Raw genomic sequence first — 288358 nt, forward strand, 5'->3', positions numbered from 1 at the left:
AGATTGCTGAATTCACTCCAGTTGTATTTTGGAGCTGGGTGAGATGTATACGTTCAGATTAATGTGTGTTATATGCTGTTCCTACCACCTCGCATACTCTTCTTTTCAACTATTGGTTTTAAAGCGTTGATATTTATGCTATGTGTATTTTAGACCAGATCTTTTATTGATTGCTACATGGGGGAAAGGTACGAGAGGGATGTAAAAGTATGTATGCAGGGTGGGTAAGTCAGTTCGGGGACTCTGTCTGTCTATCTGTGTGTGCATGAGTGTGAATGTGTGTTGCATGTGGGATGTTGTGTTGGGTTAGGGAGGGATGTTTATGTTGTGTGGCTCCCCCCGTCTCACAGCCGGAAAGCAGTGATTGGACGGGAGGGAGTCACCAGATAGGGTGGGTATATAAGGGCGTGGTGACATGCCGGGAGTTCAAGTTGAGTGGGAGTTTAAAGTATAGACAGATCTGTTGTTCTGCTGAGAATATGAATGAAGACGAGGGAAAGAGGAAGTACCCCGGTGAAAATATCAATAAACAACAGTTTTTGTTTTGAAAAACTCTGCCTCAAGCGCTTTTATTTAATTAGCGACCTGTACAAAGGCAAGAACATCCTATTTCAATCATAGGCAAACTATAGAAATGAACTGCAGTTTGTCTCAGTTTCAGGAAGAAGGGGCACCACTGGTTTAATTTTGAAGAAAGTTAAGTGGTAAAAATGACCAGATCACTGTGAGGTATAACCTTTTTTTCTTTATCATAGCCATGTACAGCAGTCTATGGAGCTCTTGGGTTCTTCGTGAGTTTATTGTCATTAAAGGGTTCGTTTAAGAACCGTGAGGTCCATCATAAATACAAGGGAGCATGTAATAACAAAATGTAATTATGATCGCGGTTGATTTAATACACATTTAAGGTTCTTTAAGGATCCTTGTTTGCAAGGAACCTTGGTGAAAGGTTCTAATAAGAACCTTAGGGTTCATCCACAGTATTAACCCCGGAACCCTAAAAGGTTCTCGTTAGAACCTTTACTTCTTAAGAGTGTAAAATGTTTAAAGTAAAGTAAAGTGTAAAGTTTCCTTTAAACTTTTGTAATTGCAATATTAGCTAATTACTTTAAGTTGGATAATGTGCTGTATTTTATTAAAATAAAATAAACAATACATACAATTCTCTCTATTTTTTTAATCTGTAGCTCATCTAAACATAAAGTTATGTACAGTGAGGGAAAAAAGTATTTGATCCCCTGCTGATTTTGTATGTTTGCCCACTGACAAAGAAATGATCAGTCTATAATTTTAATGGTAGGTGTATTTTAACACTGAGAGACAGAATAACAACAAAAAATCCAGAAAAACGCATTTCAAAAAAGTTATACATTGATTTGCATGTTAATGAGGGAAATGAGTATTTGACCCCTTAAACTTAGTACTTGGTGGCAAAACCCTTGTTGGCAATCACAGAGGTCAGGCGTTTCTTGTAGTTGGCCACCAGGTTTGCACACATCTCAGGAGAGATTTTGTCCCACTCCACTTTGCAGATCCTCTCCAAGTCATTGAGGTTTCGAGGCTGATGTTTGGCAACTCAAACCTTCAACTCCCTCCACAGATTTTCTATGGGATTAAGATCTGGAGACTGGCTAGGCCACTCCAGGACCTTAATGTGCTTCTTCTTGAGCCACTCCCTTGTTGCCTTGGCTGTGTGTTTTGGGTCATTGTCATGCTGGAATACCTATCCACGACCCATTTTCAATGCCCTGGCTGAGGGAAGGAGGTTCTCACCCAACATTTGACAGTACATGGCCCTGTCCATCGTCCCTTTGATGCGGTGCAGTTGTCCTGTCCCCTTAGCAGAAAAACACCCCCAAAACATAATGTTTCCACCTCCATGTTTGATGGTGGGGATGGTGTTCTTGGGGTCATTCCTCCTCCTCCAAACACAGCGAGTTGAGTTGATGCCAAAGAGCTCGATTTTGGTCTCATCTGACCACTCCCTTAAAGAGAGTGTTCCTAATCTCAGCTTGTTACCTGTATAAAAGTCACCTGGGAGCCAGAAATCTTGCTGATTGATAGGGGATCAAATACTTATTTCCCTCATTAACATGCAAATCAATTTATAACTTTTTTTAAATGCGTTTTTCTTGTTTTTTTGCTGTTATTCTGTCTCTCACTGTTAAAATACACCTACCATTAAAATTATAGACTGATCATTTCTTTGTCAGTGGGCAAACGTACAAAATCAGCAGGGGATCAAATACTTTTTTCCCTCACTGTAATTCCAACTGGGGAATAATTCCTATAGGGCTTTCAATAGTCTGTATTCTCAGGTATTTCATAGCATTTAATGAAACCTTGCAACTGACAATTTGTACACTGGTTATTTTTTTATTTTACTTTTTTAGCTGTGTACCCTTCCTGGCTCCTGGCTGCCTCTGTGTAACACGAGTGTGGTATCCTGAGTAGAAAAATAAATAGTTAATTTGGGAATATATTCTGGACTGATTGTTTTACTTTTTCTACTTATCTGACAGGGCTGGTAGAGACGGTGTGTTCCCCCAGTGGTCAGCTGGGCCCAAGACAGAAAACAGTGCACCTGTAGAGAGAGACACGCTGGGGAAAAGGATAGCAGAAGGACGTGAATGGGAAAATAACATTGGTAGTGTGTGTGGTTTCACTTACCCGGCCTCAATGACGCATCCCTTCTGAATGTCCTTTCCTTGTTTTTCTCTCCCTACCCAGGAGTGGTGGCACTACAGAGCCTGGTCCAGTGGCTGACACAGTGGATGGGGGACCCCGTACTGCCAAACCCCGAAGAGATCCACCTGCTATGAACTTGAATGGACATTTGTGACTAAGACTCCTTTATGTACATTTGCACCATGATTCTGGGACTTTGACTTCTTGGTGGGGGCCAAGACAGACTTAGTTTTTAGTATAGTTTTAGTTCTTTTAGTATTAGTTTTAGTGTGCCTGTCTTTTAAATATTTTGTGTTTTGTTTATTAGATTGCTAGCGCAATCACCTACTATTAATCATTTTAATTGTTAGTAGTAGGGCCTCTAGCCCGCGGACTTCGTGCCCCACCTGGCACCCAATGTAATAAACTTGTGTGTAACTCTGTGGTGTGTGCATTGGGATCTTGCTAAAGCCTGCATGGGGAGAGGGGGGAATAGAGAGTCCCCATCCTCACTGAAATAAAATAGGGGTGGCGTGGTCATGTGACAGTGGCAATTGTTCCCCCCTTTGTCATCATCACACAACTAATACACTATCCCTAGGTCAGTTTTGGGAGTTAAAGTTTGTGGAGTTAAAAAGCATAAGATGTACAAAAAAGTTTTAGCTAACCAACTGTGCATGCAGCCCATAGACTGAGGACCCAAAAGCCAGTTTCAGAGCTTAAGATTAGCTTCACCTTCCTACAGAGTTTATCCTGGGCTACTCACAACTCCCAGAATTACTTCCTCCCCACCTTCACCTCCCAGTAAAATGCTGTCCTATCATCTCCTATGTTGTCCAGAACACAGGGGTATTCAAAAAACTGCTCCATGGTGTCTGGGAGATCCTGGCATAGCTTGATCCACCTCACTTTGCTATCTTGTGATACAGTCAGATGGGGGTTGATCTTACAGTTGTTCAAGGTCACGTTCAAGGTCCAAGAAAGCGAGAAACTCCATGAGGTGAGAGATTTACCATGATTTAGCATCAGTTTTCACAATGTTGTAAGAAAACTTGGAATGCTTGGTTTTTCAGTCAATCTAAATAAATAGTTGAACTGAAAACTCATAGGTCAATTGGTTTCTCTTTTAAGATTCTTTTTAGAGGGAAGATGCGGTCAAGACACAGATGTGCAATAATCATTTATTTTGACAAAAATAGGAAACTAATATCATTCAATTATATTACTGAAAATAAGTAATATTAAGCTTCTGATGGATTACAGTAAGAAACAGATAATACCCATTTTCTTCTTTCTCCTCACAGTACAGCTTATAGGCCAGTCTGGTCAGGCAGGAAGCGGTGTGTCTTTCTGTGTCTCTCCTCTCCAGCTCTGTATTGTGTCTCGTTGCAGGATGAAAAAGTTAAGAGAACTCAAATTCTCTTTGTTTTCTCTTTTATAAGTTTTCCTTCCAACCAATAGCATTTTGCCACCACCATGACTTGGGTGCCTTATGCTAAAGTAATTTAGAAGTGGGGGTCATTTCGAATTTGGCTAGGAGCCAATCAGAGGACAGGTCCCTTTTGGTCTCTGGTCATAAAGATAGGGTTACCAAGGCTACCAGGGCTACCAGGGCTACCAGGGAACTTAGATAAAAGGGAGGAGGTCTGTTTCCTCTACCAAACCAGATGGTATAGAATTTCCCATAGAAAAATATATTCTAACAAATAATATCTTACAATGTGCATTTAAAGCAACAATAAACTCATATTGTCTGAGTGAAATGTCTCAATTATGGGGCTGTTCCACATGCTTCTTTCTTCTACAAAGTAGTAGTTTACCAGTGAATACTGGAGCCAGGGTTGTATACAACTTCAAAACAAAAATTCAAAAAATGCATTTAACACATTATTACTCCTAAAATGTACATTGATAATCTTCAGCCAAAAACTCCTTGTTATTACATTTAATAAAACAAAAGCCAATTGAACATGCTGTCTATTATTTAGTTGTCCAGAAATAATGTCTAAATCATGAAACGGCACCATTATGAGTGGTGCCATAATTGCACAGTGCTTGTTAATGCTAAATACTTGCGACTGAACACAATCCTTACCTTGCAAGAGGCATTCCAGGACACCAACAAAGCAAAGACATTAACCATGTAAACTGAAATAGGTTTGCAATGTCAGAACATACATACACACCATTCAGGAGCATGAAAGTATATAAATCTGTTTACTTGGGAACTGGGTTTCAACATCATATGGGATGACTGCTTTTTTTTACCAGTGGAATTTTCACTTACTTTATGATGCATTATGATTAATTAGGCTTATGATTAACAATATACAGTTCAGCACTTACCACTCATTTGGCATTCTTTCTCCTCCATACCTGAAACTGAACAAAGAAACCAACAGTGATGTAAGGGGTACAATATAACAGTTCTACTGTACATTTGGTATCTCACTCGCAACCAATGAGCCACAATACACACTTCAGCACTTACCACTTGTTTGACATTCTTTCTCCTCATTACTTAAAAGTGAACACAGAGGAACAAAAATGAATCAAAAGATTCAAGACAGCAGCTCTACTGTACACTTGCTGCTTCAGTCCTGCTAGCTCTAGTCAGGAGTCTCATACTGAGGCCTTCTCTGGTTCTCCAGGATAGAAGGTTCTGAGACTCACCTGGTTTCCTCCTTCTTATGAACTGGTACAAAGATGTGGAGGCGATGGAAACTGAAATCATTCAGATGACTGACATGAACTCCTGTAGAATAAGCTTGGTCTCTATATCACTCACGGCTGTCCTTCCTGGAAGAAAACATACAAGCAGATATACTAGACTGTCCTGTAAGTCTATAGGTTGTGCATTGTTGAGCTTATACCCCTAAAAAACTGGTGTGCGACCTTTCTTTTTTGAAAAATAAAATGGGAATTGACGTGAAAGACCTGAGGTCTTGTCAGTTAATTTAAATACAATAAAAGACATATCAGCTCTGCATAAATATTCAAATATATATGAATATTTATATATCTCTTTGAATGGAATATGTAAAATATCTCGTGTTGGAGGAATATTTCCGAGATGTGCTGCTTTTTATTTGTTCGGTAAAATACCTGATGAGAAAGGGATGGGGGGCGAATCGCTTTACAGATCTAGAAGGATATAGAATTAAAAGTCTCCTTATTAAGTTGAAAGCGTCTGCTAAACTTATTTAAAATGATGGATGGTGGGTGTTGTCTGTTTTCTTTGTGTGTTGCTCACTCTACTTCTATAATGGGCACACTTACAGTAGGGAGTTTGAATGTGAATGATTGTCGGGACACATTAAAGAGAGCGGCTGTGTTTAAGTATGTCAAGCAGAAATGCCTGTCCATGATCTTTTTACAGGAGACGCACATGGACAGTGCGCTAGAGGCGGACTGGGTCAGGAACTGGAAAGGCAATATTTGTTTTAGTCATGAGTACAGGAGTTGCAGTTTTATTTTCAGAGCATTTTAGATTAGTTCCTGTTTTAACAATGGAGGTGGTGGAAAGACATCTGCTTGTGGTCAAGGCAGTAGTTGAGGGACAGTCATTTGTTTTTATTAATTTATATTCACCAACAAATGCAGGGAGAGAGTGATGGTTTTAAAACAGCTTGACAATGTTCTGGAGAATTGCAATATTGACGATTACCTGGTTTTGGGTGGAGATTTTAATTGCACCCTGCATGACAAGCTTGACAGGAACCACACTGAGCTGCACTCCCAGTCTGCCAAAAAGATTAGGGCGCTGCAGGAGAGGCATGACCTGCAGGATGTGTGGAGGAGTTTCCATGGGGCAGAAAGGCAGTGTAGCTGGTCGCAGGTGTGGGGGGACACTCTCTACCTAGCCAGGCTTGACTGGTTTTACGCTTTTAGTCATCATTTTAGTGTTTTTACTGCCAATTTTATCACATCTACTTCTCTGTCTGACCATTGGTTAGTGCCGTGTACCTGTGTCATTCCAACAGTTAAGAACAAAAGCTCCCATTGGCATTTTAACAGCATTTTAACAAGTGATAAACATTTTCATTCTTGTGTCACCAAGAGCATTAACGAGTCAGTGGGGTCCCTGGAGACTGAAATTGTGGAGATCCAGCGTGTTCTGGATTCCACTGGACACAGGAGGCAGATTGACGCTTTCAAAGTCACAAAGGCCGCACTGGCTGACCTGCTGGGTGTTAAGGCACAGGGGGCTCTGGTCAGGGCTCTGGTCAGTATTTTTTCAGTCTGAAGAGTCGGCTGATCCACTGCCTGTGCTCGGCTGCAGGACGCGAGCTGCACTGGCCTGAGGAGATCAGCAGCAGGGCTGTGGAATTCTACTCCCAGCTGTACTCCAGTGAGGTGGGTGAGCCGCAAACCGACATGCAGCGTTTCCTCAGAGACTTGCCACAGGTGCCGGAGGAGGAGCAGGCTGGACTGGAGAGGGAGCTCACCCTGCAGGAGCTCACTGCTGCCCTTCATGGGCTGAGCACAGGGAAGGCCCCGGGCATCAATGGCCTGCCAGTTGAGTTTTATAGGACCTTCTGGGGTGTGCTGGGGCCTGACCTGCTGGCAGTGCTGCAGGAGAGCATCCAACAAGGGGCACTGCCAGTGATCTGTCGGACGATGGAGGCTTTTGGGTTCAGCCCTGGTTTCATAGCCCTGACCAGGGTGCTCTATGGTGACACTCAAAGCATATTGAAAGTCAACGGTGGCTTGGAGGCCCGCGACTCCCAGGGGGATTACAATGGTGCAGAGGTGGACTCAAGTACTTAGGGGTGCACCTGGGGGATCAGGCCACGGAGCAGAGGAACTGGGAGGGGGTGCTGGAGGGGCTGCAGGGAAGGCTGGGGCGATGGCGCTGGCTGCTCCCTCAGCTGTCTTACAGGGGTCGGGCTCTTATTTTCAACTACCTGGCAGCATCAACACTGTGGCACTGGTTGGCCTGCCTGGAGCCACCAGCGGGGCTGCTGTCCATCCTGCAGAGGGATCTGTTGGGCTTTTTCTGGACTGAACTGCACTGGCTACGACAGGGCGTACTATACCTGCCCTGTGATAAGGGGGGGCAAGGGCTGGTGGATGTGTAGAGCAGGATGACTGCGTTCTGCCTGAAGTTCCTGCAGAAGTTGCTCTATGGGCTGAGCCTCCTGTCCAGGAGGCCGCTGTTGTGCGCCCTGCTCTGTCAGGTGGGGACGCTGCAGGTGGAAAGGGCAATGTTCCTGATGGACATTAGCGGGATGGCAGCAGGCAACCTTCCAGGATTCTACCACAGTGTACTGAGGGCCTGGCAGCTGCTCACAGCCCGACCTGTGTACAGCTCCCTCACCCTGCACTGGCTGCTCCAGCAGCCCATCGTCCGAAATCCCACTCTGGACATTGAGGTGACCTGCTCACCAGGGGCGACTGCCCTGCTGCTCAGGGCCGGGGTGTTCAAGCTACATCATCTGTTGGATGAGGGACTGAGTGGCTGGCGGAGTGCAGAGAGCCTGGCAGGGAAGCTGGGTTTGCGCTCCCTGCCCTGGACAGGCAGTCTGTTGGCACAGGCCCGTGCCACCCTGCCCTCTGAAGGGAAGCTGCTGCTGAGGGAGTGTTTTCTCCAGCACCAGACCCTAGAGCCCCTGTCCGAGTTCCACAATTTGATGGTCTCCCCTGCACTGAGGTCAGATGGGGCCCCCTCTGGGACCCTGTTGAGGAGGGGTCCGCATGAGTTGTCCCTGGATTGTGCGGAGGGTTAAGCCTTCTATGCAGCCTGTGTGAAGGCTCGGCACGAAGTGCAGCTCCTGCCGCTCCCTAATATGCCCTGGAGGGACAGGCTGAGGTAGGAGGGGAGGGGGGGGTCAGTGTGGCACAGTGTGTATCAGCCACCACTGAATAAGAGAGCTGGGGATCTGCAGTGGAGGGTCCTCCATGCTGTTATTGCTGTCAACTCCTTCCTGTTGCTAATTAACCCTGCACAGTCCGACAGGTGCCCGTTTTGTGGGGAGCGGGAGACTGTGTTTCATTGATTTTTATATTGCACCCACCTACAGCCTCTCTTGAGTGCAGTTAGTAGAGTTTTTAATGGTCTTAAACTGGTTTATATCTATTCTGTTTTTATATGTGGTGTTCGGGGTGGGAGGGAACTGCATGGGAGACAGCAGCTCGCTAACTTCACATTGGGGCAGGCTAGAATGGCCATTTACAAGTTAAAAAAAAACTAAAGTTAGTGCCGGTGCTGAGCAGAATCTTGTTGTGCTGTTTAAATGTTTTATTAAGGCCAGGATTTTAATTTACTATAAGTTTTATACACTTAATAAAGACCTTGAAACTTTTAGTAGATTGTGGTGCATAGATGATGCACTATGCACCCTCAGGGAGGGGGAACTCCTCTTTATGTTACCATTCTAGTTTTGTTTTGTAAAACACGTGGAACCAGACAAAGAGAGTTTTTGAGTTTTTGAGAGAGAGAGTTTTTGAGTTTAACATGCACTTTATTGCAACAAACACTAAGGAAACCTAGAACAATCAGTAAAAAACAATTATACCATTAGACAACATGAACAAAACTTAGACTCGGTGTCTCCCCACCTGAGTGTTCATGCACAGAAGGGGCCTGGGCCCTTTTGACACCTGCCCCTATAAGGGTTGCCTGGGAAAGGAGACGGAGGCTCATATCTTTAGGGATTGCCCCTCCGCCTGCCTCCGTTCCTGTTCAGGCAACCGCCCAGCAGATCCTTTATGGTCCAGCCAGGGGAATTACATCATCAACCCTGAGGTGCTGGTGGCGTGTCGTCTGCGCAGTGAAACAGGTCCTGTGGGAGGGACGGAACATCAAGCAGTCGTCATCGCGCAGAGGGACATGGTACTAGTAAGAGACTATGTCAATCTGGAGGTCCATCAGAGGGGCAAGGAGGAAGCCTTTAAGAACTGGCACATTCAAGATCTGGGGGAGCTTAAGATCCCATGATGGGACCCACCTCCGGGGACGGCTATCTCCCCCTGCTGGAGCCCGAGTTCAAGATCTTTTAACCTTTTTAATGAATGATTGCTTCTAAAAATGATTTGGAAAAAAATGAATTTTAATTGTTTTTAAAGAATGATTTGATTTTAAAATGCACTTGTTTTTTTTTTTTGTTTTTTTTTTTTGTTTTTTTCAAATACATTGGGCGTTTGGATTTCAATTTAAAATGCATCAGACTGTTTTGTTTTTGTTTTTATTTTATTGTTTTATTTGTTTTTTGATTTGACTGATGCATTTGATTGATTTACGCACGTTTATTTGAGTTTATGTATTTTGTTTAAGTTTATCACGTTAAGATTTTAAAAAATTTAAGTGATTTTAGAATTGTTAAAAAAAAAATTGAATCATAAGTATTACAATTTTGAATGTTTTTAAATTGTAATGTAAAATACTAAGACAATAAAACAGTATTCTAACCACTAACTGCACCTGGCTTCAGGGTGACCCGACATGTATAGAGGCCTGTGTCTGAGATCCTGGCATCTCTGAGCATCAGGGAGACGTTAGGTGGCAGGAAAGCCGAGCTGTGTAAATAGTTTCATGTGTGTTTAAATAGTTGACTCCTGAGTGGTTGGGATAAAAACAATTATATAGGGATGGCTGGGGGTCAGTATAAGCCACCTAATGAAATGGAAATAAATAAGAGAAATACACATAGGTAAGTTATCATGTCTGAATTTGTGTGAATGTCATATTAAATATGACAATGATGTGATGCTTTGAATGTGTTTTGAAAGGATGATTGAAATTAAGCTAAACCTATAATCAGGGCAGACTGGTACTGTAAAAGTGATAGGGGCTTTACCTGGCACTGCAGTTTCATAAGGTACCTTCCAGGGCTGCCTCAATACAAGCACACCTGTAGAAACTGTGATCAATGCTACCACAGCATGCTTGAAAGAAAACAAAATCAAAAACAACACCATTATGCTTGGTCACAAATCACTTTAGCTGTAGTAGCTTAAGGACAAGGATTAGCAAAAGGTGGATTCTTACACTGAGACTACATAAATATTGAAATGTTATAATACAGAGATCTAGGGGGTCATCAGAGTTACTGCAGGGGGTCCGCCAAATTATTTGATCCCAAAATTAATTTTCTTCCAAAAATTAAAATATGTCTGAAAATACACATTGACATAAATACAACCTGTAATAAGCAAAGACACATTTTCCTATTCGTTTAAAAAAATTACAACATTGATGATGGGACCAGCTAGCATGGGACCAGCTAGCTATCCAATGCTAATAACGGCGCCAATATGCAGCGCCAATAAAACACTGGAATAATTGCATGCCATATTAGCCAAATAGCTACGTATTGTTAGCATAAGTATACGGCCATTCATAATGTGATATACAATGGATCACTTTGTAACTTCTCTATCAAGAAACACTGACAGACCCTACACTTAATCACGAACCACTGGTGAAAGTTCAGAGGATGGGGGTTAGCCATGTTACAACTGCTGCTAAGCGCAAATAAGAGAAGACCCAAAAATATTCAGAGAATTATCTCAAGTTTAGATTTACCTTTAAAGAGACTGAGGGCATTGAATTACCAGTGTGTGTCATCTGCTCTGCTGTGGTGTCAAACGAAAGTATGAAGCCATCAAACCTGCAGCGCCACTTGAAAGAAAAAATAGTGGAATAGTTTCAGGCCCCTTTCAAATCTCTGAAAGGCCAACAGACATTGATGAGACAATCAGCTAAAGTTGGTGAGATAGCTTTGAAAGCCTCTTATCAAGTTGCCCTTCGGATTGCTCAGAATAAAAAGCCATACATAACTGCAGAGGATTTGATATTGCCTGCAGCCAGTGATATGTGCAAAACATTGTTTGGGAATGATGAGTACGTTAATAATCTGAAAAACATTCCACTGTCGGACACAACCATTGCTCGCCGTATTGATGACATGGCATCTGATGTGATGGTGCAACTAGTAGAGAAACTGAGGTTGGCAGAGGCATTTGCATTTCAATTGGATGAATCCACGGATGTGTCAAATGACGCTCAGGTTTTGGTGTTCATGCGGTTTGTCAATCAAAACGAAATACAGGAGGAATTTTTGTGTTGTAAGCAGCTGCCTGAACGCACAAGTTCTGAAATATTCAAAGTGATCGATGTTTTTTTCAGAGAAAATGACATACCCTGGGCACAATGTGTTGCGATGTGCATTGATGGTGCAAGAGCCATGACTGGTTTAAAAAGTAGACTAATAGCGCTTGTCAAAGATGAGGCTCCCCAAGTGACGTGGACGCACTGCATGCTACATAGGGAGTTTTTTGCTGCCAAAGAAATGAGTGCTGAATTGTCAGATGTCATGGTCATGAAATCTGTCAATGTTGTCAAGAAGAGTGCTATGCAAACACGTGTCTATTCCTCTCTCTCTGCTGCTGCGGGAGAAGAACACAAAGCACTACTTACCATTCTGGGGTTCGATGGCTTTCGCATGGAACAGTGCTGTCACGCGTGTTCGAGTTATGTATGTCTATTCGGGAGTTTTTACTTTGCCAAAACTGCACAGAGCTGGCTGCAAATTTCAATGACAATGTCTATGATACTAAACTGGCATATCTTGCAGATGTTTTCTCTGAGCTGAACAGACTCAACAGTTCTATGCAAGTCACAATACACATGCCTTCCAGCTGTATGACAGAATGGAAGGCTTTCTGAAGAAAATCGAAAGATGGAGGGAGCGAGTCAGGGAGGGCACTTTTTTTGTGGGAGATTCTGCAGTGCTCTTGCCTCACGTAACACGCACAATTGTTGCACACTTGGAGGCACTCGAGGGTCAATTTGGGAAATACTTTTCTGAGGCTGACCAAGATAATGCAGCAGATGGCTCAAACTGGCTCAAAGAGGAGGATCAGCTCATCGAACTATCCACTGACAGTACATACAGAAACATGTATGAGACAAGACCACTCAGTTCTGGATCTCTTGCCAGAAAGACTTCCCTCAATTGACAGCAAAAGCTTTTACGTTTTGCAATGACATATCTTTGTGAGAGTGGATTTTCCTCCCTTACCTACCTGAAAAGCAAGTACAGGTCAAGACTGCAAACTGAGGCTGATATGGTGCTCTGCCTGACAACCTCCATCTACCCTAGAATAGACAAGCTGTGTGCCACTCACCTGGGTCAGACCTCTCACAAAGATTGGAGCTGTGCCATCCACAGATAAAGTAAAGCTTAATGCTTCATTGTCCCTCAAATTGTAAATGAAAACATGTCAATATTGAATTAAAACATGTTCTATAAGCACCCTACTGTTATAGATAATGGGGAGTCCCTCCGTCGTTTTTCTAACAGCCAAGGGGTCCTGTTATAATAATTGTTGAAATGCTTAATATGCAACTGTAGAAAAAACTGCTTCCTATTTCCTGTTACTGAAGTAAGACATTTTCTGAGATGGATGTTGAGTGATCCCACTTATATTTGTATTAGTAAAATGTACTGGGAAAGTTCATTAAGTTCATATCGAAATCACCAATATCAAATTTGTATTCTTAATAGATTAAATAGTTCTTTCATACACACTTACATATTTAATTATGCCACTGCATCAGGGCCCGTGGCATAGGCTGAATAGGCAAATGCTAGGGGCACTATTCAACCACAGGGGTGGCCCTCCCTATAAGCAAGATTAGGCAGCCACCAATGGCGGCACTTAAATTTAAAGCGGCATTTTGACAGTTGGCTTCCCCGGGTGGAACCACAGACAAAACACCGCCAGCTCTCTCCACTCCCCCCCCCCATCCCCACTAACACCATGGAGAAAACACCATCAGCACCCATTGGGGGTGGCATTTTTCTGTCTTGCCTAGGGCGGCAGAACGTCTTAATGTCTTAATATGTCTCAAGCTTAAGTTAACGTATATCTTGTGTGTAAAGTACATACCGCACAGGCTCCATGTTTAAAGCTATACATCAGTTCCTGGAAAGCCAATGAAAGCTCCAAAGAAAACAATTCAAATCTTCCAATAGATAGAAAGCGTCTTATCTTGCAGTCACTACCCCCTGGTAGAAAAACAGAGTTGTGCACTTTTATTGAAGATTACTCAATAACCATACACTTGTATGGACTTTGGAAGTTATTTATGCCTAAAGCAAAGTGGTTTCCCTCCCTTTTCCTTTCATGTTAACTGTGTCTTATGATCACCAGATTGTGAAACAAAGCGGTTGCAAAGCCAAGGCGAAATCAACAGACTTTCAGCCAAAGTCATCGGGCCATAAAAACAATTAAAAATACAACAGAAAGGAGGGTGGGGAACATACATGGTTTAAAATGTAACTAAAGTGGAGACAAAACATGATAAGATAGTGAAGTCCAAAGGAGCGATTGTAATTTGCCTCCTAAAGGTTTAATGTATAACTACAAGAACAACAATATAATGTGGGCTGACACATTCTGAAAAAAACAAAGGCATATGTTGAATTAATTTCCCAGAAGATAAATCTTTCCGTCTCAGCCGCTTGTGTTTGGTTTTCCCCCACCTTGCACTGGTCAAAAGGCTACGGTTATAAAAGATCTTGTGATGTGACCTTAGATCCCTGTGCTGTGATGCAGACATGGGAGCCGCACTGATAAGGCTTCATAGGAGGCACTAAAGTCAAAGATCTTTGGGAAAGGCTAGAAAAGGAAGGGAGGCTATGAAAGAGTAGGACTGCTGCTTTCATTTCACAATGCTGCCCTCCAGTGGTGCAGCAGTGTACATGCAAGAATTAGCTATTGCTCCTTCATGCACTTACACACATTAGCACTGCATCACCCTTGTTCGATGAATGTAGAGACTGTCTGGTCACTGAATGATACACCAAATGTATTGCAGCTGGCGTTGTTGTGCACTTGCATATATTCAAACCAAATCATAAGAACATAAGAGCATAAGAAAGTTTACAAATGAGAGGAGACCATTCGACCCTGTCCATTAATAACTAAGTGATCCAAGGATCATTATCCAAGCCATAATGTGTGCCCAAACTGTTCTTTGGATATGCTGTGGCTGGACACAAACTCAGAGTTTGTTAATACAGGATGTTAGAGATTATGTAGAGGTTATCAATGCAGAAAGCCTTCAGATCACACGTGGAATGCATTTACCACAGATGTCTAAAACTCCAAAGGTCTGAAATGCAGAAGCACTGGATAACCTAGGCAGCACATTTCATATTTCAACCCTGTGGCACAAATAATGGGGCTATAGCTACAATATTTCTTAATATATGTCTAACAAACAAATTATCTGCATAATATTCACTGTTGCAGTAGTCCAGGCGGGAGAGGACCAGTGACTGGACGAGCAGCTGAGTCAGAGGATCAAGGAGTGAGTGTTGGGACAGAAAGGCAGAGAGCTGACGGTGGAATGCCCACTCAAGAGTCTTTGAGAGGAAGGGGAGTAGGGAGACATGGCGTTAGTTCTGAGGAGAGGTGGTGTCAAGTGTTGGTTTCTTGAGGAGTGGGATGACAGCAGCTTGTTTAAATGCAGAGGGGAAACAGCCAGAGAGGAGTGAGGAGTTGAGGAGGGAGGAGATGAAGGGGAGTAGATCAAGAACAATCACTTGGAGGAGGCAAGAAGGGAGAGGGTCCTGGGCACACGTTGTAGGTTTGTGACATAGGAGAAGAGAGGAAACTTCAGTGTCCGTGTAGAACCGTCTCGGAAATAAGTGGAGGAGTCGCGGAGATAAAGCAAACAGAACTTTAATCGGGCCGGCTCAGAAGCTCCACTGTCAGAAATAATTCCTTCAGTGAGGCTTAATGTTTACAAACATGAGTACAACTTTATAGGAAAAATGACATAACATCTTATGGTCGTTCATCCAATCAGAAGATATCATAAAGGTCAATCCCCAGTTACATAATACATACATTGTTTTGCTTCTAAAGGAATACAAAAGTCAGCAAAAATGTTATTTTTACAAATTCAGTTATTCACATATATTTATGTTGCATTTTAATTTATAAACATTGTACATTCCATACATCTCAAGAGAAGGGCAATGGACTTATTCTTACTTCATGACTCTTATTCTATTCATTTGAGTAATTTGACATCTCCACCAAAAGTACATTATAAATTAACTACCCATACAAGAATATATGCTACTGCAGATGTCATTTGAGCTGTTTTCACAATGTATTGCAGATTCCTATAATCTGGACAACCTTTAATAGCAGTATTTTAACTTATTTCTCCATTAAGTCAAGCATCACTTCAGCGTTGTGGACCTCAACATCGGTCTGTTCAAGATGCCGTGAGGCTGTCTTTAAAGCCGCGCCCTCGGCCTACTGTGTCTCAAGGAGAACACCAGCGTCTTCTCCATATGCACCTCTGCCACTACGAGTCAGACATCAGTTCCTTCAGGACACGATTCATAATGTGCATATCTGCCATGTGCAATAAATCGGTCATCTGAAGACACAATGTGTGGTTCGCACAACATCAGAGATCCTCCTTATAAAAGGCATCTCTATCACATGGACAGTAGTTGACATTCACACAATCTATAAGGTTTCCAGTAAAGGGACAATTCAAAATAATAATCTTGATCCCAATTTATCACAGATTATTTCAGTACAGCACTCAGCTGTCGTCAGCAGCATCATATCTCCTGTGTTATTGAATCAACTTTACTTCCTAGTGTAAATACTCTTTTGTGTGGAGCTGTCAAACTTTCAAAACAATGTGCTTATCTCTTTGCTTTTATCTGACTTAAATATCTGAGACTATTTTAATAATTATTACAGCAGCTCTTTCAACAACATAGTTAATAGTTGTTAGGTAAATGATGGCTGTTATTAATCTTTTCCTCAATTCATTCTTTATAAATGAACCATCATTTGAAATTATTTCCATAGTTTCATTAGGAACAACTCCTATTATTCCTATTTTCATTATTATTATTTATTTCTCTAATATTTCCTTCCAATATTGCCAGTGTCTTGATTTGTATTTTACCCATTAATGGACATTCATTGTCTCCATATATAAATTTACTTCGAATAAACCTTCATCTTTAAGAATAGATTATATAATTCCTTTTATAATTACATCCTTATTCTACTAAACCTTGTAATGACTGTTGTACACATCTTTGCATAAACATTATCATTATATTTCCCAAAAGTCAGAACCAAATTGGCACTGCTCTAAAGCCAATTCTATCACCCAATAGACTTATGCAATAAAACTTTTTTTTTTTTTTTTTTTTTAACTAGAGCAAATATGTATTATTCGTTCATTTCAAAGCATTGGCTTTGTTATCACATACAATTTTTAGAACTAGTTTTTCACTCAATTCCCATATACAATAATACAATACACCATAGTAGCATTATTCAGTGTGTATCCACTTACATCACATTGAAACATCACATATCATTTCACACTTCAGTCACACATCCAAACAGCACAATTCTTTCAATCCAGTAGTCACTCTATTAAACTATGGAAAGGATAGTTAATGAAATGCCCATAGTCCCACCAGACTGTATCCTTCAATTGCGCTTAGATTTAAAAGAGGTTGGAGTTGTATGACTATTCATGTTTCTTTTCAATCTATTTCCATATTGTTTCTTCAGGCCTTTCTCCAACTTTTCCTGAAAGATAATTTTATGTTATTTTCAGCACCTGAAATCAATCAGAAATTAATTGTTAATAATCTGTCCACCTATTCCTGGACATCGCCACCCTCCTGTTATCAATTGGAATCAGCAGAGTTAGTTAGTTTATCACTTTCACAATATTATGGTAAGCATCGTATGCTTCCACCATCCCCCTCCCTCCTGTCCGTCCACAAACACTGGCATCAGAAGCCATGAGGATGGATTATGGGCCGCAGCACTTAGAGCGGAGGCCAGTGTGAGAGGGGAGACTATGCACTGATGTGTCATGGCATGTGAGTAGGGAACCTGTGGACTAAACGTGAGGGAAATTCATTGTTGCTGGTTCCTGTGAAGACAGATAATAGTAGTTATTTTCCTATTCATCTGTATCAACATCAGTATTATTAGCATTAGTAATGTAACTATTCTCGATTCCCAGGACATTACTGTCGGTTGACAATGTTGCTTGGTTTGTAGTAGTACATCTGTATTTAGTTACAAGGCAGCTCTCTTATCTCTCTCAGTGGGGAGCTGACCTCACAGACACTTTCACTGCCCCAACCCCCCCCCCCCTTTTTTTTTTTGTTTTTTTTGTTTGTTTGTTTGGGGGGGGTGAATCCCTTCTTGATTAATAGGGTATTTCTGTTTGTGAAGCAGTATTTCCATTCAGTTTCATGACTTTAGATTTTAAACTATATCTCATTCAATGATTTATTTATTTTACATTAAGTTATACCTTAAGTAACTTCCTTATTTTCCCTCATATTCCATTCAATCGCCATCAAAACTCTTGTGCTGAAAGTGGCAGCACATTTCTTTCACACATACCAAACTCCCTTTTTACAGCTTCCCAAGCCTCATCAACTTTTAAACCCCTTGTCAACTTCCTCAAACCTTCATCAACATCGCTCAGACCCTCTTAAAACATCACTCTGTATCCTAACAGCTGTTCTTTCTCCTTTTCCTAATTTCTTACTAGACAATTCAAGTTATATTGACATGTATTATTACTATTTATACACATATTTTACTCCATTATTTGAGTTAATAAATTCAGATATTTTCCTAATAAAATATATTTTTAGAAAATAAGCATTTTAATTTATTTCAATAATGATTCCCAGATACCTCAGGAAAACTAATTTTCAAAACATTTGTTCAGTCAATGATTTCACCAATGAAGAGCCTGCTTGGGCACTAAGACTGTCCGCCTGCGCGGCTCATATATGTCTTTATTGTGTCACTTCCTCCTATTGAAGTCCAATCTACACCGGTACAGGTTCAGAAGAACTGTTCCCAAAGCCAGATTGAACTGATCAATAGTTCATTTCTTACCTACACCTTGTATTTAGGGATCTTATATCTGGGGATTTCAAAAAACTCTTCATTGTGGAACTCACAGCTACCAAATGACCACACCTTTAATTTCCTGGAGTATCTGGTTATCTATGTATTCATATCGTCACCAAATTTCTCAGATTCCCATTTCAAAAATTAGCTCTAATTCAATTTTCAACATTTATTTTTTTATTTCTGGTTCGTAAAACTCATTCTAATAGTATTTTTATGTTTTATTTTCTCCTTCAAAATTATGCAATACTAATTTTAGCTCACTTATTCAATGCTCATAATTTATATTTCTATAGTATCCTTAAAATTCTTACCCTTTGACTAATTCACTCATCTTAAATCCAAGGTCTAATTTTAACTTTTATTTCAGGTATTTTATGCAATGCACCAATAACCAAATATTTTCTAAAATAAGACTATAATATGTCACTATACTGTTTACATCCCCCTGCTATGGATTTTACATCAGGCTGTCACTCAGGGCTGCACCAGAGTGCTGCTCCTGTGGATTCCAGCCTTTAGTTTTCCTTTAATTTGACTTTACAGAATTTGTCCATAATATGATTTTTAACAAACAAATTCTTGTTCTTCTGAGTCTTAGAGGACACCGTTACTATTTATTTACTTTATTAGTATTATTATTAATCTATGTATTTAGTGTATATTTTGTATTACTTTAACATTATTCTTATAATAGAATGAATTATTAATTTCTTATTTCTGATGCTTTATGCACTCTGTATACAGTTAAATGTCTAAATCCTCAGTAATCTGTTGTTAAAACATCAATAACTGCGTAATTGTAAAGATGATTCTGAAATTATTGGTTACTTCCCTTCTCAGTCTTATTCTGGACTATGCACAATATTAAAAATAAAAAGAATACAAAACAGACATTTACCTTACATAACCTTCAGACTATTATGTTTATATATATGTACATAAACACACAAAGCACATACAGATTGAAATCCAAAGATAATTCAGATATTAGATTAGTGGCGTGTTTTGTTGACCCTGCAGCGTCTCAAACAGCCCTTAGCATTTATTTATTTATTATATTGTTATTATTAAAAATCAGAAATAATCTTTGAATTACACTACTTTGGGGTTTTCTTGATCTATTATGATCAATTTCTTCTCTAAATTCTTATTATTCAGACAAAGAATTATAGAAACTGTCGGTTTTTTATCTTGCCTTTACCATTTTAAGTTTAACATTTTAAACTTGTAGGAATTCACATACAGACACGTATTTTAACGCCATTATGCCAATCCTATCTTTGCCAACGATGGGGCTATATCGCTGGACTTTATGTACCTCAGGTTCCGTCTGACTTTGACTGCCAATGTCTCATCTTACAAGGGTTTCCTTGCTTAAGTTGGGGCTCAGTAGGCCTCGTCGTACCTTTTGGTTCCCTTGGTATCTCTCCCCGCAGATCTGTCTTACCTGGAGTTCACCCTACTATGAACCTCCGCTGTACAGTCAACCTTTCTGTTTGTTTTACCTCCGCCTCTCCACAGGTTCTCTTTAAATTACAATCTGAGTGCCTCACACAATCCCGAGATCAAATCTAAATATACAGGGTGGTCATTTTTAAAGATACTCACCCATATTTTGGTCCCGGGAGTGGAGGCAAGTTCAGATCCTGTTCGTGACGCCAAGTTGTAGAACCGTCTCGGAAATAAGTGGAGAAGTCACGGAGATAAAGCAAACAGAACTTTAATCGGGCCGGCTCGGAAGCTCCACTGTCAGAAATAATTCCTTCAGTGAGGCTTAATGTTTACAAACATGAGTACAACTTTATAGGAAAAATGACGTAACATCTTATGGCCGTTCATTCAGTCAGAAAATACAGGTCCAGGTCCGTTTACGATCTGTCCTCCCGTGAAGAGGTGATGGATACAAAAAGCAGATGTCCGTCTTTGATGTGCACTAGGAAGATGCGATCCCACGGTGGTTATTTACCTAGTGTCAATCGCTCAGTAACAGAAACATTCCTGCCTATCTTGAGAAACGATTAAGTCATAAACAAATTCACAGCATACATCTGTAGGCTATTTCGGCACTGTGTAATCTTTCATTACTGACAGGAGATTCTAACAAACCAACCTTGTTGACCCTTTACTTGTCCTGCTAAATCTAATCTGCTCAGTCTGTATACAAACTACTTCTAATGCTAGTATTAATATAAAACATTATATAATTATCACAAAACACTTTCTTCAACATCCTATACAGAGTCTTCAGTCCGAGAGACGCGAGAAAGAAGAAAAGGAAGCTTGATCGGTGGGAGGTTTGGGTGTGATGGGAGAGGAGAGGGGACTGTTGAAGAGCCTGCGGATGTCTGCAATCTTGGAGAAGAAGAAGGAGGCAAAATCATCAGCAGTGAGAGATGAGGGAGGAGGAGGGGGAGAGGGGGCAAGGAGAAGGTGGAGTAGGGTTTGCTGACAGTGGATTCGAAGAGTGATTGGAAGTAAGATTTCTTGGCTGAGGTGAGTGAGGAGGAGAATGTAGACAGTAGAGAGCGGTAGAGTTCGAGGGCAGCTGGGAGTTTGGTCCTTTTCCACTTTTGTTCAGTGGCACACAGACTAGTTCGGGTTGAGCTGAGAAAAGAAGAGAGCCAAGCCTGAGGAGGGGAGGGACGGACAGGACGAGACGTGAGAGGGAGGAGGTGAGGGAGGAGAACAAAGAGGATATTGACAGATAGATGGGAAAAACAGTCAATGGAAGGTAAGAGTGAGGGCAGTGGAGGAGGAGACAGAGCAGAGATTACGGCATAAGGTGACAGAGGGAGTGGGTGGGATGGGGAGGGAGGGGAGGAAAAGGGTGAAGGAGATGAAGTTTGTTTGTATCGCAATAAACTTTTATCTTCACATACTTCTGATTCATTGGTCCGAATTATTGGGAATAATCCATACACAGATAAAAGTTGAATTCAACGATATATATTTATACACACAATACTGTGCAAAACTTTTAGGCTGGTGTGAAAATATGCTGTAAAGTAAGAATGCTTTTCATAGACATGTTAATAGATTAAATGTATCAATTAACAAAATGCAAAGTGAGTGATCAGACGAAAAATCTAAATCAAATCCATATTTGGTGTGACCACCCTTTGCCTTCAAAACGGCATCAATTCTTCTAGGTACACTTGCACAAAGACAGGGATTTTGAAGGCATATAGTCAGGTATGTGATTAAACAATACTGAAAATACCGTATTATGGGTTAAGACAAACTCATCCGCATGCACGGCGGCCTCCAACAGTGAAGCCACTTTCTGCTCATTTAGATATACTACCAAGCATTCTGGGAGACAATTCTTCAAATCTACCAACAAAATGAAGTCTCGAAGTGTAACACAATCAGTAGCCTTACTCGCAGTGCACCACCCGTCAAAAAAAAAGTCTCCTTCTCCCGAGCAAACTCCACGTTGCTCCTAAGTCCTATTGATGGATTTCTTGTAGTGCCTGAAATTCTACCAGTAAGCTTCAGGCACCAGCTCATATGCCCGCAGTACTGTGACCTTTACCGTATCATAATGCAAACTGTCTTCAAGAGAGAGGGCCGAAATAACCTCTTGAGCATTACCCACTAATTTGCATTGTAACAGGATGTGCCAAATATCCCTGGGCCAGCAAAGAGAAGCTGCAACGCACTCAAACACACTAAAATAGGAAGCCACTTCAGTCTCTCTCTTACTCTACCTCCTCTCCACTCTCCTTCCTCCAGAGCCACTCCTTCTCATCCCTGGTCCCAAAGTGGTGGAACGACCTGCTCACCAAAGTCAAAACAGCAGAGTCCTTGACCTCATTCCGGCGCTTACTCCAGACACATCTTTTCCAACAGTACTTGTAATATTAGTCCTTTTATCCCTGCTAGATAGCACGTCACAGTTTTATTATATTCCTCGTGTTCTTGATTGTTTTCCTCCTTGCTCCCTTTCCCGTAGCCCTTGACTGTGACCCTACATCTTGACAGCACTTAGCTTTTGCCATCCAGGATGTAGGACCTCACTTACTGTACTTGCCTGTGTAAATTGTAAATTGGAAGTTGTAAAATGTATTATATTTTGAATTGCTATGTTTTATGTAAATTTAATTTGTAATGATTGATGCTTTTATTGAACTGTATTTTTGCACTTTGTTTTGCACTTATGTTGTAAGTCGCCCTGGATAAGGGTGTCTGCCAAGAAATAAATAATAATAATAATAATAATAATAATAATAATAATAATAATAATAATAATAATAATAATAATAATATACACTGATCAGCCATAACATTATGACCTCTGACAGGTGAAGTGAATAACACTGATAATCTCGTTATCATGGCACCTGTCAGTGGGTGGGATATATTAGGCAGCAAGTGAATAGTTTGTCCTCAAAGTTGATGTGTTAGAAGCAGGATAAATGGGCAAGTGTAAGGATCTGAGCGACTTTGACAAGGGCCAAATTGTGATGGCTAGACGACTGGGTCAGAACATCTCCAAAACTGCAGCTCTTGTGGGGTGTACCCAGTCTGCAGTGGTCAGTACCTATCAAAAGTGGTCCAAGGAAGGAAAAGCGGTGAACTGGCGACAGGGTCATGGGCGGCCAAGTCTAATTGATGCACGTGAGGAGAAAAGGCTGGCCCGTGTGGTCCGATCCAACAGATGAGCTACTGTAGCTCAAATTGCTGAAAAAGTTAATGCTGGTTCTGATAGAAAGGTGTCAGAACACACAGTGCAGCGCAGTTTGTTGCGTATGGGGCTGCGTAGTCGCAGACCAGTCAGGGTGCCCATGCTGACCCCTGTCCACGGCCGAAAGCTCCTACAATGGGCACGTGAGCCTCAGAACTGGACCACGGAGCAATGGAAGAAGGTGGCCTGGTCTGATGAATCACAAGTTCAAGGTGTTGACTTGGCCTCCAAATTCCCCAGATCTCAATCCAATCGAGCATCTGTGGGATGTGCTGGACAAACAAGTGCGATCCATGGAGGCCCCACCTTGCAACTTACAGGACTTAAAGGATCTGCTGCTAACGTCTTGGTGCCAGATCCCACAGCACACCTTCAGAGGTCTAGTGGAGTCCATGCCATGATGGATATATATATATATATATATATATATATATATACATAATTATGCCATTTGTCATTTCTGTAAACATGTTCCTCAAAAAAGGAAGGTAGCTAGATGTAACGGCAGCAGATATCTGGAAATTAACTTTTTAATTTTAATTTAGAAAATCTGGTCAGTGGAAAGCTTGCACACATTTTGTAGAAACTTTAAGTAAAAAAATATATGGAATAAATAAATTAATAGATAAAAAAACTAGCCTACACAAACAATATCATTTTTAATTGGATGCAGAACAATTATTACATCGACTGTGAAATACAATAAAGGTATTTTGCAGTCGACATGGTGTTTATACATTCACTTTAACCCTTTCAGACCAAAATTAACTTCCAATCATTAGAAAAATATTTGAAATCTGTTTTCCTAGTCTTATTGCACCTAAAAATGAGGTTCCAAAAAAATTTGGATTTTTGCCCAAATCTTGTATTGTGTTTTTTGAGACTAAACAGCAGGGAAATCAGAAAAAAGTCAGGCATATGTGTGGTTTTCTTATTCACATATTGAAAACACATCTTAGAACATTCCTGAAACTAAAACATAATAAAACAAAATACTCAAAGATACTGTCATAGGCCCTCGCTATATAATTTTATTTGCAGTGAGCAGCCATGAAACAATTTCTATGAGGCACAAAACACAGGTGCACTTTACATTTATCACAGAAGACATGGGTTTTGCCAGTGCAGAATGGCTGCTTGCACCTTCTAGCTTCATTCTTGTTATCAAAGTTTGGCATGTGGTCAACTATGTCCTTCTGAACATCAGGCAGTGACCTTCTCTCAGTGGTTCCTTGTTTCAGTAAAACTCATAGATTTGGTTAAATTTCATTTCTTTGGACCAAACGTCCACTGTAATGGACAATGATTTCTAAAACAATCCTGTGTAAAAACTTATTTTGGAACTTAACATATAACACTGGATCTAACAAATATAATGTTTAAACAGCATGTTTAAACATGCAACGTGTCCCTGCTACTGAGAGAGGTCCAGGAGTCAGATTCAGGTTTCTACGTGTCAGATGAGCAGTACTGACAAGGGAGACACTTTAGTTTACAGTATTAAAAGTTGTGCGTGCGTGCGTGCGTGTGTGTGCATGTGTGTATGTAAGGAAGCAGTTAATCTAACATGCAGTCATCCAGTGAGGATGTACGTCTCTCTAATTGTACTACCTTCTGTATTGGGGCTGCTGTGCATCATGGTGCCTGGGATTTACATTAGGAACCAAAAACAAGGTATGAAATTGTTGTTTGTTTGTAATTGATTAATGTATTCTCATTGTCTAGTTTTCTAGTGAATATTTTCCATCTTGAAAACAGGAAGACCTTTTAATCAAGACATGTTAATTAATGAAATCAGGGGAACATGTGTTTAACCTCTTACACGGGTGCTTCATTGTTTCCAGTGGTGGAACTAGAGTTTTATACATGGGGTGGCCAGGGGGAGGCCAAGGCTATTTCAGGGGGTCCATAGACCATGACAGAAAATTAATGTGTAACCCTAACCTGGCATCTAAGGAGCATGAATGAATCCTATGATTGCTGATTAGAGGTAGAAGTGATATTCAGTGTCTCTACCTCAGAACTGCAGCTCAATTTCTTAATTAATCTTAATTACAAATCCCCATTATCATAACTGTACCTTAAAATCAATTACCAGCCTAAGTTACTAGTTACTAAATCATGGCTAGCCCTACTCTGCAGTAAGTAACTTAGCTAGCTATAATTTCTTACACCTTACGCAAACAGGCTATCTGCAAATTGTGGTAATCTTTTGAGTAACGTTAACAGATTGATAATAACAATTGTTCATTTTGAGTTCAAGTATGAAAATCTAACTGAGTTAATGGATTTCAAATTGCTAAATGTTAACTTGCTGAACACTGACAGCTGTAGCCTAGTTACCCCACATTAGCTAAACATGCGTATACTGTAACTTACAACAGTGCACTGTATATGCGTGTATTACTAGCACAGATGTAATTATAATGTTAGGCTAAATTGGGAACTGATCTCTCTTATCTGATTAACTTAAATCTAAACCCGATGCAAAACCTTAAAACTTACTTCAAATATGATGTTTACGCCAATCGCGAAAAGAGCTTGTGTTGCTGTGGAAATATTCTCTCTTCTTCTTCTGTATTTTCTTATTATTATTATTCTTCTGTATGCTCTTCTTATTCTTATTCTGGTGTTTCTCACAACCAATGTTAATATTCTCTCTTCCTCATTCTCGATTTGAAAAATGCGCAGTCGATCGTCAAAATAAACGCTTCTTTCAACAAGAGGTGAAATGAGATGTCAATCAGCATCAAACTGCCAGTAGCGAATGAAATTTTGGGGTGGCCCCGAACACCCCTCTGGCTCCACCAGTGATTGTTTCTCCTTTGACCTACTTTGATAACCTGTTTCATTGTTTCATGGATGGAATCTAGCAGTTTGATCTATCAATTGAAATTTAATCAGCCTGTTGTGACAGGTGTCAATGATTTGGCATCTGCTTCAATCTATTTGAAATTATACTCAATCATTTACAATATATTTCAGAAATTACCCAGAATAATTCACAGTTATATCAGATAATAGAAACAGGTTATAAGGACATCTAATAATTGAGCAATACCTACACTTACTACACATTTTTAAGTGACAGACGGAACATGCTCTGATGAAGAATGGTTGTATGTTGGAGACAAATCCAACAGCAGTGATTTGTGTGCCAGTGATGTGCAGGACCGAGTGTGCAAAGTGATCACCCAAGCACTCCACTAGGAGACACAGACACATAACCTAACATACAAAGGGTGGAAAATGTATGTGGGAAATGGAGACAGTACTTACACCTTGGGCATTGTCAGCAGCATGGCCAGCTTTTCAAGAGGTTTGTCTCATTTAATAGTTGTCAATCTCAACCTCATTTAATTTATTCTGCTGATAGATGTCAGTCTATTGTTGACTTTTAAATGTGGTCTAAAGACAATTTAAAAGTTGTGAAAAATAAACTACACCCACCGGTGTACCAATTATTTGCTCTTTTAAACTCCCAGCCCATTGTTAGATGCACCTGCCGCGCTGATGCAGACTCTCGCCACAGCTGTGCCTATACCTGTACCCTATTTAACTTCCCTGAACTTTCTTTCAGATCACCTGTCGGCTCACTTGAACTTGAACAAGATGACTTTGCATTTTGTGAATCTTTTTCTTATCAAAACAATATAACAACTGTTAGCAATAGACATTTTATTTAAAATTGAATGCAACTAATACACTACCCCTATAGGTCAGTTTAGGGAGTTAAAAATTTGTGGAGTTAAAAAGCATAAGATGTACAAAAACAATTTAGCTAACCAACTATGCGCACAGAACCCACATGACTGGAGATCTCAAGGAAGTCACTTGTTTAAAGAGTCACCACAACCATTTACAAGTTACGTTTTACTCAATTTTTGCTCAGTTGTGGAGGTTATGGGTGCAAAACTTCTGATGAATTTCCTTTGATATCATTGATTCAATTATCAGTGTCTTGATCATTATTCCCAGGGCAGAGGAATGGATGTACTGTTTTGCTTATCCTCTCTTGAAAGGTGTAGATATGTGAGGCATCCTCAGCATTGTAGAAGGAGACCTGCATCCTGTTGTAGTCCAGATAGACCCCCACTCTTCTGGGAATGGTCTTTGGGTGAAGAAGAGTCTGAGGGTCAGTCAGGGCCTTCAACCTCCTCCCAGCCCATAGACTGAGGACCCAAAAGCCAGTTTCAGGGCTCAAGACTAGCTTCACCTTCCTACAGAGTTTATCCTGGGCTACACCCAACTCCCAGAATTTCTTCCTCCCCACCTTCACCTCCCAGTAAAATGTTGTCCTGTCATCTCCTACATTGTCCAGAACACAGGGGTATTCAAAAATCTGCTCCAGGGTGTCTGGGATACCCTGGCGTAGCTCGATCCACCTCACTCTGCCATCTTGTGATACAGTCAGATGGGGGTTGATTGTACAGTTGTCCAAGGTCACGTTCACTTGTGAGAAAGAAAGAGAGGAACTCCATGAGATGAGACATTTACCATAATTTACCATCAGTTTTCACAATGTGCATTTAAAGCAACAAAAAACTCATATTGGCTGAGGGAAACACTGATCTGGCTGATCCACATGCTTCTCTCATCTACAAAGTAGTAGTGTACCAGATACTGCATACTGGTGTTGTATAAAACTTCAAATGTGCAAATTCCAAAAATGCATCTGACACATTATTGCTCCTTACAGTCCTTCATTTCAAAACCTCCTTGTTACTACCTTTAATAAAACAAAAGCCAATAAAACATTCTGTGTGCTATTTAGTCGTCCAGAAATTATGTGACTCTAGGTCTAAACCCTGAAACTGGGCTATTATGAGACTTGTCATCAATTGCACAGCTCTTGCTAATGCTGAATACTTTTGACCAAACACAATGCTTACCTTGCAAGAGGCATTACAGGACACCTTGAGAAAACAAAGCAAAGACATCAACCATGTAAACTGAAATAGGTTTGCAAAATCAGAACATGCATGCAAATAGTCCACACTGTGCAGGAGCATTAAAGTATATTGATCTACACACAAAAGTGATACTTGGGAATTGTATTTCAGCACGATATCATTTCATATCAGTGGGGTTTGCATTTACTTTATGATGAATTATGATGAATTAGGCTTATGATTAACAATATACAGTTCAGCACTTACCACTCGTTTGGCATTCTTTCTCCTCCATACCTAAAACTGAACACAGAAACCAACACTGATGCAAGGGGTACAAGATAGCGATTCTACTCTACATTTAATATTTCAATTTAGCAGGAAACCAGTGAGCCACAATACACAGTTCAGCACTTACCACTTGTTTGACATTCTTTCTCCTCATTACCTAAAAGTGAACACAGAGGAACAAAAATAATCAAAGGGTACAAGACAGCAGCTATACTGTTCACTTGCTACTTCAGTCCTACTGGCTCCACTCAGCCACAGGAGTCTCATCCACAGGCCTACTCTGATTCTCCAGGATGGAAGGCTGTGAGACTCACCTGGTTTCCTCCAATTTCTTATGAACTGGTACAAAGACGTGGAGGCAATGGACACTGAAATCGTCCAGATGACTGACATGAACTCCTGTAGAATCAGCTTGGTCTCTATATCACTCACGGCTGTCCTTCCTGGAAGAATAACGTACAATCAGATATACCAGACAGTCCTGTAGTCTGTAGGTTGTGAGTTATTAAGCTTATACTCCAGAAAAACTTTACAGCTATCTTCTTTTCTTGTTAAATAAAATTACTAATGGGAATTGACATATTACTTAAAGATTGATTGTAAGTTACTTTGTTTCTTTCTTGATATTATTCTACTATTCGTACACTGTGGGCTGTTGTAACTTTGGAAAACATTCTTGGAATGGTTTTAATCCTAAAGGCTTCTTGCAGATTACAGGCATAATTTCTCTACTGAGATTCAATAGGTCTCACTTACCTGAAGACATCCATGCTCTGAAGACCAAGTTCACAAACTCTTCCTTGCAAATTAAGAATATCCAATATCCAACGGAAAAACTCAGAAATAAAACAATCATTCGGGCCATTCCTAGAAGAAATAAGAAAAGCTAAAAGGCACAGAATGGGTCTCCTAGACAGTCCTTGAGGAGATGTCATTGACTTTGACCCCTAATATTACCCCAGTAATTAGGAAGATCCAGTTTGAGGTGTCCGCTCCCTCAGCCATCTGAACTGGATAATACAGTAGAGATACAGGGGTGTTTCAGTGCTGAGGTACTTGGCATTTTAAGTTGTATTTCTGTCAAGCAAAAGCAAGGCCCCACCCATCAGCAGATTCCATCCATTAAACCATCTGCACTGGAAAAGTTCACCATACAAAACTGGGAGCTTTTAGTTGCTCAGATCACCAATTATTCAGTCCATAATTTCAATGTAAAGGCACACGATTTCTTATACCATCCCACCAAAATATGAAATAACAAAATTACACAAGCATGTGTCTCAATGATGTAAGTATATCCCACAATGCACTTGCCTGGAATTTGAACTCGGCTGGCAGGATCTTTGAGATGTTTGGGTGATGATTCTGGAAAAGGAAGACACTACTCTCAGATAAGTCTTCATTTTTTTTTCCTTCACAGATATTATGATCCAAACACTTACCACAGCGCAGGAGTCTGTCATACATTACACCTTCTACACTCCACTACAGGCCACAGTGAAACTTAACCCAATATAAGGATAATCATCCTGTACTTACTTCTAACCACTAACTGCAGCTGGAGCTCTATGCTGTACTGTGGTTCTGGGGTGACCTGACACGTGTAGAGGCCCGTGTCTGAGATCCTGGCATCTCTGAGCAGCAGGGAGACGTTGCCTCTCAGCAGCTCCTGGTGGAACAGCCTCACCCGGCCCTTGTAGCCCAGCCCTTCGGTCTCCCTGCCACCTCTGTAGTGACAGGCCAGGTCAGTGAAGGTCTCTCTGAACCACCACACCTCCATGGCTGCGGCGCTGACTGTGGGCGAGAGCTGGCAGGGCAGGACAGCCTCACTGCCTTCGTGGACAATAAGAGAGTCCGACTGGGCCATGAGTTCCAGGCTGTGTCCTGTTGGCCAAGGGAGAGTGGGATTTAAGTTTGTTTATGTGCTGAAATTTGAAATCAGAAATCTAGGGTTTTATTTCATTACTTTTGCCACCATTCATTTTAACAAGGTGGGACCACAATTTAAGAGACCTTCAACTGCAAATTCAAAATAACTTATAGCCCTTCTTTAGGTAGCAGGAAAGCTGAGTTGGGTCATTGTAAAGGATGCTTATAATTATATTGTTTTTTATGTGTAATTGAAAAGGAATTTGACCCCTGAGTGGTTGGGATATGTATTTTATAAGGATGGCTGGGGGTCAGTATAGGGCAATGCTGCCTAATGAAATGGAAATAGATAAGGAAGATATACATAGGCAAGTTATCAAGTCTGAATTTTTGTGTTTGTTGTTGTTATTCACACTAAATGTGACAATACTGTCCTTAACTGATACAACTGGTACTTCAACTGGTGTGCATTTGTATTGATCTGCATGCAGAGAAAGGTGCAATATCATGGTGTGTGAAATGTAAATCCGTGTTTGCATTAGAAAATTATTAAAATAAAGCTAAACTTATAATCAGGGCAGACTGGTACTGTGGAAGTGCAGGCAGGGGGTGAGAGGGGCTTTACCTGGCACTGTGGTCTCATAAGGAACCTTCCAGGGCTGCCACCATACAAACACACCAGTAGAAACCGTGATCAATGCCACCACAGCATGCCTGCAAGAAAACAAAACCGTCACGCTTGGTCACAGATCACTTTAGCTGTAGTAGCTTAAGGACAACAAAGCAAAAGGAGAAATCTTACACTAAGACTACATAAATATTCATATAATAAATATTGAAATACTTAATATGTGACTGTAGGAAAAAACTGTTTCCTGTTACTTCTTCCTGTTTCCTGTTATTGCTTCCTGTTACTTAAGTGAGATGTTTTCTGCGATTTATATTTTTATTAGCACAATGTACAGGGAACATATTTTAGTAGTAGAATTGATATTGAAATCAACAAGGTCACATTAGTTTGCTTATAGATTAAACAGTACATTCATACACACTTACATATTTAATGATTCCACTACGTGTACAGTTTCTTTGCTTGAGACCTTAATATGTCTCTGGTAAGTTAACATTTATATGGTTTAAAGTACATACCTCACCGGCTCCATGTTTAAATCTGTACATCAGTTCCTATAAGGCACAAGCAGTACTGGAAAGCAAATGAAAGCACCACAGTAAACAATTAAAATCATCCAATAGATAGTGAGTGACTTATCTTGAAATAATGCACTTTTATTAAAGATTACTCAATAACCGTACACTTGACATTTGAAGTCATCAGGCTGTAGAAACTATTAGAAATAGAACAGAAAGGAGGGTGGGGAACATACTTGGTTTAAAGTTTAACTAAAGTGGAGACACAAAACACTTTCACTTTCATAAGATAATGAAGTTCAAAGAAGTGATTGTTATTTGCCTCATAAAGGTTAATGTATAAGAGTAAACATTGAGCGACATAATAACATAATATGGGGCGAAAAAACAAAGGCAGATGTTAAATTCGTTTCCCAGAAGAGAGGTGTTTCTGATAATGCCATTTGGAAGGTCATTAATGATTGTTTAAATGTGGCACTTAAGTCTAAGACAGTTGGGAAAAGCTGGAAAAGTGGGAGGGAGGCTTTTAAAGAGTAGGATTGTTGCTTTTGCTTCACAATGCTGCCCTCCAGTGGTGCAGTGGGGTACCTGCAAGAATTAGCTATTGCTCCTTCATGCATTTATACACATTAGCACTGCATCACCCTTGTTTGGATGGATGTACAGACTGTACGATACACAAAATGTATTGCAGCTGGTGTCGGTCCCAGGACAGGAACTGGATTAAGGTTGATCCAGCCAGTGATGTTATGTGCGATTGTATATATTCAAACCAGATCGACCCTTTGAACACAGCCATGGGTCCCACAGAGCAGGATTATAACCATTCTACCTGTATTACTATTATTACATTACTCATTTTATGTACTAGCTGGACCTTGCAATCCACAATAGGCCGAGGAATGTGCCACAGATGTGCCACAGATGCAGATGTTTGGAATTGGGTTAAATGAGCATTTTCAATGAGATACTTACCCACTGATGATTTAAAGATAACTGTAAATCAGAGGTTCTCCAGAGCCGAGGATGACTAGCACAGGTATAGAGAACTGAGGGACAGATTACATTGAAGGTTTGATCCACCAGCCAATCTGAATTTCAAATGTCTAACTTGATGTCAGCTTGCGCTTTGCCAGTGGCTGCTAATGTCCACCCAACAGAGATGCCAACGTGAATAGAAGAGGGTTCATAATGTGTAACTGGGAGTTTTGTTCTTTATTTACATTTAAAATCATAGCTTTGATCTTCACACTCATGAAAGAAAAAGGCAGCACAGCATGATAGGTTAGCAAATATATTTTAATATATATATAATATAATATTTATATTTATTTTAGCACAATGACAAAATGGCATTTTTTTAAGTTTAGTTTCATTGAATTCATGGAAAAAGCCACAACTGTACTTTTATTTTAATATACGGTTTCTTTTTTTGTGTTTCATTTAATCTTTGTTCCTTTTGTCACCGTCTTTGCAAAATAAATCTCTCTTTCAACAGGAAAAAATAAAATGACACCATAATAGAAAACAAAAAAACATTTCAACAAGCAGGGAAAACAAAAATTGTTTAAAACAAGGTCACATTCAAATAAAGGATAAAACAGATCAGCGCTCTGCACTTCAGATACCCTTCCTACGTCTCTGTCTGTACTAATGACCAACTACTTCAAGGCTTTTTCATGTAAAATGGAAAAGATGCACCGAAACAGGAAGTGATAGTGAGAACCAGCTGCCTATTAATTCGCTTCTCTTTCAAGAATACTTTACTAATGTAATATCAACAGAATAACGGACAGCTTTATTTTCAATAGGCCGCTTCGATTTCTCTGTTCACAGTTTTGCTTTGTTTCAGTGAAGGTCTTTTCCACTTTATTTTTAATTTTTATACATATACCAGGGGAGTGATTTAGTGACAGTCACCTGCATGTCCCCATTGCAAGCAAGTCCAGTTGTGTTGAAAATCAATTTAGTGTGAGAAATAGTGGGCCAGGCCAAAAATCTGTGGTTGTTAAAATATAATGTTCATTGAACAAAACTGGGAATTTGTACTTTTGCTTCTGTATTGTTGAAACCTGGAAATGACCCTTAAAGCAATATAAACTCCGATTTCAAAAATACCCACTTGCCTCTATCTTCACCCATTTGTGTCAGCCAATGGATGACAGAACACCTCTGAACACTGTCAGTCTGGCGTTGTAAGCCAAGCGTCTTGCATGGTCTCAAACAATCCACAATCAAATACATGTCTCAGGCATGTTTGAAAATGGACACCTCACAAAATCACGTTCTCGGTTCAGCACTGTTGCTCTCAAACCCAATCCCATTTCTTGGTCCATGGCCACACCCATTCTCTTGATCCCCATCAACCAATCTCTAACCTCCTCAGCCCCCACCAGTTTTGTCTTGTGTCCCTCCTACTAGTTTCTGTCTAAGTCCAAGAGTTAAGACACCCGGCCAGGTTGTAGAGCAAAAAAAAAACAAATAAACTTGCCCAATTATTTATGCTGCTCTTCCTAAAACATGTACAATGATCTGGCTTCTCTAGGGTCTACACCTTGCAAGAATCCAGCATCAACATTTTGGTACGTGTGTGCAGTTTATGGGCTGACATCATACTGCTTTGTTGCTGCTATGTGGTGATGAGCCATTTTAAGTTTTTCTCCCCCCACCCCCCCTCTTCTCAAGCTCAAAACTACAGTATTAGCCACAACACCCTCCTCGAGGAAACTAAGACTTACAAATCCGGTCTTGATCAAAGCACTTCAAACCCAAGCAACAGGAAGCTGGTTTCTAGAGCCACATTACCACAGATTGAGCTGTAAACTTGCTCTCTCTATCTCCATACATAAAGATATGTATATATTTATAAAACATCTTATGCTTAATAAGCAGAATGAATTCAAGGGGAATACTTTTCTAACACTTTGCAACTTTTCTGACAGATTTAACATTTTGTTTGTTTTGCATCTTTCTAGTAAGATCAACAGCAATGTGCTGGAAATGAAGTCAGGGGCCTAATACATTTACTGTACATTGTACAACGTATTTTTCCCTTCACCATCCTCACTACATTGCATTATTATGAAGGACTTTAGCAGGATACTTTCCATGTCTTATATATTAACTAAAGCAAACTCTAGTATATTTCTAATATATAGATATATCTGTGCTGACTGAAAGAACTCCAATTTATACATTTATAAAAACTAGTAATTCATCCAATTAATTCCAGTTGGACATGGTGAGTATTTACCCTGATCATCATTTTTTTTTTCTAACCATAACAAGGTATTGTTGCATTGTAGGCAGTAGTAGGCAACTACCTACTATAACCAAACACCATCATCTCGATAACAACGCAGATTCCACACACAGCTCCAAAAGATTAAATCGCTTTAGAAAGAGCACTGTTTACAATTTCACTGGCTTTCACCTTTAACATTTGTTAGAACAAGATGCACAATGATATATATTTGTTGGGACAAAACCTTTTCACTGCATTCCATTCCAGATTTTACATCTATGGGTTCTCAAGAGTTTTGCTAACTCTTGTCCCATTTCAGTGTTAATCTGCCTTGAACATTACATACTAAAAGCAGATTAGGGAGATTTGTAAATTATTCCCAACCCATTTGCACACACAGGCAAAACTACATCAGGCCCTCGTTCCAATTCCTCCCATTTCCAAGCCATGACATTTCCACCATGACTTGCAAAAATACAGTTGGCACTGAAATGGCCAACTTGTAATCGGCTTTGTAATGGGAACAGGACAAGGCCGCAACATTTGGCACCAGTAAACCAAACCAGTCCTCCCTGTGATGGGGGTGGGAAAATAAAAATCTGGATCACCACTCCACACCAAAAATAGAAAGATTATTACATTACTTCACACTTTACCACTTCAGACCATATTAAAAGCACCTATACTTGAATTTGAACGACCTTTAATACTTAGCTTGGACTTCCCCATCAGATTTAAAAAGTGAAACTGAATATTGTTGGGCTTTTCACTGCTGGTTTGGAATTGGAACTGGTGCATTATGGGTGACAAAGTACATATAAAAATGTTAAATAAATCCTTCACAATCTGCTTTATCATTCAATACTCAACTCCAACCACACATTTTTCCTCCACTTTCAATTTCACTTGTTAATACCCCCTCCCCCCAACACACACACACACAGTTAGTAAACATTTTCCATTACATTAAACCATATTTGCATTAAATAAATTAATCAATAACAAAATACTCAGAAGTAAACCCACAATATTTATATACAACTTAATTATAAAAGAAAGGAAGGAAGAAAGAACCAAAGTAGGAAAGACAGTAAAAAGAAAGAAGAGAGCTGCTCCTTACTAAAGAGATTTAGAAAAATGACGTAATGCCAGGTTGATTGACGTCCAGGGCTGTAGTAAGGTATGCCTTCAGTGAAGTCTGTAGCTGAACCTTATGCCAAGCAATAGTTATTTTGCATGCCCTAAATATGTATTTTTTTAATTTTTTAATTAAAAAAATAATTTTTCGAAAGTTAGCCTATTCACAAAACACATAACCAAGGTTTGCGAATGTGGACAAACGTTATCATTACTGCATAAGTACGGACTTCCAGTTTGCACGTTATAGACCACAAACTCACAACTGAATATAAACCAAAACCCTCATTTCCGACACACAAAAGGGAAAAGTGTGTAAAGCACAGCCTCAATGGGAGTCAAGTGCCTGAATATCATACGTTTACTTCTTGCATGAAGATACAAATTGCTGGAATGGTTTTCGATTTTAGTGTTTGGTGTTTCATCCAATGAATTGGTGTCGAATGGGGTTCGGTTTACTGAAAGTTACACCTCCAAAGAGACAGGGATTTTGAAGGTACTGTTTAGTGCAGTTTCAATAGGCTGTGTTTGACATGATATCACAGTGCTTCAGGCTAACACACCCCCATAACACATAAGTGCTGAATCAGGTAAAAATAATAAATGTTGGCATAGTTTGAAATGTTGGGGGGGGGGGAGGGGAGCACTAGAAAGATGACACTCGCACCTGCATTGATCGATTTATTTATTTCCATTAATAATTGTTCCAACCTCAGCAAAACCTGGAGCAAAATCACAGGCGTTGAATGTGCACCAGATAGTAACTGCACAGGAAGTGTCCGGAGAAGGAGCTGATGTTTTCAGTCTATCCCAGTGACCCACAAAGAGGCGATCACCCCAGTGTAGGTTTTTCTGGCCTTGACATTTATAAAACATGTTGGTGATGCATTGGTAGTCCTACAAAAACCAACAGTCTGGATCATGACTGACTTTTTTTTCACGTGATCTTCACGGTAGGAAAAATCATGTTCCAACATCATCTCCTTGAATCTCACTCAACTATGACACAGTTCTGACTGGAAAAGCATCAACTGAACAGCTCCACCTCTCTTTTAGGCATTTATCAGACAGTTTCTATAATTAAATGATTCCCAAACTGGGCTGGTTTAATTCAGGCTGAAAAATACTATTATGAATGGTAGAAGGACTTTGGGGAAAAAACAAGAAAATTAAATCAGTCCAGCAAAACAGTTGTGATGTAACTAGAAATGGGGGATGAAAAGCATGGTCCACTAAAGGACTGCTGAAGGAAAGAACAGCACAAGAACTTCAGATGATGAACAGTATTGACCCTGTATCAAAAGCTGTGGATACTGAGCACGGTGCACAACACATCTAGTACTGGCCAGTGTTGGGGTAAAATTGCCCCCTATGTATTGTCTATACCCACTGTATAATACTCTGCATGTTGGGAGAACAGAGTACAAGGATTTGTATATAACATATTCTACTAACTGTTAGGAATTATTAAGCTGTGTTCTGATATTAGGTAGGCATACTGATCATTTAACCTACTGTAACCATGTAACTCATTGTATTGTTATTCTTATTGTAGAATTATCCTCTAACAGAAGTTGCAGAGTTAACATTGTCATATCTCACTGGAAACGTTAAAAGGCAAGGGGGGCTGAAATTTGTCATTATTGCAGAAATAACAACAATAACATACTCGCGCATAACTATTTCTGTGAAAGTCTAGACACTTGAACTCACGGCCATCCCCTCACCTCTATTTTGGAAATATCAAACCACAATCTCCCTATATTTATATTATATTTTGAGGAACAGCTCAGAGCTGACAACATAAACAATATACATGCTGCTCTTCAGACAAACCAGAAATAAGATAGAGTCCCACGTCATCTACTGCTAGGCAAACCGTGCAGATATGTCAACCGAAAGTCTCGAGTGTGTTAGGAGTTATGATATTGGATACATTCCATGTCTGCCTAGCAACTAAATCTGTAATATGTCCTGCCCCGAAATGGACTTCTGACATGTATAAAACTGTGTGCTGTGGCAGAAATAAAGTGAAGACAAACGATCTGGCATTGTGTCAGTGACTTTTTTCTTCTCGAGCTCGTCTCCTGCGGAGGATCTACCATCCTGCACTGACGGCACTGGGTTATCCTAGTCCAGGGGTTATCCTAGTCCAGGGGTTATCCTAGTCCAGGGAACCTGAAGGGTTTACTTCTGGTGAAGTGGTTGTACTTTAACAGCCAGAATATTAGGAGGGATGGAATCAGAGACTGAAGACATACGGTCTACATGTCTGTCCACATGGCACAAGGATACAGGAATGTCTGGTGCTTGTGGAAGTAAAGGAGAGGTTAAACTTCTCTTTCTACCCATGTACTCACAAACTATCCTACACGCTGTTGACGATCTTCACAGAAAAGTGAGAGAAAGAAAAAGGATCACCAAGCATATTTAAAAACTAAATTAAAAACTAATAATGAAACCCTTTTCAGACCAAAACTATCTAGTGACAAACATCTACATCTCAAGCACCTAGTAAGAAAACCACTTTCTCCTCCGCTACCTCAAGCTATCCAGGCATTTCCTGCACAAGACATTTCAGCATGCGAAAATACATAACACCAAATGCCTAAATCTTCTGTACCTTATTATTACTTTTTAATGGAATTAAGACAATGTGTTTGTTGGTTTGGACTATGCAAGATATTCTGAAGGATAAATTCGGAATTCGATCAGATTACAGGAACCTTTTGGGGGTTGTGGCTGAGGAGATATGTAGTCAATGAAATAACTGTACATTTGAAAGGAAAACTATTTAATTAAACCTTCCAAATCTGCAGTGCTGAAATTCAGGAAATTTGCATGGATGGCTCTAGGCAGTCACCTCCTTCAGGACATGGTGATCGCACTCTGCTTCCCGGCACCCTGCGTTTAAGCGGATCGGCACCAGGTGTTGAATGAAAACTGAACATCTTCCGTTTGGCCTGGCTTGGCTTAAGAACGCTTTGTCACCAGCGAACACTGGAGCAGCAACACGTCTTAAAAAACGCCCGACAGACAGCAACCACAGCACAGCACACAAGACAATGGTGAGCTGAGAAGAAGCTGCTCTAGTCCGAGTAACTGGTGTCATGCTGCCTTGGGGCTCGGGAATAGGGGACCCAGTTGCGGTGCTGGTCAAGGGATGGTCAGACAGGTGTGGGTCAGATAACGGCAAAGCAGGGCAATAAAGGCAAGGCAGGGACGTGGTCGTAGTCACAGGCGAGGGTCGTGGGATCAGGCAAACAGAGCAGCAAGGGATAGACAGAGTCACGGTCGGGAAGTCAGGTAGGGGGTCAAGACGGCAAGGCAGATACAGGGCTCGAGAAAACACGGCTAGACAAGGCACAGGGAGAATGCTCAGAGTTGCAGGTAAGACTGGCAAAACTTCACCCCAACTGAGCAAAGTGAGAGGATTATAAGGGGAACAGGAAATCAGGTTAGGAGGTGCAGGGCAAATGAGAGCAGGGGGTGATAGCAGAAGTGCACAAGGGTGATGAGGAATGTTAATAGGATGATTGCTGGGAGAGTGCTAGGAAAGGCAGGGAAATGGCGGCCTCTAGCGGGGATAGAGGGTGAGTGCTAGGGAGCCATGACAGCTGGAAAATGTGCAGGTAAGAATAATGTATAAGCAGATAAGATGATCAAGGCCAATAAGAAGATTGCAATGGGGTGCTCACTTGGCTCCTTAAATGCATATTTTCTGAATAAAGAGAGGATTTACTTATTGCATTAACCAATAAGTAGTCTTGTTTACCTGGTGCTGACTAGGCAGATGAATTCCAACCAAATGAAAAATTCAATATTATTCATTTCACCCAATACGTTACTGTGGCAATTTTGATTACAATAAGAAAATGAGTGCAAAATGCAGTGTAACTCAAGATTAATTGGTATGTCATGACCTACACAAATTTGTCTTTTCTTTCTTCTGTTCATTTCAATGCTGTTTCACCAGGTGATGCACCCCTGCCCCATTACGCTTTGGGAACGTGGACAGAAAGCAGCAACCGCTTCACTTTATATGGGGGCGACACTCGCGAGACTCCTAGTCACTGAAGAGGGGTGGCCAGTGGAGAACGGAAAGATGCGTTAGACGTGTCAGTTAGTATTTTTTTTTCTGATACTTTACACAGAATTGTCTTGTATCATTTGCGGTTCTCTACATTTTTATTCTTGTCAAAATTGTATTCTTTATTTTTTTCATAGTTTTTTCTTCACATTACACTGCTAAAGGCTTGGTCCTTGGCACATGGAGCAACAGTGGAAAGGGTGAAAAAGCCATAAGGTTAATAGAAAATTGTAAAATTGACCACATTAGCTAGCTAACTGATGGACGGATGGACTAACAGACAAGACACGGCACAGAGATAGAAAGGAAATTAATCAAAAACACACCCGGCCTCGCTGACAAATTTCAGGCCTTTGGCAGAATTTGTACACAGTGGTAAAACAGCAAAATCTCCCGCAGGAAACAGGAAAGCTGATCATTTTTGCTAGGGTGAGGGAGCTCTTGGGAGTGTCTTCATGAAGGGGCTCCATAAAGACTCCATTTGCAGAACAAAGTAAGGACAGTTTTTCATATTTTTGTCAAGTGAACTACAACACTTCAAGAAACACTGTGCCGTGCAATCTTTAACACGCAAAATAATTAGGGAAAGAATTGAACAAAGGGCGACTTGTGTAAGTATATATATGTGTGTGTGTGTGTGTGTGTGTGTGTGTGTGTTTATTTATGTCTGCTAAGGCTTCAATTGGGTCATGGAAACCACAGTGATAGCGTGTTTATCATCAGAAAATTAAGTTAGATAAACATCTTTATAATAAACAACTCTGATTCTTTATTTTATTACATTTTTAAAATAGTTTGTGCTGGCTACTACAGGACAGAAGGGAATTTATAACTCATAAATATTTAAAAAGTGCCCAATACTGATAATTAAGATTACAGTTATAAGAATTAATACAGCTTGTATTTATTGAATGCCTTGTAGTTTACAGTTATTTTTTGTTTTTCTGTTTAGAATTGAGCAAAGTCGTGTCCAGAGGATTCCTGATGTTCAGTCCTGCTGTGACCTCAGTCACTGAGAAGCAAGATCAGATGTTTGTGTTTATTCTTCTAAATGTTTCATTAACTATTTGTGAATAAAATTGGTGCTTCTTATTCCTTAATAATGCCTCAGCTGAGTGATTCGAATATACGATGTTACATGTCTTACTGTTGTGTTTTGATCTGTGGCTACTGCACATTTACTTATTTAATATTAAATGTGTTATTTAATTAGGCTTGGTTATGTTGAGCATGTATAACATGTCAGCTTTTAAATAACTGAGTGTATTGGATCATACACATTTTTGAAATATTCTCTCAAGCTTCCCGCATTGGTACCTCACCAGGGAGAGAAAATGAAGCAATGGCATTAAAAAAGACTAGTAGTTCTGCTCTTCTGCAATATATTCCTATAAGATCAAGACCAGGCTCTGAAAACACTTAGGCTACAGGATGAGCACAGCAAAGCAACGAGAAACACTGGATGCAGGAGAAGAGCAAAGTATAATGTGGGGGATTAACATTTGCAGATCAACACACAGATGGAACGACGTTGGTCACTAACAAGAACAAATCATTCAATTCATAGAGCAACATGGTAAAAGGTGCAATGCTTGTCTGTGAATGTCTCTCAATCTACCTTGCTAACACACCACGTTACCACAACATTGCAATAGCAACGTAATATAACGTAATTTATGTTGCTACAATGTGGCAACCTTGTGTGTTAGCAGAATATGGTTGCGTCACCCCTCCTCGATGGAAGAAAACCTAGATTGTGCAGTTCGCCTAAAAAAGCATTTTCATTAACACTAAAGTCAGTAGAATTCACTTTCCCATTCCCATAAGAATGTATGCAGACTCTCGCCCTGCTGGGGCCATGTTTGATGAGAGTGATGATTGATAGTACCGATGATCTAGGATGCCTGATCTACACTCTGTGTTTTGATGTCAGTGAGAGAAGAGTATCACTCACTCTGAAAAATAACTGCGAGTATTGTGCGTGCTAAGACAGAACTGCGCATGTGTGAATGGTATTAAGGAGCGCAGAGTGGAGCTGTGGTGTGAAATAAAAACCGTGAGTTTAGAAAATGCAGTTTTACACCCACAAATTGTATTTTTCCATCAAAACATGCTCGCTCACATACACACACCCATCATGATGTAGCTCTGAAACAATAGCGAGCCACCAAGACGTGCCACTGAAATGTGTTTTAATATCTGCCCTGACCCCCACTTAAATTAATTTGCGAATAAAGAAGGCCTAGCCTATATAATATTGTGTGTTTTTTCTGCCTCCTGAATAGTCACACTGTCCATTCAATGCAATACACATGATACACTGTTAGAGTTCGCTTTTCACACACCTTACAAAACATGTATTTTGTGAATTGGAATTTGTAATATTTATGCCTTGAACTGAACTGTATCTTTGCACTTTGTATGTGCTTATATTTTGTAAGTCGCCCTGGATAAGGGCATCTGTTAATAAATAAATAATAATAATAAATACAAATTAATTAATCAAATCAGGGGGTCATTTTAGCAGGATGGTTTAACTTGAACACATTTCTACTCTCACCAATTGTCTCATGGCATCTCTAACTTCCTGAAATTATGCAAGGATAAGTTGCGAATACAAACCCTGGTTATCTGAAAAAGGAAGTACTACTCAAGGTGGGGGGGGTTGAAACATTACTATCAAAGCTGACATTGGCCCCTGTGCCTGTCACTCAAACAGGTACCTTCCCACTTCTTTTTTGTATGAAAGGTGACATCTGCACAATCTTCTTCTTTTGCCAGGGCTCTCTCATGACCTTGCAACCCTTGGGCAGTGCTTCCTTTTCCAGATAACCATGGTTGCATTCAAAACCTATTGTTATCTTTCAAGTCAGAAGCACTGCTCAAGGGGGAGGGGTAACTGTGTAACAAAACCATCACAAGGGAAAATGCAGCAAGCTGATAAAGGAGCCTGCCCCAAGGTGTACAGCTAGAGGGCCTCACTGACACAACTCCAGACAGGAGCCACAGGGCCTACGGTTGAAGCCGTCAATTTGGGAACTTTCAAAAATAGACTGGACATAATCCTTGGATCACTTAAATGGCCTCCTCTAATTTGGAAACTCTCTAATGTTCTTAAGGACTAAAACAGACCACAACAAATACAAATTAAACTACTCCATTGCCAAGCTTGGCAGCACCTTCCACCTTCCATAGGCAGCTGAGGCTCCTTAAAAAGGGTGTTATGCTGGCCAGGGAATAATTGACTGATTGACCAACCATACATGAGGCTGCAATTTGCTGCATTCTCATGCTGGCCAATCAGTCAATTAAGTCTCCCAACTCCAGCTGTCTGTGAACAGCACAGTCTCTTAAAGTGGCAGGGCACACTTTGCTGAAACACAATCTTCATATTGTAAATATCTAGGCCAGTGGTTCCCAATCCTGGTCCCGGGGACTCAGTGTCCTGATAGTTCTTTGTTCTCTCATTTCCTTAATTTAACTAATAATTAACCTAATCAGAGTTTATTCAAAATTGTAAACTATTGGAGATGTCAGGTTAAATATAAAAGTATACAAGGCACGCAGATTCTCCAACGTTTTGTAATTTTTAACATTTTAAAAATCAAGTAAAACAAATTTCAGTTTCAGTTAATTAATTCAAGGTGCAGTTGGATCAGAAACCTGCAGGATATTGGCTCCCCAGGAGCAGGATTTGGAAACACTGATCTAGGCCTATATTTTCTACTTTGTGCAAATTGCAGATGCCATAGTAAATGTATGTGGACAATTTATCCACAATAGAAAATCAGGCCATTAGTGTTCACAATGGTTAGACATTTTTATCTGGGATTTATACTTTTTCTGCAAACCACAGGGGACCTGTGATAGAAGTGAGTTGCAAGCTAATAATCTGGCATACAAACATAACAGGTCCTTTTTTGGACGTGAACATTATAATTTAAGAATACTAGTGAAGACAGTAATTGATTTATCCTTGATTACTGCAAATGTATGAATATATGGACACCCCACACCCCCTGGTCGAGCTTTGCAATCTCCTGCTGCTCTCTCCCACTCGTATTGAGCTCCAGCACCTCATCATTTACAATTAAGCTCTGCTGCTGGATATTAACAAGTGTTATACACCGATCAGCCATAACATTATGACCACCTGCTTAATATTGTGTAGGTCCCCCTTTTGCCAGCAAAACAGCCCTGACCCGTCGAGGCATGGACTCCACTAGACCTCTGAAGGTGTGCTGTGGTATCTGGCACCAAGACGTTAGCAGCAGATCCTGTAAGTCCTGTAAGTTGCGAGGTGGGGCCTCCATGGAACTGCCTTGTTTGTCCAGCACATCCCACAGATGCTGGATTGGATTGAGATCTGGGGAATTTGGAGGCCAAGTCAACACCTTGAACTTGTTGTTGTGTTCCTCAAACCATTCCTGAACCATTTTTGCTTTGTGGTAGGGCGCATTATCCTGCTGAAAGAGGCCAATGCCATCAGGGAATACCGTTTCCATGAAAGGGTGTTCATGGTCTGCAACAATGCTGAGGTAGGTGGTACGTGTCAAAGTAACATCCACATGGCAGGACCCAAGGTTTCCCAGCAGAACATTGCCCAATGCATCACACTGCCTCCACTGGCTTGCCTTCTTCCCATAGTGCATCCTGGTGCCATGTGTTCTCCAGGTAAGCGACACACACGCACCCGACCATCCATGTGATGTAAAAGAAAACGTGATTGATCAGACCAGGCCACCTTCTTCCATTGCTCCAAGGTCCAGTTCTGATGCTCACGTGCCCATTGTAGATGCTTTCGGCAGTGGACAGGGGTCAGCATGGGCACCCTGACTGGTCTGCGGCTACGCAGCCCCATACGCAACAAACTGCGATGCACTGTGTGTTCTGACACCTTTCTATCAGAACCAGCATTAACTGTTTCAGCAATTTGAGCTACAGTAGCTTGTCTTTTGGATCGGACCACACGGGCCAGCCTTTGCTCCCCACGTGCATCAATATGAGTCTTGGCCGCCCATGACCCTGTCGCCGGTTCACCGCTTTTCCTTCCTTGGACCACTTTTGATAGGTACTGACCACTGCAGACCGGGAACACCCCACAAGAGCTGGAGTTTTGGAGATGCTCTGACCCAGTCGTCTAGCCATCACAATGTGGCCCTTGTCAAAGTCGCTCAGATCCTTACGCTTGCCCATTTTTCCTGCTTCTAACACATCAACTTTGAGGACAAAATGTTCACTTGCTGCCTAATATATTCCACCCACTGACAGGTGCCATGATAATGAGATTATCAGTGTTATTCACTTCACCTGTCAGTGCTCATAATGTTATGGCTGATCAGTGTATACTACTGTAATGAGGGGGGATATTTTGAAAAAAAAAAACATTTGTATAAGAATTATAGCAAAACATATGACCTTTGATATAATATACTGTATAATATGTAATGTTCATATTTATATAAGAATAGTTCATATCGATTATTATTTAGCTAAGTAAGATTGACCATGTGATCTAACAAATTGAATTATCTGCATAACTATTAATTTTGAATACATATAAGAACTACAAGTAGAAGAAAATATTCAGTAGATCAGAATTATACTCATAGGTTATGGACAAAAGTTAAATTAATAAAATGAACATTACAATAATTTCAAACCAACATAATATCTTTGAGGTTATGCAATTCATTTTAATAGCTTTGTTAATTAAAACTAAGAGATGTGCATTTTCTGTGGTAAAAGAACAACAACTATGAAACTTCAGAGCATGGAACATATGTTAAAGTGTCTGAAGAAAACATGTAATTAATACTTCTGCAGATGAACTTATTTCTATGTAAGTTCAAGCTTGTTGCCAATATGTAACTAGACATAATGCACACATCTATCCTAAGCATGTAAAGAATAGGCAATGTGAATAATCCAGAGCTCATATCATAGCACTAGATTTGCACATTTTACAAAGGTTAAACATTCAAGCCCATACAGACTTGTATCAGCTTTTATAAATGTTTTGGATGGGTTTGTGTTAAGGTACAATGCTTCAGTTGAAGCAACCCTTCGGGTCCCAGTGAATCAGGCACCCCAGTTTGCGCTTCCAGTAACAGATGAGGCTTTTCAGCAGGAGACAAGCCCGGGAAGTAAAGTCACTGACACAATGTCTGTTCGTTTATCTTCGCTTATTGAACATTTCACACAGCCTTTTATACATCTACAAGCAATATTTCAAAGGAGGTTCGGGGGCCGTCCCGAACCTGGATGATATTTTCTTGGCATATGTCCCGGGGCAGTTCCGAGACAAGGGAAGCAATAATTGATAAGGTATTCTTTCTAATTGGGGAAACAATATTTAATCCAGACATGGAAGCACTGGTACCAAGGACACAGCACACACTATACTGATAAGAACATGTTATATAGTTTTGGTTTGTTAACTAAAGAATGTCCACTGCAGTAGAAATTATCTCTATCTGTCACACAGATAAGTCTGAGCAGAGAAATCCTAATAAAAACAAGGAAACCCTTATAAGAGCAAGTTTTAACTAGTATCTTACTGGAAAGCAATTTTACCCCAACAGTTTGAATTTATGCATTAGAAGTATTTGTTTCCCTTCTATAAAATACAGTGAGATGTGAGCACTATTATTGGAATATTTCCTTGGTTCACAAGGATCAAATATGTCTCAAAACAACTGTAAATAATAATAATAATTTTAAAAGAATTAGACCAATAGGAAGGTATAAAAAAACATAGGGCAATTAAAATGTCAATTCATAGTTTTTAACTTTGTACTGCATTTCTAGTTCTACCTGTTTTCTAGTTCTACAGCGATCTTAGGTCACATGATTATCTGGAAACAGATACAAATAAAATACTGATGGGTCAAAAGAAAACTCCTCCATAGACAGCATGTCAATCCAATAGGATCAAACTCAATGTGTTTTTATGCTAAAATAAGTTAAACAATTTATTTCTTCAAATCTCAAGGCCTATTGTCCATAGGTCTGAGGATTGCCCAGTAGCAAACCAACACCAGTGAAGTAAAGAGAATGACCTGCAGTAGTGTAAGTACAAGAAAACCAAGCTGGTCAAACTTCAAATGAGATCAAGTTTAAATTTGAAATTATGTTGAAGCACTAAAGCCAAAAATGGGAAGCATCAGAGTGTTGGAATTGGAAGTGAATCACTTATATTAAGTTTTCCATGAGTTAATGTTTTGGAAAATGCCAGTGTAACAGGGCTCATATGTAATCAGTACAGTATAGCGGTTATGCAGGTGTATCAGAGGTAAAGCAGGGATGTGGATTCAATTGCGGACAAGACTATAGTCTTAGTAGTGGTCACAAGCAGGAGGTCAATCGATCAGATGAACAGACTGGACAAGGGAAATCCGAAAGGCAGGTCATGAGAGAATAGCTAAAGGTCACAAAACAGGTAGTCAGACCAAAACTAGGGCTTGATAGTGCAGCTAAGAGGCAGACAATACTTAGCAATAATAGCAAGTAGCTAAAGGAACAAAGGGTTATATATACTGTGGGGAGTTAACTAGGGCAATGAGGAACAGGTGGAGATGGTTAAGTGATTGAGACAGGAGTGAATGATGATGAGCGGAGATCTGGACATGGCTTCGGAAGGGTAAGGGAGACATCTAGTGGCAGAAATTAGAAGTGCTTATGAGGGGAATGTCACAATAGCTCTCACACTCTCACGAATGGTTGCTGAAATCAAGCCTGAACCAAACTAGGACCGACTGCTCTGGGCTCCACTGCAAAATAATCAGATAATCAGGCAACTAATATTCTCCAAATCTCTGAGCTATCCTGTGCATTGTAAAAAGGTTACACTTGTCTTCCTGTAATTCAGATATACCCCACTCTGCTGGGGATGCTCAAGGTAAGGGGGGTCTCAGGGTTAGTCAGAGCATTCATCTTACCATACTCACAGCTGAGGACACAGAAGCCCTGCTCAGGGCTCAGGGTTAGCTGCCGTTTTTTGCAGGTTAACTTGGTGACCCAGCTCCAAGAATGCCTTGCTCCCAGCCTGCACCTCACTATACCACCTCTTGACACAGTCAAATGGGGGCTGACTGTGTTCATGTCCAGGGTCTCTGTCACTGAGGAGGATAAAGACACCATCCACTTTTTGTAACACAGAATAGGAAAATGACCAGAAAGTTTGTTTAATAAATTCATTTATTGTACAATTATTTGTGAATTAGTCACAGCAAGTCTGACACACACACACACACAATACCGGTACTACAGAAAGTAGTTAAACAACAGTAGCATTATATATATCAATCACTGCATTATAAATTAAAAACATATTTAATTTAACACAGTTTATTGATCATTAAGACTGCAAATATACAAATATGATGCATTTTTAAATATAGAATCACCACCTTTGTACAATGTTAGTGTATTCATAGTGTTAGATACTTGTTCTTTAAATTGCATAAGAATAAATCTGAATACAGATACTTACCTGAAAATTGGTGTTACCGCCCTTGGGCAGAGTTGTACACTGATATTTTTAGAATTGGTGTGAATTCAACAGACTTTGGTCACCTGGTTTATGATTCGTTATCAGTCTCAGTAAGAAGAAAACTATAAGGATCTCAGCAAAACACCAGAAAAGTTCCTTTCAGTGAAATTACCATAGAATAACTCTAATCTCTTACTGAACTCTATAGCAATTAGTAACCTATTTATGTAATATTTATATTATAAATTATATACTATTAGTACAGTCACATTAAATCATTTAATTATGAAATATATCATTTTATTGAGTTTGGAAATATACATAAAGCCAGCTGACAGCAGACAAAGAAATGGAAATGTATAATTTTGTATTCAACTGTATTGTAACAGATGAAAGCACCATCGATTCCTCAGGTGATAGGAATGGCTGGAGTATTCTGGCTTCTGGCTTTTGCACAGTTTCACCCAGTTCATGCTAGTGTATAATAACATACAGTGGTTTCCAGATTGATTCATATCCTTGATGAAATGTCTCAGAAGAAAGGCAAGTGTGCAATATTTTTTTTTTTTTAGAAATATGTAAAATATGAATAAACAACACTAGACACAGCAGCAAAATACAAATAAGGGGACTTTTTTTTAATAAAGGCGTTAAAAAAAGCATTGTAAACACTTACTGTAACCAGGCCTTCTGCAGACTTGTAACTGATACTAAATGCAATATACACTTTTCCCACAAGCATCCAAAGGAATGGGCCATGTCTATACTCCTGTCATCATTATCATCACAACAACAACATTCACATCTTCTGAACCCAGATTGTGTGTTTTTCTTGTAGCCCTGGTTTATATGGGGTAATCTAGTGCTAGATTCTTGTTCCAAAGTTCTAGACTTGCACCTTTGCCAGAGGTTAAAAATCCAAGCCCATAACAACTAGTATCAGCCTTTCTTTGTGGATCATTTATGGATGAGGTTCCTCTTTCCCTTTACTTAAATACTGGCTGAGAGACTTGGGCTAAATAATCAGAGGGTCCTGTTCATTGTTCCCAGGGGAGAAGAATGGACGGACTGTCTTGTCAATCTTCTCCTTTGAAACTGTAGATGAGTGAGACAGCCTCAGCATTGTAGAAGGAGACCTGCATCTTCTCATAGTCCAGATAGACCCCCACTCTGCTGGGAATGGTATTAGAGTCCAGGGTGGTCTCTGGGTCAGTCAGAGCCTTCAACCTCCGCCCATCCCAAAGACTGAGGACCCAGAAGCCAGTTTCAGGGCTCAAGGTTAGCTGCCCCTTCCTGCAGACTGATGCCCTGGCGACCCCCAACTCCCAGGACCTCTTGCTCCCCACCTTCACCTCCCAGTAGCACCCTCTGCTGGTCACTGTCTTGTTCCCCAGCACACCCAGTACACAGGGGTATTCATCAAACCGCTCTGGGGTGTCTGGGAGCTTTTGCTTTTCTTCTGTCCACCTCACTGCTCTGCCATTTTGGGAAACTATCAGGTAAGGGTTGATTGATTTCATATCCAGGGTCACTGTTACTGTGGGAAATGATTTGAGAAGTACAATGGTTTACTGGTTTACCTGATACAAGCACTCTCAACCTCTCTTGATTTAGTCTTTTTGTCCATGTTCACCTTATACTATTATTTAATAAGAAAAGCAAAAATACTATTTTGTAGGTTGATCCTTCCTTATTATTTAATTAGAATGGTTAATAATATGGGATGGGGTTAAATGTCCATTGGTTGTTAAGTATTAAGGTGGGTGTTGGCTTACAAAATAACAATAATAATAATAATTATTATTATTATTATTATATATAATTAATTTTAATTAATAAAGCATACATTACCTCGTGACTGGCATCTCTTCAAGAAATAACCTGGATGAAATAAAGCAAAAATGTTATATTGTAAAAACTATTATACTTATAAATTCTTCCTTCTTTACAGACACTTTCTATGCAAGATCTAGGTTTCTTTACTGTTTATAACGTATCTGAAGCGAGGATAAACATCTTCTTTTAATATGAAAAAGACATAAAAGACATGTGTTTAGAGTCAAGAAATAGCAAATGAAACACCAGTAATAAATACATTTTTTTTTTATAAAGAAAAATAGCAAAAACATTATGGGACAATGTAAGTGTCTTAAAAGATGGAAATAGTCACTTTTAATCTCTAACTTCACATGAGATTCCAAGATGGTCTTCCTTTTAGAGTTGATCTGACATGTGTAGACGCCAGTGTCTGAGAGCCTGGTGTTGCTGAGCTGCAGGGAGACGTTGCCTCTCTCCAGTTCCTGATGAAACAGCTTCACCCTGCCCTGGTGGTCTGGTCCTTCTGTGTCCTTCCCATTGTTGTACTGGCAGACAAGGTCATTGTGGGTCTGTCTGAACCACCTCACCTCCAGGGCAGCTACACTCCTTTCAGGATGAGTTTTACAGGGAAGGACAACATCATCACCCTCAGGGACTTCCAAAAAGCCTGACAGGACCACTAATAATAAATATAAATTAATTAAATCTTTAGTTGCAAGGTTTTTTTTTTTTTTAATTTATACTCTTGAGTCGCTGCTGCGGTGTTGCCTGTTTGATCTTCTCTGTTTTGACTGACCTGTAGCGCTATTCGCTATGAGAAAAGCGCGGTATAAATACAATTGACTATTGGCAAAGTAGTATTATATTTTTTTTTTGTAGTTGAGGAGTTAAAGAAACGCACACTAGTGCAAGAAACTGTAAGGTTGTGTACTTGTGCGGTTTTAACGGATCCAATGGGCAATGTCCTTGACTGACAACTTTTCTGATTACGGATTAATCAATTGGATTAATGAATTGAATGTTTAATGAATAAACTTGCCAGCAATACAGCACAGTATAGTTGTGTGAAAGGTTTATGATTGTATTGAGTCATTATAGCGGTAGATGTTCAATCGAGCCGGTTCGTGTCGATAGGAAACTGCTGAGTCACCGCAGCGCTGCTTAGTAATCGATCAGACACTCGGATCAGCGGAGCCGGATCACGACCTGCTTCTACAGCGCCTTTACATGATCCGGATCCACTGAGCCCGGACCCGATCCGGTGTTACGGAGGTTTGTTTCTCTCAGTGCTTGTTATTGTGTGGAACCAAGTCACACAATTCCTGGTTGTTATCCAATAGTATAGAGCTGGGGTTAGTCAGTCAGTCAGTCAGTGAGTTGATTGACAGCTGTTCGCTTTTCCTCATTCTATACATAAGCAGCTAAAACGTGCATCGTTTGTCGTGCGGACATTGTCAACCTCGCCTCCGTCAGCGGCGGCCACAGAGCTGCGACTCACATCTGAGGCTGAGCAGCAGTTTGCGTGTATAATGCTTGAAAGTGTCTATCTATCTATATGACTACAATAATCTTTAACAAATTAAAATGTAAGTGGTCTGAAACCATTTTAATACAAATATATACATTTATTTAACCATGTACTAAATATAAGCAACTATAAGTGTTACTAATTCACAGATTTAGTCCATGTCTGTACCTTGACTATACCTTGACCAAGAAATTTGGACTCTGACACAAAATAATTGACTACCTCTGCTGTAGAACATTCCTACATTATGCATATTGCACTAAGGTGTCTGTAATATCATTTTTCCGTGCAATACTTTTTTAATACTGTATTAATGATTCCTCCTGATTTTGGGGGTAAAACATCACAATGCAGGTATAAATACATATAAGACATAATTTTATAACACATACGACATAGGACACAAAGAAAAAAAATGATTTAAATTGAAGAAAATGTATACACAGCTTAGTACATATTGTTCTCATCATTATTAATATTGTGTTCTGTTCATTGTGGACCTAAATTGATTATTGATGTACATCTGTATCTTATTTGTTTAATCATGTCACTATTTTCTTATTTTATAATAAACATATATTTGTATGAAGGACTATGTCAATCCTTTACTTTCTGCTTTTTTGTGCTGCTTAAATGGAAGTAACCTACCAATTTCAATATGTAGATTATGTATATTATAAATAAACCAGTATTATAACAGTGGTATAAGGTGCTGCAAGAGTTATAACAATCACATTACATTGGTATGAAGGATTTTGTGCAATTCAAATAAAGTGACATATTATAGGTCGTATCACTTTCCTATTACCCTTTTTTCAGTGTTATTTGCTTGAATACAGAATAATAACACACTCAACACTAATTCAAGTAAACAGCGTTACAAAATAAAAAGGCTAGTTTGCCATAGTAAAATGTACAGGTAGGCCTTTTCAATGTAAATGTAAAACAAATATAAACAGAAAACATATATATAGATTTACATGTTGTTGTATTTATTAGATATACATTCAGTTTTGAGTGTAAGTGTTTCCTCATATTAAAAACAAACAAAAAAGCTTCTGTAGGTCATTGCACTTTTAATGAAACATAACAAATGTTTGATCAATGTTTTTCTTTTTTTTCTTTTAAAGTTAAATAAGTTAAACATTCAGAATTTGAGCCCAAGTAACTTCTTTGTGAGGTTCCCTCAATGGCGCCATACCTCCAACTTAAAGGTTTGCCATGCCCTTGTAAATAGTTTAATAAAATGAAAGGATGCTGATCTGATAAGATACGGCCAAAATATTGCAAAGGACAAATTGTTTTAATTGATCATTACATTTGATTAGTAAGTACTTTACTAGATTGTATTAGGACTTTAAACTAGAGTTTCCATTTTATCTGGTATAAATATCAGAAGAAATAATAATTGCTGAATAAAGTCCTTTTATTTATTGACCCCCACACATACAACCCACAGTGATCAAGTTCTCTGAAAATGAGACCGGCTTGATGTGCAAGTTACCACAATACTTGACTAATATGAATTTAGATTAGCGGTCAGGTTGATCTGCTTGAATTGACCTTGAGGCTGTTTCGTTCAAATAGGATATATGTTTATTAATTAAATGTAAATGAACAACATGTAATGGTAAAGGTAGGAGGGAGAAAAGCAGGGTGAATAAGATTAAAAGAGAGAGAGAGAAAGAGAGAGAGATCTATCTATTACTCAAGTTTGACTTGAGGCACAAAGCATGTAAAATAAAATTAAAATAAATTTTAACTCTACCCGTTCCTACACTTAGAGCCCATACACAACTAGGTTTTATATAGCTGTGATTTACCTAATTCTTGAATATTACACAAAGCTTACTACCTGTCTGGTTTATTAAGGTTCATTTAGGCAGAGTGCAATAGCGGGGAGGTCTTCTTAAACGGCGTCGACTTGAGGATTTGGTTGCCATGCTTCCAGGTTGTTGGTAGAGAAGTTCTGGTCCAGATTCCTTCCTGGGTTTCCACTTTGGTGTCTTCCAATCTTCCTGGGTTCTTCTCCAAATTGCTAGTTTCCATCCATGGGTTTTATATGTTTTAGACAAAAAGATTCTAATCTCTGTCCCTCCAATTTCTGATTGGTTGGTTCGGGTGTCATAAATTCAGATGTCCTGTTGTTGGGCTATAACTCCCCCTTTTGCTAAAGTGTGTATTGGAAAGTTACAGCCTTCATGAGTTTTAGATTTTGTCCCTAAATAGTTTTTTAAGGATAACTTCCTGAGTATAAGTATGGTGGGTTTAGTATTCACATTTCTGAGGTCCTTAAGTTTAATTTGATTTGAATTTGAATTTGAGTTTAATTTAATTTAATATGATTTTAAACAAGGTGGCATGTTTTGACATTGTAAAGGTTTATCTTTTAGTTTCCATCTGCTGTAGTTGTATAACTGTTTTGGATTGTGGATCTTTAGAATCCACCTTTTGGACCTCAGATATATATGTACTAGGGAGGGTTTCAATCTTAGTAAATTGTAATTGGTCAATTTAAAAATAATGTCCATTTGTGTTCATTTTAGGGCTGTCGCAGTGTCCACATTCTTTTGGTCACTAGGGCTCCTCTTTTCCTCTTAAGAGGGAGCACCTCTGTTACATTGTGGCAGTGATGGTGATTTGGGTTTTTGACTGGAGTTGGTCTGAGTGCCATGGTCCCTTGTCCTGCATGATATTAATTTAGAGGGGGGGAACCTGTATTAAACTGGTCATTTTTGGTGTTTTGCTACTAAATATGAAATCAACCATTCTTTGTTTCCAAGGTTTTAGTTGGTATGCTTGAGGATGGGACAGGGTGGTCTCTGGCTCATTCAGAGCCTTCAACCTCAACCTGTCCCAAAGACTGAGGACCCAGAAGCCAGTTTTAGGGCTCAAAGTTAGCTGCCCCTTCCTGCTGACTGTCTGGTGACCCTCAACTCCCACCTTCACCTCCCAGTAGCTGGTCTCTGTCTTGTTCCCAAGTACACTGGGGTATTCATCAAACTGCTCTGGGATGTCTGGGAGCTTTTGCTTTTCTTCTGTCCACCTCACTGCTCTGCCTTCTGATTTCATATCCCGGGTCATTGTTACTGAGGGAAATTATTTGAGAAGTACAATGGTTTAATGGTTTAATCACGCTCAACCTCTCTTGATTTAGTCTTCTTGTTCATGTTCACCTCATACTATTATTTACTAAGAAAAGCATTGTCATGTTCCAGTTTGTCTTTAAAGACAAAAATACAATTGTGTAAGTTGATCCTTATTTATTATTTAATTAGAATGGTTCATAATATGGGATGGGGTTAAATGTGCATTAGTTGGTAAGTATTAAGGTGGGTGTTGGCTTATATAATAATAATAATAATAATAATAATAATAATAATAATAATAATAATAATAATAATAATAATAATAATAATCATCATCATCATCATCATCATCATCATAATGAATAGATATAAAGTCATTGCAGTTTTTAAAATTAATAAAATTTTCTAACCTCAACATCCAAAGTACAGTGATAATGTTTAGTCAGTTGAATTCACTGAAGGACAACAACAATATTCTTAGTTAGATTTAGTTATAATACCTCTTTTTTGATTCCTGCAGATACAGTACAAAACCACTGTTATGGTCACTCCCACTGTCACTGCAACTGCCACTCCCACTAACAATGCCACTGCCAATAAGGACTCTTCTGACATCTGACCTAGATGACAGAGCAAACACAGGGATGAGTCCAGTGGTCTACTCTAGAACAGTCCGGTAAAAACCACACAGAGAATATTTATAATATTATGGCTTGCTGTGGAGGTGAGAAGAGCATTTACATATATACAGCTGTGGAAAAATCAAGAGACCACTTAACATTGATTTCTGAACTTGAAGTGGTCTCTTAATTTTTCCAGAGCTGTATGTAAAAACATGTAAAAATGTTACAAATGCCGCCAATGCAGCTCTGTAGGATTAAAAATTAGGAGTAAAATTGGGAAATAAATACATAAATACAATATCCGACTGTTTTACTTGGCTCTGAATGGTCAGCTGAGAATACCTTGAAGGTTCTTATGGCATTTGTAACATTTTTACATGTTTTTACATTTAGCTCTGGAAAACTTAAGAGACCACTCCAAGTTCAGAAAGCGGTCTCTTAATTTTTCCAGAGATGTATGTAAAAACATGTAAGGGTTGTGGGGGGATGCCAGAGCCGATCCCAGCAAGCAAAGGGCACAAGGCAGGAACACACCCATGATGGGACAACAGTCCATCGCTGGGCACACACACGCTAATTTAGCATGGCTAATTAACCTAACCTGCATGTCTTTAGACAGGGGGAGGAAACCAGAGCACCCATAGGAAACCCACACTGACAGGGGGAGAACATGCAATCTCCACACAGACAGACAACCTGAGCTGAGACTCAAACCCAGGCCCCCTGCAGCTGTGAGGCAACAGCACTAACCACTGTGCCACCATGCCTCCCAGAACTAAACTCATTACATACACATTTCATTTGGGTAGTTTATGGAAAGATTAACATGAGAATGTGCTCTATACATTAAATATTAATTTGACTTTAAATACAGTGAAAGCTTTGACCTGTGTCAGGTGCACCATGTTATACAATTATTTGACCCCTACTGGATGATAAGAGAAAGAGAGCTAATGACCAGTGAAGATATGTCTGACATTGACCTTCATCGACCTTGAATGACAAGGTAAGGATGCCATGAGTATTTCAAGTAGGCTGGGCATTTAATAGGCATGAGACGAAGCAGTGCTTGATAAGGCTGAACTGGCACTGCAACACTTAAAGCTAAGGAGAGGAGAAAGCATACCTGCCAGTTTGGTCTCAGAAGGTGCAGGGGGATACCTCAACAGCTCAACGAATACAAAAATCAAACCCCTGTCAAATAACATACAGTGATTTTTTAGAATAACACATTTAATGAATAAATTGCTGTTATTAAGTAGCAGTATTAGGCATATCTTAGTGCTTAACCTATCATCAGGCTTGACATTTGAAATTACTCATATGGTTTCACTCAGTTAATTAAAACATTAATTAAACAATACATTTACACACAGGTTTATTTCAGCACAGTTTGCATTGACATTACATGGAAATCGAATAGCATCTCAGACAAGTTAAATTGATATCTTGTTCATGTCACTTACCAAAATTCCATGTTTATCACAGACAGATAACTGATCCCGCCACAAGTTGAAATCCAGTGCGTTTGTAAGAGAGACAATCATGTCACTGCAAATCAAACAGATAACCAATGCACTGTGAACCATAAACTAGCAATAGTTAACTGAGAAAACATGAAACTTAAAACTACAGATATACATCTATCAACAACAGTATTTGTGTACACTTATATAAACCCAGCTACGTCTGAACTAAAATGTTAGACATATTAAATACAAATCAGGCTATGCTTATAAAATTAATAAATATATCTCCCTTTTGTCACCTGGTCCACACCTGCTGCTCCAGAAAATAACTCTGTAACTCTGAACCGTTTTTTAACAACAGAAGAAACACAAAGATAGACAAACAAGCAAACTAACAAATAATAAACAATTTAAATAAAACAAAACAAAACAACAATTGGAAATACTGCATCCCAAATTAAAAAAGAAAAATATACCTTGACACATCCTCTCTGAAACGGAGACGGACAGAAACACTTTCACTTTCTCATATTAGTGATGTTGAAAGGAGACATTATAATGATCCTCATATCAGTGGATTAATCAGTAACTACTGAGAATGAATGCAGAGCTGAGTTTGTATTTTCAGTAGTTGTAGTATATGAAAAAGTCTTAGAGTCCCTATATTTGGTCTCATATTGATATGACTTTTCATTAGGGAACTGTCTTGTTGTTTTGTATTGCTACAGCTCCCTTGAGATTCTATTAGTTCTGGTAACTCTTGAGGGGGTCTTTAAACAAGTCTGATAAAACCTCACTCTTGCAAGGTCAAAAAATCACTCCCTATGGTTGCTTATTAATCCAAAGATAGTGTGATAGTTCTTTTAGACCTAATCAACATGTCACAGTAAAAGTTTTTCTTCATTTTGATCAAAAACTCAGAAGAGGTATGGGTTTTATTCAGTTAGATGTTCTGTATTGTATCCTTCTGTTTTTCCCTAAAATTGAAAGTTACTTGTGTTGTGTTTGAGGTTGATTCTGCTGCTGTTCAGAAAGGAATTTCACAAAATGAAAAAAAATAGATGTAAATGGATAGAAAAAATTGTTACGTTAATATCAACACAACAATAATAGTAGTTAACATTCCTGTGGTACATAAAAGGAAAAATATAATTAATAAATACATTATTGCACTGCAATCACAACTACTACTAATATTAATAATGGGATTTATGGTTCCAGAAAGGGAAAAGAAGTTTAGTCCATGTTATTAATTCAGGATCAGAATCACTTATTTTCTCTTTGACCCATGGCTATGAGTGACAGAAGAATGGAGGGAGATCACTGTCAAAAATATGAATATGCATAAAAATAATTTGTACTTGATTACATATTGGTAAGTTACAAATTGGATATTTGTGAGTTACCACTCGCATATATTTGAGAGTTGGACAGAGCGTTAAATAACTGTCAAAAATACATCACAGAGTTTACAGGCCAAGATTGTGGATTGTGAAACAATCGATGAGGATTTAACATAAGGAAACCTTGCAAACATTTTGTAAAGTTTTTTTATTTTTATTATGGAATATTGTAAAAAAAAAAAAAAAATGAATGTGCTTTCTTCTCTCTTAATATGTCAGTGCCAATCTTGTCAAAATGCTATATATTTATTGTAAAAACTATGCATGTGCAGTCTCACAAACCAAACATTTTGTCATGTCTTTTGACAAGTTAATAACTAATTTGTCTTCCTCAATGGTAGGGTTTTTATTGGCACAGTTTCGGATTTTAATTAAACGTCTTGATGTCCCAACAATTCTCTCAAAGTCATTTACATCCCGCTTTCCCTTGTTTAGACTCACTTAAAACTCTTAAAATCTTGAAATAGAAATAGTTTTATGTGATCGATCATGAAGAAGCAAACATTTTAATTATATTGGTAAACCCTCATTACTGGTAACTACATGTAATATGGTAATGCTACTATAGACAGTTTTCTGGATGACAACGTAAACACAAGGCACTGAGAGCACATGCACCCAGAGACGTGCAACTGCCTGTGAAACCAATATGATTTTGAGAAATGACAGGCACATGTTTCTAGATTTACCCTGTGGAAATAAATCACTACCCTGAAAACATTGCGGTTAATACAACTAACTGACCCATTGACAACGGTGTCAGGACAAGTTTATTTGTGATGGCTAGAGGACTGGGTCAGAGCATCTCCAAAACTGCAGCTCTTGTGGGGTGTTCCCGGTCTGCAGTGGTCAGTACCTATCAAAAGTGGTCCAAGGAAGGAAAAGTGGAGAAACAGCGACAGGGTCATGGGCAGCCAAGGCTCATTGATGCACGTGGGGAGCGAAGGCTGGCCCGTGTGGTTCCGATCCAACAGACGAGCTACTGTAGCTCAAATTGCGGAAAAAGTGAATGCTGGTTCTGATAGAAAGGTGTCAGAACACACAGTGCATCGCAGTTTGTTGCGTTTGGGGCTGCGTAGCTCCAGACCAGTCAGGGTGCCCATGCTGACCCCTGTCCACTGCCAAAAGCTCCTACAATGGGCACGTGAGCATCAGAACTGGTCTGATGAATCACGGGTTCAAGGTGTTGACTTGGCCTCCAAATTCCCCAGATCTCAATCCAATCGAGCATCTGTGGGATGTGCTGGACTAACAAGTCCGATCCATGGAGGCCCCACCTCGCAACTTACAGGACTTAAAGGATCTGCTGCTAACGTCTTGGTGCCAGATACCACAGCACACCTTCAGAGGTCTAGTGGAGTCCATGCCTCGACGGGTCAGGGCTCTTTGGCGGCAAAAGGGGGACCTACACAATATTAGGCAGGTGGTCATAATGTTATGGCTGATCGGTGTATATATATATATATATATATAATTATGCCATTTGTCATTTCTGTAAACATGTTCCTCAAAAAAGGAAGGTAGCTAGATGTAACTGCAGCAGATATCTGGAAATTAACTTTTCAATTTCAATTTAGAAAATCTGGTCAGTCTATCAAGTGGAAAGCTTGCACACATTTTGTTGAAACTTTAAGTAAAAAAATATATGGAATAAATAAATTAATAGATAAAAAAACTAGCCTACACAAACAATGTAATTTTTAATTGCATGCAGAACAATTATTACATCTACTGTGAAATACAATAAAGGTATTTTGCAGTCGACATGGTGTTTATACATTCACTTTCAGACCAAAATTAACTTCCAATCATTAGAAAAATATTTGAAATCTGTTTTCCTAGTCTTATTGCACCTAAAAATTAGGTTCCAAAAATGTTTTGGATTTTTGCCCAAATCTTGTATTGTGTTTTTTGAGACTAAACAGCAGGGAAATCAGAAAAAGTCAGGCATATGTGTGGTTTTCTTAGTCACATATTGAAAACACATCTTAGAACTTTCCTAAAACTAAAACATAATACAACGAAATACTCAAAGATACTGTCATAGGTCCTCGCTATATAATTTTATTTGCAGTGAGCAGCCATGAAACAATTTCTACGAGGCACAAAACGCAGGTGCACTTTACATTTATCACAGAAGACACGGGTTTTGCCAGTGCAGAATGGCTGCTTGCACCTTCTAGCTTCTTTCTTGTTATCAACGTTTGGCATGTGGTCAACCATGTCCTTCTGAACATCAGGCAGTGACCTTCTCTCAGTGGTTCCTTGTTTCAGTAAAACTCATAGATTTGGTTAAATTTCATTTATTTGGACCAAACGTCCACTGTAATGGACAATGATTTCTAAAACAATCCTGTGTAAAAACTTATTTTGGAACTTAACATATAACACTGGATCTAACAAATATAATTTTTACACAGCATGTTCAATCAACCAAATGAAGATATAAATGTCTAGATATACTTTTTTTATTATTATCTTTATTTCTAGGCAGACGCCCTCAATAATAATCCAATGTAATTATAGTTGTCTTTACACACAAAGTTCACAATGACAAAGTCACCAGCAGACAGATTCTAGTCACCATCATTCTCACTCAGGTCATCTTCTGAACTATCATAGTCAGTGGTGTTGTTAAGCGATATGTTTATGTCACTTTCTTCTGAGCTACTGTAGACAACAGTTTTCTTAATGGGAGCCTTTTTCTTCTCTTTTTCAGTCTTTTTATTTTCTCTGTCATTGTGTGCCTTCTCCAGCTCCAGTTTTCTGGTGTATCAGTCAAGATTTTAGTTTTTACTTTCTTCCTTTTCATTCTAGGTTTAGTTGCTGTGGCTTTAGGGAAAGGCAGTATGTCTCCTGGGGACACATACCCCAAATGCGCAGGAGAACCAGTAGCATCACTTATGGATGAGTGTTCAGGATTCATGATTCTGTTTAATTGGTCAGGCAGAGTAGCAGGTGGCTCCTCTGGGTCTGGAACTGCTGATGAGCAATCAGGACTCATGACATGGGTTGATGGTACAGGCAGGTCAGCACTGGTGGACGGCTCTTCGGGGTTTGGCCTGTCTGTGACCATGAATGGGGCATAATCTTCCCCATGACTCTTCAAAAATGTGTGGTCACATGACCAATTTTGTCTATGGTTGCCTAGAAACAAGGGGTGGCTCAACTACTCTACAGGCTTAAATCACCCCACTCTCCCCAACTCTCCACGCATATTAATATTTTTGACAGTGATCTCCCTTCATAGATAAGGACCTGATTGTGTTCTCATTCACATGTGCATTATGGGAATGTTTAACAGGACATGGGCTGGACTGCTCTTGATATTATCCCAGCTACCAGTATATAAAGCAGTCTAGAGCTCAGGGGAGTTTTAACAAATGCAATTCAGTAAGAACAGTTAGAAGTATAGACATTGGCTATTAGGTAAAATTGAGGGGAAAAGCGAAGAGACCAGCCAGCACAGGGAGGGTTGTCCTCATCCCTCATTCACAAACAACACTGGTCTTGAGGAAATTAAAAAAATAAAACACTCACTAAAATTACAATGAACAAGGAGTTAATGTGTATTTGACTGTATTGCATTGTCATAGAAACTAGAGAGCATAATTCATTTTCACATTCTTTAATTTGTGCTTAGAGGCATTCATCTATCTCGTGTTCAGATATGATATGAGGTGGTTCAGGAATGAGTTCAGTAACCCTGTCTACCTGTACAAAGATGAGAAGAAGACAAAGGGCTCAGGGTATCAGGGCAGAGTGAGGCTGTACCACCAGGATCTGGGGAAGGGCAACGTGTCCCTGCTACTGAGAAAGGTCCAGGAGTCAGATTCAGGTTTCTACGTGTCAGATGAGCAGTACTGACAAGGGAGACACTTTAGTTTACAGTATTAAAAGTTGTGCGTGCGTGCGTGCGTGCGTGCGTGCGTGTGTGTGCGTGTGTGTGCATGTGTGTGTGTGTAAGGAAGCAGTTCTATCTATCATGCAGTCATACAGTGAGGATGTACGTCTCTCTAATTGTACTACCTTCTGTATTGGGGCTGCTGTGCATCATGGTGCCTGGGATTTACATTAGGAACCAAAAAAAAGGCATGAAATTGTTGTTTGTTTGGTGTTGTTTTGCCGTGAGGGCGGGATTTACAGGGAGGTGTGGATCATGGGTCTCCATTGGTCAAGTAGGTTTGAGTGACGGTTCTTCCTAACCCAATCAGTGAGCAGGGTGGGCTATCCTCAAAATCCTCATAGTTGCAATAACCAAATGCCTAATATAGTGAAATATTTTTTGTTAGTTTTGTTTTTTTATCAATCTGGAATGATTGCAATGTAATCATTGTTTCATGGATGGAATCTAGCAGTTTGATCTATCAATTGTAATTTAATCAGCCTGTTGTGACAGGTGTCAATGATTTGGCATCTGCTTCAATCTATTTGAAATTATACTCAATCATTTACAATATATTTTAGAAATTACCCAGAATAATTCACAGTTATATCAGATAATAGAAACAGGTTATAAAGACATCTAATAATTGAGCAATACCTACACTTACTTCACATTTTTAAGTGACAGACGGAACATGCTCTGATGAAGATTGCTTTCATGTTGGAGACGCTCCCAACAGCAGTGATTTGTATGCCAGTGATGTGCAGGACCGAGTGTGCAAAGTGATCACCCAAGCACTCCACTAGGAGACACAGACACATAACCTAATATACAAAGGCCGGAAAATGTATGTGGGAAATGGAGACAGTACTTATACCTTGGATATTGTCAGCAGTATGGCCAGCTTTTCAAGAGGTTTGTCTCATTTAATAGCTGTCAATCTCAACCTCATTTAATTTATTCTGCTGATAGATGTCAGTCTATTGTTGACTTTTAAGTGTGGTCTAAAGACAATTTAAAAGTTGTAAAAAATACATTATACCCACCGGTGTACCAATTACTAGGTGTATATTGTTGCATGAGTTGAATGAAATGCTTTTAATAGTGGTTTTTGACATGTTTCAGTCTCTCTGTGTTTCTTTTAAGACTTGAATTTATTCAATTATCATTTCAGTTGCGGGAAAAAGTTTGTGAACCCTTTACAATTACCTGCATACCTGCATAAGTGGCTCCTGAAATATAGTCTGATCTAAGTCATAACAATATGTGTTTCTTTTAGACTTTAATTTATTAAATTATCATTTATACTAATCATAATAATTTTTCATTGTTCTAACAAGCCAAAGCACAAGTTTTTGCTCTCTTAACCTCCCAGCCCATTGTTAGATGTACCTGCCATGCTGATGCAGTCAGTGCTCTCGCCACAGCTGTGCCTCACCCTGTTTAACCTCCCTGAACTTTTTTTCAGATCACCTGTCGGCTCACTCGAACTTGAACAAGATGACTTGCATTTTGTGAATCTTTTTCTTATCAAAACAATATAACAACTGTTAGCAATAGACATTTTATTTAAAATTGAATGCAACTAATACACTATCCCTAGGTCAGTTTAGGGAGTTAAAGTTTGTGGAGTTAAAAAGCATAAGATGCACAAAACAAATAGCTAACCAACTGTGCACACAGAATCCACATGACTGGAGATCTCAAGGAAGTTACTTGTTTAAAGAGTAACCACAACCATTTACAAGTTACGTTGTACTCAACTTTTGCTCAGTTGTTGAGGTTATGGGTGCAAAACTGTCTTCTGATGAATTTCCTTTGATATCATTGATTCAATTATCAGAGTCTTGATCATTATTCCCAGGGCAGAGGAATGGATGTACTGTTTTGCTTATCCTCTCTTGAAAGGTGTAGATATGTGAGGCATCCTCAGCATTGTAGAAGGAGACCTGCATCCTCTTGTAGTCCAGATAGACCCCCACTCTTCTGGGAATGGTCTTTGGGTGAAGAAGAGTCTGAGGGTCAGTCAGGGCCTTCAACCTCCTCCCAGCCCATAGACTGAGGACCCAAAAGCCAGTTTCAGGGCTCAAGACTAGCTTCACCTTCCTACAGAGTTTATCCTGGGCTACACCCAACTCCCAGAATTTCTTCCTCCCCACCTTCACCTCCCAGTAAAACGCTGTCCTGTCATCTCCTACATTGTCCAGAACACAGGGGTATTCAAAAAACTGCTCCAGGGTGTCTGGGATTCCTTGGCGTAGCTCGATCCACCTCACTCTGCCATCTTGTGATACAGTCAGATGGGGGTTGATTGTACAGTTGTCCAAGGTCACATTCACTTGTAAGAAAGAAAGAGAGGAACTCCATGAGATGAGACATTTACCATGATTTACGATCAGTTTTCACAATGTGCATTTAAAGCAACAATAAACTCATATATTGGCTGAGAGAAATGCTGATCTGGCTGATCCACATGCTTCTCTCATCTACAAAGTAGCAGTGTACCAGATACTGCATACTGGAGTTGTATAAAACTTCAAATGTGCAAATTCCAAAAATGCATCTGACACATTATTGCTCCTAAAATGTACTTTGAGAATTCTCAGGCCTTCATTTCAAAACCTCCTTGTTACTACCTTTAATAAAACAAAAGCTAACATTCTGTCTACTATTTAGTCGTCCAGAAATAAAGTGACTCAAAGTCTAAACCCTGAAACTGAGCTATTATGAGAGTTGTCATTAATTGCACAGCTCTTGCTAATGCTGAATACTTTCAGCCAAGCACAGTCCTTACCTTGCAAGAGGCATTCCAGGACACCTTGAGAAAACAAAGCAAAGACATCAACCATGTAAACTGAAATAGGTTTGCAAAATCAGAACATGCATGCAAATAGTCCACACTATGCAGGAGCATTAAAGTATATTGATCTATACACAAAAGTGATACTTGGGAATTGGATTTCAGCAGCATATCATTTCATATCAGTGGGGTTTGCATTTACTTTATGATGAATTATGATGAATTAGGCTTATGATTAACAATATACAGTTCAGCACTTACCACTCGTTTGGCATTCTTTCTCCTCCATACCTAAAACTGAACACAGAAACCAACACTGATGCAAGGGGTACAAGATAGCGATTCTACTCTACATTTAATATTTCAATTTAGCAGGAAACCAGTGAGCCACAATACACAGTTCAGCACTTACCACTTGTTTGACATTCTTTCTCCTCATTACCTAAAAGTGAACACAGAGGAACAAAAATAATCAAAGGGTACAAGACGGCAGCTCTACTGTTCACTTGCTACTTCAGTCCTACTGGTCCACTCAGCCACAGGAGTCTCATCCACAGGCCTACTCTGATTCTCCAGGATGGAAGGCTGTGAGACTCACCTGGTTTCCTCCAATTTCTTATGAACTGGTACAAAGACGTGGAAGTGATGGACACTGAAATCGTCCAGATGACTGACATGAACTCCTGTAGAATCAGCTTGGTCTCTATATCACTCACGGCTGTCCTTCCTGGAAGAATAACGTACAATCAGATATACCAAACGGTCCTGTAGTCTGTAGGTTGTGAGTTATTAAGCTTATACTCCAGAAAAACTTTACAGCTATCTTCTTTTCTTGTTAAATAAAATTACTAATGGGAATTGACATATTACTTAAAGATTGATTGTAAGTTACTTTGTTTCTTTCTTGATATTATTCTACTATTTGTACACTGTGGGCTGTTGTAACTTTGGAAAACATTCTTGGAATGGTTTTAATCCTAAAGGCTTCTTGCAGATTACAGGCCTAATTTCTCTACTGAGATTCAATAGGTCTCACTTACCTGAAGACATCCATGCTCTGAAGACCAAGTTCACAAACTCTTCCTTGCAAATTAAGAATATCCAATATCCAACGGAAAAACTCAGAAATAAAACAATCATTCGGGCCATTCCTAGAAGAAATAAGAAAAGCTAAAAGGCACAGAATGGGTCTCCTAGACAGTCCTTGAGGAGACGTCATTGACTTTGACTTACCTTTCATAAGAAAAAAAGCAGCCAGTGCGACCCCTATTATTACCCCAGTAATTAGGAAGATCCAGTTTGAGGTGTCCGCTCCCTCAGCCATCTGAACTGGGTAATACAGTAGAGATACAGGGGTGTTTCAGTGCTGAGGTACTTGGCATTTTAAGTTGTATTTCTGTCAAGCAAAAGCAAGGCCCCACCCATCAGCAGATTCCATCCATTAAACCATCTGCACTGGAAAAGTTCACCATACAAAACTGGGAGCTTTTAGTTGCTCAGATCACCAATTATTCAGTCCATAATTTCAATGTAAAGGCACACGATTTCTTATACCATCCCACCAAAATATGAAATAACAAAATTACACAAGCATGTGTCTCAATGATGTAAGTATATCCCACAATGCACTTGCCTGGAATTTGAACTCGGCTGGCAGGATCTTTGAGATGTTTGGGCGATGATTCTGGAAAAGGAAGACACTACTCTCAGATAAGTCTTCATTTTTTTTTTCCTTCACAGATATTATGATCCAAACACTTACCACAGCGCAGGAGTCTGTCATACATTACACCTTCCACACTCCATTACAGGCCACAGTGAAACTTAACCCAATATAAGGATAATCATCCTGTACTTACTTCTAACCACTAACTGCAGCTGGAGCTCTATGCTGTACTGTGGTTCTGGGGTGACCTGACATGTGTAGAGGCCCGTGTCTGAGATCCTGGCATCTCTGAGCAGCAGGGAGACGTTGCCTCTCAGCAGCTCCTGGTGGAACAGCCTCACCCGGCCCTTGTAGCCCAGCCCTTCGGTCTCCCTGCCACCTCTGTAGTGACAGGCCAGGTCAGTGAAGGTCTCTCTGAACCACCACACCTCCATGGCTGCGGCGCTGACTGTGGGCGAGAGCTGGCAGGGCAGGACAGCCTCACTGCCTTCGTGGACAATAAGAGAGTCCGACTGGGCCATGAGTTCCAGGCTGTGTCCTGTTGGCCAAGGGAGAGTGGGATTTAAGTTTGTTTATGTGCTGAAATTTGAAATCAGAAATCTAGGGTTTTATTTCATTACTTTTGCCACCATTCATTTTAACAAGGTGTGACCACAATTTTGCAAATTCAAAATAATGTATAGCCCTTCTTCAGGTAGCAAGAAAGCTGAGTTGTTTAGTTTTAGAGGAGGCTTATAATTATATAGGGTTTTATGTGTAATTGAAAAGGAATTTGACCCCTGAGTGGTTGGGATATGTATTTTATAAGGATGGCTAGGGGTCAGTATAGGGCAATGCTGCCTAATGAAATGGAAATAGATAAGGAAGATATACATAGGTAAGTTATCAAGTCTGAATTTTTGTGTTTGTTGTTGTTATTCACACTAAATGTGACAATACTGTCCTTAACTGATACAACTGGTGCTTCAACTGGTGTGCATTTGTATTGATCTGCATGCAGAGAAAGGTGCGATATCATGGTGTGTGAAATGTAAATCCGTGTTTGCATTAGAAAATGATTAAAATAAAGCTAAACTTATAATCAGGGCAGACTGGAAGTGCAGGCAGGGGGTGGGAGGGGCTTTACCTGGCACTGTGGTCTCATAAGGAACCTTCCAGGGCTGCCACCATACAAACAGACCAGTAGAAACCGTGATCAATGCCACCACAGCATGCCTGCAAGAAAATAAAAACAAAAACAACACCGTCATGCTTGGTCACAGATCACTTTAGCTGTAGTAGCTTAAGGACAACAAAGCAAAAGGTGAAATCTTACACTAAGACTACATAAATATTCATATAATAAATATTGAAATACTTAATATGTGACTGTAGGAAAAACTGTTTCCTGTTACTTCTTCCTGTTTCCTGTTATTGCTTCCTGTTACTTAAGTGAGATGTTTTCTGCGATGAATGTTGAATTTATCCCATTTATATTTTTATTAGCACAATGTACAGGGAAAATATTTTAGTAGTAGAAATAAGTCATTAAATTCAAATTGAAATCAACAAGGTCACATTAGTTTGCCTATAGATTAAACAGTACATACACACTTACATATGTAATGATTCGACTACATATACAGTTTCTTTGCTTGAGACCTTAATATGTCTCTGGTAAGTTAACATTTATATTTTTTAAAATACATACCTCACCGGCTCCATATTTAAATCTGTACATCAGTTCCTATTAAGCACAAGCAGTACTGGAAAGCAAATGAAAGCACCACAGTAAACAATTCAAATCATCCAATAGATAGTTAGTGACTTATCTTGATATAATGCACTTTTATTTAAGATTACTCAATAACCGTACACTTGACATTTGAAGTCATCAGGCTGTAGAAACTATTAGAAATAGAACAGAAAGGAGGGTGTGGAACATACGTGGTTTAAAGTTTAACTAAAGTGGAGACACAAAACACTTTCACTTTCATAAGATAGTGAAGTTCAAAGGAGTGATTGTTATTTGCCTCATAAAGGTTAATGTATAACTACAAGAGTAAACATTGAGCGACATAATAACATAATATGGGGCGAAAAAACAAAGGCAGATGTTGAATTCATTTCCCAGAAGAGAGGCGTTTCTGATAATGCCGTTTGGAAGGTCATTAATGATTGTTTAAATGTGGCACTTAAGTCTAAGACAGTTGGGAAAAGCTGGAAAAGTGGGAGGGAGGCTTTTAAAGAGTAGGATTGTTGCTTTTGCTTCACAATGCTGCCCTCCAGTGGTGCAGTGGGGTACCTGCAAGAATTAGCTATTTCTCCTTCATGCATTTATACACATTAGCACTGCATCACCCTTGTTTGGATGGATGTACAGACTGTACGATACACAAAATGTATTGCAGCTGGTGTCGGTCCCAGGACAGGAACTGGATTAAGGTTGATCCAGCCAGTGATGTTATGTGCGATTGTATATATTCAAACCAGATCGACCCTTTGAACACAGCCATGGGTCCCACAGAGCAGGATTATAACCATTCTACCTGTATTACTATTATTACATTACTCATTTTATGTACTAGCTGGACCTCGCAATCCACAATAGGCCGAGGAATGTGCCACAGATGTGCCACAGATGCAGATGTTTGGAATTGGGTTAAATGAGCATTTTCAATGAGATACTTACCCACTGATGATTTAAAGATAACTGTAAATCAGAGGTTCTCCAGAGCCAAGGATGACTAGCACAGGTATAGAGAACTGAGGGACAGATTACATTGAAGGTTTGATCCACCAGCCAATCTGAATTTCAAATGTCTAACTTGATGTCAGCTTGCGCTTTGCCAGTGGCTGCTAATGTCCACCCAACAGAGATGCCAACGTGAATAGAAGAGGGTTCATAATGTGTAACTGGGAGTTTTGTTCTTTATTTACATTTAAAATCATAGCTTTGATCTTCACACTCATGAAATAAAAAGGCAGCACAGCATGATAGGTTAGCAAATATATTTTAATATATATATAATATAATATTTATATTTATTTTAGCACAATGACAAAATGGCATTTTTTTAAGTTTAGTTTCATTGAATTCATGGAAAAAGCCACAACTGTACTTTTATTGTAATATACGGTTTCTTTTTTTGTGTTTCATTTAATCTTTGTTCCTTTTGTCACCGTCTTTGCAAAATAAATCTCTCTTTCAACAGGAAAAAATAAAATGACACCATAATAGAAAACAAAAAAACATTTCAACAAGCAGGGAAAACAAAAATTGTTTAAAACAAGGTCACATTCAAATAAAGGATAAAACAGATCAGCGCTCTGCACTTCAGATACCCTTCCTACGTCTCTGTCTGTACTAATGACCAACTACTTCAAGGCTTTTTCATGTAAAATGGAAAAGATGCACCGAAACAGGAAGTGACAGTGAGAACCAGCTGCCTATTAATTCGCTTCTCTTTCAAGAATACTTTACTAATGTAATATCAACACAATAACGGACAGCTTTATTTTCAATAGGCCGCTTCGATTTCTCTGTTCACAGTTTTGCTTTGTTTCAGTGAAGGACTTTTCCACTTTATTTTTATTTTTATACATATAGCAGGGGAGTGATTTAGTGACAGTCACCTGCATGTCCCCATTGCAAGCAAGTCCAGTTGTGTTGAAAATCAATTTAGTGTGAGAAATAGTGGGCCAGGCCAAAAATCTGTGGTTGTTAAAATATAATGTTCATTGGACAAAACTGGGAATTTGTACTTTTGCTTCTATATTGTTGAAACCTGGAAATGACCCTTAAAGCAATATAAACTCCGATTTCAAAAATACCCACTTGCCTCTATCTTCACCCATTTGTGTCAGCCAATGGATGACAGAACACCTCTGAACACTGTCAGTCTGGCGTTGTAAGCCAAGCGTCTTGCATGGTCTCAAACAATCCACAATCAAATACATGTCTCAGGCATGTTTGAAAATGGACACCTCACAAAATCACGTCCTCGGTTCAGCACTGTTGCTCTCAAACCCAATCCCATTTCTTGGTCCATGGCCACACCCATTCTCTTGATCCCCATCAACCAATCTCTAACCTCCTCAGCCTCCACCAGTTTTGTCTTGTGTCCCTCCTACTAGTTTCTGTCCAAGTCCAAGAGTTAGGACACCTGGCCAGGTTGTAGAGCAAAAACAAAAACAAATAAACTTGCCCAATTATTTATGCTGCTCTTCCTAAAACATGTACAATGATCTGGCTTCTCTAGGGTCTACACCTTGCAAGAATCCAGCATCAACATTTTGGTACGTGTGTGCAGTTTATGGGCTGACATCATACTGCTTTGTTGCTGCTATGTGGTGATGAGCCATTTTAAGTTTTTCTCCCCCCACCCCCCCTCTTCTCAAGCTCAAAACTACAGTATTAGCCACAACACCCTCCTCGAGGAAACTAAGACTTACAAATCCGGTCTTGATCAAAGCACTTCAAACCCAAGCAACAGGAAGCTGGTTTCTAGAGCCACATTACCACAGATTGAGCTGCAAACTTGCTCTCTCTATCTCCATACATAAAGATATGTATATATTTATAATACGTCTTATGCCTAATAAGCAGAATGAATTCAAGGGGAATACTTTTCTAACACTTTGCAACTTTTCTGACAGATTTAACATTTTGTTTGTTTTGCATCTTTCTAGTAAGATCAACAGCAATGTGCTGGAAATGAAGTCAGGGGCCTAATACATTTACTGTACATTGTACAACGTATTTTTCCCCTCACCATCCTCACTACATTGCATTATTATGAAGGACTTTAGCAGGATACTTTCCATGTCTTATATATTAACTAAAGCAAACTCTAGTATATTTCTAATATATAGATATATCTGTGCTGACTGAAAGAACTCCAATTTATACATTTATAAAAACTAGTAATTCATCCAATTAATTCCAGTTGGACATGGTGAGTATTTACCCTGATCATCATTTTTTTTTCTAACCATAACAAGGTATTGTTGCATTGTAGGCAGTGGTAGGCAACTACCTACTATAACCAAACACCATCATCTCGATAACAACGCAGATTCCACACACAGCTCCAAAAGATTAAATCGCTTTAGAAAGAGCACTGTTTACAATTTCACTGGCTTTCACCTTTAACATTTGTTAGAACAAGATGCACAATGATATATATTTGTTGGGACAAAACCTTTTCACTGCATTCCATTCCAGATTTTACATCTATGGGTTCTCAAGAGTTTTGCTAACTCTTGTCCCATTTCAGTGTTAATCTGCCCTGAACATTACATACTAAAAGCAGATTAGGGAGATTTGTAAATTATTCCCAACCCATTTGCACACACAGGCAAAACTGCATCAGGCCCTCGTTCCAATTCCTCCCATTTCCAAGCCATGACATTTCCACCATGACTTGCAAAAATGCAGTTGGCACTGAAATGGCCAACTTGTAATCGGCTTTGTAATGGGAACAGGACAAGGCCGCAACATTTGGCACCAGTAAACCAAACCAGTCCTCCCTGTGATGGGGGTGGGAAAATAAAAATCTGGATCACCACTCCAAAAATAGAAAGATTATTACATTACTTCACACTTTACCACTTCAGACCATATTAAAAGCACCTATACTTGAATTTGAACGACCTTTAATACTTAGCTTGGACTTCCCCATCAGATTTAAAAAGTGAAACTGAATATTGTTGGGCTTTTCACTGCTGGTTTGGAATTGGAACTGGTGCATTATGGGTGACAAAGTACATATAAAAATGTTAAATAAATCCTTCACAATCTGCTTTATCATTCAATACTCAACTCCAACCACACATTTTTCCTCCACTTTCAATTTCACTTGTTAATACCCCCTCCCCCCAACACACACACACAGTTAGTAAACATTTTCCATTACATTAAACCATATTTGCATTAAATAAATTAATCAATAACAAAATACACGGAAGTAAACCCACAATATTTATATACAACTTAATTATAAAAGAAAGGAAGGAAGAAAGAACCAAAGTAGGAAAGACAGTAAAAAAGAAAGAAGAGAGCTGCTCCTTACTAAAGAGATTTAGAAAAATGACGTAATGCCAGGTTGATTGACGTCCAGGGCTGTAGTAAAGTATGCCTTCAGTGAAGTCTGTAGCTGAACCTTATGCCAAGCAATAGTTATTTTGCATGCCCTAAATATGTATTTTTTAAATTTTTGAATTAAAAAATTAATTTTTCGAAAGTTAGCCTATTCACAAAACACATAACCAAGGTTTGCGAATGTGGACAAACGTTATAATTACTGCATAAGTACGGACTTCCAGTTTGCACGTTATAGACCACAAACTCAAAACTGAATATAAACCAAAACCCTCATTTCCGACACACAAAAGGGAAAAGTGTGTAAAGCACAGCCTCAATGGGAGTCAAGTGCCTGAATATCATACGTTTACTTCTTGCATGAAGATACAAATTGGTGGAATGGTTTTCGATTTTAGTTGATCGTGTTTAGAGGCCTGGTGCTTCATCCAATGAATTGGTGTCGAATGGGGTTCGGTTTACTGAAAGTTACACCTCCAAAGAGACAGGGATTTTGAAGGTACTGTTTAGTGCAGTTTCAATAGGCTGTGTTTGACATGATATCACAGTGCTTCAGGCTAACACACCCCCATAACACATAAGTGCTGAATCAGGTAAAAACAATAAATGTTGGCATAGTTTGAAATGTTGGGGGGGAGGGAGGGGAGCACTAGGAAGATGACACTCGTACCTGTATTGATAGATTTATTTATTTCTATTAATAATTGTTCCAACCTCAACTGGAGCAAAATCACAGGCGTTGAATGTGCACCAGATAGTAACTACACAGCAAGTGTCCAGAGAAGGAGCTGATGTTTTCAATCTATCCCAGTGACCCACAAAGACGCGATCACCCCAGTGTAGGTTTTTCTGGCCTTGACATTTATAAAACATGTTGGTGATGCATTGATAGTGATACAAAAACCAACAGTCTGGATCATGACTGACTTTTCCTTCACATGATCTTCACGGAAGAAAAAATCATGTTCCAACATCATCTCCTTGAATCTCACTCAACTATGACACACTTCTGACTATTTAACAGTTGTGATGTAACTAGAAATGGGGAATGACAAGCATGGTCCACTAAAGGACTGCTGAAGGAAAGAACAGCACAAGAACATCAGATGATGAACAGTATTGACCCTGTATCAAAAGCTGTGGATACTGAGCACGGTGCACAACACATCTAGTACTGGCCAGAATATTAGAAGGGATGGAATCAGAGACTGAAGACATACGGTCTACATGTCTGTCCACATGGCACCAGAAACAGGAATGTCTGGTGCTTGTGGAAGTAAAGGTGAGGTTAAACTTCTCTTTCTACCCATCTACTCACAAAGTATTCTACACGCTGCTGACGATCTTCACAGAAAAGTGAGAGAAAGAAAAAGGATCACCAAACATATTTAAAAACTAAATTAAAAACTAATAATGAAACCCTTTTCGGAACAAAATAATCTAGTGACAAAAATCTACATCTCAAGAACCTAGAAAGAAAACCACTTTCTCTATCCAGCTATCCAGACATTTCAGCATGCGAAAATACATTAACACCAAATGCCTAATTCTTCTGCACCTTATTATTACTCTTTAATGGAATTAAGACAATGTGTTTGTTGGTTTGGACAATACAAGATATTCTGAAGGATACATTCAGAATCCAGTCAGATTGCAGGTCATGATACTCATCTGCTGCCACCACCCTTTTGGGGGTTGTGGCTGAGGAGATATGTAGTCAATTAGTAGTAAAACAATTAAATAACTGTATATTTGAAAGGAAAACAACTTAATGAAACCTTCCAAATCTGCAGTGCTGAAATTCTGGAAATTTGCCCGGATGGCTCTAAGTGGTCACCCCCTTCAGGACATGGTGAACACTTCGTCACCAGTGAACACCGCAGCAGCAACACGTCATACAAAACGCCCGACAGACAGCAACCACAGCACAGCACACAAGACAATGGTGAGCTGAGAAGAAGCTGCTCTAGTCCGAGTAGCTGGAAAATGTGCAGGTAAGAATAATGTATAAGCAGATAAGATGATCAAGGCCAATAAGAAGATTGCAATGGGGTGCTCACTTGGCTCCTTAAATGCATTTTTTTTTAATTAAGAGAGGATTTACTTATTGCATTAAACAATAAGTAGTCTGTTTACCTGGTGCTGACTAGGCAGATAAATTCCAACCAAATGAAAAATTCAATATTATTCATTTCACCCAATACGTAACTGTGGCAATTTTGATTACAATAAGCAAATGAGTGCAAAATGAAGTGTAACTCAAGATTAATTGGTAAGTCATGACCTACACAATTCTGTCTTTTCTTTTTTCTGTTCATTTCAATGCCGTCTCACCAGGTCATGCACCCCTGCCTCACTACGCTTTGGAAACGTGGAGAAAAAGCAGCAACCGCTTCACTTTATATGGGGGCGACACTCGCGAGACTCCGAGTCACGGAAGAGGGGTGGCCAGTGGAGAACGGAAAGATATGTTAGACGTGTCAGTTAGTATTTTTTTTCTGATACTTTGCATAGAATTCTCTTGTATCGTTTGCGGTTCTCTACATTTTTTTTTATTTTATTCTTTATTTTTTTCAGTTTTTTCTTCACATTACACTGCTAAAGGCTTGGTCCTTGGCACATGGAGCAACAGTGGAAAGGGTGAAGAAGGTTAATTAAATTTTTTACCACATTAGCTAGCTGACTGATAGACGGACAGACTAACTGACAAGACACGGCACAGAGAAAGGAAATTAATCAAAAACACGCCCGGCCTCGCTGACAAATTTCAGGCCTTTGGCAGAATTTGTACACAGTGGTAAAATGGTAAAATCTCCCACAGGAAACGGGAGCAATTGCCAAGCTGACCGTTTTTTGCTAAGGTGAGGGGAGCTCTTAGGAGTGTCTTCATGAAGGGGCTCCGTAAAGACTCCATTTGCAGAACAAACTAAGGACAGTATTTCATATTTCTGTCAAGCGAACTACAACACTTCAAGAAACACTGTGCCGTGCAATTGAACAAAGGGCGACTTGTGAAAGTATATATATGTGTGTGTGTGTGTGTGTGTGTGTGTTTATTTATGTCTGCTAAGGCTTCAATTGGGTCATGGAAACCACAGTGATAGCGTGTTTATCATCAACAGTCTGGTTCTATAATTGTGTGCAATGGCTGGAATGATTCAAGTCCATGTCTGGCATTAGGAGATACCTACTCTCAAGAGATTGCCAAAACCTGTGTTCATGATCTATGTAATTGTATTGTCATCATATGCATTTACGTTATATTGGCTTTAACTGCGCCCTAACATTTGCTGCGCTATAACCACCTGTGATTTGGTTCTTGGTTTTAATATTTGATTAAAGATCTCCTACCAAATCATTTAAAAAGGCTTCCCCATGAAACCAGGAATTCAAGAACGTCATTGAAGTTTTACCTTCACAATGTCTCCCTTGCCCTTCCACATGTCTACCACTCCTGCCCCTCTTTCTAAAATATTCTGTTCAACACCTATTAGTTCTTTTCACTTATATATTTAATTAAATATCTGCTTTTAATTAACTTCTGAGCTTCTCAATCAACTGTAATTCTGGAATGGAATATTTAGTGGTTTCCAATACAAAGGGAAATAATCCCATATTTTACTTGTAATACTTTTTCACATATATATATATATATATATATATATATATATATATATATATATGCTACTCCAATACATAATTTATGGATATGTGGGTGCCAACTATTCCTGATAATTGACACTGTCATATTTATCCATCTCATGATAGTTGCACCATTTGTGGTTAGTGAATTAATCGCTGATCTGGCGAGTTTGCAACCCACCAAAAGGCATGTCTCGGTTTTCAGCAAAGCAAAAATCTCTTTAAAAAGTGTTAAATGTTTTCACGTTTTCATAGTTCAGTTGTTGCAAATTCATCACAATTTGATCCGCATTCAAATTTCTAAGTCTTAGGTCAGCTGCACCCCCCACAACACCCACCTCATTTGCACATCACAATACATATCAAATCAAACATACCGGGTCTGCAATATCAAGGCGAGGAACTACGATGGCCATATCACAACCGCTGCCACCCGGAGGACAACAGCCTCGCAGTGGTGGCTGGACGTTGTGTATGACGTTTCGTTTTTCCGGTAGGGGAGCACACTCGGGATACGGCGTCCGCGTATCACGCCAAGCACTGTAAACAACTCAAGAGCACATCACCATATATATCGGGAAGCATTCTGTATAGCGAGGGCTTAGAAACACTAAATGCAGACACAGATTTCACAGCCATCATGAAACAGGCAGTGCGCCACAATGTCAGTCCATCTCCAGATAAACATTTGTGGTCAAACTCTTTACAAACACAAAGACAGTGGATCTCTCAGTCTTACTACAGGGTGGGGTTTGTCACAGATACCAAGAGTCTCAGGATAAGGGCAATTCTCTCTCACACACAGAGAGGGACCACTATATAGAAGGAGCACCTCCCTGCATCTCTCTCTCTCTTTCTGTGTCTTCCTGCTCCGTGGAAAGTTGGGCGTCAGGCATCGTTGGACTTGATTGGCTGGTCAGTCGACTAGTTGGTAGGCTGTTAGTGCGTCTGTGTCATGTGTCAGTGGAGAGGGGTGGGCGATGGAGGGCAGGGGGTTGGGGAGAAGGAGGGGGTCGTGGTGCAAATGTCACCCACTTGAACCTCACACTTTCTTGGGGGGCGGGGCGAGCTTGATGATCTCTTCTTCCGAGGGTTGACGAATGATATCTGGGAAAGAGAAATGAGACGTTATAAACACAAATTTGTCTGGACCTTCAGCCTAGTCTGGACCTTCAGCATCCACACCCAAGGTCTGACGAGCCATCGCAACCCAAAGCCTGATGGTCCAACCCCCCACCCCCGATGGCCCACAAGAGGCCTCCTCCAGAGGGAAGAGCACAGCCAGCAGCTGATCTCCTTGCTGCTGTAATAACTATACTGCCTGGAGGGGAGGCAACCATTAGGCCTAGGCCCTAAGCTGTGGACCCCCAGAGATTCATTTTCTCCTACATGCCATCCATAGGAGTTTATTGTTTTTCTCTCCTCCGTGCCTAAATGGTTTATTTACTTAAATGTACACTCACTTTATTCTAGATCATGTAAAGTGTTTACAGGTCTATATTTTATTTCATTATATTGATGCATTTTATTTTACTGTACGTTTGTTGTATGTTTTCCAGTCTGTCAAGCGCTCTGCGGCTACCCTGCGAAGGGCGCTATACAAATAAAAATTGATTGAATTGATTGATAGTATGTAAAATATCAACTTTATTGTCAGATGCAACCACTGTCAATTTTGTGATATCCCGGCCTGCCCTTTACTACAGGAAGTGACCATGACACTGGCCATAAAAAAATGCAAGGTAATCTAGGAACAGTCAAACCAGAGCTGAGTCTCAAATATATATATATTTTTCTAAAGCAGAGTAAATATTTTTTTAAACTGATTCCATTACATAGACACCTATCTTGGACCATTTAGAAATCACTAAATCATGTTTCTTGTATACTGGGAGGAAGAGGAGTAGAGGAGAACCTTTGTATTTCTTGGCGGAGGGGATGCGCGTCAGCTTGGTGTCGATCTCGTCGTCCTCGGAGATCTTGAGCACGGTGGTCCGGTACTCGATCACGCGGGTGAGCAAGTCCGGGCGCCGCGAGATCTCAAAGATGTGCTCGATGTAGGACAGGTTGTCTGGGGGGGGAGAGCAGGAAAAATGTAGATCAATTCATTTCAAATCACCTATCCATCTGTTTTTATTAATATCTCTCCCCTACCCAGTTTCCCTTTTAAAATCATGTCGATCATTTGAAATCTATCAACACGGGAGAGGAAGAAAAAATAACCCCTTAGAATTGCTACCCCACCCATTATAAAGTGGAAATTAACTGTATGTAACATTAAGGGAATGCTTTCGGAACATTATGACATAAACTGAAGAGAAAATCCACACTCCTCCGAATGGTTTTGCTTTCGGAGAACCTCAAGTAGGTAACTAATGTATTCTCCCGCACCTTGCGCCAGTTTGTCATTTTTCTCCAGGTAGTTGAACCACTCTTTGGAGGAGGTGATCTGGCTGCTGTGGTCCTCGGGGATGTCCTCCTTGCAGGCACACTTCAGCTGTTTCAGGTCCTCCTTGGTGATGTTCTCAGACAGGTCGCTGAGCAGAGAGCTGTACTCTGACATGGTCTGACCAGCAGAGGGAGACAGAGAGAGAGAGAGAGGGAGAGAGAGAGAGAGAGAGAGAGAGAGAGAGAGAGAGGGAGAGAGAGAACAAATGATAAATGCTGTGCTGCAGGTGTACTGAAACTGATCTGCAAACTATTTAAGCAGTTTCCAGCAATAATAGGTGATCGGGTCCTTTTATGAGTTATACACCCACACACACCCTCGTTTTCCCTTTAAATCCAGGTTGTAAACGTCCAAGTTGAGTGGGAGAGTTTGCAGGACTCTGAATCTACCAGTAGAGGTCAGTCTTTCCAAATAAACAACTACGATATCTCCCCTATTCAGAAGAGGCTTTGTATTCACTGAATCCCTGTACAGAACGGAACAAAATATGCCCGTTTAATTCCGCAAGGATGGCCTTCATTCGTAATAACAATTTTTTTTTCCTGCTGGTTTACAATCAGCTCAATAAGGGATGTGGAAAACATGAACAGCATGATAACCAACCAATCCGAGTGTGTTTGTGTGTGTGTTTAACAATTTTCAAAACCAAATGGAACAAAGGTCATGAAATAAGCACTGAAACAACGATCCAGTATGGTGAGCCCAGCCCCACTTGACAGTTAAACACAGCGTTTGTAAGCATTTATAAATGCTGTTATTTTTGCTTTTCTGTATGCCTCTGACACGGGGTTTCTCCCCCTTCCCCGGCTGTCCTTCACTCTCACAATGCACAAGCGCTCTTTTGTTCGCTCCCTCTCCCAGTTCTCCCAGGCTGCTCCTCTCTCGCTGTCTGCCCGCTGTGTGCTGGGCACTGGGCACAGCCCGGCTGCTCTGGTCGGACTGCGTCTCCTGCCGTGACTGAACTGTAAATCTGGTGCAACTGTGACACCTCAAGCGGGGCCTAATACAGCATACTGACAAAATCCCTTTCCATTTTGAATTTTCCAAAGGGGGGGTACTTAATCACTTTAACATTTTAGTTCTGCACACCACCCCTATCAAACAGTAATGTATTTATCATTTGATGGAATTCAAATCAAATTAGTCTATAATGCATCGACCCGATACATTTATAGATACAGAAATATATAACAAACAGAACTCACTGTACTGATATGCACTTTTTACCTATTAGAACTTGGATGTATGACTTTATATTAACTGTACATTTTACCTATGCACTTCTGTAATTTTAAATTTGAATTGCTTGATTTGAAATTTTGTGCTGTATTACTGCACTTTTATATCGCTCTTGTAACCTGTAGGTTGCTCCTTAATAAGGGTGTCTGCCAGTAAATAAATTAATAATGATACCACAGTTTACGTCATGTAAGGAGCATTAACAATTCCAAAATGTTATTAAACACGCATTAGACCAATTTATTAACTTTTACAATTATTATCAATTACCGTGCAATAAGTAATTATGAAATTCACAATGATTGTAAATTACAATAAAAAACACGACTTGCATAACAAGCTCAGAGTGCAGTCAGAGGGAGTGACAGTAATTCAGAAAAGTGCAGTAGGCCTAAAGCATGAGGGCTGTCTTATACTTAGATAGAATAGTAGTCTAATGCAATCTAATGCATCTTTTTAACTGGGTGATTACTTGAATTTGAGCGCACTACATAACATTACTGATGCATTTTAAACCAAAACCTGAGTCATCTGAAAGTGCACCGAGATTGCTTTTACCACTAAGGGAGGGGTCTAATAAAAAACAGGAGGTAGCAGAGGAGACCTTGGACAAGAAACGAGAAATGCAAGGATGGAAATAATGCTCCCAAGTGCACCACAAGTTTCAGCCATCTCTGTGTTTGCACGAGCCAACACTGCCGGCTGGGTATTGTCCTCGCTGCTTACCTTGAATAACTTCTCATCGAGAGAGACAGAAGTGTAACATGACATTTAAAACATTTTCTGCTTCATCAGTACAGCTAGTGCCCTGAAACAGTAAATGCAACGAAGCTCTTTGCAATAGGACTCCCCGACACACCCCATTAACCCATAAAAAAAGAACAAACTTTTAAAAGGAAATTACAAATTATATAAATTACTGCTCATACCCGAGAAACTAGAACAACAAAACCTTCTATTAGTGCCATTAAGGAACGGTTAATGCAAGGGATACGGTGGTTCTTCTCTTCGTTTGCTGTTTAATATATGTAATTAAAGCCTGCTTCCCTGCACCAATTAATTCTCAGTAGGTGTGAAGAGAACATTCTAGAAGGCTTTTGCAGCACAGCTGGTATATGGAAGCAGCACAAGAACCAATGGCTTCTCTCTCAGTACAGTGCCAGTCTACAGAGGCCTGCGAACACACAGCCACCCGCCCACACATACATACATGCACACACGCTGCTTTCCAAGAATCTGGAAACAGCAACGTTCTGCTTCAGCAGCTACAGGCTACATAACAATATGTATGCATGTGTGTTTATGGTACATTCGAGAACACTGTATACACGGTTTCAATCCATTTGGGAAACCAAAACCGAGAAAGAACCTGCTATTCTCTGCGCGCTTATATTTTGTAGGAATTTTCTGCCATTTAAATCTATATTGAATCGTTCTACCCATCACTTATTTTTACATTTACATTTGTTTGTATTATCAAAGCAGATCGATCCTGAGGGATGTCCGACTAATTGATTTTTGCAATTTGCTCTTCAGTGTCATAGTGTCTTCACACCCAATTAAAGTCTCCTGAAGAGCCAACACTGTCTTCGTTGTGAGGACTGATGCCTCTGTGAATTGATCCACTAATCAACATACACTACGCTGGCTCTCTGGCATGAAGTGAATGGATTTATTGCCCTTTATCCCCATTTCTGTCTGCTTATTATGACTATTATGATTATAATTTGTTCTAATTTCCTTCGCAATCACAATAGTGGTATAGCTGCTTAAATTATACAGTTGTGTGGCTGGGGCACAACTTTATTATTTTATTCTTTCATTCATTCATTGATAGTAATAGAGGTCTTCATTAGGGTCTCCATTAAATAAATGGGAGACAAAAAAGAAGGATATGATTTGAAATTCAAGTATTGTTATCAAATCCAGCCCCCCCCAAAAAAAATGGTTGGAGGAAAAGTGAGTATAAAAGGGCGAGACAGAACAAAGAATTGGTGCGGTGACTAATATAATAATAACGCCCCGGCTACGAGAGCCTGTCTGTCACAACACAGAACAATGAACCCGGCTAAGTACTCCAAACGTTAACACCGGGGCTTTTTGCAAGGAAATTTGTCGCAGTTATCTCCTTTGCGCCGACCTTCCATCACCACCGCTTAGCTCCTTTCTGGACGGCCCATCCCAAATTGAAGTGTCAAGTCCCAGCGAAACTCTCTTTTGTGTAAAGCCCCCACAACACCCCACACACAGGCGTTCTGTAATGGATGGCTCTGGAAACCAACTGTCTTTCTCTCTCTCTATTGCAAGCCATTGTATGGGTCCAAAAAGTAATGGATGCTTTCTGTGTGAAGTGAGTGTGTTAGTGTGTGAGAGAGAGTGTATGTGTGAGTGTGTGCATATTTTCTTTATTTTAACACAGGTGTTTCACTTGGAATATGTTTATTTAAGAAAAAGCCTAATTTGATTTCCATTCTCCCTCCTATATAAGATCAATGTATTCATAATAACTGATAGATCAATAATTTCACATTTAAAATGGAACTGGATGCCCTGCGCAAAGTCTGGTTGCAATCGTACTGTACACGTGGCTTGGCAAAGACTCCTTGAAAAACACAGGAGAGGTTGCCATATGTTGCCCCCCACCTTCCCTGGAAAAGAAAGTACCAAATTCAACTAAAAGCTTCCAAATTCAGTAGATATCCATCTTTTTCAGATATGTTTTCTCCCCCTCTTCTTTATTGAGCAAACATTTCAGAGATGGCAAAAACATTAATAAAACAGAGGGAGAAAGACAGAGACCGAGACACGGAGATGACTCATAGGTCATGAATACTGCATCGCCATTCTTTTTCCAGGTCTTTCACAGAGGGAGGTGAATGGCTGGGACCTGCAGGTGCGAGGAGAGCGAATCCAGGCTGGCAGCTCCGTGGAGAAAGGGCAGGCGGGAGCGCCATTAAAGAGCCTCGCGGGCGCATCGGTGTGAGGCATATGGATTTTATGAGGCGGTTACATTCTTTCCATTCAAAAGTCTGCCGCCTTTTCAGCCACAGCTGGGCTTTATTTCATGAATAACAAATGACGTGGGGAAGTGCTGCTGTTTTGATGGGTACAGTGAATAGATAGATAAGAGATGGACTAACACTGTAGAAGCGACGGAAACCAGTCACTTTTTACCCACATATACAGAATACTTGATATTCAGGCGGAAAATAGACACATTCATGGATAGATGGAGAGAAGAGGTTTGTATTCGTGTATAAAACAGACAAGGTCAGACAGACAGACACCGTTGGATATAGAATGATAAACCAAGTATAGACAGAGAAGTTGGATATGGCTGATACCGATGTAAGGGGACAAAGAGAGTCAGATGGCGATGGGAAGATGAGCGACGATGACAGACAATCGCTCTTTAAAAATAGAAAATAAATCTTTGAGATGCACGCCACTGGAGCAGTGGGGTGAATGAAAAAGCTCATCAGAGAGAGAGAAATAATAAGTAACTGAGGAATCTAAACAAATGTTCGTTTCAGGCAAAATTGCTTGGTAATTGCGCACGACAGAATGCGGGTAACGATGATTAATTAAAGCTGGTTCAGGGCTATAGAGACAAGAGCTTCATTAGGGACCGATGCAAGATGATGCCGTGCTGGAATAGAGCAGTGACTTTGTGGGAACATGAAATGGTACACAGGTGTGTGTGGGGTTTGGGTGGGGGGCAGATATCTTTGCAGATGGAACGGATGTAAACCCTGCCCCACAACGAAAATCACAGTCCAAGTGCAAGACAAGTTTGTGTGACCTTGGAATGAGTTGAATTTGTTTGAGGTTTTAAAAAACAAACTTCTAGGGTTTCACGGTTACATTTTAACCAAAACATAAAGATACATTGAAAGCTTTAATATTTTTAATTAAAAATATGGCCTTTATTTTGATTGAAAAAAAATGAACTGCAGAAATTGGAAATGTAAGGCATGTAGCACGTGGTGATTGGTGTGAGCAGAAGAGGGTGAGAAAGGTTTCACTTAGCATGCAATAATCCACGGTCCTTTAACGCCGAGATCGATTTTGCACTCATCAAAAACTTGACTGGGTCCCTGGGAATCGGTATCTCCCGCAGCATTGTTTTTATTGCATTCTCGTTAACCTTGCTAATATTGGCACTGTAATTATTGTACTGTGAGTCCGCTTTCAGGCCCTATTGAGAGAGTTTTATTGGGGGGGGGTATCTCTCAACCACGGAACTAAAGAATGCCCCCCTCCCCCAAAACAAAACTCACCCCCCCAACCACCACCACACCCCCCCCTTTCTCTCTGAACACACAGCTGACATCGCCATGGAAACCAGTGCCTTTCCCTTTTCAGCCGAGAGACGGTTGCCTGGCAACAGAGGAGAGCTGGGGGGGGGGAAGGCATTGAGTGTAAGAAAAAATAATTGTGGAGAAAATGAAAAGTGATTGTGAGTTGTTGGATGAGGCGGTGGTGACGGTGGTGGTGGTTAATGCGTTACATTGCCTTTAACCCCTTCAACAACATGAAGCCGAGGAATAAACCTTTGGCCTCGCCTGGTCTGAGTTTTTCAACGCTCTAAAATTTTAAACTTTCAGACGCGAGAGAAAATAAAAATAAATTTCCAACAGGGGAGTTGTGTACAGGGAGGATTTGACAGGTGTTCCAGGCTGACGGCCCTTGCTAGGGGGTTCCACTTATGTATAATCCATGATCTTCCCTCTCCCAGGACGATGAATCACGGCAACTGCTCATTATGTATTCATATGATGCTCCGAACTAGGAAACAAGGTCTCCAGACACTTTAGAACCGCAAGTAGCAAAAACTTTTGGCACAAGCCTCCTCAAGCGGAAACATCTCCTATTTTTAGACGAAGGAAGGGGAGAAAGATCCTTTCCATTTACCTGCGGGCCGTGAACTCGTGAGTCGGAGCTACACGACCGTGAAGAGTGATGGATAGGGAGGTACGGAGGATGCTGGGCCTCAGTAAATCCTGCAAGGTATCAAGGGATACCACTAAGTTTGAGATGTGAGCAGAAGGAATTTCGAGGAGTTCAAGAATTGGAAAATATTAGGGAAAGAGGGGTGGGAGGGAGGAGGAGGTTGATACTGAATTTGACGGCATGGGGAGAATTGTGGCTGGAGTCTTAATTTTCGATCTCCAGTCTGAAAACACATGGACAGGCCTGGGAATTTCACTTAAAACTGTTTTGTTTTTCAACTGCTCACAGAGACCGAAAGAGACGGAGGGAAAAAGAGTGTGAGACAGAGCTGTGGTTAGTATTGATGCTAATTCACTGGGATCTTCCTGGAAATGGCTGGAAGAAGTTCAAAAGTTCTATACGCTGCTTGCAACAGACTTTGCAAAAAATGTGCCCCACTTAATAACACACTACCAAAGATGCACCACACAGAGGTTGCCTTTTGTGAAAAGGCACCCTGACCAGCCGTTACGGTGTTTTCGAACACACTGCGTCCTCTCAGACTGAATTTGTGCAGACAGTATATTAACACAATAAGGCGCCAAGCCACAAAGCACAGTCCCGCGGTTCTAGGCGAATATTTGTGAAAACCTGTCTCGGCACTGCCCTCCGCTCCAAATTCAGAGCCCTCTCCTCAATGATCTGGAATGGCAAATTAGGAGGCCTCTGAGAGGAGTGTCTTTCGCTGCGTTCGCAAACTGCCACTGCTGGGAAGAACGGCACAGCACTCTACCCATTTATCAAAAGGACTGCAGGCAGCTTCAAGGTCAAGGGTGGACCTAGACCTTTAACAACACATTACGAACGGCTGCCTTTTGTATCTTTGACAAAGGTCTTTGAAACATCAAAGCAGGTAGCTTAAATGTTTCTCCTTTGTTGAAGCCAAGATTGGTATGTGTTATCATTCTGAAACATAGTCCTACAGGCAAGGTATTACTGAAAAGAAATGCTCAAGCCCCACTTTGCTCCTAGCCACTGTGCCTTTACGTCTGGAGAAACGGAGGCTGCTGCCCTGCCGCCACACAAGCGGCATCAGGGAAAGGGTTAAATTTCCTCTTTCCCAGCGCCGAATGTCAATGCCGGGCAAAAGCCGAAATGCCGCCGTTATCGGTAACCATGGCAATGCAGGAACGGTGATTAGAGCGAAAGAATCTCTCTGACAGGGAGTTTAAGGAAAAAAAAAAAACCTTTCCCACTGTGCTCTGTCTCTCTTTCTCTCTCTCTCTGTACAAGAGAATTATCATATAGGCTGGAAAACACATACATGGACTTCATTAAAAGAAGACATTATTTAGCATTCTGGTTGGGATGGGTTTCCTAGTCTAGCATGTAGACAATTGGGATTCCAAACTGAAATAATCATAATACTACTATTAGTACTACTTCCACAAATAATAACCATCATCATAATAATGCATGCAAACTTTCAAAAACCATCAGGTCAAATTACCCTTTTCTATACATACTATATTTGCAACCTTATTTGTGTTGACAAATGTATTACATAGAGCATCATCAGATAGATTTTAAAACCATGCGTTGGCAATTGACAAAGTGCTATCACACAGGTTTGTTTATGTTATGGTTTCAATTATTTAATTTTACATGCCGGTTTCTAAACAGTTTTAACACGTCTCCAATCTGGGCGACACAACACTAAAAGTCGGCCTCATCTGATAATCTTCTACACAGAGATGACATCAGCAAAAGGCTTTGATTTAAACCTGAAAATTGCTCCCCTACCACCCCACTCCCCAAGCAGCATGGTGACAATATTATCCAGCCATGTAAAGCACAGTTATCTTCCAATTCCATGTAAATCCAGACAGCATCAGCAGACGAGCATTAAGCTCAATAAATGACGTGCTGGGAGGTGAAAGGGGGCAGCAATGTAACTTGGATGACAGTGCCAGAAAACAGCACGCAAGCACTGTTCCTTTGGCTTAGCTGAATGAATGGAGCTCACTGTGCAGACATGGGACTTGCCTTTTCCCCCTAACCTCCATTCTGAAACAGGTTTGCCAACATGATCGTGATCAGAGTTTTAGATTCATGCTGCACTTCCCCCCCCTCCCCCAAACTATTTTATGACCACTTTTTATCCTCCCCATCGCTGGTTCTCCAAATTGCCAGCATCCGTAATGGTTAAGGTGATCTTCTGAATGACAACAGCTGCACTGACATGACTCACCCAGCTTTAAAAAAAACAAAAAGCACTCCGGTTTGCAATCAACCCTGCCATTATAAGTAAAAATCAGCACCCTTCTCTCTTCCTCCATCTACTTCCATCAGACCCCTCCTGCTCTCTCATTCAGCCATGCAATCTGTTGACTAAATGGCACTTTTGTTGAAAGTACTGGAAATCAATGCCAGGCTGTGGAAATGAGCTTAAATGCAAGAAGCCTGACAAGCACAAGAATGAATGAAAGGCTTTCCGGCTTGTTTTGCACAAGGAGTTTTTGGTAACAGGGTAACCACCTCGAGAATCGTCTTCCAAACCTCGAATGATCAATAATGCAGTAAAATAACACCTACTGGCCCAGTGTAGAGGGCTACAGCTCCGAAGTGAGCATTTTGGTGTTCTACTGGGGTCATGCTTTGGATCCACTGTGACTGAGTCTTTGGTACAACCGGGTGCTTATTTCTAGCAAATATTGACCCAAGCCATAACGAGTTGACTAGCCCTTAATCCAGCAATGTGATAGAACAGAATGCTTGCTCTTAGACCAGCACATGCCTAACATTACACCTGATGATACTGGCCTTGGATTGGGTTAAGGATGCTAACAACATGAAACTACAACCAAATCAACACCATGATCGAAAAAGGCTTTGAGTTCAAGTAAACTCTGGATGATCAATTTATGGGTGCTTTAAAAGGAACCATGAGTTTCTTTTTCTCCACCAGATGGGAAATTCTCTGATTTAGGACACTGGTTTTAATGGCACATTTCAGACAAATCCAAGCTTGTGGACTTGGATTACGCATGGTTACGGATGAGGTCAGTTGTGACAAAGCAGGTGTGGAGAGGGGTGAGGCATGTGGGTAAGGGATAAGTGAAGGGGTTGCCAAGGCTGAGAAATGAAAGGGATCTGGGATAACTGGCAGCAGCCCTGTCATTTTCCTGCTTCAGGTTGGAGAGAAAAACAAGCATCAAAAACAGGCCGAGCATTTGAAGTGCGATCAGATCTTCTGACTAGACAAATTCACTTAAAAACAAGGAGGATAGGAATAGAGAGGGAGGGGGGAAGGAGGGTGGCAGCACTGCCTGTGTGCAGTGTGCACTATTCATTTATCAAAGCAAAGGGAACATTGCTTGTGTGCTGACAGTCCTGCGTTCCCTCGTCAATTGGTCTCAATTACTGATCGTTCAAATTCAAGCAAGTTGCTTATTGAATTTAGTGCTTGTCTGCTGAGGATGCAGTGTCTGGATACAGTGGCTATAGGCAGTATTCACCCCCCTTATATATATATATATATATATATATATAATGCATTTAAAAAGCTTATTTGTTTTCCTTTTATTTACCCAACCTACTGCACACATTCATTGTGGGGGTAAAAATTGAGGGAGCGTGAAAAACATATAAAAAATTGAAACTTGAAAAGTATGCATTGCATAAGTATTTGCCCCCTTTGCTATGACACTCCTAAATAAGCTCAGGTGCAACAAAATCACAGAATAAGTTTAATGGAAGTGGTTCACACAACTTAAATGCACAGAATAAATGCACCATTGAACACATGCATTCAAAGCAAAGATACTATCATGAAGACCAAGGAGCATTCAACACAACTGTGGGATGAAGCTGTGGAGGCATAGATCAAATCTGAAAATCATACAGCATTCCATGGCTGAGATATTGAAAAATTGTAGACTGGTAACAAGAAAAGACTGATTAGCCTTGAAAATTTCTATATGGGTCAAAACAGTCACTTTTGAGTACTCTATGTCCTTTAATAAGTTATTCTAAACATCATGCACACAAATGGACACCTTCTGTGTGGCAGCTATTCAAACTCTGGTCATCCCACTCTTCATTAAAGTTCTACATTGCTCAATTTTACAGCGGCTACAAAATCCATCTTTAGTCACTTCCAATTGTGCCCCTCCTTGAAAATGTCTGTCTTTTAGGGGTAGAAAATGCAGAAGAAAAAAACAAAAAACAAAAAAAAACAGGAAAACACGCAACACAATGGCATTCCTAATTTCTAAATAATACCACCGCTGACCACAAACAATAAAATTAATCGTACAGCCTCAGTATATTCTTGTCACAAAATTGTTAATCATCACAACAACCCAATGGATTTATTTTTTATTAGGATCCCTGGCAGATGTTCGGTCCTGATTTATTTGTTTATTTTTATTTTTTTCAGGCTAGCTGTGCCGCAGTGTAGTGTCAGGGGACCACTGCTGGTAACAGAGAAGGGCAGGCCATAAAAGCTCACTTAATAAAGGTAATTATTCTAGGGGCTCTTGGGAATATTACACAAGCCCTTGAAAAAATGCGGACAGTTTGCCAATAATGGAATATTTTATGACCGGAGGGGGGCTGGCACAGAATACATCACAAAAGGCAACACGATCTAGAATAAACCCCCCAAAATTCTGGAGAAGGGGGTGGAATACTACAATCTTTTTCCTTTTCCAGTACATCTCATACATTTCAATTTAGCTATAGAAACCAGACTTCCACGGCATAGTAGTTTTGAGCCATGTCAGGTTGCGCACCCCACCATGCTTGTGAAAGCAATCGGGTGAAGGATGCTTCAGACCATTACATGATTTGGTGAAATCTCATGCCTTGAAAGTTTAAGCCATATTCAATTCAGTTCCCTCAGTGCAGTCCTTGAAAAACCTGAAATGGATGCAACAACTACAAGTGGGACGCCTTGTAGGCCTTCACTGTTGTTACTCCATCAATACTCCGTGCCACCCGCACATAGGTGCCCCGTAGGGCTTCCGTTCAGAGTGGGTTCACTGCCAGTCGTGCCTTTCTCACAGGCCACTGCACAGCAACCCCCCGTGTGCTACCAGCTCCGGTACACAGGCCCTGGCTCTACACCCAGATCACTGGACACATCAGGCAATGATCAACAGTGGATAGCAGAGTCGCAGAACATGCCTCGAATAAACAAGGGTGTTTGTGTTTGGGGGGGGACTGTTGTGTGTGTGGGGGGTGGAGATGGTGAAAACTACCTTGGATTTTAATTTCCTGTCTTCAGTAGAGTCCCCAAGCAATTGGAGACTGTCCTGTTGAGGATTTCTTAGTTGATAAGGACTGGAATTTTATTTTTAGCAGTTATTGCGGTTATACTTCTTATCTAGTATAGACAGACATTACCTAAATCTGTCTGTCCTTCCATCCAAGTATTTTTTCCTCTCCAGGAGCATGACTCAGCTTGGCAAAATTACTCTACATTATGTTACTTTCAGCGAGAAGGTTGCTCCCTACAAACTAAGAAGATGAAAAGCTTTTACCCTTGTTCCCCCCCACCCCCACATACAGTGGCATACTATTTCTGAATTTGTATTATTAATTTTCATTTCTACCCCTTTAAATCTTTAATCTCTAGATTAAAGGTTTAACAGACCGAATATAAAAGGGCGCCTTGGCCAAATGCAGGTCATACTTGCAGCCACATTTAAGTCGTTCATTTTAGGCTACAGTCATTAGATGTCACCGTTACAACCCATAATCACAATCATGATCACCCAATTCCTAAAGTGTTAATTTTACAACTTTATGAAAAAACTGGACACTGTTCCCTACAATTGGTGCATTTAACCCATCTTAGAAACATCTATATTTAAAACTGTCTATTAAGGCCATCTTGTTCAAAATAAATAATCAACAATAAGGCAGTGCACAACTATTGCCATTACTGCAGCGCTATGCCCAATACTTCAATAGTTCACTGCCTTTCCCCTTTGTTTTTTAAAACGCAGAGTGAAATTAAGAGAACTTGACAAGATAACATTTCTCTCTCTCTCCCTCTCCCTCCCTCCCTCCCTCTCTCTCTCCTCTTCCCTTCCGCAATGGTTCACTCACGAGCAGGAGCCGAGCCCAGTCGCCATGGAAACCCAGCTGTGACTGGCTAGCCGGCTCACTTCCTGCAGGTCGCTATGGAGACACTTCCTGCTCGGGCAGAGGAAAAAACAGCAGCTGGATTCGCCATCGGAATTAGAATTCCACTAATCCTCCAACTCCCCCCCACCCCCCCACAACTACACCCAATGCCCTGGCTGTTTTCTCTTGGCCTATCTCTGCCTAAAGCCGGGCTCTATACGGGTCAATGCAAAGCACCATCTATATTAAAACAAGGAAAGGCATAAACAGAAGCCCGTTCGAGATAGGAAAAGCCACACACAAAGGCCACGAGTCCGTCGAAGCCACATCGCGCTCTAATTTCTTCATTCCTCCTCTTTAACTCCTTCTAGTGCAGGAGCACATTAAAACAGGCTGCAAATGGGTCAGTAGGAAAGAATAATAAACTGGGAAGCAGGAGTCCCTGTTAAGGGCAGGCAAATACTTTCAGACTGCTCTTAATGGTTGTGCCAGTCCTGTTTTTTTAAAGCAGGGCTTCGTCTTCCAGAGGAAAGCCCCCAATTCATCTAACAGTCATTAAAAACGAGTTAAAAAAATAAAAGTTTCCTTCCTTGATCTCCTTAAAACATAAATGGACTGCCTTCAGTAGATAGATCAAGTCAAATTATCTGTGTGATCTGAGTTATGCTGCTGAAGGGAAACATAGAAGTTGTGTCCTAATCAGAGGCCTTGTCATCCAGCGCAGGACAGTCTAAGGGGCAGCAAATGGAAACCCACGCCTGCTGGTTCATGATATTAAAATGACTAACATAATACTGCAGACTCATTGTACACAGACTTTTGTACAAGTTTCACTTCTCCGGGGGCTCAAGAAATGTCCTATTAGAACATTTAGTATGGATCCTCACTTTCTCCTCCACCCTTCGATCTGCTTCCCTCTCTCGTGCTCGCGCTCTCCCCCCCACCCCCCGTTTCCAACCGCCGCCTCTCTTCCTTCACCCCAGGAGACAAGTTTTTCCTTTCTTCTCTTCTCTTCTCTTCTCTTCTCTTTCCGCACATAGTGAAATGAGCCACGTGAGAAAGACGTTCATGAGCACATGGTCTTCGATAGTTAGAGGGATCTCATTCATAATTAAAAAAAAAAAAAAAAAAAGTTGGCAAACAACCTTCAACAATGAAAAATGAATGGATAACATCTTGTGTGGGGGGGGGGGAGGATGTTCGCAAATATAATCACGTGTATAGGAATATCTATGGGGAGACATTCTTTGTGAAAGGCGATGGGGTCAGAATGAAAAGGCATGCGGATACACACAGAATGTCAAATCTCATGTGAGTGCGGTTTTAATTGTTCAGAAATATCCCAGATTCTTGGCTCGAGAGCCTCATTCTCTTGACATTGTAGGAGATCTCAGGAAGAAGTGGCTTCCAAATAATTTTACATTTATACATGTTCATTCCAGTAAAAGGGCCAAAAGCTACAAACTCTTTTTGGGCTCTGCCAAGCAACCTGATAGGGGCCTGCTCACCTAATTGGATTAAGATTTGCCCCGTGGTCTTCTGTGGAGAGGGTACCAATAATCTCGGTCCTGCATTAGCACAGCACTGGGCCTGTAAATCAGCAGGAAATCAAACTCAAGTTCTCTCTGATGTTCTTAAATGACAAGCAGCCTAATCGCAGTAATGTAGTTTTGACCAGGTTTCCCTAGGAACCAAAAAATAAATAATAATACACTCCCTGATACACTGGACAATTATATAGGTTTAAGTATAGACCTATTTCACTTTTAATCAATGTTAACATGAAAACAACAGCTTGATCTTACAATCAGTATTTCCATTCTTCTTACACTTGTCAGAAAAATCTTCTGCAGGAATGATTAGCTTGTTTTAGCCTTGTTACTGAAAAGAAACGAGCCGTGCTACATTTTTCCACCAAATACCTTCCTCCGTTGTTGGTCTAGACCTTCACTGCCCCCTCACCCCACCCTGAGGGACCACAGCCTCAGAAAGTCTATTACATAAATAAACTGTAATAAAAAAACTGAAGGAACAAGTTCAAAAATGATTTAAAAGTACAGAAATGATTCGGAACAAATTATAACCTTTGCCAAAGCTGGGAACCTTTCCTTTATTATTATATAAAATAATAGTAATAACATCTAAAAAGTTAATGCCGTTTGAGAGACTTGGCAGGATCAGTGTAATTCTCTCTCAAATAGATAGGACTGCTTTGTCTTGGCTAACCACACTGTACTGTAAAAACAGCACTTTTATTTTTCCTTCTGCTTCTTCTTTCCAACAGACATCTTCAAAACTAATCAAAAGACTCATCTTTCAGCATTTTCACGACCACAAAAAAAAACAAAAAAAAAACTGCCATTTGGGACAATGCATTCCGCCTCGCACAACAGTGAAGAGTGAAAAGAGCACAGAGCAAAAAAGGGAAAAAATTATATATATGACGCTTGTTGTCAACGCACCATTGTGCCATTTTAATCGCTTTCCTTCAAATCCCCAGATGAGGTTCCCAATTGTTTCACTGGGGGGTCTTACATTTCGGTAAAAAAGTTATTTTGGTTTTAATTATGCAGTTTGCGCTGCTGGGTTTTAAACATTGTATTCTCTGGGTGTCAAAACGCTGCAGAGAGGGTTAGAATAAAAGATCGCCTACCGTGAAAAGGCTCATTCATAGAGTGGATTAGACGCGAAAGGGGGATAGATAGCGGGCACAATCTCGACAAAACAAGTACAGTGTGGCCAACGGCAGCGGGATTATCTACCCTCGGAGTAAGTACAGCACAGGCTAGAGCAGCTGTATGTATTAATCCAAGGGGGAAGGTCTTTTAAGATAAAGGGAGCTCTATTTAACCAATTATCTAAGCGTTTATCTAGGCAACAGCAGCTCTGCATATCTGTCAATAGTGCGGGCACATCAAAGGCTACTGGCACCATCTAATTCAACCAAGGATCAGATGTTGCAATTAATGAAGGCATTTATCTCCCTTCCCCTAGCAGGCAATGGAATCCGAGACTCAGTGCTCGGAGTAGGTGTTTCGTTGTAATGCATCTATCTATCCATCCATCCATCCATCCATCAGCAGGACAAAGTATTTGATTTAATGAAGGATTGAACACACCTCTGTATCATCACAACAGGTACAATACATTGGTTCACAACAAACACCCCTTTATATGCCTAACCTACACATGAGCCATGCCTGCTATCTCACACCATCCTCTCTTAAGAATAGAAAGAGAGAGAATTATATGCCTAATAGTACTGACAAGCTTCAGACTAGCACTGCTCTCTGGCCACAAATCAGAGTCAACAGAATTATAAATGACACTGAACAAGCCAAACATTCTGATCTGGAACATTGGGACAAAGAAACTAAATCCCAAAACAAACTGGATTGTTATCGGGCCCTAAACAGAGAAAACACCCTGGCAGAGTCTCTCTTCACAACCAGAGATACAAAGCAGAGACAGATCCTGACCAAGTACAGGCTCAGAGACCACAGCCTGGCTATAGAGACACAGGCCGACACAGGCAGACTTGGCTGCCCAGAGAGGACCACTCGTTCACTACAAGACAGGATAGGTGGACACCAGAGATGCACTCTCTCCTGCATGGCACAAAATACTCCATAACAAGGGAAAAGTACTTTGAGCAAATCACTAGGTCCCTCCCACACTTCAGACAAATGTTAAGTTGACCATCCTGCTGTGTGGGGGACACACAGACCCCTAGCAGCCCTACCACATATTGAGGGGGTCCCAATGAGCTCCTTCCATTTGGGGCACAGCTGGAGAGAGGATATCTCTATAATACAATCATTTTTCATTACTCTTTTTCTATGGTTGTGTTCATGTATTAAAATGCATTATATATACTTGTATAAATGTACTGCATTCATATTCGTTTCTTTTTATCATTTGCATCTCCTTTTGTACATGCTTTGGCAATACATTATATATGGTATGCCAATAAAGCACACTGAATTGAACTGAATGAAAGAGAGAACGAGAGACAGAGAGAGAGAGAGAGAGAGAGAGAGAGTTCAGTCTCTATACCCATCAATCCCTGGGTTTTCTGATGCCAGACAGGCTATATTCCAAAAAATGACATGGCCTGCTGTGACCCAGAGAGATTGTATACATGTATCACACTGGGGGGGTGTGGGGGTGGGGGTAATGAAGAAAAAGGCAGAGGGTTGGGGACATACATCAGCATGAGAGTTAGAGTACATCAGAGTTAGGTGGAGCTCGGCAACCGCTTTAAAAACGTGCCCATCAGCTCACCGGCTGGGCTCTGGTGCCATCGGACTCTGAAGCGCCCCGGACCTCGCTCTATTGTCCCGGGATTCTTGTACGCACAAAGGGCGCCATTCAGCCAGAGAGATCCGTGGATATCCCGGGGGGGGGGAAATGCTGAGTCGCCGGTAGCCTATCCTTCACGATTGCTGAGCCAGGAGAAAGTGAAGCCCAGCCGTCGTCATGCAATTGTGGAAAACGGTGGGGGTGGGGGGGGCGGGGGGATGTGTTAATCTAGCTGCAAGTGTGGCCAGTTTTTAGACTGGATGGATGCCCATGACAGAGACTATCTATAGCTCAGTGGTTGGAGCAAACCTACTGCTTGGCCCATCCTGGTTTTCCATTATCTGTGCCTTAATTCAATTAGTGAACCGACAGTTAGACCATTTTAATAGTTTTCACCTCTGAAACCAGTGGATGTGTCACGTAACTTTATATAAAAAAGGAAGCAAAGTGAATCACCTTTAAGAGATGGAAATTTGAATTAAGGCCGCTTATAAGTTCAATAGAGGGTTGTATTCATTGACAAGGGGTTTGGCTGGATTCAAGATCCAGAAGATGCCTGGGACCCACAGGCCAGGACTGGGCGAACCCCGTCTTAAAGTCTTAGAGATAGTGAAGGAGAAAGGCATTACGGGAAAGTGGCTCGAGTTGAGAGGAATGGGAGAGAGAGAGAGTGGAGGGCAGCATGAATTGGTAGCTGCAGTTGGAAAGGCAAGTGTGGGCTACTGGCGAGACTTCGGGGACTGGCAAAGCCGGAAGGGAGGCAGTGAGGGCGAATGCTGGGAGTATTAGATGCCAGGCTGGGAGATCGGCTCAGGGGTAGCGCAGTTTAGTGCTCTGGGCTCTCGACTCGGAAGGCCATGGAATGGATAAAGCACAGGGGTTCCGCCCGGGCATCGGAACAGTTTGACATTTTTTCACCCCCCACTGCCCTGGGTCCTCATTCTCCCCCCCACCCTCCATCACTAATCTAAATGGCAATCGGTTCAGATTGCTGTAGGAATAAAGCAGATGGTTTGATTTAAAATCCGAGAGAGAGAGATAGAGCGAGAGAGAGAAAGAGAGAGAGAGAGAGAGAGAGAGGAGAGAGAGTGAGTGTGTGAGGGAGATATGTAGGTCACTAGAGAGTGATGAGTGCACCAAAGTATATTGACGCCTTTATACAGGCTTAACGCAGATTCTCGTTATGCTCGGCTTCTGTAGTTTATCAGAAACACTAAAGAAATGGATACTGTGCCAAGTGGATTTTAATGGATGAGCTTAAACAAGGCTGCAGCGAGCAAACCTTCTATTATTCATTATTATTTTGGGAGGGGGCTCTATAATCTACAGAAAACTTTATTTTCTGATAAGGCTCTGACAACTTTCAAAAACCTGCGTCTGCAACACACAGTGAGGACTTTGGTGCTGGATGGAAAGCAGTTGTGCATATCAGTCCAGTCGATCTGTCATTTCATTTCCTGCTTGTTGAGCAGTCCTCGTACTTTTAGGGATGGCTTGGTGGCCGTTTTCTGCTTAGCGAGTCGTTTTGATGCTGACAATGTAAAACTGCTAAAGTAGATTTTGGACAGACTTCCAAAGAGCACCAGAACTATCCTCCTCAGATATTTTCCCAAATAATCACATACATACACTTCCAGCGATTTACAGTTTTATTGCAACCACTTTAATTTTTACCTGCAGTGTAGCGTCCTCAAGTGCTCGAGATTTAATTTTAAATTAAATTACGAGCTGTAAGCTGCTCAAACAGCCAGTATCGAGTTGCAATGTACTCAGCAGTAACATTCGGGCACTGGAACCCAGACTAGCGGTCGCACAGCGGGGTGAAATGTCCTCGGTGAGTCAGACCTCACAACTCCTCACTGAAGAGAAGACAAGCACATGCCAGTTCTCCACCCACATCCGACCTGCTCCTCGACTCTGGGGGCACTTGGAGATAGCTGGCTGACCGTTTCACCCCAGATCTGTATCCACTAAGATGATAAAAAATAAAACATCAAAACAGTGAAATGAGAATGCCAGAACCTCCATGGCAATTGAATAACCAGAATACCTGCAACCCCCCCCTTTCCCTTAAAGAGGTCAGTTTCAGTTCAGCCTGAGCATGTCTGGATTTTAACATCTGCATCTCAAGGGCTAAGCATAACCGTTAGTGCTGAAGCAGGTTGACGACAAGACCAGGTCACAAAGTGCAGATAATATTAAAGAACAAACTTATACAGTCCTATGCGACCATCTGAGAGGCTCAACCTGAGAGCCTAAGAGACTTGACTGCCTGACAAAACAAACCAGGCCAGCTCCCTTTTCATATAGATATTTTTCCCCCATACACACACACAGACAGACAAACTGCCATCTCCTCAGAGCACTCTGCGATCTTTACGCCTCCTTCCCTTCTGTTGCCCGGACTGTAAAATCAGCAAGAACAAGAACTAGAAATCCAGCAATGACAAAGCTGGTCTCACATTAGTTTGCATTTCCATTAGCCACCACCAGCCTCTGAACCCATATCAAGCTAGGTCCCTGAATCCCCTCTGTCGATGCCCGTATACCTTTTGCTTCGGAGGAGAAAGAAAACCCCAATACGGTCATACTTTGAAGGCATTTTTGGGAGCTTTGTCTATCATTTTTCCTTTTGAGAATATATGTCAGAGTTACACTATAATGCCCCCAATGTCTTCTTTGCTTGATAACTGAAAAGTCTTCTTTACTTGCTAACTGAATGCATGCCTTTGGGTTTGCAAATACTGTCTTCATGTTAGTAGCACTCTTTTGGCATGTTGCGAGTGCCGTGTTTGTTGCTCGACTGATGACAAGAAGACAAGAATGTCTGAATTCTTCAAGATCACGTTAGAGTCTAAGGAGCACAAAAATAATCTGCGCTGCATGTCCTTTATGGGTACAGGTATGAAGCACCCTGTAATTTGCAAAGATAGGAGAGACACACACATAGACAATTTGTATCATGCAACCCTTAATTAAAAATAAGAAGGTCTTTCTAGATTTTCTATAAGTCTACAGGGAGATGAAAGCATCTGAATTAGAGATGAAAAAAAATCACCCTAGGGAGGAAGTGGTGACGAGATTCTAATTAAAAGACTCATCCAGCTAAGAATGAGCGAACAATGCACACAGGCAGTCCAGTTGCTCCAACAACACAGACCTTTACATTTTCAGCTGTACTGACTGGAGAGGCTGGTATCTGAGCTGCACAGAACTATGCGGATCGACTTTTCTGTGAGACGGATAAATTAGCAATGACAGTGATGATAGAAGAGCAGAATAACGAGTCTGAATAGGGTTACATAAGAGATGAAATATGGATTCACCTAGCAATACAAGAATGGTGTCCCTCCTCCCCACCAAAAATACATCAAAGCAAAAAAAGTGTTCCTGATCAAAAGAAAAACTGCATGAGATTTTATATATATATATATATATATATATTATATTATATTACGGTCTTTAAACATTTACAAAACTGGAATAACTAGATCACTGCTATAGAGGGAGTTAATTACAAAACATAAGCTATACAACCATCTTTGTCAATCAACTCTGGTTGACAATAATACAAATAATAAAAATGGAGGGAAAAATCCAAGTTGCTTCATGCTGCTCTACCCTGTATGGAAATGTGTCCGAAGTTTTGAAGTTGTTCTGTAGCTCTGTACCAGAACTGATCTGAAGCGGACCCTCGGCATGTTGGTCCTTCAGAGTCAACGGGCAAACCATACACGGATGAATCACGGGATAATGGCCGAGACACTAATATGTGGATGCTCTTAGTTTCGCAATTACAGCTGCGGTAAAGCCCAGGACGGTCTGTTCTGATGTGCACTGGCTACAAAACACTGCCATTTAGTTAGCCGACCTTCATAGAACAGACTGAATTCTATCAGAATACAAAAATAAATACTGCGACAAATTTAATAACCAACAATGCCAGAAGAAAATTGAATTACGGAAAATTGCCTGTCGGGTTGCCGGACAGTCAGAAGAGCGAGTTATACATAATTTACCCGGACGGACACACTCTGGCCTCTTTCCATGAATCGTCTAGAGCCGGGCAGAATTGGACCGTGTTGTCCATCAAGCCTGGGACTGCGGGGGGCGAGGACGGCATATCAAGTTAGACAAGTGTGGATGCATTGCAAGCCCAACAGGGATGTGCCAAGACTCTTTTCAGACTCCGAATCCGATTTTTCTTACCCAACTTTGCAAATGCACGATTCAGACGCTAACCAGGAGGCTCAAGAGCCCACGCTCCCCTCCTCCGAGACTCTTCACCCCCCAGGCACATTGCTGCTTCCCGTCATGCAGTTCCTGGGATAGAATCAGCGTGACTTCAAATGTGTCCACTAAAAGGGACATGACACCTTTTGGTAATAGTGAAATCCGCAAACAGGGGTCACTGCGGCATGTTATAATTTTGGGGAAAAAACTTCCTCCCCCAGCCAGCTATAGTTGACAGAAGTCACTAATAATCTGGGACACCAAAGCACACCAGGCAAGTGGCACAACCCCGGATCCGACCCTGTGGTCTATAATCTGAAGTCAAGACATCATTCTACAGCACACACCGAAGCCTCCCATATCACATCCTTGACATAAGGGTAATGAGGACAGGACAACACAAAGGAGAAGCAGACACAAACACAGGAGGTTACGGATAGCTCAGTCTTGTGTTTCACACAGAGGAACTATAGAAAAATCCAGTTACCACTACGATCAGAAAACCCATTTTTAATATGTCAAGATTTCATCGTACAAATTATCCCCTTTAAAGTCCTCACTATGACAACATCTGGGGGGGTTGGGATTATAATAAATCAGGCCTAACCACATCCAGAGGATTTTGCCCATGTGGTGAGGTCAGGGGTCACACGGCTGGGTTGGCTTCACCTTTCTCCATCACATGTGGGTTGATCGGGGGCGAGTGCTATGGTTTGTATTAGTTTCCAAGGTCACTACATCAATAACTTATGTTAAGGTTTGTAGGCTGGTGGTGTACAATTCAGAACCACCCCCCGCTCCCTCCTCACCCACTCCCACGGATATTGACCTCAGATCAGAAATTGTAATGTTAAGAGCTGGATGATTTTTATTTATTTGTTTAGGTTAAGGTGCTAGCTGAATCGAACAACTAAATCCCAACAATTGGAAATTGGAAACCTTAGCTGGATGAAGTACAGAGAAGATGATTCAAAGAAAGTGGGGGGGGGGGTGGGGGGGGACGACTGGACTCAATAAAAGAAATGACACACTTGAAGATGCCACAAGAGATTTTTCCTCTAATTACTGTCGTCAGTACTCTCTGAATTGAGTCAGACTAGTGGTACTTAAGTGGCTGTGTGTAGTTGCCAATGAGAAAGGCTAAGGGAGATCAATCGGGATCCGGTCACAGTGTATTCTGAACACATTCTTGCTCCATTAATCCCCCCCCCCATCTCTCCCTCCCTTGCCTCTCTCTGCTCTCGTGGAAAGGTCACCACATTCTCAGGTCCTGTCGGGAGAAACGGCTGCTAACAAAACGTATCGATCGCAACGTCAGGCAGGGACGAATTCGGAGGAGATGCAATGTCAAACTCGGTGAGTCAGAAGGGAGCGCTGGCAGGGTTCTGTGTGGACAGGGAGAGAGGCAAGCTGGGCGCACTGGAGACACACAGTAGGACTCTGTGGTGAAAGGCAACCTTCTGTGTCAAAGGCAGCAGAGGGGTTTGAGTTTAACCACGTTAATCTTGGTCCACTAACATTTCCCGACACTTGTTGCCTTCCGCAGTAACAAAAACGTTTTTATTCCGAATGGATAAAGAGTGGTATTGTGAGAGTGAGGAAGCAGACAGGAAGTCCGCAATACTGGGAAAATTAAAACTGAGGAATAAATGGGGTCATATGGAATCTAAACAACAACACAATCTGTTAACTTGAGACATGCGAGTCAAGTCAATGTGATCCGCCCCCCCCCAAATTAAATTACAATAATTAGGTTCTAAAGAGTTTCATTCAAGTCAAATTCATTGATTCTGGCAAAGCTGTGCTCACACATATGTTGACAGTGTCTGGGAAAGCGGTACACTTAACAAGAATTATTATAACAAGTTTGGAAATTCATAATTTATTATTGAGTAAAGCACATTATGCAGTGAGGGTCCAGTACTACTCCCTGCAAAATCAGCGAGTTGCAAATCCTGCACATCGTCAGATTGATTTCACTATCTACCCCTCAGACGTTCCTGGACAGAGCTGGAAGAGAGGGAAGTATACCAGGAAAACATTCCTGCAACCGTCCCCTTCTTGACTCATTTGAGAAGCCTTTTCAAAACGTATTCTCATGACTGCCAATGCTATCCAGCCACCGGAAGACTATAAACTAACAGACCTCAATGTTGAGACCACACACCGGCAAGCAAGCGCCATTCACAAACACCAACAAGTAAGAAAAACAACTCCCTATTAGAGAGCTTGATGCTGCTCTTTTTCTAGTGCTCTTGGATGACTGCACAAGTTCATACATCGGAGCTCTTCAAATGTAATAACACTAACAGAAAGACTTAAAGAACAGCACACACACTCTATCCCCTTTAACTCAGAGCAATTTTCCATCTGTTCCTCTCTCACTCCATATGTGCACCTACTCTCAAGCCAAACATATTGACCTCATAGTGTTGCTATTGTCTTCTAGATTTCAGAGAAATGGAGATTAAAGACAAGGCTGACCCAAGGCCTCTGCTAACTGTAATGGGGCCTCACTTAGTGGGTCAGTTGTAGCCACACCAAAATCCTTCTGGTGTCCACATCATAGAGACACCAACTACCCCCTCACCCCCACCTCCCCCCTATGAATAGCAGAGGAATCTGAACCTTCATTCTCAGGCCCCCTGTTCGAAACCACTAGACATGGTCAGATTTTTCTGAGTCACTGCATCCACTTTCAACATCTTTGGATTCCTCTTTCCAACCACAGGCCCTCCCTAGAGACAACAAACGGAGTGAATGAGAAAGAGAGGAAGTGAATGATTTCAGTATCTCTTGTTATCACACTTTAACAGAAAGCAGATTTGGGGGAAAATGCAGACAAGCTGACATTACCAGAAGCATTTTTAATTCCTTTGCAAGTTTTGCGGACTACCGGGAACAGACATAACAGCTCTTGCGCTGCACTTTTGGAGGCCAATCAACCCTGACCATCTTGCACGGCTCATGCATAACATGGACATACATGCACCACACCCATCAGCTTCCCTGGCACACTTCCTTGGCTGTCCACTCCCATTCTTTTTTTGTGTGGATCACCCAGTTACGCTGAAAGAGGAAATAAAAAATAATATAAAACTAATCAACAGGGTCTTGTGATGATAATCAGAGTGCTGCTATTCTGTCGTTGTTGCGATTTATATTTTTTAATCCTAGATTGCCAAGCCCACAAAAGCTTCAACTCTTCAGGTAATACAGGTATTAATTAGGTATTAATTAGCCCAACACAAGCTGCCACAGGCATTTGAAGCTTGGTGAACCAATCACTTATTACTAGATTACTAGATGAACCTTGGAGAGATTTGGCAAATTGAGTCAGCTACATGACAGTGCAGATCCTATAGTTTCCACATGGCACAAGCTGAGTCAACTATGTCTCACAAAGCAAGTATTTATTACAAAAATATTGTAAGGGAATTGAAACTCTTAGTCTGAAACTGGTTAACATCAGATGTATGACGCTTCAGCAGATCAGCCTCATATTGCAAACTTTGCTGTACATCACACAATAACACCCCCCTTAAACACCTTTCATTAGATCATGATCCAAAAATGAAAAGATGTGGGCGAGCGTGCAACATCTGTCGTGATCTTTACAGATAAAAACAAAAACAAAAAACAATGAACACGCCAATAACAATCAGATACCCAACTGCGCAACCCTATTCACTGATACTTAAGGGGCAGTCTGTACATCGACCACCCCCTCAAAGGCATCAGCAATCTGCCGCAAGGTTTGCATGCCAGTCAGAAATCTCTGCCACCCAACAACAGTCGGCACTCAAGAGCAAATACTATCAACATGAAACACGCAGGAAAGCAAAGGGAGCCAGATCCATGTGGGGCTTTACAGTGGTGCTGGATATTGCAAGATTCCCCTGAGCTAGTATAGACAGATGTGTGGAGCGTTGCCTGTGTTACCTGAAGTGGATCAAAGGGACATTCAGCAGGGGTCTGGATTGGTTCCCTGGCACAAACTCGAGAGGCGGGAAGCAAAGGATCATGCTACCCGCAGGGCTCCCAGTGCATGCTCTCGCTCTCTCCCCGTGCATCCCAGAATCCTGATATGCCGTTTGATCTCCAACTCTTTGATCAGAATTACCATACAAAACATGGCTTGCAACTGCAAAAGTCTAAATACACTTCAAAAAGCGAGATGCATGCACATACAGAAATAGTATTTAGAAAGGGTTAATTTCCTGCTTTTGTGCTATACAGAATTGCAAAATGTGACGCGCCTCGTTGTGAATGCGTATTTATACACATACACACCGTGGACGGATTCATTGGGAGCGCAGCTTCTGCCAGAAGACGGAAATTATGAAGGATGACAAACGTCGAGCTTTCGCAGCTCCAGCTGCAAGTTAAGCCATTTGCAAAAGCTGTCAGAACGCCAGAGGCAAGATTATCTTGCAACGGCGGTACTCCCATGTCCTCAAAATAGCCTTGGAAGTGATCAAAAGAGAGCATTTCTTTGTTTTGATGAATGTACAATGAAGAAATAAAAACATCAGACAACAACAATGGAAGCTGAAAAAAAAAAGTAGGAAGTCCAGTTCTCGTGCACGTGTGAGCTGCCAAAACCTAAATGCTAATACCACCTCATCTCTATCATGGCCCCTCTATTCTCTGAAAGTCTATTCTGAATGCTGGAATCTTTTAATATTGCAGCACAGGAACCTGCTGTACCACAATTTCCTGGCTATGTCAGATCAGTTGGGTTTCATTGTTGGTTTATACTTCCCCTCCTCATTCTTTTAAAATGCATACATCAATTAGGCCTAGTTGGTCAACATGTTTGAGGTGAGTACCTAATTTAAGCATACACACATTCTAATTCTATAAACTATAATCACCTGACCTGAATCCAATTGAGCATGCATTTCACTTGCTGAAGGCAAAACGGCCCAAGGCCTGGCAGAGCATCTCCAGGGAAGAATCACAGCATCTGGTGATGTCTATGGGTTCCAGACTTCAGGCAGTCATTGACTGCAAAGGATTTGCAACCAAGTATTGAAACTCACAATTTAATTCATGATTATGTTAGTTTGTCCAAATACTTTTGAGCCCCTAAAATTGGGGGGAACCACATATAGAAATGGGAGTAATTTCTACACCGTTCACCCAATTTGGATGTAAATACCCTCAAATTAAAGATGAAAGTCTACACATAAAGCACATCATTAATGTTTCCTTTCAAATCCATTGTGGGGCGTACAGAGCCAAAATGATGACAATTGTGTCACTGTCCAAATATTTATGGACTTAAATGTACATACACATATATGCATAATATAAATAAAACATGTATAGTTACCAGTGGGTATAACTGTAGAAAAACAGTTAATGGGATATCGGATTTTTCCAGATAATGTCTGCAGCTCTGATATAGAACAGGCTTGATTGACTCTGAATCCTGTAATTCGATACATTTTGCAAGGAGGAGGAACTGAAAGGACACTCTCAGTTGGAAAGTCTATTCTACCTCCCCCCCGGGTCCAACCTGCAGAACAAAAGCAGGGAGATGAAAGGCAGGTAACTGAAGAGCCAATCAGTATTTGGCATCACAAAAGCACCACTTCTTCATGCTGGAGTCTGTGTTCTCCCACATTCAGAGTTCAATACATAGGGCACAGCTTTCAAACACTGTAAGCAAATCAATTTTTCTTATATATCTTATACACACACACACACAAACACACACACACATCTACATAGATATATAACAAAACAGCAGTAGTAAATATTACACAAAGACTAGGGCAGCACAGTGTGTTAATCTATATACATCTCACAATTATTTTCGTTGTTTATTTTTGCCAAGTATACATATTGAAACCAAAGTATATGAATTCACTCTATACACCTTATTTAGACACAATCCATCCCAGTTGTCCATGTCTATGCTTTTACACTGGAGAGCCAGGGACCTGCAAGTTTAAGAGTAAATCAAAATCCACAATTTGTCGCATTCTTTTAAAAGAAGGAACTGAAGATAGGAGAACCTCCTTGACACTAACTGAGAGCGAGAGTGAGTGAGAGTGAGTGAGAGTGAGCGAAGCCTAAATCCCACATGTGGTCTCACCTTCCAAGAGAGTTAATGATGTTCTTGGATCAATAAAGCTACTGGCCGCCAAACAGCATGATGCACCCAAGGCCCTTGCAGCGTTTGGCACCTTGTTGGAGTAAAATAACGATAAATAAATTTGCGAGAGTGGGCAAAGTGCAGCATATCACCATATGGAAGAAGAAAAAACAAGAAAGATGATGCAATGACACTCGCCCAGCACCCGATGACCGAACCACACAAAGAAGGCTGGGGATGTCATGTCATACACAGCAACTCAATACACGGAGTGAAACGCAGCCACACAGCACCAATGGTATGAGGTGGTGGCTGAGAACATTATTAATGCACCTCCGTTAATCAGGTTTTAAGTGCAGAAGGTTGAAACAGCGACTGGACAATGGAATCAATCACCCTGTAACTTAGGTATGAGACGCTTCAGGTCTTTGGGTCTCATACGCCCCCTCAACGCAAGCATCCTCTGCCTGGGTCGACCCTGCACTACTTATGAGGTGTCAAGGTGGTTGGGTACATGCTCTGACTCTTCAATTTCAATAAGCAGGTTAGATCTGCGGGCAATGAGGGCACAGTGCCCCTCGCCTCGCTCTACGCAGGTCAGTGCTGGCCAACTGACCCACCTCCTGAGGAGAGATGCTCTTGAGTCTGGTCAACCCACTTCTCGCTAAAAAGCCTGTCAGAAGCCGGGCCAGTGTGTTCGTGAGGAAAAGGGCCATCACCTGTGTTTATCCTGGTGTCAAACAATGGCCGATGATTGTTAACGGTGCCCCTTCACACACATAAACCATGGATCATAACAAGCCCAGAAAAAATCTAAAGCACGGCACCACAATAAATACTTGTGGTCTGAAAAACAATTAACAACAGATGGAGAAAAATGCGCATGGTTTAAGGCATGGCTCTGTCAACAGCCTCCTGTCACAGAATTGAAAAAATAATAAATTCTGTCCACTTAGAAAAATAGAATATACTTGAAAGTGAGCCATTCCATCATGGACCCCGATATGAAGTCTTGCCTGACACAAATCTCTCCCACATCACTTCCGGTCATTACCAAGGCTAACATGTGTTCATCGCTTACAAGCAGACATTGCTAACACCGCAAGTTTCGTTTTCTACACAACGTGCCCAACCAGCAATCACATTATGAATCAGGACTCTAGGTTTAAAATAAAGAGGGTGGGGTGTAGCCTTTCACCTGGACATTTGCAATGTTTACAGCCTCTGACAAAACCTGAATTTCAAGGCCAGACTTAAAATAATGATAAATTATTAGAAGCCTATTACCAAATTAGACTGGAAAAAACAGCACAAGAGCATGCTATCCATCTCAGCCACTAATAGTATTATTTTAAATTTGGAAAATGTTCTGGAGTGGATTACGTCAGTCTCCAAGAAAAAGACAAAATAGAGGAAGAGAAAACACTGATGGGGGGTGGGGTGGTGGTGTAGTCATACAACAATTGCTGTGCACTAGTAAAACAGTAGTTTGGTCTCATAACTCATGTTTTCCCCTCTTAAAAACATAGCCGTATGCTGACAAACTCCTTGAGGAAAAAAACTTTTGGGGGGGGCAGCGAGGGAAATTAAATAAACTCCATGCTTTCTTTTTGTTCATATAACGGTATACAAGAAGCCTGTGTTGGAGTCGCTTTAAAAATCAATCACGTCCCGACATGAAAGCAAATTGAATCAACTTGTATCAAATCAAATTACGGCAGCAAGACATTTTATTTAGGGGAAAGAAAGTAGATTAAACACTAAATGTTACTGGCACGTCTAAGCATACTAAACACAGAGCAGAAGAATCAAATCTTCACATTTAACCTCTTCCCTGCCGGCTGACACTGGAGCACAGCAGGGATTCATAGATGCATTGATTTCCCTCTTTATATAATAATTGAAACTAGAATAATTGTAGGTCTTTTCTAAAACATGGGTTTTATTTCTTCCCAATCTATGATGACATAATTAGACATTAATAGTATAGATTTGTTATTTTGCATTTCATAATCTTAACATGAACATAAAAAGTTGAATGTATTGTCCATCACTAAGAAAGAGTATTTTCCCCACCTTTTCATCTAGATGTCCTTTATCTGTTAATCTCTATCTACATAGTTACCCAACCTGTCACAAACCACCAGTGCTCCTTCAAGTTTTGGACAAAAAACTGTTATTTTAGTGTTTTGTTTTGTAGATTTTTTGTTTTATTGTTTTTTCTGGGGCAGTAATCAAATTATGGCCAACGGATTAGAGGCGTTGGAATAATGTGCCCTGCTCCAGAACAGATTGACTCGTTTAGGCCCAGGGATTAAGAGAAGGCATTAAAGGGCCGGGAGTTTCAGGGAGTTCGAGATTTTGCTCCTTCATGTATTGCTTTTGACATTTTGTTACTCTGACTGCCCTCTGGGATTGCCTGTTACTTCCCTGGACTCTTCCAGCACAAGCGGTTGTCAAGACTTCAGCTGCAAGTTAGAGGAAGTGAGGGGAGGAGGGTGAGGGGGAACTGTTACAATGTAGGATTTTGTTATTATTTTTTACCAATGGGCAAAAAAAGGGAGTGGCAACAAGCCTGTTCTTCCCCTGCGTGAATTTAGCTCTTTTTACTCCCATTAATCATGAATCCCCCCTCAATATAATGTGTTTGTTTTTCATGTTTGGTTTGTATCTATCTACCAATGTATGTATGTGTTATTTCTGGAAGGTCTATGGAGTAATTGCATTCAACTATGATTATATTCAATGGCAGCTAGTGGATTATTTTAATGCTGCACAAATGGATCTCTCCGAAACGTCTCTAGGAGTTAAGGAGAGGAGCTAGGCTTTTATTAGGCATCATTTCCTCTTAATGTTCAGATAAAGAACAGAGGAGGGCATCAAAATAAGTGTCCTCCTTTGCACTCTCATCCTCTGGCCCGCAGACATACCCATTGCGGGCAGAGCAGCTCATATTGTTTGTGGCTGACTGTGGAAAAGTGTGATTGCATTTAGAAACACATTTATTGAAATGGCTTGTTATCACTGACAGTTGTTGCAATAAAAAAAAGAGGTAATGAAGTCACATTTCCTCGCTCTCTTCAATACGCAATACATAATGGATGCTCTTTTTATTACAGTTAATGGAGTTGCTGACATGAGAGTTCATTAATCATGTGACACTCAACACACTGGCAGGTTGTGTCTTTGTATAGTTCTGTGAATCATATATCTCGCCGTTTAAACACTTTAAACACAAAAATAAATGTATAATACAGGTGGGTGAGTTTGAAGATGAAACGGATTAGAAGCCACCACATCCTAATGTGACTCGATGTTCAAATTGAAAGCATTTGCCTCCCATGTTGAAATGAAGCCCAAAACAGCCGTACCCGTTGGAATGGATGGACATCAAGCGTTCAACGGTAACTTCAATGCAAACTACGTATTATTAGTAGTAATCATATTTATATTACAATCAAATGTACGTTATCGGTCATTTGTAAAGGAATTGGACATCACTGCATGAAGGAAAGATTACAAAGTGTTATAAGAAGATGTATAATACATGAACACAGATACTACAGATTAGGTACACAACCATAATTATCCCAAATCTCAGCCTGCAAACATATGCATATGCTTGATCAGTCTCCCGATCAAATATCGCAATTATGCCGGAGCACTAATACATGAAGTCAATGGACAAGTGGAGAACAGTGCAACATGGGTTGATTTCATGTCTGATTACTGGTATTTAGGTTTACCACCCTTTTAAAGACCTGGTAAAAATAAAAGAAAGAAAAAACAGTCTGGTCCATAGCATCAAGGTGCCATTGAAGAGCGCGGAGGCAGCGAAATGGGTCCGAGTCCGCACGTCCCCCTCGACTCCGCATCTGTGGAATCTTCCAGATGTTGCTCTACTGTATTCCAGAGCAAATCCTTGTTATGTATCTGCTTGGGCTGCTTTCAAACGGAGGGACACATAAACTAAGCATGAAACATAGACATTTCGAGAAGTGCACGGGAGACGCCGACTCGAATGGTAAGTACAGCTTATTCAAAAAACATATAATGTCTATTATTCCGTCTAAGCACTAAGTGTGTGTCACTGTGAGATAAATACAACGCAGGCGAATATTTCGGGGGATACTTGTACTTGAAATTGAAGGGCACACTTCAGTCGGAAACTGTGGTCCACAATGAGACTGTCCATTAAAGCAGAGAGAAGTATTGCAATAACTATGAGTATTGCGGGATTTAGGAGGACGTGCGATGCCATTTCAACCATCTACCCCCCAATCTTGTGAACTCTATGCACTGTGATGGCTTACTTGAACAGACCGCATCACCATTAAAAAAGCGACATACATCGCGGTGTGATAGTTGCAAACAGTATTCAACCAGACCGACCACTGTGTATAGGAGTATCGGAAATGAGATCACAGATCAAAACGTTATTGTACTTACTCCGGGCGAGGGAATGTGCCGTGTCAGTCGCTCACAGAAAGATGCTGCTCTCTTTTCTGGGGGGTGAAAAGCCTCAGAAGTGGGTTGTTGTCTCGTCTTGTGCAAAGGCCAGACTGGAAATCCTTTATTTTGTTCAGAGTCGCTGCTGGCTGCTGCACAACCTACCGCTCAAGCTGCACAGGGTATCGACTGCGACTCCAACCTCGACCAGCGTCCACTGTGGTGTAGCCGGCTTTTTCTCTGGAAACGCCTTTTCTCTCTCTCACTCTCTCTCTTTCTTTCTCTCACAGCGCCGTCTGACTACACAGAGACACACGTACACACACACACATTTTTTGAAGCTGATGTCACCACGCTATCCGGTCAACAGATCCCTCCTCCTTCTCTCTTCCCCGTCTCTCCTCTGTCTCGGTGGCACATCGTGCTCCTTTCGGTTTGCCGGGCGCAGGGCAGGGGGACACACGACGAAAGAGGGTCGGACCTCCTTCAGTGGGCGCTCACTTTCTTGTCCTTTCGCCCAGAATGAGGGCAGATCTCTCAAACAGCACGGCGATCACATCCCACCATCCCACCATCCCTCCATCCCTCCATCCATACCCACCGCCATTCATAAACTTTAATAGCAGATCAAACACAAGGACAGTCCAGTATCCACCTGTCATAACTGTGTCATTGGATACACCTGCTACCTCTCCCTGACAGATACACCGTTTCAGACATGCACTCATATGTGCCTTTCCTCTGGAATAGCTGCACGCAAGTATGTATTTACCAGCCGCTACTTTGTATGCATTTCCAGAGCACCGCCACACAAAACCAACAACATTTGATCAGCCAATTAGCACAAGTGAAATGCATACCACAGTCACGATTTGAGACTGTACAAAAAAAAGAAGAAAGCCACCACAACATGAATAAGTATGACTGTAGACCCCGAACAGATGTAAAGCATTGACGAAGCCGGTCCCACGTCGCTGCGTGGGGAGGTGTTCGTGTATCAGAGATCAGGGACTCAGTACTGAGACCCACGACCTAGTGATGATGAACTGATGAACCACTTTACACTTTGCCTAGTTTTCTAAAATTACTTTTTCTTTAGGTTTTGGTTTTAAATATTTTCTGAGCGTATTCTCAGAGCTGTTCTTTCTCTGATTCATCCATAGAGGCCTTGTGGCTTTGTCAGGGCATCATCTACATTGCAATGGATCCAGAACTGGCCTCTTTGGCCCCTTGTAGCTTCACCACATCACTTTCCAGTGTTGGGCCTCCTTACTGCTTGCTTGCATTAAATAGAATTAAAAAGGTTCAAGGACTTATCCACACCCAGAAGGGCTCTATGCTTCACCAGAACTTGACATGATCGCAAAAGCTAACTAAATGCCATTTTCCTATTTTAAGGCCTATAACAAGTCACCCTCGTCCCCAAGTGTCTGATTGGTTCATTGACTGACCAATGAGATAGTAGGATGAGGATGCTCCATCACACCCTGCTGGGGGGGCCCTAACTTTCTCAACTTTTAGGGGTCTCCAAATGTAGCTTGTGGAACCAGGTGGTTGAGAAACGTAATTGGACAAAATAACGAACAAATTGAGCAGAATAATTTCCGGTACCCATATCCTTGATCTTGAAATTATTTAATGCTCAATCAAATAATCTGTTTATTGTAGAGTCTAACAGGGGCAGTGGCAAATGCCTGGGGAGTGCTGAGCAGCATTAACAACAGAAACCGGTTCTGTGTTTTTCTGCTGCTTAATGAGAGAAGGGGGGGAGAAAATTAAGAATAAAATCATAATAAGGAACTTCAGATTACAGATCACAAGTTTGTCTATTTTTAGGAAATGGGAAAGAAACCAAGAAAATCAGGAACAAACCAGACTGCTACAGTAGGGAGAGGGACAACAAGAGAAAGTAGAGATTCCTCTTTCAGAAGGGGAAATAAGGGAATCAGCGCAAAAGCAAAAATGCCTCTAATATCACCAGCCGCGTGACACACTGCTAATTGACAGTTTCCAATACAAAGATTAACACTTTTTATTGTATCCCTCTCTCGCTCTCTCTCTCTCTCTCTTTGTAATTTGCATCTGAATTGAAATAATTTCCATTAATTGCTGTCCTCGTTAATGGAATAAGCCTGGAACCTTCTTAAAAAAAAAAAAAGATTTGATCCTTATCAATTAAGCTATTCAGTCATTCATCTCCTTTTCCGTTCGAATGGGAAAGGACAGCTATTACCAAACCCTACAATTCTGATCTCCTTATTTTAGTTTTAATTTAGTTTATTTGGTCATTTTCAGGCATTAAAAAGTCTGAAGAAAGAAAATAAAAACTAGGAAAAATGGAGACCTGAAGTGAATTTTGTTCACTTCTTCATTAACCGCTGGTGCAGTAAATCATACATGTGTATAAAAGCACACAGACATACACATTCACAAACATATTCCCTGAGAAATGATGGGTTTGGGATTGTGTGTAGTAGAATAATCAGAACTGTAGTTGTTTAGTGTAGTAAAGCACAACACAATACAATACAATGCCATATAATAGTCTACAGTATACACAGATCAGCCATAACATTATGACCACCTGCCTAATATTGTGTAGGTCCCCTTTTTGCCACCAAAACAGCCCTGACCCGTCGAGGCATGGACTCCACTAGACCTCTGAAGGTGTGCTGTGGTATCTGGCACCAAGACGTTAGCAGCAGATCCTTTAGGTCCTGTAAGTTGCAAGGTGGGGCCTCCATGGATCGGACTTGTTTGTCCAGCACATCCCACAGATGCTCGATTGGATTGAGATCTGGGGAATTTGGAGGCCAAGTCAACACCTTGAACTCGTGATTCATCAGACCAGGCCACCTTCTTCCATTGCTCCGTGGTCCAGTTCTGATGCTCACGTGCACATTGTAGACGCTTTCGGCAGTGGACAGGGGTCAGCATGGGCACCCTGACTGGTCTGCAGCTATGCAGCCCCACACGCAACAAACTGCGCTGCACTGTGTGTTCTGACACCTTTCTATCAGAACCAGCATTAACTTTTTCAGCAATTTGAGCTACAGTAGCTCGTCTGCTGGATCGGACCACACGGGCCAGCCTTCGCTCCCCACGTGCATCAGTGAGCCTTGGCCGCCCATGACACTGTCGCTGGTTCACCACTTTTCCTTCCTTGGACCACTTTTGATAGGTACTGACCACTGCAGACCGGGAACACCCCACAAGAGCTGCAGTTTTGGAGATGCTCTGACCCAGTCGTCTAGCCATCACAATTTGGCCCTTGTCAAAGTCGCTCAGATCCTTACGCTTGCACATCAACTTTGAGGACAAAATGTTCACTTGCTGCCTAATATATCCCACCCACTGACAGGTGCCATGATAACGAGATTATCAGTGTTATTCACTTCACCTGTCAGTGGTCATAATGTTATGGCTGATCGGTGTATCAGCGTACAATACAATTAGATTACAGAAAGGTGTATCACAGTTCAGTGTAGCGTATTATAGAAGTGTAGTGTGCTGTACCATAGGAAAGTGTGATGTAACATTATAAAATCACATTAAAGTGTAGTGTGGTGTACCGTGGTAAAATTATGGTTAAATATAATGTGGTTCACCCTGATGTAAACACAGTAACATGCAGTGAGGTGCATCCGCAATTCTGAACCTCTGCTTCACTCTCCATAATGACCAGCACAGTTTGCATTGGCATCAGACTGCAACCAAACAAAGTGAATGATCGCAAAAAGCTTTAATTTAAAACATAATGACAGGACTGTCCAATCCAGTACCTTTGTGCCGTGCTTATAAAGTAATGCTTATCCTCCACTCCATCTCCTTCCACAGCGCTGGCCTGTTGCCACCGATTACACAACGACAGTCGAGACTGGAAAGCGAATACAGACTGAGCCCTGTTCACGCCCGCTGTGATCACTGTATTCTGGCATCTATTCCCAGAGCTGAAACCAGCACACACACGCACACACACACACACACCCCGGCTGAAAAACAGTACTAACTTACTCAGTAGCATGGGCACTAACCTACATGCCAATATAGCCTACTGCTGCGGCATTCTCACACACTGTCACCGAAGCATTTGACATATCTTTGCTCTCCTATGGCGTTTGTTGCTCATGTATGACACCTTTTGGTCACGCATGAGACATTTTGTTGCCCCTGTAAGACACGTTTTGGTGGCGAATGATTTATTTTTGTTCCCATATGCCACTTTTTGGTCAGCTATGATGTGTTACTCCTGCGTGACACTTTTTGACTGTCCTGTGCAACACATTGTCTGTCCTTCCTTTATTGGGCTCATGTTTGCATATTAATGAGGTTATGATGTACAAATTGCTTAATTAGACTTGGGGGCTATTTCTACTGTATGAACTGTACAGCTGTAGAAGGAATACTTTGGTTTTGGAGTGTTTTATATTACAGTCTAGTGTTATATACTGAAGAATAGTGCAGTGTGGCATTGCAGTGTCATGTAATGCAGTGTAGTGTTTCGTACTGTACTGTAGTGTAGGTCACTGTATCAGAGCAGTGTTGTATAATACAGTGTAGTATAATAATATACTGTAGGGCAGGGTAGTAGGCTATTGTTACTGTTAAACAGCATGATGTCAGATATTATATAGCAAGTCATTATTAAGATAAAGGTGATGGAAACATTTCCTTGAGCATTTCCAAGGCTGTAGAATATAGGCTACACTTGTTTAGATGTACAAAGGGCTTTTTGAATGTGTGAAGGCTGTGAACACAAGTTAAACACAGAGTGCCATACCAACATGACGAACTTGTTACATTTTTGACTATAATTTCTAAGAACACAAATTAGTGTTTGCAGACTATCGCAGAGTTGGATATTAAATAAATGTCTAAGACTAGCTGAAGGCATGGGATTTTTTAATACAAATTCGACAAATTCGAATTTCTTGCACATTGAGAGAAAGTCTCTACCAACCTCTAACTCTGTCTTAGTACAACTGTGGCCAAATTCTTCTGGGTAGATTAGCTGAAGCTCTCTCAAGTTGTTTGGGGATATCTTAATTACAGCAGTTTCAAGTCATTCCATGGATTCTCAATAGGATTCAATTCAGGAGTTTGACTGGACCACTCAAGGACATTCACTTTCTTATTCTGAAGCTACTCCAGTGTAACTGTGGCCTTGTGCTTTGGTCATTGTCCTGCTGAAAGATTAATTTTTGCCACAGTTTTAAGTCTTGACTGTACAGGGGTGGATGGGGAGATATGCTGTGTTGGGTATGCACCAAACATAACACTTTGCATTTAGACCAAAACATTACAATTTGGTCTCATCTGAGCACAATACATTTTGCCACATTTTTGAAGGATCACTCAGGTGCTTTGAGATGTCTTATTTTTAGGAATGGTTCTCTTCTTGCAGCCCTGCCATACAGGCTAGTTTTGTGAAGAGTTCTGGATATTGTTGACTGATGTACATTTTTTCCCACTTCAGCCATTGAACGCTGTATCTCTTTCAAAGTTGTCGTTGGCTTCACAGTGGCATCCCTCACCAGTGTCCTCCTTGCCTGACTGCTCATTTTGAAGGGAAGGCCCTATCTAGACAGTATTCAGGTGGTACAATGCATCTTCCATTTCCTGAGTATTGAGACTTCAATACTTTTTTGGAGCCTTCTCCTGACTTATGCTTTTTAATGACTTTATTCCTGACTTGCTTTGAAGGCTACTTGGTCCTCGTGGTTGAGTCTTTGCTTGAAATTCAAGACAGAACCGCAATTACTGCACACAGACACAATTACTTTTGAATTTTTATTTCACATTAATCATCTATGTACTTCTTTTTTTTATTTCAGTGTGGAGTAGCTTGTGCAGACAACACATGAATTCCTACTTCAAAGTGTCGTGACTACAAGCTTTACAGCAACAAAATGTGAGAGCTGTGAGAAGATCTCACTATAGGCTTCACACTCTATCTTTATCCATGTTATTCAAAAGTGTATCTTTGTTTGCATGCTTTTATACGAAAAGTAATCTGAAATTATCTCTGTATATTCATCAGAAATGCCGGTCAGAAGCTGCCGGAAAAAAGCTATTACAGTCTCACGCTATCACTAGCATTAATTGCACCTCCACACTGACCTTCCACACAATAATTACACGCCCAATTAAACCAAATAAACCTGTTTTACGTTTAAGTGTGGAATGAAGGATTGACATTTTACCAACTAATGACTATTTCGGTTATGCAGCCACAGTTTTAGAAATAAACCATGACCAGGGTACTGCAGTGCGGCCCTGCTGTCATTTTTAAAGTGCTTATTTACTCTAGGATAAGAAGGGATTTTGAATATTGCAAAGCTAAGACTATCTTGGAAATGATTCAAGCGATGGCGTGTAGGCCTATCGAAGCCCTGTTGAGGAGGACCGTGAGGAAGAAGGAACTGCTGCTTTGATGTTTATAGCCGAATAGTTAACTGGATAACGATGTTGATCCATCAGTGTAAGTCTGTCAATAGATTTGGAAAGAAATGTAACTCTTCTCCGAGGATGATGGGAGCTGACCCAGCCAAAAAAAAAAAACGTCCAACTCGTCTTCGTGGCAGACAGACCGGGTAAGTTTGCAATATTCAATGGTGCCTTATACCGACACTCTGACACAGCTATTTTGCTATGTTACCCAGAGCAATACTGTCAGGACTCTAGCTGAATACAATAAACAAGTCCGCTTTCTGTCGACAACAAGACAATCTTTGACTCTGGAGCTCGAATCCTGGGGAGCCAAACAGACAAGTTACACTCGGAACAAGGAGAAGTTTTGATTTGTCTTATTTATTCATTGTTCCCATTTCCAGACAGTTCAGACAGAGAGTGGCATTCAGGCGGCAGACTTGGGGCAGGTTAACCCCTTTGGGTTGGTTGGGGGATCGTCCCAGGGTGTGGGACAGTTTTCGATTGATTTGCACATGCAGCCCAAATTCAGGAGCGGAAGGAGGGTCAGTCGTTCTCTGACTGCGTCCATCGTCTGTTTTGCTCCCCCGCATCATTACTGCCCAACCATTGTAAGATTCTGTGGAAAAGAAAAAGAAAAGATAAAAAAAACCAACAACCAAAAAAAGAAAAAAACAGAAAGAGACAGATTCATATAAATCAGCCATGGCTTAGTCATACTCACGCAAGCTGGGAAGACAGCTTGACAGACCTCGAGTGCACAGTGGATCAATCAGTGTGAAAGCTTCAGGCCTCCGGAGGCTCCTGTCAGCTTGGCCAGGGATCAGCAATTTTTTGCTCACAATTTGCAGTCTGAATACACCCGCCCGCCCGCCTTCCCTGTGTCCCTTTCAAATCACCAGTTACTCAGATCTTCCAGGTTCAAAGCGATGGATCTTGACTGCGAATCCATGATCGGTCAATCCCTCATTCAGGTTTGACTTTCTTTTTATTTTTCAATGAAGAGGTGGGGAGTGCAAAGTCTGATGGCCAATTCAGCCTAGAGTTAAGACGTAAGTGCACATGAGATTGGAAGCAAATGACCGGAAATGTCTAAAGAAGGAACCCAGTTCGACTTGAATTTAATTGTTCACAGTGAGCATCTTTGTTTTGTGCGATCAGTTTACCTATTGGCCAGCTTGTCAGTCTGTCAGTGCTTTTCAAATCATCTACTTTTTTTTCTGAATCAGATTAGTATGGTGGGTAAGAATGTGACCAGAATGTAACAGTGATCTCCAAATAACCAAATTTGAAGTCTTTGTGATCCCCAGTTAAACCAGTTTGACATCCCCAGAACATTTAATTTTCTTGTGATCTTGAATAACGCACCCCCAACAACATGCAGTTGAATGTCCTTAATGAGCCACAGTAGGTAGTTATAAATACACTTTTTTAGTACGGCATATATTTTAATGTTATTCTTGGCAGGGGTGGGGATCTGCAATATAACATTGTACACTATTGAGGCATATAATATCTATCTATCAACCTATCCATCTCTCCATCCATTAATCTACAAAGAAGATATAGAATAGAGAATGACACTGCACTGCAGTCTGGACCACAAATGAAAATGTCAGCAGGGCAGAAAGACGCCAATGTAGTGTAGGGCAGTATATATCAATCCAGGAGCAGAGACTGGCTCCCATAAAGCAATCAAGCAGTGTATGAACCAAGCTGGGAGAAATGTGGCCCATGAAAGTGTCCAGGGAGGTCATAAATCCCAGCCAGGGAACACAGGTTGCTCCGAGTCGCCCGGACCACCAGTCAATTGTCTGCCATGTTGCAGTTCCACATTGTTACTGGCAGAGGGTGGTATTGCTTTAAAGAAGAGTCCCACCTCCTAGAGGTAGGCTATGGGTTCCTTAATTGGTTCAGTGAACTAGTCCAGCCTTCAGATTAAATGAAAACCAGCAGAAAGTTATATATTCTAAAAAATGAAGGTTCTTTAGCGGTTCTATTTAGAACCTTTGGGTTCTTCATGAGTTTATTTTCATTAAAGGGTTAATTTGAGAACTGTGAGGTCCATTGTAAACACAAGGCATAGTTTAAGAACCCTTTTTCATCATGATCACAGTTGATTTAAGATACATATAAGATTCTTTATGTATCCTTGTTTCCTCCACAGTATCAACCCCAGGAACCCTAAAAGGTTTTTATTAGAATCTTTACTTCTTAGAGTGTAGGTCACTACTGCAGCTCACCCACCTGTTCTTGTAAACTTTCTTATGTTCTTTCTTATCAAACAAGCACGATGGGTCGAATGGCCTCTTCTCACTTGTAAATGTTCTTATATATCTCATACAGAGAAGAACATACAAGCTGCATCGGAGCTATTGAATATGCGGCTTGTATTTTCTTCTCTAAGTGTGTTTCCGCTGGCATACACCTGACTAATCCAGGTGTGCGTAATTTTTTCTGATCTTACTAGATATATCATATATCATATCATAGCCTGCTTTGAACAGATACATCAACCAAATATTTTACAATAGAAAAAAATGCAACAAAACAAAGGACAAAGTTTATTTTAAATGTGTTGCAGTTAATATATGCTTCTCTGTTGAAAATAAACTCTCTGATATATTTATTTTCTGTAATAAACACTGATGCAGATCCTGGCTGTAGACTAACCACCAGCTACACTAATTGATTGACACATTGCATGGCCAGCTAAATGCAGAGGTTCACATTTTGTTGTCTTCATTTAGCCACAGAGCTAAGACCTCTTAGTAAAGCAAAATACAAAAATACCAAACATACAAACAAAAGTAAGCAGAGATTGCCCATATACAGCTCTGGAAAAAATTAAGAGACCACTCCAAGTTAAGAAATCAATGTTAAGTGTAGATATAGGTGGATAAATAGCAGGGAGTTTGACTGCACATATTATAGCTTTGATTTGAGCACATCAAATTCTGCCTCCAGGCTTGGATGAAAACTCACCTGACTGGAAAAGCAAACAAAACAATAGCAACTGAACAGACTAAACACACACACACACACACACACAAACGCAAGTGTGTATGGATGAGGTGAAGTAAGCACCCTCCGAATATGACCCATAAGACACCATAAGACATCCCCTCCCTGTCCCTCCTGCCAGCCTTCACCTACCCTGAGACCCCCCTGGCGACAAAATAGGCAGTAAATGTGAGAGCCAGCGACTGAGAGGTGGGACTCTGGTTTCATGGGGTTATTAATAACTCAACTCTCCCCTTTCACTTGGTAAACTAATTTCAGTGAGCTCATCCCAGCCTTACAGAACTTAAAACTCTTATACAGTCTTTACAGTTTCTTCTGATGGCCAGCCATGTATAATTATTCTTATTATTATAGGTTAATTTGTACACTTTTTAACTCCCTTTGGCTGCATCCTGTTATGGTAAATTGAAATCAGCTATTTTTATATTTATTTTATATTTTATATTTTATTTTCATATTTGCCTGGACTGATGATACTTAGACTGTATATATTGATCTGCTTTTCAGCTTCAGCTCTAAAACCTGATCAAGGATTCTAACTATATGGTGAGAATCGAACTGTAGGAAGCTGTGATTGAACTTCAACTTGACAAGAAGCTGCGTCGAGAGAAAATGTACAGCTCAGTGTCCTTCATATCTCTAGCATTTATGCCAAAAATGTCCTAGAATTCCGAAGGTCAGAATAAAAATTAAAAAAATAAAAGCTCACTCACAGAAATAAATCAATGATGAGAAAAAAATCCACAATCGCGGTCTATGTTATGTTGGCGTTCAATAAGGCAGCGAAGCATGAAGGACATTTTACTTTTACTGAGACCTAATTACTAGGAGGTGGTGGAAATATCACAATATTATTTCTCCCATTTTCTAACTCAAAGTCATTTTGTGTGTGTATATCTGTGTGTTTGTCATGTGTAGCCATCTGCAAATCTAGTGGAAATTATATTGTTCTCTCCTACTGTGGCAGAGTGGCCACCATCCACATCTCAAACTGATTTATGTCTCCAGTTTTTGTGTAACCCCCACACTTTTGTGCGACAATGTTGCAACCCACCCACCCCTTCCCCCCAAACAATTACACACAACCCCACCGAAGAGTCCCTTGAGAGTTGTCCCAGGTTGAACCAAGACTCCAACCATTGTCATTGTCAAGGCTGAGGAACCAGAGAACCCATTCCACACCGAGGTATCCTTTCCTCTCTCTCTCTCTCTCTCTCTCTCTTTTGCTCTGTGCCCGAGCTCACATTTTATTTTTAGGTAGGCCCCCCTTCAAAACTTAATATGGGAAAGGCATCTGAGTCTTTCTCTTACCCTCCAGTTTCTCTCTCCCTTTGGACGGGGTGAGAATCTGAGCTCTCTCTCTCTCTCTCTCTCTCTCTCTCTCTCTCTCTCTCTCCTTTACACTCCCTCTCTCCCTCTCTCCGTCTTTCAATCTATGGTCGAAGAGAGGGAGGGAGATAGGAACGGGTGCCAAGTGTCAAAGATAGCTTCCCCCCTCCCACTCCACCTCAAGGGTTTTTTTACCCAGCCTCCAAGCTCTCCCCCACTTTTTAGGCATCCCCAAGAGCAGCTCGTAAGTTCTCCAGTAAGCTCCCAGTCTCACACAAACACACACGCACGCACGCACACACACACACACCCACCCACGCCCACACGCACCACATACGCACAGGAGAAAGGGGCTCAGTTTTATTTTCCCTCCTAATTGGACTCCCGGACCCAGTTCGTCTGAGTTTCTTTGCGCATATTTCCGTGGGACATATTTCCCCACTCCAGTCTCTTTTGGTTGCTGGGAACGAAAACATTTTCCTTCTTTTTCTTTTTCCAAGGATCACGAAACAGCTAGGAGCCATGAAGCTGGGCTGGGTGCTTTTGGGGATAGTGCTCTCCGTTGGGAGCCTAGCCTTTGGGAAGAAGGGGCTCGATTTCCCCGAGTATGATGGCAAGGACCGTGTGCACGACCTCAACAGCAAGAACTTCAAGACCATAATGAAGAAATATGATGTGATGGTCATCTACTACCATGAGCACTTGAATGATGACCGGGCATGGCACAGACAGTTCCAGATGGAAGAACTTATCTTGGAGGTAAGATTTGGGCTGGACTGGATCAAGAAAAGCAATTGCTGGCGAATCTTAGCTGTGGACCATGCCGCTACACCACTCGGCAAACTGTCCTTAGTCTGAAAAGGGCCACGTCTGTCCCTTCTGTTCCCACTCCTTTTGCTTCCTGTGTTCTTCTTTAAGGGATGACAGTGTTATTTTTATCTCTACCTATCATTCAGCCTATAACGTTGGATAGACCTTGGTCCTCTTTGCAAAATGTCCAGGTTGAAAGTCTTGCTGTTGATTAACGCTTGGATGATTTGGATCCATTTGCTGGCTAGTTTCTTTGGTGATCTTCCTTTGCAAAGTGCTTCCTCCTCATGGGGGGGCATAAGCACTCTGAAAAGAGTAACTAAGGTGGATGAAACTTTGCCTTTGATGCTCAGTGCAAATAAGGCATGAGCTGATTAATAAAATGTTCAAATAATGAGTTCAACTGCAGCATAGGTATTAATTTAAGTCTCATGAACCAGTAGAAAACAAAATGTGTGAAATAAATAAGTTATTGCTTAAAGAGAAGATGTATAAGTGTTGGTATAATTTCCATAAACTTCCCATATATTCTATATATTTAATTTTTTTAATTAATGTTGATCTATGCCTTGCTATAGCACTACATTATCGTTGCTTTTTCTGTACCTGGGAGGAATAGCCCTCTTCCTCACATATAAACACTAGTAGCATGTGTCTTCGGGTTGGGGGTTGAATGTATTTAGCCATACAATAACCACATAGAGTTGTTGAAAAAGCTGATAGTAACAGCTTCCGCTCCAGGCTTTGGGAGTGAGGGAGGAGGTGGAGGAGTTGTTGGGGGGGTGCAGAGGGGGGAGGGCATGGCAGGGAGTTGGCATCTCTCAGTGACATGTATGTTAGGGATGTGTTATTAGGAGACCCTCTGTCATTAGTAATCTAGTAATTGATAACGACCTACTAGAAAACTTCCTTTTGCATCAGCTGTGGTAAAAAACGTGCTGTGCAAAGTCCAGTTCCAAAACCTATATTGCCACGGAGCAAGAGTTTGGTTTGGTCTTGGTGCTCTTGCCAATATTGGGATGATTAGAGGTATAATAGATCAAGGAACTGAATGCTGTCTCGAGAAGTAAGGAAAGAAACTATTACAGGATGGAATTTTCTGTTGAGTCAATGTCTAAAAGCTGCCATTCTCACACCTACCGTACACTGATCTGATCTGCTCCCATTCCAGTCTGCCTGGGGGGACAGCATCTATTTACAGCTGTATAATTGCATTGCAGATAGATTGGGTTTCTCTGGCTGTGTGGTCTTTGAGTATCCAGCTGTTGAAGAGTTGGGATCATGATCACTGAATATGCATTTCAGAGTCATCCATCATCATCATCATCAATATGGTGTTTGACAAATTAGTAGTTGTGTTTCCTCGTTATCTGCGGCTCTAAATTGATTTTGACAGTTCCACAGTGGGGGGGTTCATAGAGGTTCATGTTAAACGAGACAGATCTTGTCGTTTGACTGCTGAGCACTTTGATTCAACTGTTTTTTACTAATAGTTGTAGGAGCTCAGCCAGTTTTTCTATCAAACGTTCTGCAGCAAGGATTTAGAAGGATACACACTTAAAGAAGATTTCAGACAAGAAAAACTTAAAACTAATCTCTTATCCATCTATCTTTTTCTCAAACAGCCTGCCGGGTCATGTTAGTTGTATATGATGTACTGGGATCTTGTCAAGTGGCATTCTGCTTTTGGGTTCACTGTGATCAAAGCTGACAAGACTATGGTCAGAAGTTGGGGAATACTTCATATTGAAAAAGTCCCAGAATGTGAAAAGACACATTTATATTATAATTTGCTAGATAAGGGGGAGGCTGGGGTGGCTGGGGGCATTTATCTTCCAACTGTGTCACTCAGAAGTGTTCTTAGTGTTTAAAGAGTCATGTTCTATTCACACCACCAAGCCCACTCCCGCTAAACAGACCACATGCTTTGTGCATCACGACATGCTCCTTTAAGGTTGGGTGGATATCTATTTATCTCACACCAAAACTGCCAGTGAAATATGTTGAGTCCTAGTTAATCACATTCAATGTAAAATAATGAATAATAAACTAAACCCAATCAAAACGATCTACCTGCGAATCGCAAAATAGTAAGCCGTGTGCTAATTTAATGTCAGAAGCCACTTTCTGCTACACAATAGCGTAAAAGCACAAGTTTGTCATTTATGTTTCAAGGGTAGGCCAAAATTTGGTCTAGACCTATGTCTGGGTAAGAATGTGGCGCGAGTGTCTGCCAGAACACGTTTCAAATTGTGCAAAAGAAAAACGAAACCTGTAACATGATGAACCTGAACACCAATCTGAAGAGTAACTTAAGCTCGGCTATAAATATAAGACTTAAATATAATACATTATATTAAATATATTATATGTTAAACCACAACTGTATATGTGAGCAGGACACAAAACAGGGATACTTATTATTATTTTGCATTTCAAAATTATAATGCAAATGAAAATTAAAAAATTTAACAAATGTATGCCATTTTGATTTACATGTTATAACAGAGCAATCAGGGTCTGAACCACATGTCTATTACAGTCTTATTTACAGCCGTCGTTACCAATGTTATGTTCAACAGCAACTGCAATATTGGACGGCCATGACAGCTGGACCCCGAGACGGGCCTTGCAAATGTCATATAAACGGTCTCCGATTTAATGAGGCTGCTGGCTGATCCTATAGCTGCCCGCAACCGTTCACATTAGCTTCGCTGATTTACAAGGCGAGCCGTGCAGAGGGACTGTGGTCTTTGCTGCTTTAGTCGGCCAGATTAGTGTGCCTGGCAAATTGTGGCCTGGAGGCCGAGCATAATTCACAACTTTATCAGTAGTATCCCTGGAAGTTGAAGCCTGTCTGTGGTCGAGCCAAACATAATGGCCAGGGGAGGCATTTAGTCTGTGGCAAACTGGGCCCATTTGGAGGGGGATGAGTCATTGGGTCTATGATGTGTGTGATTGCTTTCACCTGGTTATGAATGATAAAGTGTATTCGGGTATTACTGTGTAGGTGTGTATATGTATGTTTGCGTGAGCATGCTCAAAAGGTTGATTAAACAACTGCTGACTGGTATTTTATTTAAAAAAAAAAATTGACACTAACTATTTAATATCCTTCTCAGTATCCAGATTATGTGTGTGTGTGTGTTGCTTCATCACTTTCCAGAAGTCCAAATTTAATGATTATGAACTATGATGTGTCCCATATCTAAACCCTCATGGTTGAGTTCAGTTATTTCTAATTATCTATGCTTGGCGTCAGTGTGACATCACTGTCAGGAAGTAGCGCGTACCACCCTCACTCCAAAAGGCCTGAAATGAATAACGAATAAATGAATGACTGAATAAATAAAGCATGTGAACGAATTATACATGTAAGGTCTGTTTGTATGAAATGTGTCCACATCAGCTGTCACCTTATTTGTCAATACAGGCAATGCTGGAAGTTGCATCTCATTGCCGTGGCAACACGATGCTGTGTGCTTTCTCATTGGCTAGTCACAAGGAAAGCTGAGCATAAAGTGCAATGGGATTGCAACTGTGGAAGTGAACCAACCATTGTGGTAGGCTTTTCAGAGCAGCAATTACCTGCTGAGTGAGACATTACACCGCCTACTTTATGTAGAAAACAGAGCAACTGAAAGAGGCCGTTTCAGAGAGGGAAACTGTATCATTCTTTTACCATCAAATGCTGAGCTCCAGACACAATAAAGCAAAGAAGGCACCCATCATTTCATTACAGTTCAATAGTATAGTCAATAGTAATCATTCTATGCAAACTCCTAATAGTAGCCTCAAAATCAACAAGAACTGTTTCCAAATGTTCTGAAAGGGTCTCCTTCAGCTGTGGTCTCCAGCCCTGGTCCTGAAGAGCCCCCAGATATTGTATATGTCTCTTCAATCAGTGGCTAAAAATCTCATGCTTTTTCACCAATAATCAGTGCAACTGAGTTACCTCAGATCATATTTCTGCAAGCAGGGTTGGAGACTCTGAGTTGCCCACTTACATTGTCTGTTATTTGTGTTTTCATCGGAGAGAATTTTTAGCAACATCGCAAAATAAATTAGAGACATTGGTCTGGAAGCTTAAGATTCCCTAAAATGTTAGGAATGCAAATGTAGATACGAGAGGTGCTGCTGTATGAAGCTCATGTGTTAAACTCAACCTATTAGCTGTTTAAGGTTGTCAACGTCTGGGGAACCAGGCTGATATTCTATACCAGATACAGTCTAGCCGGCAGGGATCAGCTTCAGTACGACTGCAATTGCTTTGCTCCTTGTACTCCAGATGGTGAAAATGTCAGGCTAGTTTCTGAGAATTTCTTAACTGCCTTGATGTTTACTGCTCAAATCCATCAGTACAGCAACAGCAGTCAAGGTGTTTTGGGGACACAGAGCTAGGTTTTGTGGGTACATCTGGACATTGCATGTTATAAAACACTATTAGGTTGTCATCATTGCCAAATACTTTTTGAGCCCAGAAAATGGGCGGCAACGAAATTCTGTGCGGTTCCCATCCCAGAACTAAAATAAACACCATGGATTTTTTAATTCCCCATTCGCAGTTTCCCCTTTTTGTTGTTGAATGTCTCAAATGGAGATCTAGCTCAATAACCCATGTAGTTCATTGTTGGGAGCGCCAAGAAAAAAAGGTCACAGTATCCGGAGAATGTGGTAAATCCTACTGTTCAATATTTAATCAGAGAAGCCTCCTGGCCAGAGAGCGTGCCTGTGTACGTGCAGTTATTTGTACGTACACCGTCTACCCAGTCTCCTCCATCTCAGAAAACAACTTAATCACGGCAGAATTATTAGCCCTGTGTGCACACAGTTCTCTAACTAAACCCCCAGAGCTAAATCTTGATGGCAAACGTGCAGCCAGTACAATGTGGCTCATTAACAGGGCCTTGGAGACTGCGGATCGTATCGCGTCTTGTCAGAACAGGCCGTCTCTCGCGCGGAGGCTAATTGCGCCCACTTAATTAAATTGGCCACACGTGTACAGAACACTGGATTGACACACATGAAAGCAAGACACGTTCTTTTAGTCTCCCATCCCCCAAAACAAACCCAAATACAATCAAATTGCTGCTCGAAGCTTTCTGTGCTGTGAGATCCATTATAAGGGTCTGATTCCCTTTTGGCTACTCCCAAGAGAAAAATAAATCTATTACAAAATGAAAGTGGATACTGACTGCATATACACTTCATATTTATAAATACACAGACACGTAGATAAATAGGTTTATATACATATATATTGATATACATCCAAATGCGTGCGACTGCCACCGTTATAGTCGAAAGTATGCACAGCCTGAATTTGAATAAATAGTAACCGGGGATTGACTGAATAAATATTGCTCATTAAACTATGCTTTTTTAACAATCAGAGTCTTCAGAGGCTGTTGAATGCTGATTCAGCCTGGGGGAAGCTGTAAAGATTCCAGTTCACTGACCTGAGTTTCTACGGGGGGCAGGGCGATGTTAAACGCTAGACTGAATGGCACGGATTTCAGTACTTTTGCTACATTTTGCTGCACATTTTCTTGCATTTAGACAAAACTTTAATCTACCTGCCAAAGGCTCATTCCAATTGGCTTAGCTGGGGGTATTCTTTTTCTTTTTTTCTTTTTAAAATTACAACAGAAGGTTCTCATGTCTACTCGATGGAAAGCACACATCAGACATTGGAAGGGTTCACATAACAATTCAGGCCTGAATCTCTGTTCAATTGCCCATCAGTCACATCATACAAAAGAAGACAGAACCCATGTTTTTACATGACACCCATCGCTATCAGTGACATGTGGAAATTAGATTTGTCATAACAGGACGAATTTGAATTCAGATTGGAACTTGGCAGTCGGCCGTAAAAAGTTCAGGAAGCCCTGTCTTCTGAAAGCTGGGGGAGGGGGGGGGCAAGTTAACATGTCAAACAATCTCCCCCATGGAGCCGTACATCCATCTCTGTGCACACTAGGGATGAGAGTCTGTTTTGTTTTTTTTGGTTTGTTTGTTTGTTTGTTTTTTTATTGCATTTTTGGTTTCTGCGGAAACCATACCAAAGGAAAGACGAGGAGTGGGAGCCCAATAAGATCCCGGCCTGGGTTTATTTTGGGACGTTCTTGAGGCAGAGAGGGTGTGAAAGAGAGGTAATATTTCCAATTTAAGTATTTACTAAACCACCCATTAACCCAAGATGGGCATTGCGTGTCTAATCCACATATTCAAGCAGTGAGGGAAGAGGGACACATCCACATCCCGATCTATTCTTGGACGTTGTCTCCTAAGGCGTGTTGCTTGCCTTGCTTTTATGATGGGGCTGGGGAGATTAAGCTCTAATATAAGTACACTCCCAAGAAGCCTCCACCTGGGGCCAGAGAGGATTGTGGGATTTGTAGTCAGGGAAGCATGGTGGGCACTGCCTGCTTTTTACTGCAGATGGGATACAACGGGGGGGAGAACACTAAGGAGACATATCATGTTTATATTTGCAAAGGGCTGACTACATTTGGTATTAGTTCAAAAGGGGTACAAACAGATGTTCCAATTCCAAAATGCCTCAGGAAAGTTCTATAAGTTACATTTTATAAGTGGTACTTCTGCTGCAGGTGGCGCCGTGGTGGCCAGCCGGGTAACGAGCCCACTTGCTGATGTGACCCCTAACGTGTACTCTCTATGCAACATGATAGGCCACATAATTACTTTCTACTTCCTGTTACACTAAAAACGATGCACTCTTAGTTCCAAACAGCTCCTTGGCTGTCACCTCTATGCCACACTACTTCACCACCCAAATGCCCACCTTCGATCATTACTCACATACTCGAATAGCCACAACGATATGTGTACCCGAAAAGATACCGTTATCTATATATCCGTCTGTCTCTTTACTTTTTATTCGTGCTATTACATTTAAACGTCAGCTTTTGCTCCTGTAAGAATCTCTATCTTCCCTCTTCCCACCCCTGCCTCTGATTCTCAGTGGCTTTAGTGTGCATTGCAGTCCTCCCACTCCCACTCTCTGAGCTCCAGCCTGTACAGACAGCCCACACAGCCTGCCTCCCTCCCTCTCTCACAGTCCCTCAGCTCTAACCTGCCTACACCATCTCCCCCTCTCTGCCTCCCACACATATATATAACAGGAACATGACTAAGAGAAACAAAAAATGTTCTTATTTATCTGGTTTCTTTATCCTACACAGATATAACCTGTGTATAAGCAGAGCTCAGCCAATCGACTCTCAATATTGCACATATAGGCTGTCAACGTCACCCCCAACCTGCTGTGCATCTTCCAGCTGTGGCGCCTGGAGTGGCTCCTGCACAATAGATGTGTTGTGTGCGGTTTTTATGGTGATGTCTTCCATCAGTTTTAAAGACAAACCTGCACATAATCCTGGAAGTCTCAAAGGAGGAGATAATCAGTGCAGACCTCAGCAACAGCTCCAATCTATCCCAGAGGCTGAAGTGTACAAGGGCATGTTCTGTAGGGAACCAGTACAATGCATTATCAGTATTGTGCTGTACGCCTTGTGTTAAGCATACTATTAAGCAAAATATTTTATAAATATACAGCCAAACGTCATCAGTACAAATGCACTAGGCTTAAATGACGCGCAACACAATGATGTTGTAGGCTAACCCATGTTACTAATGGTTAAGTAGAAAACATATATAAAGTGAATCTATAAATCAGTCAATACATAAATGCCACTAGTGACATGTTCCCTGTAAAGGTACAGGCGTTTAATAGGATCTGTCCTTTGCTCGTTTCCAGAGCAATTTCCATGAGTGACAGGTCGGATTTGCGCTGGCCTTTGCAAATATAGTTCATCGGAGTAAATGTAATTAGGTCAGGCCGGTGCAAAGTAGCACAAGTATGCACAGGAATTAGCCCACACCGCTCCTTGTCCCAAGACAGCTTTGTCCTGCTTTAGCCTACTGTAACAACATCAAACAAACAAACAAGCAAACGACCGGCAGGGTTGATTACAAAAACAATGATCAATCCAGTGCATACGATCTTAAAAAAGGCCTTGTGTTTATGTGTATGTGTGTTTGCCCTGTCTGTCTTGCCATAGCCAGCATGCTGCCAGTCCCGGGTGTGCTCGTGTGTGTTTGCTCGGAAAGGCCACATGCAATGTCCAAAAAACAATCAAGAAAGAAACACACAATCTGCTGTGCGCCCCAGCCCTGGCGTGGAGTCCGGGCACTTTGCTGAGTCCAGGGCTCCTGTCACCTTAAACGTCGGCCCCGTCCGTGTCAGCACATCCCGGAGCAATGCGGCGTTAGAGCTGTGTGCCGAAATAGCCTGCGGGAGGATCGATCTGGGCGTCTCTATATTTAACCGCTGCCACCGCCGCTGCCCCAGTCCGCGTCCACTCGGCTCTTTCAGCCGAGATCCACTTTCTGCCCATGCAGACATTCTGCAGCGCTGCCGGCTGCCCGAGCCGAGCGGGCCCGCACTCTTGTGGCCGTCATGCGGTACTGCACTTCATGTGGTCAGCACTTTTTCTCTGTGCAACTGCAAGTTGTGCTTTGGTTACAGTCCTGTGAACTTGCTGCGCTTTCAAGTGTACATGCATACAGTGTCCCGGTGTGTAGGTATGCGTCCAAACGACAGCATTCATCTGCTAAATAAATACATGACAAAACCAGTCATTTGAAAGAAAGTGTGTATTTGAATATATATGATTGTATATTGTGTGTGCGCTTAGATTCCATTTGGGGTCCAGACTAGACCCAAAATAAATGATCTCACCAGTGCATGCATTGACCGTGATGGGCCAATAGGGGGCTCACACTATTTCCCTCTCAAATTGATTGTCAAAGTGAGATATGGTGGCAGGCATCATTGGGCGATTGGGTTCAGAAGCGCAGTATTTCTGATGAATATGCAGTGTGGAAGACTAATAAATGTTCCATTCATATTGATCAAGTAACTCAGAGGTCATCTGAAATGAGAATTTGAAGACGCTGGGGTGCCATAGCCCTGGTAATGTCTTAAAAAATTAACTTACTGCATTTGGAAAGCATCAAACATGCAAACACAAGAATGTTTAATAAAATACAAGGATCTTGTATCTTCACTTTTCTAAAGCAAAACCCAAGAGAAACATCCACGCATTTCTCCAAAGAACTTGACCTTGTCCAGACGAAAAAAGCATTACAGAATAGTGAGATTTTAGAGCCGGTGTGGGTGTTGATAACTGTCGCTGTTGATTTATTGTTTTTGTTAATAGGCTACTTCCCATTCTGTCACTGGATTGCAACAGGACGTGTCATATGCTTGCTTTTCAGGGTCAGCGCCCATTGATCATTCCCAGATCTTGACAGCACACATGGGGCCGTTAGCGCTACAGAACCAAGGCTGCAGATTCTTCCAGTAGGGAGACAAAGGAGGGATTTGTCCGATTCGAGATTCCTTGGATTGCTCTGCATCTGTTGCAGCAGCGGCAATTAGTGAAATTCAAGAGAGTGATCAGCCGCCCCTTTTGCCTTTTCCTCTACATTTAGAACTGAAACCCAGAGGGAGAATCTGGAGGCAACCTCATTAATCTTCCATGTGTTGGGTTTGCCTATCCCTTCCAGGAAATTGCCCGTGGATGTGAGAGCAGTGCTGGCAACGTAGCGTAGCCAAGATGTTAAGACTCTACGAGCACAATTCATATGGTTCACAAAGAGCACTTACATGGCTTCTGTCTGCAAGGATGAGAAAATTTAGCCAAGCAATGGCATTCTGCTGATTGGTGGCCCCTGAGTTTCGGTTTTCTACTGCTAAGCTCCACTGTTTGGGAATCCGGCAGTGTAATGAAGATGCCAGTGACAAAGATAGGATAGCAGATCCAACTCGATAATTGATTCAGATGTTGTTGTGGTTTGTCGTTTCTGTTTTGATTTGGTTGCTTGTTGTACACACGGGTTGACACTACCCTTCTATTCACGTCTGTTTCTACTTTTCAGGATATCAAACGATTGTCTAATTACACACTGGTCAACCCTATTTACAAATAAAAATTGATTGATTGATTCACTGCATTCACTGCTCATTGGAAGTGTTTTAGGCCTGCTGATGTCTATTCACCCCCTATTAAAACAGTAGTGGGATACATTGGGCAGCAATAGTTTAATATACATGTAAGACTTAGTTGTTTACTAATATTTGGAGTGGAAAAGTATTGGTGGCTTGGGGGCTGCCCACTCCAGGCAAACACAACTAATTTTCCTAATTTGTTGGTTTGCGACACCTTATAGTGACTTACATGTACTGGTCTCCGATTTGGACTGGGAATCGTTTGCATCGCCTACTGAATCAGCTGGTATTGATACCGATAGCACTGCTGGTCCTACAAAGCAAGAGGTTGGCAGTAGCATTAAACATCACATAAAGTTTTAAGCTATCGATATGATTGTCTGTGTTATTCTATATCTGGCCTGTGCTGAACATGCATTCTAAGACCCTGAGATGCAGGATAGGATCCCTTTGCACACATGGTTTACTAACTGGTCCTCATTTGGGAGGTCCATATTCCACAGCTCCTGCAGCCCAACAGATTAGTAATCAACTACCTGTACGGTGGATATTTCAGTGCTCTGTGAGCCAGGCCTTGCTTACCTGAAGGTAAACAAAAGTATTTTTGGTTCTCTTCTATACCATGGAGACAGGGAGGAGAAAATGCATACTAGATACAGTTCTGCCAAGATATTATTCACCTCCAACCCTCACCTCTCACTGGAAGACAAACCCCATTCAGTTTCAAGGGGTTTTGGCTCAGCTTGTCCAGGCACCCTTTGTCACTGGAAAAGGGAACCTCTTTCAGGACGCAGTGGGTGAAACGCCAGGCTACACCGGTTAACAGGGGTCAAGCGGGGTTCATTTCGCATTTGAAAACAAAATCCGGATGACCAGATGAGAAAAGCAGTGGACAGGCAGAGGTGGTGTCAGCCCTGGATCGAGTATCCCATTAGTCAAGAGGCTGTATCTCCTTCTGCCTCCCAGGGCAGAAAAGCCTCCCCTTTAACTCACAGGCTTCACAGCTTCCTTATATAGCTGTGCTCTCCCAGCCAAAGACTTTCGCTGAGTTTAGCCCAGATGGCTTTAACCGACTGACATCGGCGGAAGCAATCCATGACCTGAGTGACTCTTATAAATACCCAGTGTGCAAATAAGGCTAGGGGCTGGGGATGGAAGTGATTTTCCCTTGATTTTCCCTTGAGTATCAGATAAACACCAGAGAGCAAAGGAATCAGTTCTGGGATACCAGCAACACCCTTATAAAAAGGGAGAGGAGATAGGAGAGGAAGTGTGGGAGGGGGACCCTGTGGTTAAAGAAACCAAAAGATAGGGGCATTGAAATAAAGTATGTAAAAGCTAAGGTCCAGACCAAATCTAAAATCTAAAAGAACAAACACTTTATTCAGTGCAAAGTCATACAATGTTTCCAGGAAGTGAGCTGTATAGATGCAGAAAAAAAAGAACCCTCAAATTAGCCCCAGTCTTCACATGGGGCAGAGCAAACCATTTCACTTAAATGGTGCATTGGGTAAGAACAGTGGATTGGCTCAGATCGCTGGTGCCTGGGAAGCAACCCATTTCAAAACAATGCTGGTGTGCTAGACTAGCAAGCCAATTTGCCAGAGTCATACATCAGGAGACAAAGGATAATTCACCCCATTTGCTTCCAATCATTCAATTAACTTGCGACCAAAGAGAGCGTGCCAAATTGCCTCGTACTGCAGTGAGATACAGAGCCTGCTCAGTCAATCCACATATGAGACGGCGGAGAAAATGAAAAAGTGAGCCACAGACCTCAATCAGCAGGCTAGACCCATCGATGCAGTTTGGGATCATGCTGGACCACGGTTGGAGAGGAAAGATAATAAAGGAAGACATCGTCAAATCGCCCTGGTCGAGTATGTGAGACATCTGCAAAAGCGGGACGGAATAAATGAATGACCTAAGACAGTGTTCAATGGCTTTGTAAACGGGGCCTTCAGAGAACCTGGAAAATTGTGCAAGTTATATGTTGGGTTGAACAAGGGAGTTGCGCTGGGGAAGGCTGCATTCATTCTGGTGCTGCATGGGTGGTAGATTCTTTTAATGGGCGTTGATGGGGACTATACTGATCATGTCTTTGATGGGTTCATATCATGGTAGCAAGCTTCACCGTGATTGGTGAAACCAGGCAAGAAGGAGGAGCCACATGCTGCCATTGGAGTTCAATCATGGATGATGATCAAAGTGTACAGATAACCCAACCACATCCTACTATCACAGACCATGATCATGTAAAAATAACTAATATTTTGATGAAGCTGAATTATACAGGGCAGATCATGACCAGAACAGAATGTCTCAGTGGGTGACACAAATATTCAGTGTGCATTGGACTCATCTTCACATCTTGTGCATCAAATCCTGAGCAACATTTCTCTAAAAGTTTGCATGCATGTTGGAGGCCCTTATTAACCTTTTAATTGACTAATGCCTCTTTTTGAAGTAAATGCCATGTCAATAAACAATGGGGAAGAGAATTAGAACAGTTAGTGAAGTCACTGCATGTATTTGCCATTCGGAACATTGAACCGAAAATTGAGGATTACAAAACCAGGATTCTTTTTAGTCTTGGACCAAGTCATGACATGGTCAAAACATGAAAAGTCAGCTTTAGCTTTTGCTTTGGTCACACTGTACAATATTGGGCACCAATTCTTAATTCAAAGAGGCTAAAAGACTAGTTTTGGGGGGTTAGAACTTATACTTGTGCCTAACATCAGAACTCAGTGGCAGTGCATGAGGCATTCATATGTTACTCCTGTGGAATTCTTACATTAATTCCTTAATAGTAGGGGGGCATTATTGTACAGTGTGACCCATTTTTCAATACAGAGCTTTTAGTTTTCAATATGCCTGAGCTCTGAAACATTTACTGAATCTCCTTTTCAACCGGTGTAAAAAAATAAAAACAGTATATAGTAATATAGTATATAGTAATATATATATACATGCATCTTTGGGAGATGACCTTGATTAGAATTAAATCTACGGCCAAACCCGGCTCTATCACAAGCAATTCAAGTAGGTTTGAAGCCATCCAACTGCTAGCAGCTGCTTGTTGTGTAAGCCAGGAACGTGGGTTTGCAAATTGAAAGCTCTGGTAATGAGATGACCTTTTTATCTGTAAAGACAGCTGAATGTGTCAAGGATGATGGTTTTTTTCTCTCATTTTTTTTTCTTCAGATCAGGAGCATGCCATATTTTTATGCTCATTAAGGATTCAATATGTGCCTTTGGAAAAATAAAAAAGAAACTAAGCTTGGTAAAACAGCCTTGACATAGTTACATCAGGTGTTTTCAATGTCACCTTGTGCTTCTGGGATTGTTCTTCCCAGCTTCGCTAATGTTTCCTCTGACTCTTCTATTGGTACACTGATATTCCTCTCCACGTTATTTGGAAAGTTCCCTAAAAGTTCACTAAAATGGATGTATAGCCCCATAACATTCAGCATTCATTTCAGTTTAGCAGTTGGACAGATAGGAGTTGTTTAGGTGTCTAAATCCTTGTTAATTGTCCTTTGGTCTAAAGCGTGGCTTTTCTCTACAGCTGCTAACCAACCCAGCCGCCTTGACGTACCAGGTATGTTCAGGCTTTTGCATCAGGCCTGTCTCTCCCCCACCCCTCCGTTTCTAAATCCATGGCTATACTCACTGCCCGTGCATCCCATTGGGTTACAGCTCCCCCCACCCCCTCCTACTGACACACTGACACCAAGGGTCCTTGTGTGTGTGTGGTGGGGGAGACACAACGGCCCCTATGCATTATGGGTATTTACAATAAAAACCAGCACCAAGCAAAATCTTAGTCTTGCAATTGCTTTGCCAATTGTCTTGCCTCTGCTGTCACCACAAATTTTGAATATATAATTTGGTTTTACTGCCAATTTAACCAAGACAAGTCTGGGAAGTGAGCTTATTGCAATACGAATGTGTGCTTAGGTTGAAAGTAGATGTTTTCTTTTTTGGAGGGATGATGTCATTTTTTTGTTTTGTGGTAATTAGAAAATATACAGGCAAAGTAAGATTTTTTAGGCTGCAATATGATGCTTATTTTTTAAATGCTGTCTATTGCTGGTAAAGATGGCATTTTATCCATGCGTTGTCTTGTTGGTCTATAAGCCTATACTAGAGAGCACCTGAGATTTCTGAAGGATTGAAGGGGTATATTTCTTTTCTCAATGTCATGTTTGCTTGTGCAGATCATAAAAGCTTGATCCCCCTGAATAATTCTACTTTTTGCAGAGTGCTGGATTTTCAATCGGTATGGTGTGCATGTGGTACTGCCCGTGGTGACAGAAAAGAAGGTGACTTAGATTAGCTGAGTGTGCCCATTCATAGTGCTTGGATTTGCATTTATGGAAAGCTGACTTCAAACTGATGATCTGAACCTTAAAGCAGACCATACGGGATATCTATATACTGGCCTAATCATTCTTACTGGCATCTTTGTATTTGTAGGTTTCTGATTCTTAACCATAAACATTCAGTGTATTGTTACTTTAAAAAAAATGTGCACAGGCAAAGTAAAATGTTTCTAATGATTGTTTGGTAAACATATAGTAAATATGTTTTTAACTCATACAATCTAAGTTGTTTAATCTAGTTTTCAGCAGACCCACTCCCTGTACATACTGATTATCTGTCCATGTCCACTACAGCGGTCACAAGGGTTTGGTCCAAGCATTGTACAACATTTTACTGTATGCCACATAATCCGTAAAATCCTTGTCAGATTTATTTGCGGCATCCATATCCAGTTTATTTATTCCTTGAAATATCCCAATATAGTAATTATGAGAAACCGGATGTTTTCTTTGGAGTTCAGCAATGGTAAATACCAAATTGGTTGCCAACTCCACAAGGTTGAAACTATGGTTAATTTTGGTTCAGTGGGATTTCTCCAAAATGCTAAAAGATTCCTCTTACTGCCTTTAATGAATTATGTGATTTAATGAATCATGTGAAAGGAGGGAGAGTAATTTAAAACACATTGAGACTGAACATTTCCTTTTAACCAACCCTTAACCCCTGGACTAAGTGATTAGCTACCAAGCCAAGGTACATCGAGTGTTGCAGATATACAGTTACTCCAGTCTCTTTTTCTGTCTTTGTTTGTGAATCAAGGGTTTGCTGTCTGTTTAATTGTTATTTTATGGCTCTCAGTCTTATTCATGAGAGACTCTTGGCAGTGCAAATTGTTGGTAAAACAGTTCTATGTTTGACTATTAATCAATGTTAGGCGTTAGAGTGAATGTTTTGGGGAAACGGAAAGGTTAAAAGGCTTGGGCAGGAGGTGGGGTTGGCAGCAACAAACCAACAAAACAATATTGAAGTATCAATAATCTGTCCCGGAAAGTGTGACCTTTTCACACAAAACGTCGGAAAGGATTCTCTTTTGCAGAAATGTCACAGCTTAAATGTGGCGCAAGTGCATACACAGTGATTGGGTTTCAGAGTAAAAACAAATATGGCTTAATATCTTGGTCATACCTTAGAGCTTTCTAATAATTTAAAAAGCCAGGCTCCGTTTGCCAGGCTGAAGAAAAAACAGTATGAAGGGCAAGTTAAGCCTTACCTAGAACTTACCTAGACATTTTATTCTGCTCTTGTAATTTCAAACTCGACTACAATATGACCTGGCTGTTTACTAATACTATACTAATAATAATGTAATATTGTACGTCATTAAAAGCAAATGGAAAATTGAACTTTTTCCAACACAAGTTGTCAATAGCAACGCAATGGCAAGCGTAGCACATAGCAGCTATTGCATAAATACTCAGAATATGCCAGCACCATCAATAAACCTTGTTGGATTTTGCTAGCTCATCTGTTTCAACAAAGTTAATATGAAATAAGCCAACAAGTTGCTACACATCATCCATGCGTAGTTCATGACAAATGTTGAGATGATTTTAACACGTCATCCAGCAGAGCTGTTTGCACTTGAGTCATGACTGCTAGGCCCCATCTAGTAAAGTCCCCCCAAAAAAAAAACACATTTATGTCAAGCAAGCATTGCTCTCAAACTGGATCTACATTAGCAGGGTTAAATGCCCACAAAGCCGCTGTGTTGCAGTGTGTGTGAGACGAGAGGAACATCTGCTCCAGCACCTGTCACTGCTCACCGGTTTATTAACGCGGTCTCGTGACAGGTGTCCCGCCTTCTCCCTACCCAGCCCGGCACCCCCATTGGTTGACCCAGCTGTCCATCGCAGGCTCCGGTTTCAAACGAATTTAGAAAGTGCTATGGCAGCGCTCCGGTTTCTCCGCTTTTATGGGCTGAAATGCTGCCTGCTGCTCTTAGTGAAATAAAAAACATCTCTCCGTCTTCAGTGTATTTTTTTAAGCTTAAAGTTTCACCCTATAATACACATATGTATTTAATTATTTATTTTATGCCATAAAAAATTACAATCTGTTATATATATATATATAAGCTACTAATTGAGCTACTAATGGCTATGATACTCTCATCCTCTCACCCTTTCTCTCTCTGTTTACTTTGTCCATATGACATGTCCACATTTGCCTGTTACTTCTCTTCTTATTCTTGTGCGTTTCAACCCCCACACTCCAGTGTGTGCATATATTTCATGGTGCCCAGTTCACACTGTATGAGATGATGCCTCTTGAATGAGACAGATAAAGGGGAGAGAGAGTGGTGCCCTATTCTATACAGGGTTTGTATTTTTTTAAAGGGTTGAGGCCTGCCCCTCTCCCTTTATGGGTTTTTATTTCATAAGATCTTGACAGCCTCTCGTCCTATGCATTAGTGTCAAAGCAATGGCATGTTTCATGAGATGATCAGTTGATAATAGGACTATACTGTATCTGTAGCACATATACCAATAATATTAGTTAGTATTACAAGGTCATATTAAGCTCCTGGTATAAAAATAATTTACTTACTTAAAAAAGCATAATTGATCAGCCCAATTTTTTGATCGAGGTTCATCTTTAAATGGCTGACTTGCAAGAGGGAGGAGATTTGGCTCCTGTGGGAAAGAAAGGCATACCAAAGAGCTTGAAATCTGAGGAGTGCAATTGCCAGCGGCCAACTGATATCTACATTCCCCACACGAGCCCTGAAAACACAGGAGTTTTAGTGCTCATTAGGGCTCTTCAGGGCTGCAAATGGACAGCTTTGAGGGCCCTTTCTCCTGCGCTGAAGAGGTGGGATGAGAGCATGTTAGCCCCCTTCACAACGGAATAGAGCCGAGAGTGGCTTTCTAAAGAGGAGGGACCTTTAGTCTTGTTGAGAATCTCAGGATGTGAGGGCTGTCGAAGCTTCCCCCAAGAGTAGGCTGCATTTACAAAGCTTTGAGACAAGAGCTCCCATTACAAGGAACAATCCCGTTTTGGCTGCAGGGAGACAAGACAATGGGAATTTAACAGGCAAAAATATATATGTATATCTCATCTACAGCACAGGATTTTCATTTTCCATGTTCTGTTGAAAAGCCCCCAAGAAACTAAAAGCACTGGAAAGCAATATGCATTTGCAGAGGTCTTATGGCAGCCTAAATATATATAAACACCAGAGAACCAATGCGTACACAAGCAACACAAGATTTAAAACAAACAACATAGCAGATACAAGTCATTATGTTAATTGTTTAGTTTTTATTTAGATGCCCATAATATCGTTCTTTTTATAACTAACAATGCCACACTATACCATTGTGAGTTTGAATGCCATCTTCTGCAAAGGGTTTGTCATGGCTGCTGGAAAAAAAAACTATTTGCGAAGTCTTAAAGAAAAAGGAGTAGATACTGTTTAGGCCAGCTATAGCTCCCTCCTTTCAAATCAATCACATAACCTATTTCTCTCCTTTCTTCAGCTTGCGGCACAAGTCCTTGATGACTTAGAAGATGAGGACATTGGGTTTGGTCTTGTGGACTCAGAGAAAGACACTGCTGTTATCAAGAAACTGGGTGAGCTCTTCTGCCAAACTTAAAGGAAGGAGAAGCACGAAGGAGAGGTGCTATCTTCCTAACTCGTGTCAAACCATGAACCCTACTTTTAACTGGCAAGTTAGAAAGATCAGAATTCCTCTTCACTATTAATGCTTAAAAGCAACTTCAGGACACTGCCCTATTTATTTTTTTTTTTTTTTAATCTATGCCCAGTGTAAATAGTCGAGTGTTAAGAAGTCGTGTCTCACAGGGATTTCCACTCTCTAGGCAGGGCAATCCTAAAGCTGGTATATCATCAGTCTGGTTATATCTAGTTCACGTTTGCAGGACGTTGTCAGGGCTTGCCCCACCCCAATCCCTGATCATTGTTTTTGTCTGTGCAGGCCTGGATGAAAAGGACAGTATTTACATTTTCACCGAGGACGAGGTCATTGAGTACGATGGGGAACTGGCAGCAGACACCTTGGTGGAGTTCATATTTGATGTGAGTCATGCCTCATTCTGTAATAAAATGCATCCTGGCATCAGAAGAATCCAAAACAACAGTGATCAAGAAATCATCTCCATCATCATGAAATTGATTTGTTAAAATAGTATTGCAGGCCAAACTGAGGAGCTTGCTCCACTGGCAAGTCATGTTGTTTAATTTTTAAAATGCCCCTCCACTCTCCTTCCATTTTCTCTCCAGTTGTCCTTTTCCTCCCCTACCCTCCTGTCATCAGCCTCTTTTCTCCATTCCCCTAAAACCTCTGATGTTTCATTATAACCTCAACCCCCACCCCCACCCCCACCCTCCTAATAAATCAACTAGGATTTGGAAATAGAGCTTTTGTGCCAAACAGAGGACTAATATATTAGAAGTTGTCTGTGGGATCTAACATATGCAATTACTAGTCAACAGTGATTGACACAGTCTGGCTTTGAACCAGAAACTTGTGCGCCATGACTGACCCATCACAGGGTATGAGTGAGATGATTAGAGTTTGGACTCTGGAAATAAACAAAGCATGTAATGTCCCATAATATCCCATCTCTCCTCCACCCCATCCCACTTTCTCTTGTCCTCTTGATCTGACTTGCATGTTCCTTCTGATACCCCCTCGCCCCAAATCCTCCCTTTGCAGGAGTTGTCTCCAATCCTGGTCCTTGAGAGCCCCAGTACGTCAGGTTCTCATTTGTCTGTTCAATCAGTGGCTGATTAATTGAGCAAATCGGTTAGAGACCCCTGTTTTTAAGTTGTCCTTCCTCCACTACTCCACCTCCTCACACTCCTCCTATCACCCTTATTCTATTCCTTTTCCTCCTTCTTCTCCTTCTTTTCCTTCTACCTCGCCCCGATCCCCTTTCCCCTGCCAACCTGGCAGGTGATCGAAGACCCCGTTGAGATAATCGAGGGATCACACGAACTGAAGATGTTTGAGAACATTGAGGAAGAAATCAAACTGGTGGGCTTCTTCAAGAGCGAGAAGTCAGAACGTACGTACTGATTTCGTTTAGCCATTAGAGAGAGATTTCACACTGCTTTCACTGCTTTAGTTTGGATCTAAATGGATTCTCATGTTGGGCTACCAATTACACTTTTCCTCTTGCCAACTATGTGTTTTGTCAGGAGATCCTAGCACTGACGATTTAAAGATTATCATTATACCTATAGCTCTTGAGTGTGGTTCAGTGATGGAGTCCCATCACAACATGTCCAGACTTGAATACACAGCAAATGTTATGACAAGAGCAAATGAACCTTGATGCTCTCTTTGGTGTGAAAAGGTGAGTGCTTACATTTTTTGGCAGGTGGCACCTACAGCTAGCATCTGGACTATAATCAAATACATTATATTTTTTAAAAGGTAGGTAGTCTTTTCTTCTGTTTTGAACCTGAAAAGACATCTTGTGCCTGGTCCAGGGAGAGCAGGGTGGTAAGTAGACCTCAGAAATCAGAAGTAAATTGTAAATTGTCGCTGTTACCTGAAGCTCATTTGTGTGGGATGAACCGACTGTTGAAAAGTTCAGGAGGGAGTGGCTGCAAGACACTTTTGAAAGAGCGAAGGAACAACTGATGACAATACCCGCATGAAAAGACAGAAGGACCTAAAATATTATTAAAGTTTCAGTAAACTACTTTTACTGCTGCACTATTTAATGAATAGACACCATTAAACAGCAAACATTGCCACAAGAAACGTGACATAACCATTTGATCTTTATCACACTAGAATCCATCAAGAAAAATGCAGGTGCTTTGCTAAAATAACTTCACACACAATATCTGCACATAATACACTAAAAGCTGACAGCACCCAAGCTTTCCCTACGCACACAGATTAATCTGGTGAGCAAACTGAGTTTCCTCATTCCTTCAAATACATTTTGAAAGATTAATATCACACCCTCTAATACTTTGATCAGCAGAAGCGCAACAATCTGATAAAAGGCTGCTAACGATGAAACACTTTTTTTTTAGAAGCAGTTCTTTCTACTTATCAACCAGCTACATAGGTTCCTGGAGAGAATTCATTGTGCATTCTGTTTAATGTGTGGATTGCCCACGCTACGAAGAACAAAGCAACCGCAAAAATGCTGACAAGTGTGTGCAAGAGAGAGATAGTGCAGGAGAACTACAATTACCCAGCAGCCTGTATAATTATTGCATGAGGAAATGACCCAAACCTCATGTGTTGTTATAAAGAGAATTAGATGAGGGCAGAACTAATTATCGTGGGAAAAATCCATGTATCTCATTAACTCTTATTGTGCGTTCCCTCTCTATTGTGAGGATGGCATGTTATTAATTTGCTTATATATATATATATATATATATATATATATATATATATATATATAATTGCTCTACTTGCCTTGAAAAGCAATCTTTACATTTTCTTAATGAAAAAAACACGGTTTACGGTAATATGAGGCAATAATTATGAGGGCGACCCCTACAGGTTAACAAAAGAAGACAAAAACACAAATATCTTATATCGTAGTTTGCAGGTCCTTCACACATCATACTTACACAAAAGAAGAATGCTAAGTGGCTGTTTTCACCCTCTTGTTTTCAGATTACAAGGAATATGAAGATGCAGCTGAAGAATTCCATCCCTACATCAACTTCTTTGCCACCTTTGATCCAAAGGTATTGTATCTCCCTCTGCTGGTGTCTCTTACAGTAAGAAAGCTGTTGAAGCAGCTGTATGGAAAATGTTAAGCCTTTGGTTTGTGAGGTACATCTTGAGCCCTAGTTTAACATCCATGCAGTTGTAAGGGATGTGGAAGGAGTGCACTGCTTCACTATTGTATGGGTTAAAAAGTGATAGTAGTACAGGTACTGGGGATGATCCATTCCACATCTACATGGGGACCACTAAGAAAGCATATTTTCATTACTGCCCATCACCAGATCGCAAAGAAACTGGACCTGAAGATGAATGAGGTAGACTTCTATGAACCCTTCATGGACAAGCCCATCATGATCCCAGGAAAGCCTTACACTGAGGACGAGATTGTTGATTTCATTGAAGATCACGACAGGTAACCGTTGACTGGGAACACTGGCAACCAGATTAAATGCCTTAGAGAAATATCCCCACGTTTACATGTGGTTGCACAAGGTGGCGTGCTGGTTTTTGAAGCTGGCTGAGAGGGTAGTCAATGGTCCTGACATACTGGGGCTCTCAAGGACCTGTAATTTTTCAATTGCTGGGAAGATCAAAGATATAGTTTCATCCAGGCCTTAACCATAAGCATATGACCATAACCATTTTTCCATAAACTGAACATGAACGTAATTAACTGGATACCTAAATGATCAGTTAAAAAAAATTTAAATGCCAAAAAAGTGAAACTGGTCCCAGACTCCAGAATATTACCCACAATTCTTAAAGTCTAATAAAGTCTGCAACTGATGTTCAAATGTATTTTATTTCAGACCAACATTGAGGAAGCTTGAGCCCCACAACATGTATGAAACCTGGGTAAGGATTGGTTATTATTCGTGTTAGACACGGTAGCAAACAATACTGTAAATTAAACATCAGGCTTGCATATTAATACAAATCCAAATCCAAATGATTATTAATGTGGATCTAGGCTAACTCGCATATCTCCCTTTCTCTCAGGAAGATGATATTGATGGCCAACACATTGTGGCCTTCGCAGAGGAGTCTGACCCAGGTAGAGTATGCTGTGAATCAACAAGAATAACATGAACAGCCGAAATGGCATGAAAATACAGTAAATGCACATGGTTGTTGAAGGAAAATGGGATATAGGTCCATGTTCCTCTTTTGTTTTTTGGGCATGTCTAATCGCCATCTCTGTCTTTCTCTCTGTCAATGACTTTCAGACGGCTATGAGTTCCTGGAGATCCTGAAGGAAGTTGCAGAGGACAACACTGACAACCCTGACCTCAGCATCCTGTGGATCGATCCCGATGATTTCCCCCTGGTAAAATATAATCAGTGTTGATTGGAAGGGAACCTGTGCCAGTGGGCCATGTCATTTCAGTAGAGCTTCACACATCTTTGCTTCTTGCCTTTGCTATTAATGCTCATGCAAGTTTGTTGCCTGATAGCACTGCAGACATATTATATATGATAAGGAGAACAAAAGAGAATTGCTGGGGCAGCTGCCACTTTTGTTCAGGCTTGAGACTTGGCAGGTCTTACACTTGCTTGTGAGTGCTGGTACAATCAGATGGATCCAGAGGTCTGACGTGTGTTGCGTGAAACAAGTGTGTAACATGTCGTTGTCTTGTGCAATAGCCACTCATGTGGAACCTGTTATCTCTGCCACATTCTGAGTAAGATAGTCCACGTCTCGGACCTATCTTGGAGCCATCCCTTTTAGAGAATGTGACAGTATCTAGTTGTGCCAAAGTGCATGATGAACATTTACTTGCACAATATTTAAACACACACTCCCAAATGCTGAACATTTGAAAGGATTATCCTTTATCATGCACTCTCTGGAGTTTTCATTTATGCTTCGGCCTTTTGCCTTGTTTGAAAACTTCGTAGCCTTCACAGTCCTGTAATATAAATTAGAACAGAAAAAATGAATACCCATTGTCTTTGTAAATCAGACTATTAAATTCAGTGACTTCCTTTACATCACTTCCCCAGCATGGATAAAGCCTGCACTACTCTGCACTGGAGAGAGCCCCCCAAAACCTTTCTTAAAGCTATTGTCAAAAATAATTTAAACTACTAAATTTAGTCTGGATTTGTAAAACTAGTCCATAAAAGGCAGAAAGCCTGGACTGGACTGACCATCCTTTCTCATAGGGGATGTGGGCACAGTTCAGACTCCCAGCTTCGTGAATGGCCTAGACTGGAGGGAGAACCATTTTCACTTCACAGGGTGAGAGAGCAGCTACAATCGTCCTGCCTCAATCCTACCCTGCCTGAGACAACAGAATCCTTTACTCTTGGCAACTGAATTAGATGTATCGTTGACTGATACACTCCGGGACAGTCTGTAACTCCAGACAGAAAATTGCAAAAATCAAGAGCAACCCACAAAATGACCTGGTGATCTTGAAAGTGCCCCAAAGGGACAGGGAAGCTGTCAAGTATTTAGGATATTAAAATATTAGACCCAAGATGTACTTCTATCAGCTTAAAATGCGTACTGATGTGTTCACTTTACCCATACGTTTGGCAATTAATCTCTCACTTCCTGCAACCTCCCTCCTCACATCATTCAACTTCTGAGATTTTATAAACCATGAGTTGCAGCTGCTCTCTTAGATGCTACAATAGCTTTCCTGATCATTTCAAGGAAGCAAAAAATACTTGCATGGCACAGTAGGGATGGGAGAAAATTCTGGTTTTGACAGCCACAAGGTCTTTTCCAAATTGTACTAATGAGGCAGAAAAACTACTTATTCCACACATTGACTTGAGCTTGGGAAACTGCTGTGCCATGAGAATCTTATCTCTTCCTTGTACATTGATTAGAAGATGGCGATCCCTGCACAGTGTTCAAAGTGTCTTAGGCTTAGACCAAACAGAGACTTGCATCTTCCTGCAAATTGACACCCTTTTGTACCCTGTCATGAGGTCAGTAGAAAGTGTCCACTGACAATAAAATACACTGTGACAAGGTCAAAGTTTCTTATTGGTCATTTGCAGGTAGGATACAGTTATGGTCTTAGAGGGACATTATTTGCAGCTGGCTGAAAAGCTTTTAACTGCCAATCACCTCAAAGCACCTCTTAATTACAATACCATTCCTCTTCAAAACGATGTCACCCATTTACGTTTGTAGAAGCGATCCAGTCTTATCTTCTCTTGTCTCTTCCAGCTTGTTCCCTACTGGGAGAAGACATTCGACATTGACCTGTCCTATCCTCAGATCGGAGTCGTTGATGTTCATGATGTAAGTAATCCAGTAATCACTTTATCCTTATCAATGTGGACAAGTGCAAGGTAATACATGCAGGTAACAAAAATGTCCACTATAATTACACTATGGGAGGTACAGATCTAGATGAAGTAACGCATGAGAAAGGCCTAGGAGTCTATGTGGACGCCTCACTTTCTCCATCCAAGCAATGTGGGGAAGCAATAAAAAAAGCAAACAGAATGTTAGCGTATATTGTCAAAAGTGTAGAATTTAAAACAAGGGCAGTGATGTTCAGACTGTACAATGCACTAGTTAGAGCTCATCTGGATACTGTGTACAGTTCTGGGCTCCACACTTCATGAAAGATATCGCTGCTCTAGAGGCAGTTCAGTGGAGAGCAACCAGACTTATTCCAGGTCTGAAGGGAAAGTCCTACTGAGAGACTGAGGACCTGAACCTTTTCACCCTGGAACAGAGGAGACTACGTGGGGACTTGATCCAAGTCTTCAAAATCATGAAAGGCATTGACCACATCAAGCCAGAGGAGTTTTTCCAGATCAGCAGGGGGACACGCACCCGGGACACAAATGGAAATTGGGCTTCAAGGCATTCAAGACAGAAAACAGGAGAGACTTCTTCACACAGAGAGTCGTCACAATCTGGAATAAACTACACAGCAATGTGGTAGAAGCTGAAAGTTTGGGAACATTTAAAAATAGACTGGATGGGATCCTTGGATCACTTAGATATTAATGGACACCAAACAAGCACGATGGGTCAAATGGCATCCTCTCGTTTGTAAACTTTCTTATGTTCTTATGTTCTTTCTTTCTAATCCAGTAATCACTTTATCCTTATCACATTTTTTTTCTGTCATTTGTGTTTTGTCACTTTTCCTCTTCCCCTCTTCTGTCCTGTTTTTCTTCTCACTACATTATCCGTCTACATTCCTCCATTTCTCCTCTCGTATCCTCTTTCCTTGTTGACCAGTTAAATCGGTGGTCCAGTCCAACAAGTTTTATTGGTCTACCTATGGTAGTAATGATTCATTAAGTCCAATATTTGAATCCATTAAGTCGTGACCTGTATCTGTCTGTTTGGCTAGTCTCTTTGTCTCTGTCTCTCTTTTTCTCTCATTCTTGCCCTTCCTCCCCACAGGCGGACAGTGAGTGGTTGGAAATGGATGATGAGGACGACATGCCCACAACAAAAGAGCTGGAGGACTGGATCGAAGATGTGCTGGAAGGAGAAATCACCCCTGATGATGATGATGATGATGACGATGATGATGACGACGACGATGACGACGATGACGACGATGATGATGATGATGATGACGATGACGACGACGATGATGATGATGATGATGATGATGATGATGATGACGACGATGACGATGATGATGACGATGACGACGACGACGATGACGATGATGACGACGATGATGATGACGACGATGACGATGACGATGACGACGATGATGATGATGATGACGACGATGACGATGATGACTAAACTCTCGCCGCCATCTTCTAAATCACCCCTCCTCTTGGCAACGCTGACTCAAAGTCATCGCCTCGTCTATCGCAGCGTTGCCAACCTCCCTAAACTCCCCTTGTCTCCCGTTGTCACCGTACGCCCACGTCGTCACCCCACATCCAACCACCCCCCACTCGCCTGACCTCGATGTAGGGAGGGGGTTCGCTCTGCTGTCTGGTAATTCATTTGTCTTCAAAGTCTTGAGTCATCTGGTCAGAAAATCACTGTTCTCTCAAAACACATCAAAATCTTTTTGACCACCTCAAGGGCTGATCCTTTGTGTACCTCCCTAATTTAATCTAAGAACTATTGTGAAGTGCAACTGATGGTGTTAGTCCTCGCAGCTAGTGATGTTTCTATTAGAATAGAGACATATAGCCTAACGTACCACTTGACAAGTTAAAAAAAACTCCCCAAAACCGCAAACACTCAGGTTTTAATAAATGTACCCTTTTAGTTTTACTTCAGAAGCACAGAGTATTTTCTTTTCTTTTCTTTTTTCAAGAACAAAAAAGAGAAAGAAAAGAAAAAGCAAGCATGCCACATTTGGAAGCGAGGACAATAACAACATCCAATTGAATTTGGGCAAAAGGCGTCGTAACCTATAGAAAAGTTGTTACCCATTCATAAAAAAAGCAGCAACAACAAAGTAAAACTGGGGCAAAATTGTTGTAGTAAAAATTGTTTTTTGTTCAGGGTGAGCAACATTTGTGTCTGAGCAAGAGGCTGGGTTAGATATCAATTCCCGACGTCTGTAACACCTACCACCATATGGAATGGGGATTCTGTCCCTTTGTTTATCGAAATAAACTTGAGTAATACAACAATGTTTTCTACTGGTAAGAACAAAAACCAACTACCTTATTATTATTTTTTTAATGGAGAAAACTTGATCTCACTGTAAAGTCTTAAATCACACAGTTTGGAAAGAAATGAAATAAAGACACATTTTTATTTTTTCCAGTTCTATGTTGGAAAATGAAAAAAAAACTTTGTGAAAAAACAAACTCTTGGTCGTCTCTTTGTGTTGGGCCTCCATAAATTCATGTGTGTTTTGTTAAAATGGGTTCCCACTCACACACACTCAATTCACAGGAGACTGTAGTCTCATGTTAATGCATATCATTCATGACTGCAAATGTATGGTGTGTATTTATTTATTTATTTATTTACATATCATTAACTTTGCATTGTCTTTTATTGGGTACACAACCCACATGATAAAATATCATGACTATATTGATAGTAAAGCATTGATTTAAGTTACAGCTAGCAGTACACTACACTTTAAAGTTAAACAAGTAGCTTTTTAAGTTACCTGTTTTCTTTGTTTATTTAAATAATTATCAACATTATTATTATTAATTTAAGTTATTATTTAGCAAGACCTGGTAATTACTTTGGAGTCACTGGAATTGTTTTAGATGTGATTCTTTTATATGTCCAGGCTTCACTTCAACTTCCACAGTGGTAGCTGATAAAATCAGATTAATGCCACTTAACAGTTTAACCAGATGAGATCCTGTCTGATTTGATCTCCCACAACCACAGGCAACAATAGATCAGACCCTGTTCCCCAACAGATCAGCGCTGTCAGAATGAGTTACCTGTCCTGACAGATCAACTATGAAGCCCTGGAATGGAGAAACATCAAATTACAACCGTTCGCCAAGGTGAATGTAGGTTTGTTTGGGTTTTTGGTTGTTTTGACTAAAGCAGAGTGTGATTGTGCAGGAATGTGCAAGGCAAAAGCCTTCCATTCACAAACACCAGTGTAGAGCAGTCATAACAAAACGGCCTGAAAAAAACTAGGCCAGACACCCAACGAAACACTCAAGTAAGAGCCGTATCTTTTTATTCTTATTATTTTAGTAGTGCCACCAGTTTGTAACCAATGTGCTCAGTTTTGCCACAGACACAGAATCAAAGAAACACGGTTGAAATGAGAATAACCAGGTTTAATTCAGTAGTATACAGACAACTGCGTAGAACCTATTCTGAGTATCCATCACAGTGGAAAGGCTACATAGGAAAAAAACAAAAAATACATTAGTCACTCTATAGTATGATTTGCAGTCAGATTCAGTTGCCTCCAGAAGCTCATGTCGTTGTTTCACAGTATCACACATTACAGCCACAGCTGGAAAGCTGCAGAGATCAATTTAGGGGTGGTGTTGTGACTTACCACTCTCTTCTTCCTCAATTCTCCCGAAATGAGTCGAGCTTACGAATCTCAGAGGGACCAATGATCCTCACTTACTTCATGAGATGGATTATTTGAACCCCTGTCCTATTGTGGCCCCTCACTCACTCCCACACTCAGGGCTTGGTTTATTCTGTCAGGGGAAACTGTCTTTCAGAGAAGTGCTTGGTCCCTGGCTCCTACCACACCACCACAGATCGTATTCATTTTCTTTGCACGTTTCCTTACGCCAAACTGAACATAACTTGTGTGAGGCTCACTGACTGTGCATTTGAAACACCATTATCTTGCTCGGTGCAGAGGACACAGACAGAGAGGACATTGTGTGGGAGCCACCTCACGGCCACAGCGCCACTTAACATTTTCTCAGGAGATGTATTCCCATTCAACTTACACAATGTGACACAACCACCCTGCGAACTGAGAACTCTGCCCCCCCACCACAGCTGCAAGGAGCTGGGTTTTTGCAGGTTCAAGAGATTAAGAGAGATGGTACTTTAATTTCACTAACAGCCCTCTTGTGAGCAAATAGCTATGCTGGTGGTTTTAATCCTATGTGATTATTTAGTCTAAAACAGCTCCGTGTTGTTCAATATGAGTTGTGCGCAGTTTACATTCTAACGGGCTGGTCATGCCACCATTCACCACATTAGTTACATTTCCAAGTGTCAATACAGACACAGTCATCACAGTGAACCTCCCAATGTGTCGTTTTCTATTGACTGAGAGGGATGAAAATACAAATTAGATACAATTGCTTCAAGTCAGAGCCACGATCCTCCATTGAGAACCCAGTGTGAGGTGTTTTTGTTTTTTCTTGCGTGCATTTATTTCACAAACAGTTTCTCGTGTGCACTTTATTGAACACAGCTTTCAATCTGCTCCCCCACTACCACCATCACTGAAAAACTACACTCCCAGGCTTGTCTCAAATTGGACCCGCATGAGCTTGTTGATTCCAAAAGGCATTAAAAATAAATAATTACACAATCAGAACAGGACATCGGCCTCGAAACACGTCCCACGAAACTCTTCCGCCCCACCCCGAATACAAATCCTATAAAACAAAGAAACAAACAATGTAACAAAAAAACTGACAAACAAGCAAAATAACAAATAAAATAACAGTCTTAATTCTCAGAGCCGTGCACCCTCTGGTGGTCTTTGAGGTGGTCAACGCGGCTGAACTTCTTGCTGCAGAGCCCGCAGTGGTAGGGCGTCTCCCCGCTGTGGATGCGTTGGTGCCTGCGCAGGGCCCCCGATTCCTTGAAGCCCTTGCCGCACTGGGCGCAACGGTACGGTGTCTCGCCCGTGTGGATGCGCCGGTGCTTCTTGAGCGTGCCGGCGCCCTTGAAGCGTTTGCCACACTCCTGGCACTCGAAGGGACACTCTCCCGTGTGGATGCGCTGGTGCTCCTTCAGCGAGCACATCCACTTGAACACCTTGCCGCACTCGGCGCAGCAGAAGGGCGTCTGCCCCGTGTGCACCTGCTGGTGGGTGCGCAGCTGCCGGATCTGCCGGAAGCTCTTGCCACAGTCATCGCAGCGGTACGGTGTCTCGCCCGTGTGGATGCGCTGGTGTGTCTTCAGGTTGCCCAGCTGGCTGAAGCTCTTGCAGCACTGGCTACAGTTGAAGGGCGTCTCGCCCGTGTGGATGCGCTGGTGTTCCTTCAGGTGCCCCAGCTGGCGGAACTTCTTCTCACACTGGGTGCAGTGGTAGGGCAGCTCCCCCGTGTGGATGCGCTGGTGGCGTTTCAGGGCCCCCGAGTCCTTGAAGTTCTTGCCGCACTGGGCACAGTGGAAAGGGGACTCCCCGGTGTGAATGCGCTGGTGCCTCTTCAGCGTGCCCGAGCCCTTAAAGCACTTCCCGCAGGCGTCACAAAAGTAAGGGCTGAGGAAGCGGCGCAGAGGGGAGTCCAGTCGTGCAAGGGAGTACAGTGTCTCCCCGGTGTGTGCCGTCTCCTCCGCTGTGTCGTCCCGGAAGCCGGCGCAGTCATAACCGCTTTCCGCCCCCGCCGAATCCTCCCCCTCGGCCCCGGCCTCCGAGGGCTCCCGGGATCCGCTCCCCCACATGCCCTGGCGGCCGTCGGACCCCACCCCCGCCTCCAGTCTTTCCTCGGTTGGGTTGGTCCCCTCGGAAAGCACAGGGACCTCACTGCACGCCCGGAGCTTGCTGGGGTTCCCGAGAAGGTCTACACGACCGTTTTCCAGTGACTGCCTCTGTCCGTCGCCCCCCGAGTGCCCCCAAGAGGTAGGCAGCTGAGCTGGGGCTGCCCCCCAGATGCCGCGCAGAGGTGGGTTCCGGATGTTCACAGAGCGTGTTTTCAGGATCTTGACGATTTCCTCCAGGTGGATCTTCTTCATGTGCTTGGCCAGGTCCCTCTCTCTGGTGAAACCGGCACCGCAGTGAGGGCAGAATGTGGCGGGGGGCTGCTCACCTGCAAGCAGAAGCACACAGACACAGAAAAAGGAAGGTGTCATTTTAATTTGCAATCTGAAAGTAAATAACTGACCCACATCTTTCCCAGAAGCTAGCAAACTATTTGAAAACACCTTAATTCGCTTAAAGTAAGAAAGCAGTAGGTGCAGTTAAGAACAGCTTGGCACACCCTCGCAGTGACAATGATGTTCATGAGCAAACAGCATTGATTTGTTAGTGTGCCCTACTAGGTCTAAAGAGCCAAAGAGGCCGGTCTGTACTCACACAAGACGCCAGGTGTGGATGCTCTGCACGGTCCTGACTGCATGAGGGGCAGGGAGTCTCCATCATGACTGGCAGCCAGAGAGTCAGTACTGCTGCTTGACAGGGACCTGCATCCGTCTTTCACAATCTCCCTGCTAGAGTCCAGCTCTGGGCCGCCTTCGACAGTATGACAGCAGGCAGGATCTGCGTCAGACAGGTCTTCATCTGGGCTGACCGTCTCCATGCTTCCTCTCAAAACGGGACTCCTCTCACCTGCTGGAGTCCTGCAAGGATACAGACAGAGGCTGGGTAAAATCAGTACCAGAATTAAAGGAAGAAGGGGAGTTAAGACGGGCACAAACCAAAGTTGTGCAACATGTGTTTGGAAAGTTAACCAAATGTGTCCTTAAAAACGTATTATTTTTCAGATAAGCAAACACTGCCCTCTGGAGGTTAAAATGAGACAGCGCTGTGGACAAGCATTGGCAAACGTAATTAAATATGACCACAAATGAAACAAATACTCACAAATCGATTTTTTTTCTTATATCATTATCACAACACAGAGAGAGTAATATAATAAGTATCATTATTTAACGAATTTATTTAGCTATTTAATCAGGGGGATTTTTTTCTATCTTCCTCGGCCCTCACAACTAGTATTGTGAGCTTAAAATCACTTAAAATGCATTGGTATGATATAGGCAGACTATCTATCTATTCAGAACAGACACTACAGCTGTCCAGTGCACAGGGAGGTAGAGTTATATTGTTTGTCAGTGTCAATAAAACTATTGTTTTATTTGTATTAGTATTACTTTGCAAGTGTGTTGACGAAATACTAACCGTTAGCAAGTTGTTATTATGTATTGTTTGTTTGCATTCAACATGCATCTCCAGTATGCAAGAAATACATCATTCCCATTAACACCAGGCAAGTCGCTCAATTGAAAACCAAATTGTGTCATTTAAAAGACAAAACAGATCTGTAACATGACACCTATAACAAATATTAGCACCAGAAAACATGCATCGCCGACATGTGAATTGCGCGCAGCCCGGCGATAGGATACATCATTATATTCAATCCCTCAATCAAGTTCCCTTTATGCGTTTCTATAGGTTAACTGTGTTCGCGCTCGTGTATCGCAGATTTGCGCACTTCTGCGCTGCTCCGCCAATGGGATCGCTGGGAATCTGCAGATCTGCGCACCAATACGACCTCGTCGCTTACGGCGTTTCGGGTCAGATGTCTTTTCCGTTTTAGCAGTAGCGGCTCGCCGGTTCAATGGAAAGCGGGAGCAGAGCCGCGAGTTGACCATCCCTGCTGGTATGCAATGTGCGATGCTCTCTCACACGATTCAATTGCCAATCCTGGTCTTACCCACTTTCTTTGTTCGTCCGAAAGCGCTCAGCGTGCCCTGCTTTTGTCCGTCATGCATTTCGCTTTATTTTATTTCTTTGCAAGACTGACCCTGCGATACCCACCGCCAACTGGTCTCCCGTCGCAGGCATGAGCAAAGCTACTGGGATGATCTTAGAGAAGATGACACATACACTCGTGTGTTATTAAATCGCTATGTTGTTTTTTCCCCTCTCGCCAACCCCAGGGCGGGAGAAACAGGCTGTCGCTTGGCACTGACCCGGCATGTGTGCAGTTTATGGACAATGCCCCGCACGAATCGGCTGCCAAGTTCAAGCCCACGCCTGCGATACACTTCCGCTGTGACGCTTTCCTGACCGACAGAAGGTTCTTGTGAAACAGTCGCCATTTTGGCTCAAAGACAAACGAGGCACCTATTGGGCAACACCCCCGCGATTTCTGCGTTTGGAAGCAGAATTGATTTAAACCGTAAAAGGCATTTGTAATGACATCCTAACACAGCATACATATCAATCAACCATTTTGTATTTGTATAGTTCCCTTCGCAGGGTAGTCACAGCACACATACAGCTCTGGAAAAAATGGAGACCACTTTACATTGATTTCTGAACTTGGAGTGGTCTCTTAATCCAGAGCTGCAAATCAATCAGTTCTCTTAAGCATCACAGGGAAATGAGAAAAATACATCAAAACGTTTTAAATTAAAAAAAAAAAAAAAATGTTGTATTTCAACAGCAGAAGCTCCAGACCGATATCTCCAATAAAGTTCACAGCACTTAGATTAATAGACAATTCAGTATGGGGCGCCAAATGTAAAAGCACACATATTTACATTTAGATCTAACATTTAGATTTCAACTAGACATTTAGACTCAGAGATTTAAGATATAAGTTCAACTTTTATTTCAAAGTTAAAGGTTTGCAAAGCTCATATTTAGGATTTAGCTAAATATTTAATCAAATGATAAATATGTATTTTTCATGTATTTAATTATTTTACAAATTTAAATAGTTATACGTGTGGGGAAAAAAATATTATTTACTAAATCTGGAAAAACACACGATTTAAATCTATGAAAAATAAAAGTGTGCGCTCTTTTACATTTGGTGCCCCATACACATATATCCGTTCTCTTAAGCATCACAGGGAAATGAGAAATATAACTCAAATTTTTTTGTATTTGAATGGTTCTATTGCAACAGCAGAAGCTCCAGCTGATCTCTCCTTTAATGTCATGTGCATGACTAGAAAATACAGACAATTCAGCTATTAAGGGTTATTGGCCTTCAGATGTGTTAGATTTTAAACTTCAGAAAGAAAGACAAGAACGTGTCTGTATGTGTCAGCCAGCATCTGTGCCCTTTATCATTAAGCAAATTATTACAATTTCTGAATCCAGTAGAGTAGGATTTGCATAACGATTGAATACGATTATGAGTTAATGAGATTGATGGCGGCTAAGTAGTGCATCAAATCTTCATCAGAACTAGCACTGCTGTCTACATCCTCTTCATTCTCTTCATCATAGTCGTCACTCTCATCATTGTCATCCTCATCATCTTCATCCTCCTCCACCTCTTCCTCCTCCTCCTCCTCTTCAGAGTCCTCATTAAAACAGTCTAAAACAAAGATGTGAAAAGCCTGTAAGTAAATCTATTCCCTCCACCTGATCTCATTCAGCGTGACAGGGCTGAGCACTGCTCTAGCTGCCCTACACATGTCCTCCCATGTCTCTGACGCCTGTACACATGCATTGCCTCTGATGCGAGTAAAGATCACTGCTTTCTCTGGATGCTCTTGTTCATTGACAATTTGCCCCTTTTCTCTCTGTGTTTCTTTTTACTGCTCGTTATTCCACCCCAGAGTTACACTCACATCCCTATGTAAGCATGTGTGTTGCATAGTAAATAAAGTATTGTTTATTGATTATATTGTACACTTTTAAATAAAAGACCCCTGTCAACTGAATAAAGTGATTCTCTAGTGTATTACATTACCTTCATCACAGCTTGATAGTCCAAAGTGGAATGTGAGTCTGAAGATTATAATTGTAAAAATTATAATACACATTAACCTACCCAAAAGGAAGTAAAGCTAGGAAACTAATTTTGTATATATATAATCTTAGTGCTTTAAACTGTTAAATTGAATTCATACTCACCAAAGTCACATATTATGTCTTTGGCACACTTCTCAGAAATAGACTGAAATTCTTCGAACATAGGCTCTATTTTCTCTGCGATCTTGGGATCTTCCAGGCTGTCGAAATCAGGTTCAAACAGAGGCCTCTGCAGGATCTTGCTGATTCTGACAAAATGCAACACAAACCCAGTCAGTCAGAAATGACCTTTACTAGAAAGTATCATTGTAAACAGACAAGGTATTTTAAAGTAAAAAAACACAACAAAAGCAAATCAAAATAAACTAAGCCATACTGTTCAGGTTAGATTTTTGAGACTGTCACAGATATCATAGTTCATAATGATAACAAAAAATCCACTTACATTTTACCCTTGCGATTGTACTCCTGAAAAATAAAACATTGGAGTGTTGGATTGGTCATCACAGCACATAATAAGAAGACACACACAGACCACGGGAAATGCCATGAATAAGAAAACAACAAGAGAAATACATACATGCATACATACACTACCGGTCAAAAGTTTAAGAACACCTCCAATTTTCCAGTTTCTACTGAAATATACGCAGTTTAATGTCTCAATGTACTCTGAAATTAAAGCATAGAACAAATAAACAATTGGAGATAAAAAATAAATCATGTAATCCTTTTGTTTAACAAAATGTAACCCCTTAAACTGACAAACCCCTCTGGTCCCCCTAAAATGGCACCAAATCCATGTGCTTCTCTTTAATCCCATGTGTACTCTTCACTGTTGTGTTGTTTGTATCCCGTGAAACAATATGTGAAACAATATGGTTTTTAAACCCCCCCCCCTTTCCCCGCCGCATTCTGAAATGGGGGTTGGTGGGATACTTGGTCTGAGTAGGAATACAAAATCTCAGAAAATATTGACAATTATGACATATTCTGGAACCAGACAGTCTACTGATCAAAACAAGACCATCCACGTTTTGGTAGAAGCAACACACACCCGTAGAGAGCTCACAATGTCAAGATGGAAAACTCTGTTTACAGTGTAATAATACACAACGATTTTACATAATTGGATCTGAACTTCTCTGTATTTGATAGAACATAAAATCTACTGAATTCATCGTTAGGTTGTTCTGAACAACACAAGCAGACTGCGCGTTTAGCCCCCGGGCTCTGAATGACGGCGGTCGACACGGACACTGTAAATCAGATGTGTTTGAGAATGCAACGCACTGGTAGCCAAGAGAATAAGCTTTCAAATGATGTGCGCATTGTAGGAATACAGTGTCACTTCTATGCACACTGTCAAATAGTGGGAAAATTGGGGTGTTCTAAAACTTTTGACCGGTAGTGTACATACATACATACATAGATACATACATATATACATGCATGCATACCATATAACAAGTAATGAGTGTATATTTACCTCAATGAATTGGAAAGGGTCATTTTCTTTGAGAAGGGAGTCAATCCTGTCCTTGGTTTCTGCAATTTGTTTCTTATCCTCAATTACTTTACTTTGATTCTTATTCATTTCATTGGTCATGTCCTGACATTGACTCAGAAAGCATTCTCTTGCTCTGGATAAAAATTCATCCAACTTTTCCATCAGAACTTCTCTGAGTTTCTCTATTGTTTGTTCACCTCCCTCGAGAATGTTCTTTTAAAAAAAAAGGAGGAAAGGAAGTTAGTCTAAGGTTATATTTTTACAAAGAAATCTCATGAGATCTTTTCTCCTCTGTTCAGTATGTAGATTAATAGCACCTCCAGACCTGAAATGACCTGATACTGTAGATGTGGAGTGTATATTGGGCACATCAAAGGAAATACCTATAACTTACTGTCATCTCTTGTTCAAATTCATTGCAGCCACTCAATGACTTCTCTATTTTTGATTCTTTTTTATCTGCCTTCCTGATCTGAGCCTGCAGGGTGACCTGGATATATATTAAAAACAATATATAACAGTTAAGGCTTAAAGAAAGAGAACAATTGTTCAATGTTCACATGCTGTCCTCCCCAGTCCTATGACATAAACCCAGTCAATCTATTACACTATGATATCTAGACAGACGAGTTTGTACTAAACTGACAGCAAGAAGTCCAGCTCTGCACAATGTTATATTGAGAAAGCAGACACGTCTTTATACAAATCAACAACTCATTGGGATGCTTCCTTTCTCAGCTATGTTACAATATGGGTTTAAAACACATTCTTAAAAGCCCTTGCCTGTTCACCAGTGTGAACAACTGACTCACCTGAAGGTCTTTCATTACATTCGTCATTGTCTTCACATTGTGTCCAGCATGATTCCCTTCTACTGTGCAGGCATTGCACAGGTACACCCTCTCATCCAGGCAGTAATACTTGAAAGTCTCATCGTGATCTGGACATTTTCTCTTCCTAATGTTGGCCATGGGTACAACGAGGGTGTGGTCTCTGTATGCCGGTCTCTCTAGGTGTGGCTTCAGGTGCTCTGAACACATGGACACCTCGCATTTCAGACAGGTCTTGACTGCAACATTTCGCTCCAGACAAGAATCGCAGAGGACAGCAGTGGGATGCTTCGGGGACTTGCTTCTCCTCCTGTAGTCCTCAGAAATGTTGGCCAGCTTGAAGTTCTTCTGCAGCTGGGGATTAGAGCCGTGTTTCTTCCTGCACTCTGGGCACTTCAGCACACCTTCCTGTTTTTTCAGCTCCTGCACACACTGCAGACAGAAGTTGTGTCCGCAGGACAGCAGGTGAGGGTCCCTGAAGATGTCCAGACACACCGGACAGGTCAGCTCTCCTTCCAGAGAGTCATCTGCCTTTGAGCACGCCATTTCAAATACACTGGAGAAAGTGAAACAGAAAACAGGAGCAGATAATAATGTGAAATGGATGCATTTCAGAATGAAACTAAAAGCTGGTTTTCAGAATAACCACATGCATGAGGCTTAAAGGTCACAGCATGTTTACAGTTTTTTTGCAAATGCTTACACACTCTAACTGGAACTTGAGGCACAATGACCAAAACCTGTAACTCTTTTACCAGAACCACACACCAAATCTGCAATACTACTGGCACATTTTCTGCTTTCCACTCATATTTGAATTCTATGACACACCTTTGCAAAACACAACACACGATACTCTACATTTGGCACAACCCTCAAAACTAAAATCTCTTGTATGCAAATGAAAAGCAACACTGTTCAACAAGCAAAGCTCAATTACACATTGATCACATTCTCACATTCACTGTTCACATGTGCTAACACTAACACTAAGTGTTACTTTACAATCAGACCTTTAGTATGGAAAAAAAGGCCTCAGGTGAGGACTCCTGTATGTGGAGAACAATGGAAGCAAAATAGACAGAGAGGTAGAGGAGGAGGATGAGGATATTTTTTTGTATTTATGTTCTTTTCTTGTATGAGTACACACAAACATAATATAACAACAAAAGCTTAGACTTTACACTGAAATAGGTTCTGATAGGTTCAGTTGTTTATTGTTATTATTAATATTTTTATTTCTTGGCAGACGTCCTTTTCCAGGGTGACTTACAACATAAGTGCAAACAAAGTGCAAAAATACAGCAAAGTACAAGGCATCAATCATTACAAAGGAGTGAGGAGATTACGCTGGAAGGTGACAGAGGGAGTGGGTGGAGAGGGGAGGGAGGGGAGGGAAAGGGAGAAGGAAATTAAGTGGTAGTCTGAGATGTCCATGGGTGTCACGGAGAGTGTTGAAGGGGAGCAGCCTCTAGAGAAGATGAGGTCTAGCTGGCAGCCAGCCCTGTGAGTGGGGGGAGACGGGGAGAGAGAGAAGTTAAAGGAGTGAAGGAAAGGAATAAATCTGGCACAGTGGGAAGGGTTGGAGAGATGGATGTTGAAGTCTCCTAGGAGGATGGTAGGTGAGGACAGCGAGGGGAGAGAGGAGAGAAGAAAGTCGAGTTCATCCAGGAAGGAGGTGAGTGGACCAGGTGAACGGTAGAGAACTAGAAGGAAGAGGTGAGAGGGAGAGGTGATTTCCACTGCATGGAATTCAAAGCTGTGGGTTGAGATAGAGGAGGGGGGGGTGGACAGAGAAGAGGAGAGAAGGGGAGAGCAGGAGCCCTCCCACACAGGACTGCTAATAGCACAATTAATGACCGCTTCATATCTGAATACAGACAAAGACAGTGCCAGATACACGCAGTTACACTGAACAATAGCTCGTAGTAATGTTAAACAAATGCTAAATAATCACAGCCTACACAGTGTAACGCTTCTGATTGCAGACAGGGCATGTCGAGTGCGCTAAGTTACTGGCTAAATTCACTAACAAACAGTCGCTGCTCTTCCTACAAAACAGGTGCAAGATATACACTGTGATCAAAAGCATACACAGAGTGATCAGATGTTTAAGCTAACATCCCAGAACCAGGGATGGGCAAATATACATCAAAATGTATTTTAAAATAAGATACCAAATACCTTTATTTTAAGTGTATCAAAATAAACTACAAAATACAGCAGCCATACCGTGTATCAAAATAAACTACTGTATTGTGGTATTTTAAAAATACTAAAAATACTTTTACAAGGGAGCATGATAACACTTTGCAATCCTTCCTTCTATCGGCCAGAGTCAGTTGATTAAGTAGACAATGTTTGATAGCAACAGCTTTCCTCTGCCTAACGAGTTGTGCAATAAATCTGACATATGCAACCAGTTAACAGATCAAATATTCACATATCCCTGTGATCACCCAGATGAAGGTTAGTTTTAAAGTAATCAACAGTTTAATGTTTAACTAACAGTTTGCTAATGACTCATAATTGTATCCTAATTTAGTTACTTGGTGTTTGGTAAGGAAGGGTCTACTTTTCATCAGCAACACTGACTCAATGACAAACAAGTCATTCAGACAACTGATGGCACCTTTATTCATGGCAACTAGTTTCTAAGTAATGAATCATTTGATTGTTAATCATAAATATAATAAATTATGTGTCAGGCAGTCATTCATGCAATTGTATGCAAAATCATGATCCTCCTAAACAGCTACTTCAATTAGGGTACAATCATTTAGCAATCAATTATTTATCTATCAATCATTGGACACCTATTTGGAGGTTGAAAACAAACATTTTAGCACTTTGTCAACAATTATTAAATGATCAATATGTTTTGATTTTAAATGTAGCCAGAAACATAATCAGAAAGTAGCAACAGAGCTTGCCAAGGAGTGGTGGATGGGTTGACAACCTGCTCTTTAATGGCGTTGCAGCACAACATTGTTAATGACAATAAGGCACAAATGTGTGCATTTAACAAGTTACACCATATCGTAGTATTATAATGTAATATTGTACAACACTGAAACGCTTTTATTTATTTAGGGTTAGAGTCCCCATTAAACTTTCTGCTGGTTTAACTGAATTGGGTGTAGATTGATATGGGCTCAGTTTGACATTTTGGCACTGGCTAGGGCTGGGGTTCAGGCTGGTATTTGGGTCTAAAATGAGGCCCGTACCCTGTTGTTGTAATACAGTGGGTTATAGTGAATAGTCTCTCCTCTCTAAGGATTGAGCATGACTTGGAACTTAAGCTGATTCATTCCCGTATCAGCATCAACTGAAAATGTGGATGTTTAAGAAAAAAATCACAATAAAAAAGGGAACATTGAAAATTATGAATATTGCCCAACCAGTTAAAATCAGTTTAGTTTTAATATGCCATATAGATGAAGATAGGAAAGGTCCAAATCCTGCATTATGATTGGCCAGAGCGAAATAGAGTGACATCACTGCCTTACTGTAACATGGCGCATTGTGACACATGCGGTATCCATGACAACCACTTTAGAATGCTTCACATTCTAATGGTCAACCAGTCAATACAGAGAGACACACCTTCATTGTTAACCAGACCATACAGAAAACCTAAAGAGAGCGCCACGATGAGTAGAGTTTTTGTAACACAGAAAGTTAAAGACTTTTTTGGCCAATTCCCAAAAGAACAGGCCCAGATGGCTATAGAAGTACCCATGGAGATCGATGAAATGGAGGAAGAACCCATGGAGATTGATTTTAAATTTCCTGTAGATGTGGAAATGTTGACTGTGGCTCCCCTGGCTATTCCACTCAAGTTCAAGTCCAGGAGAAGATGGATCCACAGAATGCGCCCATACTGACACCGTTAACTGGGAATGGTCCTCTCCTTCAAGGCCAGGTTCATCTGCTGGCCTCCCTCCTCCGTCCCTGAGGCTGTGCTGCTGGAGGCTCAGCCGGAGGGCTTCACAGAGGAGGAGGAGATGAAGATCTGGACCTCACTGTGGAGGCAGACAGCAACCTCCTGCTCATGCTCCTCTCCTTCAAGGCCAGGACCATCTGCTGGTCTCTCTCCTCCGTCCCCGAGGCTGTGCTGCTGGAGGCAGGGGGGTGAGGGTGGGGATGGAACTGAACGAGCCTGTATTTACAAAAATCTCGGATATAGTTTTTATGCCTTCCTAGCACATCTTGCCCTGATTCTTGTAACTTGTTGCGAGGTTCCATTTTGTAGTAAACATCTCAGTTAACGTAACACTAATTATGATGTCCTGTGCAGTAGGGTAGGCAGTGCTCCAGGTTTGCTGGCTCCGGCTCTGGAGTGGCTCCAGAGTCTCAGTTCTAGCTCCAGGCTGGCTTAAATCAAATGGTGACATTTGCAAAAGTCAACACTCAGATCCCATCATTTGAAAAAACTCCTCCCCTGAACCCATATGAGTATGTGCCAGCTGAGATGATGGCATAGATCAGCAGTTCCCAAACTTTCTGGGTGGTGCCCCCCCAAAAACATTTGAGTCACAGCTCACTCCCCCCCCATGTCTCACACGGTCATATTTATATTAACATTTATTGTTTTGAAAGCCCTAATGCTTAACAAGGATGAATACACTATACAACTTGTTTTTGCATTTCACTTTTCACTATTTTATTTGGCCATTTACATTGGAATCTCTCTTCATGAACCTATTCTTACTCCATCTAGTGCTGCTCACTCAAATTAATGAGACGGGTGAGCCTGAAGATACATTAACGCCCTCTTTCCATTTCATACAATTTTATCCATTATATATATTTTTTTTCAACTATTCGGTCTCATCCCTAATTATATATATATTTCTATGTTAATGCATTTCCAAAATATTGTAGCAGATTCCTGGCGAGCTCGTTTCCCACGACTCGATGACATTTTGGAGCTGCAAGTTATTCTTATGTATTTATTTTACCATAATTACCACCTCACATGCTGTGTATTTTGGTCTGAAACTACCAATTAGTGGCTTTAACAGATGCTGCTATCTGACAATCCACTATTCTCATTGGACTGAATCTCGTTGACTGGATATGGAAGAATCCAATAATCAAGAACTGATTTACACTCTTATTATTCGGGACAGTACAGTTTGTTTTTAATGTGTGTAAGTGTAGCTAGAACATTACGTAAATTGGTAAACGATTTGGCCTAGGCTACTAAAACGAACACTAAAACTTAACATGAACTGTTAAAAATGTTAGCAATTTATGCTAAAAATTTATGGAAAGCTGGCAACCTACACCTTCTTCTTCGGGTATGGATCAATTTTCTGTTCTGATCTCAACAAGTCTGGGCAAGTAGGCACCAATCAGAGGCAGCATTTTTATGATGTCATCATCTAGACTTCTTACAAAGTATTTTACAGTATTTTTAAACTACAAAATACAAAACACTAAAGTATTTTGATACAAAATATGAAGCCATTTCCATCAACCCTATCAAATATAAATTACAAAATCTTATTTCGTAATTGAAATACGTATTTTAAATACATGTATCATAAATACTGCCCATGCCTGCCCAGAACCATGAACCATTTCTGTGGAACTAAGCACACATTCAACTCAATTTGCGAGACCAGTTCACTCAGGTTGCAAAACACTACACACTCTCAATGTGTTAGCACACTTGTCATTGAGAAAACACCTGTGCCATTTGTGTGAATACATGACATCACCAGACAACGTCAAAGTCCTAATGCACTACAACACACTTTACCTGTGCAAATCCAATTAACCAAATTGTCCACTCAGTTCTCCTCATTCTTTCAAGTATAAAACAGGTCACACAAGGACTCATGCTTGTACAGGAAAAATTTAGCAACAAAGAGCAGAAAGGGGAAGAGGTAGGGGAAGACACAGAGGACGAGGAAGGTGACAGAATATTTTGAATGAAATAAGAGCTACACTGGTTGATAGTGTAATCAACCATGGGACAAGTATGCGGGAAGCTGGGCTGCGAGTGCAACCCAATTTGAGCCATTTTACTGTGGCTGGAATCATCAGGACATTCAGGACTACGAACTGTTCAGTGGGTATAAATTTACCATGCACAATATTTGGCTTTCATATATCAACAAGGGTACTGCATGTTTGCACAACATTGTATTGTTTGCATACAGGGTTGATAGAAGACCACCTGCTGGTGGGAGAAACCGTCTCTTCACCCAAGAGCAAGAGGCTGAAATAGTCAACATGTTGTTGGCAAATAATGCGATTAGACTCTGAGAAATCCAAACGCATATAATGGAGGACAATGCGATGTTTCAGAAAATACACCGTGTTTCAATATCCACTATTGATCATTTGCTGAGAAGGCACAGCATGAGCATGAAGCAAATATATCGTGTACCATTTGAGAGGAACTCCGATCATGTGAAAGACATGTGCTACTTATATGTGCAAGTGAGTATGAATCTGTTTACAGTACTACTGTGCACTCAGCTGAGACAAAGGTACAGGAAGTACACTAATGCACCATGTTCTAATCACTGTTCCTACATGGTCAGAGAATACTTGAGCTTGATGCAAATGATGACCACATTGAGTTAATCTATGTCGACAACGCAGGATTCAATCTGACCAAAAGGCGGCACCGGGAAAGGAACATCATTTTGCATTTTGTATTGGTTTTATATTTTGTATGTCGCCCTGGATATGGGCATCTGCTAAGAAATAACACAATAGACATGACGAGACATGTGAGACAATGGAGAGGACAGAGAGCATCAAGGAAGGAGGTGAGGGAGGAGAACAAAGAGGGAGTAGCACAGTTAACAGACAGATGGGGAAAACAGTCAATGAAAGGTAATATAGTGAGAGCATTGGAGGCCAGGGTGGAGGGGGAGACAGAGCGGAGATTACAGTGGAAGGTAACAGAGGGAGTAAAGTGGGGTGGGGAGGGAGGGGAGAGAAAGGGAGAAGGAGATGGTGGTCTGAGATGTCCAGGGGTGTCACGGAGAGTGTCGAAGGGGAGCAGCCTCTAGAGAAGATGAAATGTAGCTGGCGGCCTGCCCTGTGAGGTGGGGGGACAGTGAGAGAGAGAAGTTAAAAGAGTGGAGGAGGGGAAGAAATCCAGCAGTGTGGGAGGGGTTGGTCAAAGTGTGCTAAGTAAGTTGCTACCCAACTAACAAACAGTAGCTGCCATTACTACAATACAGGTGTAATAAATATATCTATAAATAAACAAGTAAACATGCAAACAACTGCTACTTAGCTGTCCTGTGGCGAACGACAACACCACCACAAATGTAAATATGTCACATTAGTGTGATATTGGTTGTCACTAAGTTCTATTAATTTGATTGTGTGTGTGTGTCTCATTTGGATGCAGAGTGTCATTTTGAGCAAAGATTTCTGTGGGATTTCTTTGGGAGATGTAATTTCACCAAATGTGTGTTCTCCCAGTTGTTAACATACGTTTTCTAAAACGACATCTCATGTATTCAAAACACAAAACAGTATGGAGATCATTGTTTTGGTGAAGTTGCTAAATGTATTACTATATAGTACTGTATTCATACTGATATACAGTTAGGTCCATAAATATTTGGATAGTGACACAGTTGTCATACTTTTGGCTCTGAATGGCCACTACAATGTATTTTAAAGGAAACATCAAGATGTGCTTTAACTGTAGACTTTCAGCTTTAATTTGAAGGTAGTTACATCCACACTGGGTGAATGGTGTAGGAATTACACCCATTTTTATATGTGGTTCCCCCCAATTTTATGGGCTCAAACGTACTTGGTTCCATGGCCACGTGTGTATTATTCCCTCATTAGATAAATTATAGGTAAGCAGATAAAAGGTCTAGATTTGATTTCAAGTGTGGCATTTGCATTTGGAATCTGTTGCTGTTAACCCTAAATATGAAGTCCAAAGAGCTGCCACTGCGAGTGAAGCAAGCCGTCACTAGGCTGAGAAATCAAAACAAACCAATCAGAGAGACAGCAAAAACCAAATCAACTATTTGGTACATTCTTAAAAAGACATAATGCACTGGTGAGCTCAGGAAAACCAAAAGGCCTGGAAGACCACAGAAAACAACTGTGGTGGATGACAGAATAATTATTTCCCTGGTGAAGAAAAAACTCCTTCACAACAGTTAGCCAGATCACCCTCCAGGAGGTAGGCATATCTATGTCAAAGTCAACAATCAAGAGAAGACTTCACCAGAGTAAATACAGAGGTTTTATCACAAGATGCAAACCATTGGTAAGCCCAAAAAAGCAGATTAGAGTTTGCCAAAAAACATCTAAAGAACCATATACAGTTCTGGAACAACATCCTATGGACAGATGAGACAAAGATCAATTTGTACGAGAATGATGGGAAGAGAAGAGTATGGAGAAGGGAAGGAACTGCTCATAACCCGAAGCATACCACCTCATCTGTGAAGCATGTTATGGCATGGGCATGTATGGCTGCCAAGTGAACTGGTTCCCTTGTATTTATTGATGATGTGACTGCTGACAAAAGCAGCAGGATGAATTCTGACATGTTTAGGGCTATATTATCTGCTCAGAATCAGCCAAATGCTTCAAAACTCATTGGACGGCGCTTCACAGTGCAGATGGACAATGACCCGGAGCATACTGCGAAAGCAAGCCAAGACTTTTTTAAGGCGAAGAAGTTTTGCAATGGCCAAGTCAATCACCTAACCTGAATCCAATTGAACATGCATTTCACTTGCTGAAGGCAAAACTAAAGGCAAAACACCCCAAGAACAAGCAGGAACTAAAGACAGCTGCAGTACAGGCCTGGCAGAGCATCACCACGGAAGAAACCCAGCATCTGGTGATGTCATTGACTGCAAAGGATTTGCAACCAAGTTTTGAAACTCACAATTTAATTCATGATTATGTTGTCCAATTACTTTTGAGCCCCTAAAACTGGGGGGACCACATATAAAAATGGGTTTAATTCCTTCACTGTTCATTGTGTTGGCGTACAGTCAAAATGATGACAATTGTGCCACTATTTATGGACCTAACTGTATACAAGCAATCTGAGAACAGAATACAAAGTTTAGTGATACTAACCAAACTCAGACTGAAGAAAACAGTTTATTAAGATCTATTTAATAAATGGTTCCATTCAAGTTTCAAAAAAAGGTTAAATTGTTAACATTTCAGAGCCTGAATATCATAAAACATCAGGACCAGGATTGAGAACGCAATGCTCTTGCCAAATGTTTGCCAGCTCTTTTACTCCATTTTCAGTCCCTCATGTTATTAGAAGTTAAAGAGCAGAAAGTATTTGGACTACAGCTAATGCCACAACACCTGATGTGTGAACAGCATAGTCATCTCAAGATATCACTGTGCTGCCTCAGTACACCTTGGATCCACTGTTGTATTACATTTGCGGGGAGAAAATGATTTCCAAGGAACCTTGTCTAGCTGAGCAGATGTATTTACTGTAGTAAATCGTCACCCTTATGTTGTAAGTAAAGTAAGTATTTAACATGTATTATTTTATGTATGTATGTATGTACAGTATGTATCTACCTATCTATCTATCTATTCATTACAAATTTACAATTTACACAAACAGCATTACAATTATTACTAGAGTCCTTAAATCACAGAATTAATACATTAAAATAAATGAATAAACACGCATATTCATCACTTTTAATGATGTATTTTTCCACAGAATCCAGGATGACCTGAATGCTCCCCAGTTCAAACCTGTGCCCGTGTGTCTGAAGAGAATGAGCACTCAAAAAGCCATAGAGACCAGATGCAGGGAGTTCAACAATGGGGTAGAGAGACACATACAGGAGCTAAAAAGTAACTGAGCACTATCTGTTTTCATAGATAATGTATGGGTGTGTCTTTGTTTTCAGCTGATGTTTTACTGCTATGCTTTTTAATGTTATCAAGCTCTTTCATAAGCTTCATCAGCATAGAAATGATCATGTGATACAATTGCACTGTGTCTTGTCTGCCGCACATGTCAGGTACTCTTTATGTTGAACTTTTTAGCAAAGCAAGAAACAGAAATTGAAAACCAGAAGTGTACAATGCCAAGGCAGTAGTGCTGTTAGTGCAGTTTAAAGCCCAGTGTGACAGATTCACCTGTCTGTATCAACATGAGATGATCTGCACCTCACATTAAGTTATTATTTTGTGTTTATTTGATTGGGGTTCTTCTCAGGAAGTTTTTGAGGTTCCCAGCTAGCCTAAACAGTGGATTCCTATCCAGCCTAATTTGAGGCAGGGCAACTTTTGTATTACAATCTGTGTCTCTCCTAGATGCTGGCCAGCAGCTGACCCTAGACATGAACACAGTCGGCCCCAAACTGAAGATCTCAGAGGACCTGCTGTCAGCAGTGATAGTTGAAGACAGGCAGCCCTACCCTGACCATCCAGACAGGTTTGATTACTGGAATCAGGTGCTGAGCTGCCAGAGCTTCTCCTCAGGGACTCACCACTGGGAGATGGAGGTGGAGGGATTCTGGATAATAGGGATCAGCTACAAGAGCATCGGGAGGAAATGGAAGGGTCAGTCTATAGTGCTCGGAAGAAACAATGTGTCGTGGTGTCTTCAACAGCATACCAAAAAGCTCTCAGTCTGGCACAATAATAAAGAGACAGTGCTGCCGGTCCCTGGGCCCCTCTGCAGGGTGGCAGTGTCCCTGGATTACAGCGCCGGCTCTGTGTCCTTCTATGAGGCAGGAGACACTCTGACACACCTGCACTCCTTCAGCACCACATTCACCGAGCCTGTATGTCTGGCATTTGGAGCAAACCATCCTTATCTCCATAGTAGCATATCTATATTAAAGATGTGAAAACTCCCTTTGCAATAAAAATTATTTTATGTTTGACCTGGTGATATTTGTTGCCAATATTAAAGGTGTGTAGAACTCCATCCCTTAGTTTACAAGCAGTCATTGCTTCCTGTTACTGAGTGCTAGCAGTTAATACACAGTGAAGCAGATTTCTTTGAATGATCGCAGTGACCTCCTGTTGCTACAATTGGCTTGTGTGATGCTGCTCTGTCACTGTGGGGTTATGATAGGTGAGCTGGTTCACAGTCCTACTGTTGGGGTTGTGTGTGAACATGCGTCTCCGCTCTGTTAACTGGAATGGTCCAATGCACTGGGACACATTGAACACCTGTCTCTGTGGATTCACAAACATGCTTATTTAGTTGCATGTTTTCACTTGTAAGCTAGAAACAAAATATCCCATATCTTATACAGAGGAAGGAATACAACTGCTGAAATTAAGTTCCATGTGTCACCATTGGGTTTAATGCTTAATCTGTGTATTTTTTTTCAATGCATTTTAAATCATATTAATTTGCTTAATTATGCGATTAAAGTATTTAAAAAGTGATGAGTTTAACTCCTGTCTTGTGTTATCCTTTTGGTCCCAATAAAACCTCTTTGAACAGTAACTAAACCCGAAGGTAGTTTTCAGATCTCCAGTGGCTCCAAAGAAGACTTAATGTTTGGGATGGTAAACAAATATTTATGATATCGGTCTGTTATTCCCTCTCTCTGTCTGTCTCTTACACATACACACTGTTTAGTTTAGATACAGTTGTGCAAATTTGAATTCTGAGGTTCAAATAAGAGCTACAGCAGTAGCAGCAACACTACCAATGATGATATTAATCTGGGATAATTGTTTTGTATTTATTTTTATTAGCCTAGTTCAAGTGTAAAACATAATTATAAATAGAGCTGGTTTACTATGTATTGGCCACAGTGTAGTTACAATGCAGTTGTCAACAAAAACATTATAAAACGAAATGGTCTCAAAGGATCTTGTCCCATTCTATTGTAAATGTCTCTTTTCCTCCCTCTCAAATATAAAAAGCAGGGATGAATGTGTTATATACACAACCTACTCCAGACATCCAAAGCAAAAACAAAAAGAAAGAAGTGAAGAGTGAAAATAAAAGTAATGATTGCATAAGTATTCCAACCCTTTGGTGTGGCAAACCTGCATTCATTCAGGTACACAAAATGACCTTAACAAGCCACATAATTAGTTGAATGGCCTTCCGTCTGTGTGCAGTAATTGTGCTTCTTGTTATTTCAGAATACAAACACCTGGCTCTGTAAGGGTCCTTGGTCAGATAGTAAATTCAAGCAAAGTATCAATGACCAATGAGCTTTCAAAGCAAGTCAGTGATAAAATCATAAAAAGCACAGGTCAGGAGAAGTGTACTTCTCTCTGTGAGCCCAGTGTACTCAACCACCAGAAACTAGATCAGGGTGTCCCTCCAAACTGAGTGTCAAGTGCTCCTTGTAACCGCTCTCATACTGTTAAGCAGTTCATCTGCACAGCAACCCTGAAACCCAGAGTGGATTTTCAAAACCCTTTGCTGCACAGAACATTTTGATGAAGGTAACTTTCTTTTTAAGTTGTTGATATATGATGACATGGCAGCAATGGAAAGAGAGAAATGTCCTGTTAGTCCTGTTTATTTCTCTCACCAACCCCAGGGCTGGAGAAACAGGCTGTCGCTTGGCACTGACCCGGCATGTGTGCAGTTTATGGACAATGCCCCGCACGAATCAGCTGCCAAGTTCAAGCCCACGCCTGCGATACCCTTCCGCAGTGATGCTTTCCCAACCAACAGAAGGTTCGTTATTTTGGCTCCAAGACAAGTTTTGGGTATGGAAACAGACTTTACAGTGTATTTTTTAAGACATTTTTCTTCATCCTAACACAGTACACACATATCCAACAGTTCTCTTCAGCATCACAGGGAAATGAGAAATATGAGTCAAAAAGTTTTCTATGTGAATGACTCTATTGCAACAGCAGAAGCTCCAAACTGATCTCTCCTTTAATGCGACAAGTGCATGACTAGAAAATACAGACAATTCAAAAACAGACAATTCAGCTATTAAGGGCTATTGGATTTTAGATGCATTAGATTATAAACTTCATAAAGAAAGACAAGAATGTGTCTGGATGTGTTAGCCAGCTTCTCTGCCCTTTATCATGAGACAAAATATTACTAATGTAGGATTTGCACGAATAAGGGAAATCGATGTGTATGTCGGGTAAGTAGTGCAATAAAGCCTCATCTTAACTAGCACTGCTGTCTTCATCCTCTTCATTCTTTTCATCATAGTTGTCACTCTCATCACTGTCATTGTCATCATCATCATCATCATCTTCATCCTCATCCTCCTCTTCCTCCTCCTCCTCCTCTTCAGAGTCCTCATTAAAACAGTCTAAAACAAAGATGTGAAAAGCCTGTAAGTAAATCTATTCCCTCCACCTGATCTCATTCAGCGTGACAGGGCTGAGCACTGCTCTAGCTGCCCTACACATGTCCTCCCATGTCTCTGATGCCTGTACACATGCATTGCCTCTGATGTGAGTAAAGATCACTGCTTTCTCTGGATGCTGACTGGATGCTCTTGTTCATGGACAATTTGTCTCTTTTTATCCCTGTGTAAGCACATATGTTGCATAGTAAATAAAGGATTGTTTGTGGATTCTATTGTATTCCCTTAAACCTGAATAAAAGACCTCCGTCAACTGAATAAAGTGATTCTCTTCCCACTGTGTATTACATTACCTTCATCATAGCTTGATAGTCTGAATCGGAGTCTGAAGATTATAATAAAAAAATGTATACAATACATTTACCTACCTGAAAGGAAGTAAAACTAGGAAACAAATATGTAAATATTTATTATATGTATATAATATAATATTATTGCTTTAAACTGTTATATGGAATTTGTACTCACCCAATTCACTTATGATGTCTTTGGCACACTGACTGAAATTCTTCGAACAGGGTGTCTATTTTTTCTGAGATCCTGGGATCTTTTGGGCGGATCGAATCAGGTTTAAACAGAGGCCGCCGCAGCCTCTTGTGGACAAAACCAGTCACTCAGAAATTACTTTTCCATACAGTATCATTAAAACCAGACTGAGGTTTAAAAGTTATTTTAAAGTCTACCAACTCAAGATAATCAAGATAGATTCTTATATTAATCACATGTATAACAGGGTTGGGGTTTGGGTATGTGCGGGTTTATGTACTCAACATCTGAACTCAGATGATGTATTGATGTTTAAATCCTATGGTATTCATTTATTAATTAATAAGAAATTATGGTTAAGTGTACCATTTTCCTATTGGTCAGTACAGCCTACATCTCTTTGCGACTCAGGTTAGGGCAGCTAGCTTTAGAGTCACCCTTAGAAATAAGAATATTGGCACTGTCAAATTATTCATTTAATGTTTATTCACAAACAGTGAATAATGGAGAAACTGTAAACAAATTATAAATAACAATTCAAATTATATATATATATATATATATATATATATATATATATATATATATATATATATATACAGAAGTACAGAAGTATAGCATGTACAGAAGTACCTTGTGATGTACTATGGTACTTAATACAGTACTTTCCCTTGGTGTCTCTGCCTAAGGTGTATTAGCTGACTGTTAAGTGCAAGAACACTTCTGTCTGCACAATGTTTGCTAGGCTCTATAAGAGCATTATTTGATTCCTGTTTGCTTTGTCTTCCATTGGGCTTCACTGGCAAATACTGACAAAGTAGTGTACTATAGCATGTACTATGCTCTTTAAAAAAGTGTGATACGACCGCATATTACTTTAAAATGTAAAACATGGGCATGGGCACAGAGCATGATTGACAGCTGGTCTGTTCGTATGGAAGTTGGTCTATTTGGCTATTACTACTGTATGGCCAAATTGATGAATTTCCCAATGAACTACCAAATTGACGGACGAACACTTTTGACACAAACGGCGCTGCATAGTCTCTCTTGTGGGAAATAGTTTGAACACCAGCACACTGTTTGTTCTCTCGCTTCCCTAAAGAAAAATAATTGAAATGCTTTAACCGTCTAGATGGCTAACCCCGCCTCGGCTGTGCTCTGATTACCAATACCACGTCGACCCGTAGAGTCTGTCCAACATCAGGCTGTTAGACGGGTTTTATTTATTTGCTTCTGTTAGGCATTGTGATGTTGGTTGTCTTGTTTATTTGAATGAGTGGTTGTAGACGTTGTGCTCTGAGGAAGGTGAGTGTTGTCTTTGTAGGTAGACCACTGTTTTTAGGTAAGTGCATTTTTATGTAACCCTTACATCTGTGTAGAAAACTGACCGAATGTAGTCCATGTAAAACGTCGTGCCCTAGGAGTCGGGTATAATATGTATTATTCTCATGTGGTTATTTATGTGCATATACCAGTAAATTACCAGTATAATGTATAAAACTATGCTTACTAAACCGGCTCAATACTATCCATGCTGTATGTTACTAGGAGCAAAGTATATATCTAATCAGGTATTTAATAGACACATACAGTTATAGGAATCCAATCAAATCCGGTGAGGTTTTTGGGTTGGAACCGCATTTAACAGCCTTGCGTTTTGATTGCTCCGTTTGCTGCCTGTTAATCTTCAGCGCCAGAGACTCGGACGGTGATTGCAATATTGTTAGCCATAGTAAATAAATGAACAGCAGAGATGGTTAAGGTTATGTAGATGTTATAGTTACATATCTGCATAACGTTGATGATACTTAAATCTCTCCATCTATTATTGGTAGCATAAGGAAGTACCCAAATGTAAATGTACATACCATTAAGCCACGTTACATATTTTGTACATGAATCATTTTAGACTCCGTGCAAACCTTGTGAAATGTGTTAACATTTTTTAAATAAACAACAGCATGGAGCGATATACTTAGCTGTGAAATTATACAATTATGGAAGACCATGGCAAAGCAAAGTACATGCATGGTATTACCAAAGAATATAATAGGAAAAATTCTATATTGATCTGCATATATACCTTGATAAAACAGGAATGTAGATAGACCTGCTATATTAAAAGAAGTTCTCAGATAAATCATTTTAAATATCTTAAGTACTCGAGTCAACTTGGTATACAATGGTGCATTATTTCTGGTGCCTTTAATAAACCAGGAAACTATATTACAAGAAGTATGTGTTGATGCGAGAAAGCAGCTGTCAGTGCTATATTTAAAAGACTAAGTTATACCTTGGCCCTACTAACTCCTGCCCTTATTACTGGAAGGAGGGGCCTTGGTGACATAGGATTTTTACAGTGTGTATCCCATCTTAATTTCTCACCATTTAATTCCCCTGTGTTTCAAAACATTTAACATTGCCTTCCTACCTAGTGTAGATCCCAGGTGGACTGTAACCATCACTGGTTCCCCCCTGGCTTGATGGAGTCACAGGAAGCTGCTACAGTGCTGCAGATATTAACAGCAAGGATGTCCACCCTGGTGTTGCTCAGCCTGTGGGCTATGAGGGGGTTTTGTGGCTTTCCAACAGACTGTCATGCCTCTGTTGCCCAATGTGCCTTTCCTGACGGTTTGGAATGCCCCAACGCAGGCCTGCAAGACCAAGTATGGTGTGGACCTGGACCTCAGCCAATTTGACATCACACTGAACCAGAATGAGAGCTTCATAGGGGACAATATCACCATCTTCTACATGAACCAACTGGGCCGCTACCCTTTTTACACACCCCAGGGGGCACCAGTGAATGGGGGGGTGCCACAGAATGCCAGTCTGCCAGAACACTTGCAGTATGCACGGGCTGACATCAAGCGGTACATCCCAAACTCTCCTTACTCAGGCCTGGCGGTTGTGGACTGGGAGAGCTGGCGACCACTGTGGGTGCAGAACTTTGATTCCAAAAAGGTGTACAAGGAGGCCTCCAGGGCACTGGTGTGGCAGAAGCACCCCAATTGGACCACGCTTCAAGTGGAAAGCGAAGCCCAGAGGGAGTTCCAAGAGGCTGGACGGGCGTTCATGGAGGATACACTCCAGCTGGGCCGCGAGATGAGACCTGGGGGCCGGTGGGGGTTCTACGGTATGCCCAACTGCTTCAACCAGTACACAAACACCTCGGTGAACTACACAGGGAAGTGTGCTGAAGTGCATATGAAGAGAAACGATGAAATGGGCTGGCTCTGGCAGGCCAGTTCTGCCCTGTACCCAAGCGTCTATCTGGGATCAGGCCTGCGTGGCAAGGGGGATGCTATCCGGCTGTACATCCAAAACACTGTATTGGAAGCCAAGAGGTGCTCAGGACAGGTGACCCCCATCAGCCCATCTGTGCTGCCCTATGCTAGCATAGTCTATTATTCCCTGGAGTTCCTTTCACAGGTAAAGGTGTTTAAACTGTACAGAGTTTAAAATCAAATTTCTACTAATTGATTTGTTAAAAACGACTTGTATAATTTATTACCAGATTTGTATTATTATATATTTTTAAATAATTCACAACTTTATGATCAAAACAGGATTTTTGAGTTCTGATTCTGTTCATTCTGAATGAGTGACTTTTTTATTGTTCTTCACAAAGAAGGTAATAATCTGAGTGTTTGAGGGACTGTAAATGTTTTTCTACTGAAATTTTACTTTTTTTAAATTTAATGTTATCTGTGTATGTCTGTGACTAACTGACATCCTGTGGTTTATGCAGGAGGACTTGGTTCACACCATTGGGGAGTCCGCAGCACTGGGAGCAGTGGGGATTGTGCTCTGGGGAAGTGGACAGTATGCAGCATCTCAGGTATGCCTCAATGCAGGAGCAGAAGGAATTGCATTCTTTAATGACATAACAAATCATCTGGGCAACCCTTCTGATTGTTTTATAATTTATTTTTGGGGAACTACAGGCTAGTTGCACCAAGTTAAAAACCTACCTGCATGGGGTGCTGGGCAGGTACCTGCTGAACGTGTCCACAGCGGCAGAGTTGTGCAGCAAGGAGAGATGCAGTGCTAATGGACGCTGCATGCGGAAAACCACCAATAGTGATGCGTACCTACACCTCAATCCTGCCAGCTTCACAATCTTGCAGAACCTGACTGTCAAGGGAGCACTGAGTGAGGGAGACCAAGAGTTCTACAACACAGAGTTTGGGTGTCAGTGCTACAAGGGGCACAAGGGAGAATCCTGCACTCAGACTGACACTGGCAGCTCCACTGGCCTGAGGACCACTATGATCAGCCTCCTATTCTCCATTAGCCTGTTGTGGCTGCTATTGTAGAGCAGTAGGGTGGGAGGCACAACTGCCCCTGCAGAAAACAAATGTGTTCCTTCTCCAGGGTTGACTGGTTACCTATCAATTCTAGTAGTGTTTTGCAAATCTTATGACAAAGGAAGAAAAGTGAAAAAGCAACAAAACAAACAAGAAAACAAATGCATTAATTTGCAGCACCTATCCTCAATAACATAGTGAGGAAGTGATGGATGGCATCTGTAATAATGAGCAAATGGCCATCAGTGGTAGAAAGCTGTGTGACTGCCAAGCATTTATAGAGGAAAACAAAGTGTATCTGAAAGCAAAGCAGTTTCCCAGAGTAGCCTACTTGTTTACAGATTACTATTTTGCACATAATCATGGAGATACATTTCAAAAGTATGGAAGGTGATTGTCGTTAAGTGGATGCTGTATTAATACAATGAGGTCATTATGCTGAGAAGCCCAGTCAGTTAGGTTGTCAGTGTTATGTAGACACTAGTTGCTGAGATACCATTTGGGGTTAAAGGGTAAAGAAAAAAGGGTAAATAATAAATGAAGAAACAGAACATAAACCTAGGTTCTGCACTTAATTACAAACATGAAAAACAAATTGCATACTGTGTACAGGCTGTGTAGGTGCATACAGTAGCCCTAATACTGGTACATAATATTAACTCCCTCCTTGAAAAAGAAAGGTCCTGCAACTCTTCTCTCACCGGACATAGCCTGAAGGCCTGAAGGAAGAGTATTCTTCCAACCCAGAACTCCGGGCTGGGCACCTCTACAGCTGGGGGAAGAGAAAGTGAAGCCTTTGAGCAAAGAGCTGATGAACAGGAACAGACACACCCTCTTGCCTGAAGAAAGAAGAGCACAGGATTTAATCATGTGTTAAGATAATTTGTATTTCTATTTTCCCACCAAGAAATAAAGTACTTTAATAAGGGCATAAATGAAAATCAGTGGAATTTGTGTTATTTCGGCAAATAACTTGAATAGAATTATTGCATTTTCAATGACACCGTGAATCATTCTTTGCCTTGAGGAAAGAATTAAAATACATAATTTATTCCTAAATAATGCATGCAGGGGAAGTAACCATTAGTCCTATGCCTTAAGCCATGGACCCCCAGAGATTTATTAACAGTCTGCCATCCTATAGGAGTTTTTGTTTCTCTCTCCTCCATTTGTTAATTTTGTTTGTGTCTGCTTGTTTATTTTCGCACCTTTGGTACTATACTAAAGACAAATGTATTGATGTCATTATATAATTACATATAGTAGATTGTTACCAACAGACAATGGCATGAATGTATCTCTCTTGAACTTCCCATCGCCACTGAGAAAGTGTCCTGGATTAAATGTGTCTGGGGTTTCCCATTTACTCCTATAAAACAGCTCAGCATCAAATTTGCAGATGAGGTGGTACCATAAAGAGAGTGCAGTGTGAATCATGCTAGGAAAAGCATGGTGAATATTTGCAGGGTTAAAGGCTTAATGTAAACCTGTACACATTTCATGAAATCCCTATACTTGGGTGTCAGGATCCCCAAATAATCAACTGTGATTCAATTGTTTTCCAAAAATATCAGGAGGAAATTGGCTAAAATTTAAAAAGTTTCAAAAGTCACATACATCAAAATGTAATATGAAATTACTGTTCATCATCCCACCTTTGGAATAAAATACTCTTTAAATTAAGTCTACCTTATTGTCATGTGGACAATGTTCAGAGGAACAATGTTGCTGAGTCTCTGGACGTCATAGATCACAGGGTCTGTGTAGGGCAGGATGGCTCTATTTGCCATGGAGGGTGGGTGCCCCTGTCCCACCACTTGGTCTATCTCAGCTTGGACCTTTTCTGAGAGGGTGAAAGGTTTACTAAAGTATTATGAAGCATAAATGTTAGCACAGATGAGAAAGCATTACATTTCAAAATGCATAATTGAACATAATCACATAGGCCTTCTTAATATTCTATGGGATATATATTTGATTACAACACAAGGAGTTTTATACTGGTTGTTGGATCAAATTCTCCTAAATCTCACTCTTGATCACCGGGTATTTGATAATGTAGAGGAGAGCCCAGTGGTTACTGTGGTTTCAATCCCAGCCCAAAATAGATCCAGGGTGCAGTGTGCATGGTTTTCGTCATGAAAAACTGCACTGAACCACCTGCACATTCTTTCTTGCACTAAAAAAATCTGAACAAACTGTCAGAAACCGCCTCAGGGAAGCTCATCTGTGATTTGTCGTCCTCACCAGGGTCGTGACCTGACTTCAGCTCTTGTGGACATTCCTGCAGCCAGCATGCCAATTGCACACTCCCTAAAAACATGAGACTTTTAAATCCATAGATTAGGGCCTAATTCATGTATTTAAATGGTCTGATTTCCTTAAATGAAATGTAACTCAGTAAAATCTTTGAAATTGTTGCATGTTGCATTTATATTTGTGTTCAGTATATATTCATAACAAAGTCTTATAAACACACTCACGCAAGGAATGCTTGATGTGAGATTAGGCTGTTGTTAGCAAGGATATGTCATATAGGCCCAGCCTATGCATATTAAAAATAGACCAAGTACTTTTATATTGTGATCGCATAAAAAGCCTCTTTGATCTTTAGTACGCTTAAATTGGCAGTGAACACAACAAATGCATCCAGCAGTTCAGTGACAGTGAGTGCCACCTTGTCAGCTGCATGGCACACAGTATTCCTGCTCAGAGGTGCAGCATCACCGATGGGATACATGAAGTGTCCGCTGGCAAAATACCAAAGAGCAAGACACTGTCTGTTCAACAGTGAGGGCATCACTCCGGCGAATGGCCTTGGAGACATCTGCCCCTAGAAGCTGGCAAAGATACTGAATTCCCTCAGATATCTTTAATAGAGAACATCACTGGGGTGAGCTAGAGGTTTTGCATGGTCTCTAAACACCCTCGCCTTGCGGAGTGAGCCTCTCACAACCTGTGCGCCAATGTAGATTGGGTCTTTCAAATGTCCAGGTGTTACAACGAATTCAGTGACCACTAGGATTCTTGTGACCAGGTGGATGTGCGCTTGCTCCGGCGCGTCATTTTCATTTTTGGAGAACACCTGCTTGATTTACAGGACGGTCACCAAATTTTCAAATGTTCTTAATGCTTCTCATGCTACCAATGAAACACAAAGGATGCAGGGCAAGAAGGCTGCAATCAGAAGAAATTTAAATAATGATCATCCTAAGACAATACTAAAAACGAATCTAAAATAGCCTTTATTAAAACTACTGGCTATAAAACAGATAAAGGGCCCTATTTATCAAAGTGTCATTTCAAAAATCTTATTATAGCCAGAATAAGAATGGTTTAATTACTTCACTCAAATGTGGATTTCGCCTCACAACTGAGTGACGTCATTGCATGTCAGATAAAGACTGTTTATAGGAATCCGACAAATCCTAAAAACACAGACAGTTTCCTCTGGGGGTGCAAATGCATTTTGAATGGAAGCCCACACAGCCATACATATTTATGGAGGATAATTTGTGACAACATTTTAAAATAAAAAAATACATAAATATAATACGAAATAAATAAAGTGACAACAGGTGCACTGGAGAGGCAACAGCAAGACATCCCCCAAAAAGGGAATGGTTTTGCAGGTGGTGGCCACAGACAATTGCTCTCTCCTTATCCTTCCTGACTGATTCTTCTCTAGTTTTGTGTTTTGCTAGTGTCCTTGTCACTACTGGTAGCATGAGGTGATACCTGCAGCCCATTCAGGTTGCACAGGTGGTCCAGCTCCTCCAGGATGGCACATCCATACGTGCCATCACAAGAAGGTTTGCTGTGTCTCCCAGTACAGTCTCAAGAGCATGGAGGAGATACCAAGAGACGGGCCGTTGCACGAGGAGAGCTGGACCGTAGAAGGGCATCAACCTTGCAGAAGGACCGGTATCTGCTCCTTTGTGCAAGGAGGAACAGGAGGAGCACTGCCAGAGCCCTACAAAATGACCTCCAACAGGCTACTGTTGTGCATGTTTCTGACCAAACTGTCAGAATCAGACTCCATGAGGCTGGCATGAGGGCCCGACGTCCTCTAGTGGGACCTGTGCTCACAGCCCAGCACATTGCAGCTCGACTGGTATTTGCCAGAGAACACCAGGATTGGCAGCTCTGCCATTGGCGCCCCGTTCTCTTCACAGATGAGAGCAGGTTCGCACTGAGCACATGTGACAGACGTGAAAGAGTCTGGAGACGCCGTAGTGAATGTTATGCTTCCTGCAACATCATCCAGCATAACTGGTTTGGTGGTGGGTCAGTGATGGTCTGGGGAGGCATATCCTTGGAGGGTTGCACAGACCTCCACGTGCTAGTCAACGATACCCTGACTGTTGTTAGGTACCAGGATGAAATCCTCAGACCCATCGTCAGACCTTACGTTGGTGCAGTGGGTCCTGGGTTCCTCCTGGTGCAGGACAATGCCCAGCCACATGTGGTCAGAGTGTGTAGGCAGTTCCTGGATGACGAAGGCATTGATGCCATTGACTGGCCCTCACATTCCCCAGACCTGAATCCAATTGAGAACCTTTGGGACGTTATGTATCAATGCATTCGATGCCACCAAGTAGCGCCACAGACTGTCCAGGAGCTCACTGATGCCCTGATCCAGGTCTGGGAGGAGATCCCCCAGGACACCATCCGCCATCTCATCAGGAGCATGCCCAGACATTGTCGGGAGTGCATACAGGCACATGCGGGCCATACACAATACTGAGTCACATTATGATTTGCCATGATGAAATGCATGCAATTGGAACAGCCTGTGATTTCAATTGTTTACTTTGATTTTCGGTGCAAGTTTGAATCCAGCCCTCAATCGGTTGGTGATTTTGTTTTCCACTGACCATTGTTACGTCATTTTGTTCTCAACAAATTACACAATGTACAGTTAAGATTTTGATCTTAAATATATTTCATTCATTGAGATCTGATGTGTGATTTAAGTGTTCCCTTATTTTTTTAAGCAGTGTATATAGCCTACCTATATCTGTATATGTGTTCTATAGCTTCACAATGAATTGTATAAAGCCTAAATAAATGCAATAGAGTAAAGTGTAAGACTTAATTTAACACCTCCCTTTATCTATAGATACTGTGTGAGTGAGTAGATGTGTTTTTGTACATTTTCCCGAATAAAAACACAATACAATATGGAAACTGTTCAGTTTTAACTTCCATTGAAACATGTCTGTGTCTGACTTCCGACCACTTTCTATGGCAACATTGCAAAAGCGGACAGTCTGCATCTTCAAGTTCATAATCATGTTATTGTTCATCTTCATAATCATCATGTTCATAATCACGTTCATCTTAGTTTTGGCCCTGATCCCCCTACATACTCCACAGTGGCACTAAGTCAGAGACAAGTGCTGTCAGTGCAGCCCCTCTGTCACAGTGTGGATCTGTGTCTGGATGATGCCCCATCAATAAACGCCACTGGAAGACTGGTAAAGTGTCAGGTTGTGTCAAATCTCGTCTGTGTAACGCGCTGTCTGTGTAAATTTACATACGTTAGCGCAACCAGCACTAGAGTAAACTATTGCACCAGTTGCAACAAACCAAAAATGTCTAAATAGTCACCAGGTATGGATTGAAACATTTCCATGTAGTTAAATCAGGTATGGTCAAAATTGCATTTTGTACAACCATTTTAACATTGTTATCCACAATAGCATATGTATAGGTATCTCAGTACCGTGCTTTAGTGTCCTCTAGGGGGCAGCAGATGTTTTATTGTCTCATTGCAACTCCTGTTGACAGAACTTGTGCTGCTTTTAGTTCATTGCAATCGACATTATGCATCTAATGTTTCCAATGAATAAGTACAAAGACCACCATGCTAAGAGCTCTGCTAATACTGCTACCACCTCTACTAATGATAATAACTGACTTTTGCTCATAATGATTCTTTACTAATCTTGTTCTATAAACCTCATAACATAAAATATAGGGGGTCCTGTTGAATCCAACCAGGGAAGAAAAGACACACACACAGTATGCATGTTGGGCAGTCAGTGAGGAGTGAGTCAGTGCTTCATGCCGTGTATGGCATGACAACAGAGAGGCCCCTCTGCCGGTCCCTGGGCCCCTCCGCCGGTCCCTGGGCCCCTCCGCAGGGTGGCCAGGTCCCTGGATTACAGCGCCAGCTCTGTGTCCTTCTATGAGACAGGAGACACTCTGACACACCTGCACTCCTTCAGCAAAACATTCACCGACCTGTGTGTCTGGGGTTTGCAGGGTCTGACTTCATATTCTTGTGCTGTACATCAATTGCACAGGTGTGAACGATTACCTTCAAACAAAACAGGAACATATATTTGTAACCTAAAGTAATGCAATCACAAGGTTTACTATCCTAGCAAATTAAATGGGCAGGGGCAACTACTGTGTGGAGATCCCCAAAATCCAATATACATTCACACAGGGTCTGTGTTTTCATCACTTTATTTAACAGAGAGAGAGTAATACTGGTTTTATTTGGTGACTACATGGAGAGAGTATGGCATCACGATACAAAAGCATATAAAACAAAAAGGAACATGAATGAAAAAAGCATGTTTTTGCATCATAAAAGCGTTCAGAGGTTTCGGCTTGTTATTCCACCGGTACCTGAAATGAGCTGAGAGCACAAGTGGAGATTGCAGTCCTCACCCCTGCGCATTAAACATTAAGATTAAGAGTCGACAAACTGGGTTCATTCTAGAGACGGCTGGGATGAAATTCTGTGGTTGATTAATCTCTGGCAAACCAATCAAGCTAGAGTATCAAGTGGTCTTTGTAACGTGTCTTATGCGGTTATGGAGTTCATCTGCACAGCAACCCTGAAACACAGAGTGGATTTTCAAAACCCTTTGCTGCACAGAACATTTTGAAGAAGGTAACTATTTTTGTGTGTTGATCTATAGCAGGAATCGAAAAAGTAAATGTTTCCCATTGTTTTGGGAATTGTAGTGGATTAGAGCTGATTTAGAGTGCACAAGTTGCACTTGAGTAATAAGCCTTATAACCATCCTGTTAGTCCTGGAGCAAATATTTTTTGTGCATCAGTTGCTTGGCAATTAAAAATATAAACACAAGTAAAACCTCTTTGGTGTTATACTGTCTTTGCTGTTCTGGGGTGATGTCTGACTACAATGTTACACAATCTCTGTAAATGTAACGCACTTTACATTTAATAAATAAAAAGCTTATTTAACTCCAGGGCAGCTAGTAAACACATCATTGTATCTGGCAAACCCTAAAACGTGCGTGTGACTTGAGTAATGCAGAGAGAGTTTGATGTACAGGCTGGCCGTAGACTCCAGCCTTGGTCCTGGAGAGTCACAATATCTTCTGGTATTGAAGGACTGCAGTAGATGTGTTTGATCCATGGATAAGATAAGACTAACTCATAGGAAATAACAAATCAATAGTAGGTTAGGTTAAATAGGTTAAACTGTAGCTCTCTAGGACCAGGACTGGGGAGACCTAAGGTAAGGACACACATACTAGACATCTCTTCTAGAAGAAATCTGTTCTCTTAATGACTTCTGAACTTGTTTACCATCTACAGAGACAATAATGTGATGGAGTTTGTAAAAACCAAGTCCTCAAACTTATAACATACTTTAAACATTTGCAGGTGTCTAATGGCTTATTTCCCACACTTAACAGTTTGCCTGTCCATTTTTGGTAAGGTATACAAGCTTTACCTTTTCCTCCTTTGAAAAATCAAACCACTTCTACAACAAAATGTCCCTGAACATGTACATACATTTTCTATATAGTTAAATCAATAAAATACAAATCTGAAGGTGGTTTAACATGTACAAGTACATGGGAAAGAAATTTACAAAGAACATCTAAAGTTTCAAAGCAAAGGGAGAAAAAACAGTTGAACTGGCCAAGAAAGCAACGGGCTACAATTTAGGAGAAAAGTCACTGGAATATATGTTCATTCAAATTCAAGCTTGCTTACTATTCCCTGACTGAAACCCAGTGCCACTCATCTCAATTCAATACCACAGAGCATGTCTTCATCAAATTGCTCTTCGATTGCACATTTAAGGTGTCAGTGGGAGTTTGTTAAAATGCTGTGAAACATGTCAGTGTGTTAATATGTCCTGTGGTTGTGTAAATATAACGTTTAGTGTGGCAGTGTGTTAATATATTGTGTTGTTCTATTAATGTGGGGCTGTGTTACCATGCTATGTGGTGTGCCAGTTTGGGGGTGTACATGGTACATGTTTGTTTCTCATACAAGCTAAGAAGGTTCAAATAAGCTGTTTAATTGTTACAAGGTTTCTTCCTATACTTTGAAAACAACAAAAACTTTGAAATGAACAAATCAATTAAAATAAATAAACGCAACAATCACATATGTGCTGGTGTATGTATCCACACACACTATATTTTAGTGCTGAGGCACAAATGACTTTGCCTGTATAAAACTTTGGTTCGGTTTAACAAACAGGTGACAAATTAAAGACGTTAGCCATCAGCTTGGTATATAGAATTGAGGACATTTGCTTTAGTTTAGTTTTTTTGTTAACAGGTGAGAAGATTTGCCTTGAAAGGACACGTTCACCGCACATTTTAAACACTAACTGTACGGAGGACATCTTTTCGAAAGATGTACTTCATTCAACCAATAGAATTCCGCAACACAGAAAGGCATAAACTTAACGCAGCAGTATAGCACTCCAAGATAAAAAAAAAAACAATTATGGCTAAAATATAAACATTGTTGTATTATAATTATTATGAGTACGCATTAAAACAGCAGTTTAACGTTAACAACATATATGTCTTTAAAAAATAATAAAAAAAGGCCAACAAAATGGCAATAGGCACCAATGGCGACTAATTTGGTAAAGCTGCTTTAACATATTTAAATGCTTGTTTACTTTGGCATTATACAGAATTTGCTAGAGACGTGAATAATGAAATGTAACGGATTACAACACGGTAGCTTTCTATTGGTAATATTTAATCACTTCAAATTGTAGACAAGAATTTGTATTTTCAAATGGGTTCCTTAAAAGTACCTACGAGAGACTCTACAGGAGAACCTCTGAAAGCAAACAATGCTTCAAATGACTTTAAAGAAAAAATATTTAGCATCAACATAAGCATTCTAGCAAAATTTGCCATTTTTAATTTGATTTGCTATTGAGGGGCTACAAAATCAGTGCACCCGAAATTGGTTGCTCTTGCTCCTAAATTCATGGATTTGAGCTTTTGGTTGTACTACATCACTTATTTCCTCTAGGTTCAAATGAAAAAAAGATACCAGCAAATAACTACTGAGAAAACCAGGCAGATGCTTCTCATTTAAAACCTCTCATAGATTTGCCCCCCCCCCGAGGGGGAAACTCTCAAAAAACTAAAAAGCATATCATTCAATGCTGGATGGGGGGGTTAGAATGAAAACCAAATGGAACACTCTTGCACTTCAGGGTGCAGCACTAAAACATTTGCACATCCCTAGCAAAAATAAAATAAAATGCGTCTATACTTTTTGGAACAAGAACAGCATGGACCACAGGGCCAGATTGGAATTCGCAGGCTGGGAATCAGACTTTCACGAAGATCAGGCGAGCCGAGTAGAAGAGGTCGGCCAGGTAGAGGATGAAATTAAGGGCAGTGAGGACGGAGACAGCCACCATCTTGTCCCATGAACAGAGTCCGCTGTAGCGACCGCAGTCAGAGGTACGACTGGGTTGCCCTCCGTGTTTCCTGTCGAACTTGTAGATGGGCCAGATGATGGTGGCTGAGGCGTACATCAGCACGGCCAGCAGGGCGTAGGCACTGAGGAAGCGGGCGAAGGGGAAGGGCAGGCAGCCGGTGCACTCGCCCACACACAGCACAATGATGGCTGCCGACAGGATGAAGCAGATGCAGTATACCGCCAGGCACCATTTCAGGGCTTCGTGGCTGTCGTAGGCGATCGGGTCACTGATGAACACGAAAATGACACAGGCAACGAAGGTCTCGCACACCTTTAGGATGCCGGGGGCCGTGGCCATGTAGCCGGCCACTTCCCCGGGCCGAGCTTTGCTGATGGACACTTCACAGATGTAGGCGATGGTGGCGAGGACGGAGAAGACGGTGGTGGTGATGCGATAGTTGCGCACCTGGTCCGAGGAGTGTGTCCCCTTGATGAAGTAAAGGGGCCAGATGATCGAGGCCGAGAGACAAAACAGGGAGGCATAGCAGGCGAAAGTGATGGGGAAGTTGCGCCAGGAGACGGGCGCACGGGTCTGCAGACCAAACAGCTCCACGAGTATCACCAGCAGGGAGCCCGCGAAGCTGAAGCACCAGCAGAACATGCACCAGTCGGCAGTGCCATGAGAGACTTGGCCACCATGGACCGCCACGCTGAAGGCCACGCAGGTGAAGATTATTGCTGCTATGCGGGCAAAGAGCAAGGGCGTTGCCTTCAATGTGGTGCTTACAACTGGCATGGTGAGGGTTTTGGTAGCTGTTTTGTTTAATGAATTATGAGATCTGCTTCAGGAGCAAGAAGGAAGGGTTGGGCCTCCCTTTTCCCTTCTTGTGTCCCTGTCTTGGATGCTGCAACACAAGAGTTTGGGTTCGGTTTCTTTGGCTCTCACAGAACCCTTAGTGAAGAGAAGGAAAGAAAGATGCAAATTAATATGTACTAACTGTAAGTAGGCAGTTAAATTGTTTAACACCCCTGTTTTGGGACATTCAATCGAGTAAGCCTAGGCTGAAAACTTGTATTACACCAATATGATATCTGACCCATTCTCTGGCCTTAAAGCTATAACTTTAACCTCAGTCAATACCAAATATTGAATTGAAGATATTATATATCTTATAACTCTTTTGAATATGAATCACTCAAAACGAAGTCTATGTTTTCCTAACCTTGATAATATAAATGTATAAAATAGACATCATCATCAGCCTTTATTAATCCAATGCTGGGTGAAGGCCACCCCAAGAGGTTTCCAATCCAGCAAATCTGCTTCCCATATGGCCTTCTTCTAGGGCTCACTTTGTGGGAATAGAAAATATAACATTATTACTGGGATTGTGGTGTGCATTGAAGGCTGGGCAGTTTTTTTACAAATCAAATGCCAGCAGATCTGAGGGACTCAAATAAAAACCACTCAGTGTAATTCTGCCTTTCTGACATTAGGGGGGGCCTGCTTACCATTTTTAAAAAAGCAGCTCTTTCCTACATCACATCCACAATTAAAAATGCTTTGCTTAAGAATCCGTTGTCCTATTGGTTATTATTATTACCTGTAAATTTTCTCTGACTCCTGGTGGGTCTCCTTCGATGTAAACTTCTGCTTATAGAGAAAGAGGAAGAAGAGGAGTGTGAATGGAGAGAGAGGTGGTCAGATCAAAGGCATCATAAGGCTCTGTTGCAACAGACGTGACACTGGAGAGACCGATGTTCAGAAACCCATATTCTTCAGTTAAATAATTTATATATATATATATATATATATATATATAAACAACACTAAAAAAGACCCAAATTCAAACATCCAACATGATTCTCTGGTATCTGGTACACATTGCGCCATTCAAATTTTGACCAGGCTAAATAGGATTAACCTCTGCGAAATGTGGTCTGCTTTATTAAACTGCAAATAAACCCTGACTGACTGGTTAGAAAAAATATTAGTGTGTCATAATAATAATAATAATAATAATAATAATAATAATAAAATACAAAATATGAATGCTGCATTCCATAATTTAGTTTTCATATTTTTAACCCACCCACAAATGACTCAAACCTGGTAAAATTGGCCAGGTATCCTGAAACACACAGTTGCTTCAATGTGCACTTTTAGGAGACTTGTGACTTGCAAGTTAATATCATAGGAGTACCCCTTTAAGTACCAGACATTTTTGTCACACTGGATTGATTCCTGATTTTGAGGTGACGTCACCCTCCTGTCAGATTTGGTCTGGCCTCTTTCCCTCACAGACAGAGCGGCATGCTGGAAAACTGGTGCCCAAAACACATTGCAGGCAATTAGATCCAAGCCTAAAGATTTTAAGGAACTTTGCTGGGTATCTGGGTGGCACTGTTAGCTTGTTATGCTGCCGCGCATTAAAACTGTCAACAGGGCCTGTTTTGTTTCCCCGTAATGTGGAGAAAATGTGCAGGATTTACCAAAGCGAGTGGAAAACACTTTAGCAGAGACACATGGAAAAAAAACTATTTCGGTTGCCACACTGCTTAGATGAGGATTGAGGCTTGGTCTTGGTCTTTTGTGCCGAGTTCTGCAGCTTGTTTATTTTATTTATTTTACAAACGGTTTATACCTTACACAAATTGAACACAATGCGATTTGTTAATAGTTATTGGTTCAGTCTAGGTGATAGCTATATAGTTTGCCCTGTACGTCCTAGGTTTAATTCAGGTCTGTGCAATCCACTCACTTGCCGCACCCACCCTCCTTCCCTGATTCCAGTTATTCCACAATTCTTGTTAAGTATGCGACACATTTACACAAAGCAGGCACGAAAGTTAACGTCAACACTCCCAGTAAGTATTTCCACCCAGATGGGGCAGGCCCTGCTGTAAGTAAGGGAAATCAAAGCTCTGGTGAGCGCACTCGATAAAAGAATAAAAAAAAACGAAAAAAACTGGACTAGGTAAGTCAAGGGGTTCTCCCGTCAGAGTCGTTTCCGGCTTAAGTGTCCGCCTCTACAGTCCCTGCTTGTGAGCAAACCGATTTGAAAAGGGATTCTAGACTCTCTTTTTTTGGCTAACCCATCCAGGGATAACTTTTATGGGCTGTGGAAAAAATAGCCAAGCGTGACTCATTCATTCCTAGCAGTGACCTTTCCTCTCGAACTCTGTCTCTCCATCCCTCCTTCTTTCCCTTTTCAGCTTTTTTTTTTTATCCCCCTGCAGAAGTTACACCAACACAGCCAAAGGGCGTTCCTCAAACAGGAGAGCGAACATTTTTCCCGGTTTCATCACCATGTTCTGCTACAGCATTCAAACTGCCTAATTTGAAACAAGGGATGGTGTGTGAATTATCTCCAACCTCCTCCTCACCAGACTCATCTTTTCCCTTTAACCAATACTTACTGCCACGCGGATCTTACTCCATGTTCCTGCACTCTCCCCAAGAGAATAGAAGAACTTGGTAAGCAAGCATAGATTTAAGATAAATTATGATATCAATTTATTTTGTGCTTCATAATTATTTTGTAGTGTCATATATTAGTATGTTTGTTGGTTTGTTTTTACTTTTCCATTCTGTCTTCCATTGCTTGGCTGCACATGCTCTGTGAACTTCCGCCTGATACACATCTACTCTGTGGCCACACGGGAGTCAGGCCACCTCTGGTACAATCCTCACAGAACTGACCGAGATAAGCAGGCCGAGCAGAGCGGGATAAGTCGATCGGAATAAAAAAAAAAAAACAGTTCCTCCAGGTAAAACGGCGCATCTTGGGAACCAAGCCAAGATCCCCTCTGTGGAGCCTCTGATGCAGAGAGGAGATCCATTCGTCTTCATTTGCACTCGCTCTCCCGGTCACAGAGCCTCTGTGTTCAGCGTGCTGGGGGGGGCGCTGATGTGATTTGGCTCCGGCTAATGGCATAATCTGTCTATTAGCGGTCACATGGGCCCAGGATCACAATCCTCATGGGACGCCCAAAGCATGACTCATGGCTGACTGGACTGGGAGGACTCTCTTCCATTTAATAATTTGGGTTGGGAGATGCAGAGCGATTGTGCATGTAAAGGTAGAATACTCGACATGGGGTGAAACATGTGCTAAACACTTGGCGGCTTTAACCACAAAAGTGTGTTACAGGTTTAAGCTCCTGATATAGGACACTGCTAGTGAATACACCCTTCAAGTGGGCAGTATAAACAGGTCTAGGCCTTAGCTGGGGGGGGGGGTTAAATCGTGATGGACCTGTTGGTTCATCCAGGGCACAATCTTGAACTCCCCAGTCACTACAGAAAGTGAAAGAGAAGCACTTTAGCTGCTTAAGCTGGCAAATGACTTTAACCCTTGACTTTTAACCTCCAGTCTCCAGGAGAACTCTGCACACCAGAGGAGAGCGGGTGCGCAGAATGAGCCTTACCCTACAGTAATAAGCTGAATGGAAAACATGACTATTGGCACACCCGTACGAGAACCGCAACAGCTGGCAGGATATAACCTAAGAATAGAGAAATGACCCGAAGTTGACCGATCTGTCCTGCGTGTCACCATTCGGGACATTAAAGGGGGGTGGTTGCCGCTCGCTGAATGAAGAGGAAACTCCCAAACGGAGGCAAAATGAATTCTGGTGTTCAGGGCTGGCTGTGTTAGTGAGAATGCTAATGAAGAATCGTCATTTTTTCCACCCCCCCTCATTTTTCCAGCCGTCTCTTCCCCTTGCACACTTTCCTCACTTGAATTCGTCTGCTGATTGCGGATTGATTTGATATTGAAATGGGAGGAGCTAAGGTGCAAGGATATGTGCAGCTGGAGGCCGCTGCAAAAAAGGTAACGTGCTCACTTTCCTGTTTCTCTCCCCCCCACCACCCCTTCTCCCTCTGCTCTCTTTCTCTCCCCCCCCCTCGTCAAACTTTCCTTCCTGTGATTATTTCCAGATGTGAGTCTAAAGCAACTCCAGAGTGCTCTCCCCAGCTCCCTCTCACCGCAGCAGAAGAGCAGAGTTCACCAAGCAGGAGCGCGCTGCAATAAACACACACTCAGGAATGTCAACAGCTCGTCACTGCTTTACAGGAGGCGTTTTGCACCCGAGGCGTAATATGTCCGGGAAGGCTACAGAGACTCACGGGGGTCACCGTCAGTGCCGAGTGTCTGATCGGCAGTTGCATTCATCACCGGAGGGGTTAATCAACATTTGCCCAGCTGGCCTCGCCACTGAAGTCCGGTCCCGCCAGAGCAGGAAAGAGAAGATGGGCGCGGCCCCCGTTTGAGAGCGAAGATTATTGATCACCTGCCCACGAGATGTCAACAGCGCAGAGCCCGCCCTGCCTGGGTCTGCAGCCTCTGTGCCAGGAATTAGGAATGCCAGCCCAAACCACTCAGCCCCTCCCATGCCTGGCCCAACTCAAGTCCCTCATAACAAGCAGCTACACCTCCCCCAGCCACAGGCAAGACAAGCAGTGGGAGCTGCATCCTAACCTGTTACCTCAAAGTTAACTTATTAAAGGAATGATCCTCCCTTTGAAGAAATCTACCGCTTCGGGCAATACCAACACAACACTTTTCCAATATTGCGATTTTCCACAAGGAACGCCGGTCAGGGCAATATTGCATTGACTATGAGATTACCCGAACCCAGTGTTTCACTACAAGTGTGCTGTGGCTCATGTGCCGTGGCTCATGTGCCTTAAGGCAGGAACAGGTGTGCTACAGATTTCTTGATGTCAAAATTGAAAGAAAGAAAGAAATAATTAATAAACCTAATTTATTCAAATTAAATTCCTGACCGGAAGATATTTTTTTTTTACCAGCCTACCTAAAATATAGAAATCTAACAGGAATACAAAATATGAACGCACCTTAGTAAAAATCTAAAATCTACATGCGATTCACTTAACTTAATAGAAAAGCAAACCTAACCTTAAGTAAAGCCTAGGTTTACAGGAGGCTCTACCCCTAATTCTAGCCCAGAGATAACCCTTATTTTAACATGTAACTTAATTCAAATGCAACAGGTAATGAATTCACTAAAAGTAATACTCTGCAAAATATAACCTTTACACCATCCTGACCTTAACCTGTGCCCCTATTAAATCTTGGTGAAACTTTGACATTGTGTAGGTTTAAACTTGCTCAGATTCTGTATCTATTTACAGCAATAAAGGGAAGAGAAGTGAAGATCTAAAGCAATTACATGCCATTTCAGATATCACACTCATCACACTGAGGGTTATTGCAACAGTTTTAAGTCATGGAGTGGGGTGGGGTGGAGTGGATGGGATGACCTCAAGTCTGATATCTCTCTGATGATTTTTCCTGTGCAGCTGCTATATAAATGCCACTTTCTAGCGTTTCCTACACCTCAAGAGAGGTGTTGCACCGACACTGACAGAGTGATGCAAGTTCACGCCTATAAAGGGAGCATGACGTTTTTCTGACAGAAGAACAATGACAGGCACTGCAACTTTAAACATTCGTGGCAACAGTATTTTTGAGAAGCATTTGCAACTCTGTGCAGGGTACTCTACCAGGTTTGCTGACATGTTTTCAGAAACCATGAAGGTTTAGTTTTGCACCCAGTTTCCGGTTGCATTCCCCTTGTTGTTCAGGTTATAAAAACCGCACTTACCCATTTACAACCAAAATCAACCAGCTGTGATCTGTGGCTCTTTTACTGAAACCTGAGGCGAGATGCTCTTTTTCTTGATATGTCAGAAAGAGGAGACGTCAGATCACATCAGCACAGAGAGACACAGAGGTGAACAGAAGGGTTGAAGTTCCCTAAATTTAAAAGCATCGTTCATTCTTGGCATCGAGCGTAAACCACATCTCGTTGGGTTAGAGAGAGTTCAAACTGGCTTTTGCAATCACAGCTTGTGTTTTATTAACACAAAGGGGTGAGGGGGCAATTTCTAATAACCAGAGAAAGTAAATATAAAAATACATTTGAGGCAACTGCTGGAGAACAGAGAATAACTTGTCACATACAATAACAGAGGATATTCAGTGCAAGAAAAAAAAAAAAAAGAAAAGATCTGAAACTGAAATCCACCTAAGTTTACACAACTACCAGACCCACAATGAGCCCTTTCTTTTCCTTCCAGTCGTGCGGGGTCCCAAGATGAACTGTGTTGCTAGCAAATTGGATTTTAAGCTAATGTCATTATGACAGGATGCCTGTTTGTTTTAACTCCCACAGAATGGGGGGTGGGGGCAGGAATAGACATCAGCTGTAATTTTCTCCATCACTATGGCAAACACACCAGAGGAGAATAAAATACACACAGCTGAAGTGGACGGAGTGGCAGCTTGTCCAACTGTTTTTGTAGGCCACAGCATCCCAAAGGTAGCTTCCCAAATCACTCGGCATGTCTGCACATGTTCCCATTCGTGGGTATTTTTCACGTTACTTTGATGGCCAATAAATGCAGTAGCATTTGTTAATCAAGGTATCGGACCCCACACTCAAAATTCTGGAGTCCAGAAAGAGAGAGTTACATTCCTCCAGTTTCACCGATCATTTAGAGCTATTAAGGAACTGGGAAATGAGGCAGACCATACCCAGAAAACACTAGAAAGCCTTCCAGGACTCCAGGAGTTTGGGCTGCCACCCTGCCTTTAGGCATGACTGAGACTGAGACTAAGAAAATATGATGTTATGCATCAATATTGACAGTAAAGCACTTGCCCACCCTAGCTTTTAACGTGACTAAGAAACAGACTACAATTATTGGGGAGGGGGGGGTGAATAAGGCATCTATCTGCAAATAATTAGGTCATATGGTTAGTATATTTTTAATGTAATAACTGTACACCCCACTCCAGAAATGGGAGAACTAACAAATACTGTGAAAACAAAAAATGAGCATCCCTGTTCTGGATGCAGCAGCACAAGACGGTGTTTCGCTCTGACCATACAATCACTTATATCACTAAATGAGACTGCAGCATCATGGAAGAGGATGTGGTTTGGGGTGGTGGGGGGTGTTGGGAAAGGCAGAAGGGGCGGCACAGTGTGCATCTGTTTGTATGTAGGCCTCTGCCTGTCGTGGTAGCAGAAAAAAGCCTTGACTAATTCAGAACAGAGTGGAAGCTGTTCTGATTGCGTTTGCAGGAACCATTCATAAATCTTATAAAAAAAAAAAAAATAAAAAAAAAAGAATAAGGTGAAAGATAAGAGAAAGTATGTACTTTGCACAAACACACACACATATACACTCACTGACACAGATCCCCCCGTTCACAGATATGTGTGCGTCGAACCTAGATGCTTCGAGCACACATGCACACCCCTAAGCTTACACACAATATAAGCCACAACTTGACAGGCACACAGGAAGAGTCAGGAGGAAGTTAGTCTCCAGACAATATGGAATGCTTCAGCCGCTCACTTTGCCCATACAAGGCGGTATGAATGTCCTTTAAACACTAGAGAGAGACAGCGAGAGAGAGAGAGAGAGAGAGAGAGAGAAGAGGAGAGGGAGACAGAGAGAGGGGTGTGTGATTAATAGACATCTCTATTTAGTATTTAGTAATAGTGCTGTATTTATATTCCCTCCACCCTCCCTTTCTCGTGTCTCACTGAGAAGGCATCTAATGAGGAAGAGAAAAAAAGCCAGCTGAAACACATCACCAAAAAAAAGGAGAAATTGTGGATGACTGCCGAATGACAATATAGGAATCAAAGGCCTGAGAGAAACATACCTCCCTCCCTGTGGGAAACACACAGGCTGCTGCCTCCCCCCCCCCCCCCCTCCACTACCTGAAACACGTTAAGATGACTTTTCAGCAGGAAAGAGACCCATGTGCAGCTGTGCTACCAGAACCATGTTTGCTTGAGGGGCAGCTGCATTGCATTGGAGGGGGGGGGGTCCACACCTCCTAAGTTGCGTTGTATCATGGTTAGCGATAGTTGCCGACCTTTGACTCCTCCAGTGCAACCCTTCACACCCTTCAGCCCCCGCTACTTCTGTAACACATCCTGCACAAACTCTGATTAGACACATTCCCCATAGCTGATATATCCCCTTTACTGTGTAAATACTCCCCATGCATCCTGCACGACTCATTTCCAGGGTATGGGACGATTTCTTGAAGGTTTATAGGCTCATGAGCAGCATAAAAGCAACAGCACATGCCAGACTTTTTCCTCCCACATTTCAGCTGGATGCATTAACACCCCCGACTATAACAATGTTTCAATAAATCCTCATGGGATCGGACAACTAAACTCAGGCATGCAAAGTGACACATTCATAAGGAATAGAGAGACAGTGACACGAATAGCCCAGCCTCTCGCAGCTGGACCCCGGGACACTTTCCAAACTGACTCTACTTTTCCATTGTCGGGGGCTGGGGACTGAGTTTAAGACTCGCGTATACATAAACTACAGTGCTGCACACATCATTTCTCTTCCTCTATGGAAAAGAAGAAGAAGAAAAAACCTACACTCCCCGCCCATGTGGTTCATATTAACCTAAAAGTAAAACCTCGGGGGGGTTGCGCTTCTGTGGCACCATAGCACCAGCAATCGACATACAAGCAGCTATAAGACAAGGAGGCGTTTTGATGACCCCCACCCCTACTGACCGGAGCACATCACGTTACCAAGCCATATTGATCACTTGATTTAGGCTAGAGTTCAGTATAGTACAAACCCCACTATTCTCCACTTCTTCAATCATCCATTTGCTTGGCCACAGAAACAGAAAGCAAGTCTACAGCGCATTGAGCTCCATGGTTTTGTTAGCTAATGGGGGCAGCAGTAAAAAGCAATCGCTGCTGTTGTTGTTGTTGTTGTTGTTGTTGTTGTTCGTGGAGTTTTCCAACTTTTGCCCGACCCGGCCCAGACATAATTATAATGTCTGTACAAAAGCATGCTTTCATTTCTCTAGTGGCTCTGCCACAGCATGACATCACCGAAATGCAATGCTTGGGAGCGTGTCTGTAGCTCCCGTCCAACACACACCGCACGCAGACATTTCATTCAAACGGTGGAGGTGAGGATACAAAGTTTCATTTTTTTAAATAGTTTTAACGAACAACAATTGAACGCAAATGAACAGACTTACCTTTTGTGTCTGTGGTGCAGGGCAGTCAGCTTTCCCTTTGCTGCTCCTCCCGCGGTGCTACTACTTTCTGCTCTTCAGCCTTAGGTACGCCTTTACTACAGAAAAAAACCATTGGTTAGGACACCGCCCATTGCAACCAAATTAGGTTTCTGTATTGAAATTTATATTTCTCCATGTCTTTTTCTCCTACTTAATCCCTCCCTTTTTTCTTTGCAGGCCAACTCCCTGCAACAGTTTATTTCTTTAAGTTATCCTCCCATGTTGTAAGCGTGCATGTTGCATGTACCGTTATATACAATGATAATCATTATTACAAATGCAGTATTTAAAGGTAAAAGCGGTGTAAGAGAAGAAAATAAAAAAACAGCCTATTGTATATAATAGTAATAAAAACAATACAAATATTTTCTTAATCAGTGCCACACATATAAATGCGTGCGTTAAATTGCTACAGATTGTTTCTGAAGTAGATTATTTAAGCATCTCTCTAAACGTTTATATTATTAAAGGCGTCGACCAACATGTGCAAATAAACACACACGATAAGAAAACAAATCAACACCAGTTTGCAAAATATTACGTTTCGTAATCACATCGAGGTTTAGAAATAAGAAAAGATGAGCCGTTTATTGGGGGATGGATGTGCTACAGTGCGTTGTTTGCACGTTTCTTTTAGAACCAGTGAAAACCCTATATACAGACTAACAGTGTTTTAATGGCAGAGTGTGATATGTTTTCAGCAAGGCTGGAATCTTATAGTGGGATATAACAATTGCTACTGAGGAGAGAAGCATGTCCAGGATGCCATTATAACTGGCACAATCCCAGCCGACGGGTTTGCTGATTGTTTAATTGATACGTTGCTATTTGCCGCGTTGCCAGGGAAACTCAAGTGTGTTTGTCATGTCAGCATCCGAGCCTCAGCGCTGTGACTCACTTCACGTTTCCGGCACCACTTTTAAAATAAAAGTTATAGAGATCACATATTACTTCATCCTCACCCCCCACCCCCCTCTCTTTCTCTCTCTCTCTCTCCTAAGACTAAGGCTTCCATAAGATATTTCCACTAATAGTGTCTCACACAGTGTTTTTATAGTGCCTATACAGTGGATCTCAGAAGTCTATGCACCCTTAATGGCAATGCAGCTTCTGTTGATGTAAAGGCTGTAAATCAAGATCAATCATGACAGACCTTCTTTGACCTTTAACACCTTGAAATCTGTCAATGCCTTGGTTGGATATGTGTGCACACCCTTTATAATGGGGGTTGTAACTGTTCAGATTTAACCAATCACATTCCAAATCATGTACAGAGGTCATTTGCCTTCACTTGACATCCACTGAAGTGATTCTGGTTATCCCTAAATAAAAAGTCTGCTGTTCCTGTAAGATTTCCATGAATGTTTTATGGTTGCATACTGCACAGATAGCCATGGGCCACAATGAGCTAACAAAACCTCTATTGGATCTTATTGTTGAATGGTGCAGATTGGGAGAGGGATATATCAGAATTTTGAAGACATTACATATATTATGGAACAATTTGAAGACAATTATTGAGACGTGTAGGCAATATGGGAACCACCATTAACAACCATACTTATTTCCCTCATTAACATGCAAATCAATTTATAACTTTTTTGAAATATGTTTTTCTGGATTTTTTTGTTGTTATTCTGTCTCTCACTGTTAAAATACACCTACCATTAAAATTATAGACTGATCATTTCTTTGTCAGTGGGCAAATCAGCAGGGGATCAAATACTTTTTTCCCTCACTGTATGCTACAGTACCATTGTCTGTACAACGTATCTCCTCTGCATTCTTGTGCTGCACAGTGATTTCCTATTATGAAGTTTGCAGTTCCTAACACCTGCTCTTTAGACAGCAAAGCAGTCTTAGTTAATTACATAATTGTCCACCACACCTGTAGAGGAGTTTTCCTTTTTTGAGATGCTATTGCTAGATCTAAAATCAGTTTTGTGTGTCTTGACAATAGTCATCTATAGGCCACTGGGAACATACTCTCTGTTTGAGAGAAAGTAGAGAATTGCTATCAAACTTAGCCATAAATGAAGGTAGTATTATTATCCAAGGTGATTTTAATATATATGTTAACATACAAGGAGGACTCCCTTTGTAAAAAAAACATCCTATCATTAATTGGTTTTAACCAACATGTATCAGGTTCAACACATTGCCATAATCATACACTTGATCCAGTCCGCACTGCCTGTTGTGTTCCCCTCCTCTGTAGCCCAGCCGCCGCACTGAGTGACTAGGCAGACCTGGCGAGAGGAGGCTGCAAAAGTGAAGCCAAAGGGACCGGACTGCAGAAAGCTGCAGAGAGCAATGTGATTGACCGAGACTGTCCTTGTTGGCGCACTCCTCTGCGTTTTATGATGAGAGGAGGCAAGTGAGGGAAAAAAAGGTGCTCTGCCCAAAAGAGTCTTGGAGTCATCCTAGGCGAAATAGATTACTATGGTCCCGAGGGACGAGGAGATTGTTTAAAGACTGATTTGAGGCCAGACACCTAGTCAAATAGGCTTTTATTTTTCCTTCACTCAAATCACATTTAAACTTTACAGGTTGAAAGTATACATAAATACATGATTTTTAAAAATTGCAATTGATTATTATATTATCATATTATTTTGATATGCAAATGAGGCAGACGCTCATTAAATAAGCACAGATTTGTGAATACATTTTCCAACACATTAATAAGAGTCAGACTTATTTTTTTGTTAAACACCCAATGCTCAGACTTTTACAGAACATTTTACCAAAATATAGTTTTTGATGGATTTATTAAAAAAACACCACTCATATGTATGACATTTAGTGACCGGACCCCTAAGCTGCGGAATGATCTGCCGGCTCATGTCAGGGACACCCCTTCTGTCTCAGCCTTTGAGTTCAGGATGAAGACTTACTTCTATCACTCAGCATTCCCACCATAGACTTTACTTACTACCTGCTGCTGCAGTTTCAGGATCTTTTGCACTTTAATCTTGGTTGTATTGCTCACCCCTCACCACACATCACTAACACTCTGGTTTGTTTACTGTGAAATGAGGCACCTCTCCCCAGAGGGCAGACGAGGCACTTCCCCCCAGAGAGCTGAAGAGCCCACCCCTTTCCCCCGAGGGCCCACGAGGCCCCTCCCAGACGTCAGACAGGCCTTCCAGAGGGAAATCTACAAACAGCAGCGTTCTGTAAGAGCTTTCTGTTCTTCTTTCTGTTTGTTTACATTGCCTGGAAGGGAGGCAACCATCAGGCCTGGGCCTTAAGCTGAGGCACCCCAGAGATTTATTTTCTCCTAAAACAGTCTGTCATCTTGTTGGGAGTTTTTGTGTTTCTCTCCTCTGTGCCTAATGGTTTGCTTTTATTTTTACATTTTGTTTTACATGACTGTTATTTCACTATGAAGTGCTCTGTAGCAACCTTGTAAAGGGCACCGTCACAAATACAAATTGATTATTGCAAGATATGTTTGTGGACTAGACCAAATAAACACTATGACCTACCCACAAATGTTCACATCTGTACCCCATCGTGGTTTATTTTATTTTTAGGAGCCACTTTCTACTATGTATAAATCAAAACACAAACGGGTACAACTTTGTTATTTGTGATTTGCTGGTGGGTCAAAATGTTGATGTGGTCTAGTTATTTAGAGGACCAGATGTTTATTTTCCTTTGCCCCTTTGCCTATATATAGTTAGGTCCATAAATATTTGGATAGTGACACAATTTTCATAATTTTGGAATTGTACGCCACTAAAACATAGTTGTTTTCAGCTTGGTTACTCTGTTGAATAGTCAGCTCTGTATTATGGTGTGTTTTTCATTGGGTCTGTGGCCCCGTTCCTATTGGATCAGGGGTCCACTGCCATGATAATGCATTCACCACTGCTTCCTTTTTCAGATAACCAGGGTTGTATTCGCAACCTATCGTTTTATCATTACAACAGAGACTAGAGGTTGAAATAATCTTACTCTTCTCAACCATTAATATTATTGCTCTTATATGTTGTAAGTCGCCCTGGACAAGGGCGTCTACTAAGAAATAAATACACTGCTCAAAAAAATTAAGGGATCACGTAATCATCACAGTCAGTTAAACTTCAAGGATATCAATCTGTCCAGTTAGGAAGCCTAAGCGATTGTGAATCAATGACCCCGTTCACACTTATTAGGCCGGCCCTGGGTGCCTCAAATTTAGTCCGGCTTTTTTCAGACACCCCGTTCACACTTGCGGGTTTAAGGGCCTCAGTGCGTCACAAATGCGGGCGAAAAGCGGCCTAAACGAAATGCATGCCGGGAATAAACACATCTGCTCAAACAAACCAGTGACGCAGGACATTAGGTCTGATTACAGGTGTGTGCGATGTGTTTATAATCACGACTTATTAACATCGATTGGCTATTGTTCGGTTCTATATTGTATTTGAAAGTAATCTTAACCCCTTGCAGGCGAAGCTTTCTAAAATTATTAAAAATGTGCGGGTTCAATGGGGAATCTAATTCATATATTTCCCTTTTCAAATGTCTATCTTCGGTTCTGCAAGTTTAAAAGTGCTGTTACAATTCACCCGAAAGCGAAGCACCTTTATTAGCACATCTGCATTAAATCACAGTAAATCGTGTGCATTAGTGTGCAGTCGTGTGCACGGAAAGCAGCCTCGTCTGTAGTTTTATATCCTCAGACAGCAGCTGCGCTCCTGCGGTTTGTGTTTTAACTTCATCTTCATCCACATTGTAAACCGCGCTTTAATTTCTGCATCGGCCCAGTTTTTACCTCTAACGCCGGCTTTTGTGATCGTACAGCTCAGCTCAATATAACAGCATTTCGGATTGCATAGTAAATAGCTGGTCTCGTATTAAAATGCACTGATTTGAATGGAAACCTGCTTCGGTTAAATTTATATAGTTTTAATGCAAAATTCGGATAATTAATAAAGTTATGGTCCTATTCACAATTTCACAAGGCAATTTCCACTTGTAAAATGCATACTGTTAAATTCCAGACCTCAGTCATACTTAGTACAAGAACAAACAATAGCAAGTTTACCAGCTACACACTTTTATTTTAATCAACCGAGTAGTTTGAACTGTTTACATCGATAGATCGATATGACATTCAAACAATACAGAGACAATTCTGTGTCCTGCAGCGGTGCAGCAGTGTCGGTGCCCGTGTTTACTCTGTGTTTATTGTGTGTTTACTCTGTGTTTATTGTGTTTATTCCGCGTCTCTCAGACACGGAGTCTGTGGGGGCGGGGCTTGAGTTGCGTCACACGCTGACGCTTTTCACCGGCCCAGGTCCGGCGCGTCACAGTCACATTTAGGCCGCGTTAGGCCGGGTCGAAAAGCGGGACTAGCTTTGACCCGGCCCAGGGCCGGCCTAAATATATGACGCCGTTCACACCTGTTTTGGTGCAAATGAAAGTGACAACATGTGCACTGGAGAGGCAACAGCAAGACAACCCCCAAAAAGGGAATGGTTTTGCAGGTGGTGGCCACAGACAATTGCTCTCTCCTTATCCTTCCTGACTGATTCTTCTCTAGTTTTGTGTTTTGCTAGTGTCCTTGTCACTACTGGTAGCATGAGGCGGTACCTGCAGCCCATTCAGGTTGCACAGATAGTCCAGCTCCTCCAGGATGGCACATCCATACGTGCCGTCGCAAGAAGGTTTCCTGTGTCTCCCAGTACAGTCTCAAGAGCATGGAGGAGATACCAAGAGACGGGCCGTTACACGAGGAGAGCTAGTCAGGGCCGTAGAAGGGCATCAACACAGCAGAAGGACCGGTATCTGCTCCTTTTTGCGAGGAGGAACAGGAGGAGCACTGCCAGAGCCCTACAAAATGACCTCCAGCGGGCTACTGGTGTGCATGTTTCTGACCAAACTGTCCGAAACAGATTCCATGAGGGTGGCATGAGGGCCCAACGTCCTCTAGTGGGACCTGTGCTCACAGCCCGGCACCGTGCAGCTCGATTGGCATTTGCCAAAGAACACCAGGATTGGCAGGTCCACCATTGGCGCCCTGTTCTCTTCACAGAGGAGAGCAGGTTCACACTGAGCACATGTGACAGATGTGAAAGAGTCTGGAGACGCCGTGATGAACATTATGCTGCCAGCAACATTATCCAGCATGACCGGTTTGGTGGTGGGTCAGTGATGGTCTGGGGAGGCATATCCTTGGAGGGTCACACAGACCTCCACATGCTTGCCAACGGTACCCTGACTGCTGTGAGGTACCGTGATGAAATCCTCAGACCTTACGCTGGTGTAGTGGGCCCTGGGTTCCTCCTGGTGCAGGAGTGTGTAGGCAGTTCCTGGATGATGAAGGCATTGATGCCATTGACTGTCCCTCCTGTTCCCCAGACCTGAATCCAATTGAGAACCTTTGGGACGTTATGTATCGGTGCATCCAACGCTGCCAAGTAGCTCCATAGACTGTGCAGGAGCTCATTGTTGCCCTGATCCAGGTCTGGGAGGAGATCCCCCAGGACACCATCCGCTGTCTCATCAGGAGCATGCCCAGACATTGTCGGGAGAGCATACAGGCACGTGGGGGCCATACACACTACTGAGTCACATTATGAGTTGCCGTGATGAAATTTACGCAAGTTGGAACAGCCTGTGATTTCAATCACTTACAATTTATTTACTTTTCAGTTTGAATCCAGCCCTCAATCGGTTGGTGATTTTGGTTTCCCTTGACCATTGTTATGTAATTTTGTTCTCAATGAATTACACAATGTACAGTAAAGATTTTGATCTTTAATATATTTTCATTCAGTGTTCCCTTAATTGTTTGAGCAGTGTCATAATAATAATAAAAATAAAAATAATTAATAATCTTACAAATGAGGAAATTCATCCTGAACAGGAACCACCAGCCACGTGAACAAATATGACAAAATTAAAATGTCTTCAGAGAATGGAAGAAGTATAGGGAAATGAAACTGATTGACGTTCAGTTCACCATTTCATTTCACCCTAACTAAAGGTTAGCTGAGCGCCCTAATTGGATTTTCAAATTAAAATTGAAATTTCAGGTGAGGTGTCATACCCTAATCCACCCTACCAGGCCAGCGATACCTCAGCCGGGCACGTTCCAGCCAAATCCAAACCAATTTCTACAGTCCCGTCATTCAAGTCGACCGTAAGTTATTTACTGGGGTTCAGTCAAAGCACCCGAAGAGAAACCTCAACAGCTGTGGAACGAGCAAGTCACGCACAGACTGGGTGTGTTGCAACACATCCTGGTGGGGACTGTGTAACTTCCTTTGTTTGTGCAGTTAAAAGTGCTGCTTAATGTATGCATGCATACGGTGTACAGCCTCAATGTTAAACAGACTTCCAAATGAACCGTCAAAAGTTTACTCTATTCAAACAAAGGTTGTGGGGTTTGGGGAGGGGAAGTTTCTCACTGTGTTAAGTGATACACATCATTAAACCATGTATTAGATGCATGTTGACATTACCATCTTACTTTTACATGGTATTTTGATTATTTCTACTACTAATAATAATATGCTGTTTTTACTGCTGCTTACATTCCCTAAAAATAACGTGCGCTAAAGACCTATTCATGCCTGCTTTGTTAGATGAACATTTATTTTTTGTTGCCATAGCAAATATTTCGATTCTGCAAAAGCTGCCAGGTGGATCAGACTGTTGGCTCTTCTGTTGCCATGGTGATAATCAGTTTCCCGTCCCCTGGACAGTGCAGTCAGTGTGTCTCTTTGTGGGGGGGGGGGGGGGGGGCATGGGTTGATTCCGAAGAAGTCCCTGCAATGGTGTTTAGTATAAACTATATATATATATATATATATATATATATATATATATATATATATATATACACAAAAACTATACTATTAACAAGTGATGTTATAGCAACAAGAAGTCAGATGTTGCTAGGTGGCAGATAGTGTGATTCACAGTGTTCAGTCAAGCTGTGATGTGTTGAGTGCCTGATTCGCGGTTGTTTCAAAAACTGGTTACATTATTGGGGGGGTAACGCGAAGTAACGTGTAGTGTTGTGCATATTTTTGTTCACATCACCAGAACAGAAACCTCAGAATTGTATTCATGTTATTCATGCTCAGTGTGTGGGACAGAGAGGGAAGACTCTGCTTTCAAATATTAGCCTTCATATATCAATATTGTCTGTCCTTCTTACTGTCAAATCAATAAAAACGACATGACAAATATATAGAGATGCAGAGATATAGATTCAATAAAACCGACAGCACAGTATTTACAGAACATTATGCATCTCTGTATAGAATCTATCTATATTTATAATTTATCTAACTATATATGAGCTATACAGTGGATATCCAAATTCTACCCAAATTGATTGAAAATTCAGCTTTTTTTGATGTAAAGGCTGACCTTGTAACCAACAATATTTAAGTGAAGAACAAATGAAAAATAATGAAAAATAGAAAACTGTCATTGCCTTGGTTGCATAAGTGTGCACACCCTTTAACGAATACTTTGTGGAAGCACCTTTTGCTTGGACTACAGCAGTAAGTATGTTTGGATAGGTCTCTATCGACTTAGCACATCTGGGCCATTCCAGGACATTGATCTTCCTTTTTTAAGCCATTCCTTGTTGATTTGGCTGTGTACTTCGGATCTCTCAGCTTTCTGGCAGAGGGCAGCAGGGTTGAAGCCAAAATCTCTTGATATTTGGAGCTATTCATAACCCACAGGTCAGACTTGGAGAATACATGCAATGGTTATGATATGCAGGGAGTAGCCAGTTAATGCCAGAAACTTCTGGCACGATTAAACTTGTCTGTTTCCGTTATTTATTTTTATTTTTTATACGTCCTTAATAATTGTGTGCATACTGTATTGTACAAACTATAAGAACAACTGGGGAAATATAATTGCAACTGAGCGTTTAACAAAGAAAAGTGTACAATGAGTTTTTTGGATAAATACATGCAAATATAAAACACTAAGATGATCAGTGTTATATATCGCAAAACTTTTCAGTTCAAAGTTTATTGGATTTGAATGTTTAGGGTATAAATAATTTTGAACCTCCTTTTTGAACAAATATGCAAATCTGCTGGACAAATATTTTTCAGTCCAATACTGAACGTTTGAAAATAGCACTGTTGTCATTCATTTATGCAACAAATACAGAACGTACACTTGCATTTATGTTGCTAAAACCGGATGTTAATAATACTGGAGGCAACTGTACCTGTAGTTAGTAGCTACTATAGATCAAACTTGACCACAGACACACAGCTACACCGGGTTCACAATCGGTGACGCGCATGCGCTGATTAAGGGGCTGTTGCTAAATTGCATACTGTAGCTGAAGTGGCGAAGGATCATCTAAGAGAAATCATATTTACTGAAATGTTTCTACATATTATTATTATTATTATTATTATTAATAATAATAATAATAATAATAATAATAATAATAATAATAAACAACTAACAGTGGACATTATTTCCCCAATGGCATGATGCCACGGATACGTAGAGATAAATCTATTTCTCGAACATGAGCCAGGGGCCCCCTCTATTGGTTACAATGGGAATTATCAAATATAACTGCAGTTCAAACAGATATACATAAATTGAACATGTGAAACTTAATTTATACATGAAATATTATAACTTTGGGTGGACTGTTCGGCCAGAGCATTAGGATCACATGGAAGTCTGCACTTCATGAAGCTCTTGTTAGAACCTTTATCGATTCATTGGTTCAAACTGAGTAGGAACTTTATAAGGCCTTTAGAGAACCTGAGCACTGCTCACTTACTGAGAAAACAACAACCAAATGAACCCATTAGTTACAGAAAACTCTTTTCTGTAATACTAAGATTCTCCAAAGAATCTTTATTTTTATTTTGCAACTGCACTAGATTCCACCGAATTTCAGTCCCACATTGGATCACCTAGGAATTTGGCCAGTTCTGAAATAGTTGGACTTGCTTGGTAGAGGACAGACTAATTGGAAGACAAATGTTTATTAAATCAGCAGTTTGTGAAGATGGCAAACATGTATACATTCTGATAGGTAATCACAGGCAAAAATACAGTTGTGAAATTTCTCAAACTTTTGCTCCATATTGAAACGGTTTTCTGTAACTTTTTCCCTTTTTTGGTTTCCAGAGAAGATGCCCACACCAGAATTTGAGGTTCATTCCAATATTTCCACCAATATTAACATCAGTCATCATTCTGCTACTTTCACCTGCAGTGGCTCTCACACCATCTAAAAATCTCGGAGTCACCCTCGATCCTGCGCTCTCCTACACCCAGCACATCACCACACTGACACGCACCTGTAGATTCTTCCTGAGCAACATACGCCGGATCCGTCCCTTCCGCACCGACTACTCGACTCAGCTGCTCGTCCAGTCACTGGTCCTCTGGCCTGGATACTGCAACTCCCTCCTGGCCGGCCTGCCTGCATCCACTAACTGCCCCTCCAGCTCATCCAGAACTCTGCGGCTTGTCTGGTGTCTCTCTGCCCCGATTCACACGCTACTCCACTGCTCTGCTCCCTCCACTGGCTCCCGATAGCGGCACGCATTCAGTTCAAGACACTGACCCTCACCTACCGCTGTCTCACCACACTGCACCAAGATACCTTCAGACACTCGTCTCTCCATACATCCCCACCAGACCACTGTGCTCCTCCAGTGCCAGAAGACTAACTCTGCCTCCTCTCCACTCTCCTCCTCCAGAGCCGCTCCTTCTCATCCCTGAACCCTTAGTGGTGGAACGACCTGCCCACCGAAGTCAAAACAGCAGAGTCCCTGACCTCATTCCAGTACTTACTCAAGACACATCTTTTCCGACAGTACTTGTAATATTAGTCCTTTTAAGATAGATAGCACTTCACTGCATTTTATCGTGCGTTACTAATACTTACATTATTGATTGATTTCCCTCTTGCTCGCTTTCCTGTAGCCCTTCACTGTGACCTAACAATCTTGACAGCACTTAGCTTTTACTTTCCAGGATTTATGACCTCACTTACTGTACTTACGTGTGTAAATTGGAAGTTGTAAAATGTATTATACTTTGAATTGCTTTGTTTAATGTACATTTGAATTTGTAATGTTTGATGCCTTTACTTAAACTGTATTCTTGCACTTTGTATTGCGCTTATATTGTATGTCGCCCTGGCTAAGGGCGACTGCCAAGAAATAATAATAAAATAATAAATAAATAAATAAATAAATAAAAATAGTATATAAATAAGACGAGGAATCTGATTGATTATCTGATTATTTGAATCTGAAGCAATGTACAATCCTTTCATATGTTTATTTGTATCTACTATAACTCCACTGGTAATATATACCAGTATATATACCACTGGTAATATATACACTCACCTAAAGGATTATTAGGAACACCATACTAATACTGTGTTTGACCCCCTTTCGCCTTCAGAACTGCCTTAATTCTACGTGGCATTGATTCAACAAGGTGCTGAAAGCATTCTTTAGAAATGTTGGCCCATATTGATAGGATAGCATCTTGCAGTTGATGGAGATTTGTGGGATGCACATCCAGGGCACGAAGCTCCCGTTCCACCACATCCCAAAGATGCTCTATTGGGTTGAGATCTGGTGACTGTGGGGGCCAGTTTAGTACAGTGAACTCATTGTCATGTTCAAGAAACCAATTTGAAATGATTCGACCTTTGTGACATGGTGCATTATCCTGCTGGAAGTAGCCATCAGAGGATGGGTACATGGTGGTCATAAAGGGATGGACATGGTCAGAAACAATGCTCAGGTAGGCCGTGGCATTTAAACGATGCCCAATTGGCACTAAGGGGCCTAAAGTGTGCCAAGAAAACATCCCCCACACCATTACATCACCACCACCAGCCTGCACAGTGGTAACAAGGCATGATGGATCCATGTTCTCATTCTGTTTACGCCAAATTCTGACTCTACCATCTGAATGTCTCAACAGAAATCGAGACTCATCAGACCAGGCAACATTTTTCCAGTCTTCAACTGTCCAATTTTGGTGAGCTTGTGCAAATTGTAGCCTCTTTTTCCTATTTGTAGTGGAGATGAGTGGTACCCGGTGGGGTCTTCTGCTGTTGTAGCCCATCCGCCTCAAGGTTGTACGTGTTGTGGCTTCACAAATGCTTTGCTGCATACCTCGGTTGTAACGAGTGGTTATTTCAGTCAAAGTTGCTCTTCTATCAGCTTGAATCAGTCGGCCCATTCTCCTCTGACCTCTAGCATCAACAAGGCATTTTCGCCCACAGTACTGCCGCATACTGGATGTTTTTCCCTTTTCACACCATTCTTTGTAAACCCTAGAAATGGTTGTGCGTGAAAATCCCAGTAACTGAGCAGATTGTGAAATACTCAGACCGGCCCGTCTGGCACCAACAACCATGCCACGCTCAAAATTGCTTAAATCACCTTTCTTTCCCATTCAGACATTCAGTTTGGAGCTCAGGAGATTGTCTTGAGCAGGACCACACCCCTAAATGCATTGAAGCAACTGCCATGTGATTGGTTGGTTAGATAATTGCATTAATGAGAAATTGAACAGGTGTTCCTAATAATCCTTTAGGTGAGTGTATATCTGCCATTGTTTACCAGAACAAATCCCACTGGTGTTTATTTTTTTTATTTTTTCTGGGAAATAACCAAATCCACCATATACATTTCAGTCTTATAAACCTAGAAGTAAAACAAATTGTAAGCCCTAACACTCGGGCTAGTGGTTACGCCAGTCTTATATTGGTTCAGCTGAATCCAGGGGTGTAAAGTAATGACGTACAAATACTTCGTTCCTGTACTTAAGTACGTTTTTCCAGTATTTGTACTTAACCTAAGAGTGTTTTATGTGTGGCTACTTTTACTTTCACTCCACTACATTTATGAACACAATGTAATTTTTACTCCACTACATTTCCAACAGACGACTCGTTACTGTTATTATAATTGGACAGAGGAATAATTTACATATATCTACGTGGAATTAACATGTTTCAGGTTTGCCAGATACTTGTGACCAATCCCGCTGTAGCATAATGAGCAGCGCAGCAGTGAGCCAATCAGAGAGCCGGATCCGCGGCTCAGACCCGCCCCTCTCTCGTCCATTAGCGAATCAGCTCTCTGTTTTCCGGATCAAAGATGGACTCGAACCCGCGGCCGGGCCGGACACTCCGCACTGAGACACACGGTATAACCCTTCAGAGCAGGTCTCTATTGCTGAAGGACCAGCAGACAGACTTGTTGGTTGCTCTGATCCGTGCATTCGTCTACAAAGGCTGTTTTGAGCCTCCAGAGGAGGTTGAAAGAGATCAGCTACACTCGCCCTCATCTGGTTCATGTCTCCGACCGTAACAGTTTCAGAAAATGCCCGTCCTGCGTCACACATGAATATACAGTGTGTTGGTGCTACACACTGGACTGCCTCTATTTCAATAGTAGCTTCCACACTGCTATAAGGAAAATTAGCATCGCTGAGATATAAATCTGTCTACTTTCTAGATTGTTTCGCCACGACCAGAAAGAATCTGACCAATCAGAAGCGACGTCAACCCAAGTGGAAACACGCACAGTTTACGCATGCGCCCCATAACAAACTGCATGGACGACGAGAAGTTAATTTATGAGGCAATATCCATTACTGTATCACTGTACATTAGATAACAAACACATCCATTAAGAAGACAATGCATGGGTGAACATCACAGCAGCTCTACTTTAATGACAGCTGTCCATAAAAGACATGATTAATACATAATTCAATTTGATTTTAATTTTACATATTAACTTTATTATTCACTTTATGATTTAAATAATACAGTTGTATATGAGAAGAGGTCCCTAAATCATGTCTATGGTGATGTTTACATTTTATATAAAACAAAAGTTTTTAAGATGGCGTACGTAATGACATAAAATTTTATATTTATTATATATAATGAAAAAAAATTTTTCTAGCCTCACTTATTATTTATTTATAGACCAGTATGAAGACACAGTAGTGTCAAAATGCGTTATTCAATACAATTAAACTTTTGTAATACAAGAGTCCTGACTAAATACCTAAAAAGTGAGAGTGCAGCTACAAAAATCAATGTTTCATTATATATTTCTGCCTCATTTGGGCCAGCACCTCATGGGAGTGAAGACACTGCAGTGCACTGATGCTTTTAAGTTATATTCAGATACAGGGACGTATCGAGCCACTTTTCATTCCCATGTCGTTTTTTTCCCAAGCGCCCCATTTGTCCTGATCACCACACCGATCCGCAACTGGGTTGGACCGCACCTCGTCATCACCCTTTTTACTTTTTCCAGAGTACGTTTTTGATAGAATATTTTTACTTTTACTCAAGTATGACTTCCGACTACTTTTTACACCTTTGGCTGAACCACCACTTCCCATAAAATGATGTCTTGGGATATACTGAAAGCATTTAACACCAGCACACTACACAAGCAATACCACAAGCAACCTTTACTGCCTGGACTTCAGCTGAGTAGATCAGGTCAAGATATTAGAATGAAACCCCTGTTTCAATGAAGGGCAGTGTAGTTCTCTATACACACAATGCTGACAGGACCTCGGATTCACGCATCCCCTCAATGTTGCAGTCCAAGATGGGATATTATTTTGGTTGTTCTTAAGGGGAACTAGTGCCACCTTCTGGTCAATACACCCCTTTCAAAAGCAACACCGTTTTAATTTGTATCTGCTTATTTTATTAAATGCACATGAATATCCTTACAAGATTAAATCCTTACAATATATTTTTGTGTTTAACTTGGTTTTCTTGTATGCGAGTTTGTTACACTCCACACTCCGATGGTAGACACAAACACACACACTCTGGGGTAGGAAGGACAAATGTAATGGCGAGGGTACTAACACATGTACCAGAAGACAGAACAAGTCTCCCAAAAGAGGGATTTTATTTTCTTTTGAATAAGCAAGGAACTACTTATTAACCAAGGTAATGAAAATGTAATACAAAAGGTTACATATATGGAACATAGGACAGGGTTACACAATATAACAATAGGCAGGGTTTACAAATAACAATAGACAGATAAGGTAAACAAAGGGGTGGTGGTTAACTGACAAAGTGTAGGAGAAGGGCCTTGCAAGTGGTCTGTCAAATCAAAGTAACAAAAAGTACACTTACTGTACTTGTGTAAATTGTAAATTGGAATTTGTAAAATGTATTTTGAATGGCTGTTTTAGCCAAATTGAATTTGTAATTGATGCCTTGTACTTCTCTGTATTTTTGCACTTATGTTGCAAGTCGCCCTGATAAGGGCGTCTGCCAAGAAATAAATAAATAAATAAATAAATAAATAAATAATAATAATAATAATAATAATAATAAAAAGGCCCTGACTTCCCTATGCCTCTATCCCTACCTATAACAATACTAAGCCCTCAATCTAACCTACCTGCTATAGAAAAAATGTGACATCCACTGGCTCCTAACCTAGTGTATATAACAAACAACAGCTACGTGATGTAGATTATAACCATGGGTTTCTTACCTAGCCCTTCTCCATACTGACAGGAATCGAATGGGAAACAGAAACAGAGCCAGGCAAGACAAAACAAGATAACCACCATAACAGTCTCCTCAGACACTGAGCATACACAGGTATATATGGGTGATGGGTCCTTCTGTGATTGGCCAGCAACAAAGGAGGGGGGGGACCAATGAGGACCGGTAACACGCCTCTTCTTCAGCAGCAACTAGCACCTAAAAGAGATCCATAGACAAAAGCAAAGACAAACAGCACCACACAGATTGACAAGAGAGCAGGAATGTAACCAGAACAGGAAATCAGCTCATATTAGGCAGTGCTTAAGTAAATAATTTGTGAATAGGACATACTGCATGCGCAGAGGGCGATCCCAGGAAACAGGCTCTCTGTTGCCTTTCATGGTGGTATTTCTCCGTGAATCCTGGCTATAACATAGGAGAAATCACCTTCTACTGCCTCGCTTTGGAATATTTGATTCTGTCAACTTTGTCATAGTTTTCGCTTCCTTTCAAACTATCAGTCTGTTTCCTTTTTCATGTGTCACAAATAAGGTTTGGACAATATAAAAAGGAAAATGGACATTTAATATTATGTTTTATCTAAATACTGATGAAGTTTAATGATTATTAAATGATTAGAAAGTAGTTATTTAAAGTAATTCCACTGTCTACCAAAGGGGTTACTGTCTCATTCTTAAACTAGTTTTGCTGAAAGTTTCATTCATTTATCTTCAATTTTAGAAAATTGAACTTCAATGGAAGAAAATAGTAGAATGTTCACGTTTATAACTGTGTTGATGTATTGACTGCATTTAGTGACTATATTTCATTAACCAGTTTTGTGTCTTTGTATGTAGGCCTAATGTTAAGTGCTCTGCTTTTAAAATGAAGGGTCTTATTTAAATAAAGTTGATGATGATGAAATATGAATAACAGGTATAATTTGAAAATCAATTTAAGTTAAATCTTATAAAAAGAGATTTCCATTGCATTCTTTTTGAAAATATATATTTAAAAGTATGACATATGTACACACACATACTACATACACAGAGCTAGCTAATATAGCTAATCATTTAACCATAGTTTTTAATATCAGTGCTTGTGTGTGCTTGCCAGATTGTTGCTGGTAATAAATAATTTTGTATTAGTATTGTTGTTATTATGTATTATTCTTAGTAGTAGTATATGAAGCACAAAATCACTATTTACAGCAATAAACAATGCAAATTGTTGTAAATATAAGAAATGAATTTAATATTGAATTAATTATTTCGAAAGGGGTGGGTGCCATCACCAAATCTCGCCTAGGGCAGCAAAAGTGCCAGAGCCAGCCCTGGGCACGAGATTGTGTTTTCTGTCACATGCTGCAGTTTTCCATCTCTCTCGCTCTCTGTTGCTTTCTGTGTCAATGTGATGGTTAAGTCTCTCTTTCTCTCCCTGTTTACCACTTACTCTCTCTCTTTCTCTCTCTCAGCCGCCCCTCCCCGTCTTCTGTCTAACAATGACTGTCTATTTCTTTCCATCTCTCTGTTGGTAGTAGCATCTCTGTCTCATACTTGTAACAATGAATGGTGGTAGTGTCGCCCCCCCCCCCCCCCCTCTCTCTCTCTCTCTCTCTCTCTCTCTCTCTCTCTCTATATATATATATATATATATATATATATATATATATATATATATATATATATATATCTGTGTATATATATATAACATATAAAACTTAGTAACACACACAAAAACTTTGTCTCAATTCACATTTTATTCTAGAGATTTCAATTATTATAATATTACATTATAAAGACATCACTCTCTGGTACACAAGGGTCCAACAATGACAGACCCAGTTTCCTGCCCCATGCATGGTCTAAAACAAAAACTAAAAAGTGAGAACGGATGCTCACATTTGACACAGTCTTGTTCTAATATATCTGGACTACAGCAATGTCTGAACATTATGAAAACCTACAGTTTACACATTATTCTATTTACAACAAACTGGGACATGGAGTGTCAGAGAAAAGAGATCCAGAAGGTATGAATTAAAGAGCTTTACTGTAATGACTGGATCATGTTTTTAAGGTCTATACCAGAACTTCGAATTCACATTGAATTTAATGTATTTATTTTTAATTAGTTATTTCATTTGCTAAAGTTGTGATTAGATGAACAGGTAACAAAATGCTCTACAATGCTATATGGGTGTAAAATAAACGCTGAATATCAACTTACAAAAAGTATATGTGTGTCCAATCGACCTTGTGTTAGAAACATACACTTCATTAGTCATTAGTTATTATTAGATAGTTAATATGAGGCAGAATGTACAAATGCAATGTCTGTACTGTTGCAGTTGCTGAAATGATTCTTAGTCTGTCAATTACATTTAAAAAAGTATGACTGCAATATGTGAACTGTTATTCAGATCACTTTTCAATCAATCCAAAAGGCATAACGGGTACATATAGACATTAAACACACATTGAAAACATCTATATACTCCTACAGAACTGAATTTGTATTATGGGGAAAGAGTGGGGAAGAAAAAAAAAGCTAACGACATGGTTAAACAGTAAGACCAGAAGTATTTCCATCATCTCACTGCAATGACAGCATTTCTTAAAACAGGACGTGTTCACTAACACACTTTTGTAAGGTTTCCTTCATTACTAGGACTTGGCTGGTGGAAGAGAGGGGCCCAGAAAAATGTACATCTTATCTGGGCTTCCCTCCTTTCCTGTCTGTCCTTTCCGTGGCACTCGAATGGAAATGGGTCACAGCACACCTTCAGACCCGGTCTTTATTACACAGAACTGGCGCACGCCCCTTGTCACTGTGCACTTAAAGAGCAAAATTGTCTCCTGCTTCACACCATTACACTGCTCTGAACTCACTGATTAGATCTGTCAAGCACAGCCACAGTTATTCAGGAACCTGACTTATTTGCTTTTTAGTTTTTAGTTTTGGAGAACAAAGGCTCCCCCCCAACCCCCACACATTCGTCACTCAGTGTGGTTTACTGTGCGGCGTGTGATATGAAAAAAAGAGAACCAGCTCTTAGCATCACAGATCTACACTGTGCTTTTTCATAGTCGCTGAGAGGACTAAAACTTTTGAGGAATTGCATCGCCCGGCAAACAACACCTGCCTGATGACTGACCAGATGGACCAGGCGCCACTAAAGGGTAAAGGTAAGGTATGTCAGCAGACTAATGTCACTGATCATCTAATCAGGGTGTGCTGCAGAGAGAGCAATGCGCTAGCTCCTGTCCAGTGGTGCGTCCAAAAGCCTGGGGGACAAGACATCAGAAGAAAATGTGTAATACTCTGTGTCAGTTGGTTACATTTTGGGTTTGGTTATCTTGCAGCAAGTAGTTTTAATTTTTATTGATGTTGTAGTTTTTCTTATGTCAGACACCAGTTACAGGGCTGACAAAAACATTACGAAACGAACATCCAGTCACATATTTTGCGAGTGTATTTTGAAACAGGTTGCAAGTCCAAGTCTGGCCTGCACAGAGAAAGATATGAAATATTTTGAAGCTGGAAATAACTGCCATGAGCGGTTTGGGTTGTTTACACTAATTGATTTATATTATTTTTTGTGTAATCTTTATTGCTGTTGCACTAAATTCACTTATTGCATCCTATTTTCTTTATTGGTTGTTGTTGTTGGTTTGATTGTGTGCTTATTTATTTAATTATATTATTTTCGGTGTTGGGTTATTGGTGAAGTGCTGAGTATGGCCCACCAGTGGACATTCCCACGTGGATTTCTCGGGGTCATCAAACTAATTGCTTTCACCTGCCCCCCCAGTGTTGCTGATCCATTTTTCAGTGGTTAGGATCTGGGTATTGTATCGCCTTCTTTCTCCGCTGCCGGAGAGACTGCCCACTGCGGCGACGGGGGTTGCTGCTGTGACTGTACCTGAGATAGAGAGACCGAGATTAATAGGTTGTATTCTTGTATGGTTGCACAGAGACTTGTGACCTGCATTGTGTACCAGGACGTGTTCACTTTGCTTTATTTTGCACAAAGACTAATCTTACCGATGTTTTGCTTGCAGGAGTCTGATTTCCTTGTCCTTTGCAGAGATCATTGGTGAAGCCGAAGGTTTCATGGTTACAACGGCAGGGTGCACTTACCCACGGGGCTCGTGGGTGGTCCCAGCTGTGGGAATACATTGAGAGATTGGGTTTAGGAATAGTAGAGACATTTTTAGTATATGTATAGTTTCTTTTGAATTTTCTATTCTTTTTATATTGTTTAGGATTTTAACTTGCCCTGTTTTATTGAAGGGATTTTAGTTAGTTTTAGGACTATTATTATTACAGTTTCTACTATTCTAATTCTGTGTGATAGTGATTGTAACATTCTATGTATGTGGTACTGAACAGACTTCGTGCCCTGTATCAGTTATAAAACTTGTACCTACCTTACTCATCCGTGTGGTGGTGCCTTGAGGTCTGTCGAGCCTGCTGGAGAGAGAAATATTATTGGGTGCGACGAGCTCTTTTACCCTCAGATAAAAGGAAGTGGCATAGTCTGGTTGGCGTGGTCACCCCTAACACCCATAGGTGGTGACGTAACTTATGTCAATCAAGATACATGAGGTTTTATTATTTTTTTTTTTTCAATTTGTCTGTGTATTTTGTTTGTGGAAATTCTCACAGACGGTGTTGAAAACAACTGCACACAAAGGGGGACAAAGAGACAGCACTTTTGCCATTGCCTTATAAATCCAGTAGTAACTAAGTTGCTCAGTGATTTGTTTAGAAAAATACAGTTGTGAAACACACTTATTTATCCATTATATCTTTTCAGAGTAGGTTGAATGCTGATTCAGTTTAGAGAAAATGGTAGTCCAGTTGAGGCTGCATTAACTTTTGCCAGGCAGCAGGTGGCCCCCAAATGGGAACTGCTTTAAAAAAAAGAAACACACAGCTTTATAAATAATCTTTTATCTTATTGTCAATTTCTGCTGAACAGCCTTGTGTGTGCGGGCACAAAATGCACTTAAAAATAGCATGCATGTGGGTTGTGGGCAGTATATAGCCTCCTATGTAAGTTTGCCTTCAGACCTTTAGATAAGATCTCATTGCAGAAATCACAAAACAACCAAAGAAGAAAAGGAAGAATATAGATAGATAGAAAGATATTTAGAGAGAGTATTATTTAAAATACACTTACCTAAAGGATAATTAGGAACACTAATGCAATTATCTAACCAACCAATCACATGGCAGTTGCTTCAATGCATTTAGGGGTGTGGTCCTGGTCAAGACAATCTCCTGAACTCCAAACTGAATGTCTGAATGGGAAAGAAAGGTGATTTACGCAATTTTGAGCGTGGCATGGTTGTTGGTGCCAGACGGGCCGGTCTGAGTATTTCACAATCTGCTCAGTTACTGGGATTTTCACGCACAACCATTTCTAGGGTTTACAAAGAATGGTGTGAAAAGGGAAAAACATCCAGTATGCGGCAGTCCTGTGGGCGAAAATGCCTTGTTGATGCTAGAGGTCAGAGGAGAATGGGCCGACTGATTCAAGCTGATAGAAGAGCAACTTTGACTGAAATAACCACTCGTTACAACCGAGGTATGCAGCAAAGCATTTGTGAAGCCACAGCACGTACAACCTTGAGGCGGATGGGCTACAACAGCAGAAGACCCCACCGGGTACCACTCATCTCCACTACAAATAGGAAAAAGAGGCTACAATTTGCACAAGCTCACCAAAATTGGACAGTTGAAGACTGGAAAAATGTTGCCTGGTCTGATGAGTCTCGATTTCTGTTGAGACATTCAGATGGTACAGTCAGAATTTGGCGTAAACAGAATGAGAACATGGATCCATCATGCCTTGTTACCACTGTGCAGGCTGGTGGTGGTGGTGTAATGGTGTGGGGGATGTTTTCTTGGCACACTTTAGGCCCCTTAGTGCCAATTGGGCATCGTTTAAATGCCACGGCCTACCTGAGCATTGTTTCTGACCATGTCCATCCCTTTATGACCACCATGTACCCATCCTCTGATGGCTACTTCCAGCAGGATAATGCACCATGTCACAAAGGTCCAATCATTTCAAATTGGTTTCTTGAACATGACAATGAGTTCACTGTACTAAACTGGCCCCCACAGTCACCAGATCTCAACCCAATAGAGCATCTTTGGGATGTGGTGGAACGGGAGCTTCGTGCCCTGGATGTGCATCCCACAAATCTCCATCAACTGCAAGATGCTATCCTATCAATATGGGCCAACATTTCTAAAGAATGCTTTCAGCACCTTGTTGAATCAATGCCACGTAGAATTAAGGCAGTTCTGAAGGCGAAAGGGGGTCAAACACAGTATTAGTATGGTGTTCCTAATAATCCTTTAGGTGAGTGTATATGCCTATGCCATGTGTGTGTAAAAACTCTCTCAAAATCCTTCAATGCCTTACAGCGGTTAAGTAATTGAACTCTGAACCACAAACGGAACTTAACACACAAATAGAAAATGTTCCACCTTCAACATACGTTAAATGGAACACACCCCAAACAATGTCACACATATTAAAGCCACCTATAAATACATATAAATATATTTTGTGTATTTTTCATATTTTAGTCTATATGAATCGACCCATGGTAATTGTAAATGTTGTTGTCATTATCAAAATGTGGCAGGGCATCTAACATTGACTTACAGTAGGAAGACAAAGCCCTCTTGTTATATTTTTGAAAATGAGAACTGCATAATTTCATGTGTTGTGTTCCCTCGGAGCTGCTGTGTGTGTATTATTTAACAATCCTGACTAACCTTGTCCATGCAGTGCTTGATAGATGGGTGTCTCTGTATCAACCAAACAGTAATCTGGGGAAGATGTGAAAGTAACAGGTTTTGGACCCCTTGATTCCAATGGGTCAAAACTCACACAGTCAGTTTGTGGACTATGAGGAGGGGCAGGTCTCCTTCTACAATGTGGAGAAGATATCTCATCTTTACACTTTCACTGACACCTTCACTGAGATACTGTACCCCTTCTTTAACCTTTATGACAAAGATAAAGGTAAAAACACGGCCCCGCTCATCATCACTCCTGTCTGAAGACTGAGGTGCTTTTCCCGACTGTTATTTGTCCTGTGTGTACAATTGCTATTAGGATAAGTCATCATTTGTTACATATCAAATATACCTCTTTAATATACATTTAATATTTTTCAAGACCATTACAATGGTACTTTTATATATATATATATATATATATATATATATATACACTCACCTAAAGGATTATTAGGAACACCTGTTCAATTTCTCATTAATGCAATTATCTAACCAACCAATCACATGGCAGTTGCTTCAATGCATTTAGGGGTGTGGTCCTGGTCAAGACAATCTCCTGAACTCCAAACTGAATGTCTGAATGGGAAAGAAAGGTGATTTAAGCAATTTTGAGCGTGGCATGGTTGTTGGTGCCAGACGGGCCGGTCTGAGTATTTCACAATCTGCTCAGTTACTGGGATTTTCACGCACAACCATTTCTAGGGTTTACAAAGAATGGTGTGAAAAGGGAAAAACATCCAGTATGCGGCAGTCCTGTGGGCGAAAATGCCATGTTGATGCTAGAGGTCAGAGGAGAATGGGCCGACTGATTCAAGCTGATAGAAGAGCAACTTTGACTGAAATAACCACTCGTTACAACCGAGGTATGCAGCAAAGCATTTGTGAAGCCACAACACGTACAACCTTGAGGCGGATGGGCTACAACAGCAGAAGACCCCACTGGGTACCACTCATCTCCACTACAAATAGGAAAAAGAGGCTACAATTTGCACAAGCTCACCAAAATTGGACAGTTGAAGACTGGAAAAATGTTGCCTGGTCTGATGAGTCTCGATTTCTGTTGAGACATTCAGATGGTAGAGTCAGAATTTGGCGTAAACAGAATGAGAACATGGATCCATCATGCCTTGTTACCACTGTGCAGGCTGGTGGTGGTGGTGTAATGGTGTGGGGGATGTTTTCTTGGCACACTTTAGGCCCCTTAGTACCAATTGGGCATCGTTTAAATGCCACGGCCTACCTGAGCATTGTTTCTGACCATGTCCATCCCTTTATGACCACCATGTACCCATCCTCTGATGGCTACTTCCAGCAGGATAATGCACCATGTCACAAAGGTCCAATCATTTCAAATTGGTTTCTTGAACATGACAATGAGTTCACTGTACTAAACTGGCCCCCACAGTCACCAGATCTCAACCCAATAGAGCATCTTTGGGATGTGGTGGAACGGGAGCTTCGTGCCCTGGATGTGCATCCCACAAATCTCCATCAACTGCAAGATGCTATCCTATCAATATGGGCCAACATTTCTAAAGAATGCTTTCAGCACCTTGTTGAATCAATGCCACGTAGAATTAAGGCAGTTCTGAAGGCGAAAGGGGGTCAAACACAGTATTAGTATGGTGTTCCTAATAATCCTTTAGGTGAGTGTATATATATAATCTTTATCAGTCTATGTCGATCCACTGCTGGACAAAGGTCTCCCCAAGATGTTTCCACTTGCTTTGGTGTAGTTTCACTTTCTCATGTCATGTCTGCAAAATGTATGATTTAATCTAAGTCTTTTTTTACATCTTTTGGGATCCATTCAATAGCTTCTTTGTGCTGTGTGTGAAGCCCATGGCCATTTCAACACTCTCACTCTTTCATAGATGCCACGTTTTGTTTTGTTCTCAGATCCATTAATTTATTTTCCTATCTGTTCCTGCTATTCCAAGCCAGACACGTAACAGTTTTACATTTAGTGACCAGGTTTCAGTGGTACTATTCATTGATCAATTTTTTTCATTAGGCAAATGCGTAGATTTTTTTTCCAAATTCACTCTATCACATTTTCTGTATATATGTATATATATACTGTATTTAGGTCAAGGCAACACACACTGCTAAACAGGTAAACGCTTTCATAGCAGAAAGGTTTTATTTTAAATATGAAAATATTTAAATCACAGAGTGGAAAGATGCCAGCAGTTTGCCCAGTAGTCCATCTTTTTTAATCTGAGGATTGTGTACATGCTTTCCTTCAAATTAATTCCTTTTAAACAGCAGATTCTTTTCATAATCGCCTTTGAACTAATTTACCTTTTTGAATCTTGCTAGTTTGCAAATATTCAAAACAGACATAAAAACACATTTCAGGTGTTCTTCCTTCCATTTGAAAAAATAAACTATGGAAACCACGCAAACTGTTAAGTTCTTCTTTCTGAACTAGACACCCGGTACATTATCTTAGGGTCCTGTTCATCCTCTTGGATTTGATAACATGATAACATCATTGCACATGGGGAACCAGAATTACTTATCAGCCAGTTGGGATGACTCCAGAAGACCAGAGGCATGCTTCATTTCTTCAGAGAAATCTTTATGATGGAAAACTGACAACATGCATGGCTGTATCTGCTTCCAGAGTCTCAGTGCAACCAGCCAGCCAACATTCCTGTTGTCCTTTTCCGTCCAAAAAACAATGCATTACAGCAATCCACCTGGTAACCGAGGAAAACATTGGACAGGTAACATAGCACACCTGTGTTATACTTTCTGTGACTCGTAGAAGTAGTCCTTCTGGGAATGGCTCACCCACTGTGCGGAGGTATTTGTGGAAGTGAAATGAGAGGCAGTGCATAGAAAGTACCATTTAATGTATTAACTCACACTAGGAAAAAACAAACCACCAAAATACATTGAATGCAAACTCACGTGTTCAGGTGTCACAACCAGTATTTCTTTGAAATGTTTTAAACTTACGTTTACCATCACATTTGATAAATGTTGTAGTATTTAAGCACCCCTGCAAAATGACAATCGTCCATCACTACGTTATTTTCTTCTGTTCAGTAACTCCTTTATTTATGATATCTATATGCATCAAAATTGGGAACAATTCAAAATCAGACACAAAGAGAACATTTTTAAATCTCTGTGGTCGTTACTTTTTTTATTTTATGTTACTTTTTTATAAAGAAAGATGGAAAAAATAATGAATCTTATTAGTGGAACAAGATCAGACTGGATTGGATCCTTGGATCACTCAGTTACTATTGTTCACCAAATGAGCACGATGCGTGGAATGGCCTCCTCTTTTTTGTAAACTTTCTTATGTTCTGGTGTTCTAATGTGCAACAGAAATACCAGTGTCGCCATGTACGCACTCGACGTGTATGCACTGATTAAGGGGCTGTGATTGCATACTGTAGCTGGAGTGGCGAGGGTATGAAATCATATAGAGGACTTATATAGAGAATTAAATGAATTAATAAATAAATGATGAAATAGTTCAATTAATTAATAAATGATTAAATACATATTTATATTTCAACATTTATTTCTTTAAACATTTATTTATTTCAACATTTATTTATGTATGTATTCAGTTAAGTCCACTATATGCTTCCATACGAGGGATCATCTAAGATACATCATATGTACTGAAATGTTTCTATATAGATTCGTCATAAAAAAATGAACAATGGACTCAATTTGGGGGGCACGTGCCAAAAATGTTATGTACGTCACAGCACGGGTGCGTAGAGAGAAATCTATTTCCCGAACATGAGCCAGGGCCCCCTCTAGCGGTTAGAATGGGAATTACCACATATTACTGCAGTTAAAAAGAAACCAAACATGAACTGAAAATGTACAACTTACTTTACACGTGAAATATTGTATCGCCCTCTGCTGGTCTGATTCAGCAGTGGAGCACAGGGGCACATGGGAGGCAGGGCAGCGGTAAGTTAAAATATGATAGTTAGATTTAGGACGAATTAAACACCACATTTTATGCAATGCATTTATTTTATTTTATTCATAATACAATGCACTTAGAGGCACACTTCTGCTGTTCTGAGCGCTGATATTAATTGCATCCCGATACTTTCCAGACACCAGATATGTCTTTGGTGTGACGTAATTCGGAAACAACAGTTAGAACAGTGCACAGGTCACATGTCATGTAAAAATAAATTAATTAATCACTTCAGTTCTTTCAGTTCTTTTAGAAGAAAACATATTGCTACCTATAATAATAAGCAGCAGACAAATTCACAGACAAACTCTCAATATTATAGATTCATATGATACATATTTAACATTTTAGCCCCATATCCTTAAAATAATATAAATCTCCTTTATGCAAATGCTCATTTTACCTTCAATCTAGCTCTCTGTATACAGATCTGCAAATAAATTAAGAGACCACTCCAAAATTATCAGTTTCTTGGGTTTTACTATTTATAGGTATGTGTTTGGGTAAAATGAACATTTTTGCTTTATTCTATAAACTACTGACATTTTTTTATTCCTAATTCCAAATACAATTATGAATGGAATGGAATGGCTGCCATACATGTAGAGATGTGGATTTGCAGTGGTTCATTTTTTCCAGAGCTGTATATAATACTTACAATCACACACACACACACACACACACACAAACCTTGTCTCAATTCACATTGTATTCTAGAGATTTTAGAGATTAGAGTTTATATACATTTAAATTATATTACATTATAGTTTTCAAAAACATCACTCTCTGGAACACATAACGGTCCACCAATGACAAGCCCAGTTTTCTGTCCCACGTGTGGTCTAAAACAAAACCTACAAAAGAGAGAACAGATTCCCACATTTGTCTTGTTTTTCTGTCTAGACTCCAGTAATGGCTGAAGATTATGAAAACCTACAGTTTACACTTTATGTCAACAAACTGGGGGGACCTGGAGCATCAGAGGAAAGAGGTCCAGAAGGTGAGATTTAAATAACTTTACTGTAATGACTTTTATAAAACTTCTGTGGTCAGTTTTACCTGCATCGTGTTTTAATGTCTCTAACTTCCAACTCACATCGAAACTAATCTTGTATTTCTTTTTACATAGTAAAAGATTTTTTTTTTGTATCATTATTTATTATGCTGGATTTGTGATTAACATTCACTGATGTGATTAGATGAACCGGTAACATTTTAGTTTAAGGTGCACAAATGGCAGTTTATAAAGAATGATAAACAAGGTTTAAGCTAAAGGTGTCAAATAAACATTGAAATATCAACTTGCCAGAAACATATATGTGGGAGCAATTGACCTTGTGTTAGAAACATACACTTCATTAGTCATTAGTGGAGGCCAGATATTATCAGATTAATGACTATTAGTATGCTGCAGATATACAGATGGGTGACAAATTAAAGGAACCTTTTGGATCAAGATGGCAAGAGGAAAGGATCAAAGTGACTAAGAGGGGGTCATTATTGGGGCACGAATGGCAGGAGCCTCAGTCACAAAGACGCTCAACTGGCTAGTGTTTCAATAGGAACAGTGACTAAAGTTACTGCATTTAAATCTGTGGGAAAGACATCAGTAAATAGGGTTGGAAATTGTGGTCGAAAGTGCACATTCAATGACCGTGATGCTCGTGCATTACTGCGATATGTGAGGAAAAAGAGAAGAGCAACTCTTTCCCAGGTGAGTGAGAATGTCAATGCAGACTGTGTCAGCAAGAACAGTCAGTCGAGAATGACACAGAGAGGATATTATTATTATTATTATTATTATTATTATTATAATAATTATTTATTATTATTTTTTATTTCTTGGCAGACGCCCTTATCCAGGGTGACTTACAACATAAGTGCAAACAAAGTGCAAAAATACAGTGAAGTACAAGGCATCAATCATTACAAATTCAGTTTAGCTAAAACAGCAATTCAAAATACATTTTACAAATTCCAATTTACAATTTACACAGTAAGTACAGTAAGTGACTTCCTACATCCTGGACGGTGAAAGCTAAGTGCTGTCAAGATGTAGGGTTACAGACGAAGGCTACGGGAAAGGGAGCAAGGAGAAAAACAATCAAGAACACGAGGAGCATAATAAGCTGAAGTGCATCTAGCAGGGATAGAGGACTAATATTACAAGTACTGTCTGAAAAGATGTGTCTTGAGTAAGTACCGGAGTCAAGGACTCTGCTGTTTTGACTTCGGTGGGCAGGTCGTTCCACTACTTAGGGTTCAGGGATGAGAAGGAGCGGCTCTGGAGGAAGGAGAGTGGAGAGGAGGCAGAGTTAGTCTTCTGGCACTGGAGGAGCGCAGTGGTCTGGAGGGGATGTATGGAGAGATGAGTGACTTAAGGTAGCTTGGTGCAGTGTGGTGAGACAGCGGTCGGTGAGGGTCAATGTCTTGAACTGAATGTGTGCCGCTATCAGGAGCCAGTGGAGGGAGCGGAGCAGTGGAGTAGCGTGGGCAAATCGTGGCAGAGAGAATACCATATAGAGAGAATATTATAGTAGGGTTGCAGTGCAGAAACCCCTCATTACAAAGACAAATGCACATGTGAGAGTTCAGTGGTATAAAAACCATAGGCACTGGTCTACAGAGATGTGGAAAAAAGTGATATGGTCAGATGAGTCATCCTTCACCATATTCTCGACAAGTGGGCGAGTGCATGTGTGGAGACACCAAGAGAACGGCACAGGCCTGATTGCTTGACCCCTACAGTGAGGGGGTCCGGAGGCTCTAATGCTGTGGGGGGCATTTTCCTGGCATGGTTTGGGTCCACTTGTCCCCTTAGATTTGTCACCTGTATGTATGTCAAGAAAGTAATAATGCATTGTCTGTAGTGTAATCTAAGTGTTAAAGTGTATTAAAGTGTATTAAAGTGTTACTGATTTACGCAGATGTTTGTTGGGCCTTGCAGTTGCTGAAACGATTCTCAGCCTGTCAATTAAATCTCAAAAAAGTGTGATTGTGTAGACAGCTAGCTCAATGACTCGGTCAAGGGGACTACACACTGGTGGGGAATTCTGGGGTGCTTCCTGTTTCCCTCCCTAGGAGGTCACATTAGTATTCTGGCACTAATATACAAAATGGTCTCTGGCTGCACCGATGTCCATCTGCAATAATAATCTTTACATTGCAGGTGAGCTCCCCATGATATGTTTGTTTTCCTTACAGTTATTATATGAGGGGCTAGCGCAGATCTGTTTTAAAATAGTTGCAGTGGTATTTTAGAGAAATTATAAGTAACCAGTGAAATGATCCAAAACAAGTGGTTATCTGATGTTTTGCTGTTAATTTAGAAGTTAAATGTTGATTGATGTTGTGATAAAGATTAGCATTCTGGCACTAATATACAATGCACCGATGTCCGTCTGCAATAATGATCTTTACATTGCAGGAGTCGAGACGGAGAAATAAATAAAATACTTACCAGAGTTAAAAAAACAACAACCCACGATCGTTATAAATACATATACATATGTATATAAATATAAATACATATGCAACACAATGCAGAGCACTAATAGATGTTACCGTGTCTTTATTAGCAGCAACCATCTCCTTTATACATGAAATACTTATTATTTATGAGGCTGCCCATAGTGTAACCGTGCGGGTTTATATGTGATCGCAGTTTGGAAGGGTTAACATTTTTTTTAAATAATGGTGCCGTGACCCGGATTGGGCAGCTTTGAAGGGAAGTGTAAACATAGATTAAATAGGTTAATACAAAGGGAAAACGAAACAACGATAATAAAAAAAAAAAAAAATTAAAGCTAATATTTACGATGGCAGAACAGTTCAGTTGTCAAAGAGGGAAGAGATATGTATTGCAACTTGTATTGCTGGGTCAAAGGAAGTTTCGACACATAAGATGCCTTGCGAGGGGAAAGGGCTGGTCTTGGGGGCCTGTGAAGAAAGAACCATCCGGCTGGTGCTCTGACGAAGATGAGAACAGAGCCATGCCCCAGCTGATGAGAGGCAAAAGATCCTCAGTGGGCCCAGCTCATGCCTATATGCCAGCAATGCATCAGGTGTGATGTATTCCGTTATTCAGTGGTGGTAAAGATTGCAGGATTGACATTGAGGACTGGATCAAAGATGTACAATATCTGTTAAGTGCCACATGTTCCAATGTCTCTACATTTTGACACACTGGTGCGTTACCTAAGCGGTGGAGCAAGAAAACTTGTGTTGAATCTGCCATTAAAACAGCAGGTTACTTACAGGGCTTTTGAGGAGCTGAGGGCCGAGTATAGAGACTGCCACCTATTCCTTGACCCAATGGCAGATTTTTATGAGGGACACCAGCGTCCAGATGAGTCCCCCTCCACTTATGCCATACAGTTAGATGCTCTGTTGAGGAGTATTGAAGAAAAGATAAATGGAGGAAATCCACTTCAAGATAGGGATTATAAACTCACCCAGCAGTTCATGCGCGGAATAAGTAAAAAAGATGTACGTGACCGTCTTGCCCCCATGCAGCCCCGCTATCTCACATTCAGGCAGCTACAAGGGGAGCTGAGACAGCTAGTGAGGGAGAAAAATGTACTAAGTGACAAGAAGGTGAGAGCCAAAAGTGTTAACAGCCTGCAGGAAGCTGCAGCTGGTGCAGAGGAGAGCGCAAATGATATTTTGCCCAAGCGGCAAACTACTACCACCTACAGGTACACCCCCACAAGTAACCAAGGAAGCAGCGATGGAACAGCAATTCGGAAGTTTCCACGTCACAAGGTGCCCTCTGTGTGTTACCTTTGTGGTCAAGTTGGCCCCATTGCCCGGGGATGCTGTAATCAGTCAGATGCTTATGTGGTGCAGCCCAGTGTAGGAGAAAATATTTCTAATTTAAGCTAGTACAGCCTGACACTGAGGGGCAAGTGGAATGCATTGAAAACAGGATCAGCCCTATAGCAAATTGTGTTCACTGTGCAGCAGGGAGAAAAATTCTTCCAGTTTAGTTGGCCCAATAAATGAGGATTTTCTTGTGGTAGACAGTGTCCCCTGTAGAGCCCTAATTGACTCAGGATCTAAGATTACATCAATAAGGAGTTTTGGCGCCAACACCCTACACTTGGAAATCTGAGGCCAGATGAGGTTGATATACACATAGGAGGTGCTGGAGGGCAAGAGGTTCCACATAAATGTGTGTTGCGTTTGAACTTGTCCTTTCTGGATCAGACCTATATGGATGTTCCACTTTTCGTTGTACCAATGACATCATACAGAAAGTCAGTCCCACTTCTTTTAGGGACAAATGTTATTAGGACCAGCAAGCAAGACTTAGGGATGTGTCTGGGCTGCGGGTTCCCTAGTTGCCTGAAAAATGAGCATCCAGCTTTGCACACCGCCTACGAACAAGTGAGGGTAAATTCAACCGAGTTCCAGATGGAGTCACAAGTTCGATATACAGGAAAACGGCCATAGGAAATCAAACCTGGAAGACACAGATGCATAGCAGTCCAGGCTCCATGGTCTCATGATAGTAGTCCATACATTGTGCTTATAAGCCCTCCAGGTGGTAAACAGCTTATCAAAGACGTGGTGGTGGAAGAAGCAGTGGCTGATGTGGTCCATGGGCGGACGCTAGTACACCTTTACAATAAAAGCCCATACAATGTTGTCATAAATAGGGGCCAGACAGTAGCTAGCATCACTGCATTGAGCAACATGGAAACAGTGATTTGTTTTCTGAACACCCCTCGGACCCAGGGGGCACAGTTAGTTCATCACACGACCAGAATTTAAATATTTCACCAGATACAGCACCATTTAAATCTGATCTTCCAGAGGTTGATTTGAAAGAAGCAGCGGTGCTGAACCAGGAGCAACAAGAAAGACTTGAAGAACTGCTCAGGAGGAACTCAGACGTGTTAATCAGTTAATCAGTTTGTCTTTGGATGTACATCCACTCTCAAACATTAAATACCATTTATTGACAACAAGCCGGTGCGCCAGCCCTAGCAAAGAATCCCACCAGCCCAGTTTCAGGAAGTTAGAAGACACCTACAGGATATGGCAGAAGCAGGAGCCATTAGGCCAAGCCAGAGCCCCTATGCCTCACCCATTGTCGTGGCCAGGAAGAAGGACGGCTCGATCTGAGTTTGTATTGACTACAGGCAACTGAATGCAAAAACGGTGAGAGATGCATTCCCCCTGCCCCGCATTGAGGAAGCTTTAGATGCTCTGGGTGATGCTGAATTCTACTCCACACTGGATCTTACTTCTGGCTACTGGCAGATGGAGGTGGCAGAACACGACAAGCCCAAGACTGCATTCACTACACCTATGGGCCTGTTTGAGTGCAACCGAATGCCTTTTGGCTTGCAGAACACACTAACTACCTTTCAAAGGCTGATGACCCACTGCCTGGGAGACCTACATTTTTCAGCTGTGCTGATATACTGTGCTGATATGCTGTGCTGATGATGTTATTGTATTTTCCAGAACATTTGATGAGCATATAGAGCGCCTGCAGCTAGTCTTTGACAGGCTATGCCAGTTCCACCTGAAGTTAAAACCTAAAAAATGCCACGTGCTCAGGAAAGAGGTTAAATATTTAGGGCATGTGGTATCAGCTGGTGGTATATACAGAGAAAATACAGCAGGTGTGTGACTGGAAGACCCTCCAGTTTAGCAGCACCCCTTTTTCACCTAACCGCAGGGACCCCCAAAAGGGAGGGAAAACAGTCTCACAAACTGCCGAAGTTATCCCCAGACTAGCAAGGGAGGAACTTAACAGGCATCAGGAAAAGGATCCAGTAATCTCTGTTGTGCTACAGTACATTAAGGTGGGACGGAAACAAAGTGTAAGAAAGACGAACCAGGAGGAGCCTCTTGTCAGAACAATGCTGAATTTTGAAGAGGGCATCCTATATAGAACAGTCAAGTCGCTGGAGGGGAAGGAGCTTAAACAGATGGTGCTGCTCGAAGGGCTAAAGATGGGAAGTATTTGAAATGTTACACACCAACATGGGCCATTTGGGGACAGAATAGACTGTGGATCTTATGTGTGCACAATGCTATTGGCCAGCTGTGTTTTCCGCCATCCAACACTGGTGTGAATCCTGCGAAAGATGCTGCCACAGGTTCACAGGGCACTCGTGCACCCCTGGTTTCTATTCACACAACTAGGCCATTAGAGCTTGTATGCCTGGACTTTCTCACTTTTGAGCGTTGCAAAGGGGGTATTGAAAATATCCTTGTAGTTACCAATCACTTTACATGTTATGCTCAGGTGTATCCAACTTCTGACCAGAGAGCAGTGACCATTGCCAAGGTTATGTGGAAACATTTAATTTGCCATTACGGGATCCCTGAAAGGATACACACAGACCAAGGGAGGAATTTTTGAGAGGGTTGTCCTGCGCCAACTCTGGAAAGCAATGGGGGTAGCCAAAAGCAGAACCACCCCTTATCACCTCCAAGGCAATGGCACCACCGAAAGGTTTAACAGAACCTTGATGAACATGTTAGGCACCCTGGAATCCCACCAAAAGTCCAACTGGAAGGAATATATTGAGCCCATGGTGCATGCATATAAATGTACTTCACCATACTTCCTCATGTATGGCAGACATCCCTGACTCAAGGTAGATTTGGCTTTGGGACTCCCATACCAGGAGGAGGAAAACGTGGAACCGGAAGAGTATGTATCAAACCTCTGTAGTAGACTTGAGTTGGCTTACAAACAAGTTGCATTTGAATCAGAAAGGTCTAAGTGCCGACAGAAATGGTATTACGATCAGAAAGCAAAAGACATTCCTTTGAGACCAGGAGATCGTGTTCTAGTGTAAAATAAAAGTCTTAGAGGTAAACATAAACTGGGGGACAGATGGGAGAAAATACCACATGTTGTAGTTCATAAACAATAAGGTCTACCAGTATACATTGTACATCCTGAAACAGGGAGTGGGGAAAGGGTTATTCACCAAAACCTACTGGCACCATGTATGTTTATTCCATTAAATGATGCAGAAAACCGTACCTGTACAGGTCCTGAAGGCTTAAACACCAGCTGTTTAGTGCCAGATTCTGAGACAGACACCTCTGATTAAGAAAGTCTACACCAAGGCCGCGTTATCCCAATGGGCATCATGGGCTGCAGCCCAGGGCCCCGAACACTAGGGGACCCCCGAGAGGATTCTCTTTTGCATTTTAAGCGTGAATACACACACGAGTCACAACATACAGTATGCTACATACGGGATAACATCACCTCAATAACATGTTGCACGAAATATCAGAAAATATGACAGTGGCACTAAAAAGAGTAAAGAGCAGCAACTAAAGAAACAGAGATATGAAGAAACTCTAAGCAAAATACCTAAGCTTACGACTTTCTTTAAAGAAAATTCAGAAGAACTAGACGTTGATAGTGCCGACACAATAAACGACAATGAGGCTAATTCTACTGCATCAACTACAACATCAGCCGCAGCCTCGGGGCTTTCCGAATCTATCGAGACGACCTCGGAATAAGGTTGTTCAGCTGATATAGGCCAGCAGTTTTCTCCAATAGAAGAACATATTACATCCACTGATGTTGCTTGTTGGGGCCCTGTCACCGAGAAATTGTGTTGTCACTGAGTTAGCAAGGGCGTGAAAGCATCCCTGTTATGTCAAAATAAAGACGTACCATTCCAAGCACCAAAGTGATTCTACAAAAACCAGCAACGCGTTCTACGCGTAATGGGGAAATTGTGCAACGAGAATGGCTTGTTTATTCTCCTTCGACTGGAAATGTATATTGCTTCTTTTGTCAGTTATTTGGGCAGTCTACAAGTTCTTTCTCTCACTCCGGTTTTTGTGATTGGAAGCATGCATGTGCGCATGTGGAGGAGCATGAATCAAGCCAGCCTCATAGAAATGCCACGCTTACATGGTTGGCACGGACACAGGCTCTTGGAATAGATACAGAACTGAAAGAGCAATGTGAAGAAGAGCAGAAATATTGGCAAGAAGTTCTAAAATGGGTGGTTGTGGTGATACAGTTCCTGTCAGAACGCGGCTTTGCATTCCATGGAGACGTTGACGTGATTGGGTCTCTAAACAATGGCAACTATTTAGGGATACTCGAACTTCTCAGCAAGTTTGACCCTTTTCTTGCAGAACATATGGAAAATAAGGGGAGAGGAATTACAGTGAGGGAAAAAAGTATTTGATCCCCTGCTGATTTTGTACATTTGCCCACTGACAAAGAAATGATCAGTCTATAATTTTAATGGTAGGTGTATTTTAACAGTGAGAGACAGAATAACAACAAAAAAATCCAGAAAAACGCATTTCAAAAAAGTTATAAATTGATTTGCATGTTAATAAGGGAAATAAGTATTTGATCCCCTATCAATCAGCAAGATTTCTGGCTCTCAGGTGTCTTTTATACAGGTAACGAGCTGAGATTAGGAGCACTCTCTTAAAGGGAGTGCTCCTAATCTCAGCTCGTTACCTGTATAAAAGACACCTGTCCACAGAAGCAATCAATCAATCAGATTCCAAACTCTCCACCATGGCCAAGACCAAAGAGCTGTCCAAGGATGTCAGGGACAAGATTGTAGACCTACACAAGGCTGGAATGGGCTACAAGACCATCGCCAAACAACTTGGTGAGAAGGTGACAACAGTTGGTGCGATTATTCGCAAATGGAAGAAACACAAAATAACTGTCAGTCTCCCTCGGTCTGGGGCTCCATGCAAGATCTCACCTCGTGGAGTTTCAATGATCATGAGAACGGTGAGGAATCAGCTCCGAACTACACGGGAGGATCTTGTTAATGATCTCAAGGCAGCTGGGACCATAGTCACCAAGAAAGCAATTGGTAACACACTACACCGTGAAGGACTGAAATCCTGCAGCGCCCTCAAAGTCCCCCTGTTCAAGAAAGCACATGTACAGGCCCGTCTGAAGTTTGCCAGTGAACATCTGAATGATTCAGAGGAGAACTGGGTGAAAGTGTTGTGGTCAGATGAGACCAAAATCGAGCTCTTTGGCATCAACTCAACTCGCCATGTTTGGAGGAGGAGGAATGCTGCCTATGACCCCAAGAACACCAACCCCACCGTCAAACATGGAGGTGGAAACATTATGCTTTGGGGGTGTTTTTCTGCTAAGGGGACAGGACAACTGCACCACATCAAAGGGACGATGGACGGGGCCATGTACCGTCAAATCTTGGGTGAGAACCTCCTTCCCTCAGCCAGGGCATTGAAAATGGGTCGTGGATGGGTATTCCAGCATGACAATGACCCAAAACACACAGCCAAGGCAACAAAGGAGTGGCTCAAGAAGAAGCACATTAAGGTCCTGGAGTGGCCTAGCCAGTCTCCAGACCTTAATCCCATAGAAAATCTGTGGAGGGAGCTGAAGGTCGAGTTGCCAAACGTCAGCCTCGAAACCTTAATGACTTGGAGAGGATCTGCAAAGAGGAGTGGGACAAAATCCCTCCTGAGATGTGTGCAAACCTGGTGGCCAACTACAAGAAACATCTGACACCACCAAGTACTAAGTCGAAGGGGTCAAATACTTATTTCCCTCATTAACATGCAAATCAATTTATAACTTTTTTGAAATGCGTTTTTCTGGATTTTTTTGTTGTTATTCTGTCTCTCACTGTTAAAATACACCTACCATTAAAATGATAGACTGATCATTTCTTTGTCAGTGGGCAAACGTACAAAAACGTACACACGCTCGGGCACCCATACATTTCTGAGGGACAGAGCTGATAGAGCTAAGTGAAGAGCGGATTATCACAATGAAGAAATAGGGGCTGATTATTCGCAAACACACAAACCAGACCACACCCATTTAGATACAGAGTTGTTCGACCCAGAGGGTCCACTGCCCTGAGCCAGACCCAGGAGGGTACACCAGCCCATAGCCAGACCCTGGAGGGCCCACCTGCCCCGATCCAGACCCCGGAGGGCCCATCTGCCCCAAGCCTGCCAAGGGCAGGTTTGTCAGGAGTAGGGCCAGTATTAGGACACATCGATCTCTGCCATTCCACTCAACAGAGGAGGCCACTGAATAGGTTAACATTAAAACATAATGCAGAGACGTTAGATCGCGAACACTGCGGATACTGTGAGAAAATTGCCAGGGGCAGGCAAATCTGTTAACACCAAAAGAAGAAAAAGACCCTACAGACTTCCAGAGAGATTAGAGTTTGCAAAAATTGTGTTATTCAGTGGCATTAATGTGTAGGACGAGGCCGTCCTTCTTCTGTACCGGGGGAGAGTGTAGCCAGTTAACTCAATGACTCGGTCAAGGGGACTACACACTGGTGGGGAATTCTGGCACTAATATACAAAATGGTCTCTGGCTGCACCGATGTCCGTCTGCAATAATAATCTTTACATTGCAGGTGAGCTCCCCTCATAACGTTAAATGTAAAAATGATATGTTTGTTTTCCTTAATGTTATTATATGAGCGGGCAGCGCAGATCTGTGTTAATATAGTTGCAGTGGTATTTTAGAGAAATTATAAGTAAGTAACCAGTGAAATGGTCCAAAACAGGTGGTTATCTGATGTTTTTGCTGTTAATTTTGAAGTTAAATGTTGATTGATGTTGTGATATACATTAGCATTCTGGCGCAAATATACAAAATGGTCTCTGGCTGCACCGATGTCCGTCTGCAATAATGATCTTTACATTGCAGGAATAGTCATAAAATACTTACCATATTAAAAAGAAAACCACGATCGTGGTCTGGCTTGAATATAAATACATACACAACACAACGCAGAGCACTAATATGATATGATACCGTGTCTTTATTAGCAGTAACACTCTCCTTTATACATGAAACACTTATTATTTATGAGGCTGCCCATAGTGTAATCGTGCGGGTTTATGTGATCCCAGTTGGGAAGGGTTACAACTGCAATATGTGAACTGCTAACACTAATTAATGCAGACATGCATACATTAAACACACATTGCAAGGCTTCAAAACATCTAATATACTCCTAGAGAACTGAATTTGTAATATAACTACAAGTTAGGAAAAAGAAAAAAGGCAAAGAATGAAAAAAGCAGTGATTAAACAGTAAGACTAGAAATCGGAAGTGTTTCTATATCAGTGCAATGACAGCACTTCTTAAAACAGGATGTGTGATTAACATGTTCACTTACTAGGACTTGGCCGGTGGAAGAGAGGGGCCCAGAAAAATATACCTTGTGTCCTGCTTTCCTCCTTTCCTGTCCCTCCTTCCTGTGGCACTCGAATGGAAATGTGTAATAGCACACCTTCAGACCCGGTCTTTATTACACAGAAATGGCGCACGCCCCTTGTCACTGTGCACTTAAAAAAAATGGTCTCCTGCTTCACACCATTACACTGCTCTGAACTCACTGATTAGATCTGTCAAGCACAGCCACAGTTATTCAGGAACCTGACTTATTTGCTTTTTAGTTTTTAGTTTTGGAGAACTGGCTTGAGCAACAAAGGCTCCCCCCCAACCCCCACACATTCGTCACTCAGTGTGGTTTACTGTGCGGCGTGTGATATGAAAAAAAGAGAACCAGCTCTTAGCATCACAGATCTACACTGTGCTTTTTCATAGTCGCTGAGAGGACTAAAACTTGTGAGAAATTGCATCGCCCGGCAAACAACACCTGCCTGATGACTGACCAGATGGACCAGGCGCCACTAAAGGGTAAAGGTAAGGTATTTCAGCAGACTAATGTCACTGATCATCTAATCAGGGTGTGGTGCAGAGAGAGCAATGCGCTAGCTCCTGTCCAGTGGTGCGTCCAAAAGCCTGGGGGACAAGATATCAGAAGAAAATGTGTAATACTCTGTGTCAGTTGGTTACATTTTGGGTTTGGTTATCTTGCAGCAGGTAGTTTTAATTTGTATTGATGTTGTAGTTTTTCTTATGTCAGACACCAGTTACAGGGCTGACAAAAACATTACGAAATGAACATCCAGTCACATATTTTGCAAGTGTATTTTGAAACAGTCCAAGTCTGGCCTGCACAGAGAAAGATATGAAGTATTTTGAAGCTGGAAATAACTTATGTCTATCAAGATACATGAGGTTGTTTTTCTTTGTTTTGGTGTAGGATTTTTTGTTTTGTTCCAATTTGTCTGTGTATTTTTTTTGTGGAAATTCTCACAGACAGTGTTGAAAATAATTATGCACACAAAGGGGGGTAACGAGACTGCACTTTTGCCATTGCCTTATAAATCCAGTAGTAGGGTAAAGCATTTAAACTGCTTCACCTGAAAATTGCCCAGTGATTAGTTTAAAAAACACACTTATTTATCCATTATATCTTTTCAGAGTAGGTTGAATGCTGATTCAGTTTAGAGAAAATGGTAAAGAGTCCAGTTGATTTATACTGACGCTGCATTAACCTTTGCCTGGCAGTAACTCTTTTGTTTTATAAAACACTTTCAGTTCTTTAAAAAAAAAAAAGGAAGTTTTGATTTTCAGAACCGCACTCCTCTTGGTGTTGGGTTCTAATGATCCCGGGCCCATATGAAACCAATGATGCTTATTGGAACAGTATTTTGACTGAGACACTGAACAGAGCTTTGTCTTCCACATGCAGGCCAAAGAAGAGGATGGGTAGCCTTAATAAGGGATCTCTCAGTTTGAAAAAAAACTGAATACGTAGTGGGTAGTAAAGGATGGCAGTGCATTTGGGGATACAGTTTGCAGCCACAATCTCAAGTTTCTGCCCACCTGTCCCAGCCATCACCCCATGTAAAAAATACAATATAAACTGCTATAAAAAAAAAGAAACACACAGCTTTATAAATAAGCGTGCATATCTTTTATCTTATTGCCAATTTTCTCGTGTGTGTGGGCACAAAATGCACTTAAATATAGCACACATGTGGGTTGTGGGCAATATAGCCTCCTATGTAAGTTTGCCTTCAGACCTTTAGGTAAGATCTCATTGAATAAATCACAGAACAACCAAAGAAGAAAAGGAAGAATATAGATAGATAAAAAGATAGTTAGAGAGGATTATTTCAAACATTTTAAAATACAAGCCTATTCCATGTGTGTGCAAAAAATCTTTCAAAATCCTTCAATGCCTTACAGCGGTTAAGTACATAATTGAACTCTGAACCACAAACGGAACTTAACACACAAATAGAAAATGTTCCACCTTCAACATACGTTAAATGGAACACACCCCAAACAATGTCACACATATTAAAGCCACCTATAAATACATATATCTGCCAGGAGGTCAATCTTGTCATGCAGACACGGTGGCATGAGAATAATATCTCCAGGTTTATAAGACAGGCATAGTGTCTAGGGACAGTAAACACAGCTTTGATTGAGACCTGTCTTTATTTCCAGGGTGTCAGGAGGGCTCTGCTGGGTCTGGCAAATGCACAGCGGCTCAGATCTTCTTGTTTCTGTGGCTCGCCACTCTCCTTGTTCTGATCTCAGGAGTCGTCTATTACTGTGAGTATTAAAGAGCAGTGGCGGCAGGCATGTGTTGTGTGTGGGGGGAAGAAGTAGTAGCAGAGAGTAGCAGTTCCTTATTATGATGTGCCACTTCATAATTCTAGGTCACACCAAGGGGGTTAGCTGCAGCAGTGACTATATCACACCACTGTCTGTTTATCTGTGGATACGTGTGTAATTAACCTGTGAGGAACCCATGTGCGCCATGACAGTTTTTGCACATTTTCTCCTTGGGAGGAGGGAGGGGTGCAAGACTTTGTAACAAGACTTTGTAACTTTGTAACATTTGGCCGTACGTCTCACTTGACTACAGCAGTGCTCATTGCACTTCAAAGAAATGGGTAGCATGGGTTAGCGAGAATCAGAGATCTGTGCAAGGGAGGACTTAGGTAAGCTGGAGTTCCCCTTAAGGGAGCTGCGCAGAAGACCTTATTTTGCTGCACACCTTTGAAGAGTCACCCAGAAACATGTACTCTGTTGCTTGTCAGCCTATAAGAACGCACGTCTCACTCTCTCTGCAGTTGTGTTAATTACACCTCAACATCGGGATCCAGAAAAGAACATCAGTGAGTTGATGACCGGTAAGCATTGCCAATATGCACACCAATATCTAAAAATAGGGTAGAAATGTGTGATCCTTATATTGTTCACAAGCCAACAAATGACAACCTTTTTGTGTATTTTTAATATATATATGAGTCGACCCATGGAAATTGTAATTGCTGTTGTGTTATCATCAAAATGTGGCAGGGCATCTAACATTGACTTACAGTAGGAAGACAAAGCCCTCCTGTTATATTTTTGAAAATGAGAATTGCATAATTTCATGTGTTGTGTTCCCTCGGAGCTGCTGTGTGGGTATTATTTAACAATCCTGACTAACCTTGTCCATGCAGTGCTTGATAGATGGGTGTCTCTGTATCAGCCAAACAGTAATCTGGGGAAGATGTGAAAGTAACAGGTTTTGGACCCCTTGATTCCAATGGGTCAAAACTCACACAGTCTCATTTAACAACATATGCATTCTGTGTGTCTGAGTGTGTGTTTAGGTTTTCCTCCTTTCCGGTGCAAACTTCCACCCACGGTCCGGCTCTGCTGAATGTGTTAATACACACACTGCTTATCCCACAGTCTTGGTGCATGTGCTAAGATAGTGTGTTTTAATCGCTTAGAGATGATCACGCGTCTGGAGAAAGACAAGTATCAGAGGAGGCTGCTAGACCGTGATCTGCATTTGAATGTGTGTGAAAGAGGTAGGACTCTTGTATTGTATCAAAATGCCCAGAGAATATGAATCCCTAAATTCTGCAGATTTTATTTAAAACTATTATTTCACGCCCCCATATTTGTTAATTTGCATCTATATTTTATATTAAAGGAAACAGTGCAGTTATTGTTAGTATGTAGAGCAATAACAGCTGCAATCATTCAAACTCATAGCTACAACCATTTTCATAGAATTCAATTTATTTTAAAAATGTATTTGAAACCATCAGTTCTGAGTAGTGTCTAACTTTATTGTTGGTCTTCTTTCAGTCACTAGTTTGTATTCATCGCTGGGTGAGTGTGCTCTCCAACTGCTTTTCATTTAGTTTACATTTTTTAACCCTTCTGCATTAAATACAACATTTGTTTTTCTCAACAGAATTAGAGGAGGAAGTCCCTGGACTAGGTAATATATTTTTTCCATTCACTATACTTTCTTCAAAATAATTTTAGGTGGATTAGTTTCCTTAGACCATTATTTAAATAGACGTTTATTTAAAAACATGTACACATAGTGAGCAGGCAGACATATCATTCAGTAAAATACATTTAAAGAGAACCACACACACACACAAAACAAAACCCCCAGCACATGGGGTTGACACAAATCTCCAAAATGCTAGTTCAGTGTCTCTCACTTCCTGTCTTTCAGTCATTAGTTACTCTCCACTCTTTCAGTTTCTTTAAAAGGGTCTGGTGCTGATCCAGGGGGATAATTCACTAATTGGCCAATCTTACATGAGACTGCACTGTGCTGCATTCTCATGTTGGTCAATCAGCCAATGAAGCCTCCCACACCAGCACAGCAAGTCCCTGCCACAACATACACTGAACTCCAGCACGGTCATATTTCATTTACAATTGTATAACAACTGGGAGTGCAGTAACATGCGTCTTTTCTTTTCTGCAGTTTGGACGTGGATCCGTGTATCTGCAGGTAAAGAAAAAGTTTGAAAGCTTTTTGGTCATTACCTCCTGTCCCTTGCTGACATCACATTTGACTGTGAAATTTCAGAAAATGCTTTGCTATGTCATTCGAGTTTAGGAAGAGAAACTGGCCGTGACCTTGCAAATGACTTCATTCAGGGTAATAAGTGGGACGGGATATGTTAATAAACATGTCTGCTTACACGCTTGGAGGAGTGTGACAGTTAGATAGTTGCTCTGAGGATTCTAGCTCTGGAATCTGGAAGCTCTTTAGTCTGGAATTTGGGGTTTTTCATTCATTAAGGCTCAAATTCTGCAGCAGTCTGAGATGGCAGCTCAAAATCTCAGTCCTTGTTTCTCATTTTGTATGAACTTCTGACACCCTATTGATCAGTGGTTGATTTTTGGCATTTCTCAGCATCTTTTCCATTCTCTGCACAGTTGGCGTGACTCTAGACCCCCTCACGGCCAACGCCTGGCTCATCTTGTCTCTGGATGGGAAACAAGTTAAGATTGGAAACAAACAGACGGTCTCAGACAACCCGAAGAGATTTGACCCAGTCGCCAGTGTCCTGGGAACACAGGGCTTCGCCTCAGGGAGACACTACTGGGAAGTGCAGGTGACTGACAAGACTTACTGGGCTGTAGGTGTTGCTAAAGAGACTGTTAACAGAACAGGGACAAAAATAAGTACTAACAGTGGGTACTGGGCTATTAGGCTGAGAAACGGCACTGAGTACAAGGCTCTTGCTTCTCCTAGTGTTGACCTCCACCTGAAGCAGAAGCCCCAGAAGGTGGGGGTGTTTGTGGACTATGAGGAGGGGCAGGTCTCCTTCTACAATGTGGAGAAGATATCTCATCTTTACACTTTCACTGACACCTTCACTGAGATACTGTACCCCTTCTTTAACCTTTATGACAAAGATAAAGGTAAAAACACAGCCCCGCTCATCATCACTCCTGTCTGAAGACTGAGGTGCTTTTCCCGATTGTTATTTGTCCTGTGTGTACAATTGCTATTAGGATAAGTCATCATTTGTTACATATCAAATATACCTCTTTAATATACATTTAATATTTTTCAAGACCTTTACAATGGTACTTTTATATATAATCTTTATCAGTCTATGTCGATCCACTGCTGGACAAAGGTCTCCCCAAGATGTTTCCACTTGCTTTGGTGTAGTTTCACTTTCTCATGTCATGTCTGCAAAATGTATGATTTAATCTAAGTCTTTTTTTACATCTCTTGGGATCCATTCAATAGCTTCTTTGTGCTGTGTGTGAAGCCCATGGCCATTTCAACACTCTCACTCTTTCATAGATGCCACGTTTTGTTTTGTTCTCAGATCCATTCATTTATTTTCCTATCTGTTCCTTTTATTCCAAGCCAGACACGTAACAGTTTTACATTTAGTGACCAGGTTTCAGTGGTACTATTCATTGATCAATTTTTTTCATTAGGCAAATGCGTGGATTTTTTTTCCAAATTCACTCTATCCCATTTTCTGTATATATGTATATATATACTGTATTTAGGTCAAGGCAACACACACTGCTAAACAGGTAAACGCTTTCATAGCAGAAAGGTTTTATTTTAAATATGAAAATATTTAAATCACAGAGTGGAAAGATGCCAGCAGTTTGCCCAGTAGTCCATCTTTTTTAATCTGAGGAACGTGTACATGCTTTCCTTCAAATTAATTCCTTTTAAACAGCAGATTCTTTTCATAATCGCCTTTGAACTAATTTACCTTTTTGAATCTTGCTAGTTTGCAAATATTCAAAACAGACATAAAAACACATTTCAGGTGTTCTTCCTTCCATTTGAAAAAATAAACTATGGAAACCACGCAAACTGTTAAGTTCTTCTTTCTGAACTAGACACCCGGTACATTATCTTAGGGTCCTGTTCATCCTCTTGGATTTGATAACATGATAACATCATTGCACATGGGGAACCAGAATTACTTATCAGCCAGTTGGGATGACTCCAGAAGACCAGAGGCATGCTTCATTTCTTCAGAGAAATCTTTATGATGGAAAACTGACAACATGCATGGCTGTATCTGCTTCCAGAGTCTCAGTGCAACCAGCCAGCCAACATTCCTGTTGTCCTTTTCCGTCCCAAAAACAATGCATTACAGCAATCCACCTGGTAACCGAGGAAAACATTGGACAGGTAACGTAGCACACCTGTGTTATACTTTCTGTGACTCGTAGAAATAGTCCTTCTGGGAATGGCACACCCACTGTGCGGAGGTATTTGTGGAAGTGAAATGAGAGGCAGTGCATAGAAAGTACCATTTAATGTATTAACTCACACTAGGAAAAAACAAACCACCAAAATACATTGAATGCAAACTCACGTGTTCAGGTGTCACAACCAGTATTTCTTTGAAATGTTTTAAACCTACGTTTACCATCACATTTGATAAATGTTGTAGTATTTAAGCACCCCTGCAAAATGACAATCGTCCATCACTACGTTATTTTCTTCTGTTCAGTAACTTCTTTATTTATGATATCTATATGCATCAAAATCGGGAACAATTCAATATCAGACACAAAGAGAACATTTTTAAATCTCTGTGGTCGTTACTTTTTTACTTTATGTTATTTTTTTATAAAGAAAGATCGAAAAAATAATTAATCTTATTAGTGGAACAAGAATGAAGGTCTGGGCTTGCCCTTGAGATGCAAGCAGTTTAACTACTGTTTCGCTGGTGCTGTTCTGCTGCAGCTGCACTGGAGAAATCCCACCGTGAAGGATGAGGAGGGATTGGGGTTTGAATGGCATTGCTTGCCATTTCTGCAGCTGTTTTCCTCTTTCCCATCCTCTCCCTCAGTGTCACCAGCTGAGTGCTTGTATATTTTAGATTTTTTCTTTCACATCGACATCTGAAGATGCAAAGAGTTTAATCTGCCAAATCAGCACTAAAAGTGAATATTGCAGATAGGAAAATGTACAGTGAACCTACAATAGGAGTCCAAACATACTATTTACTCAGTATCGTTTTAAGGAGTGGTTAGCAGTGTGGTTTGATTCTGTCTAACGCACCCCCCACTGTTTCCTGATCTGCACACTTCACAGACAGACATTTTTGTTTTGCTTAAATGGCACTTTACTTCACTAGTGACTACAATCTCTATATTATTGAAACCCCAGTGGAACTCTATCGAAGATTGCGTTTAAGGAGCACAGGCTGTGTAGCAGATGAAGTTTATCCTCTCACCACAGGATCTCCCAGCCCAGCCCCCGGGGCTCCCTGTTCACCCAGAACCAGGAGCCCGTTACAAGGCTGAGTCGCAGGCCCAGCCACACATGGGACGACTGGGCATCTTCAGACTCCCAGAATGCGTGGTACTGGTCCCTCTCTGAGAGGATACTGGCGAGGTCAGTGTGGTGAGATCGGCAGTAGTCCTGTGCTTCCTCCCATGTCCTGTTCAGCTTCACCAGGGTGATGTTGCGCTCCTCTGGAAAAACAGAAGATGAGACCCAGGAGATTGTGAAAGAGCACTGACATTTATCCAAAGGCAACCCTGACCTGTCACACCTAACCTTTAATAGGTCAAGAAACAATCACAGTTCTCCACTCCTGTGGGACCAATGGGCTGTAAGAATTTTACAACTTTAAGGCTAGTTGTGAGATCTGTTTTTTTTTCCTTTACCAAAACTGCATATAATAATTTGGAAATTATGGGGTCTGGGCTGCACAACCACCTTAGAAATTATTTAACACTTTGACTTCAACTCAGTCTCCCTCAACTGGCTTGGTTGATGGAATGGTAGAGCTGCAGGTCACCCCCCATTACCTCCTCAGCCAATCATCATAAAAACCTGACCAGCAGCTGTCACAGAGCGATGCGGAGCCTTTTAAAAAAAAAAAAAAAATTCTCTACCACATGTTGGAGATCGCACTCTATCAGACAACGGCCAACAACGAGAAGTTCTCACTGGCAGAGCAGAAGAAAGAAGCTGGCTGGATGCACGGCCAATTCTTCCATTTGCCTCCTTGCAGTTGGTCAAGGGACATCAGCACACAATCGTCAAGATCCAAGATCGGTTGGTAAGGGAGCCAGTTGGCAAACTTTGAGCTATCCCCGTCAGACCACACCCAGTTTTGTTGCACCCTTTTCAGTCCTATCCAAGCAATTGTTTCTTTAGTGTTACTTGATCTCTTCAAGAGCTCTGTAGTAACTTCATGGTTCTTAACAGGGACCAGGTCGGTGTAGGTCTTTCTGCAGTAGGTCTGGGCTGCACTCCAGCTCATTAGCCGGTCCACGTAATAGTACTCTCGGGTGTTGCATTCAGCGACTGCACAGATCCCTGAGGATCATGAGGCAAGATGGTTACATAGGCTAGCCTTTTGAATAGGACAGACAGAGCTGGTACAAGCCCCTGCCACAGTGAAATCAGACATACAAATCCCATAACAGGCTTCATAGGTTGAAATTTTGTTGCCCACCCTGATCAGGATTCGCCATGCAAAACTAGCCAAGAACTGCAACGGATGGGCGCCCTGAAGTTGGCGCGAGCTTAGCTTGGCTTGCTGAGCAATAGCGACCCCCTATGGCTTACTGTGGGCCTGTGAGCGGTAGGGTGAGATCAATGAGGGCAGCCTGACTCCTCTCTCCACTACCCTAGCTCCACTGCGTGCGCTATGCGTTTTCTGTGTGAAAGTATTATCGAGATTAATCAATGTCGTTACTGAACATTGTGTTGAATTTGTGCAAGCCTTCACACAGCTGGGTCAGAGCTCAAGGTGTTTATTGGTTGTGAATAACCTTATTGACCTGAGTGGCCAGCTCATTCAGCTTTTTCAAACCTCTCCTGTGTTTATCCTGTTATTCTGATATGCAATAGCAAAACAAAGAGATGCAACAGCAATTCCACATAGAACTCACCACAGAGCAAGAGGACTGCCTTATCGATAATGGTGCACTGCAAGCTGAAAAGCAACCGAAAGAAATAGAAGACATTAATCACCTGTTTATCACACACTGACCTAGTGAACCTTGAGTTATTTCCTGTCTCTCTTCCTCTCCCCGTCTCTGTCTACTTGTGATGCAGTAGAGCATTGCAAGAAATGTAAAAGCATGAAATCATTAGCCCTTAACGATGACAAAATTTTGCATTTTCTTGTAATCGAGTCTAAGAGGTACATAGAGTGCATCAACTGCATAAGTATAGAAAGTAACATAAATTATAATGCCCTACAATCTTAAACATGTTAATGATACTTAGTACATTAACTGTCAAATTGTTTATTTGAGTCAGTAACTGTAAGCCCAATATTTCCCAAAAGAAAAAGTGAAATATAAAGAAAAAGCTTCTCACAGTATAATGTGTTAGTGTTTGTGCTTTCAAAATATGTTCTTTCCATGCATTTGTACATGTGATGAAATACATTTCAAAGATACATTCACTTACTCTAATTACCTGACTATGTTTCCCTCGCAATTAGGTATTTTGGAGTATTCTGTTAATTTGTAATATGTGTGGCAAAAGAAGGTTCAGAATTGAATTGTTATTTTTCTTAATCGGCATTTGTTCAATGCTCCTTTGTTTCTAAAGCTCTATTATTGGAGACACTGGAAGATACAAATCAAATTATATTCAAATCAGTTGCTGCCTGAATATCCAGCCTGCAAACAACAACAACAACAACAACAAGGCAAGACTGAGAGGAGATTTCAGTCCTTAATACCCTGTGTTATAGCTTTGGAAAGGGACATTTGCATTTCCTATTAAATAACCAGGCTTGCCTCAAGCTTGTTTCAGGAATGGCAGATTCCAAACTTACCAAATTGCATGTAAATAAACAACAACTTTTGCTTACAGATTAGTAAGCAGGCCGTTTTCCTCGTTTACCAAATAATGCAGGAAAATAGTTTACAGTTTTGGTAAACATCAACATATCATTTGTCTGTATCTCTCTCTCCATCTATCAGATTTGCCTAGTTAGTTCACTCTCACTGTGTGATTCTTGTTTGTTGAACTCTTCTGACTTTTAAAGGACTAACTACTTTCTTGGAGCACGGACGACTGCCCCCGCCAAGCTGAACACAAACTAAAAGTTCAAACTAAAAGGAGCCGTGACGCACATAGTGACTATAACCACCGCCCCCCTTCCTTACACTATAGTCATGGAGACCTAGAGAAAATGTGCAGAAATAGTTTTGCTGACTTATTCACAGACTTGCCTGATACTAATCAATACCTAATTAATTAATTGATACCTAATACTAATCTTATCTCTCTGGGAGCTGCAGAGTCTATCTGAATAAGGAAATGAGCATCAATGTGCAATCTGCACAGCCAATGAATCAACTATGACTGTCAAAAAATTATCCTCTAGTAGTATGTTATAATTTAAAGGAAAGTAAAAAGAAAACACTGAAACAGATTTCTTACCTCCACTCCCAACACCCCTATACACACACACACTTTTCATATATCATAGAAACTATTTTCCGTATGCCAAAATCGGAATATATATGGAAATATATGGAATGTATTTTAAATATATTTAAGTCCATAACCCAAAGATGTATGTTATAGTTTGAAAATGTACAAGGCATTAATTCATAATTATAAATATGGTTAGAAATCTTTTCATTATAGTTTTGTATCATTTGTATCAATACTACAAATTCTTACAAAATATATAAATATACTTTAAATATGGAATACAGACTGAAACAAAATATATCCCTATTGCATATTTAAATACAAAAAAGTGGCCAATTGTGGCAAATAAATATTACAATCACACATTTGTACCGTACAGTATCTGAATATTACATATTTGCTTGGTTTGAGCCACAGTCACTCAATTACACTCAGATTGACAGGCCCAATCTTGTCCGATGCACACCGAGGATATGGTGCGGTCAGGGTGCTGTTTCCCTGGCTGTCTGGCCCGATGCTAGGAGACCCAGCGCTATAGGAAGAGGAAGCTGGATGCCTGCCATGCAAACACCCTGATACCTGAGTTTACTGGATGTCAGGAGCAATGCAAAGCTGGTTGCTCTCTGGAGCAGGGGTTTGTTTTGTCCTTGTCTCCAGGCCGTGACAACCAGGGCCAGTACCTAGGCCAGTGCTATGCAACACAGATAACATAGGCATCTGTAGACAGTGGAAGTCACTGGCGAAGACAATATATGAAAGCCAGTTAAGTGACTAATAAATAAATACATGTAAAATATGCAGCTGAAAACGAATTATATAGGCTTAATAGTAGACTTAAAACCCTAAACTGTGCTTTAAAACAATAGCATAACAATATTTATATTACAAAATGTATTTTTATAGCTTATGGCAGTAGTTCTCAACCCTGTTCCTGGAGGACCCCCCCCACCATGCTTTTTTTTTTGTTCCAACTAAGCTCTCAATTACTTAATTGAACAATGAATTGAAGTAAAATGTCACAATACATACTTCACTGTGCTTATGGGTACCAAGCACAGTGAAGTGTGTAGTTTGACATAACTAAATCTGCTGCACAATCAAGCAGTAGTGGCATTAAACCTACACACAATCTGATAATACACTATCCTTCACTTCCTCTCAAATTAACATCACCTTTTCTAACATAGTTGACATTCTTTCACCTACCAGCAGGCGGGGATAGAGACCCTGAATACTGTAGACTCACCCTAGATCTCTGTAGAGATTTCAATTTGTGCAGCACATAACTACTTAACTACTAATCATGAATACTTATAAATAATAATACAAGACAACAACTATATTTTACAAAGCCCCTTTAAAAGCAGGCACAACTTTCAAAGTGATTTACTACAACAGCAACAACAAAAACACAAGTGATAAAACATATGCAGTACACTCACAAGAACAAACAGGTAATAAAAACAGAAATCATCTAAGATCCAATGCTGCAGCAGTCACAATGTGACTCATTTATATGAAATAAGGAAAATAATGATTCATAGTAAAAAAGGAAGAGCAACTGAATCTGTGGTCAGAAGGTAATGACGTATAATTAACTGTAGTCTAAACAACATGTTTTGAAGAATAATGGAAGCGTAAAGTAAAATATCTGAAATGACAATAATGACCTGCTCTGCCTTTTACATTGAGGGGGTAAGCCTGAGGCTGGCAGGGCAGAGCAGTGATTAGTGCTGCTGCCTCACAGCTATTGGGACCTGGGTTCAATTCTGGCCTGGGATGTCTGCCTCTGTGGCCTATGCAGATTCTCCCCCTGGCTGCATTTGTATAAGTGTGGTGTGTGCTGGCCTGCAATGGACTGGTAAACTAGTATCCTGTCCAGGGTGTACCTTAATTTCAAACCTGATTTAAGTAGCCTACAGCCACCACAGCCAACTGTCCTGATTAGTTGTATATGACAGAATTACTGGAGTTATAGTCTCAAATGAATGTATCAATTAAGAAAAGAATCATGATATATATATGTGTGCATATATATTGATATAGCCTATCTCTATGTATTCTATGTCTCTACAGTAAATTAATGCACTCTTGGTTACAAATGCTCAAGTGAAGAATGTATGATGCGAATTATCGTGGGGAAGAGTTGTTGCCGGACAAACCCACCTTCTGCCACGGCCAGGGAAGAGCCCAGATCTCAATCCCATTGAGCACGTCTGAGACCTGTTGGACTGGAGGGTGAGGGCTAGGGCCATTCCCCCCAGAAATGCCCGGGAACTTGCAAGTGCCTTGGTGGAAGAGTGGGGTAACATCTCACAGCAAGAACTGGCAAATCTGGGTCAGTCCATGAGGAAGAGATGCACTGCAGGACTTAATGCAGCTGGTGGCCACAGCAGATACTGACTGTTACTTTTGATTTTGACCCCCCCAATGTCAGGGACACATTATTCCAGTTATGTTAGTCACATGTCTGTGAAACTTGTTCAGTTTATGTCTTAGTTGTTGAATCTTTTTATGTTCAAACAAATATTTACATGTTAAGTTTGCTGAAAATAAAAGCAGCTGAACGTGAGAGGACGTTTCTTTTTTTGCTGAGTATATAAGGCAATAACAAGACATGGGGAGACTGCTCGGAAGTGTAGTGCAAACTGACAAAACTTTGCAAAGCCTGGGATTCAGTGAGGGGTTTATACAGGGAGGTGCAGGGCGAATGGGAGCAGTGAGTGATTGCAGGCGTGCACGAGCAATTTGGGAATGCTGAGTGAATGAAGGGAGTTGGGAGAAATGTGCGGCAAGGAAGGGCGATATACAGTGGTGATAAAGTATAAGTGGTCGTGACACAGGTATGACACAAATGAGTAATACCATGGATAATATACTAGATTACAGAATATACTATATATTTTAAATACATTTTTTTACATTTTTATTCAGATACAAAACGACATCTGGAAATCCCTCACCCCTTTTTTATGTCAGGAAACAAAATAGTGGTTTAAATTTTAGCTTCTGTGATGTGGTTTGTAATAGACTGGCAGTGGTTACCCTACGTATGACTCTGTAAAGAAGTGCAAAGTACATTTTTTTACCACAGGGATTTTAGTTTTATCCTTTTTTTCATTTTCTTCTGTGTGTGTGTGTGAGATGCAGTATTATTGGTTATTGGGCAACTTTATCAAGCCTGTTTTCTCCTGCAATTGCCTCAGCTTTCCCCTTTGTTGACCTGTGATTCACGGATCTCCCGTCTAGTTCTGTTCGCCTGACCTCAGACCCTACGCCTGTTAATCTGACCACATTTCTGGATTGCCTCTACTAACCTGTTTGGCGGCCCTTGACCCTTCTGCCCATCCTTTGACTTTGCCTTTGCTGTGAACCTAGGTCCTCCTAAGCTGGTCTGGACTCTGGGATAGTTAGCAAACTTGTCAAAAAATAGATGGCTCAGCAGATACAATCTCGGCAGCACAGGCTATTCAGAGGGACTTAGATAATATTCAGTTGTTGGCCGACACCTGGCAGATGAAATTCAATGTGTACAAGTGCAAGGTATTACATGCAGGTAACAAAAATGTCCACTATAATTACACTATGGGAGGTACAGATCTAGATCTGAAGTAACGCATGAGAAAGACCTAGGAGTCTATGTGGACTCCTCACTTTCTCCATCCAAACAATGTGGGGAAGCAATAAAAAAGGTAAACAGGATGTTAGGGTATATTGTCAAAAGTGTAGAATTGAGAACAAGGGCAGTGATGTTCAGACTGTACAATGCGCTAGTTAGAGCTCATCTGGATACTGTGGACAGTTCTGGGCTCCACACTTCAAGAAAGATATCGCTGCTCTAGAGGCAGTTCAGAGGAGAGCAACCAGACTTATTCCAGGTCTGAAGGGAAAGTCCTACTGAGAGACTGAGGAACTGAACCTTTTCACCCTGGAACAGAGGAGACTATGTGGGGACTTGATTCAAGTCTTCAAAATCATGAAAGGCATCGACCACATCAAACCAGAGGAGCTTTTCCAGATCAGCAGGGACACACGCACCCGGGGACACAAATGGAAATTGGGCTTCAAGGCATTCAAGACAGAAAACAGGAGACACTTCTTCACACAGAGAGGCATCACAATCTGGAATAAACTACACAGCGATGTGGTAGAAGCTGAAAATTTGGGAACATTTAAAAATAGACTGGATAGGATCCTTGGATCACTTAGATATTAATGGCCTCCTCTTGTTTGTAAACTTTGTTATGTTGTAAATATTGAAAACTGCAGGCTCAAATCCCAGGGCTGCTGCTCCAGTACCTCTGCTCTCACACGGTGCAGGTGCAGCGCAGGCCGGCAGATGGCGGAGGCGGGTCGCCGAGGCGGGCGGCTCTGCTCTGCGCTGCCAGTGTCGCAAAGGAGCAGCGCGGCGGTGCAGTTTCGGATTGTAATCCCTGGGAAAGCCGAGATTTGCAGAGGGATCAAAATAAAAACAAACGGAATAAAAAGGCACCGCCGGGATGGAGTCAAAACACCAGCACAACGAATAACGATATGAAGGGCTGGCTGGGAAAATGGGCTTCACGATGAGCATCGGATAATCGTATGGATGTACACCTGGCATCTGGCAGGAGATTTGGGCATCTTTCTACCAATTCCCTTAGATTATTTTTATTTTAAACTAGTTTCGAAAGCGGAGGCGGCGCCGCGATCCCCGGCGTCGGCGTGGGTTCGCGCCCGGCAGGGAGGAGGCCCCAGGCGGCGGCACTGGGAACCCGAGAGCGGGGATAGGCCTGGGCGCCGGAAACTGGAATTGCGGTCGTGTTTTTCGGAACAAGGGAAGGACAAAATAAATAAATAAAATAATACGCATTGGGGAGTGAGAAGCGCATTGTGTGTAGATGGTGTTTGTATAGGCCGGGGATCTTTATAGACCGTTTCTTTATTTAAAACATAAAAAGGATCCACAAGCGCCTGCTCTCTTTTGATCTCTCCTGCGGTGTAACCTGTGCGCGTCGGGATATTATGGGATACAGTGGGTGTTTTGAAGTGGTTTTTGTGGCAGAAACACAATTGTGTGGTGTGCACGCACCTGCTGTGTTGTGTCGCTGAATGCACTGCTTTAGATTTGATTATATTACCGACATAAAGGCGAAACTGGAAAACAGAAATAAGCATTGCATTTACTGACATCATTCGCGTGCATGTCGTGTTTTGCTTGCAAACAATGAAAGGGTTATTCTGCAATGAAGCATATAGTTATTGCTGTTATTGAGACTTTGAAGACTGACCAACTAGCTATTTTTAATTGTTATTATTACAGTGGATCGTCTATTGTATCCCACTGCCGCTAGTTTCCATGCTACATTGATATACAGCCCATGGGTTGATTGAATGGGAGCTACATGGTGCTGTCAGTGTCCTTAGCTCCTGCTATACTGGAATAATCACAATGCTGCAGCTGAGACACCTCTAATTTTAGCACTAACACCAATTGTTACCCCTGGGGATTAACCGCACCGATCTGATGTAATTTGAAGTTTACAGCCAGGCAAGTTGCAGCTGCATTTGTTGCAAGCAAAGAGAGAAAGTTATGAATCATTGATAACCATATTTTCCACTGATAACACGGTGACTGGACCAACTGATCCGTTTCCTAGTCTAAACATTGACAATGGGTGAGGAGGAAGCTTTTCCCATTCGCTCCAGTGACATGCATCGCAGGGTGGGGATCCCAGTAGAAATGGGGTGTTAAATCTGTGCACACATGCCGCCAGAGAAAAAAAGCCAGGATTGCACGGTTTGGGGGAAATGTTGATGCTTGGAAATGGTGCAGACTGTTTAAAATGAAACTAAATCTGCACACCCTGGCAGTGCTTTGAGGAGTGGTGCTGCAACAAAGTTTTGAAACGGGCGATATTTGACTTCGTATTCAAGTGAGTTGTGCAGTCAAACATAGGGGTTTTATTTTATTTTAATTTTTTCCAGCTAATTTGTTTAGTTGCTTATTTATTTATGTTTTATATACATGTTTTAAATGCTACAAGGGAGATGGAAATGATACAAAAGGATCAAAACAAAAGGAAGTGTTTACTTGCCACTGTTTTTTGGTGACACCATCTTTCTTGGCTTGGATTTCTGTTACTTCGGACAGTTGGGAAATATAGCTGAACATATACATACTGACTTTTGTTTTTGAAGACTTTCGAAGACAAGGAAAGAAAAGTTGTTTGCACTTTATTTGGGGAGACTAACTGCACAAGAAAAGCAAAATGACTCTAATTTTAGCATCCTGACCCACCTCACAAGAACCTATCCCAGATACATTGAAACATTTTTCCTATTGGGTTTGGACTCGAAACAAGGACACTGGCTACATTGGACATAACCGGACTATAGCTATGAGCCTTCGAACTCCCACGTCGGCTCTGGACAGGTAAGGTTCATCAGATGGTGCATGCATATATCCATGACTAGTCTCCCCCCCCATTCTGAGTTTTTCTTCTTTTTTAATTATTTTTTATTTGATGTGTTCAATTAGTATTCCCATTGACTTGTCCAAGATCTGATTTGTGCAAAAAAGTGCTGAAAGGTTGAAAGAGCTGAAGCCAGTCAGGGTAAGTTTCATGAACTCCAAACTTCCTGTGTGTGTGTGTGTGTGTGTGTGTTAACCTCTCTAATACACACATTCAGACATATTCACTTCTTACAGAATTATACAATATTTTACCCCCCCTCAATAAATCCATAAATGCAGTGGATGTTGCTGATGATTGATATGAACTTGTTGTAGTCTTGGTGGTTTGTGGCAGGTGTGCATGGTAGTCCTATTTTAATTTAACTTCCATCAATTACATCTGAATTATCATTTGAGCCTCTAGGAACCCCCTACTGTTCTGTACAAAGAGGGGAAAAAATAAAGAGTTGACATAGCCCAGGAATGGCCTAACGTCTCGTATTAGAGCGGGGGTTGCGGATGTGTGACTTCCGCTTGTGTGCACATCCCCATTGACGTCAGCATTGGATCCTGTAAAAAAAAAAAAAAAAAATGTACTGCTCCTTGACAGTTGTATCCTTCCTTGAAGTGGGCTGTCTGGTCATTGCAATTCAGGCTGAGGAGAAGCAGGGTTTTCTGCTCGTTATGTCCCACAGTGATTACAGTGCTCTGGTCAGTTTTATTCAGCCACTAATTCATACACTTCGTCCTGCATGAGAATTAGTTGGCCTTGATGTGTCCAGGCTGTGTTTATCCTTTGTTCAACAGATTTCTCTTATGTATAAACCTAAGGCTGTTTTTTCTGGTGTCCCCTCATATGATTATTTATCACTTTACCCAAGATTAATAGGCAGCCTAGAAATGTTTGCACATCAAGGGAAAGTAGGTATGAGTGAGTTAATAAGCCTTTTTGATGTCTTCCTTGTGGTAACATTTACGGATGTTTTGACACAAACAGACTAAGACAACAGCTGATAGGTTTCCTGTTGCTGCATTCTGGGAATTCTTGGCATTTGTCACCTGGTTCGGCTAACTGGTGTGTCCAGGTGGTTTAAAAACAAAAGTTTCAAATTCCTATGAAGCATCGAGGAGAAGGAAGTACGAAATGTGAAATGGAGAGGCCAAACTGCACAGGACGATTGTTAGGTTTCATGGTGGTGAATATTGGGTCAGAGAGGGAGAGAAACCTGCACAATCACACTTTCGTTTCGACTTTGAATTTGCTCGGCCTTGATCGAATGCCAAAACGGCTTTCAAATTAAAGTCTTAGTTGGCTAATTGCACCTGGAATAACTTGTCATCTTTGCAACAGGAATTACAAGTCCATTTAAATTCCTCCTGTTAACCAAATGCAATTGCTCATTTGTTTTTTGTAATGTTTATTGTGTCACCTGTTGTAGTTACTTCCTGAATCTCTCCCAGTTTTCATTCTGCTTTACAGTTCCCGCAGTGGGGCAAAATATTAACTTTGGTTCTGCCCCCCAGTCCTTTCAGTCCTGAGCAGTTGTCTGGTGGAAGGGGGTGAGGTTTTAAAGTGAGATTGGCCAGTTAGCATCCCTACACAGTCCTAAGTGCATTCAATGAATAAAAACAAAACTACTTTGTGCCACCATCGCCTTTTTGGCTGTGTTTCATAGTTTACATTTATTTCACATGCTTTTTGTTGTTGTTATGTCGTTGAGCATTTTGGCTACGTGTGGTAGCAGAAAACCCCATTTCTGACCTTAGGAGTCCGTGGGAATGAAGTCTTTAACCCTGTGCTGTAATGCTCTTGTGGGTGATGGCAGCTGTAACGGGAAAGGGTCAGGGAAGCGTTCCCAGAAGATGGACGTGGGCTGGGGCTAGGGTTGTGTCGAGGAACCGCTCGACTGCTCTTTACTGTAAGGCAGTGATAAAGATCCGGTACTATAAAAGGAAGGCAGTCATAAGATTATAATACAGCTTGATTTGTATTGCTTCATGTTATTGCTTTATATATATATATTATGCATCTTATTTTTAAGTCTGCATTCTATTCTTTAGACAACAGATACCAAAGATGCTTTACGTTTCATCTGCAAAGATTTAGTAGATTAAAAATAAAATAAGATTGTACCTGTTTTCTCAAGAATGAGTTAAAAAGATTAATCTTAAGCCGTACAATTTAGTTTTCATGTTTTATTTACTTACTGATTTATCAACCTTTTTCCATTTATAGTATGTCATTAAGTGGGAGATTACCCACTGTTACACTTTGCTTTATTGTTTTATGAATACATTTGGATATACAGACCAACTCACTGATGAATGATAAGGACACTGTGATAGGTGATGGCTAGGACACGTCCATTTAGAGCCTGAATTCGTTCAGAGGCAGCATTACGTATATCCCCTGTGGAAGCATCCTGCTCTTCCAGAAAGTTAGTGTCCGACAAACTGCTGCAGAGGATCAGACAGAAGGCCTGAAACAGGTGTCTGAAACTCGGTTCCCGCAGGGCCGCCTTGTTCTCCGTTTTCCATTCAAGCTGGAGCTCTCATTCGCTTAATCAGTTAGACGCATCTTATATTGTTTTATGGTCTGAAAACAACCTGAAATGGTTTTTATTTTTAAATATTGTTCATCATTCAAGAGGCACCGCCTGCAATATATTTTTCAGTGTGTAAGGAAGTATTAAATCCATTCAGGCAATCGGACCATTGAAGCAACTGGGGAAACTGGATGGACCAAAAGATGGAAGCAGCCTGCTGGCCCCCCAAGAGATGGGGTTGAGACCTCTGGCCTAAAATAGTTATTTTAAGAAAAAGGGTGATCTGCAGGCCCACCACCCACTAAGCACCAAGAACCAGAAGCACTCGGCGAAGTTATGTGTCATGACGTTACGGCAGGGAAAATGTTTTGGGTGTCACGGGTTTCCTCAGGGGTAACTCCTCTCCCTGGTGTTTTTTTTTTTTTTTTTTTTTTTTTTTTTTTTAATATATATAACGATGGGGGGCAGACCCATCCTATCCCCCGATTCACCCAGCTCAGAAGGTCAGACCTCCCACTGCAGCTGACGTCCAACCTGTGGTGACCGCCAAGAAAAACAATTACAAGTAAAAATGTATTCCAGGGCCTTCTCCTTTAACCTCCGTCAGGCCTTGGGTTATTCAGTTTGAGATCTGTAACAACCATGGCTACATTAAAAATACATTAAAAATGGGAGATGTTTGTTTTGTTCGCAGGCCCTCTCTGTAGGTGTACCACAAAGTCTCTGGGGAGGTTTGAATGACGTATTGGTAAGGAATGCATTGAGCAAGTGGAGTCTGACCGCAAATCAAATATGTTTAAAGATAAACAAATGCTTTTATTTATTACAAAAAATAATAATAGTAAGGAATTCATCTATGGGAGTTTTATATGTCAAAGCAATACCATGGTTGTGGTCCTTTGGGGCAAAAAGGAATGTTTAAAAACGCGACCCCACCATGGAGAAATATTAGGAGCTTCTGTCTTTGGTCTCATAATTCAGATGCCCAATGGTCTCTGTACTGTACAGGGTGGGGGAGGGGGAGGCGTGCTCTGCAGGAACCGAAACTTGTGCTGGCTTTTCCTCCTTTCTTTCCAGACCTCAGATTAAAGGCTGGTGCTGCTGGAGGGGAATTACCTGAGCTTAATCATTAACCCCATCAAGATAAACGGATCGCTGCGCCACATTTGCATCTGAAGCGTTTGCACAGCGATGCTAGCTCGGGGCTTTGCGAGACTCACCGTCTTCCCGCTTTCGGACAGGGCTGCCAATCGGAGCCATCTCTCGTATGTGTGCATGGAGCTAGCATTGATTGAATGGGGTTTTAGGGTCTCGTTTTCCTCTATGTGGCTCTTGCCCTTGCAAGAAAAGTAAAAAGAGGAAGAAACAGTAGAGAGAGGCAGGTGAAGGGAGCTTGGCATTTGTTTTACAAAACTAACATTGTTTTCAATGTGTGCCTGTTTTAAAAGGCTCTGACTGTAAGGGGGAAGACCAGTTTAATTTTCCTTTACCTTCATGTACATAAAGGAGTGTTTTGGGGGTTTATCTTACGGCGATCACAGAAAGATAAATGTGAGAGTGGTAGTCCTTCAAGTCATTCAATTTGAACATTGTTGTCACAGCTGTTTTTTTTTTTTCTACCCCTGTTCTTACACTGTTGCTCCACAAGACAGGTGAGGCTTGTAACCGCACACTTTGACAGCTTCCCGATAAGAAATGTGATCAGGATATATCATCTAGAGTAGCAGGCTGTAGTCTGCAGTCTTTTTAAAAGTTATTACTTTCTTCCCAGGGCCCGTGCTACTGCGATAAGAGGAAGTTTATAGTTTTTAGATTAGTTGTTTAGAAAAGGGACTTTTGTCTCTTGCAGATGTACACTTACCCTTTGCTTACTGGAAATGCGTAATCGCTTCCGTCAGCACAGCGAGAAGCAGACTCTCTTCTACGTGAGGTCCAGTAAGATACCTGAACTGATTCTGTTGTTATCTGCCGAGTATTCCCCAATTGCAGTCACCAATTACGTTTTCCACAGAAGTATGCGCTTTGTGTCTCGTCCGCTTCAGTGATGACTTATGTGCTTATGGCAATTGTTTACACCTGATTATGTTTTTTTTTTTTTTTTTGTAAATGTGCAAGAAACTCACAGCTGTGCTTTCTATCAATCTCTATCCAGGCTTGCTTTCCTTGTGTTGTCCTCTAGTCCACATACCTAGAAAGAGGATTTCAGCCAGTCACGATTGCATAACTGAGCCATCAGATAGTATGAAGCAGTTTTCTCTACTGTGCGCCAATAGCTCTGTCTCAGGTGTCAAGTTAGTAATGTGTTACTACTGTAGTAATGTAGCATCAGGGTTTGGTCCAACAATTTTTCTTTCTTTCCAACATAAATTACCCATTGAACACCTGATTTCTCTCCCATTTCCGCTTACAAACTAGTTTACAACTCGAAGGGTGCAGGGAAATTCTGAATTCTGAAGCTTGAATTTGGATAGATATACAGGGACTGATGTCAGGCCTTCTTGTTGTTTAATCACTGTCTCTATGTATCTATGTATGTATGTATGTATGTCTCTCTCTCTGGGTCTATATATGTATATATACATGTGTGTCTTGATTCTGTTTTGTTTCTCTTCTACCCACAATGCTTTTTCGCCCACTCTCTGTGTCTTTATCTTCCTGTGTGTGTCTCCTCACATGGCGCCAGATCAGCCAGTAAGAGACATTCTCACCTGCCCAGGTAGGATTTTTCATTGCACCTGTGGCAAAAGCTACTGAAACAATTTTAGAGCCATGTTTCAGACTCTGTAAAGCCTTTTTTTGACAGCAAATTATAGATATACTCTACTGTATAAACTGTCAGAACTAATCGTATATTTTACAGAATGTCACTGATCCTGCATTATTAATAATAATAATAATAATATTTTAAATTTCTTAGCATTCCTCCCCACCTCAGTGTGTCTTCTTCGTTAGGTGTGTATTTTCACTTTGAATTTAAAAAAGATACTTCTTCGGACACTGGGATAGCCAGACAAGAGTTGGTAAGATCTTGATTCTAAATCAGTTTGTTTACTATATAAATTAGCTTGCATGTCTGTCTGTTTATTCCCAGTCTCCCCACGTCTTCAAGCTGGTTCTATGAGTCATTTGTTCCCACCAGCCATTGAGACAGAGAGCTAAACTATTGGATTACATCTGGAGTATCATCAGCTTCCTTTGCCAACTGCCCCCCCTCCACCAAACCCCCCCATAACAGTGTACAAGCCAAGCAAAGGAAGAACCATATGGCGGCCTGTATATAAACTATATATTACATATAGTGCAAATATTAATTGGTGTATTAATGTAGTTAAAACAAAGGTCTTTGTATGTTCGCTCAGGATTGTGGACTACTCAGAGACAAATTACAGTGTGTTTGTGTTTGTGTGTGGGGCGATGGGGTTGTCTGTAGAGAGAGCAGGGCCGTGGCATATTAAAATGAACACCCGACCCGGGAAATAAGTGCAGTTTCTCCACATCCAGTGGTGTAATTTTTGCTTGGATTTGGGCCTGTCAGGATTCACAAGTTCTCACTCTGATGTGTTGGTTGGTGCTTGTGTTGTCGGTGTAGCTCGTACCGTGCCGGCCCTCTATGCGTGGTTCTTTCCCCATTCCATAGCTGGAGATCTAGACAGATAAAAGTAATCTGATCGCAATCCCATTTATCAGTTTGTTTCAGAAAAAAACATCTTTGTAAAGCTTGGCTTAGATTAAACAACCAACCACTGTCCCAACTGCTTATATTAGTAAAGCGTGACTTTTTTTTGCGGAGAAGCAGAGGTTCAATGTACAACCCCAGTCCACTTTCGGCATCTCTGCTCTCGATGCTGGGAAGGGAGGTCAGGTTGAGACATGTGGCATTGGTTTTCCAGGCATTCAGGTTTCCAAGTCGCGTGACTCCATTTCGTACGCCTCTTTTGAGGCTTGATGAGCTTCAGAAACGTCCATGCATGTTGGCTTGGGGGAGACAAAGGCAACTCCTGCAGAGACAGCAATTTTTAAATAAAATAAGATTTAAAATTCATCCTACATTGTCTGATTATAATGATGTAGTGACCAAAGGGTAACTTTTGGATCACATGAGAAAGTAATGTGGTCATTTCTATGCTTATGGGTTGGCTAACTGCTGACCTTGCAGGGTCCCAGTCATGCTGTTCCTGTTTATTTTATTTTCAAACACGTTAAAGCAGAAAACTCAGCACTTATGAAACTGATGCAAGTCTAGGGAGAGAGTTTCTCGTTTTCTCTAGTAACCTAGTAAATTGATAATTTCCCCATTACCCATGAGACCCAGACAATTAATTGTTCTCTGATACGAGAAGTGTGCCTCCAGTCCAGTGCGGTACAGGCCTGCTTCAGTCTGCTGAGCATTTCTCAACAATTGTGCCATGATACAAACGTGACACCAAAACATTGAAGGTACCCATGTATTCAATATTGTATTTTTCTCATTTAAAAGTACACGTCCCATTTATTTAATTGAATTGTGTGCTGCAAAATATTTTAAGTAGTTTACCTAATAGTTTACCTAACTGCTGACGTCTTCACTTCATACAGGGATGAAGATGAATTAATCTTACACTTGACTAATCAGAATCTGAATTCTGGCTTTTAGTGGCAAGTTGAGAGTCGGTACAGTTATATTACATCAGTGCGTTTCCTTCCCCATTTTAGGCCTGAATGACCGCTGAAATCCTAGCCATCGCCAAAATCTAAACCTAGGTCTACACAAATCTGCACCCAAATCCAATAGAAAACAGAACCCCAAACCTTAATGAAAGCCAAGGGGATTCAAACACTAGTCTGGACTAATATGTAACCCAAATTCAATCACATGATTTAATTTATAAGCTAAATGTAGCAAAATTACTCAAAATACTGTTCTTTAAACAACCAAAATTTAACCGTAACATATTCATCCGTATCCCTAATGAAAACAAATCCTGGTCTTATTTCCTTTATTATAGTGAGATTTTTCTGAACCTCCCAGTCTTGAATGTATGTATGTCGATTTAATTTGCCTCGCCGCTAAATAATACTCGGTACCTTCAGCCTGAACACTGCCGTGCAGAGCCACCAAGAGTGACCTCACTGTACGCACCACTGTATTACATCACACAGTTACTAACCCGTGTTGAAGCTTGAGCAGGTTGATAACCACTGGGCTAATGTATGGCGGGATGCTGCCAAAAAGTTGTCCTCTGCTTGAAGCAATCCTCTGCATTTTTCATAACACCATAAAATCAAATACAATTGATGTCACTTTTTCAATTTGTTAGTTTTGTGAATCCTTTTTTTGTGACCTTTTTATGTATTTTATTTCCTTCTCTCTCCCTTTCTCTTACTCTGTCCTTTTCATGCCTTCCATCAGCCCTCTCGCAGCCTGGTAAGTGTCCAACAGTAAAAAAACAAAATAAACAGTGTCTTTTTTTTTTTGCATGTCAGACAATTACGTTGGGGGGGGACAGGGGACTGACGGACTTTGCCTTGTTCTTAAAAAGCATTTCTTCCTTGTTCTGCATTGTTTCCTTCTCTCTTTCTCTCTCTCTCTAACATCATTATTTGAGCAATTGTTCTCATTTGTTATGTGTTCTTGCTCGTTCTTATTCTCGCACTGTTTTTGACTGTGCCTGCCAATGTGTTTATAGCACGGAAAGCGCCGTGCATGTTGCTTTGCATAGCATAGGTCTCCCAGCTGTGTGACGGGAGCTTGATATGGCAGTGCCGTTGTCTGTTGTGTGTTTTTTTTGTGTTTGTGTTGTTTTACAATGCAAAATACAAGAGACTGCCTCTGCTTCCTGCTTTACCCTTTAAAGAACACCAAGCACCCGCATGGTGGAAATTAGGTTGTGTAAATGCCCATACAGATCTGCGTACGGTATATGTCAGAAGGGTATGTTTGTCTTTTTATGTCCCACCACCCCCTAACCTTCCCAACCCCCCCCACCACCATAGCCCGTCTCCTTCATTATTATTGTGGATCATGAAGCCCAAAGTATTCATTCATTTTTAATTATCTACCAGCTTAACAGCCGCCTGAAGGACTATCCCCTTTGGTTCCTCCAGTCCCACAGCTGTGATTGAAAACAATGCACCACTGAAAAGAATGCCGGCCTATTGTTCCGACATTGTTTCCACTGTCACTCCCGCGCGTCCCCGCCAGCGTAAACGCTCTTCTGAGGGGGGGGTGGGTGTGGGCTACAGTTCCTGCGTCTCCCATAAAGTGGCTAAATGGTATGCTAAAACATGGGGCTCGACCCAGCTGGCCAAATTTGCAGTCTGCTGGCCTTTATTCTTCTCTGGGATGTGAATACCTATGTACTGCTGCAGAGTAATTCCTGATCTCAGACGTGGCCTGGGAAGCTCACTGTGTCATCATTGGCCTTGGCGTTAACGCAGACTTTTGAGCAGGGTGGTGTGCAGAGGATTAGGGTTTGTGAGTCAGTCTGCACTTGCAATGTGGGCAGATCCCACCCCTGACCCTGGCTCCGAGTTACCCTGTAAAGCAGGGCGGGCTGGTCTGCTAACGATCGCAGAGGGCGGTCCTTACTGCAGCTGCTTTGATAGTGATCAATTAATGGGGCTGCTGAGCGACACTGTTTGCGTGGACCACCGGTATTTTTCTCCCCTCGTTTTCATGAAATGTATATGCGTTGTTTCAGTAAAGGAAAACGCTGAAAATAAGTGTAGAATTAAAGTATGTAATCCCTTCCTCCCTTGTTGTATTATTTGGGCACACAATCAAAGAAAACCAAGTATCCTGTTTTTATTGCATGCTTGGATGAGGAAAATGTAACTGTAATAATCTCTCAATTGCATGTGTATGCATGCCAGCACTCTCACAGACACACACAGGTGCACACACACAAGCACGCACAGATCTAACTACATTTTCCTTCCGAACAATTTACTTTTTCTGAGCTTTTAATTGTTGACCCTTTCTTTACCTGTAATCTTAGTGATTAAAATCCCTCTGTTTCTCTCAGTGTCTCTCTAACCCAGTCCACCTCTTTTCTTTCTCTGTCTCCTCAACTCCCTCCACCCCTCTTCTCTCTTTCTCTTTTCCCTAGGTTAAGCAGCCTATCCATGGGAGACTCTGACCGCAGGAATTCCTCCGGCCAGCAGAGGGAGTCGCTCTCTGACTGCACCACTGAGAACACAGGTCAGGACCCTAAAGATGCCCTAAAGTCTTCAGACCTTTCACTAGAAACATAGTTATCCACCATATCCACCATAGATTTAGTGTAATCGAACTCTGTCTGAACAGCATTTCAGTAAATGGTAAAGATGGTGACCCATGTTAGAAGTCACAAATTTACCTCCTCCCTCATCTTAAATCAGCTCAGTGTATTTAATGTGCAAACTACTGTACACTTAATGATATCATTTAATCTTCACTTGTTACTCTTCAGTGCCTGGGAACCTGCTAGCTTACTCTATGGCACTTTGGCCTCGGATCACAGCCAACAAATCGATTGTGGTTTTCAGACTGTGTGGGCCACAGTAATCTAAACAGTCTGCTACTTTCCAGACAGATGCACTGCGTTAATCAAAGAGGGGGAGACACCCACAATGACTTTCAATTATAGCCTAGATCCCAGAAGCTAAGCTGTAAAGAGAATCCCTCTAGTGAACAACTCCATGTGCCATCGTGGGGTAACTCATGTCCTCTTGTGACCCTACACATTCCCCGGCTTGCCCTCCTGTGTCGCCCAGAGTGATAGTTAACATCACAGATCATCAGTGAAGCACCAGGCGATCAGTTGGGTGTCAGGATTGAGTTTCCTGCGACCAGCTAAAGACCACTGGTTAGGGGCAAGAGTTCAAGCATTGATTTTTCCTTTGCGTGCCCTGTCAGGCTATTGCAGATTATGCTGTCAAGTCTGATTTACGAAAAAAGAAACAGCCAAAGCAGACCGTGAATGCGTGGGAAGAAGTTCTAGATCTGTGTAGATCCCACCCCCCCCACCCCCCGTCTTCCCCATGGCTTGCTTATGGAATCACTGTTGCAGTTCTGTGAGAGTGATCATCATGGTGTGATAACTTGCGCTTCATCTCTGTCCACCGCAGGGTTAGTGCAGAGGTGTGTCATTGTGCAGAGGGACCAGCTCGGGTTCGGGTTCACAGTATGCGGGGAGCGGATCAAGCTGGTGCAGAATGTGAGGCCAGGTATGATCCCGCCACCGCCTTCCAAAGCCCCCCCGCCCCCCTACCCCTTCCAAGCACATGAGGATGGGATTGAATTCTGCCACTGCTGAGCTGTGCAACAACCCCTTGTTCCCACCCACAACTCGGACAAGAAGGTTACCGGCCAGCCTTCGGCACGTGCGCTCCTTCGCTTGGTGCTGTTTTTTTAAATCCATTACATTTTCCATTAAAATATCCCTGCAAAGCTTAACGTGGCGTAGAAAGGGCGTGATGTTTTTTCTATTTTACGGAGGCGTCATCCCTCTGTGATGTCATCTTGAGGTTCGGAGTGTGCAGGCCCAGATTGATGTTTTTTTTTTTTTAAACATTCAACTATTTATTCTCCTAGGAGGCGCGGCAGTAAAAGCGGGCGTTCACGAGGGCGATAGAATCATCAAGGTAAGACTGCAAATTCAAAATGAAGAAGTTTAGGCGCTCTTTAAAGGACTGCACAGAATTTACTCCTGAAATGAAAGCTGCGAAATAATTCGAGCAGTTTAGCTGGTATGTCATACAGTGTGGCTGATTAAGTAGGCAACAGCAGGCAACCAAGGCTAATCACAGAGATATCCGAATATTCCTGCATTGTTTCATATAAGGACTTCAGAAGAGGAAGAGTTTCCTTAGGAGGTAGACACACACAGTAAAGCTTCTTGCTGTTTCAGATATAACTTCCTCTCTCCCTCTGTCGGCTTCTGTTCCCTGCAGGTGAATGGATGCCTGGTGTCTTCAATGTCTCACCATGAAGTGGTGAAACTAATCAAATGTAAGTCACCTCTCTGTAATACTTGGAAATACCTCCGAGGTGGAAAAAAAATGTATAAAAAATTCAAGGCTGTCCCAGTGGATTGGCAAACGTTTTCAGTCTTGCCTGACTTCAGATTGTAGCCTCGATAAAGTTTTCCTCCTTTTATTTTTTCCTCTGTTGTGTAGCCGGCACCTATGTGGCCCTCACCTTGCAAGGGCCGCCCCCTTCGACGGCATCCCTCCCTCTCCAGCCCCTACCAACGGACATCTCGCCCAATCACAAGGTGCCGCCGGGAGGGGTGAGCCCACCCCCGCCCCCACCCCCCCTGCCACCAGCCTCCCTGACCCAGCCCTCCTCTCAGCGCATCACCGGGCCCAAGCCACTGCAGGTACCTCGATGCTGGGGATATGGGTATGAGTGCGGCAGCAGTTTAAAGCATGAGGATGCGGTTTAGCACGCCTTGGCTGATTGTTCATACAGAAAGGGCAGGCTGAATAGATAGGGGTTTGTAGAGCAGAGGGACAGAACCAATGGACTCTTTATCTGCCAGGCAATGTACTGATGTCACTTCTGACTTTGTTTATAAAGCTGCAAACAGGAAAAGCGTTGTCATGGTCTATCGGAAATGCCCAGCTGCAATGCCACAGAGAAGCCATAACGGTTTAAATCCCACATGCCTCACGGCCAGCAGTAACTTCCCAAGGTATAACTCCTCCTTGTGCCTCTTAAGCTTGCTGACGCCTGAGACTGTCCTCCCCCCTCCTTAATAACACGGTGAACTCATTTTGAAACCGTGTCATTGGTCCGAGCTCCTAATAAATCGAGGGCCTGTCCAATTGTGTGGCCAAGTTACAGCCCATCGCAAAGGCACTGCAGTGACAGTCTGTTGAGACTATAATTCAGATAACTCAACTGCGCTCCTTAGTGGCCATAAAGCAGCATCGCACTTGGAGGGAAAACAGCGAGTGGATGCATTGGGCAGTTTATGACAGTGCCGAGGCCTAGTTGCTGCATTATAGACATTTATATAACATTGATTGTTCATGTAACCGCCCGAGTCAGATTACGGACAGCAGGCCCAGTTATGTAAAGAGGAGTTAAGCTGCATAAATCAATCCTGCAAACTTGGAAAATGGCTTTGCGGAATCAGACCAGTTAGTTTTCTTATGCCGGTACTTCAATCGGAGTGTAAATTAGATTTGTTTTAATTGCAGGATGTCCTAGCCAGTCTGGTTGTAGTTCTCTCGCTCAGTCTCCTGAGTGAATGTTGTGCTTTGACTGTTTTCTCTCCCTGTGTCTCTCCGTGTAGGACCCTGAGGTACAGAAACACGCCACTCAGATTCTCAGGAAGATGCTGAAACAGGAAGAGGCGGAGTTACAGGTAGGCTTTGGTCGGGCTCAGTGCTTACACCCCAGCATGGAGCGACACCAGACATTCCCTGTAGGCTAGAGCTCCCACCCCTCTCTTCAGAGAGTGAAGTGGCAAAATAGAACAAAATAAGTATCTTTGAAAGAAAAGTGTAATTAGCAGGATGTCTTGAAGATGTACGTATAGGCATTTACTTTTTTTTATGGTAGTGAACTGAAAGTAAACTTGCAAATTAAATGGCTTTTAATTGGCGTGCCATCCGTCCTCAGGATCTATTGGAGGAGCAGTTACGAAACCCCTCCCCTTCCCTGGAGGAGCGAATAGAGAGTGCGAGGAGGCGGGCCAACCAAATGCGAGTGAAAATGCAGCAGGACCTGGTAAGAACAGTCTTCTGGTTTATCCACCTTCAAAAAAAATGAGTCTTATACAGTAATTCACCATATTGTACATTTTTACAGACTAACCCGTGTAAAGGTATACATTGTGAAATACCTCAGACTCTTTAGTCAGGGACACTAGCTGTGTTTACACTAGCTGTAGTTGGCCTCATACGGTTTTGCTACGGCCCTGCTTCGGTGTTCGGCTGATCCATAACTTCCTTGCTTTCGGAGCACCATCCGGTCCGGAGTCCCCTTCCGTCTTGTAACATGCGTGCCATAGCAGCCCCCCAGGGCCGCGCTACTTCCAGGCGGAGAATCATCAGGAAACCCGATAGGGGTGGACAGAGTGGCACGTTAGTGCGGCATGCTTTACTGCAAGCAGCTCGTTGAGCCCAGTGTCACACTGCCTTCTCTCCCCTTCCCTTATACAATGCCCTTGTCCTCGCCTCGTTAAAAACAAAGGCCTGAGCAAGAGTTGCCGTTCCTAGAATAGTCCTATTAAAATGGAAATAAATATGAATAATTAAATAAACACATCCTAAGCTGAAGAAGGTAGCAGCCATGTAAGTTAAAGATCTATAACAATGCTTTTTTCGCCCCCTCCATTGCATCTAGGCCTGAGATTGTGAAAGCACTGGAGTGATTTGAAATGGCGAATTTACATTAAGCTCCCAAGCTAGTGCAGGGGGTATAGCGAGAGATAGCCGAGTGTGTGTTTTTTGCACAACGAAAGGATGTATCTGTGGAGTTTTTCTGATCTGCATTCTGCCAGCCTGTTGTCATGGCAACGTGGTACTTTCAAGTGCCGGGGTCTGTGTGATCAGAGCACCGGGATTGTGACAGTGATTTATTCCGTAGCGCTTCCTGACTAAGTAACAGTTCGACCAACTGGAGAGGCAGGGAGAGAACGGAAATAGAGGAAGAAGAAGAAGAAAAAATACAAGCAAAGAAAAGACAGACCCCAGGGTGCCTTTTAAAAGAAACCTTCTCTTGCCGTCACCGGAGCCCTGGCGTGTGTCAGCGCTGGGATCTGTGAATGTGCAGAGAGCCGGATCTTCTCTGTCTAAATTGTCGTGCCTTCGCGGGGTTTCACAGCCTCCGCGGTTTCCTTTCTTCCTCCGAGATGTGTGCATGAGGCGCGTGAGCCGGGAGAGCCACAGCCTCCTGCAAAGTCCAAATCGTCGACTGATACCTCAATCTCCTGCTGTTCTCTCCACTGCTCTGTGGTCTCGTTTAGCTGTTCTCCCTCTTTGTGCCTCGTCTCGGCACTCTGTTCCACGGTGTAACATGGTCGTTGGCAAATTCCAGCAACACCAGGAAGACCGGCATCTGAATTTGATCGTGTGGAATTGAACCGGATTAGTCTCGGAAGGTGATTGCCAGGCTTAGTGGCAGGGGGGAGGTGCCCAGTATCATTGTTAAAGGGGATTGTACTGTATCTGCAGCAGAGGGCTACTGTACACGTGTTTTTTATTTTATTATATTGGGGCCCAGTAACTAGCTTTTTCAGAGTCGCTGCTTTTCCTGCACCTTTCGGGTGTACCAAACTAGGCCGAAACGTTTCTTGAACATGCCGGGCTGCTATGTGACTCGCCGTGTGTCTGTCTCTTGCAGGAGGGCACGCGGTGCAGGTTGGAGTCTGCGGCCAGCTACCTGAGAGCGGGAGAAGGTGAGTGATATGCTACACTGTAGACTGGAGGGGCTGTAGATATGCAGGTGGTTGTGTACGTAGATGTCAGTGGTAATGAGTGGTTGTGTGCTCGTTCTGCCTTTAAATGTGCTGGAACTCACCTAATTGGTGTTGAAGGGTAAACCCAGTAGAAGTGGGGACTGGATCTCAGTGAGTGCCCAGTGAACTCAAGAGTTTTGTCACGTGGTTTTTATACTAGATTGTACAAATAACACTCTATACGCATACACACAGACACCTCTATGTGTCTGGTCTGTATGTGTTGTTAAATATGAAGAGTTAATGCGTTGGGCCCACACAGTACAATCCTGACCCTTTATGTTCATCTGTTTTAACAGGTCGTCTGTCCATGGATTCACAAGATGGCGATTTCGAGGTACTGTAAAATCCAAATCCAGCCTTAAAATCCAATGGATGACCCCGCTGGCAGCCTGTCAAAACAACAGCTCTTCTTTCTTTCTCACTTTTTCTTCTCTAACTGTGTCCTGTCATGAAGTCCTGTTACTTTCAGCAGGAAAGGTGTCAGGTCCAAATCCTGTTGCTTACTTACTACCAGAAGGCTACAGACCAATGTATAAAGCAGCCTTCCCCAATCACTCCAATCTAACTCTAGAGTCGCCCTGGATAAGGGTGTCTGCCAAGAAATAAAAATAATAATAATAATAATAATAATAATAATAATAATAACACAATAGTTGGACACCTCCTAAGAGGCTCTTGTCCCCTGGCATGTCCTGTGCTTGTCCAGTGAATGAATTGACCAGTCTAAACTAAGCCATGCAAGGTTTTGTCTCTTGGCATAGTCCTGCTCACAATCTAAGACTCATTCAGTGTTAACCCACTCTCTGTAATGCAACCGTGCTTCAATGCTGAGTGATTCTCGTGCAGAGATGGCATTACTAAGGCCATCGCAGATGCATTAATGTGATGCAGTCCGGTAGCACTGTCTTGGGTCGCCCAATCATTTTCAAGCTCCCTTCAGATCCCCAACCCCCAAAAAATAACAACCCTTCTTGTTTTCCCGCAGGGTTTTGAGAGCCCCAGGTCTTCCCCTTCGCTCCCGTCTCGGACGTCCCAGCACAGGAGACAGGGCTCGGAAACGTTCTTACCATCCGAGCAGGTGAGGCCTGTGTAGGGGGGTGTCGTTAAACAGTAAAGGGGGAAGCACAGGTCTAGTGTCATTAAACAGCCTCTTGTAGACAATCAGAAATATATTTGAAAGGAATGAGGGAATGCTGGATGGGAGCAGGACTTTGCGTGTTGTTGGGGAGCTAAACACTAGATAAACAACACTCGCATCACACTCTCACACTTGTTGTCTTGTATTAACTTGTTTTCTGTTCCTGGCCCCCCCAACCATAGGGCTCAAGACTCCAGATTATTGGGCCAGAGGAAGAGGAGGATGACGATGACTCCTACACCCAGAACGAGGTGACAATCTGAACACATTTTGCTTCTTTCAGTTACTGAATTGCTGCGGCACTGAATTCCTCCAGTAAATGAGCTAATGAGAGCAATTAAGTCATGGGCACCAGTATAGTCAAGCAGTTCACCAGAAGAGGATGCTGTGGAAACAACATTGATATAGGTTAATCTCTGGCTATTCATGTATAGTTCCTCTTCTCCTTGCAGTATTACTTATATATATATATTTTATTATCGCCTTACTCTATTATCTCTACTCTACTTTCAATTTTTTCTATTCCTTTTTTGGTTTCCTTGACTACTTTCTCCGCAGCTCTTATTCTTAATGTTTCTCTCTCCTTTATATCTTTTCTATACCCTTCATCAACTTTTTTGTTATTTTTTTCATGCCCCGCCTGTTTGAAGATGCTGTACTTTTACCCATCAGCCTCTCTCCCCGTTTTCCAGATGGACGGTCCCTTTCAGGATATAGAGCTGCTGAAGACGCGCCCGGCTCACATGACCGTCTTCATGCGATACATCTTCAGCCAGCTGCTCGATCCCAACCCTCTGGTGAGAGGAACCGAAGTCTTCAAAAGCACTCGCTCCCTGAGGATGGAGCGCGGGGTCTCAGACATTACAGACTGTGCAGTCTCGTGGACAGCCTGTACTGGATATCTTTTCATGCAGTGGACACCTTTTGTCCAGTTATCACAGTTTTTGCTATTGTTTATAATTAAGATCATTGTAAAGAGGTGTCTGCGGCCGTGTCTGACTTGTGTGTGTGGTAATTGAGATCTCTAGGCTAGGAAAAAAGGAGAAGTGGGGGAAATGGTTATTGCGGACCAATGTAAGTACAGACTTTGAATGCAGGGAGGGATGTCGGTGTGTTTCAATCTGCCCCATGTCAGGTTTCAGAAAAGAGAGTTAGCCAATATACACCCAACAAAAAAAAAAATGTGCAATGCAGTTAAATTCCACTCAAGATGTGTTGGTTTTATTTCTGTTGGTTCGTGCCCTTGTCTGACCGGTTCCTGATTCCTGCGCAGCTCTTCTACCTGTCCGTGGAGGCCTACCTCAGCGCCAGCCCGAAAGATGCCCGCTCCATGGCACCGCAGATCTGCTCTAACTTCCTGGACAAAGAGGCGGTGAGTGCCGATTCCTTCCCCCCCCCAGACGTCTTCACTGAAGAGGACAGGAACGGTCACTTGAAGTTCATTCTGTTAGTTCACAAAGGATACGTGATATAGCAGTGAATAAGATGTATTTATGTATTTATTTGCTTGTGCCAAAATGTTTGTCCAGATGTCCAGGTAGGTTTGGCAACAACTAGGATGTTGAACCTAGTTTCCTGTTCAAATATAAAATGTTACAGCAAATCAGACACATTTGTTGTAACAATGTGGGTGTAACGTGGTTACTACAAGTTGCAGAAAATGATTTTCTCTCTGTTTTTGTTGCAGCCTTTAAAAATCCGCGTAACGGATGACGTCATGACAGACATAGGTAAGAGCATTTCCATACCGAATTAAATCGTAATGTGTGGTTTAGCTTACTACCTCCAAATAATGCTCTCTACACAACTGATGAGAGAAATGCCTTGTACAGATTGTATTACTTGTATAACGATTGCATTAGTAGGTAACTGCCCGCCAAACAGGAGCCTGATTCGATTAACTCAGTGGAAACTCAGCCCCAGCCTTAACGAAAGCCTAGGTTCACATGTGATTCTTACACTAACCCTAAACCGGACCAAACCTAATATTCACGTGTAAATAATTTTTGATGGCAACAGCTCCTTTTCCTCTGAAGTATTGTTGAAAGCAGTGAAGGTAATCTGCCCTCATCTCTCTCTCCTCTCCTCTCCTCTCTCTCAGACAGTCGGCTTCAGGCGCAGGAGGACATCCGTGGGCCTCTGTCCGACATCCAGCAGCTGGTGCTCCCAGAGATCCAGGAGCAGATCCAGGATTACAGGTAAACTGACCCTCTCCCCAGCTCGCCGGACAGCCTGCCCCTCTCTGTATCTCCCCCCTCTGTCTCTACGCTTTCAAGAAGGCATGCAGGGCAGTTTAAGAGGAAAGGCACGGGACTGTGTTTTCTGTCACATGCTTTCCATCTCTCTCACTCTCTTATGCTTTCTGTGTCAATGTGATGGTTAAGTCTCTCTTTCCCTCCCTGTTTACCACTTACTCTCTCTCTCTCTCTTTTCTCTCTCAGCCGCCTCTCCCCGTCTTCTGTCAAACAATCACTTTCTGTCTATTTTTTTTCCATCTCTGTGTTGGTAGTAGCTTAGCATCTCTCAGTGTCTCATACTCGTAACAATGATCATCTCTCTTAGTGTGGTAGTGTCCCTCTCTCTCTCTCTCGCTCGCTCTTACACTCTAACAATGGCGCTCTCTCTCTCCCCGTCTAACACTGATCCTGTTTATCTCACTCCTTATTTATTCCTTTTCCATTTCTCCATTTGTGATTCCAGACAGCTCAGTGTCTGTATTAACCCCTCCGTCTTTCTCTTCATAATGTACTCGGCACTCACCCCCCCTCCCACACCAGAACTCTGCTCGTCAGACAGGGGTGTTTACAGTTTAGGGCATCCGTCTTTGTGTCTGTAGAACAAGTTTGGATATCTGTTCCTTTGTGGCAATACTACAGATATACTCCATTGCTGTCCTCATGTAGCTATACTAATCACCATCCCTCCCTCCCCTTCTCTCTCTCTCTCTCTCTCTCTATCAGAAATAAACAGATGATTGGCTTGGGCTCCCTCTTTGGCGAGGGAGACCTGCAGTTGCTGGATGGTGACCCGGCTAAGGAGAAGCAGATAGTGGACCGACAGATGACGGCGCTGTGGGAGATACTGTGAGTCCCCAGCAGACACTGCCTATTAAGTTAGCGCAGCATGTGCGGCCATAGCCCCCACTCAGATTCGGACCACGCCATTAACCCAATATGCCAATAAAGCAGTATCCCGATGTCTGTACTCTGACTACACTCAGAGGGATTATGTCACCATTACAAGCTCACCCACAATGCACCAGTCTGTCACTGCCGATCTCTGGTCCAGCAGGGTTTTCCTCTGCGGTTGAAATGTTGTCACATCTAGATTTGAAGACTGTTTGGTGTTTCTTTTTTTAACCTTTTGTATTTTTTTCCCCCTCCCCATTCCTGTTTTCAGGTCTAAGCACGAGGAAGACAAGAGGTACGTTTCTCTACCCTGACTCTATCATTAATCTTGTCACCCTGTCCAAGCCGTGGTCTTCAGGACCATCACCCTCACACGTCTCTCTCTCTCTCTCTCTCTCTCTCTCTCTCTCTCCTCCGTTCCTCAGCTCTCCCATTGCTTCTGCTGTCCTTCTGTACTTGCGACATGCCGGCATCAAACTGAGGGACTCCCGGGTCTTCAGCATGCTGGACAAATCCCAGGAGAAGGAGAAGTGGCTGCCGTTCTTCCCCAAAGCCAAGAAGGTAATTCAGGAGATGCGTTGGTGTTGCCTCCTCCTCTCTCTCCCAACTGTCTCCCTCTGTCTCTTGCATTTATGAGTAACTCTTCTCCATCTTTCAGTCCTGCCTCCCTCCCTCTGCTTGTGTAGAAAATGTATTTCACTTTCTCACTCTTTCATTGGGCTTCTCTTCTTTTCACTTCTGCCTTTCCTCCTTCTCCTCTGATATTGAGTCTGTGTTCCTTCACAGCCTAATGCTACCAAGAAAGACAAGGAAAAGGAGAAAGACGGGGAGGACAAGAAGAGGAACCCCATCCTCAAATACATTGCAAAGCCGCGCAGCACCTCGCAGTCCAGTAAGGACGTAGACCACTCGGTCGCAGAGCTGTTTTCATTTTCCACTTATTTTCAATTTAGATTCCGTTTAATTTGAAACATTTGATCATTTTTCATCATTGCCTCTTCTGTTTTGTTTGTGTGTGTCTTTTTGTTTTCTACTTTTTCAGCATTTCATGTTCCGTTGTCACCAACAGAAGGTAATTTTATTATTTCTTTCTTTATCGCATTCATTTTTGACATTCGTTTTTGTTTTTGAGTTGGGGATTTTACAGATGTGAAATGTTACCTTCCATCAGTCAGTAGATGTCTTTCCTTACACACTTCAGTGGATATAAATCAATCAATCAAGTAAAATAGCTTTAATTTAAACTAGTACAGCTGGTTTACATGATCATGACACGGATTTTCTTGGTGTTGTTGTTGAATTCATTCATATGTTAATATATTTGTCTGATTAGTTAACTGCCCACCTCTCCTTTTGTTTTTCCTTTCCTCCCTGGGTTTTGCATAGTTCGCCCAGGCAATGTGCGCAATATCATCCAGCAGTTTGAGAACAACCAGCATGAAGGAGGCGAGCCGGGTGCACAGAGGCTGTCCACCGGGAGCCTGACCGAGGAGCTGCTGGAGTCCGAGAGGTGGGGGATATGCTGTTACTTAGCCCAGTATTAATATCAGAGTTTGGAGGAGGATATACCCAATACAACCTGAATTTGATTCTTCACCCTGTCTTTATCTAATGCACACTGTTTCTCTCTCTCTCTCTCTCTCTCTCTCTCTCTTTCTCTGCGTCTCTCAGCCTGGGCATCGGGGGGGTGAAGCTGGCGCGCTCCGAGTCCCTGAAAGCACAGGGCGAGGGGCGCAAGCCGCGGGTGGAGGTGGTCCCTCGGTCCCGCAGCGACGTGGACATGGAGGACGCAGCTGAGGAGAGGGACCGGGAAGCGGCCCGCCTGCACCAGTCCGCCTCCTCCTCCGCCTCCAGTCTCTCCGCCAGGTATGCCGGCCAGACCACCGAGCGCTTTGTTGTTAAGGGTTGGGCCGTACAGCTCCGCCACAGTGCGGTCTCCTGTCCTCGGTGGGAAGCCGTGACACGTTTGCTCTTGTCTCCCACAGATCCCTGGAGAATCCCACCCCTCCCTACACTCCCAGGTCAAGACGGAAGTGAGTGTTTTGCTCTGTGGGCAAGGAATCGTAAACCAGTCCAATACTGACCTATCCCATTAATAGCCCTAACAATGGCCAGGACCTCAGCCCTATCCTAATGCCAATCCTCAACTCACTCCCCATAAAAACACTAAAAAAAACACAAACCATCACAGAAACCTAAGTTTACAGGAGAGCCTCTCCCTGGCTCTCGCCCAAACCCTGTAACCCTGGTTCGATCCCAAAACTCACTTATTGCCCATAGAATGTCTAAAGTAGTCGGAACATGACTCTAAAATCAACCCAAAAGTACATAAGAACGTAAGAAAGTGTCGACAGGAGGCCATTCGACCCATGATGCTTGTTTGGTGTCCATTAATAACTAAGTGATCCAAAGATCCTATCCAGTCTATTTTTAAATGTTCCCAAATTTGCAGCTTCAACCACATCACTAGGGAGTTTGTTCCAGATTGTGATAACAATCTGTGTGAAGAAGTGTCTTGTGTTTTCTGTCTTAGTACCCCTAAGACAGTTCCTACTTTTACATCTATCCTTCCATTTGGCCTCACCCACGCTTCACTACGTCCCTCCTTCAGTCTAGTCCCCCCAGCACAGTATCAGCGAGCCGATCCACTTACCCTGACTTCTCCTCCTCGGCTGTTTTTGCAGAAGCATAGACTCCCCAGTCTCGATGTTCCCCGAGAACCTACTCCCCCACCTGCCAGAGGATGACCCCGACACGCAGAACTGGCAGGAGACGGTGGGGCCTGACATCCTGTCCACCCTGGAGCCCCGGGAAATCGACCGGCAGGCCGTCATTTACGGTACACCCCTCCTCTGGGCCCCTCCGAACCAGCCTATGTCAGTGCTGCAAAGAGGGTGGTCAGACTAATAGGTCTGCATAGGTGTAGAGTGAGGGAAAAACCCCTGCAGTGCTTCCAGTAAGAAATCTGTGCTGATTTATTATTAAAAATAATAATAAAACAAAATAAGTCCCATATACAGTTGTTAATCTACTTCTGTTTTTTTTTTTTTTTTTTAACCCATGAATGCTTCGTTTTCATTCCCTCTTTTCCAGAACTCTTCACGACGGAATCCTCACACCTGCGGACGCTGAGGGTTCTCGATCAGGTCTTCTACCAGAAGATGAAGACCATCTTGAACCAGGAAGAGCTCGGCTGCATCTTCCCCAACTTGCCGGAGGTTTTCGAAGTGCATTGTAAGTGGTGGGGGGGGGGGGGTGGCGGCACACAAAGGCAAAAGTGTGGTTTGGGGGATGCTAGCTGAGCGACTTTCGGTCATTTCTTTGGGTATCAGAAAGCTGTGCCTATTAGATGTAAATATGTAGGGGTTGTATTATTATTTTAAAACGATTAATTTTCTTTCAGCGTCCCTGTGTGAATCAATGAAGAAACTCAGGGAGTCTTCGATTGTGCAGAGCATTGGTGACATCATGCTAGTGAGGGTAAGGCCCGTCATTAACTCTGCACTGTCCCTCCCTGCAACCATGGTGAACCAGAGAATCCAGTCCTGCACGGGCATTCCCAATAAATGCATTTTAATTTACAAATTCATTGTCCGCTAACAACACGTTCAAGCTGGCTGTCAACTGCAATTTTTTCTGCCTCCCTGTGGTATTTAATGGAATTGTAAAGCCCTATTTTTCATTGTGTAACTTTGCAGACTTTCTTGTCTGTTTCTAATGCCGTATTGCTGCCGAATGCACATCCGCGTTCCTGTCTCTAACTCCCTCCCTCCCTGTCTGTCAGTTTGAAGGGGCCGCTGGTCAGGAGTTCCAGGAGAAGGTGTCTCAGTTCTGCAGTCACCAGGCCCAGGCCCTGGAGCTCATCAAGAGCAAGCAGCGCAAGGATCCTCGCTTCCAGCAGCTCATTCAGGTCAGCGCCCTTCAGACACGTCCTTTCCTCGCTAGCTTTCATGGAAGCGTGCTTCTCTCAGAGCCTGTTCCTTTAGGATTAGGATTAGGATTAGGATTTTAGGATTTAATCAACCAGGAGGACATTGTTTTCTCAGCATGTATAGATTGTATGGATGTTGAGGAATTTTAAATTGTATGGATGTTGAGGAATTGGTCTAGATTAAGGCAGACCCCTCAAGTATATGGAATACGTGCATTCTAATTTAAGCTAGATTTTGGCCCGTTACACCTTCTTTCAAAACATAATAATACTTTGATACCTGTGTTGTTGTAAAGATTTGGGAGACCAAAGCTTTGAGAAGTCTTAGTTCAGGCCGTCAAGCATCGTCTATAAGGTTTCTCTCCCGTCGTGCAGGAGTGTGAAGCCAATCCACAGTGCCGGAGGCTACAGCTGAAGGACCTGCTGGTTTCGGAGATGCAGCGACTGACCAAGTACCCTCTGCTGCTGGGGAACATCATGAAGTACACCGACGGTGAGTCCCTTTGCTCTCTTTTGGATCAGACACTTGAGCAGTTTGTTTCCTCTGCCTGCTGGAATCATTTATGTATGCGTAACTCTCTCTCTCTCTCAGGCTCCAGTCCGGACCTCCTCTGCCTCCAGCGTGCTCAGGACTGCTGCCGCGGGATCCTGAAGAATGTCAACGAGGCGGTGAAGGAGACGGAGAACAGGCACCGGCTCTGCCAGTACCAGCGCAAACTGGACCTCACGGCCCTGGAGAGGATGACCAATCCAGTGGCGGCGCAGTTCAAGGTATAACAAACCCGCATCCAATCGAGGTTCTTGATTGCTTGTATACACTGTAGAGGCCTGCCACCTGACGGCCATTCTGTTTTCCCACAGAACCTGGACTTGACGACAAAGAGGATGATCCACGAAGGCCCGCTGGTATGGAGAGTCAGTAAAGATAAAGCCATAGGTAAGGGTCCTGTCCATCTGTGAGGCTGAATCACACACCCAAGTTACAGACCTGCCAACCTATATGCATTTTGTGTAGCATGTTCGCATTTTGACTTCAAAGTACACTGGTAGGCATTTTAACACCAAAATACGCGCAGCTCTGACGTCGGTCTCAATGCAGAGCTGCGGTGCTGGGGTGCAAGCCGGGCACTAACAGTGTGGGCTGGATGTATATTCGTTACTCGTGAAATAAAGCATCTCAATGTTTAAACATTATGTAGCACTTAATCACTTGCAGTACCTTTGGCAACTGATTCAGAAATTAGGAAGGGGGTTTGGGGGTGAGGACCGAGAATATCTCGTGTACGTGTGTGTGGACCGGTATGTGAAAAGCGTCGTAGGCACAGTCACAGCGATGCAGAGAGTGGAGTTCATGCACAGTCCTCTCCCGAAGTTACGTCCTAATGTGGTTCTGAGGCCGGCAACACAAGTCAATACCACGGAAGTTGAGACGCTTGCTGAAGCAGAAGCGCCTCTACTCGAAACCATTGCGACAATTCTAGTAAACCGCAAACACTTATATTAACGGTACAAAAGTTATTAGAGAGCTGAGAGATGATTTCATTACAACCAACTGTTAAATCAACAAGATTGCTATAGTTTAACAATCTATTGTCTCCACATATTACTCGTTCTCAACATAGTAGCCGCTTTGTCTCTCCCTCAAAACAACAACAACACTGCGCAAGATCCTAGGAAACCGAATATACCGTAATTACACGTATACATGGAGTATTAAGAATATTGAACATAAAAGCATCAGTCACAGAATGAAGCTCTGGGGCTGAGTTCTGATTAGGTTCACTGCTTATTTTATATATTTATATATTACCTAGTGACAGATACACTCATGAAATAGAAATGGTTGGCATAGCCCCCTTGGAACCCCTACCAGGGCTTTGCCCGTGGGCCCCAACGGGTGCCTTGGCAGCCCCCATACCCCTAGTTTAGGTTGTAGTGCGTTTGGTGCTCCTCTTCAGACTTTCCACTCTCATTTGTTGGAAACAAAACTAACATGCCTTCTTGCAGCCATGCATGACATGGAAAGGTTAGCAAGGTTAGCTAGAACAAAAAGTGCACTAGGTATTAGGTACCATTAGGTATTATTAATTGACTGTGCTGCTGTTCACTTTATTTATTCATTAACTTTATTAATTAAATCTTGTCTTTTTGTATTGAGAGCAAAAGTAAACAGCAATGAGCTACTTTTACTTTTATGTTTTCAGCTAGCTACAGAGGCTCTATTTTTATTTATTAATAATGTACTTGCACTTCATAGTGAGTCAGGGAGCACTATCCCGATACCAGGACACCAGTTTAACATGAAAACAAAGTAAATAAAGGAGTTGTTATTCGAAGTAAATGCGTAAATGAAGTGTCTTCAGCTTATGCCGCTGATGTGCTACTCAAAAACAATGTCCAGGGTTGGCAGGTCTGAAGTTACGAACTTGCCTCTTTGGTTGGTCCTTTCCAGCATTTTCTGAATCCCATCCCATTTTTCCCATCCCCTCTCTCTGTCATTCTTACTCATCGCTCTGTATCTTTCTCTCCCCCCACCCAGAGATCCAAGCTCTGTTACTGGAGGACCTGCTGGTCTTGCTGCAGCGGGTTGACGATCGGTTGGTCCTCCGCTGCCCGACCAGGAACCTGGGAGGAGGCAACAACGATGTCAAGATGTCCTTCAGCCCCATCGTCAGTCTGGACTCCCTGCTGGTCAGATTGGTGGCCACTGGTAAGGGGCTGATCCATTTTCAAAGAGGTTTGGAAGAAAAGGGCGTAAGTGACGTGGTCATACTTTCACAGGAAAGCAAAAACAAAAAATGATCAACTGTGTTTTGCCGGTGTTGTTTAACCTCTTTACCCAGACAGATCGTTACACATTTGTCTTTTTGCCACAAGGTAGATTTCCTAATTTGAGAAAAAATCATGTCTGGCCTGCCCATCTTTGCAAACTTGTTGTTCCCTTGCTTCCCCCTTTCTTGATCGCACTGTTTCTCTGTCCCTAGACAACAAGGCCCTGTACGTCATCAGCACATCAGAGCGACAGATCTACGAGCTGGTGGCAGGAACGTCCTCGGAGAAAAACACGTGAGCGCCTGCTTTTTCTTTTCCTCTTTTTTTTTTTAATGTATTACATTCCTCTTCTCCTCGTGCCTTCCTGTGGTATAAGTTGTAAATTGAGTAGCAAGTTGGAATAGTACATAGAAAAAAAACATTTCTATGTTCAGTCCACACAGGGAGAGAAGATCCAGTTTAGCTCTTCCTGGAAGTGATAGAAGGTATTATAAGATTTTAGAACATTCATACACTCCAAATCTGAGGTGCCGTGCACAAAATGAGGATATATTTAAATTAGTACCCGCCCACTTTTGTAAACTATTAAGGCAATCTCAGATCAAGATTTTTTTTTATCTATTCATCAGGATAAAACATTTCACATATAATCACATTTAAAGAACAACTGGCCTTTCCCCCCCTCCCCCATTTTTGTTTTCTCTCAGTTGGAAAGACCTGTTGGAGAAGGCAATCTCCCTGGCCTCTCTGTCGCCGGCTCCAGACAAACACAGGACAACGGCAGTCTCGTGAGTCCCCACTGTTTTTTTTTATGTAGCCTCTATGGTCGCCCGCTGAAAGGAGCTTGGCCTTCTGAATGACTGCCTGCTTTGAGAATTATTTTGCAGACATCTTGTGTGAATAACTCACATAGATGGTCTCCTTCCTTTCAGGTCGACCAGTCTGGATCTGGAGTCTTCAGTCTCACCTGGCAGTGGAGTTTACCAATCGGGTATGAGAACGGGATGGGCAGGGTGTTGAGGGAGGGGGAGGGGAAATGTTAATGCCTGAAGTTCTCCATTATAGCTAGGATAAGAAGAGAAGTTGCTGAGGTCTTGTTTTTGTTTCTACAGAAGATTCTCTGACTGAGAGCCCCGTGTCCATGGAGGCCGAGTCCCCAGAAGATGGCGACGAGGTCCTTACGCCCACCCCTCCGGCCGACCAATCAACGGAGAGCACGGATGACCTCACGGGGCCCAACTCCGAGGTTTTCCCTCCCCCTACCTGTGAGGGAGGGATTGCGGACGCTGCCTTGCTAGATGGTGAGACATGCTGGACTGCCCAATCTCTTGGCTATAGGGCGACATAACTGAGGACCAAGGTCACTGATGTTACATAGGACAATAAAAACCAACCCTTGTCCGGGGAGGCGGTAGTCCTGTAGGTTTCATAGCTGAATGTCAGACGTCAGTGACCTTAACTCCAGTTCCAGTTCTTTGTGAGACCCTTTTATGTGTGTATGTGTGCAAGGAATAATAACACTTTGCCATCCCAATTAATTTCCACGATTTAAACTCTGCCTCACGAACGTTTTCACGGTGACACACCCCCTCTTTTCCGTTTTCCTTTCTAATCTCAGTGGAGAATCTCCGGCATTTGATTTTTAAAAACATTGACGACGGGTGGAGCCAGGACTCGGACGACACACCCACCAACGAGACTGCCAATGAGACGCCCAGAGGAAGCAGCCCTTTTCCGTACCCCGCGGAGGGGGAGGGGAAAGGCAGTGTCAACGCCCCCAAGTCTACAAGCAACAGCCAGTCAGAGTCCCGGGCCACAGAAGCCCCACCTCTTCAGTCAGTGTCCAGCATTAAAGTGGTCCGGAAAGGTACCTGCTTAAATAGTTTTAAGGGGAGTTGAAAGACTGCTGGCTCATCCAGGTGAATAAGAAGTATGACAGGAAATAATTTATACACAGTCCTATCAGGTTAATAGAACTTAACAAACTGTGCAGATTTGTGAGACTCCAAGTACAAAGACAATTGAGATAAATGAGGAGAATAATAAAGTAGTTCAGTGCTGAAGGAAATTAAGATCTGATCTGGTCTCTCACCTTGCGGTTAACAGTTCTGCACTGTTAGTGATGCGGCTGACAAGATGTTGAATTTGCAGTAGTGGACAATAATTGAAACCTGGCAGTTGCATGGTACAAGTCTCTTCTTACCTTCTGTGCATGTGGGTGATTCTTCTATTTCTGGTGTGGTGATTAAAAACATCTTTCGCTATTCTTCCTTTCTCTCTCATCTTCCCTCCCCTACACACGCACACTCCCCTCTTCCTTCCCTCTCTCCCCTTCTCCTTCACTCTTCATCTTTCTCTTGTGCACAGCTGAGGGGGCGGGCACTTCTTCTATCCCTGACGACATCACTGATGTCACCCTTGACTCCAGCCAATCATGCGAGGAGAAAAGAGGCGGAGCCAATCTAGATGGTAATAGGATTATCAAAATCTTGGGATCTAGCTTGTGCCTTGATCATATTTGAACTTCTTAAATCAACATTTTGGGAACGGGGTTAAAAAACAAACATTTGAGGGATACTAATTATCTAGGGGTGCTTTTAATACAACATAATTACCATTAAAATTAACACAATTAATCAGAAGCGTTTCTTTGGAAGGTTCTTTTAAATTTTTGTGGGATCCTATACCAAAACTGAAAATTAGAAAGTCTGATTGTTTATTTTTATTTACAGTGGAATTCTAATGTTCCTCTAAGTAGCAGGGAAATGCCACACAAAGTACAGTGGTGTTTCCCACCCAGTTTGGATTACCTCATTTTCAACATTTATAACGAGGGGTGGGGAGAGAAAAGTCTGGATGATGAGTAGGGCTGCAAACCCGCAGAACATCGGTTCTCTTCCCTGGGAAAAAATACAAAGAGATTTTTTTTTTTTTCCCACAAAGTATTAAAAGTTGCTGGATTTTCTGCAGGCAATATGTTCTACCTGGTTATGCCAGAGGGTCCAAAGGAGAGCAGCACTGACGATACGGATGCGGTTAATGCACAGGCGGGGAACGGGGACGTCCGTGCCGATTCCAAGCAGGAAGTGACTTCATCGCTGGGGGCAAGCCAGGCCATCCCGGAGGCGGACCGTAGCCGGTTGCGCCTCTTCAGCCCATTGCAGCCGAAGGTGCAGCGACACGTCATCAGGAACGTGGATGAAATATTCCAGGCTATCGAGGAGCTGACTGCCAAACTGCACAAACTAAGGGTAACGGAGAGCTTTAAAAAGTGATTTATTATATTTAAGTCCTGTCTACAAGCTCTGTAGCAACATCCCACATTCAGATAATATTGAAGGGAACAGTCACACCAGAAAGATAACATCAGAATAACAAAATGCATTTCAGCAGAGGAAAAATAAATGTGTACAGTTATTACTCTCGCTAATTTGTTATGACTCAGTCTGAAAATAAATTAAAATCCAATTAAGCCCAAGAGATGTGGTTGCTGTGTTTTTTTTCTTTCTTCTCCTTCCTCTTGGTAATGTGGTTTGTTTTATCTGGTTATAGGAAATTGAAGTGGCTCATCGGCAGCTAGTGGAATCGCTGTCGGAGCAGCCAGCCAATCAGGGCACTGACCACGCCCAGGGGGAGCCCACTATACTTAGGACGCGCCCCTTTGACCGGGGAGCAGGTGATGGTAAGTGTTTTAAATTTTTTATTGCATGTAAAATCATTTGTTTAATGTTGTACAAGAAAATGTATTTTTTTCCCTGAATGTAAAGAATTGCCAGTTGTTATTCAGCCTGACCTGCCAGCAGACCCACACACATTACATGGCCGAGCTTATTGAACTTATCATTATTTTCAGATATATTTATCTTTGTTTCCAGCATCTGAACACCTCTGCATCTTTGTTCCATCTGTAGGTAAGGAAGGCAGCCCAGCAGAAGCCAGTCCACCTGAGATACAGTCCAGTGGCTTCTGAAATGCCGATGTCTCCCCCCCCATGGGTGCACGGTCGGATAAAGCAGAGCCTGAGAACTGACTGCTGACAGCCGGGAGTCGTTTCTTATTCTCCGCACTCGGATGTTTCCCTATTTTCCTGCATGAACTGCCTTACAGCAAACATTAGGGGGGGGGGGAAATACACTAAATGTTAAAAAGAAGAAAAACTACAGAGAACATGAAGGAGGAGCTTAACTTGGAACTTGTTTTATTTTTTCTTCTACGGGCTGAACCAAGCTTTGGAGGGAAATTAAGGTATTCATATAGAAGTTAGCCATTGTGGCTCCACGACAGTATTGTTCGCTCAACGGCACATCCTTTTTGAGAGGCTCAGAGATTCTCTTCTGTATGAGCCTGGCATCTTTCTTTGCAGGTTTTTGGTACTTTGGGTTTAAACTGTGAAATGGGCGCCATTGTGGCTCCAATTCGGTACACGTTCTAAACTGTAGCGCAGCTTGAGCCGAAGTGACAGACACGGAAAACAAAAAGGGGGTGCACAGGAAAAAGTGTATATTGGAAACGTTGTATGTGTCCCCCCTCCCCCTCAAGGAGCCAGAAACTCTGCAACAGGTGCCGTTTCGGCTCCATTTTGGCACCATGTTCTGAAGGAGCACCACTTGAGCCAAGATGGTGGACCAGAAGCACTCGGTTTCATAACTGCCTGTTACGGTATTTCAAGCTAACTCTTCATCACTGTATATTCTGCTTCTAACACATGAGGCAAACACCATCTTGGCTCTGACACAGGGTGGGCACCCTTTCCAGATCTATAGAGGACTTGGAACCAACATGGTGGATGTTAGGACTGGGTTTAACCATCATCCTGTTACCATAGCTATCTATACTCTGCTGCCTGACAGCCAAGCACAGCACTGGGAGAGTTTAGTCAATTATCTGATGCGTTGGACCATAAAAATCTCTATTCTATGAGTTCAGCCAGTACATCCCCCTTACAGTACACAGTACACACCACAGAAGGAAATTACTTCACAAGTAGTTACATTAAGTCGCATTAAGCTGTACCTCCCACACATAAAAACTCAGATATAAGAAGCCCATCTGTTAAAGAGACTCTCATCATGGGGTATGATATTAAATGAAGGAATATTTGCACCTAATTGAGACGCTTCTGAGAAATAACAGGTTTTGATAAGCAATCCAAAAAGTAGCAAGCTCAGTGATTTTCTGAGATAAATGTATTACTCCTTGCAGTGTTTGTGGATTAAATTAATTAATTTGGGTTTTATTTAATGTGTTTTTTGCCTGTGAAACAATAGAAATCTTGGTTAAATCCTAAAACAAACCATTTTAGTTTCTGTTTCCAGTGGATTTATACACTCAAGAACAAAACCGATATAACAGATCTGCCATCTTTCTGCTGGGGCAATATTTTTATCTTGCAACGTGACTACTTTTACATTTTCATCAAGCAAGCACATTTTTTTTCTTTTCTGAAATAAACAGGCATTACACAGGGATGTTTGACAGGGAACAAACTAGAATAATAATCTGAGGTTTCTGCCTACAGGAAACCAAACAATATTTCTCTATAGACCTGCCTTGTCAGTCTGGAGATTGTACAGGCAGTTTTGCTGATAGAGAAAAACAAATGTGTACAGGGGAAGGGAGTTTAGACAGGATATGGGGTTGAGGGCTGTGGCACTGTGTATGTTGCCTGGCTGTGTCCTTGGCTGGTGGAAAAAACTTCCAGAAAAGAGGCTGAGGATCAGTTGCCTCCTGTTTCATCGCACTGGCATCAGCAGGCTGCGCTCGTAAAGACTAGAGCAGGTCCTGCAAGTCCAAGATGAGGAAGTTCACAGTTGGGGAACAAAAAAAAAAACATAAATAAATGAGAACTCCACAACAGCCAGAGATTGACGGACATGGATTTCAAGTCGTAATGGAAGTGTGTCATTGCCTTGCTGTTGCCTCTTGTCTGTTACAGTCAGGAATGTTTTAATGATGATGTAGCAGCATAGCAAGTAAAAGCTGCTGAAACCGCACACCTTCTCTTTTTCGTCCCTGCTCCAGTGAATTTATTCCTGTTGTCTAAAGGTTTTTATTTGTTTAGTTTTTTAAGCAATCTGTTAACTTCAAATGGAATGGCTGCCTTTGGGACTGTGGGGAGTAAAGCACTCAATCTGTCTGAAGATGCAGGTCCTGGAACAGTGAGAACGTTGGTTCTGGTTAACATCCACGTGCAATCCACAGGTTCACACAACCAGCTGTTCACATTGCTTTCATGCCTTCTGGCTATTACCATTCACTTTTCTTTCTTATGCTTCACATTCATGTTTTTTGCGGAAAAACTGCCTTGTGTTCTGAAAAGATTCGGCGGTCATTTGTTGCGGATGGAAAAAACATAAACCGATGCCAAAAGTTCCAACATCCGACATCTCAAAACCCAGACGAAGAAGGTGATACTGTATCTGGAGCAGCAGAACAATGCCCACAGTGTCACGCAAGATCTCCTGCTGAGCGGCGGTTTAAATCACAGCCAGTGAGGTTGGACTTGTACAACCTGGATCCTGAAACGGCAATATGAAGGAAATTTGAAGCCAATGGGGTTCCCTCTATCGTTCTGTGTTGTAATCCAGCGTCATCACAGTGCTTTTCCCGATTCTGCTGAAACGTCTGAATGTTTGTTGAATGCGCCCACCCACCCACCCCGGCCCTCCACGCCGTTGTCTCCCTCCCATTCGCAGTAGAAAACTTGTATAAATATTATAAATATTTTTATTTTGTCCTTTACAGTGTACTATACCCCCCGGCCCCCTGTGAGCTGCAATCCTCCACCCCCGAAGCAAATGTTGTCCTAAATGTTATATAATGCTGTAAATCCCAAAATTATTTTGTGTTTGTAGATAAAATTTAAAAAAGACTGTAAAATCTTTTTTTTTTTTTCTTTCCTTGTTTTAAGAGATAGCCAAGCAAAATGAAAATGATGTATGGTTTCATTTGTGTTTTGTGACATTAAAAGAAAAATACAAGAAAAAAACTCTGGTGTTTGTTTTTCCAGTGTTTGCATTTAGTTTTCTAGTCGATTAATTAATTATCATTATTACCTACACATTTTATTCAATTAATGTATTTACCTTTAAATACTAGGTGATGCTATTATTTTTTAATGTAAGTAATGCATTCATACTGAGGCTGGATAATTTTGCTCCAGAATGTTTAATTTCTCAGCAGACATCCTTATCCAGGGTGACTTACAATTGTTACAAGATATCACATTATTTTTTTATATTTACCCATTTATGCAGCCCCAACCACTACTCCTGCCCCACTACACCTGCCACACTGCTGCCCATAATGCATGGTTACATAGTACATCTGAGGATAACCCCCATATTTAGCATTTATTCACTGATGGGTGAAATTCTAAGCAGGGCACTGTTTTTGCCATCCCTGTTGAGAAGGGGGCTGAAGTAGGGATAGATTTTCTCAGTGAAGGTGTCCGTGAAAGTGTAGATATGAGACCTCTTCTCCACATTGTAGAAGGAGACCTGCCCCTCCTCATAGTCAACATACACCCCCACCTTCCTGGGCTTCAGGCTCAGGGGCAGGGTGGTAGTGGGCGAGGAGAGAGCCCTGAAATCATTTTCATTCCTCAGCCAAATAGTCCAAAACCCATTGGCGGCACTGAGTAAAAGTTTGCCCTTCCTGTTGATGGATTGCTTGGCAACTCCAATGTCCCACCCGGGCTTGTCTCCGACCTCCACCTCCTAGTAGTGTCTCCCTGAAATGAAGTTCTGGTGAGCCAGGACACAGACCACGGCATAAAACCTCTCGGGGTTGTCGGGTAGCTTCTGTGATTTGTTTCCGTGTCTCACTTGTTTCCCATCCTCAGACAGGAGGAGAGTGGGTTGTGCTGTATCGGGGTCCAGGGTCACGTCCACTGTGGAGCAGAGAGGTGACCAGTGGATAGTTACCATCTTGACTCCTATGCCATCTGCATTATCACTACTGCCTCAACATTGTCAATTACCTGCTTTGATACATTTACACACAGGAAATCAAACCAATTATATTTTTTCAAAGGAAATGGAAGCACAAAAAGTCAGTCAAAAAGAAAAGATAGAATGGGTCAATGGGAAAAGGAAAGGAAAATTGGTTTTGAAAAACTACCAGGACAATACAAAGAATTTAGTTTTTACTATCGACAATTTCTAATAGGAAGGCTATAAAAGGTACAATAATTAAAAAGCAAAGGAATATAGATTGATGCAGATATAGTACCTGATGCATTGCGAATCCACTCAAGCACTGCGGAAGAGAAGAAAGCTGATGAAGCTGATATTGATGTGTGAATATCACAATGGTGTGTGAAGTCAATACTGCTTGTAATAAACGTTAAGGTTAATCCAGGAGATTTTCTTAAGGTGGAATAAATCAGGAAATTGGATTTACCTACCTGGTTCCAAGACTTCTCCCTCCAATCCTGTGGGGGTGGGGGAAGAAAAGCATTTGACAGCCTTCAGTGCAGGAATGTACATTGTGACTTTTATTGCTGTACTACTGACTTCTTTATGTGGCCTATGATTTGGAAGTATTTTAGATTTGTACTAGATTTTTCACCCAAAACAAATAATATAACTAAAACTTCCTTCCTACTTAAGTAGAACGTGAATTTCAATGTCATACGGTTAGTCACAATAATGGATAGTCATGACAGGTTACTCATATAATCCATATAGAGCTAATATGAATGTGGAGAGAAGTGACATTTTCAGGAGACTTACGCGATGCTTCAGCAAATGCAACTCTGACTGCAAGAGAAAGTTGAAACAGAAAGTTAGAAAGTCCCTGTTTAAATGGAATGAATCCTTCGATTAAGACGATCCTTAGACTGATTTTATGCAACACCGCTCCAATAAAGGGGAATGTAAACCACACTACAGTGCAAAATGTTAGGCGACAGGACTCCTCTACTGCATGATCAGATAGCAATGGGTAAGGACTGGAAAAGGACAGTGAGGCAAACTATTTACCAGCTTTGACGTTGCCGTTGGGGAAGCATTTGAGAAAGCTTTCTATCACGGTCCTGTAGTAGCTTTTCAAGTCTCGACAGTCACTCCAAAGGGACGAGTTCTTCTTTTGTTCCAGCTCTGAAACAACGAAAAGGTCAGAGACATATGTCAAGACACCAATACAGGCCAGTTAGAGCGAGAAACTGCATTAATTATTTCCAGCATCACCTCTACTGTTCTGTACTCCACTGGAAAATATTTATTTTGTACATTGTATTCTGTTATTAAACCATTTCACATTTATTAACTTTTGGTGCTGCTTGAATTATGAAACTGTACTTAATAATCGGTTCTGAGTTAGAGCTTTGTCAGCAGACTATTTCTTGTAGGAGTGTCTTAAAGTGAGCAGGCCAGCTGGCAGAACCACTCCTGCACAGTGGATCTGGAACAGTTACCAGTTGTCAGTCTGGACTGGTTTCTTTCCAGGAGCTCCATTTGCTTCTGTAGTGCTGGGGAAGGAAAGATAAGACATTGGGGTTGAATGGGACTCTTGTTTGCAGAGGATTACAAACCACAGTCAGGAATCCTTATCTTACCAGCGGTCATCCACAGTAGTTCTGCTGTTGACTCTCCACTTGATTCTGCTATGCCAAAAGCTTTCCCTGGAGGCTGACGTTCTCTGCATGATATCCAGAGCTTCTGTGAACTGACATAGAGGAGAAACCAGCGTTGGAGCACACAGCAGCACAGCGATAAATACTGATGCATTGAGATTTGTCATCAGCTAAAATGAATACGGAATGTCTTTTGTGCCAAACTTGATTGATGTGGTTTGTATTTGAAACAGTTTTGTATTTGTTTACAGTTTCTCCATTATGGCACAAGTTTACTAATGTATGCTAATACCTTTACATAAAACCTTAAACTTCAGGGCAAACACTGTATTAAGACTTTTGGAATGGAGTTATTATTTATTTGAAGAAGGACATGTACCTAAAATAAATCTGTTCAACAATCATAATTATATTGAAAAATCCACCTTGAATGAATTAAAGATGGGTCTGTTCCCCCCCTGTGCCACCCCATTCAAAATGTTCTGGACACGCCACTGCGTTTCAGGCTCGTGCTGTAGAAACCCAACCTTTTCAAATGTGCAGATGTGGGGGTAGCTTTGGACTCATAGACACACCAGTCGTATTTCTCTCTGTCTGCCGGTTGGCCGGTCCCAGAGTGGAGGCATCTCTG

At 41.6% G+C, this 288358-nt stretch overlaps 12 protein-coding genes and 1 long non-coding RNA gene across 31 annotated transcripts; 4 read left to right on the forward strand and 9 right to left on the reverse strand.

Annotated features, from left to right (window-relative positions):
• Positions 1-29400: 29400 nt before the first annotated feature.
• LOC136768147 (myelin-oligodendrocyte glycoprotein-like) lies at positions 29401-31523 on the reverse strand. The gene is made up of 4 exons (XM_066722200.1): positions 31510-31523; positions 30986-31074; positions 30031-30375; positions 29401-29501 (listed from the first exon to the last, which is right to left on the reverse strand). The coding sequence occupies exons 1-4, from the start codon at positions 31521-31523 to the stop codon at positions 29401-29403; spliced, it is 549 nt and encodes a 182-aa protein (XP_066578297.1).
• Positions 31524-49086: 17563 nt separating this feature from the next.
• On the reverse strand, positions 49087-52058 carry LOC136768148 (E3 ubiquitin-protein ligase TRIM21). The gene is made up of 4 exons (XM_066722201.1): positions 52043-52058; positions 50645-50971; positions 50326-50355; positions 49087-50011 (listed from the first exon to the last, which is right to left on the reverse strand). Exons 1-4 carry the CDS (start codon positions 52056-52058, stop codon positions 49551-49553), a joined length of 834 nt encoding a protein of 277 aa, XP_066578298.1. The 3' UTR covers positions 49087-49550.
• Positions 52059-63840: 11782 nt separating this feature from the next.
• On the reverse strand, positions 63841-68582 carry LOC136768723 (butyrophilin subfamily 1 member A1). The gene is made up of 11 exons (XM_066723062.1): positions 68447-68582; positions 67883-67971; positions 66950-67294; positions 66724-66774; positions 66324-66419; positions 66131-66241; positions 65689-65817; positions 65503-65532; positions 65352-65387; positions 65085-65108; positions 63841-64628 (listed from the first exon to the last, which is right to left on the reverse strand). Exons 1-11 carry the CDS (start codon positions 68458-68460, stop codon positions 64123-64125), a joined length of 1431 nt encoding a protein of 476 aa, XP_066579159.1. The 5' UTR covers positions 68461-68582; the 3' UTR covers positions 63841-64122.
• Positions 68583-69732: 1150 nt separating this feature from the next.
• Positions 69733-110656, reverse strand: pea15 (proliferation and apoptosis adaptor protein 15). Its single transcript, XM_066723064.1, has 4 exons — positions 110326-110656; positions 78872-79046; positions 78396-78551; positions 69733-77587 (listed from the first exon to the last, which is right to left on the reverse strand). The coding sequence occupies exons 2-4, from the start codon at positions 79041-79043 to the stop codon at positions 77523-77525; spliced, it is 393 nt and encodes a 130-aa protein (XP_066579161.1). The 5' UTR covers positions 79044-79046; positions 110326-110656; the 3' UTR covers positions 69733-77522.
• A 5502-nt stretch (positions 110657-116158) lies between these two features.
• LOC136768726 (uncharacterized) lies at positions 116159-130356 on the reverse strand. The gene is made up of 3 exons (XR_010822018.1): positions 130096-130356; positions 129308-129407; positions 116159-117373 (listed from the first exon to the last, which is right to left on the reverse strand). It is a non-coding gene; the product is annotated as an uncharacterized LOC136768726 (long non-coding RNA).
• On the forward strand, positions 121257-148791 carry casq1b (calsequestrin 1b). Of its 4 annotated transcripts, none has more exons than XM_066723067.1 (13): positions 121257-121351; positions 121608-121866; positions 135528-135560; positions 139825-139918; positions 140284-140384; positions 141265-141376; positions 142960-143033; positions 143298-143428; positions 143826-143871; positions 144016-144070; positions 144243-144343; positions 146204-146278; positions 147404-148791. In XM_066723067.1, exons 2-13 carry the CDS (start codon positions 121630-121632, stop codon positions 147758-147760), a joined length of 1416 nt encoding a protein of 471 aa, XP_066579164.1. In that variant the 5' UTR covers positions 121257-121351; positions 121608-121629; the 3' UTR covers positions 147761-148791. The 4 variants fall into 4 exon arrangements, with proteins under 4 accessions (XP_066579164.1, XP_066579163.1, XP_066579162.1 ...); XM_066723066.1 differs by having other exon boundaries at positions 121291-121363; XM_066723065.1 differs by lacking the exon at positions 121257-121351 and having other exon boundaries at positions 121370-121866.
• Positions 148792-149721: 930 nt separating this feature from the next.
• LOC136768727 (zinc finger protein ZFP2) lies at positions 149722-154397 on the reverse strand. Of its 4 annotated transcripts, none has more exons than XM_066723069.1 (3): positions 154144-154397; positions 152691-152953; positions 149722-152424 (listed from the first exon to the last, which is right to left on the reverse strand). In XM_066723069.1, exons 1-3 carry the CDS (start codon positions 154182-154184, stop codon positions 151118-151120), a joined length of 1611 nt encoding a protein of 536 aa, XP_066579166.1. In that variant the 5' UTR covers positions 154185-154397; the 3' UTR covers positions 149722-151117. The 4 variants fall into 4 exon arrangements, with proteins under 4 accessions (XP_066579166.1, XP_066579167.1, XP_066579169.1 ...); XM_066723070.1 differs by having other exon boundaries at positions 154158-154394; XM_066723072.1 differs by lacking the exon at positions 154144-154397 and adding an exon at positions 154058-154137.
• A 163-nt stretch (positions 154398-154560) lies between these two features.
• LOC136768729 (E3 ubiquitin/ISG15 ligase TRIM25) lies at positions 154561-159030 on the reverse strand. 2 transcript variants are annotated; one of them, XM_066723073.1, is made up of 6 exons: positions 158436-159030; positions 158018-158113; positions 157603-157836; positions 156559-156581; positions 156216-156361; positions 154561-155673 (listed from the first exon to the last, which is right to left on the reverse strand). In XM_066723073.1, exons 1-6 carry the CDS (start codon positions 158997-158999, stop codon positions 155486-155488), a joined length of 1251 nt encoding a protein of 416 aa, XP_066579170.1. In that variant the 5' UTR covers positions 159000-159030; the 3' UTR covers positions 154561-155485. The 2 variants fall into 2 exon arrangements, with proteins under 2 accessions (XP_066579170.1, XP_066579171.1); XM_066723074.1 differs by lacking the exon at positions 158018-158113.
• Positions 159031-173389: 14359 nt separating this feature from the next.
• On the forward strand, positions 173390-178136 carry LOC136768730 (hyaluronidase-1). 5 transcript variants are annotated; one of them, XM_066723080.1, is made up of 4 exons: positions 173390-173603; positions 174914-175693; positions 176013-176102; positions 176209-178136. In XM_066723080.1, exons 2-4 carry the CDS (start codon positions 175016-175018, stop codon positions 176578-176580), a joined length of 1140 nt encoding a protein of 379 aa, XP_066579177.1. In that variant the 5' UTR covers positions 173390-173603; positions 174914-175015; the 3' UTR covers positions 176581-178136. The 5 variants fall into 5 exon arrangements, with proteins under 5 accessions (XP_066579177.1, XP_066579174.1, XP_066579175.1 ...); XM_066723077.1 differs by having other exon boundaries at positions 174697-175693; positions 176209-178135; XM_066723078.1 differs by having other exon boundaries at positions 174702-175693; positions 176209-178135.
• A 4896-nt stretch (positions 178137-183032) lies between these two features.
• Positions 183033-196437, reverse strand: LOC136768731 (myeloid-associated differentiation marker homolog). 2 transcript variants are annotated; one of them, XM_066723082.1, is made up of 3 exons: positions 196333-196437; positions 187858-187907; positions 183033-187205 (listed from the first exon to the last, which is right to left on the reverse strand). In XM_066723082.1, the coding sequence occupies exon 3, from the start codon at positions 187047-187049 to the stop codon at positions 186159-186161; it is 891 nt and encodes a 296-aa protein (XP_066579179.1). In that variant the 5' UTR covers positions 187050-187205; positions 187858-187907; positions 196333-196437; the 3' UTR covers positions 183033-186158. The 2 variants fall into 2 exon arrangements, with proteins under 2 accessions (XP_066579179.1, XP_066579178.1); XM_066723081.1 differs by having other exon boundaries at positions 187858-187904; positions 196333-196434.
• Positions 196438-214955: 18518 nt separating this feature from the next.
• Positions 214956-241202, forward strand: LOC136768732 (erythroid membrane-associated protein). Of its 3 annotated transcripts, XM_066723086.1 has the most exons (11): positions 214956-215088; positions 223596-223692; positions 235286-235384; positions 237047-237154; positions 237679-237738; positions 238330-238410; positions 238694-238717; positions 238803-238829; positions 239334-239360; positions 239792-239970; positions 240111-241202. In XM_066723086.1, exons 2-11 carry the CDS (start codon positions 223605-223607, stop codon positions 240114-240116), a joined length of 699 nt encoding a protein of 232 aa, XP_066579183.1. In that variant the 5' UTR covers positions 214956-215088; positions 223596-223604; the 3' UTR covers positions 240117-241202. The 3 variants fall into 3 exon arrangements, with proteins under 3 accessions (XP_066579183.1, XP_066579180.1, XP_066579182.1); XM_066723083.1 differs by having other exon boundaries at positions 214957-215088; positions 239792-241202; XM_066723085.1 differs by lacking the exons at positions 214956-215088; positions 223596-223692 and having other exon boundaries at positions 235198-235384; positions 239792-241202.
• A 1364-nt stretch (positions 241203-242566) lies between these two features.
• On the reverse strand, positions 242567-246260 carry LOC136768733 (putative C-type lectin domain family 20 member A). 2 transcript variants are annotated; one of them, XR_010822019.1, is made up of 3 exons: positions 246159-246260; positions 244259-244302; positions 242567-242827 (listed from the first exon to the last, which is right to left on the reverse strand). XR_010822019.1 is itself a non-coding variant. In XM_066723087.1 (2 exons), the coding sequence occupies exons 1-2, from the start codon at positions 243385-243387 to the stop codon at positions 242583-242585; spliced, it is 324 nt and encodes a 107-aa protein (XP_066579184.1). In that variant the 5' UTR covers positions 243388-243561; the 3' UTR covers positions 242567-242582. The 2 variants fall into 2 exon arrangements, 1 of the variants encoding a protein (XP_066579184.1); XM_066723087.1 differs by lacking the exons at positions 244259-244302; positions 246159-246260 and adding an exon at positions 243309-243561.
• Positions 246261-250135: 3875 nt separating this feature from the next.
• Positions 250136-285113, forward strand: arhgef11 (Rho guanine nucleotide exchange factor (GEF) 11). 4 transcript variants are annotated; one of them, XM_066723088.1, is made up of 42 exons: positions 250136-252180; positions 260137-260151; positions 261836-261927; positions 262836-262934; positions 263302-263351; positions 263661-263718; positions 263886-264088; positions 265010-265081; positions 265339-265446; positions 267064-267118; positions 267478-267515; positions 268167-268259; positions 268502-268570; positions 269012-269116; positions 269593-269691; positions 270007-270049; positions 270421-270517; positions 271280-271402; positions 271719-271742; positions 271873-272008; positions 272234-272339; positions 272490-272519; positions 272834-272957; positions 273119-273313; positions 273433-273480; positions 274132-274286; positions 274541-274681; positions 274851-274927; positions 275232-275357; positions 275754-275871; positions 275971-276149; positions 276240-276315; positions 277918-278088; positions 278363-278444; positions 278858-278938; positions 279083-279141; positions 279263-279451; positions 279769-280017; positions 280518-280619; positions 281121-281401; positions 281703-281832; positions 282062-285113. In XM_066723088.1, exons 1-42 carry the CDS (start codon positions 252146-252148, stop codon positions 282118-282120), a joined length of 4392 nt encoding a protein of 1463 aa, XP_066579185.1. In that variant the 5' UTR covers positions 250136-252145; the 3' UTR covers positions 282121-285113. The 4 variants fall into 4 exon arrangements, with proteins under 4 accessions (XP_066579185.1, XP_066579188.1, XP_066579187.1 ...); XM_066723091.1 differs by lacking the exon at positions 280518-280619; XM_066723090.1 differs by lacking the exon at positions 272490-272519.
• Positions 285114-288358: the final 3245 nt, after the last annotated feature.

Source organism: Amia ocellicauda, chromosome 14 (assembly GCF_036373705.1).
Source record: "Amia ocellicauda isolate fAmiCal2 chromosome 14, fAmiCal2.hap1, whole genome shotgun sequence".
Lineage (NCBI taxonomy): Eukaryota > Metazoa > Chordata > Actinopteri > Amiiformes > Amiidae > Amia > Amia ocellicauda.

Coding starts and splice junctions, on each gene's coding strand:
- LOC136768733 (XM_066723087.1), bottom strand. CDS start 243,387: ATGTCCCTTGACCAACTGCAAGGAGGCAAATGGAAGAATTGGCCGTGC. Junction 242,828..243,308: donor TTCTTTCTTCTGCTCTGCCA/GTGAGAACTTCT, acceptor CTGTTTTTCCAG/AGGAGCGCAACATCACCCTG.
- arhgef11 (XM_066723088.1), top strand. CDS start 252,146: ATGAGCCTTCGAACTCCCACGTCGGCTCTGGACAG. Junction 269,117..269,592: donor TGCTCGATCCCAACCCTCTG/GTGAGAGGAACC, acceptor ATTCCTGCGCAG/CTCTTCTACCTGTCCGTGGA. Junction 280,018..280,517: donor CATTAAAGTGGTCCGGAAAG/GTACCTGCTTAA, acceptor TCTTGTGCACAG/CTGAGGGGGCGGGCACTTCT.
- LOC136768730 (XM_066723077.1), top strand. CDS start 174,860: ATGCCTCTGTTGCCCAATGTGCCTTTCCTGACGGTTTGGAATGCCCCA. Junction 175,694..176,012: donor CCCTGGAGTTCCTTTCACAG/GTAAAGGTGTTT, acceptor TGGTTTATGCAG/GAGGACTTGGTTCACACCAT. Junction 176,103..176,208: donor GACAGTATGCAGCATCTCAG/GTATGCCTCAAT, acceptor GGGGAACTACAG/GCTAGTTGCACCAAGTTAAA.
- LOC136768731 (XM_066723082.1), bottom strand. CDS start 187,049: ATGCCAGTTGTAAGCACCACATTGAAGGCAACGCCCTTGCTCTTTGCC.
- pea15 (XM_066723064.1), bottom strand. CDS start 79,043: ATGTCAGAGTACAGCTCTCTGCTCAGCGACCTGTCTGAGAACATCACC. Junction 78,552..78,871: donor AAATGACAAACTGGCGCAAG/GTGCGGGAGAAT, acceptor CTCCCCCCCCAG/ACAACCTGTCCTACATCGAG. Junction 77,588..78,395: donor CTCCGCCAAGAAATACAAAG/GTTCTCCTCTAC, acceptor TCTCTTTCCCAG/ATATCATTCGTCAACCCTCG.
- LOC136768723 (XM_066723062.1), bottom strand. Junction 65,818..66,130: donor CAGAGCATGGATGTCTTCAG/GTAAGTGAGACC, acceptor TTATTCTTCCAG/GAAGGACAGCCGTGAGTGAT. Junction 64,629..65,084: donor CCTGGAATGCCTCTTGCAAG/GTAAGGACTGTG, acceptor CTTTCTTACAAG/TGAATGTGACCTTGGACAAC.
- LOC136768147 (XM_066722200.1), bottom strand. Junction 30,376..30,985: donor TTATGAGACCACAGTGCCAG/GTAAAGCCCCTC, acceptor CTTGGCCAACAG/GACACAGCCTGGAACTCATG. Junction 29,502..30,030: donor GCTGCAGTTAGTGGTTAGAA/GTAAGTACAGGA, acceptor TGTATTATCCAG/TTCAGATGGCTGAGGGAGCG.
- LOC136768729 (XM_066723073.1), bottom strand. CDS start 158,999: ATGGCGTGCTCAAAGGCAGATGACTCTCTGGAAGGAGAGCTGACCTGT. Junction 158,114..158,435: donor ATGTAATGAAAGACCTTCAG/GTGAGTCAGTTG, acceptor ATATATATCCAG/GTCACCCTGCAGGCTCAGAT. Junction 156,362..156,558: donor TACAATCGCAAGGGTAAAAT/GTAAGTGGATTT, acceptor GCATTTTGTCAG/AATCAGCAAGATCCTGCAGA.
- casq1b (XM_066723067.1), top strand. CDS start 121,630: ATGAAGCTGGGCTGGGTGCTTTTGGGGATAGTGCTCTCCGTTGGGAGC. Junction 141,377..142,959: donor CAAGAGCGAGAAGTCAGAAC/GTACGTACTGAT, acceptor TCTTGTTTTCAG/ATTACAAGGAATATGAAGAT. Junction 143,429..143,825: donor TTCATTGAAGATCACGACAG/GTAACCGTTGAC, acceptor ATTTTATTTCAG/ACCAACATTGAGGAAGCTTG.
- LOC136768732 (XM_066723083.1), top strand. CDS start 223,605: ATGGCTGAAGATTATGAAAACCTACAGTTTACACTTTATGTCAACAAA. Junction 237,739..238,329: donor CATCAGTGAGTTGATGACCG/GTAAGCATTGCC, acceptor TTAATCGCTTAG/AGATGATCACGCGTCTGGAG. Junction 238,830..239,333: donor GGAGGAAGTCCCTGGACTAG/GTAATATATTTT, acceptor TCTTTTCTGCAG/TTTGGACGTGGATCCGTGTA.
- LOC136768727 (XM_066723069.1), bottom strand. CDS start 154,184: ATGCCTGCGACGGGAGACCAGTTGGCGGTGGGTATCGCAGG. Junction 152,954..154,143: donor TTGGCGGTGGGTATCGCAGG/GTCAGTCTTGCA, acceptor GTATCCTTGCAG/GACTCCAGCAGGTGAGAGGA. Junction 152,425..152,690: donor ATCCACACCTGGCGTCTTGT/GTGAGTACAGAC, acceptor TTCTGCTTGCAG/GTGAGCAGCCCCCCGCCACA.
- LOC136768148 (XM_066722201.1), bottom strand. Junction 50,356..50,644: donor TGTGAAGTTAGAGATTAAAA/GTGACTATTTCC, acceptor TATTTCATCCAG/GTTATTTCTTGAAGAGATGC. Junction 50,012..50,325: donor GAAGAGATGCCAGTCACGAG/GTAATGTATGCT, acceptor CATTTCCCACAG/TAACAGTGACCCTGGATATG.